The sequence below is a fragment of the Pan paniscus genome, chromosome 22 (genome assembly GCF_029289425.2).
Source record: "Pan paniscus chromosome 22, NHGRI_mPanPan1-v2.0_pri, whole genome shotgun sequence".
NCBI classification, from domain to species: domain Eukaryota; kingdom Metazoa; phylum Chordata; class Mammalia; order Primates; family Hominidae; genus Pan; species Pan paniscus.
Genome location: NC_073271.2, coordinates 27,883,215 through 28,148,450, shown reverse-complemented (window position 1 = coordinate 28,148,450; position 265,236 = coordinate 27,883,215). Strand labels below are relative to the sequence as shown.

At 44.9% G+C, this 265,236-nt stretch overlaps 1 protein-coding gene, 1 long non-coding RNA gene and 1 pseudogene across 2 annotated transcripts; 1 reads left to right on the top strand and 2 right to left on the bottom strand.

Annotated features, from left to right (window-relative positions):
* Window positions 1-28,497: 28,497 nt before the first annotated feature.
* HUNK (hormonally up-regulated Neu-associated kinase) lies at window positions 28,498-155,877 on the bottom strand. The gene is made up of 11 exons (XM_034948203.3): window positions 154,417-155,877; window positions 103,743-104,035; window positions 90,442-90,497; window positions 84,481-84,616; window positions 71,530-71,657; window positions 62,108-62,243; window positions 55,747-55,909; window positions 46,854-46,937; window positions 40,302-40,349; window positions 34,551-34,731; window positions 28,498-31,975 (listed from the first exon to the last, which is right to left on the bottom strand). Exons 1-11 carry the CDS (start codon window positions 154,675-154,677, stop codon window positions 31,317-31,319), a joined length of 2,145 nt encoding a protein of 714 aa, XP_034804094.1. The 5' UTR covers window positions 154,678-155,877; the 3' UTR covers window positions 28,498-31,316.
* Window positions 149,356-156,491, top strand: LOC129394951 (uncharacterized). The gene is made up of 2 exons (XR_008622375.2): window positions 149,356-152,774; window positions 155,892-156,491. It is a non-coding gene; the product is annotated as an uncharacterized LOC129394951 (long non-coding RNA).
* Window positions 156,492-185,506: 29,015 nt separating this feature from the next.
* On the bottom strand, window positions 185,507-188,650 carry LOC117977348 (translationally-controlled tumor protein-like; annotated as a pseudogene).
* Between the last annotated feature and the right edge of the window lie 76,586 nt (window positions 188,651-265,236).

Here is a 265,236-nt window from a genome sequence, read left to right as displayed (position 1 = left end):
AGTACACCTGGAGGGAGTTCACTTGGATGGAGTGGACCTGGATACAGTGGACCTGGATGGAGTGGACCTGAATACAGTGGACCTGGATGGAGTGGATCTGGATGGAGTGGATATGGATGAAGTTGATCTGGATGGAGTGGACCTGGATGGAGTGGACCCAGATGGAGTGGACCTGGATGGAGTGGGTCTGGATGGAGTGGACTTGGATGAAGTGGATCTGGATGGAATGGACCTGGATGGAGTGGACTCAGATGGAGTGGACCCAGATAGAGTGGACCTGGATGGAGTGAATCCGGATGGAGTGCACCTGGATGGAGCGTACCTGGATGGAGTTCACTTGGATGGAGTGGACCTGGATGGAGTTCACTTGGATGGAGTGGACCTGGATACAGTGGACCTGGATGGAGTGGACCTGGATACAGTGGACCTGGATGGAGTGGACCCGAATGGAGAGGACCTGGATGGAGTGGATCTCGATGGAGTGGACCTGGATGGAATAGACCTGGATGGAATAGACCTGGATGGAGGAAATGAGCCTCTGGGATTCCAGCTGGGTCTATGGAGCCTGACGTGAACCATCACTGTGATTAAAATAACATGTTATTTTCACCCTTCTAGCTCATTTCCACCCCTCACCTGATACTGAACTAGCCAGCAAGACCTCTCATTCATTCTGGTTTTGCCTCAAGAATTAACAAGCCACACCTATTTCAGCAACTGCCCCAGTGCATATCCTCTTTAACAGGCAGAGGTAGAACTCAGACTTCTTCCACATGAAGCAGGAATCCTCTGCCCCTTATTCTTCAGTTGTAGAGGAAGGGGAAAGATGTTAAAGGGAGAATGACAAAGCCATTAAAATATTATATTTTATTCCTGGGAGAATATCTTCCTAACAATTCTGTGTCCTTGAAGTTACCACTTCCCCAGAAAACATTGTCTTTCTGTCCTCACTGGGATAGAGGCTCCCTAAGAGCAGAGATGTTTGTGTTGTTCATTTCTATATCTCAAGTGCTTAGTACAGTACCTGGTGCACAGTGGGTGTGGGATGTGTGTGTGTGTGTGTGTATGAGAGATAGAGGGGCGAGGAGAGAGAGAAGAGGAGCAGGAGGAGGAGGAGAGAAACAGACGGGTGGATGAATGGATAGATAGATGATATAGTTGGCCCTTGGATAATGCAGAGGTTAGGAGTGCTGACCCCCATGCAGTGGAAAACCCCAGTACAGCTTTTGACTCCCCCAAAACTTAACTTCTAATAGCCTACTGTTGACCCGAAGCCCGGCCAATAACACAAACAGTTGATTAACACACATCGTATGTTACATGTATTATATCCTGTATTCTTATGATAAATAAACTATTGAAAAGGAAACGTTATTAATACAATCATGAGAAAGAGAAGATACATTTACTATTGATTAAGTGGAAGTGGAGCATCATAAAGGTCTTCATCATAATTGTCTTCGGGTTGTGTGGGCTGAGAAGGAGGAAGAGCAGGGGTTGGTGTTGCTGTCTCGGGGGTGGCAGAGACAGAAGGAAATCCATGTAGAAGTGGACCTGCACAGTTCAAATCATGTCATTCAAGGGTCAACTGTGCATGTAATCAGACCTGTCCCTTAGGCTGAGGGGAGGTTTGAGGTATTTCAGAGCTCCAACATCTCACAAGATGTGAGAGTCAGAGCAAACCTGAGACACGGAAATCCAAAGGGATGGGGCCGGTGCTGCCAGGGAGACCAGCCTGCTCCATGTGGTCCCTGGTCAGTGATGGGGGTGGCCAGCCTGGGCTAAGAGATGTGAGAAAAGGGAGGTCACTGACCCTGTGCCCAGGCAGCCAGTTTGAGTCCCTTGGCTGGTTCTCAAACTCTGGGCGCATAGCAGACATCTTAGGGAGAGGCTCTTGTTTAAAATGTTGACTCCCATGATCCACCAGCAAAGAGTGAACTGGTCTAGGGTGGGCCCAGGACCTGCATTGAAACAAACATCCCTTTGTTGTTTAGAAGCAGGTGGTCCCTGGACCATATCTTGAGAAACGTGACTCTAGAGGACAGAGAAAACTGTTTTTCCAGGTGGTGTCGAGAAACGTGGCCCTAGAGGACAGAGAAAACTGTTTTTCCAGGTGGGGACCCCAGAAAAAGTGCTCTCCTCCAGGTAGTTGCAAAGAGCTAAGAGGGGTCTGCAGGTGAGCCCACCTGGGAAAACCACCCAGCCCCAAGGGCACCTGAAGATGGGCACTGTCACTTGGAGGTATAACCCCAGGTACAGCTGTGCAGAGCGATGGGCACGGATGGAAAGGAAGCAGAGTGGCTACGAGTTAAGGGAACGGGGCTCCCTGCTGTCCCAGGATCTCATCAATGCCTGGCTCGTGGTCAGCCCCTGGTAAGAGTCTGTTAAATGACTGTGGCCCATGAGGAGGGATGACTGATGATTTAGTAAAACCCACATATTTTAATTTGTTTTAGAAATTCTCAGCCTTGACTGCCTCTTGAAACCTCCTGGGGAGTGTTAAAAATCTTGTTGCTTGTGTTCCAACCCTAGAAATTTCAATTTAATTGGTCTGGGGTATGGCCTGGACGTGGTTTTTGTTTTGTTTTGTTTTATTTGTTTTGAAAGCTCCCCAGTGTATCTTATGTGTAGTCAAACTGAGAACCACTGCTTTAGCTGTTGGTGAACTTGTATGTATGAAGTTGGACTGTATAAATTTGGCCTACAAAAACGGCAATTTTGTATGGTTGAACTTGATACTGCCCTTGATGGGTTGGCTTTGCTTCTCTTTAATTCATTTCTGCGTTCAGTTGTTGAAGTAAAAACACCTGAAGCCAAACAAAGCCCAAGTGGTTCTGATTTGCAATGCTGAATGAGATATATCTGAAGATGAGCTGGTCCCAGCTCAGGCATGGCAGGGAAACCCTCCCTCCTGGGAGCAATGACCCTTGTCATTGGAAGCTTTGAGATGCTTGCTCTTCGCTGGGGCCAAAACACGAACCTATTCTGTGCCTGAGAGCAGACAAAAGGTGTCAGTATGAACCCAGTTTCCTAATTCACCTTCTGACGTAGGAAAGGCTTAACAGGATGCATGTGCAAAATGCTCTGAAATCCAAGACGGTAAGTGCTCTGCCAAACATTTTCACTTCTTCATTGACAACTGGAAATCTGGCCCCAGTGGGGTCCCATGCAAGACAAATAGGGGGAAGGGAAGGGGATGATGGAGAAGGGGAAGTCCCAAAATTAGTCATAAGGGAAACACTAAGCTTCATTCTTTTTCATCCCTTTCCTGTCTGTCTCTTGCTTGGAAAGATGCAGTGTGGGAGCTATCCATCCACAGGACTCTCACTTTTGACACTAACTGCAAAGTTCAAGGGAACACAGTACCTATCCAGAGGCTCTGTAATTCACTAGAAGGTCTCACAGAGTTCACTGAAAGCTGTTATCCTTATGGCTATGATTTATTCCAAGAAAAGGATACGGAGTCAGCCAAGGGAAAAGGAGCATAGGGTGAAGCCCAAGAGAGTTCCCACTGTGGAGCTTCCATTAACCTCTCCCATGGAGCTGACAGTGTCACTCTCCCAGCATGGGTGTGGGACAATATGCACAGACTGTTGCCAACCACGGAGGCTCTCCTGAGCCTTGATGTCTAGAGTCTTGAATGGGGCTCCATCACTTAAACTTGGTTGGCTGCCCACATGGCTGACCTCAGTCTCCAGCCCCTCCAGAAATCAACAAATACCACATGGCCCTAAGCCCCCACCCTGTATCACATTTTTGGTGTTGCTCAAAACTTCCGGGCAAACAAAGACACACCATGACATGAAATCTCAAGGGCTTAGAGATCATCTCCCAGGAGCCATTGGCAAAGGCCAGATCTCTGTTTGATCAAGGTTCAAGGTTTTACTACACAGAAGATGAGATTTCTCTCTCCCTTCAGGGGAGTCTCATCCAGTTCTCTTCACTGAGCCTCACTCATCTGGACATACTCAATTCCTCAGCCTATTTATCTTTTTTAGATCAGATACCACCTCCAAACCCTAATCTAGGTAAGCCCTGGGTCTTTGGGGCCCACCAGTGATGTGGGCAGAGACTGATGAGAACTGCAATGTGTGCACTCTGCTGAAACCTTCCATGCAGATGTGATGTCCAGATGCCTTAAGTATAAGCCAACTCTAATTCACTTTTTTTTTTTTAATCTTGGAAATTTGTCACCTTCACTAAAGTGAAGTTACAACATGAATTTGTCATATTAATTGAGAATATTCAATTCTGTAATAGGTGACAGGAAAATGAATGGGTTGTATAAAACTGAAAAGGTGAAGTGCAGAGAGTGAGTAAGCAAGTAGCTTGTAAGATGAGCAGAAGCCATAAAAGATGTCAAGTACAGATAATAAGTTCGTGACATGTAAGAGATGTGTGAGTTTTTAAAAAGAATGGAGTAGCAAGAGCAATTATAGATAGAAAAGGGTGGAAAGGAAGGAAAGACCAGGTTATAAGGCAAGGGGTCATGCAACCTCTAAGCTGATGGTTTTGTCATTTTTTACTGGCCACCCACCGGTAACACTCAGTATGTCCCACTCGAGATCTCACATGCTCTGCCCAAGGAATACAGATAAGATCCATAACTATTCATTGAACTAGTTGGCAAACTACAGGAGTACCCCTTTATCCACAAGAGATATGTTCCCCGGCCCCAGTGGATCCCTAAACCGCAGATAGTACTGAACCTGGTCACCATCAGTCAAGATACGTGTGTGTTCATATCTTCCACCCACAAATTTAATATATTTTCCATCTTAACTGAGCTCTGTCATCATGCACTGTGGCCATAACTTTTGCAGTTTAAGCTGAAACAGCAAAACTAGCACACACTTCTTTTTCTTTCTTCACAATTTCATGGATAGAAGATTCATCTTTACCATAGATCTTAGCAACCTCAGTCAATGATCTTTTTCTTATTAAGTCAAGAACTTTCACCTTTTCACTTATAGCAAACATTTTACGGCTTCTCTTTGGCATATCTGAACTGCCAGCATCACTACTCTTAAGCTTTGGGGCATTATGAAGTCAAATAAAGGTGATCTGAAGGCAAGTACTGCAATACCTCAGTGGATCTGATCATCGAGATGACTTCTAAGCATCTACAGGGTGGAGACGCTGGACAAAGGAAGGATTCACATCTCAGGTGGGATGGAGTGGAACAGTGCAAGATTTCATCACACTAATCAGAATGCTACATGATTGAAAACTTATATATTGTTTATTTCTGGAATTTTCCATCAATATTTCATTTCCACTCAATATTTTCAGACCATGGGTAAATGGAACTGCAAAAAGAAAAACCTCAGATAACGGGGGAACTACTGTGCTGCTGTGACCAGGTGTAATTTCTCCCGCATCTCTCCAATAAAACAAGCAAGTGTTGATTGCAGGCACCTCTGCCTGCTGAGCCCCTGTTCAATATTCCTTGGGGGAGGTAGATGCAGACAGCAGAGAAATAGGATGCATGAACATCATGTAACTCCGGATTGAGGTGTGTGGTCTTCCACCCCACCTTCACACTATACTCAGTGTGGCTACCTGTGATGGTTAATACTGAGTGTCAACTTGATTGGACTGAAGGATGCAAAGTATTGATCTTGGGTGTGTCTGTGAAGGTGCTGCCAAAGAAGATTAACATTTGAGTCAGTGGACTGGAAAGGCAGACCCACCCTCAATCTGGGGGGGCACCATCTAATCAGCTGCCCTCATGGCCAGGATATTAAGCAGGCAGAAGAATGTGAAAAGACTAGACTGGCTTAGCCTCCCAGCCTCCATCTTTCTCCTGTGTTGGATGCTTCCTGCCCTCAAACATCAGACTCCAAGTTCTTCAGCTTTGGGACTCAGACTGGCTTCCTTGCTCCTCAGCTTGCAGATGGCCTATTGTGGGACCTTGTGATTGTGTGAGTTAATACTATTTAATGTACTCCCCTTCATACGTATATATACACATATATATGTGTGTATATATATATAATATACTCCCCTTTATACATATATATAAACATATATACATATATACATATATATGTATAAAGGGGAGTATATTAAATAGTATTAACTCACACAATCACAAGATCCCACAACACACATAAATATATATAAATACACACACACATATATATATATCCTATTAGTTCTGTCCCTCTAGAGAACCCTGACTAATACACTACCTAACCCATTCCTATCCCCTTGCTTCTTCTTGTGTGTTTCATGTTGATTTAATAAACCAGGAGATTTGAGCATCTTAATTGGGCCTCTGTGCTTTCTGTTTTGAGACCACCAGAATTGTTTTCAGGGTGATATACTTGGAGGCTACCACTGGATCGTGGTATTTCCTACAGGATGACAGCAAGAATTAAGTGTTACAATCTATTTTAAAAGCAAACTTGACATCCAACTATGGGATGAACCCAGCTATCGTGACCTTTAAGGAAGGGAAGAGGAAGGTGTGGGCAGGGCTCCCTGAGGCTCCCGCAGTAGCATCTACTCCCTCACAGACCCGAAAGGAGACTGAACGTTCAGGCAAATGTTGAGCCAGAGACAACCCTCGGCCTTAGCAATTCCTAAGCAAAAGGAAGATTCAGAATGCCAGAATCTGACTACTTAGTTTGCTTATCCCAAACTATACTACCAGTATTTTACTTTTTAAATGAGACAGGGACACTGGGACCATCTATACTTTGTCCTCAGAGGAAGTTTCACCTAAAAGGAGGTCAGGATCCAAGACTAAACGTCCTCTCCCTTTACCTGGAATGATTAAAAGCAAAACAAATTATTATAGGAATCACTTCTCAGCATTTTGGCTAAGATCAAGAGTAGTAAGTTATTAGAGGACAAGAGGGACTTATCCTAAGAGACTTGACATGGCCTTCGAGGAAAAATAGCAGTGGGGTGGAGAGAATCTAGCCCTGGGGAAAGAAAAGTCAGAGGGGGCTGGGGGAGGGCTTGAGAACAGTGCTCCCCATCTGGTTTCACCTCTCCCCCTTCATCCCCTACTGTGCACTTCTTCTCTTTCCCTTAATAATTCTCCATAATTCTAAAATGATTCTAGGAGAGAGTTGAGAAAACAGATGTGGGTCGAAGGCTCTGGAAGAATTGCAAATGGCTAAAAAACATAAGATGTTCAACCTTGCCAAGCTCAGTGGCTCATGCCTATAATCCCAGTACTTTGGGAGGCCGACGCCGGCAGATCACCTGAGGTCGGGAGTTCAAGACCAGCCTGGCCAACATGGTGAAACCCCGTCTCTACTTAAAATACAAAAATTAGCCGGGTGTGGTGGCAAGCACCTGTAATCCCAGCTACTTGGGAGGCTGAGGCAGGAGAATTGCTTGAAACTGGGAGGCAGAGGTTGCAGTGAGCCAAGATCGCACCATAGCACTCCAGCCTAGGGGACAAGAGTGAGACTTTGTCTCAAAAAAAAAAAAAAAAAAAAGACATTCAGCCTCACAAGTAACTCCAGAAATAGGAATGAAAAACTATATGATTCCTTGGGAAAAACAACAGAGGGATATGATTTTCACTCTTACCAAATAAGGTAACTTTAAGCCTGTAACTTGCTCGGTATGCCTCAAGATGTAAATGATTCTGATTTGGGGTTTTTTTAGTGATAGTGAAATAATATTATACCAAAAAAAGCTGCAGGTATTTGGGAATTTAATAAAAGCACGGTAGCTAGAATCTATTGAAATCATAACTCAAGGCAGTTTTGTGAGACGACAGTGCTTTCTCTTTGCCATTGGTCATTTGGAGATTTCATTTGGTGAAATTGAAGCCAACAACAGCATTGAATTTTATAGGAGAAAATTATCCAGTCCCTGTGTTGCTCAGACTCTCCCGCACTCTACTGGCCCATGCAGCCCTGAGCCTGAGTCGGAATAATAGAACTAATAAGTTGTCAAAACCTAGGTAACTTCCTTGTTAGCAGCTCTTCCTCCGTCCCTGTTCACAGAAAATTGGGATTTGGAGGTACAGCGAAGAGGCTGGGTTTCTTCTGAAATGACAGCTTAGCATCATCTAAGAACAGGAATATAGGAATATGCAAGATGAAATGTTCACGTGTCCCTTTCAGCCTTCATTTGTTGAAGGACAGATTTTATTCCATGTGCTGGAATGAATTTCCTAATCCCCTTTTTTCTCGACTTCCTCTAATTCCACTCAAAAAGAGGAAGTGGGTAAGAAATGAAACTCTTGTGTTGCAGAAACGCCATGAAGCATTGTTCTTATGCTTTGGTCTATCCACATCCTACCTCCCAAAGTGGCAGTTCTACAAGATATCAGGGTTCCAGGATGAGGGAGGGCCCCAGGGAATCAGGCCAATCCCTTGGAAAGTTTTGCAATGGTTCTGAATGGTGAAAAGGGGAAAATTACTGCATTGTGATCATTAAGGATTCTCCAACCATGTTCTGGGCAGAATTAGCACAGAAAGGTTTGGTAGGATTTCACTGGCCACCAGCATCGTGACCATCAGGGCAGTTCATCAAAACATTTAAATCAAAGAGCAAGACGATGTGAAACAAATACTGGCAAAACCTCCCACCTTGTCTTCTTTTATAAACTGGTCTAACTTGTTATAGTGGTACATCTGGCCTCAAGCCTTTGAAACTAACAAGCCGGGGTTTATGGCCAGCAGGGAGGACTGCAAATATAGGCCTTGCCTTAAAATTCCTGGTTGTGTCTGCCCAGGAGCTGTTGGCACCACATAGATGGGGTGGGCTGGGTGCCAGAGCGGCCTGCCTGTTCCCGGCTACAGATTATGATGTCTGTGCAGCTGCCTTTCATTCACAGCTTCCCTGAATGGTGCCAAAGTTAATTCCTCCAGGAACAGCCCCACCAGTCACAATGAAGGGGGGTAATGCCCAGGATGCCCCCATCATTCTCACTCCTGGCGCGGGCTTGCTGCCATCAACAGCCAAAAGGAGAAGTCGGGCAGCAGAAAAGTTTGGGAGGCCCTGGAAACCCCCTAAGCTTCTCCACAACAGTGCCGGTCTCATCTGTTGCCGCCACGGCGAGAGTCCCACATCATCCATGTGAGTACAGAGACATGAACCTGATGCCAAGGGCAGGATGATCACTCAGAAAGGCTCCTGCTAGGCTCCTGTGACTTGATAGAGTGTCTATGACCCACCTTCATGGGGACTTCAGTGCTAAAACTGGGAAAGGCCTGGGCAAACTGGGATGCGGTTGTCACCCTGCCTAGAGGACCCCATGCCCTGTATCTCTCTATAAAGCCTCAGGTGGGAACCCTGCAAGCCTGTATTCCACCATGGGAAGACCAGCATGCTGTGCATTGGCTCCAGGGAGCACCACGCAGTCCCCGGCACTTCCAACTCTATGTCCTTTGCAGGTGAAGCAGCTCTATTAGCAGGTGTCTGAAGAAGGTCGCAGGTGCGAGCAGGTAGAAGGAAAGCACACAGAAGCTGCGGGATGCACACACAAAATGGGTAAAAGGGATCCCTGGAGGTCTGGGCAGAGCACCAGGAGTGTCCTGGGGTGCTCTTACCCTCCCATTGGACAGATGAGTAAAGTGAGGTACAGGGACATTAAGTAACTTGCCCAACATTAAAGAGCTTTAGTTTGGATGCCTTGATTTGGAACTTCTGGCCACTAGAACTGTGAGAGAATAAAATGTGTTGTTCTAGGCCACCCTGCCAGTGGTACTTTATTACAGCAGCCACTGAAAACTCAGGCAGGAGGGATCTGTGGTGACGGACTTGGAGGTGTGGTTGCAAGGGTTGTTTCACTGAACAGACACAGCAGGGGCAGCTGCTGGGGTATTGAGGTCGAGGTCAAACACGGTCACTGCTGGAGCAATTCTGTAATCAGCCATGGTTAGCTGAAACCTCATTCTCTATGCAAACCCCAAATGGCTGTTTTCCCTTTTGAACCTCAAGAACACACGCTAGAAATCAGTGCTCCCTGTCAGCCAGCCTCTTATGGTGAGATTTCCAGGTCTGGTGGCTTATTGCACCAATAAGCTAATAAGGAGATTGGCAATGCCAAACACACATCAGGGAGCCTCTGTCCTCCCACTGTGCACCCCTGTTCCAGGTCACTAGGCTTGAGAAGTCACCCAGAACACAAGAAACCCAGTGGCCTGCCGGACTCGCAGCCCAGGGAGAGGGAAACTGGGTGTCTTGGAAACTCCTCCCTGCTCCTTCAAGTTCACTCATAGCAGGGAAGCCAGGGCCCCTTGAGTCCCTAGAGTAGTCAAATTCACAGAGACAGAAAGTAGAACGGGAGTCGCCAAGGCCTGTGGGGAGAGGGAAGGTGAAGTTGTTTAATTGGCACAGTTTCCATTTTGGAAGATGGAAAAAAGGTCTGGAGATGGATGCTGGTGATGGCAGCGTAACACTGAGAATGGTTTTTTTGTTGTTGTTTTTATTGTATTGTATTGTATTGTATTGAGACAGAGCCTCACTCTGTCTCCCAGACTGGGGTGCAGTGACACAGTCTTGGCTCACTACAACCTCCGCCTCCCGGGTTCAAGCTATTCTCTTGCCTCAGTCTCCCAAGTAGCTGGCATTACAGGCACCCGCCACCACGCCTGGCTAATTTTTGTATTTTTAGTAGAGATGGGGTTTCTCCATGTTGGCCAGGCTGGTCTTGAACTCCTGACCTCAGGTGATGCACCTGCCTCGGCCTCCCAAAGTGCTGGGATTACAGACGTGAGCCACCTTGCCTGGCCTGAATGTTCTTAACGCCACTGAGCTGTGTACTTCAACATCTTTAAAATGGTCAATTTTGTGTTATTTGTATTTTACCACAATTTTAAAAATAAAAATTTTTAAAAATGTTATCGCTGTGGAACCTGGGGAAGATTACAGAGGAATTCTCTGTACTCCTTTTGCCACTTATATGTGAGTCTAAAATTATTTCAAAATAAAAAATTTTTTAAATGAACAAACCATATAAAAGGGTAATACATGCATTTCTAAAGGTGTAGAAAAAAATTATAAGAGGATACACCAAATTTAGGTCATGGGATTTGGTGGTAACTTTTTTTCTTTTTTTTTCTGCTCTTCTGAGCTTGTTAACTAGCACAATTAGGGTGAAAAAAACTTTTAGGAAGTCGCTTGCTACTTTTCCAGTAACACATAAAAATGTGATTCTCTTTTTGACATTCAAGGACCACAGCGAAGTCACAGCTTAAAATCTCCAACAATCTTCACAATGCCCAGCATGTTATAGATGCAAATAAATTTTCGTTGAAGAAATTGTAATACCTATTCCTATTATAATCATGATAAGATGAAAACCAGACAGACCAGTGGCTAATAAAGGAAACAAAAGGCATCAGTCCCAGCCAATGTTATATCCTGGGCAGGAAAGAATGTCATCGCCATGAACAGACTGGTGGCCTTCGCCACTGGCGATCAGGAAGCTTTTCTATAAAGTTCATCACAACGTCGGGGCTCTGGTATCTTTCATCAGATCCTCTGTCCCTTTCCACACTCCCATCCTCAAGCCAGCCCACCCCACAAATTGCAGAGAAAAGTTTTCTCTGGAGTCACTGTGGGAAAGTTTGAACAAAATTTCTCACCCCCCAGCTAGCTGGCTGTTTTGGATTGAATTGTTATCTCCCTTAAATCCATATGTTGAGGTGAGAATGAGACCTTATTGGAAGACGGGTTCTGTTATAGACCAAATATTTTTGTCCCCCCAAATTTATATGTGGAAACCCTAGCCCCCAAGGTGATGGCATTAGGAGGTAGAACCTTAGGGCTAAATTTGGTCATGAGAATGGAGGCTCCATATGAGATTAGTGCCCCTATTAGAAAAGGAAGACATTAGATCTCTCTCTTTCTCTGCTGTGTGAGGACACAGGGAGAGAGGAGAAAGGAATCTCACTGGAACTCAGCCATGCCAGCACCCTGACCTTGGACTTTGCAACCTCCAGAACTGTGAGAAATAGATGTCTGTCGTTTAAGCCACCCAGACTATGGTACTTTGTTATCACAGCCCAAGCAGAATAAGACAGGGTCTTGAGACAGGTAATCAAGTTAAGACGAAGTCATCAGGGTGGTCCCTAATTCAATATGCCTGGTGTTCTTTTTTATTTATTTATTTTTTGAGACAGAGTTTTGCTCTTGTTGCCCAGGCTGGAATGCAATGGTGCAATCTCGGCTCACCACAGCCTCCGCCTTCCAGGTTCAAGCGATTCTCCTGCCTCAGCCTCCCCAGTAGCTGGGATTACAGGCATGCGCCACCACACCCAGCTACTTTTGTATCTTTAGTAGAGACAGGTTTCTCCATGTTGATCAGGCTGGTCTCGAACTCCTGATCTCAGGTGATCCACCCGCCTTGGCCTCACAAAGTGCTGGGATTACAGGCATGAGCCACCACACCTGGCCCCCTGGTGTTCTTATAAAAGGAGAAGTTTGGACACAGAGACAGACATACACGAGTGGGGCCCTCAGAGAAGACAGCAGATGCACGGGAAGGAGCACCCTGAGCATGGCTAAAGCACAAAGTTGCAGGCAAAAAAGAGTAAAAGTTGAGCTTGGAGGGTGAGCAGGAGCCACGCTGCACTGGGCCCCATATTCTTGCTAAGGAGTGAGGACATTAGCTGAGAGTTATTCCAGAGGCACCAAAGATGTTAAGCTTTAATGTTTAATGTCAAATGTTAAGGATTGACATGGTCAAAATTTAATATTGGTTAAGGGCAGTGGCCGGTAGGACAAGGGATAGATTTGAGAAAGCCCATCAGATGGTTGCTGTGATAGGCTTGGCCAGAGGCAACAAAGGCCTGTGTGATGGCTATTGAAGAAGGGGAGAGGCTTCAGTGAGGATGGGACAGAGCAAACTCTTGAGGCTTGTTGAATGTGGGAACCGAGGGAGAAGACAACTTAGCACAATGGCCAGGATTCTGGCTTGGGGGCATCTGGGAAATACAGATAGAGGCCATAGGCATGGGGGCAGATTTACAGGCAAAACAGGTGAAACAGGGCCGGGCGCAGTGGCTCATGCCTGTAATCCCAGCACTTTGGGAGGCCAAGGCGGGTGGATCACCTGAGGTCGGGAGTTCGAGACCAGCCTGACCAACATGGAGAAACCCCATCTCTACTAAAAATACAAAATTAGCTGGGCATGGTGGCGCATGCCTGTAATCCCAGCTACTCGGGAGGCTGAGGCAGGAAAATCACTTGAACCTGGGAGGCAGAGGTTGTGGTGAGCCAAGATTGTGCCATTGCACTCCAGCCTGGGGAATAAGAGTGAAACTCCGTCTCAAAAACAAACAAACAAACAACAACAACAACAAAAAAAAGGTGAAAACGGGTAAGTTCAGCTTTGCACGTGTTGACTTTGAGGTTCCTATGAGATACCTGGGAGACTTCCAACCAGAAATTGGACACTCACATCTGAAGTTCCAGGGGACATAGATGTTGATGACTTTGGCTTGGGAATAGGAGTTGAAATGCTTGAAATGCTATGAGTGAGAAGGCTGTGGATGGAAGACAGAGACAGCAACACTCAGAATACTTGAAAGAGGAAATCTCCAGGAATCGTTGGAAAGGTGGGAAGAGAATCACAGAGCTGGGATAATAGAGTGTTTCTAGAAGGAGCGTGTGTTAGTCTGCTCAGGCTGCCATAGCAAATACAAGACTGGGTGCCTTCCACGAGGCATTGATTTTCTCACAGTTCTGGAGGCTGGAAGTTCATGATCCAGAAATTGGCAGGTGTGGTTTCTCCTGAGGCCTCTCCTTGGCTTCCAGATGTTCACCTTCTTGCTGTGTCCTCATGTGGCCTTGCCTCTGTGCACGCATCCCTGGTCTGTCTCTCTCTCTCTCTCTCTCTCTTCCCACCCCCACCTCCTTAGAAGGACAACAGTCCTATTGGATTAGGGCCCTGCCTTTATGATCTGATTTAACTTTCATTATCTCCTTAAAGATCCTATCTCCAAATACAGTCACATGGGAGGTCAGTGCTTCAACACATGAATTGGGGTGGGTAGCAGGGGACACACAATTTCTACCATGACAGAGAGAGAGAGCCCAGAGAAATAAATGAAAAATGTCCATTATATTTTGCCACAAGGGAGCTCCTGGTGAAGCTAGAGAGCAATTTCAATGAGGCAGTGGGAGAAGAATCCAGAATGTGGGGGAGCAAGATGCACTGAACAGTGTTTAAATATGGGAGCAGCAATTTCTATTTCAGTCAGTTTCGATTTCAGCATTTTCATTAAATTTGGGTAAGTTGGGATAAGAAGGGAAAGAGAGAAGAGACTCACGCTGCAACTGTGTGGGATTGATCTAGGGCAGTACTGGCATGGTTTACTGTCATTGATGGGGGCTCTGTGGAATAGAGTTTGATGGGGAATTTCTGGGGGTGTCTCCTAGCTGAGTGACATGTAGTCCTTCTAAGGACAGCACAGACATTTCTAGCTCTGCACTGTGAGTATCTGTCCAACCAATGAAATGGATTTCTGTGTACCCAAGGAGGTGTCCCTTGAGGCCAGTGGAAATCAAAGACCAGTCTTAACGGGGACTTGCTACAACCTGCCTTGCAGGCAGATTTGTGCCAGAGGGTAAGGAAGTGCGGGTGCTCGTGCCTGCGTAAAAATGATAGCAGTTTTAGGAACAAAGAGCCTCACATTTTGCATAAAGTAACACAGTGGGGCCAGCAAGACATTTGACATGTTAAAAAGGAATATGTGGAGAAAGAGCCAAGCACAGATGGCAAAGACAAGAGTTAGGGGTTGTCATGGAAGGTTTAAGGAAGGAAGGAGATGGCTCTGCCATGGAGCCTCGTCACTCACAAGGGCTGTGGAAGTGCTGAACCAGGCAGTGCGCTGAACAAGTAATTGTGAGCACGTTGGCCGGAGTGTTACATTCAGAGGGAAGAGAACTGGGACAGCAGGGAAATTTCTGTGAAAACTTGCCAACAATTTTGAATGATAAACTTACACTCAAAAGCCTTGGCATTTGCTCTGATTTTTCAAGGGAGGTTTGAAAAAACAAAAAGCACACGTTTTAGAGAAAAATAATGACTGATCGTAGAACATAGTGTTTCTATTATGGTCCAGAAGTAAAGCATCAACGTTCGCTGTAGAAAGCCTCAACATCCCTGAGACGTAAGAAAAATACCTATTTTAAAAGTGAAGAGAATGCTCATTTGCTCCTTTAACATCAGTGACATTGTTCATGCTCAATGCATCCCACAAAAGCAGAAAGCTGACCAGATTGTTTTAGGCATAAATACTAAAGTGACTGGAAAATGTTAAAGCCTTTTTTTTTTAAGACAGAGTCTTGCTCTGTTACCCAGGCTGGAGTGCAGTGGTGCCATCCCGGCTCACTGCAACCTCCGCCTCCCAGGTTCAAGTGATTCTCCTGCCTCAGCCTCCTGAGTAGCTGGGACTACAGGCACCCGCCCCCACGCCCAGTTAATTTTTTTGTATTTTTAGTAGATATGGGGTTTCACCGTGTTAGCCAGGATGGTCTCGATCTCCTGACCTTGTGATCCACCCGCCTCGGCCTCCCAAAGTGCTGGGATTACAGGCACGAGCCACCATGCCCAGCCAAGTCTTTTTTTAAAAGAAACTCTGGCTGTGTTTGCTTCTCAGCCTTGACAATTCTTTGGGCTCAATGCTTACTTCCTGTCACACAGTGTTGGTTTTTTTTTGGGGGGGGTTTAATAATTAATTTTTATTTCAATAGTTTTTGGGGTACAGGTGGTTTTTGGTTACATGGATAAGTTCTTTAGTGGTGATTTCTGAGGTTTTAGTGCACCCATCACCCAAGCAGTGTACACTGTATCCAATGTGTTGTCTTTGATCCCTCACCTGAGAGAGAAGGTTGGGAAGGGGGGTGAGGGATAAATGAGTCCATTATATAATTCTTATGTATTTGCATTTTCATAGCTTAGCCCCCACTTATAAGTGAGAACATACAATATTTCGTTTTCCATTCCTAAGTTACTTCACTTAGTTAGAATAATGGCCTCCAGCTCCATCCAAGTTGCTGCAAAAGATATTATTTCATTCCTTTTTATGGCTGAGTAGTATTCCATGGTGTACATATACCACATTTTCTTTATCCACTCATTTGTTGATGGGCACTTAGGTTGGTTCCATATCTCTGCAATTGTGAATTGTGCTGCTATAAATATGTGTATGTATGCCGTCACACAGTTTTTGATGAAAGATGTTATTTAATGCTCTTGATTACCAATCTATTTCACCAGATATGATTCCAATTGACTTTTGGTTGTTAATTCCACCCACAAAGAAATTGAATTTGCCACTATTGGTAACATTCAAAAGAATGTAATGAACGAGGGCTCCTTGGAGAAATGGCTGATTCTAGGGCTGGAGCAAGGGAAATACAACATGAGCTTGGAATATCTTGTAGTGCCAGGAGGTGAGGACATGCTCAAAAATCAAAGGGAAGGAAGCATGTCAAAGAGAAACAGGAATCAGCCTGAAAGAGCTCCCAATGGCCAAAGCCGCAACAGTTTGAGCAACAACATAAATAATGCTGTATTGGATTATAACCCAAACTATAAAATAAATATCTATGACTCCATACTGATATAAATAAATGATCAAGTAAATAAAATAATGGGGGAAAAGAGACACATCTTCCTTAAAGAAGAATTTGAAATAATACATGTAAATATTCACCCCTCTAGGGGGTGGCACTCAATCCCTCCCACACCTTAAGGGTAGGCTAGACTTAGTGACTTACTTCCAAAGACTAGAGAAAGGGAGAAATAGAAGCTTTGCAATTGAGAAACCTGGGAAACTCCACCTTAAATGAGTGATGGTTAAGGTAAACTCTTCCTTAACTGAGGTCAATACCATAAGTAATATCATGTGGCTATCATGTACTCCCTGATATGATGTGATGAAAAGGACACTTCACCTCTATGGCATTCTTAACAAAAATCCATAACCCAAGTTTATTCATGATGAAAGCAACAGGCAAACCCAGACTGGGGAACCTTCAATAGGATACTGGGCTAGTTCTCCTCAAGACTCTCAAGGTCATGAAAAGCAAGAAAAGACTGACCAATTGCTTCAAACCACAGGAGACTGTAAAGACATAACAACTAAATGCAATTGGGTACCCTGAGTTGGATCCTGGAACAGAAAGAGGACATTAAGGAAAAAACTAGCGACACCCAAGTAAAGTCTGGAGTTTAGTTAATAGTAGTAACCCAATGCCACTTCCTTCATTTTGACAAATGTAATGGATTATATAAGATGCTAACAATGGGAGAAACTGGATGAGGGGTATTTGGGGACTCTCTATACTATCTTTGTAACTTTTCTGTGAATCTTCAATTATTGCAAAATAAAAAGTTGATTTTTGTTAAAAAAAAAAAAAAACATGATGAATTCCGTGGGCAAAACAGAATTCCACAAAACCATTTTGAAAAATGGTAGTGACACTAGAACACGTGTTCTGTCTCTCAAGGGGCCAAAATCAATTCTGATTTTGTTTTGTTTTGTTCTGTTTTTTGTTTTTTATTTTCAGTGAGGAATCTGTCCCTTGGTGGTGGGGGGCAGTGGGGGCAACTTGTCCATAGCTGCTTAATGCAGATCAAGGTTGAGAACCAGACCCCTTGACTCTATCCAATAGCACAATCGCACAGCCACCACCATGCAATAGCTAATGCTTCTGTAGCACCCACTTTGTACAGCTTGTCCTAAGTGTCTTGCATATATTAACTCTTTAATCATAGCATTGATCCTATGTCTTAGTCAATTTTCTGTTGCTGTAACTGGATACCTGAGACTGGGCAATTTATAAAAAAATTTATTTCTTACAGTTCTGGAGGCTGGGAAGTCCAAGGCCGAAGGGCTGCAACTAGTGAGAGTCTTCTGCTGGTGGGCACTTTCTGTAGAGTCCTGAGGTGGTGCAGGGCATCACATGGCAAGGGGCTCACGAGAGACAGCCAACTTGCTCTTCTACAACTAACCCATTCCAGTGATAAATCACTAATCCATTAACCCATTAACTGGGGAATGGGTTAATTCCTTCACGAGGGCAGAGCCCTCATGACTCAATCACCTCTTAAAGGACTCCCACCCCAACACTGTCACATTGGGGATTAAGTTTTAATATGAGTTTCAAAAGGGACAAAAATTCAAGCAATACCACCTTATTACCTCAAATCCCTGTTTTGTGGATGGTTCCTGATTTGATGTGTATTTCACTGCACCATGCTAAACGTCAAGCATAGAAAAAGAGTGGGCTTCATCCTCCCCTCTGGAGTTGGTACTGGTGGCCCTTGATAGCCCTTCATCTTTGGGGCACTTGACTTAGCAAGAAGCAAACAAGAGGTACAACTGGTAAGATTTGTAAATGGACTAGATGCAGGAGAGTGTGGTTCAGGATGATGCTTAGGTTGGCGCTTGGGCAAAGTGGAGTCTGTGATCCCCTTCATCATACAAGAGGGAGCACAGGAAGACCTGGTCTTGGGGAATGAGCTCATTGGCTCTGGACATAACGAATTGAATGTGGATCTCCTCTGGGTTTGATAAACCTGCCTGATGCTCCAGGGAATATTCTGTTCTAGAGATACAGTTTTGGGGTCAACAAATCATGTCGACAATCTATGTGCTTTTTGAAGACTCACAGGTTATGTCAAGACTCCATAAACCCCTGGCACAGCATTCCCACAATCAAGAGCCCCCACCCCAACCCCCAAGTCATCCTAGTTGTCTCTCTGATTCCTTTGTGAAAATCTATGTTAGGAGATCACCGGATCATCAGCTTGGCCCCAGGATCTGTGTTCCTTGGAGTGGGCCTGTCAATCACTCCACATGATCAGATGTGGATTCCTTTCCTCCCTTTCGTAAGGGTCCCAAAGTTTCCACCCAAAAGGTCACATCCTACCATCTTCTACTCTGGATGTCCCAAGATGTCACAGAGTTGAATCCCCCATTGTGGCCCCATGTCAGGTCCTGATTCATCAGGCTTTAAGCCCCGGTGACAGCAAAAGAGGGCCCTTAACTAGTATACTGGGTTGAATAGTGTCTCCTCCAAAATTCATGTCTGCTGGGACCTCAGAAGGTAAGCTTATTTGAAAATAGAGTTATTGCAAGTGTAATTAGTTAAGGTGAGTTCATACTGGGTTGGGGTGGATCCCTAACTAGATCCAGTGACTTGTGTCCTTAAAGAAGGACATGTGAAGACACACACAGGGAATAACACCATGTAAAGATGGCGGCAGAGAATGAGGAATGCTCCTATGGCCAAAGAATGCCAAGGATTGCTGGGAGCCACCAGAAACAGGAAGATGCAAGGAAAGTTCCTCCCCTACAGCCTTCAGAGAGAGAGTGGCCCTGCTGACACCTTGATTTCAGACTTCTTGTCTCTAGAATTGTGGGAGAATACATTCCTGTTGTAAGACATCAAGTTTGTGATAATTTGTTATAATAGCCCTAGGAAAGGAATGCAGCCAGGCAGACATGAGTGAGAAGACACCCCACCACTCCTGTAAGACACTGAATACATAAACGGACGACGGCCAGATCACACACAGCAATAGAACTCAGGCCCTCAGCCTCTGCAATAACCGATCCATGAAGCCAAACCTCTGCAGCTGTGGGCCCAGAGTGGTCAGGACTTGGTCAACGACTGCCAGCTTTCCTACTTTTGCCCTGATTTTCATCTCAGAAAAAAAGTCAAATATTCCCCCAAAACCAAAATCACATAAAATGTCTGATATGGTTTGGGTCTGTGTCCTAGCCTAAATCTCATGTCAAATTATAAGCTCCAGTGTTAGAAGTGGGGCCCAGTGGGAGGTGGTTGGATCATGGGGGAGGGTTTCCCCTTTGGTGCTGTTCTCATGATAGTGAGTGAATTATCACTAGATCTGGCTGTTTAAAAGTGTGTAGCAGCTCTCCCATTGCTCTCTTCCTCCTACTCCAGTCATGAAAGACAAGTCTGCTTCCTCTTCACCTTCCACCATGATTGTCAGTTTCCCGAGACTTCCCCAGAAGTTGAGCGGATGCCAGAATCATGCTTCCTGGACAGCCTGTGGAACCATGAGCCACTTAAACCTCTTTTCTTTATAAATTACCCAGTCTCAGGTAGTTCTTTATAGCAGTGTGAGAATGAACTAATACAATGTCCTACTGCTAATTAGGCCACCTCCAGTTTCCCTGTGCCAACAACCTCCAGTCAGAGCCTAGTTGAAGCCTTCCCTTTTCCCCCAATGACACTTTCCCACTCCTCTGCCTGCCTTTGAGTCTCTGCCCCATGCAAGTGATGGTGGCCAACTCCCTTGCTACAGCAAGCTCTGAATAAACAGCCTGTTTGTTCTCCGTGAAGGGGCTTCATTATTTCCACACCTGGGTTTGTGGGTGTATCAGTTTACCAGGGTTGCCATAACAAAACACCACAGACTGAGTGGCTTAAACAACAGAAATGTATTTTCTCACAGTTCTGGAGACCAGTAGTCCAAGATTAAGGTGTTGGCAGGTTCGGTTTCTCCAGAGGCCTCTCTCTTTGGCTGGCAGATGGCTGCCTTCTCACAGTGTCCTCACATGGTCTTTCCTCTGTGTGCCTGAATCCCTGGTGTGTCTTTTTGTGTGTCCCAATTTCCCCTTCTTATAAGGACACCAGTCACACTGGATTAGGGCTCACCTTAATCACTTAATCACCTCTTTAAAAGCCCTAGCTCCAAATGCAGACACATTCTGAAGTACTGGGGGACAGGCTTCCACATGAATTTGGGGGGCATAATTCAGCCCATAGCAGTGGAGAAGTGAGCAGGTTAGCTGGGGTGAGACATAGCTGTGTGAACATCATCTTGATTAGCTACCCATCTCCTGTGAAAATGCCTAATTAACCAACTATAGCTTTGAGATGGTTTTGCACAACACAGCTGGAAGCTTGGGCTGACGAGGCATGAAAGTGAGGCTAACACAGTACTTCAGTCAGGATTTACTTTGACTTTACAGAGCAGTTTGGGCCTCAGTACACTGGCCTCATAAACAGCTGTGTGGGTGGAGAGAGTGGCAGGGTACCTGTTCTGGCTTATTTGATAGTCACCTTATCTCCTTGCCAAATCCCTGTAAGGTCACCAAAAGAAAACAATCAAATAGACACACATGCGTTTGACAACTGGGGCAATGGCCTCACCGTGCAACCAGGGTTTGTGATTCCTTGCTTTCAGGGTGGTGAGTGAGTGGATCCGTGGTAGGAGGAGGCAATGCTGTAAAGGCTATTTGTACCCAAAGTTAGAGCTCTATTTGTTTTCCAGGCCCTCTATTTTTTTGTTTATTGTGTATTTGAGAGTTTACACTGTGGATTAAGGAAGTATTTTCCTTTCCTTGAAATGCCCTCCCAGAAATCCACTAATCTGGTTCATCTAACTCCCCTTAACATTTATTATCAACTCAATTCATCCATCCATCCATCCATTCATCACCTACCCATTCATCCATCATCTACCCATTCATCCCACCAACCACCTATCATCTACTCATCTATCCTTCCATCCAGCCATCTAACCATCTATCCATTCACCTACCCATCCATCCATTGTCTATCCATCCTGCCATTCATCTATTCACCATCTACCCATCCATCTATACATGCATCTACCCATTCACCCATTCACCATCCATCCATCCATCCATCATCTACCCATCCATTCCACCAACCATCCATCCATCATCTACTCATTCATCCACGTGGTTGGATCACTGGGTATAGTTAAAAAGATAAGTAAGACAGTGTCCCAGAGCCCTGGGAGAAACAGTAATGTAACAATTATTACACGTAATCATTGCTGCTAGGAGTACGCAGAGGAGGGCAAGACAAACCAAGCTTAGGAAGGTGAAAAGAGCACTCACATACACCCTCTTCATTCAAACACTCCTCACAAATCAATTTCCTTCTTCCTACTATGGCCATCACCATGTCCACCCTTTCTGTTGTGCAAAATTTTGCAAAAGGGACTGAGTAGACCTCAGACATCATGACACCCCAAGCACCCCAGATCCTCTTTTAATTCTGGGTTCTTTGTCCAGGTTCCTGGGAGGAGAACTGAGCTTGAAGGCAGAGGCTGCAACTGACAAGTTGTGAGTTCTTCAATGCATCATTTCTCCATTCTGGTCTCAATTGCATCACCTGCTTATTAAAATGATTCCCTGAATGCTTAGAGGACAATAAGGATTGTACTGACAAAATTCAACTGATTTTGTATCTGGGATACATAATATATTAGTTTTAGGTAAAAATGCTTTGTTTTGTTTTGTTTTGTTTTAAAAGTAGTAGTGAGGCTGGGTGGGTTAGCTCACACCTGTAATCCCAACACTTTGGGAGGCTGTGGGCAGATCACCTGAGGTCAGGAGCCTGGCCAACACGGCGAAACCCTATCTCTACTAAAAATACAAAAATTAGCTGGGCATGGTGGTGCACACCTGTAGTCCCAGCTACTTGAGAGGCTGAGGCACAAGAATCGCTTGAACCTGGGAAGTGGAGGTTGCAGTGAGCCAAGATCGCGCCACTGCACTCCAGCCTGGGTGACAGAGGGATACTCTGTCTCAAAAAAAAAAAAAAAAAAAAGTAGCAGTGAGTTGTAAAAAGGATGCTCCAACAAGTTGCATTGTGCTTAGCCTGAGAATCTGAAAATCCAAAATTTCTTCATTCAAACTTCTGGAGATCTAAGCCCAAGGCTGGGTGACCACCATTGTTCCTGTGATTCTCTGAGTTGGCCTAATGCTTTGAACGTGAGAATGGCTCAGATAATTCAAGGGGCTGTGGGTGGTAAGGACTCTGAATGGCTCTTTGAAATTCTCTGACTCAGATGACATGATTCATCTTTCACTGGCGGGGACACTCGTCCATCCCAATGGCCCGCACGTCACCCAGTTGTGAGTAATGGTAATGATCTGTCTACAAGCATCATCCAGCTTCACATCTGCTCCAGATTTAGACTTGTTTCCTGAGACTTTGAGTAAGCTCTGTCTTTTTATAAGCAATTAAGAGCCCATTTTTGAGAGGCTATTCACAAAAGAGAAAAGGGAAACAGCTTGAATGGAAAACAGCTTGGGGACTAGGGCCATGTTCCATTCTGCACAGATGAAGACAGGATTGAATCTAAAGGTGGGGACCAAATGGTAATGACAGACTCGAGACCAGGATGACTCTCCTGTAGCACTGCCATTCCTGTGGCTGGCAACCAACCCTGGAAATCTACAAAAAGCAACGCAGGAAGGAGTGGCAAAGAAAAGAGCCAGGGTCTCTCCCCACCTCCAAGTTCCCTTAGATTGAATCATTTTGCAAAACTCTTAACAAATTTGTTACCATTAGCCACAGGCCCTTCTGAGAGCCCACTGGCCCAGATGTCACAAAAGGAGCCCTCTCTGTCTTTCAAGTGGTGAGTTCCTAACATGAAAGTTGTGGTGTGTGATTGCAGAAGTCCTGATTGTGTCAACTGGGCATGATGGCTCACGCCTGTATTCCCAGCAATTTGGGAGGCTGAGGCAGGAGGATTGCTTGAGCCCAGGAGTTGGAAACTAGCCTGGGCAATATAGTGAGACCCTATCTCTACAAAAAACTTAAAAAATTAGCCTAGCATGGTGGCATGTGCCTGTAGTCCCAACTACTTGGGAGGCTGAAGTGAGAGGATCACTTGAGCCCAGGAGGTCGGGGCTGCAGTGAGCCATGATTGCACCACTGTACTCCAGCATAAGTAACAGAGTGAGACTCTGTCTCAAAAAACAAACAAAAACTAAAAACAAAAACAATCTATAAAACCCACAAAACTAATCTATAAAATAGAGAAAATATGACACTTCACGGAGTTTTTGTGAAGATTAAATCAGGGGTTAGCAAAATAACTACCTGAGGGCCAAAATCTGCTATGGCCTGTTTTTGTAGGTCTGCCAGATAAGAACGGTTTTCATATTTTCAAAGGGTTATAACAAAAACAAAAACTAAACTAAACTTAAAAACAATGCAGAGTAATATGCAACAGACTAATATGCAACAGTCATCTACTAAGCCTAAAATATTTATTTTCTGGTCCTTAACAGAAAAAGTTTGCAGACCTCTGGATTAAAGGAAGAAAGAAACTTGAAAATAATTGGCATACTGAGCTTAAAGCACAAGAAACACTTAGAAAAGGTGGAATTTCAGGCTGGGCACAGAGGCTCACGCCTGTAATCTTAGCACTTTGAGAGACCAAGGCAGGTGGATTGCCTGAGCTCAGGAGTTCAAGACCAGCCTAGGCAACATGGTGAAACCCCATCTCTACTAAAATACAAAAAATTAGCTGGGTGTGGCGGCGGATGCCTGTAGTTCCAGCTACTCAGGAGATTGAAGCAGAATTGCTTGAACCCAGGAGGCAGAGGTTGCAGTGAGCCGAGATCGCGCCACTGCACTCCAGCCTGGGTGACAGAGTGAGACTCTGCTTCAAAAAGGAAAGGAAAGAAAAGGAGAGGAGAGGAGAGGGTGGAATTTCACTCCAAAAAAGAGAAATTTTCTGGGAGTGATTTAGTCAGAAAAGGATAAATGGAAATTTGGCATATGGGGCAAAACATATGAGATTCCTAGAAGATGTAAATTTTACTATCTGACCTTTTCCCCGTGTTAGTCGGCTTGGGCTACTGTAATGAAATACCTGACTGGGATCTAAGCAACAGACATTTATATCCTCCCAGTTCTGGAGGATGGAAGTCTGAGATCAAGGTGTTAGCAGAGCTGGTTCGTCTTGAAGCTTCACTCCTGAGGCTGCCTTCTCTGTGTCCTCACCTGGTCTTTCCTCCGTCTGGTGTCCCATTGTGTATCCATATCTCACATTTTTTTGTTGTTTTTTTTTGTTTTTTTGTTTTTTTTGAGATGGAGTCTCGCGCTGTCGCCCAGGCTGGAGTGCCAGTGGCGCGATCTTGGCTCACTGCAACCTCTGCCTCCCGGCTTCAAGCGATTCTCCTGCCTCAGCCTCCCAAGTAGCTGGGATTACAGGCGCCTGCCACCACACCCAGCTAATTTTTTGTATTTTTAGTAGAGACGGGGTTCCACTATGTTGGCCAGGCTGGTCTCAAACACCTGACCTCGTGATCCGCCCACCTCAGCCTCTCAAAGTGCTGGGATTACAGGCATGAGCCACCACGCCCAGCCCAGACCTCACATTTTTATAAGGGCACTTGTCAGATTTGATTAGGTTCCTCCCTAAAGGCTTCATTTTAACTTACTCACCTCTTTAAATGCCCTATCTCTAAGTAGTCACATTCTGAGGTACTGGGGCTGAGGGTTTCAACATATGAATTTGTGGAGGAAAGAATTCAGCCCAAAACACTCTCCTTAAATATTAACATTTACCAATGCTAATTCTTTTATTTTAAAAAAGTAACTCTTTACTAAGAGGTGCTATAATTGTGTGACAATGGGAAAAGGCTAGTCCAGTTTTGGGGTACCTTTAAATGGCAGGCATCTCGGCCGGGCACGGTGGCTCATGCCTGTAATCCTGGAACTTTGGGAGTCCAAGGCGGGCATATCACTTGAGGTCAGGAGTCCGAGACCGGCCTGGCCAACATGGTGAAACCCTCGTCTCTACTAAAAATACAAACATTAGCTGGGCATGGTGGCATGTGCCTATAGTCTCAGCTACTCAGGATGCTGAGGCACAAGAATCGCTTGAACCCAGGAGGTGGAGGTTGCAGTGAACCGAGATTGCGCCACTGCATTCCAGCCTGGGTGACAGAGGGAGACTCCATCTCAAAACAAAAGCAAAAACAAAAACAAAGAACAAATAAATGGCAGGCAGCTGTAACTTCCCTAAGATGGGAGAAACATTAGCTGCATCCCAAGCAGCCCTATGCTCCTGTATTTCCCAGCCTCTTGCTCACAGACAAGGCAGTGTGACCAGTTCCAGTCAATGGGCTGTGGGAGAAGTGATGAGTCCCCTCATAGAACGTTTAAGGGCTGGTGGAAAACTCTCCAGCCGTGCCTTCCTGTGCTGGAGCAGCCAAAGACGTTTCATTTTGAGGGGACACAGCCACAAGTTGGATGTAGCCTGGATCCCTGAGTCACCATATGGAAGACAGCCGTTTTGTGGTCAGCCCAGCCTCATAAAAATATTTTAAGAAATAAACCTTTATTGGGCAAGTCACAGAGATTTGGAATTAATTTGTGATCATAGCAAAGCCTAATCTTCTAGCATACTGGTTGCCAGAGGAGGTGAGCACTGAACACTGATGAAGGAGTCAGGGGAAGGCATTCTCATCTCAGATCTGCCAAGAACTTCACTGCCCTACTTTCGGCAAGAAGACTTGTTCCCAATATAGGCTTGCAATTTGCCCTTTCCAGCTGGCTATGGTAACAAGACTAGAAAGAACACATTTTTTAAAAAAAATTATAGAGTTTAAATGTAAACCAAAGCCTTTGCTTTCAAAATTGCTAATAGCCCATCTTCCAAGTAGGAAATACAAAGAGCTGAGGCCCTGAAGTCAGACCCATTTATTTTTTTCACCTGTAAATGATACAGCTTCCTGTGCCATCTTTAAGTTTTAAACCACTCAACTCCAATTGATCCTCAAGTTTGCTCCACATAAAGCTATTCTATCCTTCCAAAATTGGTTGCCCCAAATGCCTCATTATTGGAACACCACCAGCTCAGATGTGGATACATGTGGAGGGGGACTGCAAATCCTGAAATGCTCCTCACCTTCTCTTCCAAAGCCTCCTCAGCTTTCTCCCCCAACCTCAGTCCCTTAGTGCCCACAGACGTCAACTCCTAGAGATAACTGTGTGTCACAAAAACATGTCCACAGAGAAGAAGTACAAATATATATCCTATTTGTCTTTGCAACCAGATGTCTGGAAAGCTCCCTTGACAGAAAAGCTGCCACAAATAATATACTCATTTACTACTCAGGAAATACACTCCCTTCATTGAAGTGATGACATGAAATTGAACCAACTCCCAGTACCGCTCTGAATTATTCTTACTGTGCCTGTAGCTCACAGAAGACCCCACAAAGAAAATAAATACACTAACCAACAGGCTTCCAGACTCCCCCAAAAGATAGCAGTTTTGCATTCTTTCTGAATTTGCTTCAGTGTATGATATGGCTCTATAGGAAATGTTTTATTGATTTAATCTAGTAAAACCCAGTAGCCTCTTAATACCTAAAGCAGATAACAAGGCTATCCAGGGGTTTGCTGCTTACTTGGGAAGTCAACTGAGAAAGACAGAGTTCCCAAAGAAAGCTGTCTTTCTCCAGCTTCAAGAGTGGATGGGACAAACAGCATAAGGTTCAGGAAGCCGCACAGTTTTGAAAAGGACTTAAAAATGCAAGACCTAGTCCCTGCAGGAACTTCAAAAATACCTGTTGCGATGACGGCTTGATCTGTTGTTGACATCCCCCTCTGACCATGGCAGCCACTCTCTGATTTCTCTGTGTTCTTTGAGGGAGAAACTCTGCTCCAGACCAGCTCAAATGCCAGCTCATCTGGGGACTCTGGGGTGTCCTTAAACCATCTGGGTCCCTAGTTTTCCCTTCTTCAGAAAGGCTGGGGCTGAGCCAGAGAATCTTAGGTTCTTTTCTATTCTAAAGTGTTGGGATTCTTACAAGAAAACATTGTCATCAAAACTAGATACTTGTTCTTTTCCCCGGAATCCGACTACTGGGGCTTTGTGCAGAGAACAGTGAGCTTCTCCACTTTCTAGCTATGTCACCCTCTAAGGCTTCGTCCCCTCACTTCCCAGGGGAAACAAGGGTTAAAGCAAGGTGGTATATATGAAAAACGTTTTGTGAACAGTTATGAAGGAAGCAGTAACTGGGACAATTTCAAGAGGCCATCTAGATCCCACCCTCCCATTCCATCCCATCATCCCTCTTCCCCTATCCATGACCAAGGCCTCCTACAAGGACAAAATCTAGAAGTCACGTTCATAACTGTCATTCTTTGTGTGCCATTTTCAGAGTCTCCAAGGAAGATCCTAATCTCCCCAAATGAAAAAGGTTGATTCTTCTTGAACTGCCACCTGCAGTGTGTATGTCAGAAAGACTTTTGTAGGCACACCTGTTGCAGGTAAAATAAGGCAGGGAAACTGGCCCAGAAAATGCCCCCCAATGCAATTCCTGCTTGTTTCCAGTCAGATGCTAGGTCAAGAGCTTTACATAAGGCCAGGTGCAGTGGCTCACGCCTGTAATCTCAGCACTTTGGGAGGCCAAGGTGGGCAGATCGCTGGAGCCCAGGAGTTTGAGATCAGCCTGAGCAACATGGCGAAACCCCATTTCTACAAAATACAAAAAAAATTAGCTAGGCATTGTGGTGCACAACTGTAGTCCCAGCTACTTGGGAGGCTGAGATGGGAGGATCACTTGAATCTGGAGAGGTTGAGGCTGCAGTGAACTGTGATTGTGCCACTGCACTCCAGCCTGGGTGACAGAGCAAGACCCTGTCTCAAAAAAAGAAAAAGAACTTCACATAAAAGATGGTACCTGTACTATTATTTGCAATGTACTTAGTTGTTTTAAGATTTATCAGCAAATAAAGAAGCAGTCATAGTGAGGGAAAAGTGTATTTCACAGTCATTACAAAAGTACATATATCTAATAATGGTGACATAAATATAGTCCTTACTTATGACCAAATCATACAATTAAAATGGACATTTCCTCCTAGACTTCACACAATGACAGTCCAGTCAATTTCTGTCAGTAACTACAGGGTGACTGGAATCACAGGCACAGACTGAGGAAGACAGTCACGGTCGAACAGACAACATGCTGCGGACTTACCAAAGGGAGAGTCGAGCTTTCCATATAAATATAATAAAATAATAAAGAATCTAACATTTCTCCTTTCACTCGGTTTCATAGATTTGTCAGGTGCTCACACACACACACACACAAATACAGTTGATCCCCTTTCATCACTCCCCCTCACCTCTCACTGGGTTTAGAATAAACCTGAGTTCAGAGTCCAGGTCACCAATGGCAACGCGGTCAGTTAGCGGCACATGTGCAGCTGTTCTTGAAGCCTGCCAGGAATAAGAAGCACGTTCTCCACGAGCTAACGGCAAGGCGGAAGTACCCCTGCTCTCAAGGAAAAGGCATCAGGGGTTCCAGCAAGTTCCCAATGCGCAGGTATACACCCTGCAAGCCTGCAAAGTGGAGCCGTTGCAGCTGGAAACCGTCTTTAGAAAAGGTACACTTCATGTCGAATGGAGAGATGGTCTTGGATGATTATTTTCTTCTCTCTGCTTATAAAGCTCTATTTTCTTTTTTTGGAGACAGGGTCTCACTTTGCCACCTAAGCTGGAGTGCAGTAGCATGATCTTGGCTCACTGCAGCCTCGACCTCCTAGGTTCAAGTGATCCTCCCACCTCAGTCCCCGAAGTAGCTGGGACTACAGGCACGTACCACCACACCCAGCTATTTTTTTTGTATTTTTCGGTAGAGACAGGCTTTCACCATGTTGCCCAGGCTGCTCTCGAACTCCTGAGCTCAAGCGATCCACCTGCCTCGGCCTCCCAAAGTGCTGGGATTACAGGTGTGAGCCACCACACCTGGCCTAAAAGCTCTGTTTTCAATGGTAAGTTCTGGAACCCAGTCTGAAGCTATACAAAAAATAACACCAATGGCCAAGGGGTCTGACCTCATCCTAGAATGCCCTAGAGCCGTGGTGATCCCCTAGGGAAGAAAGAGGCAGCTCCAGGTCTCACCAAGGTCAGCCAAATATCCATTCTCTCCCGCTCTGTCAGAGATGTGAGGGACTGAAGGATGTCACCACTGGTGAATGAGAGAATGATTCAGAACTGCCTCTCTGCCTTCTGGCAACGCTGCCTGCCAGGGAAATAAAGGCTGGCTTTGCAATTCTAGATTTGTGTTTTGGGATCCATGGACTGAGATGACTATCTGAGGTGGCCACGGAGGTGGTCTCTGGTCACACCTGCACTGGTCAAAAGTTGAAGACTCCAGGCCATTCTGTAACTGGTCTCCTACACTAACCCCTATCCAACCTGTGCTGATGGGTCTTCTTTTTCTGATTCTTCTCACCAATGACTGCACCCTGTCAAGTGCCAGCTGGATACAGTCAGACAACACGGGGGTCCACAAAACACACACGGGGGCACAGACACGATACTGGAGACACATCTTTGGTTCGATCCTTGGAGAAAGGTGTGAAAACACAACGTGGACTGAACCCTGTTTGAGGAGCTCGGCTTTCCTCGAAGAAGAAACTGGCCTGTATCTGAACAGGTTCTCTGCCAGGCAAGCCTGCTCCCAGCTCCCAGCAAACTCGCCGAGCTCTGAGCTGCACCAGTTCTGTGGGCAGCTTGAAATCAGCATCGCACGGAGATAATGCTGCCTTCTCGCCATCTGAGTTATGCTCTGAATTGCCACAATCATCTTTTCCCTCTTTCTACAGAACCAGCTGTAACCGTGTTCTATGCCTTCCAGAAGGATCAGGGCTATGCCTTAAACAACAGGATGAACACAGGGCCACCGAGACTTGCCCTGCCTGTGGGCCACAGCACTCAGCACATCACCACAGTCAGCTTTTTCGCTCTCCACACTGAACCCTCCTGTGAAAACATGAGTTTGGTGGAATTGCTTCTCATCTCTCCATCCAAGTTTTAAAAAATTATGTTATTTCAATTTACCGACATCACATTTAAAAAAAATATCTTTGGAAAAGATAATTCAATCATTAGCATGTTTCAACAACAACAACAACAAAAATCTATCAAAATCTTGCTTGGGAAATGAGTGTCTCCTTCAGTCTTTCTCTTCTGTTGGGGTCCCCACTGTTTGGTTTGATCTTGGTCCGAAGCTCCTCTCCGTCTTCCTCTGAGGATCCTGGGCCTGCCCCCGGCTCCTGCTGGCCTTCGGGTAATCCCTGCTATGAAAGGCAGGGCTGCTACACTCCGCAGAGGAAACGTGGCCTGGATGAATGACTGTGATATTGTTCTCTCCCTGTAACTGTGGCCAACCGCTGTGAGAGGCACACATGTAGCACAGCGTGAAGAAAGATCTGGTAACAGTCCATAATCTGAGTGCCCCAGAAGGCTCATGCCCTGTTTTCCCCCCAAGCCTGGGGGAAGTGGGAAGTGGAAGGGGTTGGTGAGTACTTGGGAGGAAGGAAGATCTGAATGATAGGAATTGGCTGCCCCTGGAGCCAACCCTCCTAGTGATTCCAGCATCTCTGGGGGTCCCTAAGCGAGGTTGGGTTGTGCAGGCTTTGGGTCTGTGGATTCAGCTACAGGTGGGACTAAGGATGCTCCACGCGAGGTCTTGGAATGTTCACACCCTGACAGATGTGTGGAGCTCTGTTCCGTTGCTGTTTTCTAGAGATACCCCAAACCCCGCTGGCCCAAGTTAGCACTGGGTCTTGACCCCATCGGCCATGTCAAAGGCAAGGTTCACAGGGGCTAGGGGCTGCAGTGGGGGCAGGCTGGCCTCCAGGGGCCTATCTGCAGATGGCTGCAGACTCTGATGGCGCTTCCTTAACATCTGTCCGATGCCCATCATGGGGAACCGGCCTCGGCTTTTCACACAATTGGGGCTCCCCAGAGGCTGCATGGGGCCATTGCTGGGAACCGGAGGTGGGGAACACAGGCCCTCCTCTTTTGGGGGGCTGTTCTTATCTTCGTGAGCAAAAGAGACCAGAGTTGGATGCAAAGGAGTATGGAGAGGCGACATGCTTCCGGATGGCAGACCCGGGGACAGCGTCCTCTCGCTGGAATTTCTGCGAGCCAAGCTGACCGGGGAGTTCAGAATCCTGTAGTGATGAGAGGGAGACAGCACTTCTACGTGGTCGTCGCGATCCACAGACTCAAAGGAGCGCACCATGTCCAGCATCAGGGGGTCTTCCTTGTGGGGGATGCCAGTGCTTCCGGGCCCTGGCTGATGGGGCTCCGGTTTCTTCACAATCCTCGGGGTCCTGGGCGGTGGCACAGGGATGAACTCCATGGAAGAAGAAGCCACACAATTGGAATCTGAGGTTTTGCGGAAGATATTGCGGCAGCCAAAGGAATCTGCACACCAAGAAAGCATAAACAATCATGAGGACGCCTGGACAGTGCTCACGGCCCTTCTCCTGCCTGCTGTGACCTCCAGCTTAACTGAGACAGTTCCCGCCAAGGTCAGAAGAAACCAACCAGCAAACAGCCTTGGCTACTTTGCAAAAGTCACCAGCAGCATGTCACTCTCCCCACAGAGGTCGGGCAGTCTTTCTAGGATGGAGGGACAGAGGGCTGGCGACAGGACGTCTCCTGGATTCCAATTTGCCTCATGGCCCCAGCCTAACATCGTCCCTGCTTTTGGTTGCTTAAAATTCTGGACCCTAGGCAGCGGTGGCTCACGCCTGTGATCCCAGCACTTTGGGAGGCCAAGGTGGGAGGACTGCTTGAGCCCAGGAATTCAAGGCCAGCGTGAGCAATATGGCAAGACCCCGTCTCTAAAAAAGTTTAAAAAATTAGCAGGGTGTGGTGGCATGCACCTGTGGTCCTAACTACTTGGGAGGCTGAGGTGGGAGGATCACCTGAGCCTGGGAAGTGGAGGCTGCAGTGAGCCCTGATGGCACTACTGCACTGCAGCCTGGGTGACAGAGTGAGACTCTGTCTCAAAAAAAAAAGAAAAAGAAAAAAAATTCTGGACCTTGCCAAAGGATCTTGGAATAAAAAAGGTACATGCACTCAACAGCACATCCATAAAACTCCCAGAAGCACACCAAGGTCCGCTGACTGAACTCCTGCCAATCTGGTCCTTGGACAGCCCACAGTGGAAGACGTGTTTCCCTTGTGACATTTAAAAAATTTATTTATTGTGGTAAAAAACACGTAACAGAAATGTTATCATCTTAACCATTTTTAAGTGTACAGTTCAGCAATAATAAGTATATTCACACTGTTGTAGAATCAATCTCCAGAACTGTCCTCCTGTTGCAAATCTAACACCCCATATACATCCCCATTCTCTGAAACCCCCAGCAACCACCATTTTACTGCCTGTCTCTATGAATCTAACCACTCTAGGGACCTCATATAAGTGGAATCACACAGTATCCGCCTTTAGGGACTGGCGTAATTCACTTAGCATAATGTCCTCCAGGTTCATCTGTGTTGGAGCATGTGTCAGGATTTCCTTCCCTTTTAAGTCTCCCTCATGACTTTTGATCTGGATGGAACCTCATCCAATTCCGAATGGGGGAAGAACATCATCCATCCATCCAGTTAAGGCAACCTGCCAGATCCCCATGGTTTCTGTCTCTGGTTGGCATAGACTAGAATCCAGGTTTGCAAACTGGGCCAGAAAAGAAAGGGGAAACCCCCTACAGATTTGGGGATGAGGGAAATAAAGCCAAGTTCATGTGGAATAAGCTCTGTCTTAGCTTCTTTCTTCCCCCATAACGTTTTATAGGCTCTGTGGAGGCCCAGCTGCAGGAGCAAACTCCTGCCCACTGGGATCAATTTTGGGAGTGGCTGAGGGCACTGGGAAGCCTCCCTGCCTTGCAGAAATAAACACACAGGCGCCGAAATGAAAGGCCGGCGCAGGCACCTGAGATGCATCAGCAGAAAGAAGTAAAACTTCATTAATGGCCAAGGTCTCCAATGTTCCAGCTGCCACATGGACACTGCTGCCCCTCCCCGATCCACTGCATGCTCTGCCCCAGGGAAAGCAGGTTGCTTTGGGCAAAGTGGGTACAGTGGCTTCTCTCCGGGAGCAGCATGGGAGATAGAAGGACAGGAGGCAGGTTCAAGTCCCGCTCAGGGACTAACTGTCCGCTACACCTGAGTGTATCTCAGACAGCCACGGCCCTCTCTGAACCTGGTCTTTCATATTTTAGGAGATTGAACTCCAAGAAGTGTCTCATCCCCCTCAGTAATAAGAACCTCTCCTCTACTTCAGGGCTCTGCTTCAGGACGCCCTCAGCTCCTGTGTCCCCTCTTGGCGTTTCTACCATGTGTTAAGCCTGTGCCCAGTAAGGTCTGCCTTTTGCATCTTTTAGCACTCGTCCCAGAGGAGGGAAACATATTTGTCAGTTATCTGTGATGGGCTGGATTCTGACTCAGGTGAGGGAGCTTATACGTGCATCTCATCTCATCTACCCAACAGCTCCGACAGGTGGGAGACCTTACAAATAATCCAGTGAAGATCCTCAGCACTAAAGGAACTTGGACCTCTTCAGGCAGTAGAGCTGGGATTTGAACTCAGGGAGATACCCGGTCTCTGCTCTGCACCCCATCTCTACTCCCACAATTCCTTACAGCCTCATCTCTGCCCCTGCAGTACCACACACCCTGACCTCTGCTCCTGCAATACTGTGCCTCCCAACCTCTGTTCTGACAATATCATCCACCCCAATTTCTGTTTCCGTAATACTTTGCACCCCATCTCTGTTTTCTCAAATCCTTCCTGCACAGGTGGCTAATGCCACACAACTTGGTCCTGGACTGTGCTCAGGCAACCTCAGGTCCATTAATCCTGCTTTTCTGTGGGCACAGGAATCATCTCTGCTTTAGGGCCCATTCGACCATCCCCTGTGAGGGCTACACAGCGGACACACAGCCCAACACGAGTGGCCTGAGAGAGTCCCCAGAGCTGACCCACCTTTGTCGGGGAAGCTGGACTTGGAGGCCTTCCGGTCCTTCAGGAGGGCTTTGGTGTTCTGAATCTGTGTCATGAGCGAGCCTGAGGGCTGTTTGTGCGAGGGCAGGTTCTTGTCCAACTTCTTGGAGAATGGTCGATGAAGAAAATCCCCTCTTTTTTCTTGTTCTTTGGGCTTTTTATCCTGCAAATCAGAAGCAAACATATGCACTTAGACACACACTAGAAGACACAATGGGATTCCTCTTTGAAAAGTCATCCAAACTGATTAGAGAAACTCCAGCTTTGCAATACTCTATGCTCTCAACTGTGTGTTGAATGAGGGAGGAGCTGTGGCCCAGCCAATGCTCCAGGAAGCCCATCTCCCTCTGCCTGGGCAGCAAGAGGCCTTCAATGGACCCCAGCTCCCTTTCACTGTGCTCTTCCAAGGCATTCCAGCAAGGGCAGGGCATTCCTAGGAGGTCAATTCTTCTGGAACAAGCCCAACAAACTAAGGTGAAGCAGAGCAGGACTTCTGGAAACCCACTGTCTGCATTTAAAGATTGTGCCTGCAATAACGGCTTTGCAAAGGCAACTGGAAACATAACTGCTTCCACCTTCACATCAGGTTCTATTTGGGGCAGTCAAGCCAAGGAGGTGCCAACACAACATATACAACAAATCCAGAGAGCCCTGAGCGGTCCTGATGGGCTTCCAGCCCTTTCTACCCTAATCGTGTGAGCACTTACTTGCGTAATTAGGACTCGTGTGTATGAACGTGTGTATGAAGCTTTTTTTTTTTTTTTTTTTTTTTGAGGCAAGGTCTTGTGCTATCACCCAGGCTGGGGTGCAGTGGTGTCATCATATCTCACTGCAACCTCGAGCTCCTGGGCTCAAGTGATCCTCCCACCTCAGCCTCCTGAGTAGCTGGGACTACAGGTGTGCACCACCATGCCCAGCTATTTTTTAAAAAAAGATTTCTTGTAGAGATGGGGTCTCGTTATGTTATCCAGGCTGGTTTCGAACTCCTGCCTCAAGCAACCCTCCTGTCTCCGCTTCCCAAAATGCTGGGACTATAGATGTGAGCCAAAACGCTTGGCAGTGGCCATTCTTTTGGTTTAAATCTTGCCTTCGTTGTACTAGAATATAATCCATCTGATAGGAATGAATTTGACTATTTTATGTATCTTCAAGTCCACAGCCTCTGGCATAAAGCCAGATGCTTACAGAAAGCTTAATAAATAGTTATTAAAATGTTTTTTAAAAGGGCTGGTAGAAACTGAACTGAACTAAAATTAACTCAGTTCAAGCTTCTGGGAAGGGTGATGTCACTAAGAAGCAGCAGCAGTTCTTTTTCCAGCCCTAAAGCCTGTGTTTGGTGTTTACTATTAAAGCAACTCCACCTCTGACCTCACCGTGGGTGAGGAGGAAAAAAAGACTCTTCTTTTTCACATTTTTGCCCTCAACTTTAAGAGCATTTGCAAACCAAGAGAGCTCGTCTATTTTTTCATTCATGTTGTTGAGAAGCTTCTCAGGGAAATATCTCTTTACACTTTTGCAGCCCTTTCTAATAAGGATGTTCAAAGTCTGCAGATTAGAGTTCATGATGTCCAGTTTTTGAGTGGGAAAGACGACAGGGTAGATGTGGGAAGTGGGGACGCTGAGCCTCGTGGCAAGTGCCACTGTGAGGGGCTACAGCTCTCTAGGGCCCTGGCCTGTAGCTGATGTGGCTCCTCCCCAACAAAGGGGTGACATGGGAAGACAGGAGAGGCAAAGCTTCCTCAAACTCCCTCCTCAGCACCTTCACAGCTGCCACCTGCCTTTTTTGAGAATATGCAGGGTGCCAGACACTGCACTGAGGGCATGACCCACCACAAGGCAAATTCTGCTACCTCCTTTACATGTGAAGAAACAGCCTGCAGCGCTTATGTCATCCACCCATGAGCCCGGTGGAAACGCGGATTTTCCCGGCCCTGAAGTTGATGTTGTCAACCCTTGACTTGACACCACACTCTCAGAGCCTGTGGCAGGGTCAGGCGGTTCCAGGGATGGAAAGGCCCAGAGGCAGGAGCATGCCACAGTCCTAGGCTCCTGCAGTGGGATCCGAATGTTCCAGAGAAGGTTATGTGCTCCAGGACGTTATCTGGGATGCCATGAAGGGGAATGTGTCCTCCAGGTCACCTTGGTTGAAGCCAGCAAAGGACAATCACCATTTTCCATGGCTTTCCTCTCCCTTTGTGTGCATGACACACCAACAGGCCACCTTCTCCAAGGCAAAGGAGAACAAGCTTTTGCACACACGCTTACACACACAGAGACACACACCCATCCAGCAGCAAAGGCAATGTTACCAGCTTTCCTGAAAAATCTGGCACAATCTCCTTTTACTTGGTTCCCTTTCTCTACTTTTATGCAAAAGTCACCAGCTCTACCTGCTAACACCTTCTACAGGAAAAAGTAATCAAATGCACCTTTGTCATACATTTCCAAACAATATTTGGTAGAAAAGACAACAGTGCAGTTCCTTCTGTTTTAGGATTGCTTTTTAAATGGATCAGCAAACATTTTTTTCAGGCTGCTCTGTGGCCCACAGCCTTGAGAGCTGCCGGTGGCTGTCTAGGTTTATTTTCATTCCTTTCTAACCCTCCTTGGGTTCTCAAAAGCTTAACAATCAAGATGCAAAACTTCTGCGGACCAGTATCGCCACCCAGTTAGGGTCTATGGGTACCTAGTGGTGTGTAATGCGTGGGGGTTTGCTGTGGAAAGAGACCAAGCTTGGCCTGTAAGACCAAACTTCTCCCGTCACTGACAAGGGGGCTATTTGGCAATGAGCAGAAAGCTGCTATGGGGGCAGAAAAAAGGAAAAATGCACCCCCAGACAGAAAATTCCAGGAAACCCTGCCAAGACCACCCTTGTTAAACTTCATCCCAACATCCTGCACCCTGGTATGTCCTCCAAGAACCCCTAGCATATCCTTCTCCAGCTGAAAAGAATCAGTGATTTCATAGTAACTGGTTTCTAAGGAGAAATCAAGAAATTCACCCCACCTGCTCCCTGTCGGGGACAAACCTCAGAGTCAGTCCACGCAGAAGGGTCAACCGCCCAGAGAAAGCATGTTTATTTACAACTAGCCAATCTCCCTGCCCTCCAAGCACATGTTACCAAATGCAGTCAATCACCCAATTAGACTTTTTCATTTGCATGGCCTGTTTTCTCCAAAAGAAATTTCCTAGGGAGCAGGATGCTAAATTGCCTTACATAACAGAAACAGATCTTCAGAGGGACTATCACCTCCCCCTTCCACATGCAAGCTCCTCACACGGCAAGGCTGCCGCCTGCAGAGACTCCTGGCTTCCCTCCGATGCGCTCCAGCACCCACATAGACTTGAGGGTGGGCGATGGAATTCAAGCTCTCGGTTCGAAGCCCGCCCTCTCGCACCTTCATGGCACAGTTCCAAATCCCCCAAGGCAGATCAGAGAAAAGACCACATGAGGTCCCAGAGGCGAGCCATACACTAAACACCTTCTTGTTCTCTATCAACTATTTCCACCCACTGCGGATGTGCACGGACATTTGCAAAGTGGGACATTTTGAAAACGCGGCCCCATGAACAATCATTTACCCAGGATCCTTAATGTTGTATATTGTCCTGTGGAGGAGACGGAGATGCCTACAGGAGGGGGAAACCCATCCTTAGCCTCTGAGGTCTGAGCTCCAGAGAGCTGGTTCCCTTCAGAGTCTTCCCTGACGGCTGTGCAACTGGGGGTATGATGGCCACTGAAGAATGACCCCAGGCTTCTGTGTTCCAAAGACCCATAGCGCCCCCTTCTTTCCCGGCATGGCTGCCACAGGTGCTCCACCTGAGGATCCCAGCCATGGTCACAGCTCGGCAGTCCGGAAGTCTGGAGTCCATTCCTCGCTCTCTCCATAATGTGTTGGGTGACCTTGGGCAATTCACTTCTCCTCGAGGGAGGTGTTTTCCCACGTGTAACCAAAAGTGTGGATCCTTCCCAGCTCTGGGAGGATAACAGTGAACACACATCACACTTGCTTTATCGCCTGAACAGCATATGCATCCATTTAACAGGGACGGATGCTTGCTTTGCATCCTCATCACCCCAGGCCAGAGGATGGATGGCTGCCTGGGAAATCTGCCTGTTTCCACATGTGGCAGAGGAGCCCTGGGAGCTGAGGCAAGTTTTCTTTGAGTAACTCTATCAAGTCCAGTTCGACATGGGCTTTTCTGGAGCTTTCCTTCCCTCTGATGATTAATAAGCCTCACCAGGCTGTTTGGTCTGTCAGAACCAAGTGCTGACTGCTGCCACCTGGGATGGCCCAGAGCCCAGATGTCGTTGGCTGGTTGGTTTTGGTTCCTTGTCGCCCATCACATAAGAAGAAACCTGATTTTGCTGCAGAAAAACCTACAAGTGAGTGGATAAAAAGAGGGCTTTGGGCCGGGCGCAGTGGCTCATGCTTGTAATCCCAGCACTTTGGGAGGCCGAGGCGGGCAGATCACTTGAGGTCAGGAGTTTGAGACCAGCCTGGCCAAGATGGTGAAATCCTGTCTCTACTAAAAATACAAAAATTAGCCTGGCATGGTGGAGAGCGTCTGTAGTCCCAAGTACTTGAGAGGTTGAGACAGGAGAATCATTTGAGCTTGGAAGGCAGAGTTTACAGTGAGCCAAGATCACACCCACTGCACTCCAGCCTGGGTGACACAGCAAGACTCCACCTCAAAAAAAAAAGGTGGGGTTTTGTTCATAAATTAGGCCATTGAGCCAGGAAGCTCTAGATAGCTGCAAACTCCATTTCTCATACAGGTGGTAACAGAAATGCACAGGCAGGTGTAGAGTTGTAACAAGACAATAAAAAACAGTCAATTCCGCATAGCAAGAACCAATGTGATCTAAAGGGATTCTGATAAACTCACTCACAACAGGATTCTGCATGTTTTAATTCTGGATAAGGATGGGGCTGGCAGAGCCTGCTGCCCTGGGCAGAGACTGACCAACCATTAGGATCATATGTGATGGTTAATTTCATATGTCAACTTGCCTAGGCCATGGTACCCAGTTGTTTGGCCAAACACCAGTCTAGATGGTTCTGTGAAGGTGGTTTTAAAGATGTGATTAACAGGCCAGGCACAGTGGCTCACGCCTATAATCCTAGCACTTTGGGAGGCTGAGGCAGGTGGATGGCTTGAGGTCAGGAGTTTGAGATCAGCCTGGTCAACATGGTGAAACTCTATCTCTACTAAAAATACAAAAGCTAGCCAGGCGTGATGGCGGGCACCTGTAATCCCAGCTACTCGGGAGGCTGAGGCCGGAGAATTGCTTGAACCTGGCAGGTGGAGGTTGCAGTGAGCCAAGATCACAACATTGCACTCCAGCCTGGGCGACAGAGCAAGACTCAATAAATAAATAAATAAATAAAGTGATTAACATTTAAATTAGTAGACTTCAAGTAGATTATCCTCCATAATGTGGGTGGGTCTCATCCAATAAGTCAACGGCTTTAAAAAAAAAAAAGAATGTGGTCTTCTGGCAAAAGAAATTCTGCCTCTAGATGGCCTTCAGACTTGAAGCTGCAACATCAATTCATCCAACCTGCTGGTCTGCCCTGCAGATTTCAGACTTCCAGCCAACCCCCACAAAACTGTGTGAGCCAACTCCTCAAAATAAATCTCAGTCTCAATCTCTCTCTCTCTCCATACTCTATTGGTTCTGTTTCTCTGGAGAACCCTGACTAACATAATAATCCCCCAAGTTCTTACCTGCACAGCATGGAATTCAAGATCTCTTGTCCAGGTGTCCAGAGAGGCCTGTGAAAAGGAACATCCTTCAACAATTCGAGAATCTGCACCTGCTATTTATTCCCTAAATGCTTCCCCTACGGCCCTGCAGCTCTGGTTGAGAAGTATTCGTTTCGGTTTTCATAGACAGAAAGCAAATCCTGAAATTGCCATGGAAGTAGACAGCAGATGTCCTAACTCGTGTGCTGAATAGATTTTCTAGGTAAACTTTTTATTAAAATCTAAGATGCCGTATGGAGGAGTGCTCTAATGATAAGTCAGCAGCTCAATGTTTTCTCAAACAGCAAAGACACCCACAGAAATGGCACTTGGATCAAAAAACAGAACACAGCCAGCATCTGGAAGGTCCTCCCTGCCATCCCCATGTCCTCTGCCAGGCATTCTGTCCCCCAAAGTAACCATACTTTTTTTTTTTTTTTTGAGACCGAGTCTCGCTCTGTCACACAGGTTAGAGTGCAGTAGCACGACCTTGGCTCACTGCAACCTCTGCTTCCCAGGTTCAAGCGATTCTCCTGCCTCAGCCACCTGAGTAGCTGGGATTACAGGCATGCACCACCACACCCAGCTAATTTTTGCATTTTTAGTAGAGACGGGGTTTCACCATGTTGGCCAGGCTGGCCTTGAACTCCTGACCTCAAGTGATCCACCCATCTTGGCCTCCCAAAGTTCTGGGATTACAGGCATGAGCACTGAGCCCGGCCAAGTAACTACACTTCTGATTTCTAATAGCACAGATTGCTGGATCTGATTCTGAACTATATTTTTTAAAGTTATATAGATTTTGAAATAAGACACAAAGTGAATATTTTAATATTTGCCTTTAAATGTTTCATCCCTGTGTGGGTTGAACTGTATTCTCCTAAAATTCATAGGTTAAAGTCTAACCCCAGGACCTCAGAATTTGACCTTATTTGGAGAGAGAGTCTTTACAGAGGTAATCAAGTTTAAATGAGGCCATTAGGGTGAGCCCTAATGCAGTATGACTGGTGTCCTTTAAAAATGTGGAAATTTGGGCCAGGCACGGTGACTCACATCTGTAATCCCAGCCCCTTGGGAGTCTGAGATGAGCAAATGCCTTAAGCTCAGGAGTTCAAGACCAGCCAGGCAACATGTTGAAACCCCCTCTCTACAAAAAATTAGCCAGGCATAATGGTGCATGCCTGTAGTCCCAGCTACTAGGGAGGCTGAGGTGGGAGGATCACCTGAGCCGGGGAGGTCAAGGCTGAAATGAAATATGATTGTGTCACTGCACTCCAGCTTGGCCTGGAAACAGAGAAAGAAAAAGGAAGGAGGGGAGGGGAGGGGAGAGGAGGAGGAAGCGAGGGGAGAGGAGAGGGAAGGCAGAAAAAGAGAGAGAGAGAAAGGAGGGAGGGAGGGAAGGAAAAAGGGAAGAAAGAGAGGAAGAAAGAAAGAAAAAGAGAAGAATAAAGCAAAAAGAAAAAGAAAAGAAAGAAAGAGAAAGAAAAGAGAGAAAAATGAGGGAGGGAGGAGAGAAAAGAACAGGGAAATTGGGACACAGATACACACACAGGAGAACGCCGTGTGAAGATGAAGGCAGAGATCATAGTGATGCATCCGTAAGCCCTGAACCTGGCCTCCAGAACTGTGAAAAGTTAAATTTCTACCCATTTTGTGGTACTTGTTAGAGCAGCCAAGCAGACGAATCCAGTTCCCTGCCACCCTCTCCGTCAGTTTTCTTCCAAAACGCCAACATTACTTTGTCATTGCAGAGGAGACCTCCTAGCTGGATTTGACATTTTCCTATAAATTAACATTATTTTTCGAAAGACTTTAATAAAACTGGCCCTGGGCTCTCTAATGGCTTTGATAAGCCAATTTAAAATGATAACCTCCCCACCTCGACCCCCAAAGTCCTGGGGGGTTCTCTTTTTCAGAAAAAGGAGTCCGTCGGGCACACACGATAGGTGTCCTCCTCAGATGAGAAATGCACCCCATTTTTATAGATACAGTCTCTGCCTTTGACAGGAAAAAGAGGTAGAGAAAATGGTAAAGTTGTAAAATCACTGCACGGTTACCCCAAGAGGGAAGTTTTTGCAACTTAATTCAGCTCCTTTGTCTCCTAGGAGAAAACGAACTGGAATCAAAAGGAACAAAGAGGCCACTGCTTGCACTCAGTGCCCGGGACACGGGTTGATGACAGCCCTAGGGGACACGAGCCCTGGGCCACACCCTGGTTTGCTCACAATCTGAAACCTCTCCACCACTCCCTCTCCCCATCCAGCTCCACCCCCTGCTGTGTGGTGCGGAGGACGACTGGCAGGTCCTCTGGCTCCGAGTGGACTTTCCCTGTGAGGCCGGGGCCCTTCCCTTTCCTGAACTAGCCCCACTGCACTTTCTAGGTTCCTCGGGAGACAAGTTGGATCATCTGGTAATAACTGTCATTTAATTAGAGAAGTATCACTGCAGTTTAGAGGAAACAAATGGATCATAGAAAATTGAATGCTGTTTGCCCATTAGGGTTCCTATTTAAATCCTAACCATTAAATATTTCAACAAATGTTTAAAACGCTCACCATGTGTCTTCAGGACAGAGGAAATAACACAGAAAAGGAATCGAGATGAAAGAAGGGCCCCTTTCCCACTATAGTTCTGGCCCCTTCCGACACACACTCGCAATGGGGCAGGTGTGAGGTCAGCGTGGACCAGGGCATCGGCAAGGTGGCTTAGGGGCCACCTAGGGTACACACATTGGGCTCTCCATGCACCTAAGTTTGCATTGTTATTTGAGGTCCTCATGAGTGACATGCAAAGCACGAGGGAGGAAGTCTAACAGTGAAGTCTGCATCCCCTGGACTCTGGCTGGGGTGACCACCCTCAGTGCAGGTGACCATAAGAGGTCCCTCCCTGCCGTAAGGCATGGCCATTTGGTGATGATAATGTCATATGTGTGCTAGGCTGCAGGTATCCCCCTGCCTTTAATCCAGCCAGGTATCCCACCTGGAATGTTCTACCTATTCTGGTTGCTTATCCCAGTCCTATCCATTTTCTGAGACTCTGATCAGGGCCCACTTGATCTTTTCATTTGTTTATTGAGCAAATATTTATTGAGCACCTACATGCCAGGCATCCTGTGGCCTCTGGGAATATTGTGAGGAGCAAAAGGGACTCAGAGCCCACTCTTCTGGAACTCACAGCCCAGAGGGAGAGATGTTAATCAAACAACCCCAAAACAAATAAACAGCTGCAAATGGGACAGGCCCCAGGATGTAGAACGTGGTAGGCAGATAGGATCGATAGGATAAGACTGGATGGCAGAGGTCAGGGAACAGCAGGGGCCCATGGGGAGGTGATCTTGCTCTGGGATCTGAAGACACTTAGGTTCAGCAAAGAGGAGCAGGGAAAACATTCTGGAAGAGGGAGCAGCATGTGCACAGCCCCCACAGGCAGAGAGAGCACAGCAAGCCTGAAGGCTGTGGACTAAGCACAGGGAGGGATGCAGCGCTGTGTGTGTGGGCCATGTGGCTAGGAGACAAGGCAGGAGAAGCAAGCTGGGGCTGAACCACACAGGGCGACCATGCACGGAGTCTGCCTGGCAAATGAAGGAAACCTCCGAAGGTCTCAAGCAGGAAAGTGACAAGATGCGGTGCGAGGGTGAAAAGCTCGCTCTGACGGCCAGGCAGGAGAGAGCGGCGGGCCATCATCCCGGAAGCAAGAGAGTCAGTTAGGAGGGCATAGCAGAAGTCCAGGACAGAGGTGATGTGGCTGGGACCAGGTGTGGGGATGGAGACGGAGAGAGTGCAGGGGTTGGAGGGGTTTAGCGGTCAAATTGGCAGAATGTGGTGATGCGTTGGCTCTGGGGGTAAGGGGAGGGTCAAAGTCAAGGACTCTTGGGTTTCTTCCCTGCACTGCTGGGGAGGATGGGGCTGCTACTGTGGTGGGGGGCGGAGGGGGCGGGGGGAGAGTCTGGTTCAGAGCGTGCTAGATTCAAGACCCCTTCATTCATGCAAGAGGGGTTTAACATTTAGTAAGCAACTGGCCAGAGGGGTCTAGAGTTCAGGGGGCATCTGGGTCCCCACCACCTGGCTCTCTGGCTTTAAGCCTGAAAGCCACACCTGGGCTTGTGGCTTAGCTTCTGTGGCCACAGCCCACCTTCCAAAGGGCTTGTCTCCATCCTCATCTTCCCCGAGCCCCACAGCCTGTCTTGAGGAAGGGGGCATCCAGCCTGGGGTCAAGGCTAAGGCCCACCATTCCTGCCTGGCCTTGAGCATCCTTCTATCGAGGTCATGTTCTCTCCCTTCACTGCAGTGTCACTGACAGAGAGGCAGATGCTCACTGACTTCACTTCCCCTCTCCCACCCCCCAAATCCATGCAACCTCTCTTCTGCCTTTGGCACTTCACGAAGCTGTTCTTTCTAACATCCTCAGGACAACTAGCTGCCCAGTAGGCAATGCTGACCATTTCACATGTGACCTTTCCTCTGTTCCCACGGGCCCCACCGCAGCATCACTGCCTTCTGGCTGCCCCGCCCCCTGCCGGCTGCCCCCTGCCGGCCACCCCCAGCCCTGTCTTTGCCAGTTTCTCCTCTCTCTCTGCCCCAGGGTCTGTCTGAAATGGAGACCTGTGCCATTGCCCACCTCTATGCCGGGGGCAAGTCCCTCTCCTGAGCTCCCATCACATTCGCACACAGAGTCCTGCAGCTGGGCACTCCCTGTCATCAGTGTCTCTGGACACCTGCTTCACTGGCTGCCTAGGAGCCCAGTGTGGGCCCCGGTAACCACCATGCTCCACTGCAGCCCTGCGCACAAGACAAGCCCAGAGAAGAATCTTCCAGAGCGATGTGCACCGCTCATGGGATCAGGATGAAAACTTTACATTGGAAAAGGAAAGAGGGGAGAGGCCAGGCTCAGTGACCTCACTGGGGCATAGACAAAGGGTCCCTTTTTGATCCCTTCTCAAATGAAGGAACTTCTGGGTGGGTGACATGATTTGTCCCCACCCAAATCTCCCCTTGAATTGTAATAATCCCCATGTGTCAAGGGCGGGGACAGGTGGAGATCACTGAATCATGGGAGAGGTTTCCCCCATACTGTTCTCATGGTAGTGAATAAGTCTCACAAGATCTGACGGTTTTATTAAGGGGAGTTCCCCTACACAAGCTCTCTTGCCTGCTGCCATGTAAGACGTGACTTTGCTCCTCATTTACCTTCCGCCATGATTGTGAGGCCTCCCCAGCCATGTGAAACTGTGAGTCCATTAAAACTCTTTCCTTTATAAAGTACCCAGTCTCGGGTATGTCTTTATTAGCAGCGTGAGAACAGAATAATAGACCTGGGTGCCCCAGGAGAGAGATTCCTGTGGCAAGGACACTCAGGGGACATAAACAGGCTCCAGAGGGAAAAGGGAAGGTGGTTCCCAGGAAAATCACTGAGAGAAAGAAAAGCTCACTTGGCAAAAAGTGAGTGAGGGGCCCTGAGGCTGCACCCCACTCCTGGCCCCCTCCCTGGATCTGGAATTCACAGACACAGTTTCCTAACAAACATGGATGTGGGATGTTTGCTACAGGAGCCTAGTTTTTATTCTGAAATCAGAGTCGTGTTCTTTTTCTCTAGGTACATCCCAGGTTACATCAGGTCACCAGGGACAGCTGGCCAGGAAAGCCTGCCTGATCCCAAACTTTTGCGTTCCTCATCTCACTTTCTTCTGATGCCACGTGTTACACTCAGCTCTATTTTTAAGCATCTCATTTTTTTCTAGCATTTGCATTTTTTTCCTTTTATTTTTAGTTGACGCATAATCATTATACGTCTTTTTTATGGGACGGAGAATGATATTTCCATCTATGTATTCAATATGTAATGATCAAATCAGGGTGATCGGCATATTTATTACCTCAAATATTTATCATTTCTTTTTATTGGGAACATTCAAAATTCTCTTTTAGCTTTTTGAATATACATAATAAGTTATTGTTAACTATAGTCAGCCTACAGTGCCACAGAACACCAGAACTTATTCCTTCTGTCTAGCCGTAATTTCATGTTCGTTAAGCAACCTCTCTCTACCCTCCCTTCCCCCTGCCATTCCAAGCCTCTAATAACCACAGTTTTACTCTGTACTTCTATGAGATCAATTTTTGCTAGTTTCACTCACATATGAGTGAAACACTGAAACATCTCATTTTCATTTTGGGAGATCCTGACAGTGGTTTTCAACTTTGGCTGCTCATTGGAACATCCAGGGAGCTTTAAAAACTCCTGATACCCGAGTCTCACCTCCCAAGATTCAATGGAATGGGTCCGAGGTGCGGCCTGGGCATCCAGATGTTTAAACGCTCCCCGTGACTTTAACATGCAGCCACAGCTGAGAACCATGGTTTAGACACCGCAAAGCTGGTTCCGCTGTAAACCATTTCTCAAGGGCTCAGTTATGAGCGTAAGTATGTGTCTTTTGCTACTTCAGTGTCCCACAGTAATTGGTTTCTTTTCCAATTACTGCAAATGGAAATCCACCCTTCCTAAGAGACCCTGAGGTTTGCTTCAGGGGTCACTCACCTCATAGGACTCCTTGGGGGCCCTGTACTTTTCTATCTGGTAGAGCCGCGTCTTGTAGCAGAGGCTGTCCTGGATGTCAGATTTCTACCAGAGGAGAAAAGAAAAAGCACAGCTCAACTCTCAGAAATAGAAATGCCCATTAAGCAGTCATTAATTTTTAAACCAGCGCTTGGCTGAGAGAATGCTGGAAATGTTTGGCAGTCCAGTAAATTGCAACATCAAGTCTCACCCCAGGACGGCCTGCAGGCAGGTTGCAGTGTGGGGAGAGCCCTGGGCGCAGAGTCAGGTCACCTACTTGCGTTACTATCGCTGCCAGCAAAGGGCCAGGTGACCCTGAGTAGATCACTGCCCCCTGCAGGGCCTCAGTTCTTTTATCTGTGCAGTAAGACTACTCAAAAACACGAACAGAGAAACCAAGAAAATGAGCTGGAAAGAATAACTTATTTTATTGAACCACTGCATAGAACATAGATCTTGCTTGTTTGCTTTATTTTAAAACAGCACACGGCTGGGCGCAGTGGCTCATACCTGTAATCCCACCACTTTGGGAGGCCGAGGCGGGTGGATCACCTGAGGTCAGGAGTTCGAGACCAGCCTGGCCAACATGGCGAAACCCTGTCTCTAGTAAAAATACAAAAATAGCCAATCATGGTGGCACACGCCTGTAGTCCCAGCTACTCAGGTGGCTGAGGAAGGAGAATCACTTGAATCCGGGAGGTGGAGGCTGCAGTGAGCCAAGATCGTGCCATTGCACTCCAGCCTGGGTGACAGAGTGAGACTCTGTCTCTCAAAAAAATAAAAATAAAAATAAACAAAAAACAGTGCACACACACACACACACACACACATACAAACACACATGTACACACTGCTCCCCACTACCACCACCCAAATGAAAGCCATAACAATTCATAACATAGCTCAAAGAAGATAAACAGCTGCACCTAAGCTGAGGAAGGTGCAATCCTGTCTGGAAATGGGTGAAATAAAAACATGGATTAATTAATTAATCAACCAACAAATAGTTAATAAATGCCCTTACAGGCTCTCTATCTTAAAATACAAACTTCGTGGTTTTAAAAAGAGGAAACCAAAAGAGAAGGGAAGAGATGACAATTAAGAGATAACATTTTACTTTTTAGTTCACTAGATTGGGCTTCAAAATTATACACGGGGTGTAAATAATTGGTTGATAAAATTAATAACTGGGACAATGCATACAGTACAATTAAATTAGCCATGTGCAGAAATTACTGAGCAGTTGAGTTGTCTGTAGGGATTAATTCACTCTAGTTAAAAACAGCCACTCACCTAGAGTATGGATTCTCAGACTAGGTATGCCCTATGATTTAAGCATTAAATGTGAAACAGACATCATAAAACTCACAACTGGTCTGAGAATCCACACTCTAGGCAAGCAGGTGTTTCTAACTAGAGTGAATTAATCCCCATAGACAACTTGTTCAGGAATAAGACAAAGAAGCCCACTCTCACTACTTCTATTCAACATAGTACTGCACGTCCTAGCCAGAGCACTTAGGCAAGAGAAAGAAATCAAAGGCACCCTCAGGAAGAATAGCTAAGGAATGCTGGGATTAATGCCTAGGTGATGGATTGATCTGTGCAGCAAACCACCATGGCACGTGTTTACTTATGTAACAAACCTGCACATCCTAAACATGTACCCCAGAACTTAAAATAAAAGTTGAAGAAAAAATAAAAATAAAAATATTTGGGAAATTGTTAAACTAAATAAATAAGTAAATAAATAAATAAATAAATAAAAGGAATCAAAATTGGAAAGGAAGTTCAATTGTCCCTGTTTGTAGATACACGATCTTATATACAGAAAACCCTAAAGACTACCAAAAAACTGTTTGAACTACTAAATGAATTTAGTAAAGTTGCAGAATGCAAAATCAATATACAAAAATCAGTAGTGTTTTCATACACTAACAACAAACTATTCAAAAATGAAATCAAGAAAGCAATGCCACTTACAATAGCCATAAAAAAATCAAATGCTTAGGAATAAATGTAACCAAGGAAGTGAAAGATCTGTACACTGAAAACTATAAGACATTGATGAAAGAAATTGAAGAAGACACAAGTAAATGAAAAGATTCCATGTTCACAGATTGGAAGAATTAATATGATTAAAATGTCCATACTATACTAAGCAATCTACGGATTCAATGGAATCCCTGTCAAAATTCCAATGACGTTTTTCACAGAAACAGAAAAAAAAAAAAAAATCCTAACATTTGTATGGAACCACAAAAGACCCTGAATAGCCAAAGTCATTTTGAACAATAAAATCAAAGTTGATGCATCACACCACCTGACTTCAAAACACATCACAAAGCTATAGAAACCAAAACAGCATGATACTGGCATAAAAACAGAGACACATAGACCAATGGAATAGAAAAGAGAGTCCAAAAATGAATCCATGCACTTACGGTCAATTACTTTTTGACAAAGCTGCCAAGAACACAGAATGGGGAAAGGAGATCCTCTTAAATAAATGGTGTTGGAAAACTGGACATCTACAGAGAATGAAATCAGACCTCGTCTCATACCATCTGCAAAGTCAACTCAAAATGAGTTAAAGACTTAGGCCCGGGCCACAGTGGCTCATGCTTGTAATCCCAGCACTTTGGGAGGCCAAGGCAGGTGGATCACCTGAGGTTGGGAGTTCAAGATCAGCCTGACCAACATGGAGAAACCCCGTCTCTACTAAAAATACAAAATTACCTGGGCATGGTGGCGCATGCCTATAATCACAGCTACTTGGGAGGCTAAGGCAGGAGAATCACTTGAACCTGGGAGACGGAGGTTGCAGTGAATGGAGATCTCGCCATTGCACTCCAGCCTGGACAACAAGAATGAAACTCCATCTCAAAAAGAAAAAAAGACTTAGGCCCAGGCCAGGCATGGTGGCTCACGCCTGTAATCCCAGCACTTTGGGTGGTAGAGGTGGGCAGATCACGAGGTCAAGAGATCAAGACCATCCTGGCCAACTTGGTGAAACCCCATCTCTACTAAACATACAAAAATTAGCCACGTGACAAAAATTAGCCACGTGTGGTGGCAGGCAGGCGTCTGTAATCCCAGCTACTCAGGAGGCTGAGGCAGGAGAATCGCTTGAAGCTGGGAGGCGCAGGTTGCAGTGAGCCAAGATCGCGCCACTGCACTCCAGCCTGGTGACAGAGTGAGACTCCATCTCAAAAAAAAAAAAAAAAAGAAGAAGACAGGCCTGGTGCAGTGGCTCACGCCTATAATCCCAGCACTTTGGGAGGCCGATGCGGGCAGACCACAAGGTCAGGAGTTTGAGACCAGCCTGGCCAACATAGTGAAACCCCGTCTCTACTAAAAATACAAAAATTTGCTGGGCATGGTGGTGCACACCTGTAGTCCCAGCTACTTGAGAGGCTGAGGCACAAGAATCGCTTGAACCCAGGAGGTGGAGGTCACGGTGAGCTGAGATCACACCACTGCACTCCAGCTTGGGTAACAGAGTGAGACTTCATCTCAAAAAATAAATAAATAAACAAACAAACAAGATCCAAAACTATAAATCTACTAGAAGACAACCTACAGAAAAGGCTTCATTACATTGGTCTGGACAATGATTTTTTGGACATGACTCCCAAAGCACAGGCAACAAAAGCACAAATAGACAAATGTAATTACATCAAATTCAAAAGCTCTGCACAACAAAGGAAATAATCGACAGAGTAAAGAGATCTATGGAATGGGATAAAATATTTGTAAACCATACATCTGACAAAGAACATATAAAGAATGCAGCTGGGCATGGTGGCTTATGCCTGTAATCCCAGCACTTTGGGAGGCCAAGGTGGGCAGATCACGAGGTCAGGAGATTGAGACCATCCTGGCTAACACGGTGAAACCCTGTCTCTACTAAAAATACAAAAAATTAGCCAGGTGAGGTGGCAGGTGCCTGTAGTCCCAGCTACTTGGGAGGCTGAGACTGGAGAATAGCGTGAACCCAGGAGGCGGAGCTTGCAGTGAGCTGAGATCACGCCAGCCTGGGTGACAGAGCAAGACTCCATCTCAAAAAAAAAAAAAAAAAAAAAGAATGCAAACAACTCAATAGCCAGAAAACAACCCAATTAAAAAGTGCACATAGGATCTGAAGACATTTCTCAAAAGAAGACATAGAAATGGCCAATAGGGGCCGGGCGCGGTGGCTCACACCTGTAATCCCAGCACTTTGGGAGGCCGAGGCAGGCAGATCACAAGGTCAAGAGATTGAGACCATCCTGGCCAACATGGTGAAACCCCGTCTCTACTAAAAATACAAAAATTAGCTGGGCATGGTGGTGTGCACCTGTAGTCCCAGCTACTCAGGAGACTGAGGCAGGAGAATTGCTTGAATCCAGGAGGCAGAGGTTGCAGTAAGCAGAGGTTGCAGTGAGCCGAGATCACGCCACTGCACTCCAGCCTGGTGACATAGCGAGACTCCCTCTCAAAAAAAAAAAAAAAAGAAATGGCCAATAGGTATGCTCAACATCACCAATCATAAGGGAAATGCAAATTAAAGCTACAATGAGATACTGCCTCACATCTGTAAGAACAGCTTTTATCATAAAGATGGAAGATACCACATGTTGGAGAGGATGTGGAGAAGAAAGAACCTTTGCACACTGTCGGTGGGAATGTAAATTAGTACAACCATTATGGAAATCAGTATGGATCCTCAAAAAATTAAAAGTAGAACTACCATGTGATCCAGCAATTCCACTTCTGGGTCTATATCCAAAGGAGATGAAATCAATATGTTGAAGACACATATGCACCCCCACCCCATGTTCAATGCAGCATTATTTACAATAGCGAGGAAATGGCTGTTGTGTCCATCAACGGATGAATGAATAAAGAAAGTGTGTGGTACATATATATAATGGAATACTATTCAACCTTTAAAAAGACAGAAATTCTGTCATTTTTGACAATATGGATGAACCTAGAGGACATTATGCTAAGTGAAATAAGCCAGGCACAGAAAGACAAATAGTGTACAATCTCACTTATACATGGAATCTAAAAAGTGTAGGTCACAGAAGTAGAGAGTAGAATGATGGTTACCAGAGGCTGAAGGGGATGAGGGAAAGTGGGCAGAAGAGACATTGGTCAAAAGATACAAAATTTCAGTTAAACAGGAGGAAAAAAAATTAAGACATGATTGAACAATGTGGTGACTATAGTTAATAACAGTGTATTTATTCTTGTAAATTGCTAAGAGAGTAGATTTTCAATGGTCTCACCACAAATGAATGATAAATTTGTGTGGTTACACATATATTATTTAGCTTGATTTAGCCATTCCACAATGTATATATATTTCAAAGCATCATGTTGTACAGGATAAATATATACCATTTTTTTGGTCAATTAAATAAATTTAATTGAAAACGACCCTCAAACCTTTTCCAGTTAGAATGACACCAGCTGAGTTTCCAGAGAATGTTCTCAGATGACAAAGCCACACTCTGCTTTGCAACACTTGCAGCCTGGATGCTGGGCAAAGCAGACAGGCAGAAATGCAGCAGCTAGCAACACACCCAGGCACCTCAGGACACAGTCTAAGAGCTTCAGGCCAGGCGCAGTGGCTCATGCCTATAATCCCAGCGCTTTGGGAGGCCTAGGCGGGCGGACTGCTTGAGCCCAGGAGTTAGAGACCAGCCTGGGCAACATGGCGAAACCCCATCTCTACAAAAAATACAATTAGCCTCGACTTCCCAGGCTCAAGCGATCCTCCTGCCTCAGCCTCCTGAGTAGCTGGGACTATAGCAGGATGGCTTGAGCCCAGGAAGTCGAGGCTCCAGTGATCCATGATTGTGCCACTGCACTCCAGCCTGGGCGACAGAGTGAGACTCTTTTTGTTGTGTTTTGTTTTGGTTTGGTTTTAAAAGACAAAAAAGCTTCAGATAAAATGTCTCTCTTGCTTGGCATGAGCTATGTAATTGTTTAAGAAGAGCGTGAATCACAAAAGCTTGTATCTCTAAATGTGGAAGTAAACATAGGACAGTTTTTTAAAACCTAACACCCCTCCATCTTACTTGGTCAGCACCTGAAGAACTAGTTCCACCAAAAGAAAAATGTTTGGAACTGTTAACTTACTTGGCAAAGTAGCAATGTCATTCTCTAATAAGCAAAATCATGAACTTTATAATATAGTCAGTTTCATGAAAACACATTTGAATAAGTTTTGAACAGTATTCATCACCTGAAAAAGATTACCAGTGCATTAACCCTCTTTTCTTCCTTTTATCTGAAGACTATTTAAATTCTTAACTTTCATCCTCTATAGCATGGTGGTGTCCAAATGCTATGACCCTAATCCCTTATGTGTGACAAACTTGTAAGCAGGCACCTGCAACATATGCATATTTATAAATTATAAGCATGTAACATTGTACGAATATATCATGTACGCTATAAGATATATAATAAATAGAAATTTTAAAGTATGAGAAAGAAGTTTGGGGAATACAGTCTTTTTGCAAAAGAGAAATGGGGCCGGGCATAGTGGCTCACAGCTGTATTCCTAGCACTTTGGGAGGCCAAGGTGGGCAGACTGCTTGAGCTCAGGAATTCAAGACCAGCCTGGGCAACATGGCAAAACCCCATCTCTACCAAAAATACAAAAATTAGTTGGTCATGGTGGTGCGTACCTGTAGTCCCAGCTACTCAGGACACTGAGGTGGGAGAATCACTTGAACCCAGGAAGCAAATGTTGCAGTGAGCCAAGATCATGCCACTGCACTCTAGCCTGGGTGACAGAATGAGACCTCATCTCAAAAGAAAAAAAAAAAAAGAGGGCCAGGTGCTTTGGCTCACGCCTATAATCCCAGCACTTTGGGAGGCTGAGGTAGGAGGATCGCTTGAAGTCAGGAGTTTGAGACCAGCCGGGCCAATATGGCAAAACTCCATCTCTACTAAAAATACAAAAATTAGACAAGCGTGGTGGCACGTGACTGTGGTCCCAGCTACTCAGGAGGCTGAGGCAGGAGAATCACTTGAACCTGGGAGGCAGAGGTTGCAGTGAGCCGAGATCGTCCCACTGCACTCCAGCCTAGGCGACAGAGAAAGACTCCGTCTCCAAAAAAAAAAAAAAAAGTCTCAAAAAACAATTAAAACAAGAGAAATGAGAGAGAAACAGCTTCAAGTCCAGTATGTCTTTTATGTTCCTTGTGATGAGAGAACAGAGAACTGCTGTGTGATACAAGAGATTTTCTGAATCTCTCCTCATCATATAATAAAATAAAATAAATAGTATACTATATGTTGAAAGTCCTGTCTTTCTGGATTTGACATCTCTTCTCCAGTAGCTTTCTATGAGCAAGGCAGCCACAGTGACACCATCTGTGAAATCTAACTCAAAGTGTTGACTCTGTCCCCATCAGAGAGGTGCCACCCCATCATACAGAGCACATTTTTTCCCCCATAAAACATTGTTAAATCTCTTTATTGTTGAGAGTACTTCTTCTCATGTAGATCTTTCCTTTGGTGGTTCACAAAAAACAAAAACAAAAACAAAGGAGTTCTGTGGATAATTTCCTGCGGAAGCACAATGGAAGCACAATCTAGCCAATATTCTGAGCTAAATCAGCTTAGAAACATCTGTACTTTCATCCAAATGTTTAACCAACCTCCCGTGGAGCATCTTCAACTGTTCAGCAATGTTTTCTAGACGACTCCCAAATCCATTTGCTAACAAAAGACACACACTGACCACCTTGTCCTCCGGGTATTAATTTGGTCATCTCCACCATGCCAGCGAGAATATCATTTCCCCAACTGCAGGTAGATTTTCATCTTTAGCTCTCATATAGAAACCTCAAAAAGGTTTCTAAGCCTATTGCCTAGTGAAATTTGGTGACATATTGGGCTATCACGTGACTTCAAATAGCACATGTTCTGGATGGTAAATGTCTTCCTAACAGTGACAACTCCATGCCATCAGATGTCAAGGTGCAACAGGCCCAGGGTGAAGGTGGTCCCTCGTGAAAGTGAACACTCAGTCAAATTTCAGATAGGCTTCCTGGCAATTCTGAATTTCTTTGGCTGACTCCCTGTTAGAGCTGGTCAGCACCCACCATTCTGTGTAAAAGCATGAGCTGCTGTATGCAGACTCCATATTGTCTTGGATCCAATTTGCAGAATTCTTTTTAAGCCGTTGTCCATTTGGAGAGAGACAATTTAAGGCACATAAATTCTCTTACTCAGGCACACAGAAACTGCTTGTGGCAAAAATGATGAAGGGGACAGGGTGTCAGGGTCCCACCATCCACCCCACGCTGTGGAAACCCCAAAGGTACCTCGCGGGTGACACGAGACACTTGGACTTTCTGACACTCAGACTGAGGGAAGGTGCCAGAGTCAGGCCAGGCAAGTCCAATTTTGTTCTTATTTTCTGGAGAAGTTAAACCTAAATAGTGGCTTTCTCATATATAGTACCATAGTTCAGAGACAAATGCCCGGGAGGCACTGCTACCCGAGTTTTATGACCAGAGAACCCTCCAATGCCTCCAACATGGGGAACCCAAAGACCTAAGAGGCAGCAGAACAACAACAAAAAAAAGACAACAGAGATGCTGTTGAAGGAAAAAGAGGCTTGAACCCCTCCCAATTCTGCCCAGGGCTTAACTCGGTGGGAGAGTATTTGAAAAACATTGCAGATAAAAGGCATTCCCTGAGAAGCAGGTTTAGCTACGACTTTATCCCACATTCAGAAAACTCAGCCTCACATTAGATTAAATTAGCAGCTTGGATCAAGTGTCAGCAATTGAGAAGCACTTTGGGTGTAGGAGCTCTTTTTTCCACAGACAGCAGAGACGATCGCCTCTAGGATCGCACTTACCCCTGACAAATAGCGCTCCAGTTTCTTGTTTAAGAGGAAGTAGATGGCCAGGATGTGGCAGGCGCGGTTGGAGAGCACAGTGTTGATTACGTCGCTGTTCTTGTAACCCAGCTTCTCGGTCATGTGCAGCACGACGCTCGGGCTCAGGTCTTCCAGAGAAATCCTGCGAGGCGCAGAGAGAGAGGACCAGTCACCCCTGCACTTCACGGAGAGCCCCACACAGCCCCCCTGGGCACAATCAGCTTCATTCATTCACTCATTCATTCACTGACTTGAGTTTTTATTTTGAAAATGTTCTCGTATTCAGAAAAGTGGAGGGAATAGTACAATCACTTTATGTATACCATCATCTAGATATACCAGTGATCACTTTGCCATCCTTGCATTTTTTTTTTTTTTTGCTGAAGTATTTTAAATTACAAACATCATGACATTTTACCCCTTAACCCTTGAGTGTGCACCTTCAAAAACCAAAGATGTCCCCCACAGAACCGCAATACCATCAACATACCCAATAAAATTTTAATAATCACTTAATAGCATCTAATACCCAGATTATACTCAAATCTCCCAACTGTCCCCCAGATTTCCTTATGATCACACATTCTTTCCTTAAAATGTATTGGTTGTCATGGACAGAAGCCACTCTGACTCTGAATTTTGGGGTGGAAAAGGAAGGTATTCAGGAACTAGCCAGATCATGTTTAGGGGAACAGAAAGAGCTCATAAGTTCATACATGGGGGGTTCAGGGCTCAGCGGCAAAGTGGGGTCCTCTCAGAGGAAGAGAGTTAAAGCTACTTCACAAGGGGACTGTGAAGATAAACTCCTTGGGATAAAATGGCAAAGAAATACCGGGCTTCATTCATCTACGCATTCATTTGTTCACCCTCCCAGTGGGGAAGAGAGGATGTAAATTCACTTAGTCATCCTGATAGTCCTATGAGTAGGTACTATCATGACCCCAACTTTACAGATAACAAAACCAAAGCCCACAGCAATGCAGTACCTTGCCCAGGGTCACACAGGCAGGAAGTGACAGCCCTAGAATTAAGAACCGGCAGCCGGGTTCAGTGTCTAGATGCTCACTGCTTCCCAAATAAACAGACACATCCATCATCATTATCATCATCATCACCACCACCATCACCATCATCCAATGGCTATGGAGACCGAGAAATCAGGGGGAGGGCTCTAAGGGAGTGTATGTGTTGGTAGTGGGGCTGTGTCAAAAGAACATTCTAAATCCCTTAAGAGTGATACAAAGAATGATGGCATTCTGAACAAACTATCGCAAGGACAGAAAACCAAACACCGCATCTTCTCACTCATAGGTGGGAATTGAACAATAAGAACACTTGGACACAGGGTGGGGAACATCGCACACCAGGGCCTGTGGTGGGGAAGGGGGAGAGATAGTATTAGGAGATACACCTAATGCAAATGACGAGTTAATGGGTGCAGCAAACCAACATGGCACATGTATATATATGTAACAAACCTGCACGTTGTGCACATGTACCCTAGAACTTAAAAGTATAATAAAAAAAAAAGTATAATAAAAGTATAATAAATAAATAAATAAAAAGAGTGATACAAAGAGGGCAATCGGAGCAGAAGGCAAGTTATCTGGCTGGAGAGCCACTAGCCTCCATGTCAAGGGGTCTGAAGACATTTGGATGGAACCTCAGAACCATAATGCCCAGAGAGGTAGCCCCATAATTGTAAAGAAGAGGAGACTTTGCAAGTTCTTCTGTAAGAAGAGAACTTGCCCACTGCACATGGCCGGTTGGCAGGGGCACCGAGAGCAGAACGAGGTCTCCTGACCATTGCCTGCCACCGGTCGGTGTAACCTACATCAGTTCTCCCTCCACTACTTTTGCCTAAGTGCTGTCCCAAAAGACAAACAAATGAAAACACACCCAACAAACAATGAGATCAGCCTTCCTCATTCCTGTTTGTCACAAAATTACACATTCCAGATAACATGTGGGAGAGGGATTGGCACGATTACTGGCTTAAAAAGTGTATTAATAACAAGTTTGTTTATTAAAATAACTACTTGAGGTCTACCAAAACAATGCAGAGGGAACAGTGGTTTGGAAATACCTGGGAATCCCAAGAGCAGTGCACCTGCCGAGGGTATGGGGTGTTCTGGAAGAAAAGTCAGCAGCATGGAAAGGAGAGGTGTGCACAGGGGCAGACACCCCATCTCTGCCTTTTATGTCCAGTATCTTCAAAAACGAGCTCTGCCAAAATGTAAATGGTCAACTGACTCTGGACTGAGAGGAATAGTTTAAATGTCTTCCTATAAACCATGCATAAACCTGATGCTTTCCAGTATCACTTAACCAATCTGTATATGGCTTCATGTTTGGATGACACAGAGAATGGTACAATGTTCCAGAATACTAGATATAATTTGAATTGAGCAAATTCACATACAATCCATTTTGATACCATGGATCTAATTTGGTCTAATTCTGTCCTGTATTGCCTGCGACCTCCTCCCTCCCACCAGTTCCAAAGCTAACTGGAGGGGTGGAGAGACTGTCCAGGCCCCTGCAGGGAGACAGAAAGAGGCAGCAAGGTTGGCTCTGTACAAAAGTATGAAACCCAGCACTTTAGGAGACTGAGGCACAGAGATTGCTTGGAGCCAGGAGTTTAAGACCAGCCTGGGCAACACAGAAAAACCCGCATCTCTACAAAAAAAATAGAAACACTTAGCTGGCGATGGTAGCACATGCCTGTAGTCCCTCTACTATAGAAGCTGAGGCGTGAAGGTCGCTCGAGCCCAGGAGTTCTAGGTCACAGTGAGCTGTGATTGCGCCACTGAACTCTAGCCTGGGCTATGAAGGAAGACTTGTCTCAAAAAAAAAAAAAAAAGTCTGCACCTGGATCAGGAGGGGAGCTGGGCACCTAGCAAACATCTGTTGACTGACTGGCATAAACATTTATTTATAAAAAATTTACTTGCAAAGACATTTCCCTCTTTGCTTTTAGAGATCAACTTGGAGGCAGAAACGACTTCACAGGAGAAGGCTTTATAGAAGAGTGATGTAAAATACGAGACCTTTATTTTCCTAACTTTCTCAAAAGAAAAATATTGACAACACTTAAAATACATCTGGGGCTAGGTATGTTGGGAAACTTATAAAACACACTTTATAAAGAAAATATCCCTTTCTCTGTTTGTATGTTCTCACTCCCTTTATCTACATGCCAGTAAAACCAGAAAAATAAATATAAAAAATACATTTTTTTGTCTTAAAGATAAATGTTTTTCAAAATAAACACTGTAAATAACATGTACCTCCCCCAACAGCCTAGAATTCTGGTTCCAGGCCAGGCACGGTGGTGGCTCACGCCTATAATCCCAGCACTTTGGGAGGCTGCAGCAGGCGGATCACTTGAGGCCAGGAGTTTATGACCAGCCTGGGCAACATGGTGAAACCTCATCTCTACTAAAAATACAAAAACTAGCCGGGCGTGGTGGCACTAATCCCAGCTACTCAGGAGGCTGAGGCAGGAGAATCGCTTGATCCCAGGAGGCGGAGGTTGCAGTGAGCCGAGATTGCACCACTGCACTCCAGCCTGGGCGACAGATCAAGACTCTGTCTCAAAATAAATAAATAAATAAATAAAAATAAAGAAAAAGAATTCTGGTTCCACGCTTAAAAACCAAACACTGATTTGCCTCTAGTGTAAAATCAGCAACGGGCCTTACACACACAGAAGACACTGAGTGCTGTTTTCCTGAGCATGTGAGATCTCAGCCAGTTCTACAATCCACTTAACCAGTTTCATGTGCAGCCATTATGCTTCTGACCAAGTCCAAATGCAAAAACCATTACAATAATCTGGCAACAACAGGATAGGAGTTGCCTATCCTGTTTTATAAGTTTTAATCTATCAAACTTTGATAGATTATAAGTTTTAATCTATCAAAGCCTGTCTGCAAACTGTGGGAAAGCTACAAAATGAGATGTCGCCTCGTAATTCTTTGTGAATGAAGACGCAGCCAACAAGGAGGGGAAATACTGTCTAACACCAACTCCACTTCCTTCAACAGTTGCCACATTGAGTGGATTGATTATGCTCATTTAGGCGGTGATTACATGAGCTTAATGACTCATGTGGCCACCAGCAAGGCCCCCTCCTTTAACAGAAAGCATACCTGCGTGCTGCTCTCCATCACGAGTATGGATAATGAGGCAAGGTCCTTTCAGCTTTGCTCCCTGCCTCGCTTTGGAGTAGTATTTCTGGTGTCTGTTTCAGATCCTGGCCCACATCGAGCTGTTATTGGAAAACAGCAATCTATTTCCAGGTTCCCTTGGTAACCTAAGTCACCTAGACTTTGTTTAAATTACCTCCCATGAGCCAAATGCTAGAATTCTAGATGGCAACGGAGTGAAACCACCTCCTCTCTGGGCACGGTGAGTGTAAATTTGGCACTGAAGTGTGGATGCAGACTCCCACGCCCCTTTAAAGTTTTTCTAGAGCTTCCATCCCAAGCAGAGCCCTGCCTGGCCATCTTCTTTGAAGGACTCAGCACTTCTGCTTTCATAAGGCTTGGTGGGTGTGTCTAGACCTTCCTAGGCATTGAACCTATGACCACACAGGACACCCCTTTCTCTGCCCTTTCAGTCTCCTATCTGCCCCTCTGGGTCAGTGGTTCTCTTGTCTTCATCCAAGCCTGGTCAAATGTGCAAGCCACCCTAGGTCTGAAGGAAGAAGGAAGGTGGGTCCCAGTCTTGGAAGGTACTGAACCCACGTGGTTTCCTTGTTTGCTCAAAAACAGCCAAAATAAGGGCCCTCATTCCCTCGCTCAGGTTAGTTAGAAATAGGACAAACGAGTAGAAAAAAATATACAAGGAAATGTTTTTGGCTGGGCGCAGTGGCTCAAGCCTGTAATCTCAGCACCTTGAGAGGCAGGAGGATCACTTGAGTCCAGGAGTTTGAGACCAGCCTGGGCAACATGGCAAAACCCTGTCTCTGAAGAAAAATAGAAAATGTGCCTGACATGGTGGCTCATGCCTGTGGTCACAGCTACTCAGGAGGCTGAGGTGGGAGACTCCCTTGAGCTCAGGAGGTGGAGGCTGTAGCGAGCCATGATCATGCCACTACACTCTAGCCTGGGTGACAGAGTAAGGTTCTGTCTCAAAAAAAAAAAAAAGAAAAAAGAGAAATGTTTTTTAATCTGTAGTTAGCGCACCAACATGGAGAAGCGTGGGCTGCACAGGGAGCCCATCAGTGCTCCTATGCTGTGGGTTCCTGTCTGCAAGCTTTGCTTAAAGAACCCTCCTCATGGAAACTGATAAAGTGAAGCCTTCACAGAAAGTCCATAGGGACACCCGGCCTAAAACGAATGACTCCTATGCCTTTCCTTCCTGCCTCCCACATTTTAAGGCAGGGGTCTTAGGGCTGAAATAAACATCAAGAACAAGGCAGAAGAAGGCATCTAAGGGTGGTTTGGAAAGGGAGGGGCGATCCCATGTTTCTGTTTCATGTTGGCAGGTGGGCTCGTGAGCTGATCACACACACGCAAACACACTCACAACACAAGGACTGGCCGGGCACGTTGGCTCACACATGAAATCCCAGCACTTTGGGAGGCCAAGGCAGGCGGATCACTTGAGGTCAGGAGTTCAAGACCAGCCTGGGCAAGAGGTGAAACCCCGTCTCTACTAAAAATACAAAATTAGCCTGGTGTGGTGGCACATTCCTGTAATCCCAGCTCCTCAGGAGGCTGAGGCATAAGAATCGCTTGAAACCAGGAGGCAGAGGTTGCAGTGAGCTGAGATTACGCCACTGCACTCCAGCCTGGGTGACAGAGCCAGACTATGTATCAAAAAAACAAAACAAAGACATACACACACACACACACACAAATTTACACACAACACATACACACACACAGACACAACACCCATGCACATGGAGACCCAAGCAGACATAGACACTCTCTCTCTCTCTCTCTTTCTCTCTCTCTCACACACACACACACACACACACACACACACACACACACACTCAGGCCACAGCTAGTCTCAAAGGTCCCTTTGTGTGAACTAGAAAAAGGCACCCCCTGGGAAGATACAGACCCTCAAAGCCTGGATATCAGCCTCCACTCACCTCTCCTCCAGGTGCCCCTGCAGGGCACATGGCATAACAGCACATGGTGGCCCTGTCTACGCTTCCTCTTGTGGATGTGTGGGTGTGGGTGTTAGGGGGAAGGGGAGATAGCCAAGAGAGAGCGCGGCTTTTCCTTCAATCACGGACAGCTTTCTGTCCGGAACTGCTCAGGGCTCGTAGGACAGGCCCCGTCTCTCCCGAGGAGTTCCTCTGGGTGCACGAAATTACCTGTTGGGATAGGTGACATTACAGGGCACTTTGCCCGTGTAATTCTCATTAAGCCAGCGATTCGCCAGTGCCTGCTGAATATTTGGCCTCTTCACAGGATCCGGTTCCAGGAGAGAGCGCAGGAAACTGATGGCACCTGGGAGACATTTGGGAAAGAATGCACGCATGTTACAGGCTGAACGCAGACACCAGTGAAAGCCACCATCACAGGGGACTCGCCACCTTGCCTGCCCATCCCGAGTCACTGCTGGGGTGATCTCTTCTCTAGGTCTCTGGGCAGGGTTCCGATTCAATGATTCGTGGAGCTTGGTTTCAGCCCCACCTCCCTTCAGACAGCAGGGGTGTGGAAAATCCCATTTCCCCCTCTCTCTCTTTAAAAAATACACACCACATAGCCAAAGAATTTAATTTCTCTGTCCAAGGGGAGCAACTGGTACATGATACAGCAAGAACCAGTTTGGGTCTCCCCATTCTGTGTTTCCCAAGACAACCTGTGGTCTTTTCTTGTTGCTCATAGGTGAGCCAAAGAGATGCTCTATTGACAGGCTTGCAGGAATGAAAGAAAATAAACAGAAAACGCCTGCTCGCAAGGTAGGTTTTTGAGCACTCAGGGAGAAGCCAGAAGTGTACAGGCATCCTAAGTTAGACCTCTCAACTGGGCACCACAGGACACTCAGAGTCTCAAGGGGCCAGAGAGGTCCTGCTTTCTGATCCTTTCCTTTAAAGCCATTCTGCACCGCCGCCCACCTCCCCGCCTCGGCCTCCCAAAGTGCTGGGATTATAGGCCTGAGCCGCCACCGCGCCTGGCCAAAAATAATGTTTTAAATGCCCTGGGTTTCCTTTCATTTCACAAATATTTACAGAGCACTTGTCCATTCAAGCACTGGAGATAAGAAGCTAATTCATCTCTAAGCAGAACATTTGCATCCTTTAAGATTATAACAATGGAAACAACTGTATGAGAGGTAAAAATGCATTTATAATGCACACGAAGCCTTTTATTTTGTATTTATTTTATTCATTTTTTTTATATTTTGGAGACAGAGTCTCACACTGTCGCCCAGGCTGGAGTGCAGTTGTGCCATCATGGCTCACTGCAGCCTTGATCTCTCTGGCTCAGGTGACCTTCCCACCTCAGCCTTCCAAGTAGGTGAGACTACAGGCATGCACCATCACACCTGGATACTTTTTTAATTTTTTTGGTAGAGATGGGGTTTTGCCATGTTGCCCAGGCTGGTCTCAAACCCCTGAGCTCAAGCGATCCTCCTGCCTCAGCCTCCCAAAGTGTTGGGATTAAGTGTGTAAGCCACCACACCCAACCCATGAAGGCTCTTCTAAGGCTGCAAAATTGTTCAGCAGGAGAATATACAGCATACCCACATATGGGCAAAGAATGTCAGGGGTGACTTCAAAATGCAGACGGTCTGTCTTGCTTGAGTTGTGGGACTGTGATATTTTCTTATGCTATAGCCCTTATTTTACAAAGTATTGCGGTAATGTTTTTGCAATATAAAAGAATTCTTTTACGTAGCTTTGTACTTGATTTCCAACATACCAAATAATAGATCCCAGAAAATAATAATGTGCTTGGTCCCCCGATTTTTCTATCCTTCTCTTCAAAGTTATTTTTTCAGTTTTCTAAGGTAATCTTCTTTGCAAGGAGAAGTCATAAAATGTCTTACTTTCTCAAAAGCTTTAAGTTGTCATTTGAACATTGTTCTTGAGGAAATGCTGAGCCTTTTGTCAACTCATTTTCTGCAGGGTAAAAATGAGGCCATCAAAAAAGGGGCCAGTTGTGATGCCAGAATCAACTCAAGAGAAACAATCTTTGCTAGGTCATGCAGCCAGGTCAACCTCCATGGTGAACCCACCACCAGGGTGAGTTCCCACACTGTTGAAGAGGTTACCAGGTCATCTCCCTTTCAATAGTGGGTAGTCTCTACTGGGTATCTACCCAAAGGAAAATAGGTCATTACATGAAAAAGACACTTGCACACATGTTTATAGCAGCACAATTCACAATTGCAAAAATATGGAACCAGCCCAAATTCCCATCAATTAACAAGTGGATAAAGAAAATGTGATATATATATACATGTCATATATATAAACATCAAGGAATACTACTCAGTCATAAAAAGGAACAAACTAATGGCATTCACAGCAACCTGGATGGAGTTGGAGACCATTATTCTAAGTGAAGTAACCCAGGAATGGAAAAACCAAACATTGTGTATTCTCACTTGTAAGTGGGAGCTAAGCTATGAAGGTGCAAAGGCATAAGAATGATACAATAGACTTTGGGGACTTGGAGGGAAGGGTAGGAGAGGGGCGAGGGATAATAGACTACACATTGGGTACAGTGTACACTGCTCAGGCGATGGATGCACCCAAATCTCAGAAATCGCCACTAAGGAACTTATCCATGTAACCAAACACCACCTGTTCCTCAAATACGTACTGAAATTTTGAAAAAAGGAAATATTGCCAGGAGCAGTGGCTCACAACTGTAATCCCAGCACTTTGGGAGGACGAGGTGAGTGGATCACCTGAGGTCAGGAGTTCAAGACCAGCCTGACCAACATGGCGAAACCCCATCTCTACTAAAAATACAAAAATTAGCCGGGCGTGGTGGTGCATGCCTGTAATCCCAGCTACTTGGGAGGCTGAGGTGGTAGAATTGCTTGAACTCAGGAGGCAGAGTTTGCAGTGAGCTGAGATCACGCCACTGCACTCCAGCCTGGGTAACAGAGAGAGAATCCGTCTCAAAATTAAAAAAAAAAAAACAAAGAACAGTGGGGTGGGTAGAAATGCATGTGTAGAGGCCATGAGGTACATTTACCACTCTAAGTGTTATCACTGGATACTCAGCTAAAACTTTCCAACAACGTACTTTAAAAAAAATTATTTTTTAACTTTTACTTTAGGTTCGGGGGTACATGTGTAGGTTTGTTATATAGGTAAACTCATGTCATGGGAGTTTGTTGTACAGATTATTTCATCACCCAGGTACTAATCCTAGTACCCAATAGGTTTTTTTTTTTGCTCCTCTCTCTCCTTCCACCCTCCACCCTCAAGTGGGCCCCAGTGTCTATTGTTCCCCTCTTTGTGTCCATGAGTTCTCATTACTTAGCTCCCACTTCTAAGTGAGAACATGCGGTATTTGGTTTTCTGTTCCTGTGTTAGTTTGCTAAGGATGATGGCCTCCAGCTCCATCCATGTTCTATAATAACCCGAAAATCAAACAGATCTCTGCTTTTCAGAATGTCTATCTCCCTTCCTTTAACAACCCTGCATTGGAAGAGTCATTTAGATCTTAACTGGGGGCATCTATTGGTCAGATAAAAAAGATGAGGGTTTAATGAATTGGAGCGGGTGGGCTGTTGAGTTAATGTTTTCTGAGACATTGCTGTTGCTTACCCTCAAAGGACTTGGGCAACAACCCAGGGTTGCCTCAAAAGACTTGGGCAACAGGCCAGGCTTTTTCAAAGTATGATGAACCAGAAGTGCTAAGGACAAACTAGATGTGCATTTTTGTTCTATTTTCATAACCGAGCGCTCTGCATCTTCAAAAACTGCTGATGAGCACAAGTAATTTTAGTTCAAATCTCCGCTGACGAATTTTCTTCCTTTGGACGTCACAGACATTGCATTACTATCCAAAAAGGACTTTCAGAATATCCTTAGAGCTCTTTGAAGTTTGTTTTAGGGTCCTGAAAACCCCTATGCCTTATGAGCAAAAGAGATTAAAATATTCCTCACCATCCTGGAAAGCCATGCCAGGCATGGCCACAGGCCACACGCCACCCTCCACCCCTCTGAGATAACACTTAGGTTCTCCACTGAAGCCTGGAAAAATAGTACCACCCTGCTCAACGTAACACACAGAACACCTTCCTCCATCGCAAACCCCACTTTCTTTCATGAACCATCAGCTTTCCAAAGTCTAGACTGGCTTGTGTGAGCACCTGAACACTGTACCAAGTGAAAGGGCTGCAGGTCTGTCATCAGACTTTTCACATTAGTGTAGCCTGATAGATGCAAATAGAGACCCCTCCCCACTTGAAGCTCCCTCCTCATCACTTCCCAAGCTAAAGAATTATTTGATAATCTGATCATCGTGCCTTCTTGGACATCGTAATTAGCACTGACTCAACCCTCATAAAAGCTAACGCTTCTCCTCCAGTTTGACTTTGGAGAATTCACAGCACAAAACCATCATAACCTGAAGTGACTGCTTGGAATGTATTATAAATGCTAGTGTTGAGGTGTAGTGATGAAAAGGTAACAGTCTGAAAAATTGCTCAGCCATAAAAGGCATTCGCTACTCTGTGACATACAAGTGCCAACAAGCAAAAAGAAAGTGTGTAGGAGAGAGACTTAGACAGGCCCTCGAAGCTTAAGTTTGCAAACGGCATGACAGAGATGAATGAAGGGCAGTTCTTTGGAAGCATGTTCTGTGGATTCACAAGGGCAATAATGCTGTTTTCAACTCAAGTTTGGTAAAAATTCTTCCAACTTAATCTTTAAAAAGAGCAGAAGAATTAATAGATATGATCATTACATATATGAGTGACAGGGCCAGGTGCAGTAGCTCATGCCTGTAACCCCAGCAGTTTGAGAGTCTGACGCAGGAGGATTGCTTGAGCCCAGGAGTTCAAGACCAGCTTGAGCAACATAGGGAGACCCTCTCTCTATAAAAAAAACACCCCCCACCAAAAAAAAATTAGCTGGGCATGGTGGCATGCGCCTGCAGTCCCAGCTACTTGGGAGGCTGAGGTGGGAAGACTGCTTGGTTTCGGAGGCCGAGGCTGCAGTGAGCCATGATTGTGCCACTGCACTCCAGCCAGGATGACACAGTGAAACCTTGTCTTAGAAAAAACAAAAACAAATATGAATGACAGAGTCATCCAATTAATAAAGATGTGCATTAGTGAAACACAATAAAACTGGCATATTTTCTATTTGGATTGACATTACTCAAAACATAAGGTCATAGAGACAATAGATAATACCTCCAATTTTTTGTAGGGGGGGTGCGTCTTATACTAAATAAAATCAGAGAAGAGTGAAATAACACAGCATGGTAGGAAAATCTAGGTTTTCAGTCAAGCAGACTTAATCTCTCTGAGACTCAATTTCCTCACTGGTAAACAGGGACTTACCTTGCAGGATTGTATAAAAACAACACCACATGAAAAACACCTACAAAGGATTATTCAATAAGTGGCAGCTACTCATGTTACTGGTAAACTAGTATTTTTGGATATAAGCAGGGCCAGGCTGGTTGGAAGGGAGAGGAGATAAACTTAGCAGGGTGCAAAGGATTGAAAAAATGGGAGGCTGTCAGAAGGGCAGCAGCTGATCCTCAAACCTGAAGACATTCACTCTATGAACAAGATAAGATGCCCTGGGCTGCCTCAGCAGCTGGTGCACTGCTCTGGGCCCTACTGGGTCAGGACAATTCCCAATCCTGAGTAATCAAAATAATCTATGGGCCACCTTTCCAGGTCACACAGACACATTAACACCAGAGTCAGCAACCTAGATTCCCTGAGTGTCTATCATGTGCAAACACCTCACTTGACACCTGGCTCAAAGGATTTCAATCCTAGTTGAAAAAAGATATTTCTATATCCCAATAGTTATTTTAAAAAGGAGGAGATGGGGAGAGCATCAGATTCCCTAATTAGAAAATCAGATATAGAAATGCAATTCATGCTTGACAAGTGAAGACAACAAAGTCCTGTAGGAATGTGAAGATCTTTAACAAGCACACACAGAGCTTAAGGCCAAGGCAAAGCTGTCTGCTCAACGCAGGAGCTATGTGAGGTTGGACAGCAATTCCAGTGATGCTGAAATTGCTGGGAACATTTTTAATATGTCTCCTTTGGGACTAACTTTGGACCATTTTTTAACATCTTCAGAACTGCAACTCCTGCTTCTTTAAGGTTAAATTTAATTTTCACAAAAAACACTTAGAGCCCAGCCTGCTAAGACTGCGTAATATTATTGAAAGTAAAAACAAGGTATGGTTCTGAAGCAATGAGATTGATTTTCTTGTGTTATTAACCTACCTGCGCTTGTCTGCCCCTTTTCCCACAGCTGTGTGGGGCTCATGCTAATGCTAATCAACAAATATTTCTGGCTTTTCACTTTCAACGCACATGGTAAGGTTGCACTGCCCCATTCTCTTTAGTTGGGTGAAGCCGCGTGCCATGTTTTAGAAAGCTTCCACTTACAACTGGAAGATTGGTGGAAGATTTAATTGCTGGCGAAAGAGCTTCTCTTTCTCTTTCCCTTTCTCCCTCTGCATGAACCAGAAATGTTGGAAGTGGTGGCTGCTCCATCAGCCTTGGGCCCTTGGCTGGGCAGAACCTTTCAATGTTTGATCCAGCTCTCAATTGTGATGTAGCATGACTGAGAAATAAACCTTTGTGGTCCTGAGCCACTAAGACTTGGGGGCTGATTGTTACTGCAGCATAACCTGGTCTATTCTGACTAATACAATGAAATGGCAGCAGATCAGCAGTTCTCCAGCTCCTCAGGCTGTCATCGGGTTCAAAGAGAGCACTGTCTGCCTTTCCCCACTGTGGGGGTACATTCATCCTCCTTTTGTCCTTTGTTATGGGTCACTTGAATAAAACAGGCTCTGAACCCTCAAAGAAACTTTGGAATCACTCTGAGAGATGGCAATATTTATGACTATATAACCCCTACAAAGACTGCTTTGAAAGACTGCATCTATTTGGAAACATCACATCTTATTTGTACTGCAATGAGATATTATTAGACCCCTATCAGAATAACTAAAATAAAAAATAATAATAGCATCAAATGCTGGCAAGGATGCAGAGATCATGCACATATTGCTAGTGGGAATGCAAAATGGTCCAGCCACTCTGAAAAAGAGGCTTGGCAGTTTCTTACAAAACTAAATACGTGCTTACTACCCAACCCAGCAATTTCACTCTTGGGCATTCGTCCCAGAGAAATGAAACCATATTCTCAGAAAAACTTAAACATGAATGTTCACAGCATCTTTATTCATAATAGCCCCAAACTGGAAACAACTCAACGGTCCTTCAGTGGGTAAATGGTGAAACAAACTGCGGTATATCCACACCAGGAGATACTACTCACCAATAAAAAAAAAAAAACAGCTCAGATTATCTCAAGGGAATTATGCTGAGTGGGAAAAAAAGTGATTTACATATAGCATTTTTGAAATGACAAAATTATAGATGATACAGGGTAGTGGCTGACAGAGCTTAGGGAGAGCAGGAGGAAGGAAGGTAGCTGTGGCTACAGAGGAGCAGCACGAGGGATCCTTGTGAGGGAACTGTCTTGCATCTTGACTGTGGTGGCTGTCATACAAATTACTCATGTGAAAAAACTCCATAGAACTAATATACAGCAACACACATGAGTGTACATAAAACTTGTGAAATCTGAACAAGGTCAATGGGTTTTATCAATGTTAATTTCCTAGTGGTGATATTATACCACCGTTATACAATATATTACTATTGGGGGAAATTGGGTGATATGGTTTGACTGTGTCCCGACCCAAATCTCACCTTGAATTGTAATAATCCCCACATGTCAAGGTCGGGGCCAGGTGGAGATAATTGAATCATGGAGGCAGTTCATGCTGTTCTCATGGTAGTGAATAAGTCTCACGAGATCTGATGGTTTTATAAATAGGATTTCCCCTGCACAAGCACTCTTCCCTGCCACCATCTAAGATGTCCCTTTGCTCTTCCTTCATATTCCACCATGATTGTGAGGCCTCCCCAGCCATGTGGAACTGTGAGTCTATTAAACCTCTTTCCTTTATAAATTACCCAGTCTCGGGTATGTCTTTATTAGCAGCATGAGAATGGACTAGTACACCGGATGAAGGCTATTTGGATCTCTTTGTATTATTTCTAGCAATTGTGTGTGCATCTACAATTACGTCACAATGAAAAGTTTTTAAAATAATCTTATTTGTTAAAAAAAAAAAACCTTTTTACTCTCTATCCCCTTGTCCCAATTTATTTTACTTTCTTTAGAGCACTTAACATTACCAAATACCACACATGTTTACTACCCATTTATTTATTTTTAGCCTCCCCTGCTGATATATAAGCTTTATAAGGGTAGAGACTGGTTTGTTCTCTGTCTTGCTTAATCTAGAACACACCTAGCACATAATTGGTGCACAATACATATTCATGGAATAAGCTAATGAGTATGAAATATGGAATGAATGAATGAATGGGCACACCTCGGAGTGCTCTGCCGCACTTTCAACATTTCTGAAAGCTCTAAAACTTAAATATGACAATTGGTTTGACATTTTGCACATTTTCTAACTCCAAGAGTTATGACTCTCAGTGCAGAAATATTTCTTGTATAATGACAGAGCTGTAACTCATCTTCCCAAGGACTTAATGCCTCCTTTGCTTTCAAGCCTCCAGAGATTCTCCCCTCCCTTGAGGTGACAGTATGGGCTGAATTAGATAATTGCATACAAGAACGTGTCTCCACTTGGATTCCACTTGGCAAGATAAATTCAGGGGCAGCTTCATGCATGCTTTTAAACTCAGAAGAAAAATGCATAACAGTAGTAAAATAAAATGCTATATTTTAACTATCGCTAAGTATCATAAGTTGCAGTTAAATAACTGCTTTCTTCTTTGGTCAAAAGCCTTATCTTAGTGAAGCTGAGTTTATTCTAAGGAGCCAATTAAATGCTCATCAAAGCCAAGCCAAGGCCAGGACTTGAATTGTGTACCAAACAAAAGAACAAATTGTACTGATTTACTGGATCTGAAACCAAACCTTAATACAAACTGTTTACTGAAATGTGAACCAGCTAAAGCTTGAGAGAACTTTTCAAACACACCTGATGATTCAGTCCAATCAAGTAACTTAACCTCTATATATTTAAAAGCTTTTGAACGGGCTCAAAACCTCAACTCACAAAACAAATCACAGCCCCAACTTGAATGCAACAAACATTTCTTGACAGTAATTGCAGAAAGAAGCCATATTGGAAATGCGACCATAAACCCTCTTTTCCAAGTCAGCATCATAAGATGGTGAGTTTTAAAACAATCAAGCCTGCAATTATTTTTTAAATGGAGAATATCAGATCCTTTGGATCTACGTGTTTTGTGCAGAAGGAGGAAGGAGAAGTTAGGGGTTCAGAATTAGAACAGAACAGGAAAGGATACAGGTGAAAGGCATGAGTGGCCATTGAGAGATGGGAAACCCAACCACCCCTTGACACTTCTATTTAACCCTAGAAAGAAACTTATAACCATGGGATAGACATAACACCATTACTGCAAAACAAATACTGTTTCACAGGTAGACCCGAACTGGTCACGACAGCAGTCCTGAACCGTGATCTAGAGCAGCAGGTGCATTACCTGTGGAGAGCTGAGTGGGGAGGGGGTTCATTTCTTTGTCCACCATCTTCTGGTACAAAGCCCTCAGGCTGAAAGGCTCCACCGTGAAAGGCAGCGTCCCGGTCAACATGGCATACATGTTCACACCTCTGAAAAGAGAGACATACACATGAAAGCGGAGTCAGGTCCCCTGGGGAGGGGAGTCAGGTCCCCTGGGGACACGGGCTTCACCGAAGCGTGGGAGCTGCTGCTTCCATGCCAACCTCAACAGGCCTTCTTCAAAGTCATCTTTGTAGAATGCTCAGTGTCATTTTGAAAGAGTTGGGTGAGGTCGGACATGGTGGCTCATGCCTGTAATCCCAGCACTTTGGGAGGTGGATCATCTGAGGTCAGGAGTTCAAGACCAGCCTGTGTAGCACCTCCATCCTCAACCTCTGCCTCACCAGCCTGGACCACTATCTCGCTGCTGTGCTACAAGCTGTGCACGAAGCCCCCGCACACCCTGGCACCCATCTCTACTAAAAATACAAAAATTAGCCAGGCATGGTGGCGGGCGCCTGTAATCCCAGCTACTGGGGAGGCTGAGGCAGGAGAATCACTTGAACCCAGGAGGCGGAGGTTGCACTGAGCCAAGATCACGCCATTGCACTCCAGCCTGAGCGTCAAGAGTGAAATTCTGTCTCAAAAAAAAAAAAAAAAGAAAGAAAGAAAGAAAGTCTCGGGTGAGAGTACTTGAATGTGAAGACCCGGAAGGGGACCACAGAGAAAAGCAGGAGTTTCAAGAGCATCAGGAGCCACCTCCTGAGGAGGGGAACCATGGCCCTCTGCTCTCTCCGAATGTTATGGCAGGAAGAAGTCAATAGCAAGGAGGCCCAGACCAAGCAATGTAAGAAACACCTGGGAGACGTCAGGGACTTCAATTAAGAGTAGTACTGCCATTATGTGGTTTTCCAAGGATGGCTTACAAGGTGGTACCTGGAAAAGGCTGACCAAAAAATACAGGAAAAGCCCCCTACAGTGGAAGCTCCAGTCACAGCCAAACTGTGAGCCAGGTTACCACTCAGCCCTCAGAAACGAAGCCTCATAACAAAACCTGGCGTTTTGCTCTACTCTTAAATTTTGTCTTGGCTTGTAACTACAGAAATTTCTGGGGAGGTCCCCTTCCTTCCTGCCCTGATTTTTTTATTGTTTATTGTGAGATTCTGCCACCTGGCCCCAACCCAACATCTCAGATGTGGTTGAAATACCTTCTGAGTAAGCTTAACTGCACCTATCCAAAGCCAATCTACAGAACAGAAACATCTTCTTAGAGGATCTTTATTTTCCTGATGTGTAAATCTAATATCATTTTGATGAGATTTCCTGATAGGGATGAAATGCCTGCCTACCAAGAGGTCTCAAGTGTTCAAAAGCGCCCAAGGGAATATACTTTAAAAACAGGCACTAAGATTTCCAGTCAAAACAAATCCAATGAGACTGATTGAAATTAAGACCCTCGAGGCCCAATTCCACGGAGGCACCTCTGAATTACGGCATTTCAGATAATGACAGGTAGTGGAGCCCACTGCTCCCGCTAGAAATCATTCGTAAATTTCAGACATATAGTAAGACCTGGTTCCCACTCACAGTGGAGTTAGTTCCAAACTCACAGTGGAGTTAGGGGGACAGATGCATAAACATCCATTCCACAAATACTTGCTGGATGGCTCTCTGCCCCAGGCAAGACTATAGGTGCTGGGTACTGGGGACCAGAGAAAGACCTGCCCTCTTGGGTTTTGAGTGGGGAAGAAGACAGGCAAGCAACGTGCAAACAGATGAGCACAGTCCTTTCAAGTGGTGATGAGTGCAAAAGGAATAAGAAAATGCTGAATTGCACCACTTTTGACCACAAGAGGAGTGCAATGAAGGGAGACTGAGAACTTAGAAACAGGTACATGAAGAGGGAACATGCCACACAGGTAGTGACTGCATGTGTGTGAGCTCATGTATCTTTGGCTGGCTGGTTGTATGGATGGAGAGATAAAAAGTGCATAAACAAAGAAATGGAAACAAGAATGAACAAGGCACACATAGAGCTATTTGGGTGGCATTTCCCTGTGTGTGTTTAGTGGGAAACGTACCCCAGGGGAGGAATAGGGGTTCGGCAGATACAAGTGGTATGACCAAATAATTCAGGGAGTAGTTATATTGTATAAATGGATTAAAGGGGCTCAGAATGGAAAGTAGGAAACTATGGCAGGAAATCAGCAGGTTGCTGTTAAAATCGGAATCGGAATGATGGCACGCAACAGAAAGGGAAAGGCAAAGACGCAGTGGAGACATTTGAAGGGCACGTGCCAGGTGGCAAACTCAGAATGCAGGACCAATGGTGGTAACAGAATGGTACTGAGGAGGCTGAGGAGGAGAGACAGGTTAGGGGTGCAGGGAAGGAGTATCAGGGCTAGTGATATATTTGAGAACGTACTATGTGATGCTACACTTTGAGTATGTTTGAGGTAGAGCTAAACACTCTTGCTTCGAAAAATTCTTGGAGATCGGTAAGAACGAATGCTAAAAGGGTCCCAAAATTGTAGAGTTTTGCATACAAAGAGGACTTGGACACATCGCTTTTATGGATGGAAACCTTCTGGCACATCCCACAAAGTTGTTGCTGGGGACCACTGAACAGCCTCTGAGACAAGCTGTTCCCAATGCTTCTGAGCCAGCCTGTTCCATCCAGGGCGATTCTATGCAAAAATAAAGCTTTCCAAGGCTAAGCCAATGTCTACATCTTCTATTCATTGGTTGTGGAACAAGACCAGTTGCTCTTCCATGATCAGCACTTCACATCTTTGAAAACTGGAACCAGGATCTTCCCACCCTTCTGGGTCTTCCCCAGGCTGGGACCTCAGGGCTTTTGCCTGTGCTTTATTTGACATGATTGAGAGTCTCCTCAACAACCCAGTCCTCTGCCTGAATACACACCAGCAGGTTCATGCAGTTAATGAGCTTCAGTGTTTCCATGCTACATAGCAAAGACCTCATATTTCAACAGAGTTGGAGTGAATTGAGTTAAGGGGAGGAAAAAACAAAACCAAGATTCTGTCCCTGCTCACCACCTCTGAGTGCCTAATCTTGGCTCTAACATTCACACCTAAAGCTGAAGAGCCTGCTACTTATACAATATCATTTTTTTCTGCAGTAAGTGCTTCATAATGCCTAACTCATGCAGCGTTTCTCAAACTGAGGTACACAGACACATCCTCACGGGTGCAACAGTTCTAATTTTTATTTTCTTTTTGGCAATTGACTAAAACATTTCACAAAGCATAACCAGAGGCATTGGATGACCACCATATAACTAAGAACACCCTCCACCACACACACCCAGTTTCAGTGCCTGCTTTGGTATTTCTTTTTTTTTTTTTTTGAGACGGAGTCTCGCTCCATCGCCCAGGCTGGAGTAGAGTGGCGCGATCTCGGCTCACTGCAAGCTCCGCCTCCCGGGTTCACGCCATTCTCCTGCCTCAGCCTCCCGAGTAGCTAGGACTACAGGCACCCGCCACCAGGCCTGGCTATTTTTTTTTTATTTTTCGTAGAGACAGGGTTTCACTGTGTTAGCCAGGATGGTCTCGATCTCCTGACCTCGTGATCCGCCTGTCTCGGCCTCCCAAAGTGCTGGGATTACAGGCGTGAGCCACCGCGCCCGGCCCTGCTTTGGTATTTCTTTATCAATGCACTATTTTTGCCAAAAAAAAAAAAATCACTTTTATTGTCATAGCCTAATGAGAAGGAAGCAGAGGTGGACTTAATGTGTCAGTGATGCATCTGTGCTTCTGTCAGTGGAAAGTCTCCTGGTGACTGGAATAGCGCGTGGTTCGTCCTCAGACCAGTGGCATCAGCACTACCTGAGAACTTGTTGAAAATGCACATTCAGCCAGGCGCAATGGCTCACACCTGTAATTCCAGCAATTTGGGAGGCTGAGGCGGGCGGCTCTCTTGAGCTCAGGAGTTCGAGATCAGCCTGGGCGGGCAACATGGTGAGACCCCATTTCTACAAAAAATACCAAAATTAGCCAGGCATGGTGGCATGCGCCTGTAAGTCCCAACTACTTGGGGGGCTGATTTGTGAGGATCACTTGAGCCCAGGAGCTTGGGGCTGCAGTGAGATGTAAGTGTGCCACTGCACTCCAGCTTGGGCAACAGAGCAAGACCCTGACTCTTAAGAAAAAAAAACAAGAAAAAGAAAGAAAACGCACATTCCTGGATGCCACTGCACATCTCCGGAATCAGAAACTCTGCAGTGTTTTTGCAAGCCCTCTAGGTGCTTCTGATGCGTACTCAAAAAATTGGAAAGCCCTGGAAGAATGAAAAGTTTTAGGGGAGGTGAGGCATCACAAGATGGGCCTGACAAGCTCAAAGAACCTGTGCCCAGCAGTGAGAACTGCACTCATGCTGTGTACAGCCGTTCCCTTCCCACAAAACATTAGCCATTGCATTAACGTTGCTAATTTGAATATTCTGGGGTTCTTTTACTCTTGGTTCTATTTAACTTGTAAATGAGTTTTGGTTTTTCAGTTGTACAGGGCCATAAATAAAAGGAGTTTGATTTGGGGCTCATGTACTTATAACTAACATTTAAATAAAAATAACTCACGTCAACACACACAGTTATCAAGAATGTTCTTCCTTTAAAAACACAGTGTATAATACTCAAATGTGCAGACCACTGCTCTACGACCTTTTATATTCCCTTTAATCTTTACGGCACACCTAGCTTCCTGTCCCAGGTGGGGGTGTCGTATAGTGCAGATGCCTCTAGGAGGTAGGACATCATGATAATGGGAGGACAACCCCACTAAAGGGGTTTGGAGAGCATATGAGGCCAGAGGAGCAACTCTAAAGCCTTTATGAATGTTTCTTTCTTGAAGGAGACCCTGAGACACCAAACTGCTTGCCTTCTTGTCACCGACTGGCTTCAACAGACGCCAAAAATCTCCGCAAGTCACTGCATATTACACTGGTCTTTGCCTCTCTCCATCATCTGGCTGGGACCACAGATAAGATTAACAGATGTTTGTCTTCAAGATGGCGCCAGAGCCATCCAGGTGGCAGGTCTGGCCAGGGTTGAGCAAGCAGTTTTTGTAGTAACTTTAATTGATGACTTTACAAACTGATTCCAGAATTCCATTGCTTTTGGAGGAATTTATCATCAATGAAAAAAAATTGTCACAAATCCTTAAAAAAGACCCACCTCTCTCATCCTAGGGTCTCTCATCCATAAGATGTGGATAATAATAGTACCTACCTCTCAGATCGTATGAGGCTCACATCAATTAAGCCACAGAAAGACCTGAATTCTGTAGTTGGAATAAATTAAGCTTGATAAATTGTGATCTATTGTTTCATCAAAAAACCTTTCTTAAAATAAGAGGGAAAAAGCTACAGTTTTATTTCTACTGTATTGCCAAATAAGAGTGGAAACCTGGCCGGGCACAGTGGCTCACGCCTATAATCCCAGCATTTCAGGAGGCTGAGGTGGGCGAATCACCAGAGGTCAGAAGTTCGACACCAGCCTGACCAACATGGAGAAACCCCGTCTCTACTAAAAATACATAATGAGCTGGGCTTGGCGGTGCATGCCTATAATCCCAGCTACTTGGGAGGCTGAGGCAGGAGAATCTCTTGAACCCGGGAGTTGGAGGTTGTGGTAAGCAGAGATTGCGCCATTGCCTGGGCAACAAGAGCGAAACTCCATCTCAAAAAAAAAAAAAAAAAAAAGAATGGAAACCTATGTGAACAGTCAAACACTCCTAGCTAGGAGATTTTAAAAAGGGAAACCAGATTAAGCATCTTAATTCCTCTCCCCCGGAGTTTCCATACATGTTTAATATCTGGATAAAGAGAAACCTAGTCCATCTGACATTTCAGAAGTATGTGAGGATACCAAGGGAAAAATGTGGAATGCAGTTTATAAACCTCTGTAATCCCATAGAATTAGTAGGAGTTTCAAAACATGTTCAGAATTTCCTGATGGGTCTTTTGAAATATGGTCCAGGGGCTTTCTGGATTCTCCGTGGCAGACATGGGATTCCCAAGAATCAAAGACAGTCTTAACAAATGAGAGGGATGAGAGACTGGGACAAGAGAGGGCAACAATCAAATACGACCAGGGGTTTTTCCAGCAGAATGAAATAAGGATGAGCTATCGCAGGACAGAAGAAAACCCAAAGATACTAGGCAGCATAGAATACTCTGATCTCAAAAGAGGAAGAAAGGCAGACACTGGGGCGGGTGGGGGGGGGGGCGGCAGCTGAAAGAAGAGGAAAAGGGCCCTTACTTATGAAATACAAACGGGAAAGCTTGGAGTTAAGTCAAAAGCCAAATGGCCATCCTGATATTTAGTCTGGTACACAAAAGAAATACTCCCTGGAGGAAAAGTTGTGGTATCACCTGCCATCCCAAAGAGGAAAGACATGGAGTCACTGCTCCCTGGAGAAGTCGCTGGCAATTTTAACAAGATGCAAGGGACAAAGCAATGGACAGAGCCACCCCGGCAGGTGGAGGGAAGGTCTGATTACTCGTTCTTAAGGGGCACGTGGACAGGAGCCTCGGAAACTGCCCAGTTTACACAGAGTGCAGCCAAGAGGACCTTCGGGAGATGCACCTTGCTTCTGTGTGGCTCTCCAAGAAAGGAAATGCCTTGGAAAAATTAAAAATAACTTCCACCTGAAAGCAATATCTTTCCATCTTTCAGTATCAACTTTTAATAACATAACTTCCAATTTAAGGTCTTGAAAGTAGACTAGGAAAAAAAAAAAAGAAAGTAGACTAGGAACCAATTCATCCATTTGGAAAATCTCAGATCTCACCACTGTTCCATTAAATGGTCTATGTTTAGCAAGAAATTATTTTCTTGTGGATTTCCAAATGGTTGTTTCTTTTCCTTTCCTTCCTTCCTTTACTCTATGTTAAATATACATGCTAGCTATAAAAAAAAAAAAATCTCGTACTTTATAACTGAATAATCTCAGAAGCTAAGGGAAACCTCTCTCTTAAAAGTCAAAAGGCCTAAGGTTCCCCAAAGGAGTCATAGCTTTACTCTTCCCACTGCCTCCTGCTAGCCTTCATTTTGAGAGGGTCTCAACACAGAGAAAACACTAATACCATCCTTCTGTATTTGACCCCTGCCAGTAGCTGATGATATCTGGTAGTACTTTTACAAAACACTGAGTCTGAGGCCTAGAACAAATTCTCTCACTCTCCCTCCTGAACACCCAGTTCTATATGGAGACAGGAGAGCTATTTGGAGACATGGTGCCTCTTGGCCGAGTTGTCCACCCAAAGGTACAGCACTGGAGACAGGGATTTTTTTTTCCACTAAGTGAAAACAGATTCACTGAGCTAGGAAGGTGGACTGAGTGTGTTGTGCGTGACTCTCCAGGAGGCACCAGGCCCTCACGCAAATACTGCACCCATCCATCCCAGGGACCCCCATGAGAGCAAAGGACAGCTTTAGTCCAAAAACGTTGCGTTCTCAATCTTCTCGGTATAGAACTCTCAATTTCTGTTTTCCTTACCAGTAGGGATTCACTGAAGGTTGCACATGAGTATTGTAATATTCTGAAGATAAAGTTAATTTTGATTCTTTTCAATTAAAAAGCACATCTGCATTAAAGTTGTTTTAAATTAGCATATATGTCACTCTGAGGAAAAGTCAATTCACAGTAATAAAAGTTCAATGCACCAGAATGAATATTTTTGGTTTTTGTGTCTGAAACCTCAAAGTTCATTGGAGACACACACATCTATATGTTTTATATATATATGCATGTATATATATATATATACACATTATATATATACACACACATATATATATATATATATACACATATATATATATAATCTGGGGTAAAGGAAAGAAGTGAATTATTTTACAGCTATTTTTTACGGTCTTGAAAATAACCACCATTGAAAATAATGGAAAACCCCCAAGAAAGCGCACCATTTCCCATTTCCATTGTTAATTATGGCTTCACTAGCGGAGGGTCCTGGGGGCCCTATTTGTAGGGAAGAGCTTTCTTTCCCAAGGTTTCTTTCAATGACAGCCTGATTTTCTTCCTAAATCTATCTCAGAAGTTGTGGATAAAGTCCCTGCCATCCATCAGGTCCAAAGCCTCCAGGGAGGGGAGTTTGCTTTTTTGGAAGTGAACTCTTCATTCTGTTTTTGTTTCTGAGCCATAAAGAGAGAAGCCATTTTATAATAACAGTGTCTAACCCAGCAAGAATATCGGTTCCATTTTCACTCTCATTTTAAACAGCCTTCTACATTAAATTCACTTTTGGTTTTCCATTTCCACTTCTGCCAGCAAAGTCATGGGCACCAAACAGAAACCTAACTTGTATCTCAGACACAAAATCAGACCCCAAGTTTACACAGATAGAAAGTTTGCTCAGACCCCAAAGCAGTAGGAAATTCATCTCTTAAAAGGTGCTGAAGTTTTATGTTTTCGCTAAAATTAAGAGGAAGAGAAATCAGATGTGTCACACCTACCAGCCTTTTGCATATGCTGTTCCCTCTGCCTGGAACGTTTCCCCACCTGTTCTCCACCTGGCCGTCTCCACTCATCTTTGAGGAACAGATCATACTTGACTACAGATGCCTTCCTGACTTAACCCCGCTGTGCAGCCATATGTGCTAGGGTTGCCATAACAAAAGAATCTGGTTTTTTTCTCACCAGTTTACTTTTGACCTTTCCTGGCCTTCTTCCCTGACACCTTCCTCTTCCCATAGCTGGTTCCTTCTCATTCTTAGGATCTGGCTTTGAAGTCATCTCCTCAAGAGGCCACTCCATCTTGTTCCCTGAATCCCTCTCACTTCCTCCACAGCCATTACCACACTCAGTTTATAGCATTTTAAAATACCGGCTGTTTGTCCCACTAGCATGTAAACCCCACCAGAGGAAGTACAACATCACAGACGCAGTAGAGGGTGGTGATTCAGGGGCCTAGGGCAAACCACGTAGGTCAAATCGTGGCTCTGTCACACGCTGGCTGTGTCATGTGGGCAAGTGGCTGAGGTCTTTCATGCCTCAGTTTCCACACCTTTAAATTGGGAGTAATACAGCACTACCTTGGAGGGTTGTTAGGCGGATAGGATGAGTCAATACATGCTGATCATTACAAAGAGCCTGGCACCTCCCCTCTCTCTTGCTTCCTCTCCCACCATGTGATCTCTGCACACACTGGTCCCCCGCACCTCCCACCATGAGCGGAAGCGGCCTGGGGCCTCACCAGAAGCCGATGCTGCCACCATGCTTCTTGTACAGCCTGCAGAACCATGGGCCAAATAGAGCTCTTTTCCTTATGAATGACCCAGCCTCAGGTATTCCTTTGCAGCAACAAAAGACAGACTAAGACAGGGGACCTCTTGGTCTTTCAGGCTCCCATAGCCTTTTGTGCTTGTGTGTGTGTGTGTGTGTGTGTGTGTGTGTGTGTGTGTGTGTGTGCAGAAATTCTTCCTCTCATAGCTTCCCATTTAGCATAAATGACTTCTCTAACTGTTAAGAAAGTGATTATAGACCCACATATTCATATTCATCCACTCAATACATATTTATTGAGGGAAGACAGTGTGCCAGACACCTGTGAGAGTTCTTAAGGGTTGGAAGAAATCCATAATGGATTTCCTCCCATATACAACTCTGATCCACTGGCATTAGCTGCCGGGAGGGGCTGTATTGAGGAGGATTCAGAGGCCTTCTCAGAAGTGAAGTCTATGACTAGCAATGCCCTAGAAGAGAAGGCATCCTCTGCTGCTCCCTGCTCCATTCCACTAGCTCCACATGACCCCAGCCCACCTGGACCCGTCATCAGCACACCACACACACCCCATATGCAGCCTGCACACCAGACCACACCTGCAAAGTAACTGGGAGCCCAGCCTTCGGCAAAGTGCGGCTCCACTACATTCAGGCTCATGTGTGCCTCTAGGCAGTGCTCACCACTCTCTTCTATCCGTGCAAACTGGGGGCAAGAGATGTGTCTCACAGGACTGTCCTGAGGTTCAGGGGTGACTAACCAGGGCACCCAGCCTGCTCAGGAGCAGCAGCTGATTCCTGACCTGTTTCACCTCCTTGCTGACAAGCAGGTCCTCTTAGCCAGGGTTCCAGAAGAGTCGGCCCCTTCTGGGAAAGTTCCAGGAATTCTTTATCTCTCCACATCTCATTCTGGTCTGTTTCTTCTCAATCTCCAACCGGAACATCCTGAGCTCATCTCACTTCTAGAGCCTTGAGCTGACCCACATTCCTCTGTTTGCTTTCTCAGCCAGCTTCAGCCCTGACCTTCCAGCTTCTGTTTCCCTGGATGAAATGCCTGCTCCTTCCTCCTGTCCCTCTTTCCCTTTTCTCTTCCTTCCTCCCTCCCTCCGTCCTTCCTTTCCTTTCTCCTTCCTCTCTCCTCCTTCCCACCTCCTTTTTCTCCTCCCTCCCTTCCTCCAAGTTCCACCAGGTGCTGAGGAAATCCTGGGAGTGAGCCAAGTGGTCCCTGCCCCCTCAGCTACAGCCCAGAGGGTTCCAGCAGGTGGACTGAGACCTCACGGTGAGGCCCAGGAACACAGATAGCCAGGCGCTGGAGGGTACATGGGAGGGCCTCAAAGCCAGCCAGCTGGAGACACAGAGGGCTGCCCAGAGGAACCTGCACCCAACAACACAAGAGGGAAAAAGAGAGGGTTCCAGGCCGAAGGAACTGTGCATGTAAGGGCTGGAATGTAGCAGGAGCAGGCTGTGTTCAGGGAATAGGAAACAATGCCAGGTTAGCCAGAGAATGGGTGGGGAGAGAAGGGGAGCGGGCATGCCTTCAGCGAGGCCACAGGGCAAGCAAGGGTCCCCACACGCCACGTTGGAGAGCTGGGGCTGTATCTTGAGACCCTGAAAGGATACTGCTTGGTTCAAATCCCACTCTACCACTTAGCAGCTCTATGACCTTGGGCGATTTTATTCATTTCTCTTATGATGGGTTTCTTCTTCCATAAAATAAGGTAATAGAGAGTAATGATTGCACTGGGTCATTGTGAAACTAAGTGACATGGTGTCTGGCACACATCAAGCACTAAGTAAGCGTTAGCTTTTCTGCCAACCTGGACAAAGGGGTTACAGTGAATATGAAGAGATGCAGGGGAATTCCAGAAATACTCTGGATCAACACACCCTTCATGCAAACGAGCCTTTCTCGTCTATATCTTAATCAGAACCTCACTCTGTCTACAGCCCATTTCCCTGTGGCAAAGGATTGAGTCCTATCCAAGAATCCAAGACTCTGAACTGACCCTGTACCATCACTGACAGGGGATGGTGGAGGGGGTGACTCACTGGGACCATGGGGGACCCAGGCTCTACCTTTGGTGCAACTGAGGATTCATCCTCCAAATATTTATTGTGCTTACCCCTGGTGGCCCTTCCTGTACCAGACCCTGGGAACAAAATGGTGAACCAGACCAACCAATTCCCTCCCTTCGTGCAGAGTCCTTGCTGGCTGGGGAGACAGGAGAGGAATGGATTTAAAACAGGAAAAGGACAGGCATTGAGAGGTGCCGAGGACGAAATTAAAAGGGTGAGGACAGAGTATGGGGGACTCCCTGGCAGGGAGCTCAGAAATAATCTCGGCAGTGACGCCATTGGCTTGAGAATGGGATGTGGGAATGCGCAGGTGCCACTGGCTTGGGACTGGGATGTGGGAATGCGCAGGCGCCACTGGCTTGAGCCTGGGATGTGGGAATGCGCAGGCGCCACTGGCTTGAGCCTGGGATGTAGGAATGCGCAGGCGCCACTGGTTTGAGCCCGGGATGTGGGAATGCGCAGGCGCCACTGGCTTGAGACTGGGATGTGGGAATGCGCAGGCGCCACTGGCTTGAGAATGGGATGTGGGAATGCGTAGGCGCCACTGGTTTGAGACTGGGATGTGGGAATGCGCAGGCGCCACTGGCTTGAGCCTGGGATGTGGGAATGCGCAGGCGCCACTGGCTTGAGAATGGGATGTGGGAATGCGTAGGCACCACTGGTTTGAGACTGGGATGTGGGAATGCGCAGGCGCCACTGGCTTGAGCCTGGGATGTGGGAATGCGCAGGCGCCACTGGCTTGAGAATGGGATGTGGGAATGCGCAGGTGCCACTGGCTTGAGAATGGGATGTGGGAATGCGCAGGCCATCCAAAGAGCTGGGAAAGGACATTCCAGGCATCACCAATGAACGGCCGGGTGCGTGGCTCACGCCGGTAATGCCAGCACTTTGGGAGGCCGAGGCGGGTGGTTCACCTGAGGTCAGGAGTTTGAGACCAGCCTGGCCAACATGGTGAAACTTCGTCTCCACTAAAAATACAAAAATTAGCTGGGCATGGTGGTGCATGCCTGTAATCTCAGCTACTTGGGAGGCTGAGGCAGGGGAATCACTTGAACCTGGGAAGGGGAGGTTGCAGTGAGCTGAGATCACACGACTGCACTCTAGCCTGGGCGACAGAGAAAGACTCTGCCTCAAAAAAAAACAAGCCCAGAGGTGGGAGCGACAAAAGGGAGGTCAATATGTCTGAAGAACTGTGAGCAGGACAGGGGATAGGAGAGATGGGCGAGCAAGTCCCACAAGGAGCACAGGCCAGGCAGCAGGATGGAGCTTCACACAGAGGGCGATGGGAAGCTAAGGGCAGGAGGATGGGGCATAAATGAGTCGCAGAGCCAGAATGTGAGCTCTGTGAGGGCAGGACGTGATTTTCTTCTCTTCTCAGCACCGCAGTGAATTTTGGTAAAGGCCACTCTTGACAGTTTGTGCAGAAAAAAACAGAAGGAACAGAGATGGAAAGCCAGGCCCCAAAGAATCCCTGATGACATACTCCTGGGCCTGTCACCTATACATGCCATCCAATACTCAGGCATGATTTCATAAGGAAGGCACGGTGGAGACAGCAGGAGGAACACTGACTTTCAGAAGCTTGATAACTCACATGGACCAGACATCGATTTTGGGGCCGTATTTCTTCCTGGCGAGCAGTTCAGGTGCAGCGTAGGCAGGGCTGCCACACTGTGTGCTGAACGGATCTGAGTAACCCAGGATCCCTGCGCAGTTGCTCAAACCAAAGTCTGCAAAGAGAGGTGAACAAAACAAGCTCCGAATTAGAAAACTGCGGAAATGAAGAGGGAGGAAAAAAAGGAAAAATAAAAAGGGCAGCAGGAAAGGAAACATTCTCTCAGGCTAACACATCATTTAGCATCCTAAAGAAAACTGTAGCAGCTGCAAACCATAACGTCTGGATACGAGACTCAAGGCAAAAGAATTCCCTGGCTTAGCTGAGAGCATTTGACATCGGGCCTCACTGTTAAAGCCAGTTAGGGCAAACAGTATGCTGAACTAAAACCTATTTCCATCCAATCTTGTAAATGAGTCATCCAGGAAAAAAAGAGAGAATTCGCTTTCTAGGATGAAGGCAGGAAGAAACAACAGGCAGAGGGGATTTGAGTTAGCTCCCAAGCTGCCAAGTGGGGAAAAGATGAGGGAAGATTGATTCTCTCTGGCTGCCTGTGTCACCCTCAGTGACATGCAATCCAGCCACTTACAGTTGACTTTTTCAGCTGAATGTTTTCGTTTCATGAAAGTCTTTTAAAAATTCCCCCTAAGTTATGCAGCACATATAGTGACTTGAAGAGGGGAAAAATACACCCAACAGTTTAAACAACCCTGAATGCTGGCTGGAAAAGTAGCACCAGAAAGATGGCAATGCAAACTAGACTAAGCAACCTCATGGCACTGCTTTGTTCCTGGATGATTAAGATGCCCAGGAAGAGGGGGGAGAAAGCCCATTGCATCGAGTGACTTTGGGTCTATTATGCCTTCTGCGCCATGTTTATCTTTTGATCTTAAAGATACTGAAACTGATAGGTAATTAGAGAGCTGTTACTGTTATGCCCTCATCTGAATCTTTCCTTAATCTTTGTTGATCTCAGAATTAAGATCGCAGTTCATCCTTTGAACTTCAATGTAAATATTATGGTCCATCCCCCCCAAACAGAAGACTCAGGCTGCAGGGCTCAGGCAGAGACAGGCTTCCAGTCTTGAACAAAACTCTCGCACTTTCTCAATCAGCAGTATTTATGTCTAGTTTCACGAATGTATTCTCACCTCACTCTAACATGTCTCCACCTGCAAGGCACATGACCATTAGGAACGTTGTAGGAAATCTCAGGGAAGGAGAAATACAGTCCAGTCTGTGAAGTTAATCGCACACTATGGATCAAGATGTCACAGCCAAAATGTTTTCCAAAAGTCATTGCGTTAAGCTTTTCTAAAGAGAATCTCATCTAAGCAGAGCTCAGAAAACTCTTGAAGACTCTAAATATCACCCAGACTCTTCAGCCCAAACTATAAGAGGGAATGGCAAGCAAACCAACCAGGCATGCTGCATGTCCAAACACTGAGCTCTTCTTTTGTTTTTTTATGATTCCATTTTTCTCCCTTAACCTCCCTCCCCTTCTCCTCCTTGACTCCCTTACTCTTCCCTCCCCAACCCTCCCCCTACACCCCATTTCCTTTCCCATCAACCCAGCCAGACCCATAGACCCCACAAACCCTGTCCCAGATAAGTCCTTCAGGAGTCATGGGTGTGGGACTGTCTCTGGATTCCCACCTTAGGAGGAGATATCAGTTAAAAAGAACCTGAGAAACCCTGTTCTCAGACCCCACCCCTCAGGATCACTGAAACGGGAAGAAAAGGGGGTGAATATTTTTATAAGAAGAAAAATCTGCCAGGGACAGTGGCCCATGCCTGTAATCCCAACACTTTGGGAGGCCAAGGTAGGCAGATCACCTGAGGCCAATAGTTCGAAACCACCCTGGGCAACATGGCGAAACCCTGTCTCTACTAAAAATACAAAATTAGCCAGGCGCGGAGGCGCACACCTGTTGTCCCAGCTACTCGGGAGGCTGAGGCAGGAGAACTGCCTGAACCCAAGAGGCAAAAGTTGCAGTGAGCCAAGACTGCGCCACTGCACTCCAGCCTGGGAGACAGAACGAGACTCCATCTCAAAAAGAAAGGTGGGAGGGACAAGAAAAATAGTATTGTGCTTTAAATTGGAGGGTTGTTTGACTGCTTTCAGTTTGAAAATGAACCTAAAAGAATGTTAATGAACAAACAAATGTGTGAGGAGCACCTACTGTGAGAGACAGCACCATCAAATAAACACAATAATAGCTGGGGAGGCCCAATTTCATCAGAGTCCTGGAAATTGTTATCTCTAAACTTCTGAGATCAAAGCAAAAGACTCTGTTCCTAATCTCAAAGCAGTCCCTTCACAGCAAAGGGCTGCCTCAATCTGTTCACTTCCTCACCACCCTGAGACCTGAGGTCCAGAAAGAAGGACTTGTTCTCAGAAGAGGGCAGAGAGAGAGATAAGAGGCCAGATCACCCTCCACCATCCCAGGCAAGTTTGGGAACAGTCTGGCCTTATCTTGAGCACAGTTTCAAGAAGAAAACTTAGCGGAGGATCTGGGAGGTGGAAGAGAGAGAATCTGCATGTTAAGCAACTTATGTTGATATAGCCAAAAGGGTTTGATTTAAAATATATTTGTAGAGAAACAACCAGTTTGCTTCACATTCATAATTGAAATTATTAAAACTGTACACATCTGCCTATAATTGGAATTGTGGAACTGGAGAGAAGGCCACCTCCCAGCAATGTCACATGGGTCTGTCTCAATTAGGTTTGGTAAATATATCAACCAACGACGACTCAATTTTCTGAGAGCTACAGAATGAATCTCACAAAACGCCCAAGTGAACCTGCTTTGGAATACTGAAGTGCAAAACTCTCCTAAGTTGCAGCTCTTCCATTTTAAGATTAAACTTACCAAACATCAGACTGCTTTTTTTGAAAGGGAAAAAAAACCTCCTGATTAAATCAAATCTTACTCCTGGTAATTCTAGTTAATTTGAAACATGGCTTAAGTAGATTTATTTAAACCAAATTCTTTCAAAGAAAGAGAAACTATTAAGAGGCAATCATAATAGCTATAATCACCTTTGAAAAAAAAAAAAGTAGGTAATGCCTTTGAAGAAAAGAAGGTTCAAAGAGCTTTCAACTTACAAAAAAGACAGGAGTTGGAAGACCTTTGATCTAAATTGCCCAACCCAGGGGCAAGAAACCTCACAACACACTGGGCCTTCATCTCTCCCTCCATGCCTTCCGGAAATGCGGTTCTTTCTTAACAAAATGCAGTTCCTACCAGCCCTCAGGTGTGGTCTAAGGTCTCTCTCGGGGCAGGTGTGAGGTAGGGTTCCTCAGTTTCCACTGCTCAGTAGAGAACTGGCAACCAAATTGGCATCTTTAACAAAGGGAAATCCAATGGTCACTGCCTCCTTTCTAGCAGGTGTGGGCATCCTGCTTTCTGAAGGAGCCGATTTTGTCCCAAATACCTAAAATGTCTTTGTAGTGCCCACCCAGCCATTGCCAGCAGAGAGGTGATGACTCTGAGAGATTTGAATAAAATGGTTCCTGGCACCCAAAGAGTGACCATAACATGCAGCAAGAGGGGAAGGGGTGGGCTCTGATTTAGGTGTATAATTTCCTCACTTGACTGGACAGGTCTCCTCTAAGAGGTTCTATTACTCAACCAATCCGTGAGCTCCTTATAAATGCATCCACCAATTGCAGCAGTGAAATGATTGGTTTTCCTAGAATCCCCTGAGCAAACGTCCAACCAATAAAAAGGTCTGTGCATTTCACCATTGCTTATTCCACAAGATAGTTCTGTCAGTGGTCACCTAGGGCTACCACTTAAGGAGAAAGCAGAGAGACGAAGCACAGAGGAGACAGAGGGGCAACAGGAAAGGGAAGAAACAGGATGGGCAATGCCCACCTCCTGAGATGTGGAAACTCCGTCTGTACCTTACACGACTCACCAGCCTCAGTCTTTTTGAGACGGAGTCTCGCTCTGTCGCCCAGGCTGGAGTGCAGTGTCACGATCTTGGCTCACTGCAACCTCCACCTCCCAGGTTCAAGCGATTCTCCTGCCTCAGCCTCCTGAGTAGCTGGGATTATAGGCGCACGCTACCACGCCTGGCTACTTTTTGCATTTTTAATAGAGACGGGGGTTTCACATGTTAGTCAGGCTGGTCTTGAACTCCTGACCTTGTGATCCACCCTCCTCGGCCTCCCAAAGTGGGATTACAGGTGTAAGCCACTGCACCTGGCCTATTCTAACTTTTATTGTCATATAAATACTGCTGTTACAAAGTCTGTTCTTTTATAGTCTCTGGTGCTGTTAGGACAACTCTATCACTGTCACCTCCACATTTTCCAAAGAACAGTTACAGGGAACCTAAAACAAAAAACTCCTTTCCTCCATTCCCTACCCCACACCAGGAGGCCCCTTTGTTTAACACTCCAGATCTCGGAAATGAGGACCAGAGAGACTTCCTGCAAGCATTTCAACACGAGTGCCTTGTTTTCCAGCTTCTGCACTTGGCCCCTCAAGACAACTAAAATGCAATAGTAAAACAATTTAACAAAAAGAAAATCAGCCAGGCATGGTGGCTCATGCCTGTAATCCCAGCACTTTGGGAGACCAAGGCGGGCAGATCACCTGAAATCAGGAGTTCGAGACCAGCCTGGCCAACATGGTGAAACCCCATCTCTACTAAAAATACAAAAATTAGCCAGGCGTGGTGCTGGGCGCCTGTAATCCCAGCTACTCGGGAGGCTGAGACAGGAGAATCGCTTGAACCCGGGAGGCAGAGGCTGCAGTGAGCCAAGATTGCACCACTGCACTCCAGCCTGGGCAACAGAGGGAGACTCCATCTCAGGAAAAAAAAAGAGAGAGAGAGAAAAGAAAAGAAAAGAAAAAGAAAATCCTCTGAATTATCTAAGAATCTTCTAAGAATAGATTCTTCTAAATGCTTTTGGGGGAAAATTGGTTTCCTCTTCACGATTAACTCTCTAGTAATAAGTGCATCCATCAACACCTATCAGTGGTGTTTAATTATCCAGAGTCTGTGCATCCTCTTGCCCAGTACTGAATTGGGAGCTGACTGTAATCCCAAAATATCTAATAAGTCATTTTAATTATCTGTTTTGGAGAATCTTGTAATGACTTTCAGCATTCGTCAAACAAAAGTTCCTTCTTGGGCATAAAAGTTAAATTCACAAAGTCCTATTGATCCTTCTCTTTTCCCCTCATATAAAGTCTTTTCAAGCCATTGAGGTAAAAGAAATTACTTGCATTTGAGGTGGGAGAAAAAAGAAAAGAAGGGAATAAAAGATGGTGCCATCTAATATCTGGATATAAAAATGATGCCCTGAATTCTGCCCAGAGCGACCACAGACGGAGAAAATAACAACAACAGAACCACCTGAATTCGTCTAGAAAACGAGTTGTGCAGTGAATTTGCTATGGACCATGAATTATGAACCAATTATGATGCCCCATCTTGTAGCTTCCTTCTGATTGGTTCAGACTTCTAATTATCCCTTTGTGGGGACTTCTCTGCACAGCTCCCATTGTACCAACAAGCCTGAATAAAGATTGTATTAAAAAGAGAAGGTCAATTGCATTCTCCCTTACTTTAGGCATCCCTGCATTCACCAAGAAGTGGAATGAGATATGGCGAAGCTATGGGAAGCATTTCTAAGCCAAACTATCTTTCACTATTTTAAAGAAGTTTTCCAGTTAATCCAAATAAAAATAAATTCTACAAAAGGTCAGCTCCATCTGAATTTATGGAGAAGCTATAGTTTGAATAAGACAAGGAAACACATGACCCATTTTCAAAACCATTATTAAGTATTGGAGGTAAAAGAAGATAATCTAGAATATTGTCTGGGTATTAGAGACAGACCATGGATAATTTTCAAAGTTGAGAACTGACAACACAACACTTGAAAGATACTTTTGCTTAAAAAAAAAAAAGTCATACCAATCAGCTTGATATTATTGTCTTCATCTAGTAGCAAATTCTCTATCTTCAAGTCTCTGAAATAAACAAAACCACACAACATTTCAGATAAGCATTCGAAATAATGGAATTACATTTTGCTTCTGAAGGGAAATGAACTGTTTTTAGAGCCACTTCTAACCAACCCATAAAGCTTTCTGCCAAAACTCAATCAACAAGTAAATATTTAAAAGACATGATATATTAATAATTAATTGCTGTAGACTATAAAAGCTGAAGAATTTCAGACATGACAGACAGCAAAGAGGACAGAAGGGATCATGAAAAGTTTCTGGGAAAAGCAAGACCTAAACTGGAACCTGGAAGTTAAGCAGAACCAGGGTGTGGGGAGAGAGGAACACATCACTCAAGATGGCACAGCCTGAGCAGCCAGGCAAATATTTCATATGAATGTGGCCCTGGGTTGGTGACACGATGAGCAACATCGGATTTGGGGAAGCAATTTAAAAAAAAAAAAACAAAAAACACATGAGGCCAGGCATGGTGGCTCACGCCTATAATCCCAGCACTTTGGGAGGCTAGGGTGGGCAGATCACCTGAGGTCAGGAGTTCGAGACCAGCCTGACTAACATGGAGAAACCCTGTGTCTACTAAAAATACAAAATTAGCTGGGCATGGCGGCGCATGCCTGTAATTCCAGCAACTCGGGAGGCTGAGGCAGGAGAATTGCTTGTACCCGGGAGGCAGAGGTTGCGGTGAGCCAAGATTGCACCATTGCACTCCAGCCCGGGCAATAAGATCGAAACTCCATCTCAAAAAAAAAAAAAAAAAAAAAAAAACACATGAAAGCCAACTTAATTGATGAGTCCAGTGACCTCCATGTTTGGAGCCCAAGGGTCATAACAAACTGGCAGGTGATGATAAGTTAATCTATTTAGCAGGCAGATATTATCATGGGCAAAATAATGGACTCCAAAGATGTTGGTGTCCTAATTCCTGCTGTCACACCCGAGAACATGTTAACTTTACAGAGCTAAAGGGAATTAAGTTCCAGATGGAATGAAGATTGCTAATCAGATAATGGGTGATGCCATGCATTGACACTGAGGTGACGGGAGGAGGTGGAAGGGAGAAATGAGCCCAGGGTCATGTTGAGTGTGAGGTGTCTCTGGTGTCTGCGCCTGCGACTGTAAGCTCCTAGAAGGCAGGAAACATGTCTACCCTGCTTCCCATTGCACCCCAGTACTTTTGCACATTCCAGGTACTCAGTAAATACCAATGAATCCAGATTACCGATGAGATCATTTGAGATTTCAGAAGCAGAAGTATTTATGTGGGCAAAAGGATGTACTTGGACATCAAAACCATCTAGGTCAATTATTATCAGGTCTGGCATCTTAAATTGTAGCCTGCCAATGCAGGCATACCTTGAATGTTAACTATGTAAAAACACTCTTACACACACGCACACACACAGACACACACAAACACACACAAACACATGTTCTCTTCAACCGTTTTTAAACATACCATTCTTGGTCCAGCTTTTATTTTCTCACTTTTGAATACAGAGATAGGCAAGAGAAATGTTTCTTTTTCCTCTTATCTCTATTGTAGGGAACTGAATGGCGTAATCACGTTAAAACAAAAACAGCAACTGATACACTACGTCAATGTCTGAAACAAAAAGGAGCGATAGCTAGGACTGGCTGTGGCAAACAGGACAGCAGTGCCCCACTTAACGGGGACAGCTACTCACGGCTCGGTCCCAACACTGCCAGCTCACCTCATTCTACAGAAGAAGCCAGAGGTCTGGATTTGATCTCAATTTTTAAATGTTGGCAACAAACTCATATTTAAAACAACCATAACCCCAACCTTGCAGGCTACCAGTTTTCAACCTCAATATGGGCAGATGCTGAAGCCTTGAAAGGACGTGAGATTGTGAAGGTGAGGGCAGAGAACTGGTGCGGGGGAAAGACCCAACAGGCTGGTGGGGAACACTGGCATGCACAGCAAACTGGGAAAGAACAGTTGCGGGGGTGGGCAGGGGTTATGTCAGCCAGGCTGTTGTCACAGGAAGGGCAGGACTACAAGATGGTAAGAATTAAGGAGTCAAATGCAGAAAAAAAGGTGAACTCTAAAAAGTGTCCAACAGATTCAAAGTTGCCAATAGCCTTAAGGCTGGGCACTGGCTGAGATAGGAAGATCCACGTTCAAACTGGGGATATAAACAGACATTCCCCAATCCAATGCGCCCACCAATGGGAAGAAGAATTACATACTTTCCCTTCACTCCAAATGAAACAATACACAGAATACTTCAAAACTGTGTCTGCCTTTTAAAGATATCACGTGTCCAAATACAGGGTGACTCCAAATACACAGTGATATCCTCGCTTTTCCAACTGGAAGACTTTGTCCCTCAGTAAAAGGTTTTTGGAAAACACAAATGTATAATTTTTAGGAATGCAATAGAATTATTAAATGACTGTTGATACTACTTATCTTGGAAGCTGCATCCTCCTATTTAAGACCATACATTAAAAGGTTAACATAGTTAATTTAAGAAATACTGTTTCCGCACTGTCACATTTCATGAAATAATTTTATTCAAACTAGTCACAGGCAGAACCAGGATGACTTTTTGAGTCCTTGTGCAGTGGTTCAATGTAACATGATCTTTCAGGTGACTGGATATTTGAGATAAAGTATTTTTAAAATTTGCATATGAGGCACTTGCTGAAAATCTTATCCCAAATCATACACACCCATTTAAAATCTCCATAAATTAACCACTCAGTGAACTGTTTTGAGACTGGTCTCTCAAACTCTCACAATCAAGAGGCCGTATCTCTAGAAGTTATGATTAAAGCCCCATAAATGCTTTTACCTTCCTTCCTACTGGGTTCCTTGAGTGATTTCTAGAGCACCCAAAGTCATCGGTGAGCCAAATAAAGGTTTATGTGTCTTCTCTAACTAGTACTTTGTTATTGAAAATAAAATACTATGATTGAAATTGTGTCCTTATCATATGAGAGACTTGCAAGGACTCTGTAAGGCAATTCTTCTTTTCTGAAGATACTGAAGATGTAATATCAGCCTGACTTCTATTCAAGCATAAACAGTAATTCCAAAACATACACATGCATACACAAAATAGTATGCCAGCAATATCCCAAACTGTGATTCCGTGAACCATGATTATAAACAGCAGTACTCTCTAAATCTAAAGGAAGGCCACAGTTTGTTTCAAACGAAATTAAGCCCTCTTTGCCTGGGAAGAATGGAAGCCCCTCTAAGGCATTAAAGGAGAAATTTGGTTCAGAACAAATACTGTGGGGAAAAACATCCTAAAGAGGCAAGGTAAAAGATAGCAACTGGCAAGAACAATAAAACTAAGTTGGGTAATTCTGGGGCCACAAAAGCCTAGAGAACAACCACAATGATTAGAAGAATGATATAAGCGAAAGACCAAAAATAAGAGAAAATGCAAAAGAAAAAAAAATACCCGCTTTTAAAATCTAGGAAATGTCCTAAAACTAGGGCAGGACATATTAAAAATAATTATTAGGCAAACTGAGAAAAAAATAAAATCAGTTCAAAGTCACTGTCTTTCCACCCATAGCATCCCATTATAACCAACTCCCATCCCCTAAGAAAAATACACAGAATAAACCTGGTTAACCTGGGTTATTTGTCCAGATTTCTAAAAGGTTTCAGTGACAACCAATCCAACTGCTTAAAGGTTCCATGGCTAGTTAATGGGAGGGTGAGCTACTTCTGTCTCTGTCCAAAAGATCAGTGTACTTACCCACGCAAAAGAAAAGAACATTCAATAGCCTTTGGCTTTATTTACTTCCACTTCCTGCTCTGTCCTTTGTAACTTATCCAATAGGAAGAGAGAGAACACTTTCTTCCAGACTTTAGGACAAAAGGCACTAAAATCTCATTTTTTAAAATAGCTTTTACCTAGGTATTTACCCAAATGAGTGGAAAACTTATGGACATAAATGTTTATAGCAGTTTCAATCATTCTTTCCCCAAACTGGAAGCACCCAAGATGTCCTTCAGCAGCAGAATGGATAAACAAACTTTGGCACACCCAAACAATGGCATATTCAGTGATAAAAAGAAATAAGGTTGGGCGCGGTGGCTCACACCCATAATCCCAGCACTTTGGGAAGCTGAGGCGGGTTGATCACCTGAAGTCAGGAGTTCAAGACCAGCCAGGCCAAAATGGTGAAACCCCGTCTCTACTAAAAATACAAAAATTAGCCAGGCGTGGTGGCACACACCTGTAATCCCAGCTACTCGCCTGAACCCGGGAGGCGGAGGTTGCAGTGAGCCAAGATTGCGCCACTGCACTCCAGCCTAGGGCGACAGAGTGAGACTCCATCTCAAAAAATAAAAAAGAAAAAGAAAAAAGAGATAAGATATTACAGAATATCTTTTTATCTTCAGTGATAAAAACAAATAAGATGAGCCAAAAATGGTGTGATTCACTTGGAAAGACATGGAGGAATGTCAAATGCATGCTTTTAATTGAAAGAAGCTAGTCAGAAATGGCTACATACTGTTTGACTCCAACTGTATGACACTCTGGGAATCTATGGCGATGGTAAAAAGAGCAGTGGCTGCCAGGGGTTGGGGTGTGAGAGGGAAGAAAGGAGAGATGAATAGGTGGAGTATAGAGGGGTTTTAGGGTGTTAAAATTATTCTTTATGGTACTGTAGTGGTGTTACATGATACTATGCATTTATCAAAATCCATAGAACTGGACATCACAGAGTGAAACCCTAACTCAGACCTTAGTTAATATGACTGTATCCATGCTGGTTCATCCATTGTAACAAATGTGCCAGGGGAACACAAGATATTCGTAACAGGGAAAATGTGAGTAGGGGGAAGGTATGCGGGAACTCTCATAGTTTCTATGCAAGTCTTCTGTAAATCTGAAACTGCTCTAAAAAACATTGTCTATAAATTTTTGTCAAAGCAGCTTTTGGATACATTTCCCTTTCCTAAGCAATCCATACTAAGAATGGTACAACTACAACCAAGTGCCTCACTCAGGCAGTTCACTGTGGGACATCCTTAGCCCCCTGAAGTTATGTCCCTGAGTCCATTCAGAACAGTGAGCAACCCAGACCCTCTGCTCAGCTACTCAACAGTGATCAAAGAGGACACAAATGATCCAAAGAGGCAGAAAAATTGAGAGACACCTGGAATAAAAAAGGGTGAAAATAAATCATTCTACCCAAAAGACACTACAGCGCTATTCACAACAGCAAAGACACGTAATCAACCTAGGTGCCTATCAAAGGTGGACTGGGTAAAGAAAACGGGGTACATATGTACCATGGAATACCATGCAGCCATAAAAAAGAATGAAATCATGCCCTCTGCAGCAACATGGATGCCGCTCGAAGTCATTATCCTGAGCAAATTAACAAAGAAAAAAAAATCAAATATTGCATGTTCTTCCTTGTAAGTGGGAGCTGAACATTGGGTACATATGGACACAAAGACAGGAACAACAGATACTGAGAACTACCAGAGAAGGGTGGGAAAGAGGAGGACAAGGGTTGAAAAACTACCCGTTGGGTACTATGCACAGTACCTGGGTGATGGAATCTGTACCCCAAACCTCAGCATCACGCAATATACCCATGTAACAAACCTGCACAGGTACACCCTGAAGCAAAAATAAAAGTTGAAAGTTTTAAAAGGGGTGAATTTCTTCATAAGGTTTCAGTGTTCGTGTATTTTTTTTTTTTTTTTGAGACAGAGTCTCACTCTGTTGCCCAGGCTAGAGTGCAGTGGCGTGATCTCAGCTCACTGCAAGTTCCACTTCCCGGGTTCATGCCATTCTCCTGCCTCAGCCTCCTGAGTAGCTGGAACTACAGGCGCCCGCCACCGAGCCCGGCTAATTTTTTGTATTTTTAGTAGAGACAGGGTTTCACCGTGGTCTCAATCTCCTGACCTCATGATCCGCCCGCCTCGGCCTCCCAAAGTGCTGGGATTACAGGAGTGAGCCACCGCGCCCAGCCTCAGTATTCGTGTATTATAATGGACTTTTAAAAAATATATAAGCAAGCCTCTATTATCCAGAATACTGGCTCTATCAGAAAACTTCCTTGTGGTCCATGTGAAAAGCCTGATGTTTACTCTAGCTCCATCCCAAGAGCAAAACATTTGGCTCTGCTAAGTGTGAGACGTGCTTTAAGGGAAGGAAGGTGAAGGGCAGGCTGGTCAGCACATGACGATGCGGTGAGGGAAGTAGAATGCCCACTTCGCGTGAATGGTCCTTGATCTGAATAACTTCTTTCATGGAGGGGAGAGGGAAGTGGGAGGATCTTCCTTCAGTCCTGCCGTCTGAAGAGTTCCCCCTGTGGCATATAAACTGGAAATTCAGTGTTAACTTTTTTTTTTTTTTGAGACAGAGTCTTGCTCTGTTCCCCAGGCTAGAGTGCAGTGGCACAATCTCAGCTCACTGCAGCCTCTGCCTCCTGGGTTCAAGCGATTCTCCTGCCTCAGCCTCCTGAGTAGCTGGGATTACAGGCATGCACCATCACACCCAGCTAATTTTTGTGTTTTTAGTAGAGACGGGGTTTCTCCATGTTGGTCAGGCTGGTGTCGAACTCCCAACCTCAGGTGATCCACCTACCTCGGCCTCCCAAAGTGCTAGGATTACAGGCGTGAGCCACTGCGCCCGGCCAATTTGTGTATTTTTAGTAAAGATGGGGTTTCACCATGTTGGCCAGGCTGGTCTTGAACTCCTGACCTCAGGTGATCCTCCCACCTTGGCTTCCCAAAGTGCTGGGATTACAAGCGTGAACCACTGTACCTGGCCCAGTGTTAACTTTTAACTGAGAACAAATGTGAAGGAGAAGAGAATGGCCCTGGGATAGATGGGAAGTTGCTTTTTCTTGGCCAATGGGCCTTCAAAGAGGAGCTAGGAGAAGCAACAAAGGGGTGTGGCTCAAGGCACAGAAGGTAGTGCAGGGCCAGGCATGGTGGCCCACACCTGTAATCCCACCACTTTGGGAAGCTGAGGCAGGTGGATCACCTGAGGTCAGGAGTTCAAGGCCAGCCTGGTCAACATGGTGAAACCCTGTCTCTACTAAAAATAAAAAAATTAGCCAGGTGTGGTGATGGGCGCCTGTAGTCTCAGCTACAGGCTGGAGAGACTGAGGCATGAGCATCGCTTGAACCTGGCAGGTGGAGGTGCAGAGAGCCGAGATTGCACCACTGCACTCCAGCCTGGGGGATTGAGCAAGACTCTGTATCAAAAAAAAAAAAAAAAAGGAAGAAGGCAGTGCAGGAGGATGGGTTGGTGAGGACAGTGCTGGGGGTGAGGACGCAGGGGTGCAGGGGATGTCTTAGGAACAACAGGCAGCACCGATATACCAACCAGAAGCCACGGTGAAGCAGGAGCAGGGAGCTCAGCAGAGAAGAGGCCACTAGAGAGACAGTGGTGTGGGTTCAGAAGGCTTCAGGACCCTTCTCTGCTCATTAGGCAGTTCCAGGAAGAAATGCTCAAAGGGGACCCATCACAGCAGACAGACCAGATGTTGAGATAAGTGCAGGGTGTTTTTACAGAGATCCGGAAAGGACCTAAGGGGAGAAGACTCCTCCACACCCTCTAGGTATCACCTAATCACAGCCCTTTGTTTGAAGTTCTTTCAAAAGCACAAGCATGCAAACAGGCCATGACTAACCATTCAAGGTTCCCCCACAGCCTACCAAGCAACCCCTTCCCCTCCCCTCCAGCCACCCACCCAGACTCTCCTTGCGTCTCTTTCAAGATGGTCAGTTGGAAAGTTCTGAGACTGGCTGCCATAAACTGAGTCACCGCCCTTCAGGACAGAGGGTGCGAGGGAGGAGAGTCAGGGAGGGTCCTGTTGCCATGACAAACATACAGGTGATCCCCCACCCCTGGGGGCAGAAAGGCAGCTGCTCCAACCCTGTGGAGCAAAGAGGCAGACAGGAGCAGTGCTGGGGAAGTGGAAATCAGGAGTGTGTGTGTGTGTTTACGCCTGAGTGTGTAAGTACACATGAGTTTGTGTGGGCACATTGCAAGTGTGAGCACATGTTCACGTGACTATGTGCACGTATGTGCATGCACGTGGGGGAGAGCATGAGTGTACGTGTGTGGGTGTGTGCATGCATGTGCACACATCCATGGGTGTATGAATGTACACGTGTTTGCACATACGTGTTGCATACACACATGTGTGAGCTCTGTGTCAGCGTGCACCCTGTGTATATGGCGGTGGGCGCGCGCGTGTGTGTGTGCGCGCGTGCATGCATCACATGCATCCAGGGTTGTGGGATGGGAGAAGGCAGTCTCTCCCCTGGGCCTCCACAGACCATGCCCAGCCCAGGAGGTCTAGGCTGAGGGGCAGGACCTCAGGAAAGAGCCTGGGGGAGCCGCTCAGGGTTGAGTCCAAAGAACTGAATGGTGTAACACTGAGGCATCAGGAGAGGAGGAAAGGGGAGGAGAGCGTGAGACGTGGCAGAACCAGTGAACACCCCGAGTGGGGAGGCTGAGCAAAGACAGGCAGCCAAGCAAGGGGGCCTGGGGAAGGGAGTAAGGACAGGTGCTGGGGTCTGGCTCTCTCTAATGGACCCGCCAACCCGGCCCGGGCAATTCATTTAAACTCTCGGAGCTTCTGATTCTCCCCTGGAACCCGACCATCATGAGAAGGGTTACCCAGCAGGGCCACTGGCAGAGGGAAATGCCACAGTGGATTCCCGAGGGCTTTGCGGGCCACTCCATTTATGAGGTGAGAGGCTGGAGGTGAGGATAATAAAGTGAAAGATTCTAAGACAAGGTGAAGAGGAAAGACTCCAGAAGATACTTAAAAGAGGTGATTAATTTGGCCATAAGCAAAGAGTATTGGGGGGCATGCCCCCCAGCCCAATGAAAGGTAAGAGAGAAGGGGCCCAGGGAAGGATAGACCCAACTCAGACAGGATTAAGTTGGATGGAAAAAGTTTTGCCTACAGGGATGGTCACAAGATGGATTTTAATAATAAACTAAGAATAAAGCATCCCAAACTCCCCAAGCACATAACTCCCCAAGGCAACAGGCATTTTGCAGGGAACATGATTTTTCTTTTTTTTTTTTGTTAGGTCTTATCTTCAAAAGCACTGTATTAAAAGCAAATGATGTGCAAATTCTTGATTTATTTACAATATGGGTATTTTGGTAAAATACAAGAATAATGTGTCATCCATGAACCTGATTTATTTATTCAAAATGAAACCTTTATTGAGTTCCCGTAATGTTCCAGAAACAAATTCTGTTTATAAAACTGAAAGACCCATTCACTAGAAAGATGCCACTCTACGAATTGTGACCTAAAAAATAAACACATTGACACTAAGTCAATGAAGAAACTCCTTTGAAATTCCAGGGAGAATATGGACTATTCCAGAACGTAGGACTGGCTACCAGAAAGCTTCCATCCCAGTGCAAACTCTGACACTAGCTGTATTCATTCAATTTTCCTTCCTTCATTCAACAAAGTCTTACTGTGCGCCCACTGGGCTGAGCACTGGGCTAAGCTATGGCCTGTGCAGAAGGCAGATAGAGAAAAGTAACCATGGGATACGTGCTCAGAAAGAAAAGTAGAGGGTGCTGAGAGTCTATGGCCAGGGGGCCAAGCCTGGAGGGCTTCCCAGAGAAGGTGAGCCTGGAGCTGGGACCTGAAGGATGAGTAGAATTCAGCCAAAGCCAACAAGGGCAGTGCAAGCAGAGAACAGCTGTGGGACCCTCAGCACAGAGAACTGTGGGTCTCAGCTTCCCGTGGATAAAATGAATGGGCTGGACTGAGTAGTAATTACAGAGAACATGGACTCAGTCCTTACACAGAGTCTCAGTTTTTAGTGCTTTATGCAGATTGACTTATTTAATCCTCACAACAGCCATGTGAAGTGGATAATCCGCTTTCCCTGTTGTGTAGCTGTGGAAAGAGAGGCACAAAAGCCTGAGCGATTTGCCCAGCGCCACTTTCGAGTGTTCAAACCAGCATATGGACAAGGGGGTCAGGCTTTCGCATCAGCACTGCGGACCACTGTAGATCCCAATCCATGAAGCTGTTGGGCTGGAGCTTTGCAAGAGCTCACATTTCCAATGCTATTTTTTTAAACCCAATTAAACACAAAACTTTTGCTGTAACTGATGCCTCCAGATATGTGCTTGCTCTCAGCAGAAGGCCCTGGGATTCCACCCAGCTCCTGGATGTGAGCAGAAATCCAAGAAAACCTGAAAGTTAACAGAACTTCTTAACCCCCCAACCAGCACAGGTTGTGCCTGCTTCTTGTCAGGTCCAAAAGAACAAAGAAGGGCCTCCTCTCTTCCACTGCCTTCCTCTTAAGCGCAGAGAGCCCTTTTCTCCATATTGATGAATGGATAAGGTCATGGCCCTGGGAGCCACGGTGTTGACACACATCCGAGCTCAGGCTCGGGCTCCCTTTGATCATGTGTCTCTTTCTCCTGGTCCTGCAGCCCCGTGGCTTTTCTCTTCCTGCTTAGGGATGGTGGTATTGTATCACCCAGTTGTGTTTTATCTGTATAGTTTGATTGGACTTTGTTATTTTGAATGAACACATGAATCTCAAATTAGCCTCTCAGCAGAATCGGCGTTCTTGGTGATTCACGTTAAGACTTGATGCTCTATATGCAATAGGCAAATCATCAGATTTTGGCATCCTGCTCGGTAAGCACGTTTAGGGGAAGGAAAAACAACTCGTTATATTTTAGAGAAGCTTAGACAATTCTAAAATAGAATAATAAAGAAGTTAGAACACACTCTACCTTTGTAAAAATGAACAACAGCCCTAGACACAGAGGCTGTGGCAAGTCCAATCTAATAGGAAGCTCTCTGCCAGCAAAGTGAATCTGCTTTATACATGCTAAGTTTCCTTTGTATTAAAAAAAAAAAAACCTACTTATCATATTTATTGTTTCTTTTAAATGATGTTTAAATAGTTCTGGAAAGATAAATAAATATTTCGATTTAATGCCACAGGAAATGAGGGCTCTGCTAGCATTAAGTTGATTATGACATAATAACATAATATCAGCCTAATCAGGAACTGCATTTTTAAAGCATCCCCTAACACACACACACAAACACACACACACACACACACACACACACACACACACAACCAAAAGCCCCTTAAATCACTGTACACATATAGCCACAAAAAATCATCCTGCATCCTTCTGCATCATCCAATGTATTTACTCAGAAATCTTCCCACCAGGGACTCCAGGGCCTCTCTGAAATGTAATACTCTCTTATTCATTTGAAAAATCTAACCTCAAAATAATTTATGAAATTCATTCCACCTTTGCAGCATAAAGGAGAAAATTCTTTATGAGAAAGCGCTCCAGCAAAGAACATACCAGTGGTCAGCTGAAATACGAACACCCAAAATTAGTGGTATAGAGTCTTTGAAAGTCAAGACATTCCGTTAAAGCCACTATGAATATATTCTAAACAAGCATTTTAATGTGAGGTCTCAACCACCTAATCACCTATGTCCGTGTGTGGTGACACACATTAACATGATTTTTAGAGGGAAAAGTGAAAAAAATCTTCCTAAATCGTCCCTGTATCTCCAATCTTCTCTAACTTTAAAAGATCTGAGCCCTTGCCATTATTGGATTATAAATATATTCCTGAGGAGAGAGAGGCAAAAGTAGAAAAAGCTGGAGATCAGAGAAAGAAAAAGTATACCGTCTTTGCTATCAAAACATTATTAAATTCATTGCTTTGACATTCTGACAGTAATTGTGCTGAGAGGGATTGGATTTTGTTAAAATTACTTTAAAAGGGCTGTTGAGAATTTCCTGCAGGAGAGGCCAGTGCACAAGGCACAGCTTCCACTTGGTTTTCTTTGTTGTTCTCGCGATCCTGAGAAGCTCGGTGCTCATCCTCTTTTTGACAGCACAAAACCCTTGGAAAAAACACCCTGAGTACTACAGAAAGATCTGCCGCTCGCAGTCCCTGGTTCTATTTTCCACTGTGACCTGCGGAGTCGGTAATCCAAGCTGATTCACTTGTGAGGTTTCTGCCTTTGTCATCTTAATAAACAAAGACAGAGCCAGGCACACTTACGACTATCATTTTCCTAATAACAGCAGCGTTATGACACCTCAGGCTACCCAAGGGTATTGTTGGGAAGAGCCAAAAATAGCGTGATTCACTTACCATTTCTGAATGTTCTCTTCCTTGCTAATCTAAGCCCAAAGAGTTCTAATGAAGGGTGATCTCATGACAACATGCATGACTAAGAATACGTATGTGAAGAGGTGCTCTCACCTTGGTGAGGCGGAAATTATTGGCCTGAATGGTGCCTACCCAAGGCTGGCTCTAGAAAAGGCCTGGACAATGGTCCTCCCCTGGGTTTAGACATGAGAGGGCAGAGCATCCCACGGCACCAATCCCGTTAGTAAGGAGGCAGCTCTCTCCACCTTGGAAGTCTAAGTTCTATTAAGTAAAGGCCTGGAGCTGTTTTCATCACTGATCAGAAAATAAATGGCTTTTTTTTTTTTTTTCCAGACAAGTCTCGCTCTGTTGTCCAGGCTGGAGTGCAGTGGCGCGATCTCGGCTCACTGCAAGCTCTGCCTTCCGGGTTCATGCCATTCTCCTGCCTCAGCCTCCGGAGTAGCTGGGACTACAAGCACCTGCCACCATGCCCAGCTAATTTTTTTGTATTTTTAGTAGAGACGGGGTTTCACTGTGTTAGCCAGGATGGTCTCGATCTCCTGACCTCGTGATCTGCCTGCCTCGGCCTCCCAAAATGCTGGGATTGCAGGCGTGAGCCACTGCGCCCGGCCCGAAAATAAATGGCTTTCATGGCTGGGCACGGCGGCTCACACCTGTAATCCCAGCACTTTGGGTGTGGCTGAGGAGGGTGGATCATTTGAGGTCAGGAGTTTGAGACCAGCCTGGGCAACATGGTGAAACCCCGTCTCTACTAAAAATACAAAAAAGTTAGCCAGGCGTTGTGGCAGGTGCCTGTAATCCCAGCTACTTGGGTGGCTGAGGCAGGAGAATCGCTTGAACCCACAAGGCGGAGGTTGCAGTGAGCCATGACTGCGCCATTGCACTCCAGCCTGGACAACAAGAACAAAACTCAGTCTCAAAAAAATAAACAAATAAATAAAATAAGAATATAGACAAATTGTAAAACAGGCTCTAATTGCTCAGCCTTTCTCAGAGGCTCAGAGGGTGCCATAGCCCAGTGCCACCCACGGAGCACACAGTCAGCGATCACCAGCGTGGCCTGGCCCTTACCTGTGGACCACCCCGGCCCGGTGCAGGTGTTCTACAGCAGAGATGAGCTGTCGGATGTATCTGCGGGCTTCGGACTCCTCCAGCCGCTTCTTCTCGTAGATCTTGTGCATCAGGTTGCCCCCAGGGCACAGCTCCATGACCAGGTAGTAGCTGTTTTCCGTTTCTAAAATATCAAGGAGCTGAGTGATATTGGGGTGGCGGATCATCTGCTGGATCTGACCCTCTCGCCGCAGGTTTTTGGTGACATAGGTGTCCTTTTTGGCTCTCTTCTTATCGATGACTTTTATGGCCACCTAAGGAGAAAACAAGAACATGCCTGTTATCAGACATTACAGACAATAGCGATGCCTTGGCTACTCACAGGAACCCAAGAAAAATGCTAGCTATGTCTCTGCAGAGGAGAAACACCTTATCTAAAACAGCATCAACAGAAAATATATATATACACATTTATATTTATGCATATACCACACACACACACACACACACACACACACACACACATATAGGTATAACATTAGGAAAAATCAAAAGGTCCAATTATTAAGGAAGACAATGGAATTTACCTAAGAAAACCTGAATGGCTGTCTGGAAGGCACAGTGCAGGATTAATGTCAAATTTATTTTTCTACAGGATGGGAAGATGAAATAACAATTTCTCTTCTAGCAAAGGGCTTGTCCCAGTCGCCCTCAGGACTCACCATCATCTCCCTCCAGGTCTGAGGACCCCCAGCCACTTCAGAAACAGCTAAATCTGCCCCCAATCTTAGTTCCAAGGCATGGTTGGGGGACACTGCCCAAAGATGCAGCACCCCTAGCCTTGCCCGCCCCCGCTCCACCCTGCCCTGTGCACACCCTCAAGCCTCAGGGTCTACCTCCTTCCCTTGATGAATTGCCTCCTAGGGAAACTCGGCCCCCACTGTCAGGACCCAACCTTTGTTGTTACTCAGGATCACATTTCTACTACCCCCAGGAAGCTCCTCCTGGGCCATTGCCCCTACAATCAACTTGTCATAAGACGTAGGGTGGGAGGGAGGGAAGAACAGAAGGAAGGATGGAGGAACAGAGGGAAGGGAAGATTGTCTATTCCACCCAAATCCGCATCTGTCCCCAGTCCTCTTTCCTTTAGGGGAAGTCACCTCTCCATTGTATTCACCCTTTTCCTTCCCTTCCCTCCCTCCCTCCCTCCCTCGCTTCCTTCCTCCCTCCCTTCCTTCCTTCCTTCCTCCCTCCCTTCCTCCCTCCTTCCCTCTCTCCCTCCCCTTCCTCTTTCCTTCCTTCCTTTCTTTCTTCCTTCTTTCCTTCCTTCCTCCCTTCCTTCCTTCCTTCTTTCCTTCCTTCCTTCCTCCCTTCCTCCCTCCTTCCCTCTCTCCCTCCCCTTTCTCTTTCCTTCCTTCCTTTCTTTCTTCTTCTCTCTCTCTCTTTTTCTCTTTCTTTCTTTCTTGACAGAGTCTCTCTGTTGCCCAGGCTGGAGTACATGGTGCAATCATGGCTCACTGAAGCCTCAAACTCCTGGGCTTAAGTGATCCTCCCACCTCAGCCTCCCAGGAGCTGGGACTATAAGCACACACCACCACGGCTGGCTAATTTTTTTCTTTTTGTAGAGACGGATCTCCCCATGTGGCCCAGGCTGGTCTTGAACTCCTGGCTTCCAGTGATTCTCCTCGTCAGCCTCCCAAAGCACCGGTGTCAAAGGCGTGAGTCACCACGCCGGCTGCCCTGTTCCTTCTTTTGTCTTCACTCCCCTCTCTAATGTGATCAGCCACTGACGTCAACACATGATGTCAATGTCTTCTTCCAGCTGTCTCGCCACCTGTCCTTCCTCTCTGTTCCCCTACACCACCCGCCTGGTTCATTCCAACCACTGCCCCAGTGCCCAGATGCCCTGTCATGAACTGAGACATAAGCATCCCAGGAACACCTTCATACACAGCTATGGAGCCTCCGGGTGCAGGATGAAGTCAGTGGACCTTCCATTTCTTGTTATTTCTCTTTTTTGTAATTACATTTTGTACCTGTTTCACAACGCACTCAATATGCATTATATGCAATATGCCATACACAGAGGTACAAGTACAGAAATAAAAAATAAGTAAATAAATACAGATGAATACATGTTTTCAGTGAGGGGCTCAAATATTATTTTGTGGACATAGTTCATGATAAAGAAAAAAACAGAAGTCTGAGATCCAATGTACAGCATGGTGACCAGGCTTAACAATAATGTATTGCACACTTGAAAACTGCTAAGAGGCCGGGCGTGGTGGCTCGTGCCTGTAATCCCAACACTTTGGGAGGCCGAGGCAGGTGAATTACTTGAGGTCAGGAGTTCAAGACCAGCCCGGCCAACATGGTGAAACCCTGTCTCTACTAAAAACACAAAAATTAGACGGGCGTGGTGGTGGATGCCTGGAATCCCAGCTACTCGGGAGGCTTAGGCAGGAGAATCACTTGAACCCAGGAGGTAGAAGTTGCAGTGAGCCAAGATTGTGCCATTGCACTCCAGACTGGGCAACAAGAACAAAATTCCATCTCAAAAAAAAAGAAAGAAAACTGCTAAGAGGCTGGGCACGGTGGCTTGTGCCTGTAATCCCAGCACTTTGGGAGGCCAAGGCGGGTGGATCACTTGAGGTCAGGGGTTCGAGACCAGTCTAGCCAACATGGCGAAACCCTGTCTCTACTAAAAATATAAAAATTAGCTGGGTGTGGTGGTGGACGCCTGGAATCCCAGCTACTCAGGAGGCTGAGGCAGGAGAATCGCTTGAACCTGGGAGGTAGAGGTTGCAGTGAGCAGAGATTGTGCCATTGCACTCCAGCCTGGGCGACAAGAACAAAACTCCATCTCAAAAAAAAAGAAAGAAAATTGCTGAGAGATATTTTTAATGTTCTCAAGACACACACAAAACTGATAATCCTGTCAGGTAATGGACATGTCCATGAGCTTGACCATGGTAACCACTTCACAACGTGCTCACTCATCAAAGCCCCACCCTGCATACTATAAGCACACACGGTTATCTGTCAGTTAAACCTCAATAAAGCTGAAGAAAACCTTAAAAAACAAAAAGAAAACAAACAAGGGAAAAAGTCCAAACTAAAGGCAAACTTTAAATTAAACAAAATAGTGAACGAATCAATAAAAGTCTGGCCACCCCCAGCGTGGACTAAGGCATGGATGTCACCTCTTCTTGAGGCTCCTCCTGGCCTCTTGAATTCATTCTACACTCTGCCTCCAAATCAGCGGGTCTAGAACTCTGACTTCTTGCAGAAGCTCTTGAGGTCTCACTGCTGCCTATGGGAGCACCCAAGCATCTTCTCCATCAGCCCCACCACCACCCGGTCCCAACTCCTCCCAGCTCTCCCTCCTGGCATGTCTTGTCACTCCCTGGGACATGCATTCTATCACTCTCCAGGTACTCCAGCCACCCCCTTCCCCCACTCAAGCCCCCAACCCCAGGTCCTTCAGAGGCTAACCTCCCTACCAGAGAGACTCCCCTGCACCTTCTTTCCCTACGTCCCTATACAACAAACAGCATCTGCAGTAAGATGTAAGTCATGGCTTAATGCAGGGACACACACTTCATAAACAGCAAGTGACTAATAGTGACTAACCAATGGAATCACCAAAGCAAAGCAAAGCAAAGATGGCTATAAACAGCATAATGTATTATCTCCTCTATAGAGCAGTGTCTCCTTTTTTTTTTTTTTTTTTTTTTTTTTTTGAGATGGAGTCTCGCTCTGTGGCCCAGGCTGGAATGCAGTGGCACAATCTTGGCGGCTCTCTGCAACCTCTGCCTCCTGGGTTCAAGCAATTCTCCTGCCTCAGCCTCCTGAGTAGCTGGGATTACAGGCACCCGCCACCACATCCAGCTAATTTTTGTATTTTTAGTAGAGACAGGGTTTGGCCATGTTGGCCAGGCTAGTCTCAAACTCCTGGCCTCAAGTGATCCGCCCACCTTGGCCTCCCAAAGTGCGGGGATTATAGGAATGAGCCACCGTGCCCAGCCCAGAGTCTCATTTTAATAGGGAGGTTCAGGCCCTTAATCCAAAGATGGGAGTAACAAAGAGTCAATCAGCCCCCAAGGGGACCAGACAGGCTAGAAGAGCCCCTGCCGTCCACACCTCACAGCACGGGGCCTGCACTACCTCAAGTCAGCTCGGGCTGATGCTCTCAGCCCCCAGGAGGTAAAGTTACACTCTGGCTGTGTCTGGACCCAAGTAGTTCAAGGGATGCTAAACTAACAGCTTTGTTAACCGTTACCCTCCAAAAACACATAGACACACACATATTTCATATCCATCCTCTTGGGGAGGTGGAGAAAAAAGAATGCTGAAAAGTACAATAAGGCATTGTCTTTGCTCCACTCCGTGTGGCAGTATTTAAAAAATTACACCCTCTGGCAATGAAATTCTTACAAGTACCGTAAACAAACAAGTCTAAAGGCCCAGCAGTAATACAATCTGCCTTTTTAACAGAGTATACAATTATAGTTAAGATACCTTATTGAGCTCTTCAATTGCCTGTACCAGGTTGAATAATGGTAATCTCTGGATCATGTGACTTTATTTGGAAAAAGGGTCTTTGCAGAAGTTATTAAGTGAAGAATTCTGAGATGAGATTAGCCTAGATTACCTGGGTAGGCCCTAAATGTCCTCATAAGTGTCCTTATAAAATAGAGAAAGAAGGAGTTTTCACACAAATAAGCAGAGGGGGCAGCCACAGGAGGAAGGAGGCAGACATTGGGGTGAGGGGCCACAAGCCAAGGAATGTTGGCTGCCACTGGAAGCCAGAAGAGGCAGGGAAGGATCCTCCCCTAGAGTCTCTGGAGGGAGCGTGGCCCTGCCAATACTTTTTAAGACTTCTGGCCTCCAGAACTGTGAGAGAATCAATTTGTTACTTTAAGCCACCAGAGTGGTAATTTGTTATAGCAGCCACAAGGAACAAATAGCTTCCCTGAAAAAATAAGAAAGGAATCTATCTGATGCCCTTTGGGATGCATTTCCATGCATGGAGAGACCCTCCTTGGCAGTGGGGAATGATGCCACCTTTCACCGGCAGCCTCTCTCCTCCTCACTCTAGCCCTTCAGTGTAGTCTCAGGAGCCTCTGACAATTCCTGGTTGACTCCACCGTCCCCTCTGCTCCTGCACGTCCGTGAGACCCACGGAGAGCAGAGTCTTCACGAACTCCCTCTCAGGCTCCACTCCCAGGGCTGAACCAGCCCATATCAGGGTTTTGCACCTCCATGAGCTATGTCAAAATAGGACCCTATGAAGCTCCATAATTGGTTAGCAAGTGTCTACACTGCAGACCACTCTGAACAGAAAGGACAGCCCAGGTGGCTCTTTCCATGAATCTAGACCTCATTATCACAGCCGTACGATTACAGTCATCCTAACAATTAGTGTTGGTTCCCACATGCCAGGCTTAAGGGTGCAGGCTAGGCTTTTCTTTAGGCAGTTCTTCCTGTATCTTCCAACTTCTGTGCAAATGCAGTATTTCCAAGCACTTCTCCCCACTCTCTCACTTCTTGCTCTTTCTCTAGCCCATCCTCCTCCCTTTCCTGAAGGTGAAAGGACAAGGCAATGAGGTGATCTATGGTGCTGGGGAAAACCCCCTGGAAACCCCATCCAGCCCCTCATCCTCATACTGCTCAGTCCAGCCCCTCATCCTCATACCACTCAGTCCAGCCCCTCCTCCTCATACCGCTCAGTCCAGCCCCTCAACCTCATACCACTCAGTCCAGCCCCTCAACCTCATACCACTCAGTCCAGCCCCTCATCCTCATACCACTCAGTCCAGCCCAGGCCTTGGGCTGTCGTACCAAGGCCTTCCGTGAAGCAGGCCCAGTGTGGTAAGTCGAAAAATGGCCTCCCAAAGATAGGCCCACATCCTAATCCCTGGAACCTGAAAATGTCATCTTTAGGGGGATGGGACTCTGCAGACATGATGAAGTTAATGGTCTTCAGATGGAGAGGCTGTCTTGGATTAACTGGGTGAGTCCTAAATGCCATCAAAAATGTCTTTAAAAGACGGAGGGGATCAGATGGATAAGCAGAGAAGAAAGCAAAGTGAAGACGGAGACAAGAGAATAACGTGGCCACAAGCCCAGGAGATGCCGGCAGCCACCAGGGGCTGGGAGAAGCAAAGTCCAAGTCTCCCCTTGGGTCTCTGGAGGAAGCGTGGCCCTACTGACACCTTGATCTCCAATGAGACTGATTTTGGACTTCCAGCCTCCAGACTGTGAGGGAATCACTTTCTGTTGTTTTAAGCCACCAAGTTTGTGTTCATTTGTTACAGCAGCTGCAGGAAACTAACATCCCTGGTGTGTGCCCTACCATCATCTGACACCTTGATTCCCAAGTTCTGCCAGTCAAGGGTCCCTCCATGAAAACCCTGAGCCCTTAAGCTACCTCACCTTGGAGGAGGTTTCCTATTAAGCTCCCTCTCAATTTTCAAATACCAGCTCATTACCAGCTTGTTTTCATCCACCCCCTGACTTACAAGCTCCATGTTGATAATACTGAAATGGAATGCCGTTCTTGATTACACAAAACCATTTAATTGACTTCATCTATAACAACTGAAATGGGGGAAAATAATGAATGGGAAATTAAGGAAAAGTCAATCAGTGATCAGCAAAGGGAGACATCTAATTCAATTTGACAGTAATCAGAGGTTTGCAGGCAAAACAAAGCTAACACTGACTCTAACTGGGTAAAGCCTAATGCAATAATGGATCTCTAGCTGCAAAATAAACTACTTGAGTCGGGAGAGTTTTACAGAGTGAAATTAAATCTCTGCTATCAAATGGCAGTAAAATAAGCAAGTTTAGCATGTTCCAGGCAACAGGAGTGATAGCACCACACCAATCAATGGCTCTTACCAACGCTGCAGGTTCCCCGATTCACTTAAGGATGAGGCCCCAGCCAATGCCGCCAGGGAGCTCCCAATTCAGTCCAGGGGTGTGTGGGTGTGTGTGTGTGTGTGTGTGTGTGTGTGTGTGTGTGTGTGTGTGTGTGTTTGGGAATGGGAGTTTCAGGAGGGTATCTAAGCCTGGATGTCATCATGAGCACAAGAAAAACAACTTTCTGTCAAAGATCAGTAAAACCGAGGCTCATCAACAGATCCAAGCTGCAAGCCTTTTCAAAATTTTACAAAGGAATCAGTTTTCCAAAGATTTCCCCCTTATTTCCAAGAAGATTAGTAGCAAAGTCCTGCAGTGGTGGAAAATTAGTAGAAAGAGAAGAGCACAGTTCCAATATATGACAGTTGAAAGAGATTATTCATCAACTTCTTTTATTAATTAAGAAATAGCAGCTTGTGCAACATGGCGAAACCTCATCTTCATCTCACAAAAATTAACCAGGCGTGGTGGCTCGTGCCAGTAGTCCCAGCTGCTCGGGAGGCTGAGGTGAGAGGATCGCTTGAGTCTGGGCGTTCCAGGCTGCAGTGACCGATGACCTCACCACTGCACTCAAGCCTGGGCGACAGAGTGAGACCCTGTCTCAGAAAAAGGAAAAACAGAAAGCATTTCTCACAACACGGTAACTCCACCCTCCTCCTTCCCTGCCAAACAAACACCACCAATCAATGATGATGGATAAAATCAGCAAACCACTTTTAAATAAATAGCTAAGCTCATAAGAAAGCAATGGAAATCCCCCATGGCCAAAAAATCACTAGCAGCCAGCTACAGAGATAACGAAATACAAGATGCAGGAGAGACAGAAAGAGAGGAAACCCGGCCGGGTGTGGTGGCTCACACCTGTCACCCCAGCACTTTGGGAGGCTGAGGCTGGTGATAACTTGAGGTCAGGAGTTCGAGATCAGCCTGGGCAACATGGTGAAACCCCATCTCTACTAAAAATACAAAAATTATCTGGGCATGGTGGTGCACGCCTGTAGTCCCAGCTACTTGGGAGGCTGAGGCAGGAGAATCACTTGAACCTGGGAGGCAGAGCCTGCAGTGAGCCAAGAAAGCTCCATTGCACTCCAGCCTGGGTGACAGAGCAAGACTCCATCTCAGAAAAAAAAAAGAAAAAAAAGAAAGAAAGAAAAGAAAAGAAAGAGAGAGGAAACCTTAAGGAAGGAGAGGAAGAGGAGGAAGAGTTTGCCCTGCACGAAAGGGAAGCACTGCTCTCCCCAACACAGGACAGGAGGAAGAGGCCATGTGTGTGGATCCCAACCCATCAGGAGAGAGGTCACTTGCTAACTGCCAAGGAATTCATGCTTGACGGCCTTTGTTAGGTATTAGGAGAAAAAATCCGATGTAGAATTTTACTTAGAATAAGCGATGCTCAAAATCACCCAGGCCCAGTAATGCACCCGGTAATGACACACACTTCCATCTACCAATAGTCCCTAAGATAATGTACATAAAGAAAGCACTTAGGGCCGGGCGCAATGGCTCACACCTGTAATCCCAGCACTTTGGGAGGCCGAGGCGGGCGGATCACGAGGCCAGCAGATCAAGACCATCCTGGCTAACACAGTGAAACCCCATCTCTACTAAAAATACAAAAAATTAGCCGGGCGTGGTGGTGGGCATCTGTAGTCCCAGCTACTCGGGAGGCTGAGGCAGGAGAATGGCGTGAACCCGGGAGGCGGAGCTTGCAGTGAGCCGAGATCGCGCCACTGCACTCCAGCCTGGGCGACAGAGCAAGACTCCGTCTCAAAAAAAAAAAGAAAGCACTTAGTACAATGTCTGGCACATACGAAGTGCTCCTTAAATTGATGCTGTTATTATCATTACCAATTTACTTTCAATGAATCAACCCATAGAGAGGGTGAATAAGCACTCAAGCTCAGTTCAGCTAAGGAAAACAATATGCATTTCCTTGACCGGTGGCTTCAGCATATTAAAAAAGAAGGCTGAACTCTATCTCAGGGTTTTCAACTCTCTGGAATAGAGTAGCTTTTAAATCCCAAGGCAGTGACTTCCTATCAGGCGAGTCTCTCATCTTCTTTAAATATTGACTTAGCTGAGACTGTCTACATAGGATCAGAGTTAACAGGATTTTAAATTCATCCCTTCCTCCTGTATCACCCTTCACTGCCTTTAAAATTCATTACTCTGAAACACATCAAGTATTGATGTATCCAGTCTCCAAAATGAGAAGTCAGATGTAAAATGGATCTTCTGTACGACTGAGAGGAAGAAAAATAAAAATACTAATCAAAGAGACTCCTCTTTAATATCACAGAAATATACATATGTTTTACACATTATACAATGTGCTGTATTTTAGAAAGTTCATAGCCTTTCCTTAATCAAAGCACTTTTACACCATGTTTTAAATAATCAAAACGCACAGGGAATGGGAAGCCCTGATCAACTGAGTTTTCTTTTCACATGGAAATTATCCCCAAAAAAGCTTTCTTCCCAGAACATTTTGGTTTCTTAATGAATACTGTATACTAAACTCAAATGAATCTTTCCTTCTTCAACAAACATTTATTAAACACCTAAAATATACCTGCCAGTGTTCTAGGTATAAGTGTATGCAGGTTGGACACCTCTAATCTCTAACCTGAAAACCCAAAATCCAACATGTTCCAAAATCTGAAACTTGTTAAGCATCAACACGACACCTATAGAAAATAATCACTGGAGTATTTGGAATGAAGGGTGCTCCACTGGGTACAAAGCAAATATAAAAAAAAAAAAATCCCAAATCTAAAACACTTCTGGTCCCAAGCAGATAAGGGATAATTAACCTGTACTATAAAAGAGTCCTGGATCTTTAGGTCCATTTGTCGGGGAGGGGAGGATAATTCAGATTCTTTGTCATGGTTCAAGATTGCCATCTGCAATAGACTGAATTGCGTATGTTGAAGCCCTAACCCCCAACGTGACTGTATTTAAAGAGAGAGACTTTAAAGAGGTTATTAACGTTAAATGAGGTCATTAGAGTGGGGCTCTAATCCACTAGGACCGATGTCCTTATAAGAAGGAGAAGAGACACCAGAACTCTCTCTGTCTCTGAGCCTGCACAGAAAGGTCATGTGAGGACACAGAGAGAAGGCAGTCATCTAGAAGCCAAGGGGAGAGCCTTGGGAGAAACCAACCCCGCTGGCACCTTGATCTCGGACTTCCAGACTCCAGGACTGTGAAACATGAATTTCTGTTGTTTTAAGCCACCCACTCCATGGTATTTTGTTGTGGCAGCCTGAGCAGGCTAATAGACCATCTGAGCATCCTACAATTCTACGGGATTCCCTGCAGAAGAGTAAAAATGTAAGAACAAAGGGCTAGCATTCATTCACTGCGGGCTAGGGCCGGGTCTTTTTTGTTTGTTTTTTTTTTTTTTTTTTGAGACAGAGTTTCACTCTTGTTGCCCAGGTTGGAGTACAATGGCGAGATCTCAGCTCACTGCAATCTCCACCTCCTGGGTTCAAGCGATTCTCCTGCCTCAGCCTTCCCGAGTAGCCGGGATTACAGGCATGAGCCACCATGCCCGGCTAATTTTGTATTTTTAGTAGAGACAGGGTTTCTCCATGTTGGTCAGGCTGGTCTTGAACTCCTGACCACAGGTGATCCGCCCGCCTTGGCCTCCCAAAGTGCTGGGATTACAGGCATGAGCCACTGCACCCGGCCTAGGGCCAGGTCTTACAGTTCCTCTTCCACTCTCCTCCTGCCTTCCCCAGTCTGGGGACGTCACAGCAACAGCAGCTGGGCACACAGGCTCTGAAGCTGCAAACCCTGGCTCTGAGAGCATTCATCAGAGTCCTCAATAAGTGGTGGTCAGTAGGCTCTGCGTGTTTGGTTCACAGGAGTGGGTAGACACGGAAGCCCAGACAGCCCCTGCCCCGGACTGCCACTCCCACTACTCCCTGTGACTACCTCACCAGGGTCCCCGGCACCCGGAGGCTACTCTCCCTGCTGACCTCTCACACCCTGCTTGCCCTCCCAGGTCCCACACCTCCTGCTTCTCCCCCTGTAGCCTCCCTGAGGTTCTATCCCAGGCCTTCCTCTGCTGGGGAGGCACGCGTCCACCCCTCCACTTCCAGCACGCTCATGACTGTCCATCTGCCCATGAGTGCCAATGCCTGTCCTGCTCACACCTCTTCCTGAGCTCTGACGTGCCTCTGGCCATCTCCACCTGGATAATCTGTGGGCCTCCGAGCCTGTCACCTCCCCCGGCCCCAACTCCTCTCTGGGGCTCCCAGCTCAGCCTACAGTAACCATCCACAGGTGGCCCTACTGTAACATCCTCCTCCAGCCACCCTGCCCCTATTCCCACACCTCATTCATCACCAAGAGTCTGTCACCTCCACCTTGGACAATTTCCCTCCCCTTCCCCTTCCTTCCTGTACTCCCCTGCTGCAGCCCCATCATCATCCCTCGGGCAGAGTTGGGCCTCCCTGCTAATCTCTCTGCCTCCTGTCTCCCACCCCCACCCAGCCCGGCCTGGAATTCCCTCCCACACACTCTTGGCCAGGTCAACCCCAATTCCCACCCGCCACTGGCCTCAGGTTACAGTTTGCTTCCCCATCCAGACTGGCTGGGGTCACTCCGGGCCTCTCCAGCTGTCACACCCATCACACACATGCTTAGCTGCTATGATACCCTCCACTGTACTTTCCATGAAAGTAGGAATGATGTCTGACCTCCCAGCACCCTAGGACAGTGCTGGGCTCATGGGAGCAAGGGAAAGAGGGAATCAATGAATAAATGAATGCATGTGTGGAAAATCCCACCAGGGCACTACAGGAGGTCAGTATAAGTTCTTGGTCATCTCTACTACTGCCTTGGGAAATCCCACGACTTCAGCCCTCAGATTTCCCAATTACAATGTAGGCAGACCAGTGCCTTCCCTTCAAACATTAAAATCATTTAAATCAAATATGAGTGCTATCTGTGGACACCGTTTCAGCTTGTGTGCGATCGTGATGCAGAGAGTCCACAGACCTCTGTGTGAGAAATGTCCCCCAGGCAGATGGCTTGAGCCCAGGAGTTCCAAACCAGTCTGGGCCACACAGTGAAACCCCGTCTCTACCAAACAAATACAAAAACTTAGCCAGCCGTGGTGGTGCAGGCCTGTGTTCCCAGCTCCTTGAGAGGCTGACGTGGGAAAAGGGCTTGACCCTGGGAGGTTGACGCTGCAGTGAGCCGTGATCACACCACTGCACTCCAGCCTGGGAGACAGAGTGAGGCCCTATCTCGAACAAAAAAAGAGAAATGTCCCCTTCTCAGAGAGGCTTCCCCAACCAGCCTAATTACAACTGTACCCCTCTCCTCCCCCGACCGAGGCATTCACAATCTCCTAACCCTATTTTCCCCCGTAACTCACTAGGCTACAATAGGTTTTCCTTCGTCACCACAAGAAATTCTCCCATCTCCAGACCCCTGCTGGGATCAGCCCTTTTGGCTCCTTCTTACCCTTTTTCAAGGCCAGGCCCATTCTTTTCCTAGAACACTTTCAGAACCCCCTTCCAGGCACCAAACCCTCGGTCATTTCAAAAATGACTGAACCTGGCGTGTCCAGTGTCCAGCACCGCATCAGGAACCTGGAAGGAGCTCCATCAGCATGCCCCGGATAACAACAGGGACAGCATGGACCTGGAAAGAAGATGGGGAGGGAGGAACGGTGGGGGAAGGACAGATGCATGGCCACGGCCAACCCCAATCGCAGGTGTTTCTTCCAGATTCCAATTTGGGGTAGACAGCAGCCATACAACTGACGCCAAATGCCAATGCTAGAAAGTAGGTACGAGGAGACCGAGCAGCTCTGGGAAAGTCCCAACAGAAACAGAAATTTAGGATCCGCGCTGAGCCCAAGGTAGTGGACTATCATCCCTGCTTGCCGTCCAGCCTTTCCTGCTGCGGAAAATGGTTTCTCATTTCCTAAAAGTGTGACTAAGAATTGGGGACAGGACATGGGGAGAAGGGGTGGTGGGGAGACCTCACAGGCGCAGCATTACAGCAGGCGATCCATGACAGAAGGACCCTCATTCTTCACCACCAGCCCCCACATGCCCCCCTAAAATTCCTGACATGCCAATGTCTAATTCTGGGTGGTCCCCTTGGTAGGCACCCCATCTCTCTCCCAAACTTGTCTGAGCTGTCACCTTCTCCAGAGCAGCGAATCTAGAGGGACAGGAAGGCTACCCAAAAGTGAGGACCATGAAAACACACCCAGGCTCCCCGTGGCTCCCAAAGGAAAGAATCCACGTCATGAGGATGCCTGCGCCACTCCCATCAGGCAGCCCACGGCTCCCTCGGCTTGACCCGCCTCCTCGTTGTTCCTCAGCAGCAGAAACGGGTGTTCCCTCCTGGGGACCTTGGCCACATAGCACTCCCGCAACCTCTAAGATCCTGCTGAAATGTCAGCTCTCAGAGAAGCTTCCCTGACTCACCCACTTATAACCACATCATCTGGAGCTCACAACCCCTGTGCCCCGAGGCTATTTGTTCCATAGCACTTATCACCTCTGAAGTCCCACAGAACTGAGTGAGCATGGAATCTGCCTGACGCTTAGAAGCCCCAGAAGGGAAGAGATGGTCCCGCACTGACATGCTTACCACATCCAGAACAGCGCCCGCACACAGGCGGCGCTCAATGAGTATTTCTTGAATGAATGAATCCACGTGCAGTTGGAAGAAGAAGAATCTATTAACTATTTCAGAATCTGTTATGGGCTAAGTCGTGTCCTCCCCCAAAATTCCAGCCCCAATGTGATTGTACAGTTGACCTTCCATGGGTTCCAACCTCAGATCAGAAATGTTGGGGAAAATAATTCACAAAGTTCCAATAGGCAAAACTTGAATTTGCCGCATGCCAAGTGCTAAGTTGAATCCACGTGAATGAAGTGATGTGTAGGCATTGCATTAGGTATTCTAAGTAAGGTGGGGATGATTTAAAATATACAGGAGGATATGTATAGGATATATGCAAATATGACACTATTTGTTATCAGGAACTTGAGCATCCTTGGACTCTGGTATCAGAAGGAGATCCTGCCCAGCACTTTGGGAGGCAGAGGCAGGCAGATCACCTGAGGTTGGGAGTTCGAGACCAGCCTGGCTAACATGGCAAAACCCCATTTCTATTAAAAATACAAAAATTAGTCAGGCGTGGTGGCGCATGCCTGTAATCCCAGCTACTTGGGAGGCTGAGGCACGACAATCACTTGAACCTGGGAGGCAGAGGTTGCGGTGAGCCGAGATCGCGCCATTGTACTCCAATCTGAGTGATGGAGTGAGACTCAGTCTCAAAAAAAAAAAAAAAAAAAAAAAGGATATCCTGAAACCAATCCCTGCAGATACAGAAAGATGGCTGTATTTGGAAACAGGGCCTTTAAACAGGGAAATAAGGTTAAATGAGGACATGAGGGTGATGCCCTAATCCAACAGGACTGGTGTCTTGATACGGAGAGAGAGACACCAGGGATGAGAATACAGAGGATGTCTGTGTGAAGACACAGTGGGAGGGCAGCCTTCAGTCAGCCAAGGAGAGGAGGCCTCAGGAGAAACCAAACCTACTGACCCCTTGATCTCAGGCTTCCAGCCTGCAGAACTCAGACAAAATCAATGTCTGTTGTTGAAGGCCCCCCAGGTCTGTGTTATTTACTGTACTAGCCCCAGCAAACCAAAGCAGAACCTTTATGAAACCTTTATGATGGTTATTAGTAATAACAGAATGGCTTGCTTTGTAAATCTCATCATAAAAATTCAAACCTGGTTGACAGCACTGGAGGAAATGATTTGGGCAGGGTGGGCAAAGGGAAAGCCCCCAGAGCAATGAAGGAAATGACGAGGGCCTGAGGGCTCCCGGCTCCCGGCTCCAGCCCAAGCCTGAATTCCGCATAAAAGGGCTGAAAACTGTGGTGATTAGCATGACCCAGTGGGGAGTTTTGAAAATAAATTGGTTTCACACCATCTTCCAAAGAAACGATGTGTGTAAATGCATCCGAGTGGAACGTGCTCCTGTGTGGACAATACTTATTTAACAGAAAGCAGAAAATATCCTTTGCTGGCTTTATAATTAATTTCAGTGTTGCTCCGATTTGCAGAGAAACGATGCTAGACAGCAAACACACACATCCCTGTCTTTTACAGGGGCCCATTAATTGCTGCTATTTATGTAGCAGGGCTCAACTGCCTCTGACCCCTGGCTCCCCACTGGCCACCCTTCTGCTGCTGAGCTAAAATTTGCCTTTTTGTAAATGAGGGAAAAAGTTTCCTTCCCCAGTTTAAACAACAAAGCTCATTAGGACTGATCTTGGCGATGCTAACAGAACCAGGTGCTGGGCAAAGGCAAAAAGCAAGACTAAGGAAAAAACAATGTCAGCTCCCAACGCAGGGCTGGGAAACCCTCCCACGCCCACCCAGGGGCGTTCTGAAGCCACTTTCCCGGGGATCCTCTGCGCCTGGGCTCCAGCCCCAATTCAGTAAGCAGATCACCCTGGAAACGTATCCTGCTGGTGAGAGACTAGAAACTGGTTCCTGCAAGAGGAATGCAAAACAGAGAATTTTGAGATAGCAAGGTAGAATTGCTGGGCTGTACAGACAACGGTGGGGCTTGTGCAATTGCTGGAATTCTTATCAGAAGGCTGCTACTTAGTTAAAATATGTGTTCTTCCTTTGTCCAAGATGCATTTATTATCCACAAGGATAAAATTAACCCTCAGTCCCTCCGGAGTGCTGCCCACTTACAGTGCACAAAACTCGGGAATCTTAAGGGGAGATGAGTATTGTTAAAACAGGTAATGCTAGCATCCTGTCTCTTTGGTTTGGAAAAGTGTCAAAAGGGCCCAGTTTACAAGTTTTTTGAGACCGTGTGTGATTCATCTTGGTATGCCCCAAAATGTTTAACTCCTGAAACACAACTGATAAATATATTGGCAAAAAAACCCCTGAACACCCAATGGTCTTAAATCCTCAGACACTCCCATTCCCCAGTAGCCCTGTCTGTTCCCAGTCTCTTCCAACTCTGCCCCATTTTTAATCATCCAGAGTGTAACTCCGCAACAACAGAGAGGAAGCCTCAAATGACATAATCTAAAAGCAAACAGATCCACGGGATCCAAAAAACAATGGGCTGGTTATGCACGACCACCCCTCGCCAGCCATGACGGGGAACTTGCTGAGAATCCCGGCTGGACACCCCGATGTGGTGGGCAGCCTGCACCCCACTCTCCCTCCCTGCCTTTCAAAAGTCACACATTCACAACCGTTCCTCCTCGCTGAGGCCTGCCTTCTCCCCACCTGTTGCCCGACCGGTTCATCCCCTTTCCCCTTCCCCTCCCCTACGATGGATTGCCAAGTCTCCTCCGAAAGGTTCCTTCCTGGCCACCACCCTGCTCTGGCCAGCCTCCTTACAGGCCCCTAGCACTCCCCCACCCTCCCGGCTTTCAGCACTTTCTCGCGCTGAGGCTCCACAGTCTTCTTTCTAAAGACAGTTACGGTCATCGTCTAAATAAAGTCCAGATTCCTCGATGAGAAGTTGAAAGTCCTTCATGATCTGCTGCCAGCACGCCCCCACTCCCACCCACACCTCCCTCACCACTTTTTTTTTTTCTTGGAACAAAGTTTATTTTGACTAGCTTACATTCTATCAATTTTTGTTTAGCCCAATTGCCTATGGTCAAATAAAATTTTCATTCTTTAAATGCTTTTACACAATAGTCATAGTGAGACACATACTCCTTAAGTTTTTGTTCATTTAAAAAAATTTTTTTTATTGCGGTAAAAACACCTAAATAAAAGTTACTGTCCTCACCATTTTTTTTTTCTTTTGAGATGGAGACTCGCTCTGTCACCCAGGCTGGAGTGCAATGGCGCGATCTCAGCTCACTGCAACCTCCGTCTCCCGGGTTCAAGTGATCCTCCCACCTCAGCCTCCCTAGTAGCTGGGACTACAGGTGCCCACCACCACGCCTGGCTAATTTTTGTATTTTTAGTAGAGACAAGGTTTCTCCATGTTGGCCAGGCTGGTCTCAAACTCCTGACCTCAAGTGATCCGCCTGCCTCGGCCTCCCAGAGTGCTGGGATTACAGGTGTGAGCCAGCACGCCCGGCCCATCCTCACCACTTTTAAGTGCACAGATCAGAGGTGTGAAATATGTTCACGTGGTTATGACTCCTCTCTACTTTTTATATCTTCCAGGTATGCCCCGTGCTGGCTCCCTGCTTCTCACATGTCCAACTCATCAATGGTCCCCACCTGGGCACTATCATTCTTGGTTCAGAGGGAACAACCGGTACCTCTGAGCAATCTCAGAATGGCAAAAGAGAATCCACAGGAGACATCCTCGCCTCAGCCACATGTCCAGTGCCATCCAACCAAGATCTGTAAGCCACATAAGTCATGTTACATTTCCTAGTAGCCACAGTACGTAAAAGGACACAGGTGAAATTAACTAACACTCTATTTCCTATAACCCCATTTATCTAAAATATTATCATCTCAGCATGTGACCAATATTTTGAAATTCTTAAGGAGATATTTTGCATTTTTTTTCATACTATGACGTTTTGAGATCTGGTGTGTGTTTTACAATTGGAGCACATCTCAGTTCGGACAAAGCACGTTTTTTTTGTTTGTTTGTTTTTGAGATGGAGTTTCACTCTTGTTGCCCAGGCTGGAGTGCAATGACGAGATCTCAGCTCACTTCAACCTCTGCCTCCCAAGAAAGAAATTCTCCTGCCTCAGCCTCCCAAGTAGCTGGGATTACAGGTGCCTGCCACCACGCCAGGCTAATTTTTCTATTTTTAGTAGAGCCGGAGTTTCACCATGTTGGCCAGGCTGGTCTCGAACTCCTGACCTCAGGTGATCCACCCACCTTGGCCTCCCAAAGTGCTGGGATTACAGGTGTGAGCCACCACACCGGGCCAGACCAGGCACATTTCAAGTGTTCAACAGCTACATGTGGTGAGAGGCAACTGTAAGGGACAGGGAAGTTCTGGCTGTCTGGCTTTGGGCAAACCACACACCCTCTGAGCCCACGGACCAGCTGACTGCCTGCCTGAGACCTAGCACTCAAAACACAAAGTCTGGGCCAGGTGCAGTGGCTTACACCTGTAATCCCAGCACTTTAGGAGGCTGAGGCAGGCAGATCGCTTGAGCCCAGGAGTTCGAGACCAGCCTGGGCAACATGGTGAAGCTCCATCTCTACAAAAAATACAAACATTAGCCATTTATGATGGCACACATCTGTGGTCCCAGCTACTTGGGAGGCTGAGGCAGGAGCCTGAGCCCGGGAGGCAGAGGTTGCAGTGAGCCGAGATCGTGCCACTGCATTCCAGCCTGGGCGCCACTGCATTCCAGCCTGGGCGACAGAGCGAGATTCTCTCTCAAAAACAGTTAAACAAACAACAACAGCAACCACAAAATCTGGAGAATGAAGGAAGCAAGGAAGAAATGCTCTGTTTTCTCATCTGCAAAGTGCGTATGAGATTACCAGTCACCCACATTTGTAATGAGAATTAAATCATGCCTTTTGGAACCCAGCTGAGGTCAGAGTCCCAGCACTGAGAAATCCTAGGCAAAAAACTTAACCTCGGTATGCCTCCGACTATTCATCAGTAAGCCGGGGATAATAATGGTGGCCAAGGTAAATAATGGAAAGTGCTTGCACATAGTGACCATCCATTAATTGTAGCTAAAACTGAGCCAACAATAATAACAACACAGTGGAATTAAGATATAGCTAATAGATGCAGATGATGCTAAGGGGAAATATCAAAGCAAGCCAGTGCATGGCAGGGGCAGGGGTGCAAAAACCCAGGGGAGGGAGAGACACAGCAGCTCCAGGAAAAAAAAAAATTAAAATAACAGTCGTACACTAAACTGAACACAGGAATCCTTATCACAGCTCCTCCCAGCCCCAGGCCCGCTAGTGACCCATTCACAGGAGGTCCTCAATAAACCTCTGCAGATGGCTTCTCTATGCTATGAGAACACGAGGCTTCCTTCCTCCCCCACTAAATCACACACTAAACATCGGGGCTAGCCCCCATGCCTGTGTTCATGAGAAAGGGAAAAGTAGGTCTTTTTTCCACTCTGCCCTGATTTATTCATGTGCGTTTATGGTGTCAGTCTGTACAAAGCAGAATTTGTGTTCCTGCAATGACTCCATAAATCCTCCTGGCCTCCCTGCACTGGCTGGGAATAATGAATGCTCTGCTTCCACTGACAGCAGATAATGGCTCTCAGGAAGGGCCAGGAATCCATAAGCAGATAACAGGGAGCTCAGTGGGAGGTGGGCGCAGGTTTGCACACACGTGTGCGCATGGTGGAAAGAACGACATGGAGATCATAAGATGCCAGCCTTGACTCCTTTTTCTTTTTCAATACATTTTGCTCTTTCAACCATTTTAATTACTATCTCCCAGTGTGTTTGTTTGCTAGGGCTGTCATAACAAAGTATCACAGACTGTGTGGCTTACTGTCTCACAATTTTGAAAGGATACAAGTCTGAGATCAAGGTGTGAGCAGGACTGGTTACTTGTGGAGCCTCTCTCCTAGGCTTGTAGGTGGCTTTAAAAAGTAACAGGTGAAATTAACTAATAATCTATTTCCTATTACCCCATTTATCATCTCCTTGTGTCTTCATGCGGTCTTCCCTATGTGTCCGTGTCCAAATTTCCTCTTCTTATAAAGACACCAATTAGATTGGATCGAGGCCCACCCACAGGACCTCACTTTAACTCAACTACCTCTTTTTTTTTTTTAGACACAGTCTCACTCTGTTGCCCAGGCTGGAGTGCAGTGGTGCAATCTTGGCTCACTGCAACCTCTGCCTCCCGGGTTCAAGCAATTCTCCCGTCTCAGCCTCCCGAGTAGCTGGGATTACAGGTGTGCACCACCGCGCTGGCTACTATTTTTAGTACAGACAGGGTTTGAGGCCAGGCTGGTCTCAAACTCCTGACCTCAGGTGATCCGTTCACCTTGGCCTCCCAAAGTGCTAGGATTACAGGCATGAGCCACCACATCTCGCTCAACTATCTGTTTAAAGACTATCTCCAAATCGAATCACATTCTATGGTACTAGGAGTTAAGGCTTCAACATGTGAATTTGGGGGTGGGACAAAATTCAGCCCATAACACCAGTAAAATTTATCACGAATTCTAGAACTAAGGAAAAAAGAAATAGATCTAAAACAGGGAAGACCCACAGAAACTCTGGAGAGGAAGCAACATGACTCAAGGAAACGCCGACAATCCCAAGACATCTCCAAGCAAACCTGATACTTTGAGTTCCTTTTCTCTCTGTCGCATGTTTTCCCAGCTTATGACTTTCTAAATACTATTTTAAGCTACTAACTTTTCTGCAAATAAGCCTATCGTTGGCATCTTTGGAGACATCTCTACTTCTTGCTTATCTTTGCAAAAAGAGGTCACCATCTTTTTATTTGCATTAGTCACCTTGGATTTTCATTTTCTCAGCTGCTTTCAGTGAGGCATAAAGTTTAGGAAACATCAGATAAATGTAGTTTCTACTCTTTACCATTTGTTCAACCATTTAAAGTTTAGCAACATGTAAACAGAGACAGAAGGGGCCCGAAGAGTAGACCCAAAAAGATTTCCTGAAGCAAAATACATGTCGAGATCTCCTGGGATTTCAATATTTGAACATAAAAGGCCAATCTTTTGTGGTGAATAGCCATGATTTGTATACTAGATGGAGAACTGAGACTAATTGCTTAGCTTACAGGAAAAGGGGAACTCAAAATACCTCCATGAAGAGGTACTTAAACTCTTGCAGTAACTGTAACTATTGGATGAGAAATTCACAGCTACCCCCAAGTAGGCTATTTCTTTAGTTGATTTTGTTTAGTTTTCTTAAACAGCATCACGACTGAAGAGTAAAATCATCTAAATCAGCTATCAGAAGACACAAAGAAGAAACTAATGACTTTCAACCAATACTGTTGATCCCATTAGATACAACCTGAGGATGTTTTAGAAAAACTAACTTAAAACATTCCTCTTACTTTCTCCAAAATCTTCTGGGTCTCATCTTGTGAACATGCAGAAATAGCACAGTCCTTTTGAAACTGTGATCACTGAAGGAACAATTGGGGGTTTTACTTTTGTTTCCGTTAACGGAGGGGTAAATTTTATTTAATAGAGGTTTGGGGACTTGCCTAGAGTCACACAGACAATTCCAAGACTGAAACACAAACATTTCTGTTCTATCCAGGACACTAACTTTCAAAATTCTTTTAAAATATAGACTTCTTATTCATCATTTAGTCAACCGCCTAGCTGTGAAGGTAATTTTTTTTTGGCAAGAGTAAATTAATCTGTGTGGCCAAGAATGAAAATTATTTTCAACTCCACAGTATTTTTAGTACCTAGCAACATTTTTTACTATTCCAATGACTAAAAAGTAACTAATGAAACAATATGAAATATACACACGCAGCACCATGAATATTTATATAGTCAAGTTCAATAAAAGAATTATTTCTAGAGAGCAGAATATCATCGACTTCAAAGGGATGTTTTCCACTTACAAGAACTAATCATTATGAAAATACATTTTAAATTCTGAGATATCTTTTTTGATTTGTCGTGGAGGGGTAGCTGTGATTGGATATTATTCTCAGTTTATGATTTTCTATCCCACTGGGCCCCATGCTCTGAATTTGGGTCAAGCATCAGTTATCCATTGCTTTCATCAACATTAATGGAGCTTTGTTATGTTAAAATCATGTTAGAAAGAGTTTAATGTGGCTTTCATCGAATCAAGATTTATTGGTTGCAAATTCCACCTCTCTCCCGCACCAAGAAAAAAAAAGTAAAATTAGACACTTTGATCATGATCACATTTTCAAAAGTGGATCAGTAGTGTTAATCTCACTATATTAAACACATTTTATCATTACATAAAGAAAAGATTAATAGTGTGAGAGCTTATAATTAAGCAGCACACAGGGTGGATCTCCATGGTCTAGAACATCAATAAATAAATGTAGGCAACTGTCTGATTAACTTAAGCTTAGTAAATATTCCAAGTGGCTGGGAGATCCATTTAGTGGCCTAAATTAACTAGTTTAGCTGTCAATAAGCATGCAATTGATGAGCTCTTTGGACAATCGCCATTTCTCTGTAAATTTCATGGTGTGAAAACAAAAAGGCATAGGTGTGGACCACAGTCAGGAAGCCATATAAACCTCCAACTGGGACTAGTTTCATTGAATAAGCACTTGACAAGCAAGACCCTGCAAAACACTGCACATGCTTCATGTAACTCCCACAAGCCCTACGAGGAAGAAGATGCCATTATTTCCCCTTTTTACAGAGGGGAAACTTTTGGTTCACACAGATTAAGAAACTTGGCCACGGCTGGGCGCGGTGGCTCACACCTGTAATCCCAGCACTTTGGGAGGCCAAGGCAGGCGGATCACCTGAGGTCGGGAGTTCGAGACCAGCCTGACCAACATGGAGAAACCCCATCTCTACTAAACATACAAAATTAGCCAGGCATGGTGGCGCATGCCTGGAATCCCAGCTACTCAGGAGGCTGAGGCAGGAGAATCACTTGAACCTGGGAGGCGGAGGTTGCGGTGAGCCGAGATCGTGCCATTGCACTCCAGCCTGGGCAACAAAAGCAAAACTCTATCTCAAAAAAAAAAAAAAAATAGAAACTTGCCCACAGGCTGTCCAGCTGGGACATGGTCAGGCATGGATGTGACTCTCAACTGACAGCTAAGTAGCCCCTTGCCATCTAGAGGGGTGGTATGACCTGGTTGAGGCCTGAGCTGGGCCTCAAATAACCCAGTGGGTTATTTGATCATTGTGAACACCTAAATCAGGTAGTAGTTCACTGTGACCAAAGAAAAACAAAAACATCTTACTCTCCAAATTTGTCACTTTAAAAGCATAATTCCCATATCTCTACACCACGGACATCCTCGCAAGACAACCTATGCTCTCTTAGCATACAGAAGTAGCCTTACTACACCTGAGCATCATAGTTTCGTTTGCAGAGGGAGAAACAGTATAGGTGAGAAACAGAACAGGTGAGCTACAAGTTTAAACATTAGCTAAATACAGATGTGACTGGCCCTGGGTCCTTAACTTTGAGACTTCAAAGCTCCCTCTGAGGCGGCCTGCCAATCTCTGTGGCCTGTCAAGCAGAGGTGACACAGGCTGCCTGCTCAGCCCAAGCTCATCACTCCTGCCACCAAGCCAAGGCCTCCACATCAGAGAACTCCTGGCAATGCATTAAAAGCCAGGTGTACAAACCAGGAGTTGCTTTCCCAGGGCCTAGAGGGGGACAGTACAGGTGAAGATGGTCACACCCTTCTACTCACCACTGAGGGTGTATCTCTACCCTCTGCAAACTTCAGTGACCAACCAAGTCGCCCAGCAGACACACCCCAGACTCTACAGAAGAACTCAAGCTGAGAACCTGCTATGTGTTTGTTATGTGTCCCCCAACAAATTTCATGCTGAAATCCTAACCCCCAGCAGCTCAGAAGGTGACCTTGTTTGGAAATCAGGTCATTGCAGATGTAATTAATTAAGACGACATTATTTGTGTGTACCCTAATCCAATATGACTGGCGTCCTTATAAAAAGGGGAAATTTGGACACAGAGACACACAGAGAATGCCATGGGAAGGCTGGAGTAGCGCTGCCAGTAGCCACGGAAGTGCCAGAAGCTGGGAGAGGGGCCTGGAAGAGACCCTTCCCCAAAGCCCTCAGAGGGTGCAACTTGATTTTGAACTTCCGGCTCCTTCTGGCTTACCGTGAGACAGTTTCCGTTGTTCTAAGGTCTGTGGACACTTTGTCATGGCAGCCCCAGAAAACGAATGCAGTACTCAAGGGCTACAGGCATCTGATCCATACTGAAACCACCCTGGGAAATTCTTCCCAACCACTCCGTGTCCAGTCCATCAGAAAGTTAAACAATAAACACGATAAACCCAAGGCTGACTCTGGATAAAGGCTTACTTCCAGAGTACTGATTAACTCAGGTATCACTGCACGCGCAGGGCTCTGTAGTAGAGTGCTGTTGTTAAGAGAGCCAGACTCAAAGAGGAGACCTTTGGACCATGACAAAACCTCAGAATTGTAGCCAGAGCTTCCACATGGAGACCTGCATTCTACCGAGTCTGTCAAAGTACCCACTATTTGTGAAAAATCATGACGAGCACAGTAGTGTGTGTGTGTGTGTGTGTGTGTGTGTGTGTGTGTGTGTTTCAGTAACTAAGACCTGGTTCTAGCCTAAATAATCCTGCAACCTGGGAGGCAGCTACCACATGCTTGCTTGTGCTCAAGATGTTGCATGGAGTAAGAGAGGCGACATGGAGACAGAACAAAGAGCGGGGAGAAACTACCTCCAGCTGGGCAGAGGAGGGCAGGCTCCACGAAGAACTAACGTGGCATTTCAGTGGGGCTGGAAGGAGCTAGGAGGGTGGGCCTGGAGAGTTTGTGGACTCATTAGAGTTCATTTCTAGGCAATTAGGATGGATTATGCTGTGAGGAACAGGGGATGGGGAGAATGAACGAGGATTAAACTAGACTGTGTCAAAGGGACTCAGTAGGAGATAAAAATCAAAAAGCAGCCAGAGGCTGGGAGCAGTGGCTCATGCCTGTAATCCCAGCACTTTGGGAGGCCGAGGAGGGTGGATCACTTGAGGTCAGGAGTTCAAGACCAGCCTGGCCAACATAGTGAAACTCCGTCTCCATTTAAAAAGAAATTAGCTAGGCGTGGTGATAGGCACCTGTAATCCCAGCTACGTGGGAGGCTGAGGCAGGGGAATTGCTGGAACCTGGGAGGCAGAGGTTGTAGTGAGCCGAGACCGCACCACTGCACTCCAGCCTGGGCGACAAGAGTGAAACTCTGTCTAAAAAAAAAAAACACACAGCAGCCAGAGGTGTAACTTACAGGAGCTGAATAACCCAAAAGGGACTGAGAAGATGGAGGAACCAAGATGGTGCTGAGCAGGAGTAGCAGGGAATGAAGAAGAGGCAGACTGGTCAGTGGCAAAGGCAACGAGTTTGGTTTAGAACACATTATAGGTTAAATTGGGTTTCCCATAAAGATACATTGAAGTCCTAACCACCAGTACCTCGGAATGTGACCTTATTTGAAGATGGGGTCATTGCAGATGTAATTAGTCAAGATAAGATCATAGTGGAGTAGGATGGGTCCCTAATCCCATAGTGCTGGTGTCTTTACAAGAATAGGAAACACAGACACACACACACAGCAAAGGTCACGCGAATTTGCAGGCAGAGACTGGAGTGAGGCATCTACAAGCCAAAGCAGGCCAAAGACTGCAGGTAACCACCAGAGCTAGGAAGAAAAGAAGATTCTCCTCCCCTACAGCATTCAGGGAGAGCATGGCTCTGCCAACGCCTTGATTTCATACTTCTGGCCTCCAGAACTGTGAGATAATAAATTTCTGTTGTTTGACGCTACCCAGTTTATGGTACTTGTTATGGCAGCCCAGGAAACTAATAGAGAACACAAAAAGGGAAGATCTAAGTAAAATCAGTGCAGCAGGAAGTCGTTGCCAGCCTCGACTTGTTACATCATTTCCTCCATGGCACCAAGTGCAGAATGAGCTTTTCCCCTTTTATACTCATAAACCTACCGAGAACAAGGGAACAGGGTGGGAACTTAAGAGCAGCTTATCATCATTCAGTTTCTATGATAACATACATTACAAGTGTTTGTAACGTTAAACCATAAAAGAGAATAAGCTCACAGATGGTATTCCTTAAGAGGAGCCTAACAAACTATTTAGGCATATTGATCGGATGCTTTGTGGATATTAAAAGCTTTGCTTTCATATCAGTCTTCTAGCATCAATAGACACTGCCCTTTCTCTCAAACTTCTCAAACTCGTTCCAAGCAGAGCTGGCCTGACATTAATCATCCTCTCTCCTTACACTTCCAGAAGCTTGGACCCCACTCCTGCCCTGTTCCACCCCACTCCACAACAAAGCTCAATGCAGGGCCTCTCCATAGGGGTGACCAAAAGACGGGAGAGTCCTCCAGGGTCGAGAAGAAAAGTGAGCTGCAAAAGGCACATTCAGTCCACCTATTTTTGCCCTAATAAAAAACCCACGGCTGGGCGTGGTGGCTCACGCTTGTAATCCCAGCACTTTGGGAAGCCGAGGTGGGCAGATCACTTGACGCCAGGAGTTTGAGACCAGCCTGGCCAACATGGTGAAACCCTGTCTCTACTAAAAATACAAAAAATTAGCCAGGCATGGTGGCGGATGCCTATAGTCCCAGCTACTCGGGAGGCTGAGGCAAGAGAATCACTTGAAACTGGGAGGCGGAGGTTGCAGTGAGCCGAGATCGCGCCATTGCACTCCAGCCTGGGCAACAAGAGCGAAACTACATCTCAAAAATAAATAAATAAATACCCACAAAGTATAAAGCTTGTCCTAATGGTAATCACAAAACATAAAATGGTTTTGCCAGGTGGGGTTTCACTACAGAGCATATGGATTAAAAAACAAGACTGAGAAATACTGCCCTGTGTGACTCACCTCTCGGCCTTCTCCTGGAAGCCAGACCAGTGGGGGGTCTTACACCTCAAGTCTGTTTCCAGAGTCTAAGGTCTTCCTTAACAGAATGTCAGCATAACTGTCGTATCTCTGCAGTGCATCCCTACTCCACGTAGCCTCCCTCTTTCTCTCTCCAAGAGAACTGCCAATGAACCATAAGCCCAAGTGCACTTAACAATGACGAGCATCCCAGGGCAGGGGAGGAGGTGAGCATCTCGGAAAGATAGAACATGGTGGAACAGACGCAATGAAGCTACCTAGAAGGTCCAGGCAGCACCCTCCACCCAAAGCCCAAGAAACATCAATGCCCAGGGCAGTCTACCTTTTAGCCCTGACCACCCCACCTCCTTCACTGTCCTCTTGGCCTTTGCCTGTCTCTTGCTCTTTGCTTCCAGGGTCCAAAGACCTTTTTGCGGCTAATGAGATGGGATAAGAAAAACAATAACATGGTGTCATGAGTCAATTCTGTCCCCCCAAAAGATGCTGGAGTCCTAACTCCCAGCATCTGTGAATGTGGCCTTATTTGGAAATAGAGTCTTTGCAGATGATCCAGTTAAGATGAGGTCATTATGGTGGGCCCTAATCCAACATGATTGTGTCTTTATTAAATGGAAAATTTGAACAAGAGGCAGACATGCACAGAGGGAAGATGATGTGAAGACACAGGGAGGATGCCCTTCAAGCCAGGAATGCCTGGGGCTATCAGAGGCTGGAAGACAGGCCTGGAAAGAGCCTTTCCTTGCAGCCCTCGGAGGGAACCAACTCACCTTGATCTTAGACTTCTGGCCTCCAGAATGAGACAATAAATTTCCATTGTTGAAGCCACATGGTTTTTTGTTGTTGTTGTTGCTAATTTTTTTTGTTTTGGTTTCTTTGAGACAGGGTCTTGCTCTGTCAACCCAGCTGGAGTGAGTGGTGTGATCTCGGCTCACCGCAGCCTCCACCTCCTAGGCACAAGCGATCCTCCCACTTCAGCCTCCCAAAAGTAGCTGGGACTACAGGCCTTCGCCACCACTTCTGGGTAATTTTTGTATTTTTGTAGACACAGGGTCTCCCCATGTTGCCCAGGCTTGTCTCAAACCCCTGAGCTCAAGCAATCCACCTGCCTTGGCCTCCCAAAGTGCTGGGATTACAGGTGTGAGCCACCGCGCCTGGCCCTAAGCCACACAGTTTATAGTACTTTGTTATGGTAGCCATAGGCAACTAATCCACATGACATCATGCTACTAGCAACAACATTTTTTAGTTGATCACTTTAAGAGTGTTCCTAAAGAGTGAACATTTTAAGAGCTACAGAGAATAATCTTTTGGGTTCACACAAATCATATGCAAAGTAATCACAAGTCATGTGTCAATATCCTACAAACAATATAAAGAGCTTTATGGACCATCCTAATAATTTCATACATTTATATGTGTCCATGAAGAAATTCTAATAGCAACCTCAAACACCTTCTTCTTTTGACGGTGTTTTGTAGAAATATGCCAGGGAAACCAAGAAACCACTACAGGGACAACATTTTCTTGTTTTTGTTTGTTTGTTTTTTTCTTGACCCAACATGGAATGAGACAGCACACAACACCATACAAGTCAGGAATCCAGTGAATATTATTGATTTCCTTACTCAAGGAGGAGATTGTTTCCAGGTATCGTGGTATCTGCACAGAATGTGATTTGTTACAGAACAGAGTTTAGTGAGGCAAGAAGTAAGAGAGAGAAACCCAAGGTTCCTTCCCAGAGGAAAAAGTTACTGAAGAGGAGGATCCCATTAGAAAGTGGTCTCGTGAATCAGGTGAAGTTTCCCGGCATGATTCCTGAAGCTGACCTTAGCTTCTGGGACACTCAGCAAATGGAGGTGTATGAAGAGTGTATTAGTTGGCCCGGGCTGCCAAAACAAAGGATTATAGACTGGGCAGCTCCAACAACAGAACTGTATTTTCTCACAGTTCTGGAGGCCCAAAGTCTGAGATCAAAGTGTCAGCAGGGTTGCTTCCTCCTGAGGCCCTTCTCCTTGGCGTGTGGATGGCCACCTTCTCACTGTGCCTTCGTGCAGTCTCTCTCTGTGTGTGCGCACGTCTGTGTCCAAATTTCCTCTTCTTCTAGGCATACCAGCTACATTGGATTAAGGCCTATCCAGATAACCTCATTTCGCCTTAGTTACCTCTTTATGATCCTATCTCCAAATGCAGTCACCTTCTGAGATACTGGGGGTTAGGACTTCAACATATGAATTTGGGGTTGGGGGTCATAATTCAGCCCATAGCAAACACCTTGACAGATACAAGACTTGTCAGGTTCAAGGTAATGCCCTCCTTCACACTGACCCTCTACCAGGGGTGATCAGGATGACAAGAGCTCAGCAACCACTGTGAAACACACAGCAGCTCACTGGCCCTTTCAGATGCAGAAGCCACACTGAGCAACTCTATTTCAAAGGTTGCTTAAGCCTGGGCACCAGTGAGGCATGGCCCACCCAGCTGTTTGTGATAAATCAGAAGTTACTCTCCTAATGCTGAAATTTTCCTCTGTCACACAGAGATGGATGGGCCTCTCCCATTACACATAGAGAAAGCCAAAACCACCACGTACCATTCCCAGAAAAGAAAAATCTCTGTTCCAAGGCTGGTTTTTCATTCTCTCCACTTGCATGTAATTGTCACAGGCCCGTTATTAAATTGTCACACCATTTCCCCATCCAAGAAAGGAACCGGGCTGATAAGTAATCAACACTCTGGGGAGAATTTTTCTCTTCGAATTTGCAGACTGGAGTCTCTGAGACCCTAGTTCAACAGCTGCTTCAGCTCTTAACACACAGGAAGTCTGAGAGCCCTGGGCCCCTGAAGCAGGTTGAATGATGACTCAGGAGACACAAAGTTCACAGGTCTCATGAAGGGCATTCCCCCAAGACCCTAATTGTTACATATGCCAGAGCATGTCTTGTGTCTCCTGGGCCTTGAGTGACATAAACACACTGAATTTATTTATCATCCAAATTCTTCACCTTGCTTCTCTTTCTCTTACAGAACAAGCAACGAAGCAGACTTTGCCAAAGAAAGAGACCAGGACTGATTCTGCAGATTTTTACCTGAGATTCGCTAAAATCCTGGGACACTTAATCAGTCACTGTTGGAAGAAACATGGCCTTTTCCACTGTAATAACATGAGTTCCGTGTTTGTGATTCACAGCTTAGCTCTAACTACTGGGTGCAGATCAGATTGTTGAGCCTGTTCGCGGTGCATTTGGTGCCTCAGACAAAAGCACCCAATGGAGGGGGCCATTTGGGGGAAGAAATCCAGACCCCACTTGGCTTGCCAACTCTGTGCCCTAGAGCAAAGGGTATATTTCCTCCCGCAATGCTGTCTGCTTGCTAAACCATGCACCTTGCAGCTGCATCCATTCAAACAGGAAGCCTTTGTCCAACTGGGCTGCCCAGAGGGGACGCCTTTTCTAATTGGCCCACTTGAGGAAGTGCTTTTTTTAAATTGGTTCACCCAGAGGGGATGTCTTTTTCTAATTGGTCTGGCAAGGCACAGCTTTTCCAATGTGTACAAAAGCCCATACAGGTTATCAGCAGCTCTGCATAAAAAGGGCCACCATTAAGTGTTTGAATGACAAAACAAATGATCATCTCCAAGTAAAGGTAACGTTTGTTTTATTTTTTAAGCTAGTTACAACTGGGAAATTTCCCCAGCAGTGAGTATTCTGACATCACAGTACACCTGGCAAATGGCTTGAGATGCAGAATTCTGAGTCTAAAAATGGATTTTACGAAAATGGAAAGAGCATTCCATGAGTGTAGAGGGAATGATCTGGAAGAGGGAGAAGTCATCAGCTATTTTCTCCTTTCTCTTTTCTTTCTTCCTTTCCCTTCCCCTAGGCCCTGGGATGACCTTCCCTTCCACAACAAAGAGGTCTTAGATGTGCTTTCTTTCAAATTTGACATTTAATACTTTAAACTCCAAAATTAGCTCTAATTCAAGAAGCATTCCTGTCCCACAGGCAACAGGAAGCAATCAATACTCTATTCTCACACCAGAGGACAACTGGCAGCCAAAAGCAGTTGAAAAGGTACAAGAATAACGCAGCCTCGGGGAAGAAGGGAGAAACCACAGGAATTGGAAACCCAGAGATTTTGGCAATAAGAATCCAAGACAAAATTCTCAACCTAGTCCCGGAAGCTAAAGAGGCCTTCGATGCACATTGGAAATGACAGAACTTCTAGCAAAGGGTCAGTGAAAAAATGCAGCAAGCTATCCCTACAACTACAAACATGGGAGAAAGTATAACCCTTAAAGGCAGTAACATGTTTTCCTGAGTGTTGAGGCAGGTGTTGCCTACCTGATCAAAAACATGGAGAATTAATTGTCCCACAAACTTTCTCAAACCATACTAATCTGGTAACTCGTGTAGGATCATCTATAAATAGCATTCTTTCTTCCACTGTGAAAAGGATTCTCTGCTGTTAAAGGACGCTCAGTGGCAAAAAGGTGACAAGGAGGTGAGGCCAGTAAGGATTCCAGTATCACACTTCTACCACGATGTCATCAATCCCAGAAATACAAGACAACCCAGTAATACCCATGTTGGGGCTCAGGACACACCAACCACCCCGAAACATGGCTATAGGAGACCAGAACATGACACTCCAATTAGAGTTCTTTGGCATAGTTTGAGCTGCTTATCCTGAGAAACTGCAAACAAAGAAGTAGCTCCGAAAAGCTGTCCTTTTGCAAATAATAATAATATCTATAAAGAAAATTCATGTATCGGGAAAAGAGTTGCTCCAGGTAACTTTTTATTACCTGGAAGACTCTTATCTGCATAACAAGACAAGCTTTATTCACCACCGTACATTCCTTCCCCTCATCCTCCCAGAACGGACTGCCACCACCCCCAAAGCCCCAAGCCTCTATTCTTTTCTGTAGCTCGGGTTGCTGTAGAAGCTTCCATGACCTGGCCCTTCTTGGAGTCTCATATTCTGTGGGACTCCCATGCATACGATGTTCTTAAATATGGTTTTCCTCCTGCTACTCTGTCTTATGTCGATTTAATTTGTAGCCCAACCAAATAAGTAGACGGGTGGAGGGAAGACATTTTTCCCTCCCCTACATCCAGAAAGAGCAAAAAGTGAAACACAGGAGGAGGCAGAGAAGCCAGGAATAGTGAGAAGCCTTGAGGCAGGGGGCAGGGTGAATGGCAGGATGCGCCCAAGGAACCACAGAAGCTGCCAAGAAAGGGAGGTCCGCGGCAGAGGTGGGCAAGAGGAAAGTGGAATCCCAGGAATGCAGACCTCCAGAGAGGCATCGCGGTCCTCAGGGAGGTGTTGACGGAAGAGGCGTCCCCATTATCTTTTTCCTCACCTCCCTTTATCCTTAAAATAAAATGCCGTTATCTATGATAAACTGAGTGGGTATCTGTTTCTTACTATCTAAAAGACCATAAATAATACATACTTTTAAGGCGTAAATATAACTATGAAAGTCTAAATGAAGAGAACAACCAACTACCATTTCTTTTTTTTCTTTCTTTCCTTTTTTTTTTTTTTTTTTTTCAGAGAGAGTCTGGCTCTGTTGCCCAGGTTAAAGAGCAGTGGCGCAATCTCGGCTCACTGCAACCTCCGCCTCCTGGGTTCAAGCGATTCTCCTGCCTCAGCCTCCCAAGTAGCTGGGACTACAGGCATGCGCCACCAGGCTTGGCTAATTTTTTGGTATTTTCTTACAGAGGCAGAGGTCTCACCATGTTGGCCAAGCTGGTCTTGAACTCCTGATCTCAGGTGATCTGCCCACCTCGGCCTCCCAAAGTGCTGGGATTACAGGCGTGAGCCACCACGTCTGGCCACTTTTTCTTGACTAACACAATAATGACTGTATTTTCAGGCTACGTGCTGTACACACACACACACACACTCTCTCTCTCTCTCTCTCTCTCTATATATATATATGTATTTTTTTTTTAACCAAATTCTCATTGAATACTATGAGGTATCTTTGTCACCATTTTGCAGATACAGAAGCTGAAGTTTAGAGTTTTTGAACACAGTGCCCAAGATCACACAGATACCAAGTAGCAGAAAGCAGATAGGAGTCCCAAGCTGTCAGCCCCCACAGCCTGTGCTTTAGTACATAACACCAACAGGTTAAATCATTATGTAACGGATTAGAATATATAGTCAAATATCCCTACCCAATGCAAAGATTTTTCTGCAGACAACTATGAAACACTGGACCCACTGATCATTTATAAGACAAAACCAACAACAAGCCCTCTAGTTTACTTATGCATAAAAGCAATAAGAGAAAACTAAAGATAAAAGACTACTGGATTGGTTAGACAAAACACAAAATTTCTATGTGCCTTTGCCCCCTTCCTAAAATAAAAGCACCATAAGATGAATCAAAAGGCAAATGATCACCTGGGAGAAAATATTCGCAACATAACAAAGTGTTAAATAAAGTTTAGCTAAAGATGCTTTCTTACATATTTTAAGTTCAGCCTAATGGTTTCTCTGTACATAGTGAACTGTAACCTCACTTGCATGTGTAAACAGGATCCTAACAGGATGTGTAAACAGATGTGCAATAATACATTTAATAGTATTATTAAATGTAACCTGCTCTTGTACCAGTCAGAGTCTGGGCCAATCACGGGTGTGTTCGTATGTTCAAATAAGGCAAATGCCAAGCTATAAGCAATCCAGCTGTTTCTTTTCTTTTTGTTTGTTTGTTTGAGACACAGTCTCACTCTGTCGCCCAGGCTGGAGTGCAGTGGCGCAATCTCCGCTCACTGCAACCTCCGCCTCCTGGGTTCAAGCTATTCTTGTGCCTCAGCCACCCAAGTAGCTGGGATTGCAGGGGTGGGCCACCACGCCCAGCTAATTTTTGTATTTTTAGTAGAGACAGGGTTTTGCCACATTGGCCAGGCTGGTCTCAAACTCCTGACCTCAAGTGATCCACCCACCTCGGCCTCCCAAAGTGCTGGGATTACAGGCATGAGCCACCACATCCAGCCTGTTTCTGTACCTCACTTCCATTTTGTCTGGTTGGGGGCCAGGGCTGGGGGGTGCTCGGTCCTCAAATCATTCTTTGCTAATTAAACTGTCAAATTTAATTTGTCTAAAGTTTTTTTTTTTTAAACAAAAGATTAAAAAGCTAATATCTGTAATCTGAAAAGAGTTTCTATAAACCAATAAGATAAACAGGAGAAAGATAGGGGAAAATTATTAGTAACAGTTCATAAAAGAAGAAACACATTTTCAATCAAGTACACAAATTATGATTAGCCTAATTATCAAAATGCTCAGTTAAAAAGTCACTTTCATATCTGTTGTGTCACTTGGTATAACCTTTCTGAAGTGCAATGTGGCAATATGTCAAAAGTCTTCCAAGTATTTATGTTAAGGAATGACTCAGAGATGAACATACAAGGATAGCAACAGCAGTATCATGTATCCAGGGAAAATTTTGTAACAACCTCAATGTCCAACAATTGGGAACTGGATTTAAAAATTACAGCAACTCCAAATAATGGAATGCTATGCATCACCAAAAATCAAACTTTAAAAGAATATTTACCGGCCAGGCACGGTGGCTCATGCCTGTAATCCCAGCACTTTGGGAGGCCAAGGCAGAGTGGATCACCTGAGGTCAGGAGTTCGAGACCAGCCTGACCAACATGGTGAAATCCCGTCTCTACTAAAAATACAAAAATTAGCTGGGCACGGAGGTGGGTGCCTGTAATACCAGCTACTTGGAAGCCTGATGCAGGAGAATCGCTTGAACACGGGAGACAGAGGTTGCAGCGAGCCGAGACTGTGCCGTTGCACTCCAGCCTGAGCAACAGAGCGAGACTCTGTCTCAAAAAAAAAAAAAAGGTATCTAAAACAGAGAGAATGGATAATGCAATGTGATTAGTATAGTAACAAGTGGCAAAGTTGACAATAAAAAAGTATGTATAAGTGGCCATGATTTAGATGGCAACTATCAAATATGAGCCCAAGATTTCTTTTGATCTGTTAAAAATCTCAACTATTCTGGAATATACCTGTGACTTAACTGATTTAAAGAATTTTAAAATTCTTAATGCTTGGTCAAAAATACTTAAAAATATATTATTTTAAAAATATTTATAGTTGATCATAGAAAAAACACTGATTTATATTAGACTTTTTAAAAATAAATGCACTGTTGAGTAATATGTCCCTTTGAAATCTGGAGGACATAATTCTAAGTCTGAACACTGGAAAGAAACTATCTGTTACCCCGCACATTCGCAGGTACTTTCTCAGCTGCTTTAATGGCCTTTATGATAAAAAGCTCATTCTTGATCTTGGAAAAAGCATCTCAGAGTAATAAATTAGGTGGGAGTAAAATAGCCATCCAGCACCTTCCCTCCAGAGAGAAATTCAAGTTTTATTATGTCAAATTGGCCTTGAAATTGCAACTACTTCTCACAAATGTTAGCTTTTAATAGAATAAAATGTCACCCTATGGGAATGACACTATGAAAACCTGGAGATGTGTTTTCAAAACAAGTTTTCTTTACTAGTATTATTAAATGTAAATGTTCAACTGAGAACTGAGTCATCGACTAGTTTCTCTAATTAAATTTTTAACCTGGAATCAAGAATGCACTGAGAAAGCTACATCAGAGCAGCAGTAATTCCAACTAAAAACCAGATTATATAAGTGATAACACTTATCTTTATCCATTTGGTTTCACTAAAGTAGGGCTCAGATAAAATGTTAAAATATTCTGATCTCAGACTCCACAGCTAACTTTCCCTAAGCTTCCTTTTCACCTGAGGCACTTCCTCATTCCATTTGCCTCTCGTGTCCTTTCTCAGCCCAACTGGGGACTAAGCAATGGCTTGGGAAAGCTGGTCTGTCTCCAAATCGTCGGCATAATAAGGCAAAAGCACTGGGTATTTTGTTTTGTTTTTAATAAGTAATCTGTGTTCATTCTCGTAGGAGGATGGTTTAACGAGGAGACTGGAAGGGACTGTTCACTGTGTGACATAAGAATGCACTTCCAGCTTCACGATGTGATTCAAAAACCTCTCTCCCCTCCAGTAGATTTTTCAGCCCCCAGCGCAAAAGAGAAGTACTACTAGAGTTAGACTGATGCTAACCAGAGCTACTCAGAGAGCTACCAGTCCCCACTGCTTCCTTCATTGAGGAAGTCTGCTAACAAAAAGGTGTATGTATTTAGCATAGTATTATATAATTTATATTTAATGTTATATATAATAAACATATACATCTGTGTATATGCATTTATATATATATACACATATACATTTGTGTGTGCACATACGACCCCCTTTTTTTTTGCATTTTTTTGTTTGTTTGTTTTTGTTTTTGTTTTGAGATGGAGTTTCACTCTTGTTGCCCAGGCTGGAGTACAATGGCACAATCTCGGCTCACCATAACCTCCGCCTCCTGGGTTCAAGCGATTCTCCTGCCTCAGCCTCCCGAGTGGCTGGGATTACAGGCATGCGCCACCATGCACGCCTGGCTAATTTTGTATTTTCAGTAGAAACAGGGTTTCACCATGTTGGTCAGTCTGGTCTCAAACTCCCGACCTCAAGCGATCTGCCCGCCTCGGCCTCCCAAAGTGCTGGGAATACAGGCGTGAGCCACTGCGTCCAGCCTAACACACATATTATTAATAGCTCAAGCTCCTCATCTCATGTGAACCCATAAAGATGGTAGACCTGTACTACATATGTGAGAAAAGCACTCCGCAGTCCCTGGGAGCACACAGGGACATTATTATTACCCACGAAAGCATCCCAGTAATGCCCAGGGCTTTGGGCTTTACTTCTTCACTCATTCATGACCTGATTGGCTGCTTATTAATACTGTTATTTGGAAACCTGCAGTTTGGACTCCAAACACTCTGATGAAATATTTTCCTGGGTGAATGTGGTTTTGGCATTATCTGAGGGGCTTCCTCAAATCCAAGACTTCCTACATTAAACTTAAGAGAGTCCTGGGCAAACCAAGATTCTGGTCATCTCAATCTGCAAAATCAGGACAACAGTACCTACCACAAAAGGCTACTATGAAGAGTAAGTTGTCTTATGCAGCAAAGCATCCAAGACATGGCCCAGCAGATGGTACGAGATCCACAAATGTTCATTATTTTCATGATCAGTATGACCTCCTCATGATCAAAGCAAAAACCATGTACCCATTTCTTTCCTGCAGGTTTTTACTGATTTGGAAGGTTATGCAATCATAACCTGCCTACCCGTGTTCTGCTCCAGGTAGACAAGGGAATCGCTAAGAATCCAAACTTCATTCTATCATCCCTAAACAGAGCTGGCGAGGCTCCCTGAAGGCGGTTACAACATCCACTGTTCCTTTATCTCTTAGCACCATGCTCTGTGTTCACGGGTCACCCACTACTGCTGCACGCTTTCAAGTTGCTACACACAGAGCCCTGGCAAAGAGCCGATGGTGACAAAGAGAGGAGCGTCACGTACAAGAGCGTCTGAAGAAAGGCAGAAAGATGGCCTGACGACTTACCAAAAAGCCTTGGGGTTGAACATAAGACGACAAGAACTCAAAAAGAGGACTAAAATGGCAGTGGTGATGCAGGGAGGGAGCCCAGAATGAATCAAATGGCTCAGAAAATGGGCAAGAGAAGCAAGCAGGATTGCAAAATGTTTTGGCAGGAATGTGGCTTAGGAGACTAATAAACTTATGAAAAAATTACAGTCAAAGAGACAGACTCCAAACCTACATATATCTCCATGGGAAACATCCAAAATAAAATGTATGTTTGCAAATAGCAACTTCTCCCATCTGTTGCAGTGTTGCTACATTTTCTCAGGAAAGAGCGAGGGTCCATTAGCAGTCCCCTGACACTGCAAAATACTGTCTGGTTCTGGTTAGTCACCTGTCACTCAGATACCTAGGTGCCTAACTAAATCCCTGCAGAAAGCACAGCTGTTCAGGGGCCAGGATTTTTCTACAGAGCACCAGCCAGACAACCCATTCAACATAGTCATTATCTAGACAGGCACACCCAGAGCAGCAAGGAATGAGAGAAACATACAGCGCTTGCAGAATCAGAGCCTGCCAACTTGGACATTACCCCCTAGAAGGCTGTCCACATGTCTTGGGAAGATCAAACCATGCTTGGATCCATTCATAAAATATTTTCTGGCCAGGCGCAGTGGCTCATGCCACCCAGCACTTTGGGAGGCCAAGGCAGGTGGATCACCTGAGGTCAGGAGTTCGAGACCAGCCTGACCAGCCTGACTCCGTCTCTACTAAAAATACAAAAATTAGCTGGGCGTGGTGGTGTGCACCTGTAATCTCAGCTACTCGAGAGGCTGAAGCAGGAGAATCGCTTGAACCCGGGAGGCGGAGGTTGCAGTGAGCCAAGATCCAGCCTGGGCAACAAGAGTGGAACTGTCTCAAAAAAAAAAAAAGTATTTTCTGAGCATATTCTCTGTACCAGAAACTATTCTTGGCACGGGGAATAGAGCAGTGGTCTCTTCCTCATGGGGCTTACACTCTAGTGGGGAGACAAACACATCAACTCTAAATATATTCCATGGGATCAGGTGATGTTAAAGGTTTAATTATGTCCCCCCAGAATTCATCTGTTGGAGTCCTAACCGCAGTACCTCAGTACTTTATTTGAATATGAGGGGTCTTTTTTTTTTTTTTTTTTGAGACAGTCTCATTCTGTCTCCCAGTTTGGAGTACAACGGCGCAATCTTGGCTCACTGCAACGTCCGCCTCCCAGCCAGGTTCATGTGATTCTCATGCCTCAGCCTCCCGAGTAGCTGGATTTACAGGTGTGCAGCACCACACCCAGATAATTTTTGTATTTTTCATAGAGACAGGGTTTCACTGTGTTGGCCAGACTGGTCTCAAACTCCTGACCTCAGGTGATCTGCCTGCCTCAGCTTCCCAAAGAGCTAAGATTATAGGCGTGAGCCACTGCGCCTAGCCCCCTGAATATGAGGTCTTTAGAGAAGTAATCAAGTTAAAGTGAGGTCATTAAGGTGGGCCCTGATCCAATTTGAACTGGTGTCCTTATCAAAAGGGAACATAGGCCAAGCGTGGTGGCTCACGTCTGTAGTCTGTAATCCCAGCATTTTGGGAGGCTGAGACGGGTGGATCACGAGGTCAGGAGTTCAAGACCAACTTGACCAACGTGGTGAAATGGTCTTTACTAAAAATACAAAAATTAGGTGGGTATGGTGGCACACGCCTGTCATCCCAGCTACTCAGGAGGCTGAGGCAGGAAAATTGCTTGAACCTGGGAGGCGGAGATTGCAGTGAGCCAAGATTGTGCCACTACACAACAGCCTGGGCAACAGAGCAAGTCTCTGTCTCAAAAAAATAAAAAAATAAAAAAGGGAACATTTGGACAGAGAGACAGACACACGTGGAGGGCAGACGATGTAAAGAGACACAGGAAGAAGACAGCCATGGATAAGCCAAGGACAGGGGCATGGAACAGATCCATCCTGCACAAGCCTCAGAAGGACCCACCCTGCCAACACCTTGATTTTGGACTTCCAGCCTCCAGAATGAGAGACAGTAAGGCCTTGCTATTCCAGCCCCCGGGTCTGTGGTGCTGTCTTATGGCAGCTCTAGCAAACCACTCCAGGTGGTGAGGAGGGACAAAGCAGAGTGAAGGGGCAGAGAGTGACAGGGGACAGGGCATTCAGAGACGGTCGTCAGGCCGAGGCCACAGGAATTCCAACAGCAGGGCCCGCCTGTCGGCCCCACCAAGGCTGCTCCTCAGAGGGCATCTCAAATAGACAGAGCCCCTCGAAGAGTGCCAAGGTGCATGCACTGTCACACACACGCATTAATGTACTAATACCTGTCTTAGTGCATTTTATGTCCAAGTTACGTAATGGCTCTTGCTCCTTGAAAGGTTTTCATTTCCCTCGATATTCCCCCTTTCTCTTTCTTCTCAACCGCTGTCTTAGTCAGCTTGGGCTGGTGTAACATAATACCATAATACCATAGACTGGATGCCTTATAAAGAACAGACAATTTGGCCAGGCGCAATGACTCGTGCCTGTAATCCCAGCACTTTGGGAGGCCGAGGCGGGTGGATCACCTCAGGTCAGGAGTTCAAGACCAGCCTGACCAACAAGGCAAAACCCCGTCTCTACTAAAAATACAAAAATTAGCCGGGTGTGGTGGCACGCACCTGTAGTCCCAGCTACTCGGGAGGCTGAGACAGGAGAATCACTTGACCCAGAAGGCAGAGGTTGCAGTGAGCCAAGAGGGTGCCATTGCACTCCAGCCTGGCCGACAAAGAGTGACACTCCATCAAAAAAAAGAAAACAAAAAGAACAGACGTGTCTTTCTCACAGTTCTGGAGGCTGTGAAGTCTAAGCCTAACACACCGGCAGATCCAGTGTCTGATGAGGGCGTGTTTTCTGGCTCATAGAAATGGCACCTTTTCACTGAGTCCTCATATGGTGGAAGGACAAACAAGCTCCTTTAGGCACCCTTTATTTATTTATTTATTTTTTTGAGACAGAGTTTTGCTCTTGTCACCCAGGCTAGAGTGCAATGTCATGATCTTGGCTCACTGCAACCTCCACCTCCCAGGTTCAAGTGATTCTCCTGCCTCAGCCTCCCAAGTAGCTGGGATTACAGGTGCCCACCACCACGCCTGGCTAATTTTTGTATTTTCAGTAGAGATGGGGTTTCACCATGTTGGTCAGGCTGGTGTCAAGCTCCTGACCTCAAGTGATCCACCCACCTCGGCCTCCCAAAGTCTGGGATTACAGGTGTGAGCCACCATGCCTGGCCTTTTTTATTTTTTTATTTTTTCACTACAACCTCAGTCAGGCACCTTTTATAAGGGCACTAATCCCATTCATGAGGGTAGATCTCATCACCTCCCAAAGGCCCCATCTCCAAATACCATCACACTGGAGGTTTGAATTTCAACAAAAGAATTTTGGGGGACACAAACATTCTGATCATAGCAACCATCCACCATAAATGGTACCACCTTTCCCATGAAGAGATGATGGGACATGGACTCACAGTTGTCTTACTTAAACCAGCAAGAGTCAAAGATTTCCAAAGACCATCCCACACAGTATCATGCCTCTCCCTTGCAACCCAGGCATGGTAAGGGTCGGGGCAGAATCAAGGGTGCTTACTCCAGGGTCATGGTTGCAGAACCAACCTGCCTAGCCTGAGTGTGTATAATCTACAACTGTAGCCCAACTGGCACCGGTGTTAACAAACCAAGGTGACCCAAACCCTCAGCCCAGTAATCTGCAGACTTCCATTTAGTCAGCAGAGCCAATAAGGATGGGCAACAAAGCAGTGGCTCTTAATATTTTAGAGGTAAATAACTCCATTTAGAATATGACGAAACCCATGGACCCTCTCCTCAGAAATATGTTTACATGCACACAATTGATAGGGCCCCATAGACCTCCAAAACTTATCAATTATCCTTCTCTAGTTCATGAACTCCCAAGAAATAACTTCTGCAAATGGCAAGAACCACAAAGAAAAAGAGAAAGAATAATGGGGAGTGAGGGAAGGTGGTAGACCCTGCAAAATATATCACTCAAAGATGACTAATTTCCTTAATATATAAAGAGCTCCTATAAATCAATAAGAAAAAGGCCAAAACCCCAAAAGAAAATTGGCAAATGGACATGAACAATGAACAGAAATGTAGTACAAACAGTTGAGAAGGTATGAAAATATACTCAACTCCCATGTAAATAAGAGAAACAATAAATAAGACAAGATACCATGTTTAATACACTCGATTGGCAAAGATCAAAATGAGTACCCTGTTGGCTGACATGTGGAAAAGCAAACACTCCCATACCAGATGGGTGTGGTTATAAGTTGGGAACCCTTATAAATTATAAGGGTTATCAATGTGATTATAAATTGCCAACCTCTATGGCAGGCAATTTGGCAATACTTATCAACAGTTAAAACAGACATACCTTTTGGCCTAAGACTAGGAATTTACCCCTCAGATACACTGAGGGGTCACATTTACAAAGTGACAAATGGTCATGGATATTTACTGAAGTATGGTTTGAGAATAACAAAAAAAAAATTATGTACTCCTTAAATGTCCATCAACAAGGGATGGTTAAGTCAACATGATGCTTCCACACAATGACTACTATGCAATAACTAATTAACATAAAGAGTGAGGCAATTCTGTAGTAGTCATGGGGAAGAATGCTCAAGACATATTGCTAAGTGAAAAAGCAAGATAATGAACAGCATGTACAGTTTAAAAATACATCTGCCCTGGTGGGTGGGAGGGATGGATGAAGAGAAGCTGGTTCATGGGTACAAACATACATAGATAGAGGAACTAAATTCTAATGTCTGTTAGGGTGACTATACTTAGCAGCAATACTTTGTATATTTCAAGGTAACTAGAACAGAGGAGTTGATATAATACCAACCCGTGGAAATGAATACTTAGGTGATGGACACACCGATACTCTGGCTTGATCATTACACACTCCATGCATTGAACACTCACAATATGTAAAATATTATGTATCAATAAAGAAGAAAAATCTGCCCCTACCTACGCATTTACAAATATGTATGTGGGTCTCTATGCATATAGGGTATCTCTGGAGGGATACACAAGGACTAGAAGGAGGAGTGACCTCTCACGAGAAGATCCAGGAACTGAAGAGCCCAGATAAGAAGCAGTTACCTCTCACTGCAAACCCTCTCAGAACCTTTGAATTTCAGACCATGTGTCTGTATTACCAATTCCAAAACTTAACCAAATGCATCTTGAAAACACAAAGATGATTAAAAACCAAAAAGAACCCAGTGATTAGAAGTTGCAGAGCTAGGGCAGAGTGGCCACCGTAAGAGTGCTAAGAGGATGTTAACAGATGGCTCTACCCTGAGTAGTTTTTCTTGTCCATGAGAATGTCCCAAACTGTTACTCTACTCATCAAAAACCCAAATTCCCACAACTCCTTCAACAACTTTTCCCACCACTCACGAGTGATGGGGGAGAGGGGGTCTCTTCCCAGGAAAGAGCTGTCTCTGAAGTAGGCATGCTGGCCCACAACTTGGCCCAACACTCAGTTGACCCAGAGTTCTCAGGAAAAAACCCATAGAGCATATAAAGTGAGCTTTCAATCTTGTAAGTACTGAGAAACACAACAGAGCCCTGATGATTCTAACCTAAGAGAAATGTGAGGCCAGAAAATTTCCCAGCGTGTGGCACATAGAATCTGCTAATGAGATGCCACGCCGGCTGCTCCCTCATTGCAGGGAGAGAGACCACAGTCGAGCAGCAAGGTAGGGCAGGCTGAAGAGAAGCTGGTTCATGGGTACAAACATACATAGATAGAAGGACTAAATGCTAATGTTTGCTACGGGGACTATACTTAGCAGCAATAATTTGTATATTTCTTTGTTGTTGTTGTTGTTGCTGTTATTGTTGTTGTTGTTGCTGCTGTTGTTATGGAGTTTTTGCTCTTGTTACCCAGGCTGGAGTGCAGTGGCACAATCTCGGCTCACTGCAACCTCCACCTCCTTGGTTCAAGCGACTCTCCTGCCTCAGCCTCCCGAGTAGCTGGGATTACAGGAACACACACTTGGCTAATTTTTTTGTATTTTTAGTAGAGACAGGGTTTCACCATGTTGGCCAGGCTGGTCTCAAACTCCTGACTTCAGGTGATCTGCCTTCCTCGGCCTCCCAAAGTGCTGGGATTACATGCGTGAGCCACCACGCCTGGCCATACTTTGTATATTTCAAGGTAACGAGATGAGAGGACTTGATACCAACACATGGAAATGATGACCACTCATATCCAAAATGGGCATGGAAAAGATGCCCGCGTTGTCTATGGTCCATATGGTATGGACTCAGATGAAAAGCCCTGGACTCTGACCCTGTCTCTTTCAGTAAACAGCAAATGCTGGGCTGCACCCCCAGATTCCACATCAGTGCTAAAGAATTGACTCCCCCAGCTGCAGGCTCTCAGCTGTGAGCTCTCCCCAGGAACTGCCCTCAGCAACTGTCCTGTACGAGGCCATGCCCCTTGCCTGGGCAGCCCCCATCAAGGACTGGCCGATGCGGAAATACAAATCCCAGTCCTCTCAACCCAAGTTGGTCAGCTCTGAAGGGCCAGCTCAGCTCCAGCACTCACCACGGCATGGGTGGGGGCTTTGGCTGAGAGCGGTATTGGAGCCCAGCTTCTCCCTCTGCCCAGTGCTGCTTTGCCCCTTCCCTTGCAGAGGTCAGTTCTGAGAGTAATCCCTAAAAGCACATTCATCTCCTTCCCAAGATCCGCTCGCCACAGCCCAATACTGACAGTCTAAAAAGGTGCTGGGGCTTGAACTATGCTCCCCCAAAAGATACCTTCAAGTCCCGTTGGTACCTGTGGATATGATCTTCTTTGGAAATAGGGACTTTGTAGATGTCATCGAGTTAAAATGAGGCAATACTGGATTAGGGTAGACCTACATCCCATGACTGGTGTCCTTATAAAGAGACATAGGAAAAGATTAAGAGACAGAAGAGACACTCAGAGGGAGGAACACTGTGTGAAGACAGACGCAGAGACAGAGCGCTGCAGTCATAAGCCAGAAAATGCCAAAGAGTGCTGGCCACCACCGGAAGCTAGTAAGAGGCAAGGAAGGATTCTCCCTGTGGCTGCAGAGGGAGCATGGCCCTGCCAACACCTTGGTTTTGGATCCTAGCCTCCAGAACTGTGACAGAATAAATTTCCGTTGTTGAAGCCACACAGTGTGTGGTAATTTGTTAGAACCATCCCAGCAAACTCATAGAGAATGTCAGAGAGAAGATCTACTCAGGGCACCCTTCTACGTAATCAAGGCAGGCAAGAACACCAGCAAGCTGGCTGTTACCCCCCCCGCCCCACAACCAGGGCTGCTGCAGGCATCTAACAAGAATGTGCACGGGAGGGGCACCCTGAAAAAAACCGTAAAACACTGTAGCACTGGGCTGGTGCTGGTGATGGAGGAGAGGGAACAGCTCTCTTGAATTCACAGAGGCATCCCCCTGCTCGGGGACTATTCAGTCCCTGTGTTTCTAGCTCTTTCCTGCTGGTCATCGTACCACCCAATGGCACCTCCTATCAGAAAGCGTGAAATTCAATTCAGGTCAGCACTTAGACCAGGGCTAAGTAGAGAAAGAAGTTTCACCCATCAGCTAACATAAGGCCTGGGGATTATCTACGGCTTTCAATTAGCCAAGAGAGCAGGTCTCTCCGTTACCATAAATAATCGACAGAGGGAATATATGTCCCAAGGCAAATGATAACCCTGTGCCCAAGCCTCCTTCCCATGGAGAACACCCCAACCTGTCCCTCTCTTCGGGGGCACACGGCTGCCACTCCCCACCCCTTCTGGGCAGATAAACCCTGGGACGGATGATTGCCGCGCTGACCTCCAATAGCTGGCAGCATGCAGAATTCTATAGTCTCACAGACCTGAGTCGGATTGGTATGCACGGGTAGCTATAGCCGTGACTCAACACCTGCAGAGAAAATGTAGGGTTGTACTCCTCTCCGTGGGCACCATTTCTGCACTGTTGCGCTGACTCAAAGCACCCTTTGAAGTCCGTGGGACCTGTATCAATGAACACTAGGAACCAGGCCCTACGTGCCAATTTCCATCATTCACAAGTACTTCAAAAAGATGAGGCAGGGCAGGAAGTTCAAAAGAATCCGCCCGCAACTGCAGAATGCAATCCTCGAAATTACAGGCACTGCCTTGTCACACAGGGCTCACCAAGCAGGTGCTTTGCAAATGCCTCCTTCTTGCCAAGAAGTCCCTGCCAAGGATTAATAGGAATTTCCAGTTCTCTAAGCATTTCTTGTTCCTCAGAGCGATTACCCCTAAACTTCCAGCACTTCAAAAATACAGGATTTAGCACCTGTTTGTTTCAGAAATACTTGCTAAAAACAGATCTGCCAAAAGGCCACCTCTAAAATTAGTCATATTTCCTGCTCTGCAAAACATAGTAAATCGTATTTTTAGTAACTCCTTCACTCCAGGTATCTGGCACTGTCATGCTCTAAGCATGATTACTGGCAACTTAGTAAGCAGGCAACCCTTACTCTTAGCCTAAAAATAGTTCCGATGGAAGTGACAAGCCGGCTTATTATTTTTTAACCAAGGGTTAGAACAAGATATTTCAACAGCTTAACCAATCATTTTATGTACTCAACTTTGTATCTCAGTGAGACTCAATCACAAAAAAGGTAACAGTGGCATGGACTGTCTGTTCTTGTTCTGTAGTTTGCCTGCCTACAACACTGGCTCAATACCTGAGATACACCTACTCTTTTCTCAATTCAGCTTTTCCAACTATATTTTTTCAACTTTTATCAATTTTTTACAAAACATAATAACCTGTCATGTGCCAGAGACCATGCCTCTCGTAGGTATCACGAACCATCACCAGGGTTCAAGCAATTCTCATGTGTCAGCCACCCAAGTAGCTGGGACTACAGGTGTGCACCACCACACCCAGCTAATTTTTGTGTTTTTAGTAGAGATGGGGTTTCTCCATGTTGGCCAGGCTGGTCTCAAACTCCTGACCTCAAATGATCCACCCACCTCGGCCTCCCAAAGTGCTGGGATTACAGGCATGAGCCACCGCGTCCAGCCACTAAACCAAACTTCTAAGGAATTATCCAAATATATTGCTGATGATAAAGGACCATTGTTTTACTGATTCCTTACAAACATTATTTATAATGTCTGTATTAGAAACATTATACGTGGTTTCTAAGTTGCTTCATTTAAAGTTTAACGTTTATGGAAATTTAAAATCTTAAACTCTTTTTTTTTTTTTTTTTGAGATGGAGTCTCATTCTGTCACCCAGGCTGGAGTGCAGTGGCACGATCTAGGCTCACTGCAACCTCCACCTCCCACATTCAAGCGATTCTCCTGCTGCAGCCTCCAAAGTAGCTGGGATTACAGGTATGCACCACCACACCTGGCTAATGTTTGCATTTTTATTAGAGACAGGGTTTCACCATGTTGGCCAGGCTGATCTAGAACTCCTGACCTCAAGTGATCCACCCACCTTGGCCTCCCAAAGTGCTGGGATTACAGGCATGAGCCACCACGTCTGTCCTGTTTCTGGACCTCACTTCAATTTTCTGTAAGTCACTTTCCTTATTCTGTCGACAGTTGATATTATCTGATCATGCAGCAGCCCCCAAGTCACTCTGTCTGGTTGGGGGCCAGGGCGGGGGGCACCTGTTATGTGCCAGAGACCATGCCTCTCATAGGTATCACAAATCAATACCAGGCTCTGCAAGCACAACCACTCCAGGTGTTTCAAAGTCATTACCCCATACTGTTGCTCAACAGCTTTGCTCTTCGTCTCAAAGCCAGAGAGTGGTACTTTTCAGAATCTGGTTTTGTGATCATTTTCCCTGGTCTAATCATCAACTTTGGTCAAAGACACTCAGCCCTGACTGTGAAGGTACCTATTAAGAGTTTCACATGGCCAAGTGAACTATTTATTTTTAAAGCCAGATTAACAGAGATTGCATTAACTCAAAGGAGGACACAATTAGGTCTCAGCCGCAAGCCATCTTTGCTTTACAAGCAGTAAAAGAGCCATCTAGATTCAAATGGCTTCTAAACAAACAACTTCAGAGGAAAAGCAGGCAAAAGATTGTCCTACAGGCAGTGGTGGCAAAAGGAGCCTCTTGATGAGATCAAATTGAAACCTAAAAGGAAAGTTGGGAAAAACTGGCTCCCTTTGTCATCTGGACTCAGACAGTGATTCCCAGCAAACCATGAAGGATTTCACCCAAAGCTTTTTGGAAGTGTAACCAAGTCGAAACACAACACGCTACACACACACACACCCCCCCATACCAAATGCCTTCAACCAGCAATGCCCTAGATTTTAGCACAAATCACCCAAAACTAATTCTCACAGTTTGAGAATGCAGCTATGAAGCAGGCCAAACTTGGGGTGCCCTCTCAACTTCGGTTTCCCTATGCCCTCTTTCAGCTTTTTCATGGACTGATTTCCCAAGACAAGCTGCCCTGAATCCTTTCGCTCCACGTGGGCTGGGAGTACTTCTCACTACAGTATTAATGACTTCATTCCCCTCCTAATGTGGAATGGATCCTTTATAAAAGGATGGGCCAGGTGCAGTGGCTCACATCTGTAATCGTAGCACTTTGGGAGGCCAAGGTGGGAGGATCACTTGAGGCCAGGAGTTGGAGACCAGCCTGAGCAACACAGTGAGACCCCTGTCTTTACAAAAAATTAAAAAAATAAAAAGATAGGACAGGAGAAAAGTGAAATTCTAAATCCAAAATGTACACACCCCAAGAAAAGAAGAATTAATGAGGGAGAGAGGCCTCCCTGGGTCACCCACAGTGTGGGACACTGGAGGTTTAATGACCTCCTTTTCCTCAGCTCTGCTCACTGGAGGAAACTTTCCCCAGGCCAAAATCATCTTAGTAGCTCACCTTTTAAAAGAACTTCAGGTTGTAAATAGCCTGAGGCTGTGGTCATCTTTGTTTTGGCCTTAATTAGGCATCACCCAAAACTAGAGTGGGGATGAGGACTCATTTTAATTTAGCAATCTTTCTCAGAGTCAAGCATACACACACAACCATTTTAATCCCTACGATCTGCTAAAACCCGAATCTATTAGTTAAGCATTAAAGGTGCTGGATTTGGGAGATAAATGCTATGAATGACACCATTGTTTCTTTAAAGCCAGCAACTGAGTGAACTAAAATCCAGATTTCTCCCAATGCCCGCAATCCCTGGAGCACTGATTCTCCCCGCTGGGGAGGAGCATCCCGGGAAAACCAAGTTTTTCAACACAGACACCTCTCCCCTGCCTCCTTCTCCACCCAAAGAACCACCATCCTTACCCGCAGTCCACCAATGGGGAATAATTTTACATCCAATTAACATCTCCTGTCATTGCAACAATGAAGTGAGATTCATCATTCAAGAAAGGTAAGATGGGAGGGAAAGGGGAGTGGGCACCTGGGGGAGCAGCGAGTCTCTTCATGTGAATCCTATTTGGGCAGGAATTCCCTGCATGTCGGGGTTCCCAGTGGGCCCAGCACAGAGCTCCAGAACCCAAGCGCTGGCTGAGCTCTGAATCCACCCCCAGGCAGTTCAGCCAAAGCCAAGAGTTCTATGGTGCAAAAATGCGCTGCTACAGAGCCAGAGGCACAGCACAACACAGCAAGGTGGAGAGAAGCCAGAAAAGAAGTCTGTGCACCAGGGCAGGCGAGAAGAATGTACTTGCAGTGTTTGCCATGACGTTGTGAGCATAAAGACTCGCTTCTTTCCGTTATGTTTAGAGAGGAAATATGCACAACCAGCCTGAATCCTATACGTTTCCAATGAAAATAAACTTCCATCGCCAGTGCCAACAGGAATTTACACAGGGCCAGGAGAAGAGAGCTCACTCTAATTAGCCGCATCCTCGCGCCCTAAACGGACCCGCAGTGTGGAAGTCAGACAGCTCACTACGAATCGAATCGAATCGAATCGAGGAGTGTAAGTGTGCCTCGCTCCCTGCGGACTAGAACGAGGTTTGGAGGTTTTTCCTTTTTCTTTGAAGAGTTACTCAAGTTCATACTGAACGCTCCTTTTTTGCATGGGAATTCAGGCAGGAGGCACCTCTAAAAACTACTCACTCTAACCCCACATACCCATAATAAAGCGGTGCCTCACTCAAAACGGCTGTAGGGAACACAGGGAAAATGACAAGGGTGACGGAGACCTGCATTCACAGGCAAAAGGCCCCAAGACAAAGAGGGGAAATGGGGTGGGGAGTGAACTACAGGTGGGGTGAGGCTAGAGACAGGCAGGAAGGGCAGGTTGGCCCTGTGACCAGGGGTTTCACAGGGCAGCCCCAGGCTGGGCAGAGGCCCCCAGGTCGGAAGGCAGAGGGCTCGGCTCCCAGGCCACCTGCTCGGTTGGGAAGTGAACTCCGCCTTCCCTCCTTGCGGCTGACGCCTCCCTGACCCACGGACCACACAAAGGAGCTGGTCCCCCTCCAGGTTTGAGCCACCCCCAGCCTGGGGGCAGTCTTGAGCCCGAGATGACAGGAGCTTGGGACAGCTCCAGCCTGGATTGGCTCTGAGCTCGGGCAGCTCCAGCCTGGGGTGACCCGGCCTCAAAAGCGAGTCACCAGCTCTTGGGTTTCTTCTCACAGCTCTAAGTTACACCTTCCATCTACCTGCCCCTCGCCTGGCAAGGGTTCACAACCATCTAACTTCCAACAAGGCTGGAGAGGTGCCCCTTTCGGTCTCGCGGAGGTCCCCTTTCCTTTCCCCTCTTCTAGAAAGATAAGAAGGTATCTCCCAGTCTCTGGGGGGAGGTATCTGTAGCTCTGTTCCTGCCAGTAGCAGGGTCTTCACTGCAGCTCCCACCCTGAGGCTGGAGGGCACAGAGGAGCTGGGGGAACGGAGAGAAGGGGATGAGACGGAGAGAAGGGGATGAGAATGGCGGGGATGAGAATGGTGGGTGATGAGGGGGCAGGGGTGGGAGGGTTGAGTGGATGGAGAGGAGCACAGGTTGAGGGATGGACAAGTGGAGGGCGGAGGCAAAAACCCTCCTCTGAGCACGAAAAATTCCCTAGCTGCCAAAAAAAAAAAATCCCTAGCTGCCGGAGCCCACAGGTGGGAAGGAATGCAGGATCTCAGCCTTCTCCCACCTCCTCCGAGAGCCCAGGACGGGGATCAGACTCTAAGCTCCCCCAGAGGCTGGCGGTTAGCTTTCCTGCTCCCCCCGCCCCCCGACATAAGAGCCCACCTCCTCTAGCCCTGGTTCCCGCCTCGCCACGGATCCGCCGCCCCTGCCGGCCTGAAGGGCAGAGGGGCCCCATCCCGCCCCTCGCGCTAGTGTCCGCCAGGCGGCGCCCTTCCACGAGCAGAACGGCCGCGCGGGACGCTTCCCGCGGCAAGGCCGTCCCCTCCCAAGCCCCCAGCCCCCGGGCAGCGGACCGCAGGCCGCCCTTCGGGAAAGGCTGCGAGATGCTGAGCGCGCGTTTTAACCCAACAGGAAAGCCGGGCGGAGGGGGAAGGCGCTTGGCCCGGGACTGCACACTGGGACTCCCAGTGCAGTGCTCCCCGCGGGGTCCTGGCCGCCGACTACCGCCCCTGTGCCCCAGCCCCACGGCGCCCGGGAGACTCACCTTCTCCCCGGTCAGCACGTGCAGCCCCTCGCGCACCTTGGCGAAGGAGCCCTCGCCCAGCTTCCTGCTGCCGATGAGGTAGTTGCCCACGCGCTTGTGGTGCTGGAAGTCGCGGAGCCGCTCGCGGGGCACGCCGCTCACCCAGGCAGGCAGGAAACTTCCCTCGCAGGCCGCCGCGGGCCTGGCCGCGTCCTCCGCGCCGCCGCCGCCCCCAGGCGCCGCCGGCTCCCCTAGGAGCCCGTCCCCCGCCGCCGCCGGCATCGCGCTCGCCCGCGGTCCGCGCGGCTCCTGCTCGTCTCCCGCGCTCGCAGCTCCTCCTCCCCAGGCTCTTCGGCTTCTCCCGACGCCGCCCTGGGCCCAGCCCCGCCCGGGTCTCCGCACCCAGCGCCCGGGGCCGCCGCGATCACGCCCCCCGCGCCGCCCAGCGAGGCGCGCAGACAATAGCGGCTGCCCAGGGGACGCGGGACCGGGGACCCCGCCCCCAAAAGTTCTTCCTCGGAGGGTCGCCCGGGCCCCTTTCAGGACACCAGGATCCCGCCCCGGGTCCCGTCCAGGAAGCTAATGACAGTCGCCCTGCTCGGGCGCGCGGGGTGGGGCGCGGTCCGGCGGCGCTTGGTTCCCGGGGTCCGGGTGCCTGGGTCCGGGAGCCCGGGTGCCTCCGCAGCCTCCGCCTCGCCGCCGCCGTCTGGCCCGCACGGGCTTGGGTCGGGCTCCCGCGATCGCTCCTAGCCGTGCGCTGGGCGGCCGCTCCCGCCGGAGAGAAGCGCGCGGCGGGCTGCAGGCGCCCTCTGGAAGGCAGCAGAAGAAAGCCCCATTCAGTTTGAATTTGCAGAAATTTAATCCGCTCGCGGGCGGCGGGAACAGATGCGAGCTCCACTCCGCAGCCCGTGCACTTTCAAATCCCTAGTAGCCCCTCCTTCCCCGCGCGCCACAGTCAAACTCGACCCTCGCTGGAGAGGGGAGGGCCCGGGGAGGGGAGCGGCGGAGTGGACGGAGGAGCCACCTGAGCGCCAGACAGGGAGACCCTGCGCGGCCTCGGAGGCGCGCGCTCCCGGGCCGCCCAGGTCGGGCCGCCTCCGGCTGCGCCTCTTGCCCGGATTCTGGGCTTGGGTTTTCTGGACCTTTCGGCGGTGAAATCCCCCACTGGCCGCACCCACCCGGGGCAGGGGGAAGGGGGAAGGCTCTCGAACTCCGTAGACTGTGGGTCGGGTTGCGTGCCCGGCCCTGAGTCCGCCACACAGTAGGGCCCCCTGGACCTGGGGTGGAAGGATAGATGGATGGCTGGAAGAAAGGGTGGGGAGGCGGCCAGGCGTCTGCCCGGGCTCGCACGCAGCCTGGTTGGCTGTGTTGGAGGAGGCGCAGCCACAGCAGTAATAGTAGCTAGCAGCAGCAATGTAGGAACCAGGGCGTTTGCTGCCTCTGCTTGTAGCTTACACCTTCTTTGCCTTCCATTGAAATGATGCCTGTGATTGCAGGAGGTGGACCGGCGCTCGCCTCTCTTCGATGCTTTTGTTCTGCAAGCGCTGTGACCGTGCTCATCGCATAAACAATTGCAACTGCCCTGACGACACTGGACCCTCTCCCAGGATCCCCAACGTCTTCTCAAACCGAAAATGAAGAATCTTGTGAGGGAGAAGGAGGAGGGTAGGTAGGAGGAGGCATTTACAAAATGCTACCTGTTGAGGTGCCCGCATTTGATGGAAACTTCACCCCGATCATGCAACATCAGAGCTGAAAGGAAGGATTTGGTCCTAACAAAGTTCCTTTCATTGTTTATTCCTGAGTAAACAAGTATGACATCGACCCATAGCAATGCTTTGAGACTGGGGGTGGGGGGTGGGGGGAACAACAGCTGTCATCAATCCAGTGTCTGGGGGGCTCGCTGACCCATCTGAAGAGGGACGCAGAGAAACGCCTGCTTTCAATACATCTAATTTTAAATACGCTACTATATTCATCCACCTACCTGTTACAAGTCACCAGCCTCAGTTATTATGACTGAACATACTGCGTTTTCTGTTGTTCTGTCTCATTGTTCCAGTTTACCAATATTAAAGATACAGCTTAAAATGTTTTTCTTGCTGTGCTTAAGGGACTTCTTTGCTCCCACCGGCCTTGACTATTTCAGTAAGGTTCATTCAATCCTTTTAATATCTCTAATTCAGTAATCAAATCTTAAGAGGACAGTTGCATGGGAGGGGAATGGTAACTAGCATGGTGCCAGCAGAATAGATGTCCAGCGACTGTCTAAAGAATGAGGAATATGGAGCTCACTTTGGGGTAAAAACCACTCTGAGGCTGGTCGTGGTGGCTCACGCCTGTAATCCTAGCACTTTGGGAGGCCGAGGCGGGTAGATCACGAGGTCAGGAGTTCAAGACCAGCCTGGCCAAGATGGTGAAACCCTGTCTCTACTAGAAATACAAAAATTAGCCGGGCGTGGTGGCGGGCACCTGTAATCCCAGCTACTCGGGAGGCTGAGGCAGAGAATTGCTTGAATCCAGGAGGCGAAGGTTGCAGTGAGCTGAAATCTTGCCACTGCACTCCAGCCTGGGCGACAGAGCAAGACTCCTTCTCAAAAAAAAAAAAAAAAAAAAAAAAAAACCGCTCTGAATCTTCCATCAGAAACAGTTTGGGAGTCCACCCAATGTTGTGTTAATAGAGTATGATTTTTTTTAATGTTAGGACATGCACTCTTTATGAAAATTTAGAGATTTATTTATTAAGGTTTAAGGGAAATTTCAGAGACTGTTCCCCAAAGTATTTTTATGGTCTAAAAAAAAAAAGTTTCATAAAAATGGTGGATGACATTTACAATGAAATAGAGATTTTCTTTCCTTTTAATTATCCTCTCAGGGTAGAGGTCAGGAAAGGGGTGAAGAAGAGAGAAAATCCAGGCCCATTAAATCTTTTTCAAGCCTGCTGCCTGGGTTTGATTCAAGTTCACTGCTAATTCCATAAGCTGGGATGGATGCCAAAGAGAAGTCCAAATCCTATCCGTGCTCCCCTTTGTAACTGGTTTTGGAACTACAAGTCCTAGTCTCTGAAATGGCCTGTTTAACAAGAAATCACCCCAGAAATGTCTTTATGTAAAACAGATTAGTACACAATATATTGCCCTCATATTCAGTGTGCAGAAAGCATCTGATTATTTAATGCAACAGTAATGCAGCCTTGAAAATTCTCTGCTAATTAGCCCAAACTAATTTCTAGCCTTATCCTCCTGCGGAGTTCCGGAGTTCCCGGGTAGGGGGTGGTGCTGGCCGGGATCCGGCCTCCCTACTGCCACACCTTTGCCTGTGCCTTGCCCGCCCACAGTCTGCTGTCTCCAACTCATTTCCACCTAGCACAGGTGTTCCCTTTCCCATGAAGCCCTCCCCAACCAATAAGCTGCAAGAAGCCCATCTCCCTCTGTTGTCTCTTAGTTCATATAGTCATTTCACATTCCTCTTATGTCCTGTAGTACTTATTATCTATGACTTTCTTTTCTTTTAGGCTCATTGAGGACAGGAGCTGTGTCTAATTTCATTATTTGCCCTACAGTACCTAGCACAGTGTCTGAGACATGATCATTGTTCAGTAAATATCTGTTGAATAAATGAATGAAAGTAATCATTCACTGATTCTCAAGTGAGGTTTTACTGCTCCTGAGAGCAAGACCCCATCAAGTCCTGGGGGAGAGAAGTTACCAGTGACTTTCTAAAAGCATTTTTAGGTGCATTGTTGGTTGCCTTTGGGGATCAACAAATATAATTGTTTGTCTTGTCGAAGATGGATCATTCTCTAACTTGGATGAGTTAACCCTTTCAGAAACAGGACCAATCCCAGTGGGCTGTGAAGCCTCGGGAAGCTTTCTCAGTTGACTCGTACCAGCTGCTTCCTTCCTTCCCTTTTCCTTCCCCATCTCCTCGCCCCATATGGCTGGGAGACTGCCTCTGTGCTCCCACAGAACGCCAGCTTCTACACCCAGCTGGAAGCAGTCAAAGACAATTAGAAGTAATCAGGCTGGCACAGCCAGGAAATGAGAGTTGGCTAGAAGGGGTTAGGCTGGCAGAAGCAGTCTGGTAACTGGAGAAGGAACGGATGGCAAAGCAAAGACGGCAGACATGGATCAACTTTGCCTGGAAGACATCCTGTGAACTCTATATGTTCATGTTCCCAAAACAAAGTGTCCCATAAATAACAGACTGGACTTGAACCCGTGTCCCCAGAGTTCATGTCCAGCATTATTCTTTCACAACACCCAGCTGTTGAACGTGCACAATGCAATGGCTGAGGAAGAAAGGGTTCCTCAGGCATAAAGACTCGTGTGCAAAGGCAGCCCAGTGTGCTATTGCAGAGTACGCTGCTGCCAGCATCCCCACAATGAAATGCTTCTCTAAAAATGAGTCGTGACACTTACCTTTTGATGCTTCAGTTTCCTTAAGCTGCAAAAATGGGATATTAAGGAATTGTGTGGAGTCAATCAGATTGTGCACACAAAGCACTCAGATCAGTGCCTGGCACATTATAAGTACAAGGTGAACTTTGGCTTTCACACCTTCCATCAATACTACTATCATCATCATAAACTAAGAGAAGTCACTCAAGAATGCCCCAGAGGTCCACCAGCACAATTGCCCCGGTAGCTGATGAATCCAAAGGCATAATCTCCAGGTTGGATCTCTTCCCTGAAACCAGAGTCCTATGTCAACCCTCTTCAACTCTGCCAGGCTGTCTGATAGGATCTCACTCACATTTAACTTGGGATACACACACACACACACACACGTACCCACACACACACCCCTCTATGCTTCTTTCCTAAGGCTTCACCCAAATTCACCCCAAAATTTAGCAGTCATCCTTTGCTTCCTCTGCTTCTCGATCCTCATATCCAACCCATCAGCAAATCCTATACCCGCCTGTGACCCTTTCTCCCACTTCCTAAGTGGCATCCTTTGCTTCACCAAAGCCAAAATCAGTTCTTCAAAATGGGAATCGGTAATCCCAGCACTTAAGGAGGCCAAGGAGGGAAGATCACCTGAGGTCAGGAGTTCAAGACCAGCCTGGCCAACATGGCGGAACCCCATCTCTACTAAAAATACAAAAATTAGCCGGGCGTGGTGGCAGGCACCTGTAATCCCAGCTACTCGGGAGGCTGAGGCAGGGAGAATCGCTTGAACCCCGGAGGCAGAGGTTGCAGTGAGCCAAGATCATGCCATTGCACTCTAGCCTGGGCGACAGAGCAAGACTCCATCTCAAAAAAAAAAAAAAAAAAAGGGAATCAGATCATATCACTTCCCTGCACTCAAAAGCTGTTCAACAGACCCCTGCAGAAAAGATTCCCCAAGCACTTTGTCATGATATGGCCCTGCCCCCCTCTTCACTGTCACCTCCTGGGAGCCAGACACCAAGCTCTTCCCTGCTTCAAAGGCTTTACCTCTGTGTCTTTGTCTGCTCAGACTGCCATAACAAAACACCTAGACTGGGCAGCTTAAACACCAGACATTTCTTTCTTATTGTTCTGAGGAATCCAAGATTTAGGTTCCAGCAGATATACATATATAGAGATTTACTCTAAGGAATTGACTCACATGATGATGGAGACTGAGAAGTCCAGAACGAAAGTGCTAGCAGATTCAGCTCCTGATGAAGGCTGTCCTCCCGGCTGACAGATGAGTGCTCTCGCCATGTGCTCTCATGGCAGAAAGACACACAGCCCTGGTCTCTTCTTCTTTTTATAAGGACACCAGTCGGATCATGAGGGTCCCACTTTCATGCTCTCAATTAAGCCTAAATGCCTTCCAAAGGTCTCACCTCCAAATACCATCACATCAGAGGTCACAGCTGCAATGTATGAACTTGGGCCGGGGGGATACAAACATTCAGTTCATGACACTCTGCCAACAATACACTTCTTCAACATTGCTGAAGTTTCTTGCTTCATTCAGGGCTCTGCTCTCTCAATCAGAAAATCAGAAATCAGGCAGACTGTCCCAGGGTCGCTAATCGCCACACTCAACTTTTCATGTCATTCATCATTAGCTAACAGAAGAATGTGCATTCACTTGTTTATGTGTTTATTCTCTCTCTCTCTCTCTCATTTAATGTCCATGAAGCGAGGGACTTTGTATCCCAACACCCATGCACACTGTTCAGCAATGGCAATGCGGAGCTTCATCTCAACTCTTCATCTGTCCATGTGGGAGAGGAAGGAGTTGCTGAGCTTTGTGTGGTTGTGGCACTGCAGCATGATGGTGTACAGATGGTGACACCAGGCCAACCTCCTGCAGCTGCTTCCCAGCAGCCACTGAGCTGATATTCAAGAAGAAAAAGGTGCATTCTTCAAACAAGATGCTGATGGCTTCTCACGGGACTCATCACAGTTGTACCTCCATCGGTCTCCAAAAGCTGAATGTAATGGCTATTTCAGTAAGAAAAATGTACCTGCCACCTCCCGACTACAGATGGGCCCAGGGCTTTAGGACGTCTTGATGTGTGGTCTCTTCCTGTAAATCCCTGATGGAGGCTATTGAGAAGGAATGGAACTTTAAATATTCTATAGGAAAAGGCCATCACACATACTGATCTGGACCATTCCCCCTTGTATGCATGTCTCATTCTAAAGTGGCTTCCCATCTTACACTGACACCAACATCATCCCTATGGCCCTGCCAGGCCCAGCACAATCTGCATCCCACCCTGCAGGGCTCATCTCTCTTCTCTCTTCCCTCATCTCATCATGTCTCTGATCTCACTTCCTCCTATTCACTGCCCTCCAGCCACACTGACCTGTGTGTGGGACCCACTCCCCCAGCGGGCTCTTTTTACTTTTTTGGAATATTATTCCAAGAAATATCTGTAGAGCTGGCTTCCTCACCATCTTCTGGTCTTTGCTCAAATGTTACCTTCTCTGTGGGCCTTTTCTCTGACCTTTTCTCTCTGATGCAAATTTCCCCTGGGCTACGCCCCACTCCCCTGCACCCCACCTCCTTATCCCCTTCCCTGCTTTATTTTCCTTCACGGCACTTATTGCCATCTGACAAATTACATCATTTCCCTCTTCGTTTTGCTTTTTGTCTGGCTCCTTCCCTAGAATGTCTGCTCCATGAGGGCTGGGACTTTGGTTAAGTCCACTATGCATGGTGCCTGGCTCCTGGGGAGTGCTCAACACAAATTCATTGTGGTTGACTAAATTTATAATTCACAGGGTCTCTCGCTGCAGAAGAGGACGACCATAATAAATGAGAAGGCAGAAAGGAGAAACGCAACAAAACCGGGTCCTGCTGCAGAAAGCACACATCATAAAGACATACGGCAAAAGATCAATATTCATGCCTCAAAGAGGAGCCTCCATGACAAGCTCCACATTTGTATTATGGCAGGGAGGGAAAGGTTATTGTTAGCGCTGAGGCTTATTTACAGCCTCTCGCTGGGTGCTGACTCCTGTCCATTTCTTAGTAGGGATTGAGTAGAGCCTGCAGCAGCGAGGGGTCTGGGGATACTTAGAAGTGAGCACATACAACAGAGCATGGTCTACGGTGTGGCCAGCAGGTGGAGATGCAGTGAGGCGGAGGTCACCCTGGAACTGAGCCCACTCACCAGTCACAGTACTGGGCACGCGGGCTGATTGCAGAAGCCTGCCTGGCACAGCCAGGTGGACAGATGCAGACAAAAAGAGGCTGGCGCCCCCTGCTGGTCAACTCGGCTCTGCTTTCCCTCCGCAGCCCAGAGGGGCCCAAGAAACCGGGAAGACGATGCAGGACCGGAGGCCAGAGCTGCCTCCGTGGCCCTGGGCAGGGCTCTTACTGTCTCTACGCATCCGCTTTCTCCATCTGGAAAGGAAGAACTTCTCCCTGTCATTCCTAAGTCCCAGGACTGCTGCCAGGGTAAAATGAGGCAAATTATGGGCATATGCTACGAAAATAGAAGCTATTTTGGTTATTGTTCTTAGCACGGCATTCTTAAATCAGAGCGAAAAGTGTCTGGGACATAAATCTGAAAACGATACATTTAAAATAAAGCAAACAGTGAATGGGTGAAAAGACCAGTTTGTCCGGGGCTTTTTCATTCCGTGGCGGAGGCTTTCTGCTGAGCATTAGCATGTGATACACACATCTGCAGGCTTTGGGCCCACTGCCATGCAGAGCGTGCCACTATTCTAGGCCTGCTCCTCAACCCTCACCTTCCAGTTTCCCTCCTTCCAGGCCCCTGATCAACTGCCCAAGCCATTTGTTACTGCCAGTAAGTCCATGTGTGTAGAAAGATAGTGATGATAGATAGATAGATGATAGATAGATAGATAGATAGATAGATAGATAGATAGATAGATAGTGATGATAGATAGATAGATAGATAGATAGATAGATAGATAGATAGATAGATATGATAGATGATAGATAGATAGATAGATAGATAGATAGATAGATAGATAGATAGATTTTTTAGCTAGGGTCTCGCTCTGTTGCCCAGGCTAGAGTGCAGTGGTGCCATCATGGCTCACTGCAGCAGCCTCTATCTCCTGGGCTCAAGAGATCCTCCCATCTCAGCCTCCCAAACAGCTGGGACTATAGGCATGCACCACGACACCTGGCTAATTTTTTTCGTGTTTTTTTTGTAGAGGCGGGGTTTCGCCATGTTGCTCAGGCTGGTCTCAAACTGCTGAGTTCAAGCCATCCTCCCTCCTCAGCCTCCCAAAGTGCTGGGATTACAGGCATGAGTCACTGTGCCCAACAAATAATAGATAATTAGTAAAGAGACAGACCAATAAATAGACGATAAATAGATGATTGATAGAAACAGATGATAGATTCAATAGATAGAAGGATGATACATGACAGATACATAATGAATGACCAATGGATGATAAATAATTAATAGATATGGATAAAGAGATAGAGAGATAGATGACACCTAGATAGATAGGTGATTAATAGAAAATAGATCAATAGACACATTGATCAGTAGATGATGAACAAGAAGAAGGAGGAGGAGAAGGGAAGGAAGGAAGGAAGGAAGGAAGGGGAAACAAGGCAGGGAGGGAGGGAGGGAAGGAGGGAGGGAAGGGGGAAGATAGGTATTCTTTATCTAAACCAAGTAGATGACCTGGTGCACCAATGAAGCTCCACCCATCAGGGTTTCCCCTTGATGTTGCCTTTCTGGCCCATCCTGAGTACAGCTGTAGTGCAGTCACTGTCCATTTTTGTCCACATTTGCCATCCAAGATCCAAGCTCACTTTTTCTTCCTCCATCTGTGGATCATAAGGATTTCCCCTTCCAAATGTGGCCGTAGGTGTGAGTTGAGGGAGTACCCTTGGTGCAACAGTGGTGGGGGCTCTGGAATTCTGAGCTAGCTGCCAGTGTAGCTGGCTTGGGCCTTCAGGCCCTGCTGATATATTTGATCATGGATGCAGAACTTCTGTCTTGCCTTGGATACTGCAGGGCCCACCCAGCCTTAGAACCTGATGAGCCTGTGCGGGGCAGCTCTGGAGGTGCATATGGTCACTTGGTGTCCCATGTCCAGCTGCTTCATCTCTACCGTGGTCCAGCAGCAGCACACCAGGAGCTCTTTAATGAAGAGTGTAAAATTTTCTACTGTAGATGGCATGGCGTTGCTCCGGAGCCCTAGGTGTCCTTCATGATTCCCCCGTGGAACTTTCTGTAAACTGAACATGGTGGCCTTTCCCTACCTCTGAGATCACTAGTAACCTAAGACATGCTGGATTGTTCAGCCCAAGCACAAGGGCTGTTTGCACTGCAGCCTGGATCTACTCCAGAGCCCTCCTCTGGGCCTTACTTACAGGAGGCAGCCTTCCATGTAATCCAGTCTATGGGTTGGAAGAGTATTCCCAGATATGGAATATGCCGCCTCCAGAAACCATGGGACCTACCAGCACTGTGCTTCCTTCTTCATGGTGGGAGGTGTGAGATGCAATAATTTATCCTTTACATGTATCCCTAGTGCGCCTTGGAACACCAGACTTCTACAACTGATGTGATGGGCCTCTGAAACTTAGGGTTTGTCTCCCATGATCTGAAGCCCATGTGTCTTTCCAAGGCCTTCAGTACACTTGCTGCATCTTGCTCACCCATCTGATATCTGATTGACATGAGGCATGATACAGTGGACCAGGGTGCCGTTCTGCAGGATGTCCAGGAGGTCCAGTTCTCTTCAGACTATATATCACACATGACAGAGGGTAGGAGAGTTAGCACCACCTGAGGGAAGACTAAATACATACGACTGTCTGGTCAAGGGAATGCAAACAGTAATTTTTTCCTTTCAAGAGTGATGGAAAATAACGCATTCACCAGAACAATGGCCACATATCATCCCCTAAAGGCTACATTCATCTGTTTTAGTAAAAAATACCATACCAGGCCAGGCTGGGCACAGTGGCTCACGCCTGAAATCCCAGCACTTTGGGAGGCCGAGGTGGGTGGATCACAAGGTCAGAAGTTCAAGCCCAGCCTGGCCAAGATGGTGAAACCGCATCTCTACTAAAAATACAAAAATTAGCCAGGCATGGTGGTGGGTGCCTATAATCCCAGCTACTTGGGAGGCTGAGGCAGAGAATTGCTTGAACTCAGGAGGCGGAGGTTGCAGTAAGCCAAGATCATGCCACTGCACTCCAGCCTGGGTGACAGAGCAAGACTCTGTCTCAAAAAAAAAAAAAAAAAGTACCATGCCAAGCCCAGCAGCTACAATCTGGGCTCCTTCTGATGGAGTTTGCAGTAGTGCACTATCATTATCCAGAATCCAGTGGTTTCTGCAGGGGCCAGGCTGGTGAATTAAATAGAGATGGGCTGGGGCCATCACACCTGCGTCTTCTAAGTCCTTAAGGCTGACACTCATCTCTAACACTCTTGGGATGCAGAACTGTCTTTCAGTTTTAGGGCATTCCACTCAGCCTTCTGTTACAACATCTCTTACCTCACAGGCCAAATAATGCAGTGGTTATGGCAGGTACCAAGTGTGTGTCCATTCCAATTGTACACTTGGCAACTGTGGAAACAACCACCACCTAAGTCCATGGAGACAGTGGACCCACTGTGGCTTGACCTAGGCCTAGACTTAATTAATCATCTTGTACCTATCAGCCCCCACCCTAACAGGGAGTCTACAATGAGGCTTTAATTCTCTGGGTATCAATTCAGACCTAGATAGTCATTGAAGTGTCTGGTCCCTATATTAATTATTTATTACCGTGTAACAAATTACACTAAAATTTAGTAGCTTAAAACAGCAATAAACATTTATTATCTCACAGAGTTTCTGTGGGTCTGGAATTTGGGAGTGGCTGACCTGTGAGGTTATGGCATAAGATCTTTCACGAGGTTGCAGTTAAGATGTGGGCTGGAGGCCGGGCGTGGTGGCTCATGCCTGTAATCCCAGCACTTTGGGAGGCTGAGGCAGGCGAATCATGAGGTCAGAAGATCTAGACCATCCTGGCCAACATGGTGAAACCCCGTCTCTATTAAAATACAAAAAAAATAGTTTTTGTGTGTGTCTCTTCCAGGAGTCTTGCCACCACTACAGTCCTAGCTACTTGGGAGGCTGAGGCTGGGGAATCGCTTGAACTCGGGAGGCGGAGGTTGCAGTGAGCCGAGATCGCTCCACCGCACTGCAGTCTGGCGACAGGGCAAGACTCCACTCAAAAAAAAAAAAAAAAAGGATGTGGGTTGGAGCTACAGTCAACTGAAAGCTTGATTGGAACTGGAAGATCCAGTTCTATGATGCATGGCTGTTGTTCACGGGGGCTGTTCCCAGGAAGCCTTAGTTCCTTGCTACTTGAACCTCTCCAAAGGTTGGTTTGAGTGTCCTTATGAAATGGCAGTTGGCTTCTCCCAAATGCAGTGATGTTTAAGAGCAAAGCAGAAGCCACAGTGTATTTATGCCTTAGCTTCAGAAGTCACACTCCATCATTTGTGCAATGTCCTATTTGTTACAGGTCAGCCCCATTCAACATGCAAGAGGACCACACAGAGGCATGAAGACTAGGAGGTGAGCTAGGAGCTGATCTTGGGAGCTTGCTGCCATGCCCCTTCCTCTTGCATGTGGTTACCCAAGCGAGTGGCCTTAGGTCCCTCTAGGGACAGATTCGCCGAATCACTGCTGTGCATGTTTGCTGTAATATAGTAAAGTCCTCTCTCCCAAAGATCCAGACTTCTCTTCAGTCAATGGACTCCACGTTAGACAATTGGCTCAAGTTTGAAAACTGAGCAAAGGATCATTATTTGTTTATTGGGCAGCTGCCCTCAGCTTCCTGATCATCCACCCTTGATTTCTTCTAGTTGTATAAAGTAAATAATATCCTCACTCGTTTGCCATCTGTCTTACCCCTAGGGACATCACACTCTTTAACTGTTTTCACCACTCCGTGTGGGTGAATCCTCCTTGACTGCCATCCATCTTTGACACTCTTTATCTTAACTGCACCTGCCTGGCTTCTGGTAGAGTGCTGCCACCTGGCCTCTGTTATTTCAATGTCCTATTAAATCAATTTATATCAATAAACCAAATTCTGCAGTGGCATCTCCTACTACAGCCCTGGGAGAACCACCACTGAACTTCTCACTGCTTCCAGCACCCCTCTCACTAGTGCTTTTCTTATTGCTTAGGACAATGGAAGGCCCTCTGTGCCTTTGTGTGCAATGTAATCAATTGGTGAGGTTTCTAGCCTTGTGTGTGTATGAGTTCTAGATGTCCGCTTCTCTGAGGCCTTCTTCTCTGTCTGCCACAGCAGTTCTGGCATTTCTGCTTCCCTTAGTGTAGTACAGTGCTTTTCCCAGGTTCTAAGAGCCATCCCAGTAGCGTGTCTCTTCCAGGGGTCTTGCCAGTATATTAAATTCTAGATCCCAGCAGGATGCTCCCAAATCTATAAGTTCTCCCTTATCCAACTTTATGTTTCACTCCCCTTGATCCAGCACCTAAGGATCCAGTTTCTTCCAATCTTCTGCCAGCACGCGTTGGGTAAATCCTCCTGCTCCTTCAACATAGGGTTGCACTGCTCCCTTATTCAGTTCAGCATCTGTGCCATGTTGTGACTTAACTCTACTTGTTGGCCTCTTGGCCAGGAAGGGAGGTAGGATTAGGATCTCTGCATCATCTCCAAGGAAAAGGAAGGGGCTGCCCTTAACAGGGAGATGAGACTATAATAGTGCTTTAGTTTGGATGTTTGACCTTTCCAAATCTCCACATGTAATTTGATCTACAATGTTAATGGGAGGCGTTTGGGCCATGGGGGTAGATCCCCCATGAATAGATTAGCGCCCTTTCTGGGCTGGGAGGAAGTGATTGAGTTCTTCCTCTATTCGTTCCCATGAAAGCTGGTTTTTACAAAGAACCCGGCACCTCCTCCAGCCCTTTTCCTTCCTCCATCACCATGTGATCTCTGCACACGCTGGTCCCCTTCACCTTCCACCTTGAGTGGAAGCAGCCTGAGGCCTCACCCGAAGCAGATGCCGCTGCCATGCTTTTTATACAGCATTAGTCAATTCATAATAAATATTACTGTAAAATAAATAATAAAATGGATTACATTGGCTAAAATGCACACAGTAAAATATGCTAGAGATGTAAACATAAATACGCATTCACTGCAATTAAAATTTACAAACATTATCCCAGCATGAGCCAAATAGATCTCTTTTCTTTATCAATCACCCAGCCTCAGTATTCCTTTATAGCAACACAAATGGACTAAGACAAATAGTGAAGATAAATGAGTGCTCCGGGGTCAACGTAGACACGAAAAGTAGAAGTGTGGAAACCAACTACTCTTTTGAGATCAAAAGCCTAATATCCAAAATAGGAACCAATCTCAAAAGAGAATTAATACATTTAAGCTTATACAAACAGAAATCTAGATGCACAATAGAAAATTCAGGGTCCAGACTTGAACTCAAAAAAATGTAATAAAAGATTTTAATGAGGTCTACCTTAATTAAAGTAAAAAATCTAGCTTTTTGAACTAAAAGTAGAACTACCATTTGATTCAACAATCCCACTATTGGGTATCTACTCAGAGGAAAAGAAGTTATTATATGAAAAAGATACGTGCACACACATGGTTATAGCAGCACAATTAGCAATTGCAAAAATGTGGAACCAGCCCAAATGCCCATCAGTCAATGAGTGGATAAAGAAACTGTGGTATACGTATGTATTATGGAATACTACTCAGCCATAAAAAGAGATGATTTAATGACATTCGCAGCAACCTGGATGAGATTGGAGACTATTATTCTAAGTGAAGTAACTCAGGAATGGAAGACCAAACATTGTATGTTCTCACTCATAAGTGGGAGTTAAGCTATGGGGATGCAAAGGCATGGTAATGATACAGTGGATTTTGGAGGCTCAGGGGGAAAGGGCGGGAAGGGGGTGAGGAATAAAAGACTACAAATTGGGTTCAGTGTATAGTGTTCAGGTAATAGGTGCACCAAAATCTCACAAATCACCACTAAAGAACTTACTCATACAACCAAATACCACCTGTTCCCCCAAAACTTATGGAAATTAAAAATTAAAAAAAATTAAATAAATTTTTAAAATTCTAGATTTTTAGTGATACAGTACATTGCACAAAAGAAAACAGGTATAAAATTCAAGCTTTGGGCAGGGCGCAGTGGCTCACGCCTGTAATCCCAGCACTTTGGGAGGCCGAGGTGGGCCGATCACTTGAGGTCCAGAGTTCGAGATTAGCCTGGCCAATATGGTGAAACCCCGTCTCTACTAAAAATACAAAAATTAGCCAGGCGTAGTGGCGGGCACCTGTAGTCCCAGCTACTCAGGAGGCTGAGGCAGGAGAATTGCTTGAACCCAGGAAGCAGAGGTTGCAGTGAGCCGAGATCATACATTCCAGCTTGAGTGACAGAGTGAGACTTTGTCTCAAAAAAAAAAAAAACACAAAAACAAAAAAATTAGCCGGGAGTGATGACACATGCCCGTAGTCCCAGCTACTCGGGAGGCTGAGGCGGGAGAATCACTTGAACCTGGGAGGCGGAGGTTGCAGTGAGCCGAGATTGCCCCATTGCACTCCAGCCTGGATAACACAGTGAGACTGCGTCTCAAAAAAAAAAAAAAAAAAAAATTCAAGCTTTGGTGACTTGGTGACTGGCCAATGGTGTGCATTCACTTCCAAAAAAAAGTGCTGAAGACTGACAAGGAAGAAAAACCCAGGAACCAAAGTAAAAACAACATGTAATACTTCCATGGAAGTATGATAAGAGGAACCATTAGGCTTTTTTGCCAGTTATTCCTCAGGGGAAAAAAAAATGTGGAAAGGAGATCGCATTTGTGAATTGAGATAGTAGAATATTTCTATTTCTATTTTTATTTATTTATGCAATGAGCCTCTGGGCTTCCTGAAATTTTAATTAAGAATTCAAATATCCCAGAAATATTTTTTACAATTTCTGTAAACTCTAAGAATAATCAGACAGTTCTGATGTGTAAACTAAGAATAATCAGACAGTTCTGATGTGAACTTAAGCCTTTGTGTGGGGCCTATGGAAACATCTGGAATTCTTCACAGGTGGCAGGAGAAAGACTGAGATGCAGTGTCTCAGATGAGATGAGACTTATGACATATCATGGCGTCATAAGCTATGAGAATATAACCCATCATCAACAGGAATCAACTTCCTTCCCAAGGGACTTCTGAGTCCCTTAAGAATGACGGGAAACAATACAGACACTTCTAAGTACCCAGTATTGTCTTTCGGGTCCCAGGAACCCTGTTAACCTAACCCAGCCAGGACCACCATGTTGCAAGTGCATAATCCTTGAATAAGTCAAGCCGCCAAAGTCCCAGCTGATACAAAGTACCAGTATGTTGTTATAACAGAAATTTCCTTAGCGTAACAACAACAAAAAAAGTCTTGGCTGGGTGCAGTGGCTCACACCTGTAATCCTAGCACTTTGGGAGGCTGAAGCAGGCAGATCACCTGAGGTCAGGAGTTCAAGACCAGCCTGGCCAACATGGCGGAAACCCCGTCTCTACTAAAAATGCAAAAATTAGCCGGGCCTGGTGGCAGGCGCCTGTAATCCCAGCTACTTGGGAGGCTGAGACAAGAGAATCACTTGAACCCAGAAGGCAGAGGTTGCAGTGAGCCAAGATCACACCACTGCACTCCAGCCTGGGTGACAGAGCAGACTCTGTCTCAAAAATAAATAAATAAATAAATAAATAAATCCTGCCCAAATCTGTTGAGTGAGTCTACATAAACTAATATTATATCTGAAAATTTGAAGTTTATTTTTTGTAACAAGAATCTTAAATGGTTATTCATTTCATCTTTTAAAACTTATTTTGAAACTTCTTGGCCGGGCATGGTGGCTCATGCCTGTAATCCCAGCACTTTCGGAGGCCGAGGCAGGTGGATCATGAGGTCAGGAGATCGAGACCATCCTGGCTAACACGGTGAAACGCCGTCTCTACTAAAAAAAAACAAAAAATTAGCCGGGCGTGGTGACGGGCGCCTGTAATCCCAGCTACTCGGGAGGCTGAGGCAGGAGAATTTTTTGAACCCTGGAGGCGGAGCTTGCAGCGAGCCGAGACAGCGCCACTGCACTCCAGCCTGGACGACAGAGCAAGACTCTGTCTCAAAAAAAAAAAAAAAAACCTCTTTATGTGCAAATTTTTCATATTCTTCCCAGAACCCAGTGGAACAGCTAGCAAAAAAATGCCAACATTCCTATGGTGCTGTAAGGGAAAAGAAGGAAGCAAAGTTTGAGCCTATAGTCACATACTCTAGCATGTGTCTGGAACATGATTCCAACTATTGCAAAGAATTCCTCACAACGCCAGTGCTCACTTCACCTACACAGAAAGAAGACACGGTAAAAGAGCAGGAAGACATAGTGGGAAACCTCTGCTGAACAGAGATCTTAAAAGTATTCATTAGAGGCTGGTGTCAGTAGTAGTGATAATGTCACTACAGGCTGTCAAGCTGATGCTGCTATAACACTACCAGAGAAAACAACTATAAATCATTTTATTTTCAATCTAAGAACTTGGAGCCTTTATTCTTTTATTCCACTATCATTTGCTCTAAAGAAGATATACATACAGATATATATATACACACACATATATATTTGCACTGAACATTTTGCAAAGATGTGATTTTTATGTTATATATAGAGATATTTATTTTTATGTGATATATAGATATGTTTATATATAAAATATGCATATTTTATATATATGTGATAGAGAGAGATGTCTATTTTATGTGATATATATATATATAAAGAGAGAGAGAGAGACAGAGAGATGTTTTCTAAGTCATCTTCCTGATACTGTTGAAGTGATTTGACATCACACTGGCCAGACTAAATATTAGATAGTTGGCCGGGTGTGGTGTCCCATGCCTGTAGTCCCAGCACTTTCGGAGGCCAAGACAGGAGGATCACTTGAGCCCAGGAGTTCAAGATGAGCCTGGGCAACATGGTGAAACCCTCTCTCTACAAAAAATACAAAAACTAGTTGGGCATCGTGGCACACGCCTGTGGTCCCAGCTACTCAGGAGGCTGAGGTGGGAGGATCACTTGAGCCCAGGAGGCTCAATGAGGTTGCAGTGTGCCATGCTCACACCACTGCACTCCAGCTCGGGTTACAGAGTGAGATCCTCTCTCAAAAAATAAATAAATAAATAAATAAATAAATAAATATTAGATACCATAAAGCCAAACATAGAATGTGCAGTTTTAAAGCAAGTAGAACTTAATATATGTGTATAGGGAGAGCTTGATTATACAAAGATCATAAATTTTAAATACAGCTATCTTATAGTACAGTACAGTATAGTATAGTATCATGTTTCTTTACTATAAAAATTAGAGACTATAAAAATTAGAGTATGCATTGGTACAACACCCGTCATTAATATAACGAAAGTTGTGAAAAATGAGATAGGATGGTCCCTAACAAGATTAAAACTCATAGAACGCTATCATGTTCTAAGAGATGAAGCACTGTATCACTATCGCGCAATAAAACCTGAATTTTCTCTTTATGTATATCTAGGCTCCAGATCTTTGTTCAAGCAAGTTTGCAAGTCATGGGTAATGTGCTATAGTCACGACTCTCGAGGTGCAATTTTCTTTGCTCCTAAGAACTGAGATGAATAGGTTTGCAGTGGAATTCAATTACTAGGGACACATTTCATTTTCAAATCTGAACATTTTGGCAAAGATGTGATATTTTTAGAAAGCCTCCTGATATTTCCTTTCAGAAGCACTACTGATTTGATTGAAATACCAACTGTAACAAAGCAAAAACCATAGAAGTAAATACTTAGAATAAAGGAGAATACCCTTATGTTTTATTGCTTTTGTTTTTATTGTTTTTGACCGAAATATGTGTTTAGATAGCTTTATTGTTTTTAAATAAAAGACATCTAATTTAAAATATGCAAAAAGGATTTTGTTGGATGTTCAGTTTTGGTTCCTCCAAAATGAGAAAATTATATTATATGAATATATACCGGTGATCTTGGAAATGCACATACTTTTTGACCCAGCAAGTTTACTTCTAGGAATTTATCCTTAAAAGAATTCCTAGAGGCTGGTTATGGTGGTTCATGCCTGTAATCCCTGCACTTTGGAAGGCTGAGATAGGAGGATCGCTTCAGGCCAGGAATTTGAGACAAGCCTCAGCAACATAGCGAGACCCCATCTCTACGAAAAATTTTAGAAATTAGCTGGTTGTGGTGGTATGTTCGTGTAGTCCCAGCTGCTGGAGCCTGAGGCAGGAAGATTGCTTGAGCCCTGGAGTTTGAGGCTGCAGTGAGCTATGATTGCACCACTGCACTCCAGCCTGAGTGACAGAATGAGACCCTGTCTCTAATAAAATAAAAATAAAAAACAGTAAGTAAATAAAGCCCAGCAGATCCAGCTGTTTTTTAGACCCTACCTCAAAATAAAAAAAAAGAATTCCTAGAAAAGTGTGCAAAGACGTTCTCATAAATATATTTATTGCTGTATTTACTTAGGATATTTTACAAAACACTGAAGACATCCACTTGTCTAATACTAGGGGAATTAAATAGGTAAAATATGATATCTTCAAAAAGCATGCAACTACACAGCTGACTACACAGTGATTCCACAATTATTATGGTGTAGAAGAGTATTTATGAGCATGGGAAAGTTATAATACTAAGTAGAACAATACTATAATGTTAATAGTACTTATAGAAATAATTGAGTAAAAATAATATATGCAAATTAAGTCCAAGCATTGAAAAAATAGGTGGAAGCATATTCTAAGAGTGATCATCCCTAGGTGGTAAAATAAGTACAATATTTATTTTGTTTGGCTTGGGCTTTTCTGTTTATGCAATCAACAAACATTTCTTGAATACTTTTATGTGCTAGGAACTACACTATGTGCTAAGCATGGAAGATGGTTTTGGAACATGGCCTGAAAATTTTGGACACTCTTTCAATTGAGAGATCCGTGTACCCCTCCTGTTGAATCTGGGCTGATGACTGCTTGAACCAACAGAGTGTGACAGAAGTGAAGCAATGTGACTTTTGAAACTAGACCATAAAAGGTCAAGCCACTTACACCTGGCTTTCTTGGGATGCCCACTGTCTGAAGACCCCCTTTGGGAAGTTCTCTCTCCAAACCCAGTCACCCTGCTGTGACACACCCAAGTCCCATGGGAGGCCACACACAATGCTCCATCAACTGTCACAGTTCAGCCCATTTTTCATCCATCCAAGCCCAGGCACCAGAAGTGTCCATAAAGAAGCCAGTTTAGGGGTGTTTCCTACAGCCCCCACTCTCTTAGCCCCCAGACTAAAGTCTTGCCAACAAAGGCCAAGACATCATGGAGCTGAGGATAACCATCCTCATGGTGCCCTTTCTAAATCTACACTCACAGAATGTGTGAGTATAATAAAACAACTGCTAACAGCTGTGCCACTAAGTTTGGGCTGCACTGTTACACAGCAAAGATAACCAGAACAGCATGTCGCAGTGAACAACACACTGGTAGACAGGGCCGAGAGCAAAAAAGTTATCAACCTATAACCATAGCTGCAACTATCTGTACACTGGTCAGATAACTGTACCTGTAACTAACAAGCAAGATAGCTACAAGTGATGCTATGAAGAAAATGAAGATTATGGGGACTTGTCTGTTGCATTTATCACTAACTGCTGCACTACGTAATCTACTTTACTGATTTATCTTTTCTATTGTTTTAATTAGAGTTCTCCAGGGAAGCAAAACCAATAGGAGATATATATATATATATATATATACACACACACCATATATACACACACACACACCACATATATATATATGGTATATATATATACATACACACACACACACCATATATATATATGGTGTATATATATATGGTATATATATATACACACACACACACCATTATATATATATAGTATTATATATTATGGTGTATATGTACATATATATAAGGTATATATATATATGGTGTATATATATACACCATAATATATAATACTATATATATTATGGTGTGTGTGTATGTGTGTGTATATATATACACAATGTGTACACATATATGTGTACACATAGTGTGTGTGTATATATATACACACACACAGTGTGTATATATATACACACACACACAGTGTGTATATATACACATACAGGAGGTATATAGATCAAAGTGTCTTATATATATAGGAGGTATATAGATCAAGGTGTTTTATACATATATATACACACACATACAGGAGGTATATAGATCAAGGTGTTTTATATATATATGAATTGATCTATATACCCCCTGTATATATGTATATCTATCTATCTATCTATCTATCTATCTATATGTGAATTGATCTGTGTACCCCCTGTATATATATCTACATACCCCTTGTATATATGTATACCCCTGTATATATGTAGGGGGTATATATGTGTATCTATATACCCTCTGTGTGTGTATGTGTGTGTGTGTGTGTGTGTGTGTATATATATATGTATATATTCAGTGTCTGGTAAAGGACTCCCCATCTATGAACCAGAGACCCCCTTGCCCGTTGATAGATGGTGGCTTCTCACTGTATCGTCATTTGGCAGAACAAAAGCTCTCTGTGACCTCTGTATTAGTCCATTCTTACGCTGCTAATAAAGACATACCCAAGACTGGGTAATTTATAAGGGAAAGAGGTTTAATGGACTCACAGTTCTACATGGCTGTGGAGGCCTCACAATCATGGTGGAAGGCGAAGGAGGAGCAAAGACATGTCTTACATGGTGGCAGGTAAGAGAAGTGCCAAGCAAAAGAGGGAAAAGCCCCTTATAAAGCCATTGGATCTCGTGAGAACTCACTCACTATCATGAGAACAGCAGCATGGGGGTAACTGCCCTCATGATTCAATTACCTCCCACCGGGTCCCTCCCACAACACATGGGGATTGTGAGAACTACGATTCAAGATGAGATTTGGGTGAGGACACGGTCAGACCATATCAACCTCCTTCATAAAGGCACTAACCGTATTCATGGTCCAATCACCCTCCAAAGGCCCCACCTCCTAATACCATCACATTAGGGGCTAGGATTTCAACATGGGAATTTTGAGGCGACAGAAACAGTCCATAGCAGAGAGTAATAGGGAAATCATTATCAGTAACTCCAAACTGAAGTCTCAGCAGCTGGGTGTGTGACATGCCATGACTGAGATAGGCCGGTCTGAAGGAGGAAGGTGTATCAGATGGAGGGTGGCTTGGGGTCATGGAGGTGGAGCAAGATCAGGAGCTCAGTTAGACACCAGGTGGACATAGTAAATAGGTTTTGGACATACAAACCTGGAACTTAGAAGAGAAGACTGGCTGAAGATATAAATTTGAGAGTCTGCAGCATATTCTTATTTTTTTTTAGACGGAGTCTCGCTCTGTCACCAGGCTGGAATGCAGTGGCGCGATGTCAGCCCACCGCAACCTCTGCCTCCCAGGTTCAAGCAATTCTCATGCCTCAGCCTCCTGAGTAGTTGGGACTACAGGCGCCCACCACCACGCCCAGCTAATTTTTGTATTTTTAGTGGAGACAGGGTTTCACCGTGTTAGCCAGGATGGTCTTGGTCTCCTGACCTCGTGATCTGCCTGCCTCAGCCTCCCAAAGCATTGGGATTACAAGCGTGAGCCACCGCGCCCGGCCTGCAGCATACATTAATAGATGGATTTGAAACTCTGGGCCTAGATGGGACTACCTAGGGATGGGGGATAGAACAGAGAAAAGAAGAACACTGGGGATACAGCCTGCAACTTTTCTGCACTGTGCCTCCAATTCCCTTCAATAATCATATTGCTATGGTTCAGATGTGTGCTCCAAAACTTGATCCCCAGTGTGGAGGTGTTGGGAAGTGGACCTTTAAGAGGTGTTTAGGTCACGAGGGCTCTACTCTCATGAATGGATTAATGCTATTTTCACAGTAGTAGTTTCCTTATGAAAGGACAGGTTCAGCCCCCTTTGTCTATCTCCATCTCTATCTCTACCTCTAGCCCTCTCTTCGCAATTTCTCTTCTGTCATAGGATAACACAGCACAAAGGCCCTCACCAGATATGGCCCCCTGATCTTGGACTTCCCAGCCCCAGAACTGTGAAAAAATACGTTTCTGTTCTTTATAAAGTGCCTGGTCTCAGGCCTTTTGTTACGTTAGCACAAAATGGACAAAACCACTTATGTTAAGGCTTGAATTAGGAGAAAAATGAAGAAATATCATCTTCTAAAAGATGAGAGGGCATCACACTGATGTTCCTTTCCATTGGGAACAGATGGTGCATTTGGAAGGGAAAATGGAAGATGAGGGAATGAAGCGAGGATTCTGAATAAGAGCGTGGGCAGAGTTGAGGGAAACAGACAAAGGAGGGGAGGTCCTCTGAGGGGAGCAAAAGCCGGGAGCACATCTCGCCCCTGGACTTGGAGGAGCAGAGGAGGGAGGGGTGTCTAAGTCCAGCACATGCTGTGGCCAAAGGCAGGGAACTGCAGCGATTCCACAAACAGCGCCCAGCAGGGAGGCAGCCAGGCAGGCAAGCAGTGCTCCCACAAATCTCCTTGTCCACTCGCAGCTCTGGCTGGGGACTTGCAATGGCCAAGCCCAAGGAGAACCTAGGGGGCAAGGAGAGAGGTGGGAGAGACTCAAGAGTCACCAATAACGCTAAGGACAATTCTCTAACTTCAATCTTAATTATTTTATGCACCTATATTATTGATAGGTTAAGGGTCTATCTTTTTTTTTTTTTTGAGACAGAATCTCACTCTGTTCTCCAGGCTGGAGTGGAGTGGTGTGATCTTGGTTCACTGCAACCTCCGTCCCCCGGGTTCAAGCAATTCTCCTGCCTCAGCCTCCTGAGTAGCTGGGATTACAGGCACGCACCACCACGCCCAGCTGATTTTTTGTATTTTTAGTAGAGACAGGGTTTCACCAATATTGACCAGGCTAGTCTTGAACTCCTGACCTCAGGTGATCCACCCACCTCGGCCTCCCAAACTGCTGGGATTACAGGCATGAGCCACCGCACCCGGTCCAAAAAAACTGACTTGAGATATCCCTTTTTCAATCCTTTAGATGCTTCCACATGAAATGTGAGACAAGGCGTCTGCACTCTTGGGGATTCAGCAAAAATATCATAAAAACAGCTCCATTATCACTTCCTGTCATGCCTTGTATATGGGAATCTAATATTTGACAACAGTGGACGTTTAAATCAGAAGGGAAAAGACCAGCCATTCAATAAATGATGATGCGACATGGTTATCAACTGAAGGAAAAAAAATAAGTTAACCCCTACTTCATACCAATAATACAAATAAATTCCATCAGGATTAAAGCCCCAAAACATTTTAAAGTATTAGCTAGAAATAGAGGGTAACATGCTTATCTTCAGCTTTCTTAAGAGACAAAAAGCAAAAACCATACAAAAAAATAAAAAATTTGTTCATCTGTAGGAACCATGAGAACATGCCTAGAAGTTCTGTAACTACAGGGGGCCATAATTGTCCAAGGGCTTGGCTGCTGATTACTAAGCACAGTGGGGATATACTAAGATAGACCACACTTGGTTTCATGGCTGTGAGACCCATGCACTCACTCAGGATCCTGAACTCAGAAGGACCCTGCGCTCCGTTGAGCACTCTGCTATTTTGTCTTGAAATTCTCTCTCTGTCTCTTTTTTTTTTTTTTTTTTTTTTTGAGAAAGGGTTTTACTCCATCGCCCAGGCTAGAATGCAGTGACCCAATCACAGCTCACCATAGCCTTGATTTCCTGGGCTCAGGTGGTCCTCCCACCTCAGCCTCCTGAGTAACTGGGACTACAGGTGCATGCCACCACGTCTGGCTAATTTTTTGTAGAGATATGGTTTCACCATGTTGCCTAGGCTGGTCTTGAACTCCTAGGCTCAAGCAGTCCACCCACCTTGGCCCCCCAAAGTGCTGGGATTACAGACAGGAGCCACTGCGCCCAGCCCAAAATTCTTAATACATTTTTAACACTGAGTCCTGCATATTATTTTTGCACTGGACCGTCAAATTATGCAGCTAATCTTGCCTGGAGACAGGACCCTTCTGATGGCAACGTTGGCTGAAGGACCACATGGCATTCTTGTGGAACCTTCTTTAAACTTCCTGTCAGTAGAGGAAACTTCCACTCACCCTTCCCTCCTTTCATCTCTCAAGGTTTGAGGGTGAGGCCAGGTGTGGTGGCTCACACCTGTAATCCCAGCACTTTAGGAGGCTGAGACAGATGGATCACAAGGTCAGGAGTTCAAGACCAGCCTGGCCAACATAGTGAAAACCCGTCTCTACTTAAAAAAAACACACACACACACACACACACACAATTAACCAGGCACGGTGGCATGCATATAGTCCTATAGTCCCAGCTACTCGGGAGCTTGAGGCAGGAGAATCACTTGAACCCGGGAGGCGGAGGATGCAGTGAGCCGAGATCATGCCACTGCACTCCAACCTGGGCAACAGAACAAGACTCTGTCTCAAAAAAAAAAGATCTAAGGGTGAGGGGTATCCCCTTCCCATTTTCTCACAGGCATTTGCCCTAATAAAATTCCCACACACTTAATCCAATGTTAACGTCTGTTTCTTGGAGGACCTAGAAGCTTAAGCAGTAACTAAAGAAGTCAGACAACACATGTGGAAAGACAAGAATTTCTGACTTCCTCACTTACTGCCTGGCAGGCCAAGAGCATAAGGTCTGTGTGGTAGGTAGGGCAAGGATAACCGCTGTTACGTGGTATGGCTCTAATATGACAGATTTCACCAGCAGTGGCCTGGCCAAATGTCCAGTGGCAGAGAAGCTTGTGGCAGGTGCAATGATGTGGGTTTTGAAAAATCTGGGGTAACAAAGCCTATAAAGACAACAGCGTTGCTTGAGTAATGCTAAGTCATGCTGCCACCCTGCAGAAAGATGATGAGAGACTGAGGGTTGATTAACCAGCAGTAAATGGCCAAGGATGAGAGCCAGAGGACCTGGGTGGCAGCCCACAAAGAGGCCCTATCAGCTGCAGAGAAAGAACTGACACAGGCCAGCAGCTGGCTAAAGACGCAGTTCTGTTGCAGATAGCTCTGAAGATGTTTAAAAGCACAGCCAAGGCAAGCGTGGCAGGCAACAGGCAAGGCCCTGATGAGGCAAACCTGGATGGATGCAACCCAGTCTGCAGAATAAAGCCAAACAAAAGCAAGGCGAAAGACAGAGAGTCCTAGTAATATTGCATGAGCTCCTGGATCCAGTCATATCTAAAGGCAAAATCCATCTCTGGACTTTTCAACTTTGAGAACCAGAATCATTTCCTTTTGCAAAGGCAACTTTGAGTTGAGATTTTTGTCACTTACACTGCAGATTTCCAACCACAGCTTTCTCTTGTATATCTTTTTACACAGAGAAGCATCTTCCCCTTATGAAATCCAGCCACAACAAAAATTCTACATGCTTTCTTTCATGTTTTTGCAGAAAAGGGGGAAATTGTGGACTCACACAGAGCATGATTCCATAGGTTGGTCTTGTTTCAATCAAGAAAATCCTCATAGCAGCCTGGAATCCATTTCATTCCTTCATAATCTGCACCCTGTTTTGAGGCTTCCTGTTGGCGGACTATTTGTTTTACATAAGATGGCTCCAGGTTAGTTTTTAAGCCCCGTCTTATACAATCTGGCTCTGGAACTGAGCTCTTCAACTCCTGGGGGGTTTACAGCCTTGCTTTCTGCTGACGTGAATTTCTTCTTAATCCTTAGAAGTTCCAGACCGTTTTCCTTCTAATATTTTACAACACATTTTGAAAAGGCAAAATAGATGTGGGTTTGGGGACTGGATTTGTGGTTTCCTTACCCAGTTGGTGGGGAGTGTTGAAGGCCAGTTGTGACTTAGTTGTAAGAGTAAAAGTCTTGAGATTATTTTCAGCTCATTTCAGCTCTCCCCATAACACAAAAAGCACAACATCTCAGAGACTCCTACTCAGAAAAACTGGTTTACAGGGTTGGGAGCTGAGAATGCATTGATACATGGTTGTTGATTGTATATAGTTGTTTAATCAGCACATATTTACTGAGCACTAGAGCACTTTGCATTATTGTTACCAAATATTTGCTATCACTCCCTGTGGAAAGATTATATTTCCCTGTGCCAATGACATCCAGTGAAGCCATTTAACTTGTTTAGCCCAGGAGATGTCAATAGCAGAGACCTGTCTAACTCCCAGGTGGAAGCTGTAAGAACAAATGTTAACTCACTGTGTTTTTAATTCACCCCCACTATGGACAAGTGATGCTCCAGAAAGAGGCTGCTCCGTTAGCTGGAGTCCAAAAGTCAGATCAGACTCAAACTGGAGACAGAGACAATGCACAACGAACGTATAATATGAGCAAGAAATAAACCTCTCCTGTTGTAAGTCACTGAGATATAGGGGACATTTGTTACAGCAGCTTAATATAGACTACCCTGAACTACACACATACTCACTATGTGCTCCTCATTGTACAGATGCATAAACCTACAACTATTAGGCCACGGCCCCAAAATAGCTTTGCTTAATAAGAACTTCTATTAAATAAGGGCATTCCCTATGCCACAGAAGCCTTCAAATTTTCTTTAGGCAGCAGAACCTCCTCCCCCACATACACAGATTGTCAACTACAAAGCAGACACCAGCAGAGCTGCTCTGGTTGAAGGAGTGAGGGCCAGAAACTTGGCAGTCCTGTCTCCCCAAAGACCAGGCCCAACCCAGTGTCAGATATCTGGCCAACACTCAGTGAATATTTGTTGAATAAATAAACAGATACACTATTTCCTGCAGAATTCATTAAGGACTCTCTGGAAACCTAGTGTTCCATGGAAGAAAATTTAAAATTCCCTTTAGCAACAGGACCCTACAGATTGTTTCAGATGCAGTTGTCAAATTTATATGTATAGAATAAGAGAACAAGAGCAGAGACAGTAAGGATTCAGATCTTATTTCAACCAGTGGTTCCATCTTTCCAGTCACGGTTCTATAAGAGACGTTAATGATTGTTATTAAATAGTTTTGTTAAGAGTTTCCTATGACATCTTTTTCCATGGTCCAGCCAACTGCAGACATGCTAATAAATAGAGAAAGGGATGAAGACAAAAGGTCTAATAATTCACACATTGAGTAATTAGTCCTAAAGCAATCATTCAACCTCCTGTGTGGACAGTGTACGTTAGAGAAAATGCTGGGAAAAAAAACCTGATAAACTCTAGAGAATTGGCTCAAAATTATACTTTCTATTTTTTGTTCTTTGAGACAGAGTCTTGCTCTGTTGCCAAGGCTAGAGGGCAATGGCATGATCATGGCTCACTGCAGCCTCCATCTCCTGGGCTCAAGTGATCCTCCCACTTCAGGCTGCTGAGTAGTTGGGAGAATAGCCATGTGACACTGCACCTACCTAGTTTTTTAATATTTTGTAGATATGGAGTGTTACTCTGTTGCCCAGGCTGGTCTCAAATTCCTTTGCTCAAGCAACCCTCCCGCCTTGGCCTCCCAAAGTTGTGGGATTACAGGCATGAGCCACTGCACCTGGCCTCAAAATTATACTTTCAATATAAAATGAATTCCTCTTCTTACTAAATCTCTGTTTCTGCTTCTCTCTCTTCCCATAAGTGTAGCCTGCTATACACAATGAACCCAATGCTCGTATTATTCTAGTAGCAGTTATCTGTTAGCAAAGGATTCTGTGAAAAGAATAATGGGGGTGGGAGGTCTGCTGGGAAGATGGCCGACTAAGATAATAGACAACAGCAAAAAGCTCCCTCAATGGACGCCTTGCTGTGCTGCCTAACACACAAGGATCTTTAAAACCCTTTTAAAATTTATAGTTTAGCCCACAAGGAAAAAGGAAAGAAGAAACTCTACTGGCCACATAAAGGAGAGAACTGAAAAGTGGTTATGTAAGCTGGCACTGTAGATGTGCAGGGGCCTGGTTGTTGGTGTAAATAACCAAGGTACTTGGCTTTCAGTGTTCATGTGGGAATCGTTGCTGAGGCATTGGGCAAGATGAAGAGGGAGGAACTAAAACCCCTGTGTGGATCTGAATTGTCAAAGAGCTGTAACCTCAGAAAATGGGTGGTACCTCAGCTCAGGCTACTATAACAAATTACCATCAACTGAGTGGCTTATAAGCAACAGAAATGTGTTTCTCACAGTTCTGGAGGCCAGTGGTCTGAGATCGGGGGCCAGTATGGTCGGATTCTGGTGAGGGCGCTCTTCTGGGTCGCAGACAGCCACCTTCTCGTCAGAGCCTCACGTGGCAGAAGAGGGTAAGCTACCTCTCTGGGATCCCTTTTATAAGGGTCTTAGTCCCACTCATGAGGGCTCCACCCATTACCTCCTAAAGGCCCCACTTCCCAGTCCATCACAATGGTGATTATATTTCAACATATGAATTTTAGGGAGATAAAAATCTTCATTCCCTAACTGGTGGGCCAGAAAACATTCATCTATCAGCTCAGTAAGTATTTAAGAAAGGAAGCTCATACCATCACCTTTTAAAAGGAGAGAACTGTTTACTTTAACATTTCTTTTGTTGTTACAAATTTAACATGTCTTTTTCACTCCTAAGTTTGTCTTTACTCACACTCTTGTTATAAAGTACTTTAGGTTTTGGGTAGTCTGCTCCTAGCCCTATTTTTCCCATAAACCCTTCTTCTTTTTAGTGTGTAATTTCCTGAATGCAAGATCTGATTTTTTAATATACCAATCGTGTGCAAGATGTTGTGCCTGGTGTCCTTGGAGAAACATAAATGACTGGCACAGGCCATACTACTGAAGCCAATGCAACCTAGGAGAGAAAATAAAAGCAACTAAAATAATTACGATATGACCAAAAACGTGGCAAGGTCCATGTATGAAAGACAAAAAATTCAAAGGAAATTCAGGTAATTTGGGCTTTTTAGCCAATATTTAAAAAGAAAATCTAAGTACCTACTAGTTATTCTGGAAGAAAAGTTAACATTGCTATTACAAAGTTGCTGATTGTTTTTAGCATTTCTTAATTTTATTGGCAACACCTTGGATTTCATGTGGACTTCCTTTTTCATGTCCAGTTTTATTTGTTTAATATTTTAGTCAGTAATTATTCTCTACTAGTTCATTATTCATCTTCAGAATATATAAATGGTCTTGGAAAAAAATCAAAGTGACCCTCCAGTGAACCTCTACTTATGCAGAATGTTTATATGAATAACACATGGTAGATACAAATCTTCATCAAACATCTCTACTGTTGAAAGGGATAAGATCATAACCATTCATATTTAAAGAAAAAGTCTCTGTACTTAACATCTGTACTCTGTGAGATGAATCCAAAGAACCACAGATCAATAAATAGCACCCAAAATGTAATGATGGTCAAGACTGTCAACATTGACAGAGACTCATCAGATTGACTCTTCTAGTGACGTTGAAATGATGCCTACTAGTTGGATCAGTTTTCAGATTCATGTCACACCTCCTATGCTCATGTAAAAACAGCCAGTTTAGTAGTTGTTAATTATGTTAAAGCTTATTTTATACCCCAGTGTTTACTAATTGTTTTCTTATTTTATGTAAAAGCGAGTCTAAAAAAAGGTCTTTCCAAGAACACACAACATAAATGTATACTTCTATTTGAAACTCTCAGAGACTTTCTCTTATTAGAAACGGCAGAGAGACATCACCAGGAATGGCAGAGTAAGGATCTCCAAAAAGCTGCTCCTCCACAAAAACAACAAGAACACACACAAAAAAAAGAAAAAGAAGGAAGGAAGGGAGGGAGGGAAGGAGAAAGAAAGAAAGAAAGAAAGAAAGAGAAAGAAAGGGAAAGAAAGAAAGAAAAAGAAAGAAAGAAAGAGAAAGAAAGGGAGCGAGAGAAAGAAAGAAAGGGAGAGAGAGAGAGAAAGAAAGAAAGACTAGCAACAATAGTCAGTATCAACTTTGTCAGAACTCTAGAAATTAGGCAAAGGTTTGCAACAATCCATAAAGAAAACATAATAATTATAAACATATATACACCTAACAACAGAGCCTCAAAATACATGAAGCAAAATCAGACAAAATGAACAGATATGAAATGAGAAATAGATAAGTCAACAATAATAGTTGGAGATTTCAAAATAGATAGAACAACTATACATAATCCAATACATATTTCAAGTAGGAAATAGAAGACTTGAACAACATTGTAACACAACTAGATCTAACAGACATCTATCTATAGAACACTGCACGCAATGAGAGAACAACACACATTCTTCTAAAGTACACATGGAAAATTATTCAGGAAAGACTATACGTTAAGCCATAAAATAAGACCTTGATATGCTTAAAAGGGCTGAAATAAGAAATGCCTGTTTTCTGACCACAATGCAATGAAATTAAAAATCAGTTACAGAAGGCAATTTGGGAAATTTACATAAATATGAAAATTAATACAACTAAAGAACCAATGAGTCAAAGAAGAAATCACACAAGAAGATACTTTTAGATAAATGAAAATATCTACCAAGAAAAGAGATTAATAAATTTATTGATTTATTATAAATTTATAAATGAATTCTCATTTTTTTAAAAAAAGCAACTGCAGAGCTCTTAAAAAAAAATTTTTTTTTTGAGACAGAGTCTTGCTCTGTTGCCCAGGCTGGAGTGCAGTGGCGTGATCTCGACTCACTGCAACCTCCGTCTCCTGGCTTCAAGCAACTTTCCTGCCTCAGCCTCCCAAGCAGCTGGGATTACTGGCATGCACCACCACGTCCAGCTAATGTTTGTATTTTTAGTAGAGACAGGGTTTCACCATGTTGGCCAGCTGGTCTTGAACTCCTGACATCAAGTGATCCATCTACCTTGGCCTCCCAAAGTGCTGGGATTACAGGTGTGAGCCACCACGCCCAGCCTTTAAACTTTTTTTTAATTTTTATTTTTTTAGCTCCCAACCTGATTTCTGAATGCAAAGCTTTTAAAATATTATTTTTTGGGTTTTTCGTCTTCCAGACAGTTTTCAACTCACATTGACACTGATTTTCAAAGAGCAATAATCAAGCCTGCTGCTCTATGATAGTACTAAACTGGAAAAGGTTTTATTATTAATTTTTACGGCTGCCATATGGAGCTGAGGCATTAGGAGAGGGAAAGAACCAACCTACTGTGCCCAGCAGAGAGGGCAGAAGGTGAAAAACACCCCAAATTCACTCTTCTACCTTCTCATCTTTAGCCAGTGCCTTCCGCTGGCCAAACCCCAATGGAAGGCAGAGGTTAAGGAAGCCTTCTGATGTAGTCTATAAAGATGAACCTTGCAGAACACCGAGTAAGGTGGAGAGCTGGAGAGCGGAGATGGAGACACAAGTGAAGAATGCCCAACACCCATTCTTATGTCACTTTGCATGAGATTTAAAGTCAGAGTAGAAGCCGAGTTGCCTAATTGGGAACCAGTTCGCAAGTCTTGGGTAGGGTAGGGCAGAGCAACTTGATCTGCCATTACATTAAAACAATAAGAAGTACATCAAGGTACCTTTAGAAAAACAAGGGGTCCTGATTGCCAAACAGTGATGTCCATCATGGACATCTTTTAGAGCCTTTTTTTTTCTTTTGAGACAGTCTCGCTCTGTCACCCAGGCTGTAGCGCAGTGGCGTGGTCTCAGCTCACCACAACCTTCAGTTCCTGGAGTCAAGTGATTCTCGTGCCTCAGCCTCCCAAGTAGCTGGGATTATAGGCATGCACCATCACGCCTGGTTAATTTTTTTATTTTTAGTAGAGATAGGGTTTTGCATGTTGGCCAGGCTGGTCTCAAACTCCTGGCCTCAAGTGATCTGCCCGCCTCAGCCTCCCAAAGTGCTGGGATTACAGGCATGAGAAGAGCTTTATTTTTAAGGATTTTAATACTGTTGTAATCCCAAACAACTGGCTACACCACAAAAATGAAAAAGAAATGGATTGTAAAACCACTTGCACCCGATCACTGGGTCTTCCCTATCCGTGACTGGTTAAATATGGGGCACAGATCATGAGGTCAAGAGATTGAGACCATCCTGGCCAATATGGTGAAACCCTGTCTCTACCAAAAATACAAAAATTAGCTGGGCATGGAGGCATGTGCCTGTAGTCCCAGCTACTTGGGAGGCTGAGGCAGGAGAATCACTTGAACTCAGGAGGCAGAGGTTGCAATGAGCCCAGATCGTGCCACTGCACTCCAGCCTGGCAACAGAGCAAGACTCCATCAAAAAAAAAAAAAAAAAAAAATTCCAGTGAAAGGTAAATAAATAAATAAATAAACCTCTAAAAAATTCTAAAGAAATTTTGCTCTCTCTTTCGCGGAGCTCCATGTGAGTATATATGTGGGTTGGGGAGGGGTAGTTGACAGCTCCAGTCTAGGTCACAGAGTTGTATTTTTTTAACTTTAAATGTATTTTATTTTTAGACAACCTATATATGCTATGGTTTTTTTTTTTTCCTCAAAAACAATGCCTCTACTCCAGATAAATCATGGTCAAAATAAAGTGCTCAAGGTGACATCAGTCCCATTTGTCTTCAATGGTGTTGTGTGGATGACAAGTGGCAGCCAGATATAATGACAGTTGATAGATCAAAGCAATTGCCAAATCTGTTAACATTTTTCCATTTCTAAATCATCCTTAAAGAAAATCATATATGGGGTCACGTCATCTTCCTGGTAGTCCAGTAGAGCCAGCATGCCATCTGGATTCATGTCCTCACAAATAATGAACTGGTAGTTTTTGAAATTAGCAAGGATGTGCTTGATTTGTTCTGCAGTCTGTCATAAAAGATTTTACTTTTTACGGTCTCTGTTCTTCACGTTTGCCTTTGACTCTTCTCACATAATTTTTGATGTATTTCCTGTAGGCTTCTTTTGCGGAGCTGGTTTCTGGCAAGTGATGTTTCATGATGATAACAACAGCATCAAATACTGTACTTTCTGTACCTTTACCCTAGGGGTCTTCAGTGGAGGCATTCTCACTAATGGGCAAGTCTTTGATGTTACCCTCTGTCCTACTGACCTTTTTCCCCTCCATCTCAAGGCACAGCCTGTCCCTGATCTCCAGGATCTTTGTAAAAGTCAGAGGATACCTCTTTGTAGCTGATGAGATCTCGGTAGGTAATCATGAAGGCAGCTGGAGGGAGTCGACGGTGGTGCTAGCTTAGCAGGAGCCTGGAGCTCGGAGCAAGCTCTGTGCAGCTGGAGCAGTGCTCGGGCAGAAGTAGAGAGCAGGTGGCAAAGCCAGAGTTGTATCTCTTAATGCCAGTGCCAGGGATATTGACTTCCAGGTCCTTTCTGTTGAACTGAAGGCATGGGAGATGGAGGAGAGAGTCACGGTTCCCTTCTGCAAGTTCCACCAGCAACTATAAAAACAACTCTGAGCACAGCATTGGCTGATGGACCACTTCCCCCAGCTAGTACCACCCTAGTGGGTATGAGCACTGGCATGGCCTGGAAGGCATTGAAATCTTTCCCTCTGGTGACATCATCAAGGGAGTACAAATAGGGTCCTGAAAGTTAAATTATCTCTGATGGTAATTTCTAGAAATTGCAAGTCTGACACAGGGTGCAAGCAAGCTAGATTAGCTGTCGTTAAGTCACCTTCCTTCATGTTTTAACACAGACTCGAGGAGTCTTAGCACATGAAGGAATCTTAGAGATAACAAACAAAACAGCTAACATCGAGAGGTGCTTATATTCTAGGCACTGTTCTAAGGGATTTGCATAAAATGATCACCAAACATCCTCATTTTGCTAATAAGAACCTGTAGCACACAGTGGTTAAACTAAGTTATCCAAGATCACTCAGCTGGTAGGTGGCTGATCCAAGATCAAAATTAGAGTCCTTGCTTTCTCCACTGTGCCATACTGCCTAGAAATAATCTAGGCAACATTAAACTCAAATGTCAAATGAGGCAACTAAGACTGGAGAGAACAGAATTGTCCAATGTCACACAACTAGTTACTGAGAAAGCTAAAATTAGGCCATCTTCTGATTCCCACGCCGTGGCGTTTTCCATGATACAATGGAGAAAGGAGAAAATTCCACTATTTGACAGTTGCCTATTCTACCCACTATGACATGGAAGCAAAAATGATGAATGAGCAAGAAACAGAAGAGAACATCTAACTGAGCTCTGTATTTTATCTAAGTCTAGGACTTGATATAATTCCCCTTTTCTTTCTTTGGGGTTGCTTGAGCAAAGCTGACATAAATAGCTCTCTATGTTCTTCTAATACTGGAGGGCACCACACAGAGCAATAAGCGTATGCACCATCAGAAACAGTATGCAAATTTGAATGTGAAGAAAACTCATTTGATTCTCCATCTGTCTCCCTGCTTAATTACTTAGCCATAAATTAGCACTTTTTACTAACTACATTCAGCAAATATGATCAATTCGCTGACTTTAATGTCAAATAAGGAATACTTTTGACTTTCAAGTATTTAGCCTTTTAATTTACATTCACATTTTGAAATACAAATTAACTGTTGAAATCTACCCAAATACAATGTTGGAGGACTTTTTTTTCCTGTCTTCTCATTAATGACATTTCTTTGATTGAATCATTGATGGGATGCTTTTTTTGAAACTTGGTTTTTCCCCCTAAAGGGCAAGAAAAGAAAGCACTTTCAACATTTAAAGGAAATAATTAGGAAACATATCATGAATAGTGTGAACTCGGGGCCTTAAAGACACAGCGCCTGTAAGCCTGCTCACATTTGCTTACAGCGTAAGGCCACATCCTGCCATCTCTACTTCACCAGGCACCAAGCCACCATCCAGGCCCAAATGGAAAAATAGACAGGACAAGACAATTTCTGGTTATTCTATATTCTTAGAATAGCAGGGATGAGAACAGGCCCTCAGAGGTAGAAACTGCTTAAGAAAATAGATAATAAAATAACCATATAACTGTATATACCTAAGCAGTACACTGATGTCTTGCTGCTCCTTATTCCTTGCCGACAAAATTCCAATTTTATTTAGGAAGGTGATGTGCTCAGCTTCAGGCAATGGATCAGGATTGGTTAAAGCCAATCATGACAATCCTATTCCCTAAGGTTCCAGTTCCTTTTCACCTACAGAGAGCCATGGGATACAATTCTAATTAACAAAAGATAATGGAAAGTCTTCTAGGGCTTCCTGGAAAGCTTCTGTCTTCTCGATATAAGCTCTGGGGTGCTTCTCCCACCCTTTCCTGTTATGAATGTAGATGTGATATTTGGTGTGGTGAAGCCATCTTGAGATCGTGAGAGAAAGACAAAAAGTACTGCAAGGATGCCAGCCCTGAGATCTTTGAGTGCCTGAACTAATGCCAAGAGCCACCTACCTTTGGACTTCTCATTGTGTGAAAAAATAAATCTTCTGTTACATGCAACTGAATGCATTCCTAGCCTATATATACACACACACACACACACACACACACACACATATATGTGTATATATATATGTAGGCTATATATATGTGTGTATATATATGAGCTGCAAAATATATTTAACTACAAAAGTGATAAAGTACATTAACAAAAGGGGAAAACTTACTGGAAATCTAAGAGCTAGTTCAGTGTCTGCTTTCCAATTGAGCCTCTAAACACCCAGCTGGTCCAATTTCAGTTCCTCAATTGGATGCTGATTCATCAACCCACTAAGACAGTGGGTTCTAAAGTGTGGTCTCCAGGCTGGAACAAATGCAAGAGAGATGTGTTGGTATTTTGAATGTTGTGTTCAGCCAGCTCTGGGAGAAAAGATAGGCAATGAACATTCTGACTGGTTTCCCTGCTCCAACCTTACCATGTACAGAGTGTTGAGAAGTTATTAAGCTTCCTGGCTAAGGAGATTCAAGGTTAGCACCTCTGGAACCAGGTAAGAAGCCTTCCCAATAATTCTAATAGTCCAGGAAAAAAAAAAAAACAGAGCTGTACCCAAAGTGATCTGCAGATTCCAAGCAGTCCCTGTCAAAATTGCAACAAACTGTTTTGCAAAAATAGAAAAACTGATCCTCACATTTATATGGAATTCCAAGGGGGCTCTGAATAGCTAAAATAATCTTGAAAAAAAAAAAAAAGAACAAAATCGGAGGGCTCAAGTCCCAATTTCAAAACTTACTTCTAAAACAAAAGTAATCAAAGCAATGTGGTACTGGCATAAGGATAGACATATAGACCAATGGAAAAGAATTAAGAGTCCAAAAATAAATCCATGCATATATGGCCAATTGATTTTTGACAAGGATGCCAAGACCATTCAATAGGAAAATAACAGTCTCTTCAACAGATGGTGCTGGGACAACTGAATTTTCACATGTAAAAGAATGAATTGAAGTTGGACCCTTATCTTACACCATATAAAAAAGCTAACTCAAAATAGATCAATGACCTAAATATAACAGCTAAAACAATAAAACTCCTCAAAGGAAATATAAAGGTAAATTTCTGAGCCCTTGAATTTGGCAATGGCATCTTAGATATGGCACCAAAAACACAAGCCACAAAAGAAAATATAAATAAACTAGACTTGATCAAAATTTGAAACTTTTGTTCATCAAAGAACATTATCAAGAAAGTGAAAAGACAGCCGACAGAATGGGAGAAAATATTTGCAAATTACTTATCTCACAAGGGTTTAGTATCCAGACTATATAAAGAACTCCTGTAAGTCAACAACAAAAAGACAAACAACTGAATTAAAACATGTGCAAAGGACTTGAATATACATTTCTCCAAAGAAGTTACATAAATGGTTAATAAGCACATAAAAGATGCTCAATGTCATTAGTCATTAGGGAAATGCGCACTAAAACCACAATGAGATACCACTTCACACCTAATAGGATGACTGCCATTTTTAAAAATTGAAATGAACAAATATTGTAGAGCAGGTAAAGAAACTGGAACTTTCATACTTACTGGTAGGGATGTAAAATGGTGCAGTCTTTGTGGAAAACAGTTTAGTGGTTCCTCAAAAAACTAAACATAGAATTACCATATGACACAGCAATCCCATTCCTTACCCAAAAGAAGTGGAAACTGACTCAACCAGATACGTGTACACCAGTCGTCATTGCAGCATTATTCGTAATAGTCAAAAGGTAGAAGAAACAACCCGTGTTCATCAACAGATGAATGGATAAACACGATATGGTTTATTCATACAATGAAATATTATTGAGCCAAAGAAAGGAATGAAGTTCTGACACATGCTACAACATAATCGAACCTTGAAAACATTACGCTGAGTGAAATAAGCCAGACACAAAAAGAACTTCCGTATTTCTGTTTAAGAAGTTCTGTTTAAGGTGATGAAAAAGTTTTAGAACCAGATAGATAGTGTAACAGTTGCACAACATTGTGAGTGCACTTAACGACACTTTAAAATGGTTAAAATGGATAATTTTATGTTATATATATTTTACCGCAATAAAATAAATATAAGCAAACAAACAAAAGCAAGGTCCCCAAAAGCTGGGACCCAGAGCCCTGGTAAAAGGTATCACCTCCAACCTTTCGGTGTGGGCACTGTATTAGTCCATTCTCGCACTGCTATAGAGATAGTATCTGAAACTGGGTAATTTATAAACAAAAGAGGTTTAATTGACTCACAGTTCCACATGGCTGGAGAGACCTCAGGAAACTTACAATCATGGCGGAAGGCAAAGGAAAAGCAAGTAACTTCTTCACAAGGTGGCAGGAAAGACAGAAGAGCCCAGGGGAAACTGGCATTTATAAAACCATCACATTTCATGAGAACTCCCTGACTATCACGAGAATAGCAGCGTGGAAGCCACCTCCATGATCCAGCCACTTCCCACCTGGGGTCTCTCAACACCTGGGGATTACAATTCAAGATGAGATTTGGCTGGGAACACAAAGCCTGTAGAACACAAAGCCTAACCATATCAGCCACCTCTCTTGATGTCCTGCTCTTGTCTTCATGAGAATCCAAGGATTCCTGATCAAGAGCTCCGAGCTAATGCTTAGCTACAAGAATGGAGTGTCTTAAGGTTGCTGCCCTGAGGAAGTTACTGGGGTTTTTCCCTCCCTTTTAATTCATGAGCATGATTAGTTATCATTGAGGTATATTTCTCATGGGCTTTCTTTCTGACAAAAGATCTACAGACCAATGTTTGAGAAGCACAAAAAGCACCATGGTTTGACCCCAAAATTGAGTCTAATCATGGAACCCTTCTCAGTTTGGGTAGCTGAGTAATCCAAGTGTCTGCTGACTAAACAGGCCCTATTCATATAACAGTAAGGGCTGTCCTTCCCCTATTTTCTTCTTAATTAATTAATTAATTAATGTGTTTATGGTTTTTTTAACTTTTATTTTAGGTTCGGGGTACATGTGCCTAGTAGGTGCAGGTTTGTTGTATAGGTAAATTGCATATCACTGGGGTTTTGTGTACAGATTATTGCATCACCTGGTAAGACGCATAGTACCAAGCAGGTAGTTTTTTTATCTTCTCTCTCCTCCCACTTTCCACCCTCAAACAGGCCCCGGTGTCTGTTGTTCCCTTCTTTGTGTCCACGTGTTCTCAATGTTTAGCTCCCACTTATAGCTGAGAACATGCAGTATTTGGTTTTCTGTGGCTGTGTTAGTTCGCTTAGGATAAGATCAGGCTTTTCTATATAGAGCCCACGTGCTCCATGGCTACTCAACTCAGTTGACTGGAGTACAAAAGTACATTATTAGAACTTTTATACTGATTTCTTATTTTTACCCTATTTTTTGTAATGTCAATAATACATTAGTACAGTAGCATGCATATTATATGTGTTATATAGTTATAAGGTTCATCCTTGAATAATGTGGAGGTTAGGAGGGCTGACCCCGTCGTGCAGTCTAAAATCTGTGTATAACTTTCACTCCCCAAAAACTTCACTACCAGTAGCCTATGTTGACTGAAAGCCTTACCAATAAAATAAGCAGTTGGTTAATACTAATTTTATATGTTCTATGTATTAGACACTGTATTCTTAAAATAAAGTTAGAGAAAAGAAAATGTTATGGAAATCAAAAGAAAGAGAACATATATTTACTATTCATCAAGTGGAAGTGGGTCATCATAAAGGTCTTCATCCTCATGATCCTTGCATTGAGCAGACTTAATGTAGAATCAATCAATTCCTTACAATGGAATATAGTGTCCATGTCCAAAATTTTTCTTTACTGATAGAGGCGCCTGAGCAGAAATGGTAAGACACCACTGCTTTAGTACCTCTGGCGAGAAAGAGGGTGTGGGTGTGTTGCTCCCCACTTTGACTGGGGCTTGCTTCAGCCAGCTTCCCTGCCTTTCTGCCTCCCAACTAAGGCTCTCAGTTCCCTCTCTGTGAACCCTCTCCGCAGACCCATCACCTCCTCACCCACTTCTGGTCCAAGACCAGTTTGTATAACAGATTTACTGGGGATTGGAGGGCCATTGAAGGGCATTATGATTTATAATGGCAAACAACTTAAATAGGCAACATCACAGTTCTGAAAAGTTTCTTGTTTACTCCCACCACTGGGAACTTTGCTCAGCCCATCTTTTCCCCTGGGTCTGGCCTCCTACCAGGTCACTGGGCTCCTCCTCTCTCATGAGAGAGCCTCTTCCACTTTTAAGAAGCTTCTAGGCTGGGCATAATGGCTCATGCCTATAATCCCAACACTTAGAGAGACCGGGGCAGGAGAATCACTTGAGCCCAGGAGTTCAAGGCTGCAGTGAGCTATGATCATGCCACTGCCTCCAGCCTGGGTAGCAGAGCAAGACCTTGTCGAAGAAAGAAGGAGGAGAAGAAGAGGAAGAAGAAGAAGTTCTAGCAATTCTAGATTCTTATTGCTTGATCACACATAACAATGCAGTACTGTCTTTGCTCACATCACTTCTTCCAAACTCTAGCCACAGAGGTGGACAACCAAAATCTGCCTACTAGGGTATTCCCATAGACCAAAAGAGCAGGGTTTTTTTTCCCCTAAGTGGATCCCACAGTCTTTCTAGACAGTGATTTCCAAAGTGTGGTCCAAGAGCCTCGAACACCTAAATCACATAAGTACTTATTTAAAACACAGATCCCGGGGCCCCAGTCTAGTGCAACTGAATTCAGTGAAAGCTGAGGTTTAACCTAGGAATCTGCCCCTCCAGGTGATTCTGATGCACACTGAGATTTGAGAAGCACTGCCCTGCAGGTAGATGACTCAACTTGCAGATAGTTATTGTTCTTTTAGTTACAGTTGATTTGATACTGAATGTGTTTGAGCAAATTAATCTTTTGCCCTGTCTTACCCATTCCTTTGTGTTTTGACTATTTTTCCAAAACACATCTTGAACTGGTGTTTAAATGCAACCCTGCAGGGGAATGGGCCCAACAGGTGCACACTTCGGTGAACTGATAGTGTTTCTGCAAAGATTAAAAAAAAGGCATCCCTTCTGGGGACACAGCTCTACACAAGAGCAAGACACAAGCCAAACAGGTGTGGGCTAGGTTCAACTGGGGACTCTTGTCAACAACTTACACACCCTTGCCTTTGGAAAAACCAAGTAAAATAATAATTATCTTAGCTCTTCTTTCAGGTTTGTGCTATCCTGAGGAAAATGGGCAGGAGCTAGTGCCTAAATTTCCTGGAACTGGGACAGCAAATAGCTGAAACATCTGCATTGAAACTGCTGCAATGAGTTTATGTTCTTGATTACTACTGAAGAAAAAAATTATTCTGACACTTGTTAAAATGGTAAGGAAGACTTTATTTGGGATTATTGCAATTTGTGTCAAAACTACTGCAATAGAGGAAGGAGATTAGGCTCATCACCAAATATAGCAAAGACATCTGGGGATTTATAGCCAATGAGCAGGGGAGAAGGTCAGTGGAAGGGAAATTACTACGAGGAGACATCAAGGGTATGAGGACTCTCTAAACTGACTTAACAGGATGCTTGCTGAAGGCAGCCCAGGGTGATAAGATAGCAAGGGTAAGGGGACTGTCTAAATGGACTTAGCAGGATTCTTGCTACAACTGGGCTAGGCAGGCCTGGCAAGAGCAGTGGCCAAGGCCGAAGCCTAGTTGAAAAGAGGGCTTGGAGGAGCCTGACTGAAGTTTGGCCAAGTAGAGAGTCTTTGGCATTACTCAGTGGCGTCATGGCTTTCCTTCTTGATTACTCAAAGGTGTCATTGGGTCTGAAACACCATCGTGCCCTCAGTGGCTACCGAGGTATGCAGGGTGGGTTCTTCCTGCACTAAATGGCCCCAGGAGATGCCTTCTCAGGTTGTTAAGTCTAGCTGTAATATTTTGGTTGTCACTCTTCTGATTATTCCATTAGCTGTTGTCTTTGCTCTTGTCAGCATGCTCGATTTTCCAATTTACTGTTCCAGTCTGCTGTGAACTAGGGAATCAGACTGCTCGGTATGTGTGAAATATGTCGAATTAATATGGTAGAATGAGGATGCTAGAATTCTGGTTGTTTATTCTGAGAGACGCTGGGCCAAATTCCCCTTTAAAAGCCTAGTGCTACTTCTCCTCACCATTTATAATTCCCCCTTCTCATTCTGGGGGGACAAAAGAACAAATTAACACAGACAGATGTTGTATTTAAGGAATAAGAACCGCACATACCTGGTTCAGAGAGAGAAATTCCACAGCACTGCAAGAAATTCAACACATAGATGCTTGCAAAGCCTGTGCAAGAAATCTATCCCAAAGACCAAAAAGGGGCAGGCCTAGTCATGGAGATGTGATTAAATGCTGTAGCTGTCAGTCACATTTGCCCCAAGAGAGGCCCTGAAAGTTCCAGCACTTTCCCCTCCTGAGCAGATCCCAGTTTCAGGGTCCCCTACAAGTTGGTGGCTCTTGTGTTACTTAGACTCATGCAAGCATAAATGATCTCACCAACAGAGCACAGATCTGTGTGATTATAGCTAAAAGATGTATTTTTCTGAGATGGAATTTCACTCTTGCCGCCCAGGCTGGAGTGCAATGTCATGATCTCAGCTCACTGCAACCTCTGCCTCTCAGGTTCAGGCAATTCTCCTTCCTCAGCCTCCTGAATAGCTGGGATTACAGGCACACGCCACCACACCCTGCTAATTTTTTTATTTTTGCTAGAAATGGGGTTTCACCATGTTAGCCAGGCTGGTCTCGAACTCCGGACCTCAAGTGATCCGCCCGCCTCGGCCTCCCAAAGTGCTGGGATAACAGGTGTAAGCCACCGCACCCAGACTAAAAGATGTATTATAATTTCTGAATGAAAATAAAGAGAGAGCAAAATGACTCTTTGAGGAATCTATGTCTGCAGACATCCTACAACATTTATCCCATCCCCAAGAATTCACTGGAATTAAAGGAAAGACTCCACCCCGGATTTTGGCCAACAAATACAATAGCTTTTCACATGTTTTAAATTTAAAATAATACTTCTTTTAAACTATGAGGGTCTAAAATAAGAATAAAGAGACTGAATGAGGGCCAGAGGAGTTTTCCTGCGAATAAAGGTGAACTTCAGGGCATGAATTTTAAGACACTTAGGCTCACTGACTCGTAAACTTTCTTGCTTTCTTCTAGGCTCTTGGGCGAATTCCAAATGGAACTGGAATTCACTGTGTAATAAGTTGCTCCCCTTTTAAAAATCAATATGAATAATTTTCATTTAGAGATTGTTGCTCTAACACACAATTTTTTTTTTTTTTTTTTTTGGCCCTGGTGTAACAGGAAACACTGAATTTCACATACGGGGATAGGAGATTTCCCTCTGCCAAGTCAAGGCTTCTCTTTCTACTGAGGGATAAACAGGCAGCCCTTGCTTGCTCTGATGGTGAGAGTTTACTTCCTGTCTTCACTGTCCTCACCTGGATGAGTGCAAACCCTCTCTCTGGTTGCTCCCTGAATATGGAAACACTGTGGGCTCACTCCCACCCAGTATTTTTCAATCATTTTAGGCTATAAATCTTAAGAATGTGTGTGTGTGCATGAGTGTGTGTATATGTGTGTATGTAAAATCAAAATTAAGTTTCCACAAAATAATACTTACCCCTTGTATTAGTTTGCTCAGGCTTCCATAACAAAGCATCACAGACCAGGTGGCTCAAACAACAGAAAGTTATTGTCTCACAGTTCTGGAGGCCGGAAGTCCAAGATCAAGGTGTCAGCAAGGGTGGTTCCTTCTGAAGCCTCTTTCCTTGGATTGTAGATGGTTGTCTTCTCCCTGTGTCCTCACATGGTCTTCCCTCAGTGGGCGTTTGTGTCTTAATCTCCCTTTCTTATAAAGATACCAGTTATATTGGAATAGGGTCCACCCTAATAACCTTATTTGACCTTAATTACCTCTTTAAAAAACTCTATCTCCAAGTAAGGTCATATTCTGAGCTACCGGGGGTTAGGACTCCAACATATGAATTTGTAGGGATATGATTCAGCCCATAGCACTCCTTATGCATGTATCCAATGCAGTCTGGCATCTTCTATTCTATTCTGTTTTTCAAAATTACATATTGAGTTGTGCTAATTTGATTTCACAATCCAAAAACTGGGACACAACCCAACAGTTTGAAAAGCACTATTTATCACTTTGATTGTGCCCTTTGGCTTAGTAATTGGCAAATATAACCTTTTATGTTTCTTGAGTTGGAGTCTAGCTCTATCACCCAGGCTGGAGGGCAGTGGCGTGATCTCAGCTCACTGCAACCTCTACCTCCCAGGTTCAAGCGATTCTCATGCCTCAGCCTCTCAAGTAGCTAAGATTACAGATGTGCACCACCGCACCCGGCTAATTTTTGTATTTTTAGTGGAGATGGGTTTCACCACATTGCCCAAGCTGGTCTTCAACTCCTGACCTCAGGTGATCCTCCTAAAGTGCTGGGGTTACAGGCGTGAGCCACTGCGCCAGGCCCAAATAAAACCTTAATAAGGAGTCAGAAAAATGGCCCTCAGATCCCAATCCTTGCCTGTCCTCAAGAAAACTTGCTGAAATGCAAAGAACAAAAGCTTTGGGTGAGACACCCCCAGACAGAAATCTCACTCTTATCATCCGCTGCGTGCTCCTGTTCTGCGAGAAAGCTGAAGGCTGTGATTAGAGGGGCCACCCAAACATTTGACTTCTTTCCTTTCTGACTTCCTAAGTTCAAGATGGTGAGCCCTTAGGCTCTGATCCCAGAATAAAATGTCGGTCATTCTATGTCCTGTGGTCTCCCCAGAAACGATCAGACAGTAATCACAGATCTGAGCAGTAACTCCTCAAAGGAAATTGCATTCCTTGTTCAAACAAATTCCTCCATAAATCAGAAACTTTGTTCTCTGAGAGTTTGCTTTACAGCCAGCCCTCTTCACCATGCCTCAGAGAACTGTGTTTCATGTTATATAAAGGAGTTCCTATAATTAGTGTTTCTAATTTGAATTATTTTTTAAAGGATTGTTAACATCCTTACCTTTTTTTTTTTCAATTTAATTCCTAGTGAATTAATTCTGAGTGAATTGCTCTTGTGCATAATTAGATTTTTTTCTTTTGGAAAAAAAGTCTTTAAAGTATAAAAAAGGCAAGCTGGTTATTAGGTATGAATTTAAATTATTGCCACCTACATCTCCATGTTCAATGAAGTGTCTTGGGTTGATGACATCAAATTATTCACTCTCCCCAAGGAAGGAAGAAAGGTGTTGTATACAAAGCTGAAGATGCTGGTATATTCCCTGTGAGAAATTATGTACATAGAAGAGGAAAGAGTAGACCCAAGATTTGGAAACCCCTAGGTTAAGAAAAAAGGAAAATTCAAATGCAAGTGCCCAGAAAAAGCCATGTACACAAGACAACCTGTATTAGTTTGTTTTCACATTGCGGATAAAGGCATACTGAGGCTATGTAATCTGTAAGTAAAAAGAGGTTTAATGGACTCACAGTTCCATGTGACTGGGGAGGCCTCACAATCATGGTAGAAGGTGAAAGGCGAAAGGCACGTCTTACATGGCAGCAGACAAGACAGAATGAGAGCCAAGTGAAAGAGGTTTCCCCTTATAAAACCATCAGATCTCGAGAGACTTATTCACTATCATGAGAACAGCATGGGAATAACCCACCCCCATGATTTAATTACTTCCCACTGGGTCCCTCCCACAACACGTGGGAATTATGGGAGCTATAAGTCAAGATGAGTTTTGGGTGGGGACACAGCCAAACCATATCACAATCTAAAAGGAAGCCCTTGTTTGGAAAGGAAGAAATACAGGCAGCATGGTGCATCCAGCAGCTGGGGCCGCAGACACTTTCATCAAAACCCACATTGGAGTACTTTCCACTTCCTAGCTAAGGAAATGAGGTGAGAAGTGCACTTGAGAAAGAAGTAATGCCAGCATCATTTTTAAGAAGAGAAAGGACACCAGTGGTGGCTGAGAAAAGCATTTCTGCACTATTCTTGAACTACATGGGCCTTCCTTCCTCTGCATCTTCCCCTCTTTCTCCATCTTGTCCAGGCCTGCATGCAAGTTTGCATTATGCCTTTCCCATGCGCTTTTTTCCATCTCTACCATCTCACCCCATTCTCTCATCCTACTACCCCATTTCCAAAGTTCTATTTGCCTTCTCCCATAATAGTGCCTTTTAGAGGCATCTTCCTGAATTTTTTAACACCACCCCTAAGTCCTCACCCATTCACCCATTCACCTTTACCCCACGGCATGGAACCTAGGGCATGCTCTTAACCCAGATTCAAGATTTTGTAGTAAACACACTGCTGTGCTATGCCTTATGAGATGTTATCATCTATAATAGAAAAATGTATTGCTGGATTACAAGCAATTCTAAAATCTCAGAGGCTTCCACATCAAACCTCAATTTCTCATTTTGGTTACATGAAGGCAGCAGGTCAGCTGTGGCTTTGCTCCAGGGGTCAGAATGTCTTCAGGTTGCCTCTGTATATCTTTTCACTTTGGGCCCCAAGGTTAAGGAACAACCCCTTCATTCTGTAAGCCAAAAATAAAATCCTAAGCCTTCCAACCAACTTAATGGATCCCCCCTTGGCCAAGAAACCTTAAAAACTGAGTTCTTAGCCATGATGGGATGGGAGGTCAGACATGCCTCATGATGCCCCTTACCTTTTACAGTTTTGTTGTCGTTGTTCTTGTGGTTTGAAACAGGGTCTCACTCTTCCACCCAGGCTGGACTGCAGTGGCACAATCATAGCTCACTGCAGCCTCTAGCTCTGGGGCTCCAGCAATTCTCCTCTCTCAGCTTTCCAAGTAGCTGGGCTACAAGTGTGCACCACCATGCCCAGCTAATTTTTAAATTTTTTTGTAGAGATGGGGTCTTGCTATGTTGCTCAGGCTGGTCTCAAGTTCCTGAGCTCAAGCAATTCCCCTGCCTCAGCCTCCCAACGTGCTGGGGGATTATAGGCGTGAGCCACCACACGCAGCCCCTTTTTCAGTTTAGACACAATGCTGACAGTCAATTATGTTAAAATATAGATGATAAGACATAAGAACAGACTATTTGTGGCAATGGGATGCCAATTTGTAAACAGAACCTAAGGCCATGAGAGGCAAGGTTAAGTCACATAGCCTCCACTTAAAGAATACAGCATGTTCTAACTACCACAAGGTTTTTCTTTGTCTTTAGCAGTTAAATAAGCACTGGCTTATTTAGATAAGCAATATTAAAACAATTACAGCTCATCCTCCTCTAGATGCTGACTAAATAACCCCCTGTTCCACAAGCCATAACTACAGCTTTGAGTGGACAAGGGACAGATTTCAATAACTTTCTCCTGATAGGACGACTGCTGCGTATGGACTGGTTCCAGCCAGTTTACAGAGGCTGCACACTGAGTGCCCACTTCACCTTTTGACATACAGGGCCTAACAGTCATACATGGAAATGTTGAGTCTCCACCCCAAAGTGAACATGGGTCACTTGGAACACACGTGTGCTTGTCATGCATGTGTACAACCCCCTTTCATGAATATTCATAGCTCCTCCTATATCCTGTTGAATATGTATATAAGCCCAACCTATTCAGCTTACACTCCTGTCTTTCCTCTCCTTTCCTTGAAGTTCCTGCTAATAGCTTCAACAGGAGACTCCTCTCTCCAACCTGTGAGAACGGCCACCTTGTAGGATATGACCTTGATATGAAATAATGCTCTCCTTTTTCTAAATATACAAATTATGTAATTATTTTGTCTTGTTTGTTTGTTTGTTTTGAGATAGAGTCTCACTCTGTTGCCCAGGCTGGAGTGCAGTGGTACCATCTCAGCTCACTGCAACCTCCGCCTTCCAGGTTCAAGCGATCCTCCTACCTCAGCCTCCCAAGTAGCTGGGATTACAGGGATGTGCCACCACTCCCATCTAATTTTTTGTATCTTTAATAGAGACGGGGGTTTCACCATGTTGGCCAGGCTGGTCTCGAACTCCTGACCTCAGATGATCTGCCTGCCTCAGCCTCCCAGAGTGCTGGAATTACAGGCATGAGCCACCACGCCTGGCCACATTGTGTAATTTTTAAGCTAACAATTCTGAGAAGACATCTTGCCTTTCTCTTGCAGAAGGCAGGAGCACAAGTGGCCAAGCCAAACCAGACAACAACATCTGAAGCATTTTGCTCCAGTGTGGCCTCCATCATGTTTGCTAACGTTGTGCTAGCTAAAGCAAGTCACATGGCTAAGAATGCCTACATCCTCCACCTACAGAGAGGGAACAAATCACTGTGACCAAAAATGTAACCTACGGCAGACATAATGAACAAGCAGGAACCCAGCCGTAGACAGGAGCAAACATCCAGTTGATGGTTTTGAGTCAATATTGTCACCAATCTGGGTAATTCTTTGTCTTTAAAAAAAAAAAAAGTGTTATTTCCTGGGTAAAAATGTTAATTGTGTGTTTTTTTAAAAAAAGATTTGGAAAATAGGAGGAGATAAAAGAACAAATAAGAATATAAAAGCCACGCATAATATTACTGCCTATAGACAACGTAGTACATTTCCTTCAAGAATTTTATCTACAAGTGGGTGTGAGGGGGAGAAGGTGGTTAAATTGGGATTCCATTTCAAGATTTTATAACCTGCTTTTCTTCATTAACATGTTGTGTGCCTTCTCCTGTGTCCGCAGAAGTTCATCACAAATCTCATATTATCTAAATACGTAATGCTTATTTTTATGATAGACAAATACTTTATATCCTTTTATTATTGGGTGTTTGATCTGCTCTGATTTTTTTCATGCTAGTATAAATATTTCTGCTATGACCATCCTTACAAGTAAATTTTTATGGTACCTATGATTATTTCCCAACAACAGAATGGTACTGAGTTATAATACAATGCACTGTATATATTTAAAGTGTGTAATTTGACATGTTGACATATGTAACCATACATGAAAATAGCACCAGAAGCAATCATGGATAATGAATACATTCATTACCTCCAAATTTTCTGTGTGCCTCCTTTTCTCTCTCCATCCCATCCCACTCAACCCATTAAACAGCCTTCTGTCAACATAGATTAGCCTTTCTAGAATTTTATAAAAATTAGTAGCATGCAGTATGTACTATTTCAGCTGGCTTCTGTCACTTACATAGTTATTTAGAGATTCATCCATGTTGTTGCATGCATCAATTCAATACTCTTTTCCTTTTCTTTTTATTGTGCAGTAATATTCTAATGTATGACTATACACAATTTGTTTATCCATTTATCTGTTCATGGACCTTTCAGTTGTTTACAGTTTAGGGCTATTACAAATACAGCTGACATTAATATTCATATTCAAGTCTTTGTATGGACATATGCTTTCATCTCTTTTGGGTAAATGTGTAAGGCTGGAATGACTGGTGGTAGAGATATTTTTAACTTTTAAGAAACTGCCAAACTGTTTTCCAAAGTAGTTGCACCATTTGACATTTCCACAGTAGTGCATATGAGTTTCAGCTGCTTCACAACATCATCACTTGGCATGACAGGTCTTTTTAATTTTAGCCATTGTAATAAGTGTGTAATAGTACCTCATACTGGTTTTAATTTGCATTTCCTTAATGACTAAAGATGTTGAGCATCTTCTCATGTGCTTATCCATATATCCGTATATCTTTCTGGTGAACTGTCTGTTCAAATCTTTTGCCCATTTAAACATTAGGATTGTGGCTCACGCCTGTAATCCCAGCACTTTGGAAGACTGAGGCAGGCAGATCACCTGAGGTCAGAAGTTCAAGACCAGCCTGGCCAACATAGTGAAACCCCATCTCTACAAAAATACAAAAATTAACCAGGCATGATGGCGAGTGCCTGTAATCCCAGCTACTTGGAAGGCTGAGGCAGGAGAATTGCTTGAACTCAGGAGGTGGAGGTTGCAGTGAAAACACACCACTGCACTCCAGCCTGGGCAACAGAGCTAGACTCTTTCTCAAAAAAAAATTTTTAAAGATAAAAATAAAAATTAGGATTGTTTATTTTCTTATTATTTAATTTTGAGCATTATTTATATATTCCATACACAAGTCCATTATCAGATATGTGATTGGAAAATAATAGTTTTTCTCTGTCTTTGGTTTGTTTTCTTATTCTCTTAGAGGGACTTATGAAGAGCAAAAGTTCTTAATTTTGATGCAGTCCAATTTAACAATTTTTTTCTTTTATGGATTATACTTTTGGTTTGTATCTAACAAATTTTTACGTTACTCAATGTCACAAAGATTTTCTCTTACGTTTTAGTCTAAAAGTTTTATAATTTTACATTTTATATTCAGGTCTATAACCCAGTTTGAGTTATTTTTGTACATGTTATGAGGTATTGGTTGAAGTTAACTTTTTGCAGGTGTATGTTCAATTATTCCAACATCATCTGTTGAAAAGACTATCCTTTCTTGACTGAACTGCCTTCGTACCTTTGTCAAAAATCTTTGCCTATATACATGAGGACTAATTCTGGACCCAAGTGTATTCCATTTATCTATTTGTCTCTCTTTGTGCTAATACTGCACTGTGTCTTTGTTACTATAACTTTATAATAAGTTTGAAGTCAGGTGGTGTAAGTCCTCCAACTTTGTTCTTATTTTTCAAAGTTGTTGTTCTGGGGTCTTTGCATTTCCATGTGAATTTTAACACAGTTTATCAATTTTTACCCAACCCCCCAAAAGCCTGCTGCAATTTTGATTAAAATTGCATTGAAACTGTAGATTAATTTGGAGATAATTAGCATCCTAACAATATTGAGTCTTTCAATCCATAAACATGGTATATTTCCCCATTTACTTAGGTCTTCCTTAATTTGTTTTGGCAATGTTATGCAGTTTTCAATAATAGGTCTTTCACATCTTTACCTCAAAGTATTTCATATTTTTGATAAAATGTAAATGGTGTATTTTAAAGTTTCAATGTCTGATTGTTTGTTGCTAGTATATAAAAATACTATGATTTTTAATCTTAAATCCTGCAACCTTGCTAGACCCATATATTCGTTCTAGAATCTTTATTTTTATGAGTTACAACTGACAAATAAAATTGTATATATCTGTGGTGTACAACGTGATGTTTTGATATATGTATACATTGCAAAATTATTAAATTGAGCTAATTAACAGATCCATCACCTCACATACTTATTATTTTTTGTGGTAAGAACATTAAGATATACTCTCATAGGAATTTTCAAGTATGCAATGCATTATTATTAACTGTAATCATCATACTATATAGTAGCAGAGCTTATTCATTCTGTCTAACTGAACCTTGGACACTTTGACCAACATCTGCCAATTCCCATCTCCCATAACCTGCCAGGCCACTGACAACCACACTCCATTCTTTGCTTCTATGAGTTCAACATGTTTAGATCCCACGTATAAGTGAGATCAGGAAACATTTGTTTTTCTATGCCTGGCTTATTTTTCCTGGCATAAGGTTCTCCGGGTCCATGCATATTGTTACAAATGGCAGGAGTTTCTTCTTTTTTAAGGCTGAATAGTATTCTATCCACATTGCCTTTATCATTCATCCATCGGTGGACACAAATTGATTCCATATCTTGTCAATTATGAATATGGGAGTGCAGATATCTCTTTGATATTTTTATGTCTTTTGGGTATATATCCAGAAATAGGATTGCTGGATCATATACTAGTTCTATTTTTTAATTGATATATAATAATTGTACGTATTTATAGAGTAAATGTGATACTTAGATATGTGCATACCGTCTATAATAATCAACTCAGAGTAATTAGGATATCCATCGCCTCACACATTTATCATTTCTTTGTGCTGACAGCATTTCAACTCCTCCAGCTGTTTTAAAATATACAATAAATCATTGTTAATTGTAGTCACCCTACTGTGCTATCAAACAATAGAACTTATTCCTCCTATCTAACTGTTATGTTTGTACCCAATAACCAACCTCTCTGCATGCCTCTGACCCATCCCACTGATGCTTCCCAGCTTCTGGTAACCATCATTCTACTACCTACATCCATGAGGCCCACTTTTTTAGCTCCCATTTATGAGTGAGAATATGCAATAATTGTCTTTCTGTGCCTGGTTTATTCAGTTAACATAATGATCTCCAGTTTCATCCATGCTGCTGCAAATGACAGAAGTTCACTCTTTTTATGGCTAAATACTATTCCATTGTATAACAAAGACAGTCCGGAAGTATACCTTTCTCTTCCATTTTTAGGAAGATTTTGTGTAGAATTGGTTTAATTTTTCCCTTAATTGTTTGGCAGAATTTCCCAACAGAACTAACTGGGCCTTGAGTTTTCTTTGTGGGAATTTTTTTTTTTTTTTTTTTGAGACAGAGTCTTGCTTTGTCACCCAGGCTGGAGTGCAGTGGCGATCTTGGCTCACTGCAAGCTCCGCCTCCTGAGTTCATGCCATTCTCCTGTCTCAGCCTCCCGAGTAGCTGGGACTACAGGTGCCCACCGCCACGCTCGGCTAATTTTTTGTATTTTTTTTTTTTAGTAGAGACGGGGTTTCACCATGTTAGCCAGGATGGTCTCGATCTCCTGAACTCATGATCCACCCGCCTCAGCCTCCCAAAGTGCTGGGATTACAGGCGTGAACCACCGCGCCCGGCGAAAATTTTTAACTAGATATTAATGCTCTTAAGAGATACGGGAATTTTTAAGTTACCTATTTATTCCTCAGTGAGCTTTGTGTCTTTTAACAATTTTTTTTCGTTTGTTATCAAATATATTGGCACAAAGTTGTTAATAATATTATCCTTTTAATGTCTATAGAATCTGGAGCTGGACCTTTTGTTAGAATTGGACCTTTCATTCTTGATATCAGTGTCTCTATTTTTAAAATAAACTTTTCATATTAAAATAGTTTTAGATTTACAGAAAATTCTGATAAATCCCAGGCCCACTTTGCCCTATTATTAACATCTTTCATTAGTATGGTAAATTTGTCATAATTAATGAACCAGTATTGATGCACTATTGTTCATTAAAGTCCATACTTTATTCAGATTTTCTTTCTTTTCACCTTATGTCCTATTTCTCCTCCAGGATTTCATCTAGGATGCCACATTACAGTTAGTAACCATTTCTCCTTGGGTGCCTCTTGTCACAGTTTCTCAAATTTTCCTTGATAGTTTTGAGGAATACTGACAAGAAATTTTGTTTAGAACATATTTCAACTTGGGTTCGTCTGATGTTTGTCTCATGAATTAGACAGAGTTGTGGGTTTGGGAAAGATCAGACAAGACCAGAGAGAAAGTGCCATTCTCATTACATTATGTCAGAGGTACATGCTATCAACATGACTTATCACTGTTGACATTAACTGTGATCACCAACTGAGGCGGTGTTTGTCAGCCTTCTCTACTGTACAGTGACCCTTCTCTCCACCCAGTGTACTTATCAGAAAAAAGCCATTATGTGTAGTCCACACTTCGGGAGTGCGGGGGTACATTCTATCTCCTTGAGGACAGAGTAGCTATATAAATTATTTGAGATTATTCTGCACAGGAGTTTTTTTATTCTTCATTTATTTATTTAATCATTTATTTACATCAGTATTAACAGATATAACCAGAGTTTGTTAATACGGAGGTTAAACTAAGTTAAGGTTCAAGATTATTTTTGTTTATCTTTTTCACTAGCTTCAGTGTGTTGGCTTATTCTTTTGGGCAGGCATCTCTCATGGCCCCTAAAAGGCTGCCACAGGTGGTGGGTTCCAAGATGGCTGAATAGGAACAGCTCCAGTCTACAGCTCCCAGCATGAGCGATGCAGAAGACGGGTGATTTCTGCATTTCCAACTGAGGTACTGGGTTCATCTCACTGGGGCTCATTGGACAGTCGGGGCAGGACAGTGGGTGCAGCGCACCGAGTGTGAGCCAAAGCAGGGCGAGGCATCGCCTCACCTGGGAAGCGCAAGGGGTCAGGGAATTCCCTTTCCTAGCCAAGGGAAGCTGTGGCAGATGGCACCTGGAAAATCAGGTCACTCCCACCCTAATACTGTGCTTTTCCAATGGTCTTAGCAAACAGCACACTAGGAGATTATATCCCGCGCCTGGCTCAGATGGTCCCATGCCCACAGAGCCTCGCTCATTGCTAGCACAGCAGTCTGAGATCAAACTGCAAGGCAGCAGCGAGGCTGGAGGAGGGGCGCCTGCCATTGCTGAGGCTTGAGTAGGTAAACAAAGCGCCAGGAAGCTCGAACCGGGTGGAGCCCACTGCAGCTCAGGGAGGCCTGCCTGCCTCTGTAGACTCCACCTCTGGGGGCAGGGCATAGCTGAACAAAAGGCAGGAGAAACCTCTGCAGACTTAAATGTCCCTGTCTGACAGCTTTGAAGAGAGTAGTGGTTCTCCCAGCACAGAGTTTGAGATCTGAGAATGGACAGACTGCCTCCTCAACTGGGTCCCTGACCCCCGAGTAGCCTAACTGGGAAGCACCCCCCAGTAGGGGCAGACTGACATCTCACACAGCCAGGTACCCCTCTGAGATGAAGCTTCCAGAGGAACGATCAGGCAGCAACATTTGCTGTTCAGCAATATTTGCTGTTCTGCAGCCTCCACTGCTGATACCCAGGCAAACAGGATCTGGAGTGGACCTCCAGCAAATTCCAACAGACCTGCAGCTGAGGGTCCTGACTGTTAGAAGGAAAACAAAAAAACAGAAAGGACATCTACACCAAAACCCCATCGGTACATCACCATCATCAAAGACCAAAGGTAGATAAAACCACAAAGATGTGGAAAAAACAGAGCAGAAAAGCTGAAAATTCTAAAAATCAGAGCACCTCTCCCCCTCCAAAGGAACACAGCTCCTCGCCAGCAATGGAACAAAGCTGGATGGAGAATGCCTTTGACGAGTTGAGAGAAGAAGGTTTCAGATGATCAAACTTCTCTGAGCTAAAGGAGGAAGTTCAAACCCAACACAAAGAAGCTAAAAACCTTGAAAAAAGATTAGATGAATGGCTAACTAGAATAACCAGTGTAGAGAAGTCCTTAAATGACCTGATGGAGCTGAAAACCATGGCACGAGAACTATGAGACGAATGCACAGGCTTCAGTAGCTGATTCGATCAACTGGAAGAAAGGGTATCAGTGATTGAACATCAAATGAATGAAATGAAGCGAGAAGAGAAATTTAGAGAAAAAAGAGTAAAAAGAAATGAACAAAGCCTCCAAGAAATATGGGACTATGTGAAAACACCAAATCTACATCTGATTGGTGTACCTGAAAGTGATGGGGAGAATGGAACCAAGTTGGAAATCACTCTGCAGGATATTATCCAGGAGAACTTCCCCAACCTAGCAAGGCAGGCCAACATTCAAATTCAGGAAATACAGAGAATGCCATAGAGATACTCCTCGAGAAGAGCAACTCCAAGACACATAATTGTCAGATTCACCAAATTTGAAATGAAGGAAAAAATGTTAACGGCAGCCAGAGAAAGGTCAGGTTACCCACAAAGGGAAGCCCATCAAACTAACAGTGGATCTCTTGGCAGAAACTCTACAAGCCAGAAGAGAGTGGGGGCCAATATTCAACATTCTTAAAGAAAAGAATTTTCAACCCAGAATTTCATATCCAGCCAAACTAAGCTTCATAGTGAAGGAGAAATAAAATCCTTTACAGACAAGCAAATGCTGAGATTTTGTCACCACCAGCCCTGCCCTACAAGAGCTCCTGAAGGAAGCACTAAACATGGAAAGGAACAACCGGTACCAGCCACTGCAAAAACATGCCAAATTGTAAAGACCACCGATGCTAGGAAGAAACTGCATCAACTAATGAGCAAAATAACCAGCTAACATCATAATGACAGGATCAAATTCACACATAACAATATTAACCTTAAATGTAAATGGGCTAAATGCTCCAATTAAAAGACACAGACTGGCAAATTGGATAAAGAGTCAAGACCCATCAGCGTGCTGTATTCAGGAGACCCACGTCACGTGCAGAGACACACATAGGCTTAAAATAAAGGGATGGCACAAGATCTACCAAGCAAATGGAAAACAAAAAAAGGCAGGGGTTGCAATCCTAGTCTCGGATAAAACAGACTTTAAACCAACAAAGATCAAAAGAGACAAAGAAGGCCATTACATAATGGTAAAGGGATCAATTCAACAAGAAGAGCTAGCTATCTTAAATATATATGCACCCAATACAGGAGCACCCAGTTTCATAAAGCAAGTCCTTAGAGATCTACAAAGACACTTAGACTCCCACACAATAATAATGGGAGACTTTAACACCCCACTGTCAACATTAGACAGATCAACAAGACAGAAAGTTAACAAGGATATCCAGGAATTGAACTCAGCTCTGCACTAAGCGGACCTAATAGATATTTACAGAATTCTCCACCCCAAATCAACAGAATATACATTCTTCTTAGCATCACATCACACTTATTCCAAAATCGACCACATAGTTGGAAGGAAAGCACTCCTCAGCAAATGTAAAAGAACAGAAATTATAATAAACTGTCTCTCAGACCACATTGCAATCAAACTGGAACTCAGGACTAAGAAACTCACTCAAAACCACTCAACTACATGGAAACTGAACAACCTGCTCCTGAATGACTACTGGGTACATAACGAAATGAAGGCAGAAATAAATATGTTCTTTGAAACCAATGAGAACAAAGACACAACATACCAGAATCTCTGGGGCACATTTAAAGCAGTGTGTAGAGGGAAATTTATAGCACTAAATGCCCACAAGAGAAAGCAGGAAAGATCTAAAATTGACACCCTAACATCACAATTAAAAGAACTAGAGAAGCAAGAGCAAACACATTCAAAAGCTAGCAGAAGGCAAGAAATAACTAAGATCAGAGTAGAACTGAAGGAGATAGAGACACAAAAAACCCTTCAAAAAATCAATGAATCCAGGAGCTGGTTTTTTGAAAAGATCAACAAAATTGATAGACTACTAGCAAGACTAATAAAGAAGAAAAGAGAGAAGAATCAAATAGACACAATCAAAAATGATAAAGGGGATATCACCACCAATCCCACAGAAATACAAACTACCATCAGAGAATACTATAAACACCTCTACACAAATAAACTAGAAAATCTAGAAGAAATGGATAAATTCCTGGACACATACACCCTCCCAACACTAAACCAGGAAGAAGTTGAATCCCTGAATAGACCAATAACAGGCTCTGAAATTGAGGCAATAATTAATAGTCTACCAACGAAAAAAGTCCAGGACCAGATGGATTCACAGCTGAATTCTACCAGAGGTACAAGGAGGAGCTGGTACCATTCCTTCTGAATCTTTTCCAATCAATAGAAAAAGAGGGAATCCTCCCTAACTCATTTTATGAGGCCAGCATCATCCTGATACCAAAGCCTGGCAGAGACACAATCAAAAAAGAGAATTTTAGACCAATATCCTTGATGAACATTTATGCAAAAATCCTCAATAAAATACTGGCAAACCGAATCCAGCAGCACATCAAAAAGCTTATCCACCATGATCAAGTGGGCTTCATCCCTGGGATGCAAGGCTGGTTCAACATATGCAAATCAATAAACGTAATCCAGCATATAAACAGAACCAAAGACAAAAACCACATGATTATCTCAATAGATGCAGAAAAGGCCTTTGACAAAATTCAACAACCCTTCATGCTAAAAACTCTTAATAAATTAGGTATTGATGGGACGTATCTCAAAATAATAAGAGCTATCTATGACAAACCCACAGCCAATATCATACTGAATGGGCAAAAACTGGAAGCATTCCCTTTGAAAACTGGCATACCACAAGGATGCCCTCTCTCACCACTCCCATTCAACATAGTGTTGGAAGTTCTAGCCAGGGCAATTAGGCAGGAGAAGGAAATAAAGGGTATTCAATTAGGAAAAGAGGAAGTCAAATTGTCCCTGTTTGCAGATGACATGATTGTATATCTAGAAAACCCCACTGTCTCAGCCCAAAATCTCCTTAAGCTGATAAGCAACTTCAGCAAAGTCTCAGGATACAAAATCAATGTACAAAAATCACAAGCATTCTTATACACCAATAACAAACAGAGAGCCAAATCATGAGTGAACTCCCATTCACAATTGCTTCAAAGAGAATAAAATACCTAGGAATCCAACTTACAAGGGATGTGAAGGACCTTTTCAAGGAGAACTACAAACCACTGCTCAATGAAATAAAAGAGGATACAAACAAATGGAAGAACATTCCATGCTCGTGGGTAGGAAGAATCAATATCGTGAAAATGGCCATACTGCCCAAGGTAATTTATAGATTCAATGCCATCCCCATCAAGCTACCAATGACTTTCTTCACAGAATTGGAAAAAACTACTTCAAAGTTCATATGGAACCAAAAAAGAGCCCACATCACCAAGTCAATCCTAAGCCAAAAGAACAAAGCCAGAAGCATCACACTACCTGACTTCAAACTATACTACAAGGCTACAGTAACCAAAACAGCATGGTACTGGTACCAAAACAGAGATATAGATCAATGGAACAGAACAGAGTCCTCAGAAATAATGCCGCATATCTACAGCCATCTGATCTTTGACAAACCTGACAAAAACAAGAAACAGGGAAAGGATTCCCTATTTGATAAATGGTGCTGGGAAAACTGGCTAGCCATATGTAGAAAGCTGAAACTGGATCCCTTCCTTACACCTTATACAAAAATTAATTCAAGATGGATGAAAGACTTACATGTTAGACCTAAAACCATAAAAACCCTAGAAGAAAACCTAGGCAATACAATTCAGGACATAGGCATGGGCAAGGACTTCATGTCTAAAACACCAAAAGCAATGGCAACAAAAGCCAAAATAGACAAATTGGATCTAATTAAACTAAAGAGCTTCTACACAGCAAAAGAAACTACCATCAGAGTGAACAGGCAACCTACAGAATGGGAGAAAATTTTTGCAATCTACTTATCTGACAAAGGGCTAATATCCAGAATCTACAAAGAACACAAACAAATTTACAAGAAAAAAACAAACAACCCCATCAGAAAGTGGGCAAAGGGTATGAACAGACGCTTCTCAAAAGAAGACATTTATGCAGCCAACAGACACATGAAAAAATGCTCATCATCATTGGCCATCAGAGAAATGCAAATCAAAACCACAATGAGATACCATCTCACATCAGTTAGAATGGCAATCATTAAAAAGTCAGGAAACAACAGGTGCTGGAGATGATGTGGAGAAATAGGAACACTTTTACACTGTTAGTGGGACTGTAAACTAGTTCAACCATTCTGGAAGACAGTGGGGTGATTCCTCAAGGATCTACAACTAGAAATACCATTTGACCCAGCCATCCCTTTACTGGGTATATACCCAAAGGATTATAAATCATGCTGCTATAAAGACACATGCACACATATGTTTATTGTGGCACTATTCACAATAGCAAAGACTTGGAACCAACCCAAATGTCCAACAATGATAGACTGGATTAAGAAAATATGGCACATATACACCATGGAATACTATGCAGCCATAAAAAAGGATGAGTTCATGTCCTTTGTAGGGACATGGATGAAGCTGGAAACCATCATTCTCAGCAAACTATCACAAGAACAAAAAACCAAACACCGCATGTTCTCACTCATAGGTGGGAATTGAACAATGAGAACACTTGGACACAGAGAGGAGAACATTGCACACTGGGGCCTGTCGTGGGGTGGGGGGAGGGGGGAGCGAAAGCATTAGGAGATATACCTAATGTAAATGACGAGTTAATGGGTGCAGCACACCAACATGGCATGTATACATATGTAACAAACCTGCATGTTGTGCACATGTACCCTAGAACTTAAATAATAAATAAATAAATAAATAAATAAATAAATAAAGGCTGTCATAGTTCCAGGCATCACCTCCTCACCTATGCACACCAGAAGCTGAAAAAGGAGCTTGCTGCCTTCTTTGAAAAGCAAAGGAAAATTTCCCATAAGACCCCTATGGATTCCCTTCTCATCTCATTGGCCAAAATTCTGTCACATGACCATTCATAAACCAATCCCTGGGTGGAGAAGGATAAGATTCCCTACACTGGGTCTAGGGCCACTGTAAGGCCCATCCTCATGTGAGTAACATTGCCACACTCTAGAGGATAATTAAAAATGGGATTCTATTGACGTAAAATAAGGGAGATGGCTGTTTGCAGGGTAACTAACAGTGTCTGCCATAGGAAACCGTTATAATTAGAGACCTCAGAAATATGTCTTCATTGATAGAAGAGACTGCTGGTGTAAAATCCTGAAATGCCAGTGATACAAAAGACTTCTTTTCATCCTCCCTTTCCCGTTCTTCCATTGTCTTTGTCATTTTATTTTTATGCCTGCCCTCCTCTCCACCCCAAAGTTTTTTGTGACATTTTCTCCTTCAGGTATTTTTATCATCAAAGAACCATCTAAGTTTCTAAATTACCAGCTTCCTTTCAAGGCGCTAAATAAAATAAGCAAAGCATCTGTAATGACCTCATGAGCACAGTGGAAAAGTTTAGGTCTCTGCCCTTGAATATTTTTGATAGCTTCATAGAAGTACAATGAGAATTAAAGAGGGGAAATTTCTTTATTCAAAAAAAAAAGATTGTTGAGCATATGGGCTTAATATGGGTTAGAGGAAAAGAAGAGGTGAGGAGAGTATAAGTGGGAAGGGGAAAACAGAAAAGAAAAGGTGACTCTGTCTTCAAGATGTGCAGCACATAAAACAATTAGAAGGCAGGGCACCAGTGGCTCACCCCTGTAATCTCAACAATTTGGGAGGCTGAGGTGGGTGGATCACCTGAGGTCAGGAGTTCGAGATCAGCCTGGCCAACATGGCGAAACCCCATCTCTACTGAAAATACAAAAAAAAATTAGCTGGGCATGGTGGCAGGCACCTATAATCCCAGCTACTCAGGAGGCTGAGGCAGGAGAATCGCTTGAACCTGGGAGGCAGAGGTTGCTGTGAGCCAAGATCGCACCACTGCACTCCAGCCTGGAAAACACAGCAAGACTCTGTCTCAAAAAAAAAAAATTAGAAAACAAAGCAATGTTCCTAACACATCACCCTGCACTCCAAATAGGTTCACCTTTCCTTCCTACCTCATCTCCACTGTGCTTATTATAGCAGCTGGCACATGGTCAGCTAGAAATAATGAAAACACATGAACTCCTAGAAGTTTACCTTTTTCACATACTAAGAAGTCTGGAAGGAAAATTTGCTGCCATTAGTTCAGCTTCTCAGGCTCATTAGGTGTCTAGCTTTTTCCAGTCTCCACCATTAATTTGTTGGTTTTTTGTCTTTGTGATTATTGCTTCATGGTCACAAGACGGCTGCCACAGCTCCAAGAATCATGACTGCATTCAAAGTCAGCATACAGTGAGGCAGCCAGATAACATAGGATCTCCTCTTTTCTGCCTTCTATGGCAGGGATCAAAAATGTTTCTCACAAGCCCTCAACAGACTTCCTTTTCATCTCATTGAGCGAAATTTGGTGCAATGGCTCCCATTAGCTACAAGAGGAGACAGCGGCAAAGTGAATACCCGGCAAATGGTATTGGCATAGCCATGACTGGCTTAAAACCAATCACAATTCATTCATAGGAGCTGGACACATGGCTACCCACCCTCCCAACCCCTCAAGCCAACCACCAAGAAAAAGAAAATCAGAGATCCGTTAGCAAGAAAGAAAGCAGAGAAATGGCAAGTGCCCAGGTTTTCCAAGTTCATTCCCAAGTGCCTTTTATCCTCTTCACGTCACCTGTAGTGGCCTCACTGACCCCCGCTTTTTACCCAAGATCAGTTCATACTTCAGGACCCTGGCTCTTGCTGACCTTGCTGCCTTTAAGATCCACCCAGGACCTGCACCTCCACCCCAGGGAGGGGGCTTGGCTGAACCATGCCTCAGGCCCAGTAGACAAGCCCTGGAATCTGCTTTTGTGGGTTTGAATCCTGGCTGTGCCTCTTTCTGGTTACAGCCTTTTAGGAATTGATTTGACCCTCTGGGAGTGAGAACTCTTCAGTTTCCTCATCTGTCCAATGAACGTAAATATAGTGACTGGCACAAAGTGGTCCCTTAATTTTAAAAACTATCAGATGGATGGACAGAAGGATGACACCTACCCCCATGGAACCACTGAAAATATTAAATGAGATAATGTATGAGCCGGGAGCGGTGGCTCATGCCCGTAATCCCAGCACTTTAGGAGGCCGAGGCAGGCGGATCACAAGGTCAAGAGATCAAGACCATCCTGGCCAACATGGTGATACCCTGTCTCTACTAAAAATACAAAAATTAGCCGGGCATGGTGGTGCACACCTGTAGTCCCAGTTATTTGGGAGGGTGAGGCAGGAGAATCACTTGAACCCAGGAGGCAGAGGTTGCAGTGAACCGAGATTGCACCACTGCACTCCAGCCTGGTGACAGAGTGAGACTCCGTCTCAAAAAAAAAGAGAGAGAGATAATGTATATGAAAGACCAAATGACTCCTGGCACACAGTAAATGCTCATTAGATGCAGGTAGAAACCTATCACATCACCACCCTGCTTCAAAGCCTTCAATAGCTTCAGTTACACTTAGGGTGAAGGTTCCAGTCCAAACTGCTTGAACAACATGGCCTTTTCCTACCTCTTGGGATTCTGCCTTGTTGCTTCAATCATGCTGTCTCTCCCTTGGGCAGCTGTACACTTGCTCCTCCCACCCAGTATGGATGACATCTTCCATTCATCCTTCATGTCCTATCTAAGAGTCTCTTTCCCCTACAGGCCTTTGCCTCAATTCTTCTCACACACTAGCCAGGCTAGTTTCCCAGGGAGACAAGAAATGAGGAGCCAAAGCATTCAGGAAGAATGTATTCAGGGAGAATTTTTGGAGTTGGGAAACAGGAAAGCATTCTCTCAAGTCTGCACTGCCAGGGCCCCAGGCGAAGCCCCTGAAAAATGCAACAGGATGGCCGGCATGGTGGCTCACGCCTGTATTCCCAGCACTTTGGGAGGCCGAGGCGGGTGGATCACTGGAGGTCAGGAGTTTGAGACCAGCCTGGTGAAACCCTGTCTCTAGTAAAAATACAAAACCAAGCTGGGCGTGGTGGTGGGTGCCTGTAATCCCACCTATTCAGGAGGCTGAGGCGGGAGAATCACTTGAACCCGGGAGGTGGAGGTTGCAGTGAGCCTAGATCACGCCATTGCATTCCAGCCTGGGCGACAGAGCAAGACTCCGTTTCAAAAAAAAAAAAAGAAGAAGAAAAAAGAAAGAAAGAAAGAAAGAAATGTGACAGGACTCATCTTGTTCTTCTATCTGGAAAGTTGTGGGAGCCAGGACTGCAGATCAGAGGGGGATATGGAGTTCTCTAGATAGGACTACCAATAAAGAGCAGATTTCTCAAGGAACCAAGCACAGAAAGAATTTATAAAGGCCCCGTAATTATCCGGGAACCTACAATTTGCCAAGTTATAGTTACAATCTCCCCACAGTTTCTTATATTTCTTGCATGTCTAAGACTAAACTATTCATCTTCTGTTTATTCCAGCTGCTCCTCCTGAACCCCTATCTCTGCCCAAGGTGCCATAATTGATCTTTCATCTTCAACTTTACCCTTCTGCCGGTGGTCCTCAGACTTCCCACAAAGCACTCCCATCCCTGCTACCCTACGAGATACCCAGATCCTATCACCAGTCTCCTAGGGCTTCTCCCCACCACTGGCCCCTCCCTGCCCCCATGCATGTTGCATACAGAGCCTGGATCCCTTCCTAGCCTGCTGCTCTCATCCCCTTGGCTGCCTGCTCAAGTATCTTTGCTGGCTCCCTGTCTCCTTCGTTAAACACGAATGTCTTGCCTGGAACTCTGAACTCTGCACGCCTTCTCCATATATATTTCTGACTATCCTCCCCATTTTTTCTTTCTTTATTTTAAAACCTGTCATACATTCAAAAGAGTGTTCCTAAGAGTTGTACAAATTATTGTTCTAAAGACCACACCTGCAAAACCACCTCTCACAGTAAATCATCAAATATGTCGAGTTTGTTCGCCATTCCCCTCTGCTCCCTCACTTAGCATATTCCCCTCCCACCTCCTCAAGCTAACCCATCCCTGACATGTTCATAATCATTGTTTTGATTTGCTTAGAGTCCTACCACGTAGCTCTAAATGACATATTTGCTCGGTGTTGCCAAATTCTGAATTTTCTATTGACTGTATCATTCCACATTTATTTTGCTGTGACTAGATTCTCCTTCCCCTGTTTCTCAGCCTATTTGAGATATAATTCACACAGCAATTCACTCACTGAAAGTCTACAATTCAGTGACTTTAGTATATTAACTGCAACCATCACCACAATCTGAAGTTAGAAAAATATTATCACTGCAAAAAGAAGCCCTGTACTCATTGGTGGTTACTTCCCATTTCTCCCCACCCCTCAACCTTAGGCAACCACTAATCTACTTCCTGTCTCTGTAGATTTGCCTCTTCAATTCTATTTCATATAAGAGGAATCATACTCATTCTATATACTGTGTGCTGTCATGAAACTGACCACTCTCTTTCCCCAGGCGCGGAACACCAGTCATTCTGTCTAGAATAACCTCCCCACCCCAGCCATCGCTGCCCACCCAGGTCTGACAGCTTCTGTGTGATCCAGCCCCAAGCATCACTCTTCTACTTAGCTTTCCTCTTTTCACTCTACCCCCCCTGTAATTTTTCCCCTGTCAAATTCTCAAAAGACACTATAATTTTGTCTCAGGAGGCCTAGTGTCTTCTCTACTAAACTGTCGGCTCTGTGAAGGGTCCATACCTTGCCTGGTTTTATTCCCTGCCGTTCTCCAGAGTCCAGTCAGTGCCTGGCACATAGCAGATGTCTGATAGGTATGCATTGAGAGGATGAGGACCATGCACATTATTCTGCCTGAGATTATCACTGCTTGTGCACATAACTAGAACTTGAATGTGAGGAATTAACTAGGTGTGTCTTAGTCCATTTTGTGCTTCTGTAAGGGAATACCTGAGACTGGGTAATTTATAATAAGCAGAGATTTATTTCTCACAGTTCTGGCGGCTGGAAAGTCCAAGATCAAGGGGCTGGCATCTTGTGAGGGCCTTCTTGCTGTGTCATAACATGGCAGAACGCATCACATGGCAGAAAGGCAAGGAGAGGGTGAAAGACAGAGAGAGAATAACTCGAGCCCTTTTATAATCAGCATTAATCCACTCATGAAGATGAAGCCCTCATGACCTAAACATCAGCCATTAGGCAACATATCTAACACTATTGCATTAAAGATTAAGCTTCCAACATATGGGGACACATTCAAATCATAGCAAGATACAATCAGAAAATGATGTTTTCTTTCCCCTGAAAGGGCCTGTTCCACCTGCTCTGTGAGACTGAGTCCTTCACCATTCTGGGAAGAAATCACAGGTGGTCCCTGTGGCTTACTACTCACTCTCACAAAAATGCATTCATGACATCTAGCCCATAGAATCACCAAATCTCTATTTTCAAGTCCACACCCCTCCCTGGGTCAACCTAGGCCTCTTTCTGGCTGGTGCCTTGGGAATCATGGTTGGCTTCTTGTCTCTTTCCCTCACCTCACAAGCTGTACCTTCTGCCCTCTCCACGGTTAGACAGGGGGAGGGGCAGAGGTAAACACACATCTGATGTTGGTTTTCCCCAGGCCATGGCTCATGTAGAACACCAATTCTTTCCCTCGGCTCTCCCTCCTGTCCCCCATCACTGGGAATATTTCTCATCTGTCCTGCTCTTGACTTAGGCAAAATCATTCCATCGACATGGCCACTTAAGAGCTCTCTCTTGGTCCCTGGCTATCTAGCAATACCACTAGCTTCCTACTGCTCTGGGAATTATCTGATAACCCTAGCAGGGCTGTCTCTCTCATATGACCCACCTCTGGTCCACAGTGAACTTGTATCTTTGGCCTGTGGCCAGTGGAAGGGCAGGCACATAACTCTCTTCTCTGTGACTTTGGCCAGCCTCTGCCCCTTGAGACTGTACCTGTGAAATCAGCCTCCAGTACCCCAAGTTACCTAAGTTTCTGGGGACACCTAATATGCTCTCTGAAAGGTGTCTTTGAACCCATGCTCACAGACATGAAGGAGGAAGGTAGCATGCAACCTGCCTCCATGAAGGGACAAAACTTTTTACACAAGGATTATTTCTATTCCAAGAAATCATTTCTTTAATCTCCAACCCCTCTCCTAGCCTCTCCATGTGGTATATAGGTTGCAGCTGGGTGGTCACCTGGGGGCCCTCAAAGCTGGTTTTCAACCACCTCCAAGTCCTGCATCGGAAACCACACCCTGACTTTGGAACACCATTGTTTTTGCCACCTATTGACTTGAGGCCTCAGCCAAAACTGAGACAAGGGTTTCATTTTAGCCTCCTGTCCTTGTCTCATCCCTTCACATAATTGTAGGCTCCTGAAAGGCAGAAACTCTGCCACACCCATCTTAATTGCCTTTGCCCCTCTTACCTAGTGTTTAGTGGTGCCAGGCTCAAGATGCCAGCAGGCATTTTAGAGAAAAATAGCACTGGTGATGACCCAGCATCAAAAAGGAAGATGGAAGAGGAAAAAGTGGGAGACTTTGATTCTGCAGTGATGACTCAAAGGGGAAGCTTTAGAGGGTTCATGTTAGAAGTTAATCAGGCTTGGGAGCTATGAAAGCGAGCTCTCCCAGGTCCATTTTCCCCTGGCATTGACTCAAGAACAAGTATATAACACAAGTAATGTTATACAGGTTGGCCTTACAATGCTGAGAATGCACAGATAGCAATATTGAGGTTTAAGAGGGGAAAAGGGTCACTCTAACTGCATCTAAGTCCTTTCAGTTATTTTCCTACATGTCCCTGTTTCTGAAATCATATCTATCACCAATGTCTTCTTTAGGATATTAGGAAACGTATTGGTCCCTTTATTTTGGCCTGTTTAAAGCATGTGCTGAAGGTCTCAGGCACATAGAGAAGCAAGCATTTATTAGCAGGATGAAGAGTTCTCGGATAAGAAATTACTATTAAAAAGTGTCAGACTTTCATGTAAACAACACATGCTGGGTGCTACATAGAGCTGGAGCTCATCGCTTTGCAATCAGAGTGTCTGTTACATTCTAAACTCATAGGATTTTACCTATACCCATTTATTTGTCAATAATTCATTGACAGTAGCTAAGAATTCTTAGTTAAGACCTCCAAACTTATTCCCTCTACTAAATTCCCGCCGTTCGTTTAAGCCACCAGCCTCCTCTTAAAAGGTCCACGCTAGAAATGGCCCAGCATCACAACCTCCTCTTCCCCACATTATTGACATGGAATCCACCTTCCGAATACCTTCCCCATCTGCTGCCTCCTGATTATGTCCACGACGGCTCCCAATCAGGTCTCCACCATCACTCAACAAGTGGACTTGCACAAAAGAGCTTTATCACTGGCTCACCACATACCAGTCCTTCCTACCCAGTCCACCTCCAACACAGATGCCTGACAAGGCTGAATTTCATCCTCCCAAAATTCATATGTTGAAGTCCTAACCCCCAGTAAACAGGAACATACATACAAGAAAGAATACATGAGGACGCAGTGAGAAGGCGGCCATCTACCAGCCTGGGACAGAGGCCTCAGAAGGAACCAACCCTGCTGACATCTCAATCTCGTACCTGTAACTTCCAGGACTGAGAAAATAAGTTTCTGTTAAGCCACCCAGTCTGTGGTACTTGTTGTTGTTGTTGTTGTTGTTGTTGTCGAGACAGAGTCTCCCTCTGTCACCCAGGCTGGAGTGTAGTGGCACAATCTCGGCTCACTGCAAGCTCCACCTCCCAGGTTCACGCCATTCTCCTGCCTCAGCCTCCCGAGTAGCTGGGACAACAGGTGTGTGCCATCACACCCAGCTGATTTTGTTTTGTATTTTTAGTAGAGATGGGGTTTCACCATGTTAGCCAGGATGGTCTCGATCTCCTGACCTCATGATCCTCTCACCTTGGCCTCCCAAAGTGCTGGGATTACAGGCATGAGCCACTGTGCCCAGCCAATCTGTGGTAATTTTTAATGGTAGCCCCAGCAAACAGATACAATGCCCACTAGCTTCCTGCACATAAATCGGCACACTTTCCTGGTTAAAACATTTCCAGAGCCCTCAGACTCCCCATTTCCTTTGGGATCAGGTTCAAATTCCTTAATATGACACATTTAGCCCTTCTTCCACCCCCAGCCTGCCTCTGCATGTCATCTCCTGCCTACCTACCCTACCCCATCCATCATTTCTAATCCCACAACCCAATGTATCAACACTGACCTCAACACACATTGCCTTGACCCTCTCCCTGATTTAGTACGCACTGTCATTTCTGTCTTGGACTCACCCCCTCTGTGTCTCCCTTGTCCTTCCAGACCCCATTCAAATGTCACCTCCCCATGAAGTCTTCTCTATACCCCCACACAGTATTTGCCCCCATCCTCTGTGCACTCTAGAACTTTAGTGCTTATTTCTTTGAGTTGCAGTTGTTTGCAATGAGTTTCTAGAGGAAGAAAAGGTGTTTTACTCTGATACAACCCTAGCACATAGTAGGTGCTCAATAAATATTTATTGTATTGTTGGTATTGTAGACTGAATATCTACAATCCATCCAAATTCACATGTTGAAGCCCTAACCCCCAATGTGATGGTATTTGGAAATGGTGGGGTCTTTGGGAGGTAATTAGGTTTAGATGAGGTGATGAGGGTGGGAAGAAGAAGAGACCAGAGCTCACCTTCTCTCCCTCTCCACAATTTAAGGACATGATTAGAAGGCAGCCCTCTGCAAGACAGGAAGTGGGCCCTCAACAGGAACTGAATCAGCTGGCACCTTGATCTTGGACTTCTCAGCCTCCAGAGCTATTTGAAAATAAATTTCTGTTGTTTAAGCCACCCAGTGTATGCTATTTTGTTATGGTAGCCCAAGCAGATGAACACAGCTGGATAGAAAAAGAAACAAAGGGGGCTGGGTGCTCACGCCTGTAATCCCAGCACTTTGGGAGGCCAAGGCTGGTGGATCATTTGAGGTCAGGAGTTCTAGATCAGCCTGGCCAACATGATGAAACCCCATCTCTACTAAAAATACAAAAATTAGCCAGGCATGGTGGCGCACACCTGTTATCCCAGCTACTTGGGAGGCTGAGGCAGGAGAATTGCTTGAACCTGGGAGGTGGAGGTTGCTGTGAGCTGAGATCATGCCACTGAACTCCAGCCCAGGTGACAGAGCAAGACTCTGTCTCAATTTAAAAAAAAAAAAAAAAAAAAAAAAAGAAGAGGAAGAAGGCCAGGAGGAGTGGCTTATGCCTTAATCCCAGCACTTTGGGAGGTCAAGGCGGGTGGATCACGAGGTTAGGAGTTCAATCCCAGCCTGACCAATATGGTGAAACCCCGTCTCTACTAAAAATACAAAAATTAGCCAGGCATGGTGGCATGTGCCTGTAGTCCCAGCTACTCAGGAGGCTGAGGCAGGAGAATCACTTGAACCCAGGAGGCAGAGGTTGCAGTAAGCCAAGATTGCACCACTGCACTCCAGCCTGGGCAACAGCGCCAGACTCTGTCTTGAAAGAAAGAGAAAGAAAGAAAGAAAGAAAGAGAGAGAGAGAGAGAAGGAAGGAAGGAAGGAAGGAAGGAAGGAAGGAAGGAAGGAAGGAGAAAAGGAAAAGAAAGAAAGAAAGAAAGAAAGAAAGAAAGAAAGAAAGAAAGAAAGAAAGAAAGAAAGAAAGGAAGGAAGGAAGGAAGGAAGGAAGGAAGGAAGGAAGGAAGGAAGGAAGGAAGGAAAAAATAAAGGGCTACCTCCTGTTGTTTTAACCAAGAACTCTTCTCCAAATCTAGGAATCGTTCCCGTACATAGTCTCTGTCTGACACCCACGCTCAGGTAGGCCTCATCAATCTTGTTTTCTGACACTGATGAGCTCTCTCGGGTTTTTAGATCCTTTCCAGGTGTACACCATTGTCTGCACTATATTTCCAGCCACTTCCTCCTTTCAGGGTTTCACCATTGCCTTTGACTTTTGCTAAAAAGTCTGAGGTTTTTTTCCACGCTGGAAATGCCTTGTCCCTTTGTCCTCTTTGTATAAACAGATGCTTCCTCATCGTCTCCCTCATCCTAGGTCTTTGCCAACAATCACCCAATTACAGTCAGATTCCAGTAATGTCTTAGAGAGACAGTGCCTCAGTTGGAAGCTTAAATGCAGCCTTGAGCTTCTTTCCTCCATGCAAACCCGGGACTCTTCAAATTCTTCTCCGGTTATGTAACTGTAATTCCCACAAGCTTTCTCCCAAAATGTTCGTCATATAGTACCTTCAAGCGTACATAACTCTAATAACTTACGTTTGTTTAAACATGCATTAAATTGAAATAGAACTATGAGCCACCTGGGACCCAGGCATTTCATTTCAGGGTTTAGCCATTGCTTTCCTTTATGCGTAAGCAGGTAAACCTGTTGTGTCAAGAAAGAAAATGCTTGGCGAAGAACTGAAATATTCTCACCCATATTAATGACATTTCAGCAAGCTTTTCCGAACCCAACCTCTTACTCACCGTGTGAAGGACTCTGAGAGCTGTAGGAACAGCAGGGCAAAAAGCTGAGTGCCTACTTCCTCTCATGCCAAGGGGGCCGAGAGAGGGATGAAGGAGTGTGCCTGGATTGCTCAAGGAAAAAGCAACCTGAATTTGCTGGGATTTGGAGGAGGGGCACCTTGGAGATCCGTACTTGTTCCCTACCTACACGGTTAGCTACTGCAGCCGCTAGCCACATGCGGCTATTTACATTTTAATTGAATAGAATTAAGTAAAATTGAAAATGTGGTTTCTCGATCACACTAGTCACATTTGAAGTGTTCAAGCGCTACAGGTGGCTGGTGGCTAGTTTAATAGGACAGTGCAGGTACAGAACATTCCCATCATTTTGAAAAGTTCTAGTGCATCGCTCTGATCTATAATGTAAGTAATGCTTATAAGAAAGACCGATCAGCGAAATTTCTTTTTTTTTTTTTTTTGAGACCAAGTCTCACTCTGCCACCCAGGCTGGAGTGCAGTTGTGCAATCTCGGCTCACTGCAACCTCCGCCTACCAGGTTCAAGCGATTCTCCTGCCTCAGCCTCCCAAGTACCTGGGACTACAGGAGCCCACTACCACGCCTGGCTAAGTTTTGTATTTTTAGAAGACACGGGGCTTCACCCTGTTGGCCAGGCTGGTCTCAAACTCCTGACCTTAAGTGATCCACCCACGTCCGCCTCCCAAAGTGCTGAGATTACAGGTGTGAGCCACTGTGCCCGAAGAAATTTCTACTTTTAAAATGAACATTGAGAAAATATAAAGTGAACTTTGCTGACTACAGTAAGAGTAAAACAATTTTTTCAAAAGGATGATTCCTAGGTGCTTTGTCAACACAAGTCAAAGAAAGGAATGAAAGACCGAGAGAAAAAAGGAAGAATAACCAGATGGGTATCAGCACTGCAGGGGCTCACCGAAGACCAAGGGAACCCATCAATTCTAAGCGGGTAAAAAAAAAAAAAAAAAAAAAACAATGACCCGAGGTTGACTTGTCTGAAATGCTGTCGGGAGGCAGGAAGCACTTCGTCATTTAGAAAATGTGAGCCTGCAGGCACAGGGTCACAGGCCATGCTGGCCTTTGGTGAGTCAATTTTAAAAACGTGCACATTGTGCACATGTACCCTAAAACTTAAAGTACAATAATAAGAAAATTTTTTTAAAAAAGTAATATGAGGGAGGAGATTGTTCCCTTTAAATAGCCCTTAACCCCTATTTACACATCTTTCCCTTTTCTTAAGACCACACTGGGTCAGTTTTGCAATAATTTATGAGGGCACCACTGTTGGGATGGGGGTTGGGGGGACACCCAGAGGCCAAGGAACTCTTGTCCAAACCTGTCAGGAGAGAAACCCCAGGAATCTGTAATTTCCAGGAATCTTTGATATTCAGACTCCAGGGCTCAAATGTCTCCATCTGTCTGTGTTTTTAAACCACTGCTTTACTTGGTAAGACTCCACCCCTCCCTCCACTACCAAACAGTAAATTGCTAGTGTGTATTGTACTGCCATATCGATTTTTCAAGGCTCATGTATAGCAGTCCTGCAAGAGTAGCCTCCATTTCTGGAATTCTACGATATTGTGAAACATGTCTGGTTTTCATCTTGTTTCCTGGCATATAATTCCTAAAATCCTCAGAGTCTCCAAAGTGATGTCTTCTCTATGTAAATGATTTGACTGATCATTGGCAACCCCTAGATAACTTTGGGATGGGGGCTGGTCACCAGAAAGACCAAGGCGGGATTAGAGGGTTGGGACTTTCAGCCCCCTCCCCAACCTCAGCAAAGGGGAGAGGGGTTGAAGGTCAAGTTGTTCACCAATGCCCAATGATGTCATCAATCATGCCTGCATAATGAAGCTTACATAAAAACCCGAAAGGACTGGGTTCAGAGAGCCAGCAGATAGCCAGACACACAAGGGCTTACACAACCATGTGCCTGGACCGTGGCGCACCCCAACTCCACGGGGACAGAAGCTCTGGGCTCAGGACTCCTCCAGACCTCCTCCTGTGTATCTCTTCATCTGAGTGTTTATTTGTATCTTTTCGTTGTTGTTGTTTGAAAGGAGTATCACTCTGTCGCCCAGGCTGGAGTGCAGTGGCTCAATCTTGGCTCACTGCAACCTCTGCCTCCTGGGGTTCAAGCGATTCTCCTGCCTCAGCCTCCCGAGTAGCTGGGATTACAAGCACCTGCCATCACACCCAGCTAATTTTTGTGTTTTCAGTAGAGACAGGGTTTCACTATGTTAGCCAGGTTAGTCTCGAACTCCTGACCTCAGGTAATCCGCCCCCCTCGGCATCCCAAAGTGCTGGGATTACAGGTGTGAGCCCCCGCGCCCAGCCTCATTTGTATATTTTAAAATATCCTTTGTAATAAACTGGTAAACATAAGGATTTCCTGAGGTCTGTGAGCAGCTCCAGCAAATTAATCGAACCAAAGGAGGAGGTTGTGGGAACCCCAATTCAGAGCTGGTGAGTCACAAGCACAGGCAAAATAACCAGGGGCTTATGATTGGCATCAGAAGAGGGGGGCAGCCTTGGGGGCTGAGCCCCTGCCCCTGTGGGATGTGACGCTAGCTCCAGGTAGATGGCATTGAACTGGAGTACAGCCAGCTGGTGTCCGCTGCAGACTGATTGCTTGCTTGGAGTGTGGGGGAAACTCGCACACATTTGGTCTCAGAAGTCTTCTATGTTAATTGTTGTGGAGTGAGAGAATAGAAATAACACTTTGAGCTTGTTTTTACTCAGGCTTTATAAGAGCTCTGAGGAAAATCGGCTCTGCTGACTGCTCACTCCATCCCACCTGCGTGGTGGGCTGGCAGAGGGGCAGCCTGATCCAGGGAAGCTCTGGAATTGGCATGCCCCCCGTGAGCAGGACTGAGGCAGACCTGTCTGGGCGTGCACTTTCTTATTCAGGAGACCCCAGCCGAGGGTGGAGCCGCAAAGCACAGGATCCCATCCGATCTGTGTGTCACTGCTCAGTGACAATAGCCGGGGAGCTGCTTACAGCAGCTCCGCAGATTGGCAGCAGGTCCGAGACTGATGACTGCTAGCAGCAAAATCAGCCTGTCACTCCCTCTGCCTCTCACTCTAACTGGGAGAGGGGTGAGGATGGGAGGCTCGCCCAGGCCTGGAAACCGGCCTCCCGCCCTTCCTGTGCTCCATACCTGGGACTCCCCGACTCCCCATTCTCCAGTTCCCCTGCAGGGCTGTCACCGACTCTCTTGCCAGAACAGGGAGCCAGGAATGTCTTCTGCGCCCACATCTGAGGGCTGGCAAACTTGTGCAACTTCTGGGGCTCAGAGCACAACTATCAACTCTTGGGATCACATGAACACATCATACACATACCATTCCATTCCCCCACACACACCTATACTCACACACACACCCTCTCCAAACACATACATATAGCACACATGCCTCCAAACTCGTATGCATACATATATACACATAGACACCCATTCCACACACACACAAACACACACACACACATCCACACTTACATGCTTTTGAGAGTTCAGCCATTACCACGGTCGTTTTGCCTGGCTAAGCTTGAAGCTGCCTGTGAATAGGAAGCAGGCTCCACGGTGGGGCTCAACTCACCCCCCAACTCCTGTGGCAGCAGCTCTGGACAGGGAGGAAGTCGCCTGTGCTGAAGCCCTTCCCTCTTCTGCCCCACCCAAGGGACATAGGACTCAGCCTGAGCTCAAGCAAGAGCAGGCTGTCATCCAGGGTTTGTGGTCGTTGGGTGACATTAGCATATCTCTCATTATAAGATGTATTATGTAATATCATATGGTCTATGATATCACATGTATGGCATATGAAAGATGTGTGTGTGTGTGTGTGTGTGTGTGTGTGTGTGTGTGTAGAAACCATGTCTATGAACAGGCCAACAAGAGAAGAGGCAGAGAGGATAAATGCAACCTGTTCTAACAGGAATGCAGCAGCATACTGTTTGGAAATTGGCCCTGCAGCGGAGCAATAATGCAGCCCAGGCCCAGGGTCGGTTTGTAATCACATTCACGCAGGTGTCAGGCACTGTGTCCACTTCAGTACCAGTGAGAGGCTCATGCTGAAATCTGCAGGAATCCAGTTATTTCAAAGAAATTGGGAAGAAACAAGAGCTGAAGGGACTGCAGCAATGTGGTATTTTTAAGGTGTTGCTAACTGGCTAATAATATCCGGGTTTTGGGGCGTGCTGCACACACTCAAAGGCTCTGCCAACACAAGCTAATTAACCTGTACTCAGAGGTGGGTGTGCGTATGAACTGTTACCACTTCTGCTTGCAGAACCACTTAGCTGTGTCACACTTCTTGTAGCAACACGCCAAGTGATTGCTAAAAACACACTGGGTTTTAAATACCTGGATTTAAACGAATAGTGCTGGGAATCTCTGAGGCTGCTCATGCATTCAAATTACAGTTCTGCCTCTCTCCTCCTAGCTCCCGGCTGCTGTACATTCTTCTAGACTTTAACGCCCACTCAGATGTCTCCCTCATCTACAAAGCCTTCCCCAGCTGTGCTTGCACGCAAATCGATCCTTCTCCATGGTGACCAGCCATCATGTTTGCCTGGGACTATCTCAGTTTAATACTGAAAGCCCTGTGTAGCAGCCAACCCTTTAGTCCTGGGCAACCTGGGACCACAAGACTCTCACCATTCTAACGGATGCATTGCATATGATTTTGCTACTAATAATACTGTCTGCTGTCTAGTAATATAACCTAGTAATTTGTAATGAGTTTGTCTCAAGATTATAAACTGCTCAAGAACAAGGTTCTTTCTTCATCTCCTTGGAATATCTAATTTGGGCACAAAGAATTACATGTTGACTTCATTTCTTATTTCTTTCTTTTTTTTTTTTTTTTTTTTTTTTGAGACAGAGCCTTGCTTTGTCACCCAGACTGCAGCACAGTGGCACAATCTCAGCTCACTGCAACCTCTGCCTCCTGGCTTCAATTCATTCTCCTGCCTCAGCCTTCCGAGTAGCTGGGATTACAGGCATGCCCGGCTAATTTTTGTATTTTTAGCAGAGATGGGGTTTTGCCATGTTGCCCAGGCTGGTCTCGAACTCCTAACCTTGTGATCTGCCCACCTCGGCCTCCCAAAGTGCTGGGATTACAGGCGTGGGCCATGGCACCCGGCCAACTTCCTTTCTTGTAATACCAGGTTTCTGCTATGACACAAGTCAAAAACAGACCCCTAAAAGGTTTTTCCCTCTGGAGACAGGATAGGGCCTTCCCACCAAATGGTACCTTGAGCCTTAATCCTCCAGATTGAAGGTTCAAACCAAGGACTCAGGAAATTTGCCCTGATTGACAGAAGAGCTCTCGCTAGCCAACTCTTCTGAGTTGATCCCTAGAGAGTTTGTTCTGGGCCCACCCTAGAACTTCCAATTCAGGGCTGCAGCTCCCTAGTGATTCCGATTCAAGCAGTCCTTGAAAAATAAGAGTAAGGCCAGGCACACCAGTGCATGCTTGTAATCCCAGCACTCAAGAAGCCAAGGTGAGAATATCCCTTGAGGCCAGGAGTTCGAAACAAACCGAGGCAACATAGTGAGACCCCGTCTTTATAAAAAAAATTTTTTTTAATTAGCCAGGTCATGGCTGTAGTCCCAGCTATTCAGGAGGCTGAGGTAGGAGGATCAGTTGAGCCCAGGAGGTGGAGGCTATGGTAAATTGTGATCACGCAACCACACTCCAGCCTGGGCAAAACAGCAAGACCCTGTCTCAGAAGTAAAACAGAAAAAAGAAAAGAAAAATAGAGTAGAAACACTTTCATTCAGCTCTGTTGGGACTAGTTGTCGACTGTCAATCGAAAAAGCCACTTACAGTGAAAATTCATTTTTAAAAAGAAAAAAAGATAAATATTTAACCTTAAACATTTCATTTTACTGTAAAACAAGTAAAAATTTTTTTGATGTAAGTCCAAGGCCTTCCTTTGGATTTGCTCATTGGATTTCTTCGTTGTTTTTCTTGTATAAATCATGCCTGTATATTTCTAGTTATGATTTCTTTAAAATAGAACGAGAATTTAAAGACACTTGTGAAGTATCCTGAGTGTGGAATCCTTCCAGAGCCTTGCAATATTTTTCTCAATCTTTTTACAGTTGTCTCAACCACACCAAATTAAGCAAAAATTTTAAGCAACTTACATTTGTTGGATCTTACCAAAGCATTCAACTTAATTATCTGTGAAGTAATTATGTTTTTTTTGCATAGAATATAAGTGTCATGAAAAAGGGGATCTTTGTTTTCTTGTTCACTGATTTATTCCAAGCATGAAGAACATTGCCTTGCATACTGTAGATGTTCAATTTGTTGAATAAAGTGGTTCCCCTAATAATTAAATTAGTTAGTTACAGCAATGAGTACAAATGGCAGAAAGAGGTTTGGGAGCTAATGTAACTAACTCTTGGTAAGCACAGCAGGTAAATCAGCAGGTGGGTGCATGGGTGCACAAGAGAGTCATTGACTAGCTATGAGCATTCAACTTGCTGTAAGTGTTAGTGTGTGTTCTTGGGAGGGCGTGAAGAGTGTTCATTAATTTGGGGAGTCAATTAAATGGAGGTTTGTTACGAGATATTCCTCTCTCCTGATCAGATAAGAAGCCCAGGTCAAAGGAGGATTGAGGCAAGAGTCAGTGGAATGAGTCAGAGAGTACTTCTCTCATTCCAGTTCAGGAGGTGCCCTGTTTGGGTTTCTAGAGCCAAAGAAGAAAGAACAGGGCAAGGAGATTCTCTGTAAACCCCAAGTTACCAACCTGTCTTCCTGAATTGCCACGAAGCTCTTCTCCCAAAGAAATCATTAAAGGTCTTTCAACCTGTTCTAAATAGCTAGGGGCTTCTGTGGTTCCCAAAAGGAGTTATACATCTTGCCATCATTTTATTTATTTATTTATTTATTTATTTATTTATTTTGAGACGGAGTTTTGCTCTGTCGCCAGGCTGGAGTGCAGTGGCATGATCTCAGCTCACTGCAACCTCACCTCCCGGGTTCAAGCGATTCTCCTGCCTCAGCCTCCCGAGTAGCTGGGACTACAGTGAGCACCACCATGCCTGGCTAATTTTTGTATTTTTTAGTAGAGACGGGGTTTCACCATGTTGGCCAGGATGCTCTCCATCTCTTGACCTCGTGATCCACCCGCCTCGGCCTCCCAAAGTGCTGGGATTACAGGCATGATCCACCCCATGCCCAGCCCCTGCCATCATTTTAAGAGAAAAAAACCCACCCATTTCTCAGTGCTTTTTATTCATGTCCTTCTTTGCCAAAAATGCACTTGAATAAGCTCATTTGAGACCACACCTAGAATGATGTCAATGAGTCAGATCGTCTTGCTGCAGACTCTGGGATTACACCAGCAATGTGAAACCTTCTCTATACCTTGGGGGATAATACTTCATAGGGTTGTTGTGAAAACTCAATGAGATAACATATGTGAAGCACTTAGAACAATGTCTATCCACGAGTTGATCAACACATCATCATTGTTGTATTTGCATCTGTGTTCTGCTTCTTCACCAGAACCTCAGGAGTGTCACAAACAAGCCAACAACCACGAAACAGTTTTGTTAATTGAATTTCTGCTTCTGCCACAAAAGACTTAAGTGTTCAAGCCCTGATCCATTGCAAATAATTAGTCTTTGCTTCCTCAGACCACTTTGGTTTGGGGGAAAATCAAGATTTATGATAAGAGGCAAGTAGTGAATGCTGTCACTTTCAGGCAAGTTTGAAAAGCCTGCAGATGGCTGGGGACGGTGGCTCATGCCTGAAATCCCAGCACTTTGGGAGGCCAAGGCGGGTGGATCACTTGAGGCCAGGAGTTCCAGACCAGCCTGGCCAACATGGTGAAACTCCATTTCTACTAAAACAGAAAAATTAGCCAGGCCATAGTAGCACATGCCTGTAATCCCAGCTACTCGGGAGGCTGAGGCATGAGAATCACTTGAACCCCAGAGGTGGAGGTTGCAGTGAGCCGAGATCACGCCACTGCACTCCACCCTGTATGACAGAGTGAGATACTGTAAAAAAAAAAAAAGAAGTAAAGAAAAGCCTGCAGAAGAGGCAAGGAATGGCAAGAATCACTTCATTTCCCAACAGTGTCATTCTTAGACCAGACCCAGCTCACTAGAAATGTAATGTTACATTCATTGGATAAAACCTTACCTAGCCATTAAAACTGATTGCATAAAGGTCATTATTAATAATGAAAAATGATTGCAATACTAGTTGAAGATTTATGAAACAACCATTCATTTAGGCATGCATTTATTAGTATGAAGTCAGTGGCAAATAAAACAGATGACATCCCTGACCTCATGAAATATTTGTTCTTATAAGACAAATATTCATTAGAGGATATGTGGAAGAAATGCATCTAAATTTTAATAAATTTTTTATTTCTGAGTTATTGGATTACATTTTATTCTTATGTTCTTCTTTAAATTTTTCTATATTTTTTCAAAAAGGGCAGAGGAAACATATATTGGAGATATTTTGACTGCCTAACGTCTGAATCCCCTTCTAGCAATTGGAGAAAATCCCTTTTTATAAAGCTTGTCTACCCACCCACTACAGAAGCTGAAAACACAAGATATTTTCTTTCCCAGCTACCCTCGCAGGCAGGCGTAGGCATGTGATCCTAGGTTGCTTGGGCATCGTATAATCATAGTGCAATTTGCTTTAAGACCAAGTGATACAGGCGAGTGGGGATGACAGTGAATCCTTGCCGGTGGTGCAAACCGTTGCAATAAGACTGGATCCTGGGCCAGGTGCAGTGGCTCATGCCTGTAATCCCAGCACTTTGGGAGGCCGAGGCAGGTGGATCGCCTGAGGTCAGAAATTCGAGACCAGCCTGACCAATATGGTGAAACCCCATCTCTACTAAAAATACAAAAATTAGCTGGGCGTGGTGGCGTGTGCCTATAGTCGCAGCTTCTCGGGAGGCTGACAGGAGAATTGCTTGAACCCAGGAGTCGGAGGTTGCAGTGAGCTAGGATCACGTCACTGCACTCCAGCCTGGGTGACAGAGCGAGACTCTGTCTCAAAAAAAAAAAAAAGACTAGATCCTAGCCAGCAGTTCAACGATGTTGGTGGCATTGTTGAATGCCAAATGGCCACGTGATCTGGATTGCCCCGGTTGAAGTGGTCAGTTTTTCTGCCTTAACAAAAGTCTAGTGTGATCATGTGAGCCACAGAGCTCCATCATCAATGGCAGAGGGACAGTCAAGCGGGTGCTTAAGCAGGTTGTGAAGACACAAGTTGTTCCATGAGCAGCAGCCTCACCCCTGCCATGCCGCCATCCTTCTCTCCACTCACACCTCCAGCCTCATGGGGCGTTCCCTATGACAGCTTAAAGCCAAGCGTGGCCTCAGATGGATCTGCTTAATCCACTTGCTCCAACCAGAATTAAACAACTGGCTCTACATCCTCACTCTTGAATGGCCCTAAAGGCTGCGGGTAAAGGGAACCCATCTCAGAGGATGGAAGCGTGAGTGGAGCACTTTGTTGGCCACTCTTGCTGGACAGTGAGAGAACTTGAGGTGCAAAAGCATTATCAGACTCTTGGGCTTCAGGCTGTGGCTAATGTTTGGATAGCTGGTCATGAACATGGAAGGAACAAGATTGGAGAATTAGCCACAGGGAGGTTTGAGGTGGTATGTGGATCGGCATCTAGAAAAGTTTCCCAAAAGTGTACTCTCTCCCAAAGACCCTTACTCCACAGTGGGAAAGGTAATGAATAAACCAGTGGACAAAATTATCAGCCATGTAGATATCAGTCAACTTCCTTCCCAGCCACCTCACTGACTGTTTGATGGGCTCATAAGCAAAGTGGCCACGGAGTAGAAATGGAACCAACTGATGGACCCAAAGACATTGATTTCCCTTCACCATGGCTAATTTGGAGACTTCCAGTGCTGAGGCCCAACTTGCAAGCAGCATGAACCTTATATCCCAGCTTGAAAATATTCAGGGAACTCCTGCAGTCTGCTTTCTTCCAGCCAACCGGCTGCCTAGTGAAGGACTCCCTCCTTATCTGCTTCACTCTTCCCTCATTTCATCATTTTAGCTGATCTCCTGTAAACCTCTTCCAAGTTATCTTCATCTTCTTGATACCACGACACTCCAGATTGAATACCAGGCATATTTACCTTGGGTCTCACCTCCTCAACCCATTATGTGCCTCCAGCAGCAAAGGCAACAAAACCATGTAAGCATCTTATCCACAGAAACCACATCTCTCTTGGTTAGAAAAGGCAGGGAAATAAATAATCTTGTAAAATTGACGAATCTAACCATAGGAAGAGCAGTGGATGGAGTTTTGAGGATGTTGGTAGGTGATCTAGCTCTACCCTCACAACCTGGGAGACCTTGGAGAAGTCATTTCACCAGCTGAGCTCTCCCTTTCCTGATGAATAAAAATGAATGGGTTAAATCATCACAAAAGTCCTTTCTGTCATTGCTATTTGTGAAAAGATAAATGCTGTTTTAAGCTAACATTTAAACCAGTGGATCACAATGAGAGTGAGGCTGAATCAGAACCCCCTGGGGTGTGTTTGCAAAATACACCTGCTTCTCCAGGCCTGAGCCTCCTGCCCCTCCAAGGCCTTTCAACATTTGGAGAAAGGGGAAAGAGGCATTTCTGCTTTATGAAAGCAGATTATGATGGTAACTGTGGTAGGCAGAATAATGTCACCCTCCTAATCACCAGAATCTGTGCATATGTTGGGTTACATGGAAACGAGGGCTGCAGATGGAATTAAGTTTGCTAATCAGTCGACTTTAAGAGAAAGAGATTATACTGCATTATTCAGGCAGGGCCAATGTAATCACAAGGATCCTTAAAAGCAGAAGAGAGAGGCAGAGGAGCAGGTCAGAGGATTCAAGAGGAGAAAGGCTGGCTTTGAAGATGGAGAAAGTGCCACAAAGCAAGGTGCAGTTTCTCCTCTAGAGCCTCCAGAAAGAACACAGCCCTGCTCACACCTTGATTTTAGCCCAGTGAGGCCCATTTCAGCCTCTGACCTCCAGAACTGTAAGATAACAAATGTGTGTTGTTTCAAGCCACTAAATGTGCGGTAATTTTGTCACAGTGGCAATAGGAAACAAGTACAGTGACCTCTAGGGGCAATGTACCTATACACTGACTCTCACATACAACACACACAAACACACAAACACACACACACACGTGCATTCTCACATTCTACGTAGTCACACTCACATACGTGCATATTCCCACCCACCCACATGCTCAGTCACTCACACACACTTACACACATAATTACACATATGCTCAAACAAATCCTTTCCACTGCTCTGGATTTTATGGAATAATACCCACGGACTTTTCAGCGTCCCCAAGAAAAGACTGAATTTCTACTAACTGAACTAAGAAACAAGTTGCAATGAAAGAAGCTATGGAATGTGGAGGGGGCTGTGACATCCAAACTTCTGCCAGGCTCACCTCTGCCTCCCTGCGCCAGTCTCAGTCCTGTGACGACTCTATGCAGCCCCTTCCCTCAGCTCATACAGACCTGTCCTTTCCCACAGAAGAACCTCTCCTGCCTCTCGCAGCCTTAACCATCTCCCTCAGTTGGTTTGAGAGGAACTCCTGGCTTTCTGTATCACTCTACGCTGCCAACTCTTAGAGCAACTCTTAGCTCATGCTCCCTGATCTTTCCTTTTAATCCATGTTTCTTATTTTCTCCAAAATGCATTTGATATGCTTTTCATGATACCAACATCTGATTTTGCTGGGCACGGTGGCTCACTCCTGCAATCCCAGCACTTTGGGAGGTCGATGCAGGCAGATCACTTGAGATAAGGAGTTCGAGACCAGCCTGGCCAACATGGTGAAATCCCACCTCTATTAAAAATTTAAAAATTAGCCGGGTGTAGTGATGCGTGCCTGTAGTCCCAGCTACTCAGGAGGCTGAGGCAGGAGAATCACCTGAACCTGGGATGCGGAGGTTGCAGTGAGTCGAGATCGCGCCACTGCACATTAGCCAGAGCGAAATAGTGAGACTTCTTTTCAAAAAAAAAAAAATCTGATTTTGTTTTCTTTACTTGAACTCCCCCTCAATATTTAGGGCACAGATTTGTACTGCAGTTGATGGGGCTCATTAGGGTTGGTGGCAGGGTGACCTGATGGGAAAAGTTCCACAGGGAGTCAAGAGGTCTGAGGGCCAGTCCTGGCCATCCCATTACTCTGTAGTCACTTAATTACAAAATATATCACCCTTCACAAACTAAGTTAGACTGCTTATCTCTAAATCTCACATGAAATGTTTCCTTATTATTAGTGTATTTGTGTTCAGCAGGAGTGTTCTGTGTCTCCAGGAAATTAAAAGCTCCTTTAGGGCATGAATTAAGCTTCTATTTATTTTTAGTTTGCCCCCACACCTAGTAAAATGTGCCATACCCTGTGAGTGTCCAGTAAATGTGGACTGACTGACTGCTGACCTGAAATTAAGAAGGCATGACTCTTCCTTCTGCTGCTGAGATGTGAATACAAAAAGGAAAATAAGAATCACAATTTTTTTAAAAAGAAGCATGACTTGATTCCAATACTGCAATCCATGAATCTGCTGGGGAAGGAAGACTGCTTTGTTGGTGTGCATTTGCATCTTCTTCATGTCAACAGAGACATTTTGAGAATCTCTGTCCAAATGTATAAAATAGCTTTTATCAAGCTATAAAACAGGAGTTCTCAACCACCGGGCCACAGACCAGTATCAGTCCACGGCCTGTTAGGAAGTGGGCTGCAGAGTAGGAGGGGAGCAGAGGGAAAGCTAGACAAGTTTCATCTGTATTTACAGCCACTCCCCATCATTCGCATTACCACCTGAGCTCCACCTCCTGTCAGACCAGTGGTGGCATTAGATTCTCATAGGAGCACAAATCCTACTGTGAACTGCACATGTGAGGGATCTAGATTGCCACTGCTTATGAAAATCTAATGCCTGATGATCTGTCACTGTCTCCCCTCACCCCCAGGACCATCTAGTTGCAGGAAAATAAGCTCGGGGCTCTCACTGATTCTACATTATGGTGAGTTGTATAATTATTTCATTACATGTTACAATGTAATAATGATAGAAATAAAGTGCACAATAAATGGAATGTGCTGGAATCATCCTGGAACCACTCCCCACCCCCAGTCCATGGAAAAGTTATCTTCTATGAAACCAGTGCCTGGTGCCAAAATGGTTCCGGACCACTGCTATAAAATAATTATTAGTATGCTCATGTCATGCTAATATTTATTAACAGAAGGTGTTTCCTGTGAAAACTACAAGGCTCCCATATTTTATTTAGAAGGCAAGAGTAGGGGCAGAATTGAGTCCTCCCTAAAATTCATATGTGTGGGTCCTAACCCCGAGTACCTCCGAAGGTAACTGGACTTGGACATAGAGTCTTAAACGATCATTAAGTTAAATCATCAGGTCATCGGCGGGGGGTGCCTAATCCAAAGTTACAGTTGTCATTTTAGGAACAGATTGGGACACACAGGAGGAAGACAGTGTTAAGACACATGAGGAAGACAGCCATCTACAGCCAAACAGAGAAGCCTCAGAAGAAACCAGCCATGCTGACACCTTGAGCTCTGACTTTCGGCCTCCAGAATCATAAGAAAATGATCTTCTCTTGGTTAAGCTGCCCAGTCTGTGGTACTTTGTGGGGGCTGTCCTAGCAAATTAATACAGCAAGCATATAGACTAAGTTTGTTTATTTTAAATGTTTGGGGGAAAATATATTAATTTTGAAATTATATACTTAATACATAACTATTATGAAAATTTTTTGGAAACAGAAAAGAAATTTAATGGCATTTAATTTCTCCCCTTGCCATTGATCAATGTCCTTCCAGAACTTTTTATATGTAAATATATAAAAGTTTTGAATTGAGTAATAATATACATATAGTCTATCATCACTAATATGTTAGTTTTGCCCTTCCATTTTAGTAAATATAAATTTAATTTTAATGGTGGATAGTTCTCCAGTATATAAATGTAACTTCTGAGTGCGGTGACTCGTGCCTGTAATTGCAGCACTTTGGGAGGCCAAGGCGGGTGGATCACCTGAGGTCAGGAGTTGGAGACCAGCCTGGCCAATGTAGTGAAACCCCGTTTCTACTAAAAATACAAAAATTAGCCGGGTGTCGTGGCGCATGCCTGTAATCCCAGCTACTTGGGAGGCTGAGGCAGGAGAATCTCTTGAACCCAGGAGGCAGAGGTTGCGGTGAGCTAAGATCATGCCATTGCACTCCAGCCTGGGTGACAGAGCGAGACTCCATCTCATAAATAAATAAATGTAACTAGGGCGGGCGCGGTGGCCCAGGCCTGTAATCCCAGCACTTTGGGAGGCCGAGGGGCAGATCACGAGGTCAGGAGATCGAGATCATCCTGGCTAACACAGTGAAACCCCATCTCTACTGAAAATACAAAAAAAAAAAAAAATTAGCTGGGCATGGTGGCGGGCGCCTGTAGTCCCAGCTACTTGGGAGACTGAGGCAGGAGAATGGCGTGAACCTGGGAGGAGCTTGCAGTGAGCCAAGATCGCGCCACTGCACTCCAGCCTGGGTGACCAAGTGAGATTCCATCTCAAATAAATAAATAGATAGATAGATAGATAGATAGATAGACAGACAGACAGACAGACAGACAGATAAATGTAACTAATTCACTTAATCGGTGCTCCATTGCTCAACAGCTAGATTTTTCTTCCTGTTTCTTTACTGATAATGCAAACTGTTTATCCATCTTTGCACATTTTCCCAATATTTTTTTCAGAATAAATACCTAGGAGGTTGCTGTATCAAAAAAGAATGCTGTTTCCAGATTTTTGATACCGTAAGGGATGACTTGTTTTTTGATACCCTTAAGGGTGCAGTGTTGCAATCATAGTTCACTGTAGCCTTGAACTCCTGGACTCAAACAGTCCCCCTGCCTTAGCCTCCCTCTTGTCTCAGCCTCCAAAGTAGCTGGGACTACAGGCATGTGCCACCATGTTCAGTGAGTTGTTTTTTTTAATTTTAGAGATGGGGTCTTGCTATGTTTCCCAAGCTGGTCTTGAACTCCCGGCTTCAAGAGGTCCCCCTACCTCAGACTTCCAAAGTGCTGTGATTACAGGCATGAACTACCATACTTGGCCATAAGATGTCATTTCTAAATCTATTCTTAGAGGTCATAAACTTAAAAGTGATTTGAAGACCCAAAATTCTTAGAGCATGATAGAAATGAACGGCCATTGGTTTCTTGGATCCCACATAGATCAGTGAATCTTACATGGCCCATCATGAACCAGGGCAATGCCTCTTCCAAATGATGTGTCTCCCCAAAATCTGTGCTTCTGGCATTTTTTGGATCTGGAAAGAGTGGAAGTGGGTCAGCCTAAGTCAGTTACCACTATTAAAAAAAAAAAAAACAAACACTAGGGCCGGGCATGGTGGCTCATGCCTGTAATACCAGCACTTTGGGATGCCGAGGCCGACAGATCACTTGAGGTCAGGAATTTGAGATCAGCCTGGCCAACATAGTGAAACCCCCATCTGTACTAAACATACAAAAAAAATTAGCCGGGCGTGGTGGCACGTGCCTGTAATTCTAGCTACTCAGGAGGCTGAGGCACGAGAATCACTTGCACCTGGGAGGCAGAGGTTGCAGTGAACTGGGATTGCATCACTGCACTCCAGCCTGGGCAACAGAGACTCTGTCTCAAAAAAAAAAAAAAAAACAAAAAAAAAACTAAAACACTAAACACACACATTCACTCATGCACATCCACCCCCAGCTTAGCATTTTACACGAAGGCCAGCATATAATGCCTGCACCCCCTTCTTCAACAGAGATAAGAAAAGCAACCCTTTGTCTCTATCTAGTGGACTCTCTTTCTCTTTTTTTTTTCTTTTTTTTTTTTTTTCTTGAGACAGAGTTGCATTCTTGTTGCCCAGGCTGGAGTGTAATGGCGCAATCTCAGCTCACTGCAACCTCTGCCTCCCAGGTTCAAGTGATTCTCCTGCCTCTGCCTCCTGAGGAGCAGGGATTACAGGCACCTGCCACCACATCCGGCTAATTTTCTGTATTTTTAGTAGAGACAGGGTTTCACCGTGTTGGCCAAGCTGGTCTCGAACTCCTGACCTCAGGTGATCCACCCACCTCGGCCTTGAAAAGTGCTGGGATTACAGGTGTGAGCCACCACACCCAGCCTAGTGGGCTCTCTTTCTAGACCAAATATTGGAACCACCTATTTTATTGTTGTCTGAAATAGAATCCATAAATAGCATGACCACCACACATCCATGTCAATGTGACCACAATAGAAGATGTCAGTAAGAAGTCAGATGCGTGCCTTGCATGTAAAATCCCTGTGAACAGGACCACTACCCGTGCACGCTGAACCCAGTGTGCTGCTTTGGCAACTCAGATCCCAGGGGCAGCGCTGTCATTGGTGAGGCAATTTTCAGAAATGATAAGCAACTCTTGGGGAAGTTTCTGCAAAACAGAGGGATAGATTTCAATTTATGTGATAGTTATACAACTGGGAAATTCTGTGTGTATTAAAAGCACAGGAAAATAATGTGTGTTAGATACAAAATAGAGTTCAGGTCTGGCATTAGATTATTATCAACAGGTTTTTCACCTATATAAATGACCAACAAGATACTCAAAACTAGCACAGGCTGGGAGAGAAGTTTTCATCATGAGGGAAAACCTCACACCTCACAGGGTGAATAAGCAATCCTGGTTCCCACCTACCATGTGCCAGGTGTGTCCCCACTGGCTGTGATTACTAAGAAATGGCCACAGATTTGCACACCCTGGGAGGAGAGCTGCCCTCATTAAGCATCACTGCACAAATATTCTTCTGAAAATAGAATGCCCTGACCCAAACACTATGCTTCAAATGGAGAGTGATGGAAGGAGTGTGACGTAGAACATCTCAGAAATGCCAAGTTGGTTTTATCTCAAGTGCCATTGATTGCTAGAAGCTGACTGAAGTGGTGTGTTGAGAAAGTATCTAGAACTGCCTTTGGACTCAGTGAGGAAGATTGCCATCATCTATCAACCATGCCATCTGTGAGCACAGAGGAGGGAAGTGTGGCCTGCATGCCACCATGTTTGCTGGCCCAGAAGTGTAAACTCTCTTATCCTAGACACCTTTTGCCTATGTCTGCAGCTGAAAATTGAAATCACTTTTTGGCAGGAAAAAAAATGCAATTGACTCATATCAAGCTCCACTTTCCCACATTTGGCAAAACATTTCAGAAGTTAGAGCAAAGAGGAAAACATCGGGTTCAAATATTCAAAACCATACATATTTCACGGAACAAGAGGAACTCTCTGTGATAGAGAAATTAAAAAATAGAACTGCTTAGCAGATATATAAAGATGGTTTCTGTCAGGGAGAGTCTGGAAGAATTCATACACTGGCAGCTCCGAAATTCAAGGACAGAGTAAAGTCTTGCATTGAACCTTTTTCTTCCACAGCCTGCCCCCTGGTGGAGATGTTAATAAGCAGCAGACACACAAGACTGAATTTACCGAAGGAAAGGGGAAAATAAAGCCGCTGCCCCAAGACCTTCTGAAGTAATGGAGAAAAGAAGCTTTGACGATGATGGTGGTAGTGGTGGTGATGATGGTAATGATGATGATGGTGGTGGTGGTGGTGGTAGTGGGGGGTGATGATAGTGGTTAGTACAATTTGGATTTGTGTCCCAACCGAAATCTCATCTTGAATTGTAGTTCCCATAATCCCCATATGTCGTGGGAGGGACCTGGTGGGAGGTAATTGAATCATGGGGGCAGTCACCCCCATGCTGCTGTTCTCGTGATAATGTGTGAATTCTCACGAGATCTGATGGTTTTATAAGGGGCTTTTCCCCCTTTGCTCGGCAATTCTTCCTGCCACCATGTGAAGAAGGATGTGTTTGCTTCCCCTCCACCATGATTGTAAGTTTCCTGAGGCCTCCCCAGCCATGCTGGACTATGAATCAATTAAACCTCTTTCCTTTGTAAATTGCCCAGTCTCGGGTATGTCTTAATTAGCAGCATGAGAATGGACTAATACAGTGGTGGTGGTGGTGGTGGTGGTGGTGATAGTTGGGGGGGTGATAATGGTGGTGGCAGGGATGGTGATGATGATGGTGGTGGTGATGATGGTGGTGGTGGTGGTGATGGTGGTAGTCAGTGATGATGGTGGTGGTGGTGATGGTGGTGGTGATGGTGATGGTGGTGGTGGTGGTGGTGGTGATGGTGGTGGTGGTGGTGATGGTGGTGGTGATGGTGGTGGTGGTGGTGGTGGTGATGACGGTGGTGGTGGTGATGGTGATGATGGTGGTGGTGATGGTGGTGGTGGTGATGGTGGTGGTGATGGTGGTGATGGTGGTGGTGGTGGTGATGATGGCGGTGGTGGTGATGGTGGTGGTGGTGATGGTGGTGGTGATGGTGGTGGTGGTGGTGATGGTGGTAGTCAGTGATGATGATGGTGGTGGTGGTGATGGTAGTGGGGGTTGATGATGGTGGTGGTGGTGGTGGTAGTGGGGGTTGATGATGGTGGTGGTGGTGGTAGTGGGGGTTGATGATGGTGGTGGTGGTGATGGTAGTGGGGGTTGATGATGGTGGTGGTGGTGGTAGTGGGGGTTGATGGTGGTGGTGGTGGTGGTAGTGGGGGGTGATGGTGGTGATAGTGGTGATGGTAGTGGGGGTTGATGGTGGTGGCGGTGGTGGTAGTGGGGGTTGATGGTGGTGGTGGTGGTGGTGGTGGTGGTAGTGGGGGGTGATGATGGTGGTGGTGGTGATGGTAGTGGGTGATGATGGTGGTGGTGGTGATGGTAGTGGGGGGTGATGATGGTGGTGGTGGTGATGGTAGTGGGTGATGATGGTGGTGGTGGTGATGGTAGTGGGGGGTGATGATGGTGGTCATGGTGATGGTAGTGGGGGTTGATGGTGGTCATGATGATGGTGGTGGTGATGGTAACAGTTGGTAATGATGATGATGGTGGTGGTGGTGATGATAATAATAGCGGTGGTGATGGTGGTAGTCAGTGATGATGATGGTGGTGGTGGTGATGGTAGTGGGGGTTGATGATGGTGGTAGTGGTGGTGGTAGTGGGGGTTGATGATGGTGGTGGTGGTGATGGTAGTGGGGGTTCATGATGGTGGTGGTGGTGGTGGTGATGGTGGTAGTTGGTGATGATGATGATGGTGGTCATGATGGTGGTGGTAGTGATGGTAATAGTTGGTAATGATGATGATGGTGGTGGTGGTGATGATAATAATAGTGGTGGTGATGGTGGTAGTCAGTGATGATGGTGGTGGTGGTGATGGGGATAGTGGTGATGTTGGTGTTGGTGGTGGTGGTGGTGATTAAATAGCTGCTAATGATGGTGATGGTGGTGGTGGTGATGGTGATAATGGTGATGATGGTGATGATGGTGGTGGTGATGATGGTGGTGATGGTGGTGGCGGTGATGGTGGTGATGGTGATGGTGGTGATGGTGGTGGTGGTGGTGGTGATGATGGTGGTGGTGGCTGTGATTATGATGATGATGGTGATGGTGGTGGTGGTTATGGTGGTGATGGTGATGGTGGTGGTGGTGATGATGGTGGTGGTGGCTGTGATTATGATGATGATGGTGGTGGTGGTGGTGGTGGTGATGGTGGTAGTGGCAGTGGCAGTAATAGCTAATATATATGTAGCATTTCTCTGTGCTGAGCTCTATTCTAAGTGCTTTACATACATTAATTTAATCCTGACAGCAATCTTATGAGTTTTACAATCCCCATTTACACGTAAGAAAATGAAGCACAGGGAGGTTATGTCACTTGCCCAAGGTAATACGGCTCATAAAGAGAGGCTCCCAATACCTTGCTCTAAAATATTTTGCTAATAGCTTTTTCCGAATTAGAGTTTCGTTAAAGTTCTCTTTCAAAGAAAAAGTATAACCTGGTGAGTTAAGACTATCAGTCATTCACACATGTGTATAAATGAACTTAATCAAACATTACTGCAAATACATAGGAGTTTTCATTGAAGATGGAAAGGGAGACGTGGCACTGGAGGAGAAGCCTCTGAAGAAGGATAGTTTCGGGGGTGGGGGTGGAGGGGATTTTACAGTTGGAGGGGCTTACCAGAAGGCAGACACATCTGGGTCAGGAAGAGGATGTCTGAAGGTGAGCGGGTCCCAAACATGTGGGTTATTTGCCTTGCAGATTTTCCAAGAGACTGCCATTGGCATGTACAGACTTGGTTAATTTTTCCAAGACTACAGTGGATTCACTTTTTAAAAGGTGAATATAGCACTTCCCCAAGACCATGTATTAGTTAAAATAGTCACTTCAAATCATTATCATAATTGATTCAACTGCCTAGTAATTGATGCTGCCTCCCCAAATAAGCAAAACATGCATTTAGGAACAGGCTTAGAACATTCTATGTATTCACAAATTATGTTTTCACACAAGGAAGAGGGGAGTGATGGAGAGGGGAGAAAAAAAGATGCAGGGGAAGTGGTCCTAGTGGGCTGCTGTTATTTCTCATGATTTCCTCTGCATTTGGTAGAGTAGATGCTCGATAAATATTTGATGATAACTGGAGGGAAGAGCACACAAAATAAGTCAGGGATATTCCTAAAGTAAGAAGTCTGATTCGACACTGGTGATGTTGATGGATAACTCATTTGTAGTCATATTTTGCGTGAATTTTTTCCCCAATATTCTTTTTTTTTTTTTTTTTTTTTTTGAGACAGAGTTTCACTCTTGTTGTCCAGGCTAGAGTGCAATGATGCAATCTCTGCTCACTGTAACCTCCGCCTCCCAGGTTCAAGTGATTCTCCTGCCTCAGCCTCCCGAGTAGCTGAGATTACAAGTACCCACTGCCATGCTGGCTAATTTTTTGTATTTTTGGTAGAGACAGGGTTTCACCATGTTGGCCAGGCTGGTCTCGAACTCCTGACCTCAGGTGATCTGCCTGCCTTGGCCTCCCAAAGTGCTGGGATTACAGACGTGAGCCACCGCACCTGGCCTTTTTCCCCAACATTCTAAAGTCACTGATTCTCTGAGTGGAGGGGGAACACTAACAGGTTGTGGCTATTTCTATTACAACCCATGTCATTGCTTATTTTTTAAAGCATTTTCTGTATTCATTTCTTGTATTCTGTAATCCCAAAGAGGTATGGTACACCAGCTCAATGATCTCATTAATGAAATTATGTCACTAGATGAAATATGAACGTAAATGGTTTATTAAGGACATAATGTGGTTGGTGTGTAATACCAACTACTGGGAAATGTTTCATAGAGAGTTCAGGTAGGGTGAATGAAGAAAGAGAGAATGGGTCACTGCTTTAGACTGGTGGGTGAGGGAGAACCTATCTGAGGAGGTGATATTTAAGCCAAGAATGGGATGCATCAAAGAAATCAGCCACAAAAAGATGAGGAATCCATGCCTGCTGTGTCCACAGCATGGACAGAGGGGCTGGAGTGGGGTAGAGGACAGAGCATGGTGGGAGATGAGTCTGCAAATGTAGGTAGGGTCTTGACCAGGTGGGACCTTCTCAGCCAAGGAAAGGATGGTGGTTTTAATTTTAAGTGCAATGGAGAAGACTTGGGAGGGTTTTAAGCAAGGGAGTGGCATGATGTGATTTGTTTTGGAAGAACACCCTGCTGCGTTTGAGGAATGGATTGGAGGAGGAAGAGAGAACCATTAGTAGGCTCTTGGCAGGAGTCCAGATGAGCAACTGTGGGGCCTCGTGCTAGCTGGAAGCACAGAGGACGGAGAGGGAGGGCAGAGTTGAGATGTGCCTCAGAATGAGAGTGGGCAAGACCTACTCTGGATTCAGCAAAATGAGAAAAACAGCAGAATTAAAAATTTGATGTGTGTCCTGAGCAGCTGGGTGCCATTGACAGAGATGGGGAAGACTGGGGATGGACTAATTGATTTTTTTTTTCTTTTTGAAGTGGGGTAGGGAGTGGATCAAGAGTTCAGCTTCAGCTCCATTAATTTTGAGATGCCTATTAGGCATTAAGAAGGGATTCCAAGCAGAACATTATAGATGCAGCTCTGGAATTCTAGAGAGAGCCCAGGCCTGGAAACACAGAGCTGAGAGCCCCTTGCAAGCAGGCAACAAACAACAAGCATTTGTACCAGGTGTGGTGGCACGTGCCTGTGGTTCCAGCTACTTGGGAGGCTGAGGTGGGAAAATCACTCGAGCCCAAGAGTTTGAGGCTGCAGTTAAAAAAATAATAAAATAAATAAGCATTTGTGCAGCAGCTTACAGCTTACAGACACCTCTGTGTGCCTTAGCTCATTCATCTTACAGCTATCTTGTGAAATTATTACTTCTGTAGTTTTACTGATTAATAATAATATTTCCCATTTGCATCTCGGTTTAAAGTTGCTACAATACTTTCCCACAGGCTGTCTCATTTTGCTCTTTCTAACAACACTGGGAAATAGAAAGGTATGAGTGATGGTGGCCGTGAGCAGTCATTACACCTGTTGATACTCATACCTATAGAGGCACACAGATGAGAACATATGATTCACACACCTGTGCTGATGCTCTTTAAACGCAGTCAGATTTTTTTGTGTACATAAGAGCCCTCTGCTGTTCAGAGTGGATTTATCTATTACTTGAGATTTTCCAGCTCAACAGTATGAAAGATTGAATCAGACTTCTCTTTAACTTTTGTAAAATGCTCTTGGGGTAGATATCTTACATAATGAGCAACAATTTTAAAAATAGTTTAACTTGTCATAATTAAAAATACCTCCAGCATGGTGGCTCATGCCTATAATCCCAACACTTCGGGAGGCCAAGGTAGAAGGATTACTTGAGCCCAGGAGTTCGAGACCAGCCAAGGCAACATAGCAAGACCCCCATCTCAACAAAAATAAAAAATTAGCAGGGCATGGTGGCACATCCTGTAGTCCCGGCTACTCGGGAGGCTGAGGTGGGAGGATCAATTCAGCCCGGGCAGTCGAGGCTGCAGTGAGCTATGATCACAGCACTACACTTCAGCCTGGGTGACAGACCAAGTGAGACTCTGTCTCAAAAAAAAAAAAAAAAAAAAAAAACAGAAAAAAAACCACCTTCATATTAGAAAACTCAATATTTTATTTTTGAAGAAAACAACATTGAGAGAGAGAAACCAAGTGGTTTCATGTTTAAGACTTACTTTTTTCCACCACTAACTACCCAAATCTAGATATGGTCCTTGCATCAACGTGGATGCCATTTCATGGCTAAAAGAAGGTGAGAAGCATCTAAACCTTTATAATGTCTGTTCATAGGAACACCACATAAAATCAGTAATTTAATACTTTTTAAAAAGTTTTGAGGCCAGGCGCAGTGGCTCATGCCTGGAATCCAAGCACTTTGGGAGGCTGAGAAGGGCGGATCACGAGGTCAGGAGATAAGACCATCCTGGTCAACATGGTGAAACCCCATCTCTACTAAAAATACAAAAAATATTAGCCAGGTGTGGTGGCGCACGCCTGTAGTCCCAGCTACTTGGGAGGCTGAGGCAGGAGAATTGCTTGAACCTGGGAGGTGGAGGCTGCCACTGCACTCCAGCCTGGCAACACAGTGAGACTCCGTCTCAAAAAAAAAAAAAATTGAGAAGCCTTATCATATCTATTAGTGTGCTTTACTGTTCATGGATAGGGTGGCATTTGAATCAGTCCTTAAAAGATGGAGATGCATAAAGGGAAAGATGGGGTAGGTCGTTGATGATGTAGAGGTTGTGGAAGCAAATGGCCAAGGGTGTGCCAGGGGGAATGAAGACCTTGAAACCAAAAGAATCGTAGATTCTAGAGCTGGGACATAAAGCTGGAAGACCACCCAGCAAGACTGGCTAAGGGTCTTCAGTGCCAGCCAAGTTTGGCCTTCACTGGGCTGGCAGTAGGGACCCCAAAAGACTCATTAACTGGGCAACAATGATCAGATCTGAGCTTGAAAGAATGTTCCAGAAGGCAAAGGGAGAGCAGCTGATGCAACGAAGGGACAGGATAAAGAATAGTCATTTACGGACCTCTTACAACCATCCACAGACACAACAAGGGTAGGGTAGTCAACAGCTAGGGTAGTCACCATGGAAAAGAAAAAATAATAACATTGCAAGTAGGAAGGGAAAAAAAGGAAGATGGTTGAGAGAATGGAGGAACCACAGCATAAATTACTACAAAAAGCCTTGAAAAATAAGTTCCATTGTATCAACAACAAAGCAACAACAACAGCGTCTCTCGTACTTATGAGGCCTACCTCTATATACACATCTGCTCACTCCTAGGGCTGGCGGGTTATTCCCCAGGCTCATAGCTGCCCCTAGTCCTGGGATCCATTCCAACCTTAGGCTGGTCATATTTCAGTATCACCTGGGAGCAAATTACCACCCCCTAAGGGGACATTTGAAAATGTCTTAGAGCACTATCCCAAAATGATTGATAAAATGACTTAGGGTGGTTACCAGCATTTGGTGGGTGGGAACCAGGGATACCAAACATCCTGCAATATTCAGGAAATAGCCACACAATGCAGAATTGAACTATCTGTAACCCAGCAGACCCACCATTGGGGAACACTGCCACAATCCCCCCTGGATCCCAGTTTGATAAACGGGCTGCTGCTGTGTTCTCTGTGCCCGAGTTCGTGTCTCAGCCAAGGGCCTTATAGCAACATCCCTGTAGGTCTTGGGTGCTGTCTTGGTTTACTCCCCTTTGTCTTAAGGACCAGAGTCCTTCTCCACAGGCTTCCCTGTGGCCTGCTGCCTGACTGCCCACCTGCTGGGTACTCGGTGCTCCCAGTGGCCATCCTCTTCACGCCCATCAGATACGCCAATCCCCGTATCATACTCCATGACTCATCTGCTGGCATTGACCACAGACTACTCTGCCCTATCCTTTAGCATTCTGGCCAGCCCCACATACAGACCCTTCCTTAGCATCCACCAGGGAACTGCCTCTGCCCAGACACTTTCGGTCTGCCCCACTCAGTAACAGTTAACTAAGCAAATTTCCTACTTAACAAGTTAACAATACAAATTTCCAAGCAACACAACTACTTTGAAAGTACAGACCAACATTTCTGCTAAAAGAACAAACCCTCCCATACTTAATGAGACATCCACAAACCAAGACAAGAAGAACACGGCTCCTCCAAAATTCTCCTTTCCAACTGTATTAGTCTGTTCTCACGCTGCTCATAAGGACATACCCGAGACTGGGTAATTTATAAAGGAAAGAGATTTAATGGACTCACAGTTCCACATGGCTGGGGAGGCCTCGCAATCTTGGCAGAAGGCAGAGGGGAAGCAAAGGTGCATCTTACGTGGCAGCAGGCCAGAAGGTGTGTGCAGGGGAATTGCCCTTTTATAAAACCATCAGATCTCATGAGACTTATTCACCATCAAGAGAACAGCATGGGAAAGACCCACCCCCATGATTCAATTCCCTCCCACCAGGTCCCTCCCATGACACGTAGGGATTGTTACAATTCAGGGTGAGATCTGGGTGGGAACACAGAGCCAAACCAGATCACCGACACTCCCCATGGATTTCCTTGGACTTAGGACTTTCAGGGTCTCATAGTGAGCTTGAGGAACACAGCTGACTCTGCACCGAATTATGTTCCCTGGTCACACAATGACTTCTGCTCACTCCTCAAAGTCTTCCTGAAAGTTGGGGCACTGTGGTAAGCAGACTAATGGCTCCAAAAATACGGACGCCCTAATCCTCAGAGCCTGTGAATATTTTCCCTTACACTGCAGATGGGATTTTGCAGACGTGATTAAGTGAAGGATGTTAAGATGGGGAGATTATCCCAGATTATCCAGGTGGCCCAAGCTAATCCCATGAGTTTTTAAAGAAAGATGGCAGCATCAGGAATTGACTGGTCATTGCTGGCTTTGAAACCAGAGAAACGGGCCAGGAGCCAAGGTCCCCAGGAGGCCTCCAGACACTGGAAAAAGCAAAGAAGCAGAGCCTCTCCTGGAACCTCCTGGAAGGAACACAGGCCAGCCGACCCTTTGATTTTAGCCCCTGAAGGCCTGTGTCAGACTTCTGGCCTCCAGAATTGTCAGATAATAAATTGGTATTGTTTTAAGCCACGACATTTGTGGTAATTTGTTACAGTGGCAATAGAAGATGAATACAAGGAATAAGAACAGAGGAATGAATTATATTTTTGCACTGAGCATAAATTTGGTAGACATAGGAAAATCTTAGAGGGTATAAAGAAATGAAGTTGAAGAAGTGTATTAATCAGGGTTCTCTAGAGGGACAGAACTAATAGGTTAAATGTATATATAAAAGGGGAGTTTATTCAGGAGCATTGACTCACTTGATCACAAGATGAGGCCCCACAATAGGCTGCCTGCAAGCTAAAGAGCAAGAAAGCCAGTCCTAGTCCCAAAACTGAAGCACCTGGAGTCTGATGTTTGAGGGCAGGAAGCATCCAGCATGGGAGAAAGATGGAGGCCAGAAGACTCAGCAAGCCTAGTCTCCCCAGATTCTTCTGCCTGCTTTTATTCCAGCCATGCTGGCAGCTGAGTAGATTGTGCCCACCCAGATTAAGAGTGGGTCTGCCTTTCCCAGTCCACTGACTCAAATGTTGATCTCCTTTGACAACACCCTCACAGACACACCCAGGAATAATACTTTCCATCCTTCAATCCAGTCAAGTTGACATTCAATATTAACCATCACGAGAAGGAAGATTTTTTCCCCTCACATTAGAAATCCAAGGAGGGGGGAGAGCAAATAGAGCACAATATTCAATATTTCACCAATCCAAAATCTTTTCCTCACATATACTGTGTGTGTGTGTGTGTGTGTGTGTATTCTGCATGCCTTTTTCTTTTGTTTTGTTTTTTTGTTTGTTTTCTGAAACAGGATCTCACTCTGTCACCCAAGCTGGAGTACAGTGGTGCAATCATAGCTTATTGCAGCCTCTAACTCCTAGGCTCAAGTGATTCTTAGAACATCTTAGAAGATCTAATCGCTGATGACCATCGTAATTTTCTGAGAGTGGGTTTTACTTTTCAATGTTTGCTCCATTTATCTGACTGTGGCACTCCCATTTTTTAAACGGAGGATCTTGTGGTTGTGATGTTTTGTGGCATATACTTGAGAAAGACCATTCTGATCAAAGAGAACCAGGCACGTGCAAGTATGGGTGGGAAAGGTGGGAATGTGCATGAAATAGTAAGAGGAAAGGCAAAGCCAGAGAGGAAGGGAAAGCTAGAGGGAAAAAAATCAGCAATATTCCTACTCTTCCATCAGGCCATAAACGTTCCAATACTCTCTCTGCCATGAACTAACCACGTTAACTCGGATTGGTGACTTCACCTCTCTGGGCCTCAGCTTCCTCATCTATAAAATGTGGATAATAATAATGCCTGTCTTGTAGAGTTGTTAGGACTGAATATGGCAATACGACATAGAGCACGTAAGACAGTTCCTGGCACAATGTAATACTAACATTGGCTGATGTTACAAGGCCAGAGCTGCCAGACTGGGAAGGGTCTTCCAGTTAGACAGAGGTGCTATGGGAAAAGGCAAATTTTCCTAGAGGTGGTTTATTTGTGTATTTTTTCATTACAAAATATGTCATGCAAAGTAAAGAATACCTATGTATGCAGGTGCTTGTGTGTAGTCAGATGCAAGATTTGCAGGATAAAAATAAAATGAATCCTTAGGGACCTATTACCCAGCTTAGGAAACTGAACATCACCAAAGAAGTAAACCCTTGCAGACCCCTTCCTGGTCTCTCTCCCTCCCATCCCCTCAAAGGAAACCACTCAGTCTGATTTAGACACTCATCATTCTCTTATTTTGATAGTTTAACTGCATTTGTCTGTTCCCCACAGATACTGTTTAGTTCACCTATTTCCAAACCTTATATAAATAGGATCTTACTGTGCATATTTTTCCATGACTTTCCTTCTTCATTCAACTTTGTGTTCTAGAGATTCACCCACAGTGAGGTGTTGGCTCTAGTTCATTCATCTCCATTGTTCTCTAGCACCACTAGAGAACATATCTCCATTGTTCTCTAGCACCACTAGAGAACATATCTCATACTTTTTCATCTGATTAATGAAACTTTGGATTGATTTCCGTATTTCTGCTCTAATAAAAATGCTGCCAGGATGTTCTTATGTGTGTTGTCTGTTGCGAACATGCAAGGGCTTCTGGATGGCAGGGCACCTCCAGCTTTCCTAGGTTCTCTGAAATTGTTTTCTGAAATGATCTAATGGATTCACTGTCCCCCTAGTTGTGTACACATGTTCCCTTTATTCATATTTCTTGCTCTGGAAACTTCCAAGCAAAGGACTGACCAGATAAAAGCTAGGTTTAGGGAAGATCCATTAGGTGGGGGGAGGGGGGGTTGGAGGGGAGAAGCCCCTTACCAGGTAAGATGGACAAGAGGCCAGAGGACATCAACAGGTGCATCCCTACAGAGACCCGAGGGCCCAGCAAGACACGGCCTCCTTTTTGGGCAGAATTCCTACAGTTTCTCTTTTGTGTATGAGTTGGTATCCACCAATAGAATCCACAGTCTTTGGAATGCACCCAACAGGATGCATGGCTTGCAAAAAAGCAAAGAGTTATACACTTGAAAATTCTAATGTATTTCCCTGTGTCTGGTAAAAGGACCTGGCCCCAGGAAAAGTACTGTGCATCTTCAAATCTAACCCTCTTTGTCTGTAAATTGGACATCATTATCTGCCTCCACAGAACTGTTGTGTGGCTTGGCAGATCGTTAATGGTAATGGGTCCTTGGTCCCTGTAAAACCAGATGTAAATGCTGAGTGCTGCTTATAGTAGGAACAGGTTACGCATACAGTAGGGTGGAAGCACGATCCAACGGGACTAGCCTAAATGTTACTTTTCAGAGACAACTTGAATCTCACTAAATTTTAAACAGGTTAGTTTCCTATCAACGGGACTTTTCCCAAGCCATCAGTTTCCTTTGCCTCCTACACAACCAAGCAGGACTGCCCCAGGGGAGGAAGGCAGAAATCATGGACAAGTTTCCTGAGAGGCCATATCTGCCTGTTCAGGCCTTGCCACCTCACTGCACGAAGGGACACGGCCTCATGTGCATCAGCTGTCATATCTTGGGTTTCTTGGTATTCAAGAAATGCTTTCTTTTCTTTCTTTCATTTTATTTATTGATTAATTGATTGATACAGTGTCTCTCTCTGTCACCCAGGCTGGAGTGTAGTGGCGCAATCTCAGCTCACTGCAGCCGCTACCTCCCAGGATGAAGCCATCCTCCCACCCCAGCCTCCCAAGTAGCTGGGACTACAGACCCATGACATCACTCCTGGCTAATTCATAGAGATGGGGTGTCCTATATTGCCCAAGCTGGTCTTGAGCTCCTGGGCTCAAGCAATCTGCCTACTTCAGCCTCCCAAAATGTTGGGATTAAAGATGTGAGCCGCCATGCCTGGTGTAAGAAATGGATCTACCAAGTTCAGGCTATTTTGTAATAATTTTCATTGTGTATGTGTGGTTTTTGGTTTTGCTTTTTTTTTTTTGGGTTTTTTTTTTTTTTTTTTTGAGTCAGAGTCTTGCTCTGTTGCCCAGGCTGGAGTCCAGTGACACAGTCATAGCTCACTGCAACCTCAAACTCCTGGGCTCAAGCAATTCTCCCACCTCAGCCTCCCAAGTAGCTAGGACTACAAGTGTGCACCACCATGCCCAGCTAATTTTTAAATTTTTTTGTAGAAGTTGAGGGGTGGGGGGGGGGTCTCACTGTGTTGCTCAGGCTGGTCTTGAACTTCTGGCCTCAAGCAATCCTCCTGCCTTAGCCTCCCGAAGCCCTGAGATAACAAGCATGAGCCACCACACCTGGCTAATTTTTAGTTGTTTAGACTGTCTTGTCCTCAAGGCAACAATCTATTGCAGCTGATTCACGAGGCTCACACCTTTGTAAGTTTTGTGGTAATAACTGAGGGCCAGGTTGCAGCCTGAGGCTTCTTGGGTCTGGCTTCCTGTCCTTTCCACAGGTCCTAGGTGCCTCTCCCACCATGCACAAGGCCCTGATCCAGTCCTAGGACAGTTGGCTAAAGAGCCTGTCAGCTAATGCTCAGCCTTTTCCAGCTGTTTACCCCATTTTTCTCATGTGTTGACTAACACTTCCTGCCCCCAAAACCTGTCAGCTCCAAGATGTACTCCACAATCGTTCTGTCTCCCATCTGTCCATCTGGGGCCCAGGGGACACAGCAAGAGTCTCGAAAGGCCCATTTGCATCTCACCCACATCAGTAGAGCAAAAAGGGGGCATTGCTGTAATAAAGAAATAATTGAAGGTAGAAAGTGCTAAAGCAAAAGGGGAAAGGAAGATTATCCAAATGCAACTAAATATAGATTCCACTGTGGGTCATGTTGCTGAGGTGCAGACATTTACAGCAGGTGTTCAGTTTTGCTTAACGCAAGACTCTTTGCAATCATTTTTAAGTAGTACAGTGAAAGGGCCCTTAGGGAAAGAGCTCCCCTTGTTCTCACTTTGCAGATGTAGAGGCCTGAGAAGCAGGGAGGTGAAGTAGTTCACCCACGGTCCCACAGCTGCTAAGTGCCAGGGCTAGGACTCCATCCCAGGGCTTGGGACAGTCAAACAGGGCCTCTTTCAACAAGCCCGTATTGTCTCTCAGCAAAGATCTATAAAAAGCTGGATGATAATAAAATAAGCTTATGCAACACTTTTGCCTAATGCAAATTAAGAAATTGATTTCAGGAACAGAAACTTGGGTAGGGTTTGACCACATACAAACAACACTAAAGAGAAAGTTGACTACTTAAAATAGAAGACACTGTTCTCTCATGTGACTGAAAGGATTATTTCTATTCTGAAAAACTGAGAGGTTGCCTGTCATAAAGTCGTGTCCTCAAATTCAGAAACTTTAAGGTTTAATGCGGCCCAACGCATTGACTCACAACTGTAATTCCAACACTGGGAGTCCAAGGTGGGAGCTTGAGCCCAGAAGTTCGAGACCAGCCTAGGCAACATGGCAAGACACCGTCTCTACAAAAAAAATTTTTTTTAATTAGCTAGGCGTGGTGGCACATGACTGTAGCCCAAGCTACTTGGGAGGCTAAGGCAGGAGGATCCCTTGAGCCCAAAAAGTCAAGGTTGCAGTAAGCCATGATCACACCACTGCAACCCAGCATGGGTGACAGAGTGAGACACTGTCTCAAAAATTAAAGTTTAAAAATAAAGTTTTTTAAATAAAAAAAAAAGTCTGGCCAGGAGCGGTGGCTCACACGTATAATCCTAGCACTTTGCGAGGCCGTGGTGTATGGATCACTTGAGCTTAGGAGTTCAAGACTAGCCTGAGTAACATGGCGAGACCCCATCTCTACAAAAAAATACAAAAAAAATTAGCCAGGCATGGTGGCACACACCTGTAGTCCCAGCTACTCAGAAGGCTGAGTTGGGAGGATCTGACCTCTTGAGTCCTGGAGGTCTAGGCTGCAGTGAGCCAAGATTGCACCACTGCAGTCCAGCCTGGGTGACAAAGTGAGACCCTGTATCAAAAAATATATATACATATATATATAAATGTTTAAAAGTCTAATGTAAGTGTCTCCAGTATACTGTAAGTAAAGTGACTTGTGTTTGTGAATTTAATCGCTTGCAAAACACACAGTCATTCTCTCACTTGTCTTTACAATAACTCTGCGAGGAGCTGAGCATCAATCAGTGTCATCATTATCTCCATTCCACAAATAAGGAGATGGCAGCTCAGAGAAACTAAATGAATTCTCAATATCATGCAGCTGAACCTTGAACCTCAGCCTGCTGAATTCTTTTTATAAGGTATGGTAGAAGGGAATTCAAGCTCGAAGTCAGGAAGACGGATATGAGTCCTGACTTGGCCACTTACTTGGTCTCTGTCATTGAACAACTTATTTACCGCACAGAGCCTCAGCTGATGCATCTGTAAAATAGGGAGAATCACACCTATGTGGTAGCTTTTATGAGTATTCAATGAAGCAATGTATGAAAAGCATCAAGGTCAGTGCCTGGCACAAACCAGGTTCTCAGACAAGTAATCCTTGCTATTGCTGATATATACAGCTTCTATTATACTATTTTGCAGCTTTTCCAGCTACTCACGGCACAATACATGACTTAAAGACACAAAAGGGAGACTTCCTTTCCTCTGATCTCACTCCCTGATTCACTGGCCTGGCTTCTTATAAAGAAAGGTCTTGGCCTGGTTTAAGCAGAAATTCATTTACCAAAAGAATTAGTTGATGAAGGCCAGGCGCGGTGGTTCATGCCTGTAATCCCAGCACTTTGTGAGGCCAAGCGAGGCAGGCAGATCATGAGGTCAGGAGATCGAGACCATCCTGGCTAACATGGTGAAACCCCGTCTCTACTAAAAATACAAAAAATTAGCTGGGCGTGGTGGCGGGTGCCTGTAGTCCCAGCTACTTCGGAGGCTGAGGCAGGAGAATGGCGTGAACCTGGGAGGCGGAGCTTGCAGTGAGCCGATGTGCGCCACTATACTCCAGCCTAGGTGACAGAGCGAGACTCCGTCTCAAAAAAAAAAAAAAAAAAAAAGAATTAGTTGATGAGGTCACCAGTAAATGTAAAGCATTTCATTTATTCATACAATAAATGTTAATAAAGAGTGTACTATAACCCAAGCTTTAGGGAGACCATGTAGCACTTGGTAGGCACAGTCCCAGGCCTCAGGGAGCTGAAGTGATGGGGAAGGCAAACATCAAGCAAGTCACTGGCACCACCAACGTGATTCAGACACCTCTGATCACCCCCGATCACCTGGCATTTTCAGGGCTTAGAATCAGTAAACAAATAGAAACTCCTTAGTTCCCTGCTTTCTCCACTTCTCTGCAAATCATCACCAGTTAAGTGAGCATTCAATCAAAGCAGAGAAAAACATTAAGTCCTTAGTGATTCCCATCACTGCTGCCCACATTTCATTGCTGAGAACTAATCACATGACCATAACTGGGCATGAAGAGGGTTGAGAAAATAGCCCTTGACTGGGCTGTCACTTTCCATGCTAGGAAAGGGAGGATGCATTTTTGGTAGCCAAATGGCATATACTTGGGAAAGACCATTGTGACTTTTCTGCCACAGCCAGAAAGAAGGCCAAACATATCAGCAATCCTAACACCTAATGAAAAGAACACAGGAAAGATGGAAAAGACATCGAAAAAGGCATGCTAGGCCGGGCGCAGTGGCTCACACCTATAATCCCAGCACTTTGGGAGGCTGAGGCAGGTGGATGACCTGAGGTCAAGAGTTCGAGACCAGCCTGACCAACACGGCGAAACCCCGTCTCTATTAAAAATACAAAAATTATGTAATCTCAGCTACTCGGGAGGCTGAGGCAGGACAATCGCTTGAACCTGGGAGACGGAGGTTGCAATGAGCTGAGATCGCACCATTGCACTCCAGCCCAGGTGACAGTGCGAGACTCCGTCTCAAAAAAAAAAAAAAACAACACACAAAAATTAGGCCAGACACGGTGGCTCACGCCTGTAATCCCAGCACTTTGGAAGGCCGGGGCGGGCGGATCACCTGAGGTAGGGAGTTCGAGACCAGCTTGACCAACGTGGAGAAACCCTGTCGCTACTAAAAATACAAAATTAGCTGGGTGTGGTGGTGCGTGCCTGTAATCTCAGCTACTTGGGAGGCTGAGGTAGGAGAATCGCTTGAACCCAGGAGGCAGAGGTTGCAGTGAGCCAAGATCATGCCATTGCACTCCAGCCTGGGCAACAAGAGCAAAGCTCTGTTTCAAAAAATAAATAAATAAATACAAAAATACAAAAATCAGTCAGGCATGCTGGTGCAGGCCTGTGGTCGCAGCTACTCAGGAGGCTGAGGTGGAAGGACCACTTGGGCCTGGGAGGCAGGGAGGTTGCAGTTAACCAAGATTGTGCCACTGCACTCCAGCCTGGATGACAGACAGGCTGCACTCCAGCCTGGATGACACTGCACTCCAGCCTGGATGACAAAAAAAGAAAATAAAAGAAAAAGGCATGCCAGGTACATATTAATAGTAGTCATCTCACACAAAATAAAATTCAAAATGAAAAGCATTAAAAGAATATATCATAATTATAACATTATAATCCACAAAAATATAAGTCATAAACCTTTATGTACCTACAACCTTGGCCTCAAAATCTGTAAGTAAGACAAGCCCTGATAGAAATGCAAGGAATCACTGGTAAGTCCCCATCATGGGTGGCTTTAAATACATTTCTCAAAAACAGGCTGATCAACTACTACCCAAATGAATATGTCTTAAGAAGTCCTGGCTGACAAAACTAACATTTATAACTTCATAGGCATATGGAGAGAAACAAGTTTTTATCCAACAGACATTACACATTTTTTTTCCAACTCTCATGAGACATTCTCTGAATGTATTAAACCACAAAGAAAATCACAACAAATCCCCAATAGTAAAACTGTGACAGCATACATTCATGAACTATAATGGAATAAAATTAGAAAATAATAAAAGATGGATAACCCACAAAAATCTATCCTCTTGGATATTTTAAAACATTCCACTAAATAAGTCTTAGGTTTGACAGGAAATAAGCACAGAAATTACAAGCCATTTAGAACTGAATCACAGTAAGAGCTGTCCATGGATATCAAGGCCCATGGGGCACGCTAAGACAGCACTCACAGGGAAAATACATAGCCTTATGTGCATGTGACAGAAAATAAGAAATGTTGAAAACAAATGAATCAACCAAGCTTTCAACTCAAGAAGCTTGGTAGGGGATGGAGAGAGACAAAATAAACCTGAAGAAAGTTGAAGGAATGAATTAAGAAAGATAAGAGTAGAAATTAATAAAAATAGAAAATAAAGAGGTGATAGCATGTGGTGACTGGTTTTTCAGATGCTGGCAAGGTTGCAGAGAAAAGGAAACACTTATACACTGTTGGTGGGAGTGTAAATTAGTTCAACCATTGTGGAAGACAGTGTGGCGATTTCTCAAAGACCTAAAAGCAGAAATACCAATTGACCCAGCAATCCCATTACTGGGTATATGCCCAAAGGAATATAAATTGTTCTATTATAAAGACACATGCATGTGTATGTTCATTGCAGCACTATTCACAATAGCAAAGGCACGGTATCAACCTAAATGCCCATCAATGATACACTGGAAAAAGAAAATGTGGTGCATATACACATGGAATACTATGCAGCCATAAAAAAGAATGAGATCATATTTTTTGCAGGAACATGGGTGGAGCTAGAGGCCAATATCCTTAGCAAACTAACACAGAAACAGAAAACCAAAACCACATGTTTTCATTTTTAAGTGGGAGCTAAATGATGAGAACACATGGACACATAGAGGGGAACAATACACACGGGGTCCTGTCAGGGGCTGGAGATGAGGATCAGGAAAAATAACTAATAGGTACTAGGCTTAATACCTGGGTGATGAAATAATCTGTACAACAAACCCCCATGACACAAGTTTACCTATATAACAAACCTGCATATGTACCCCTGAACTTAAAATAAAAGTTAAAAAATAAAAATTAACTTGTTTTTTGAGAGAAGTAATAGAAAGGCGAACCTTTGGCTTATCTTTCAAGAAAAAATCACAAGTCAAAAACTAAGAATGTTTATCTTCATGGCAAGCATTTTGAAAAGTACTGGATGAAGAGACTAATATCCTAGAAAAATATTAATTACAAAGATTCATTCAAGGAAAATTAGGAATGTTAAATAGAATCATAACTATCGAGGAACTCAAAGAGATACTCAAAGATCTATCCCTAAAACAGACACTGAGTCCAGAGGGCTTTTCAGGTAGATTCTGACAAAGCTTTAAGGAAGAGATAATTCTATATAAACTGCCTCTGAGCCTAGGAAAACATGGGAAGCTTACCTAACTCATTTTCTCGTTTTAGAGGTTCAGTATACCATTGATACCTGGCCAGGCATGGTGGCTCACACCTGTAATCCCAGCGCTTTAGGAGGCCGAAGCAGGAGGATCATTTGAGGCTAGGAGTTTGAGACCAGCCTGGGCAACAAAGCGAGGCCCTATCTCTACAAAAATTAAAAAACAAATAGCCAGGAATGTGTGTTGCATGCCTGTAGTCCTAGCTACTCAGGAGGCTGAGGTGGGAGGATCATTTGAGCTTAGGAATTCAAGGTTGCAGTGAGCTATGATTATGCCATCACGCCACTGCACTCCAGCCTTGCTGATAAGAGTGAGATTCTGTCTCTGAAAAGAAAGAAACACTGATATCTTTGTATTAGTCCATTCTCATCCTGCTATAAGGACATACCTGCAGGGCTGGGGAGGCCTCAGGAAACTTACAATCAAAATGGAAGGGGAAGCAAACACATCCTTCTTCATATGGTGGCAGGAAGAAGAAGTGCTGAGAAAAGGAGTGGGGGAAGCCCCTTATACAACCATCAGATCTCGTGAGAACTCACTGTCATGAAAACAGCATGGAGGTAACCGCCCCCATGATGCAATTTTCCCACCGAGTCCCTCTCACCACATGTGAGAATTATGGGAACTACAGTTTAAGATGAGATTTGAGTGGGGACACACAGCAAAATCATATAATTCCACCTCTGGCCCCTCCCAAATCTCATGTCCTTACATTTCAAAAACACAATCATTCCCTTCCAACAGTCCCCTAAAGTCTTAAGTCATTCCAGCATTAACTCAAAAGTCCAAGTCCAAAGTCTCATCTGAGACAAGGCCTAAGAGCCTGTAAAATCAAAAACAAGTTAGTTACTTCCTAGATACAATGGGGCTACAGGCATTGGGTAAACACACCCATTCCAAATGGGAGAAATTGGCTGAAACAAAGGAGGTACAGGCCCCATGCAAGTCCAAAGTCCAATAGGACAGTCATTAAACCTTAAAGTTCCAAAATGATATCCTTTGACTCCATGTCTCACATCCAGGTCATGCTGATGCAAGAGGTGGGTTCCTACACCCTTGGGCAGTCTGCTCTTGTGGCTTTTCAGGGTAAAACCCCCCTCCAGTCTGCTTTCACAGCTGGCGTTGAGTGCCTGCGCCTTTTCCAGGTGCACCATGCAAGCTGTTGGTGGATACACCATTTTGGTGCCTGGAGGTTGGTGGCCCTCTTCTCACAGCTACACTAGGCAGTGCCCCAGCGGGGACTCGGTGTGAGGCTCCAACCCCACATTTCCCTTCTGCACTCCCCAAGCAGAGGTTCTCCATGAGGGCCCTGGCTCTGCAGCAAACTTCTGCCTGGACATCCAGGCATTTCCATACATCCTCTGAAATCTAGGTGGAGGTTCCCAAACCTCAATTATTGACTTATGTGCACCCCCAGGCTCAATACCACATGGAAGCTGCCAAGGCCCAGGGCTTGCATCCCCTGAAGCCATGTCCCGAGCTGTACCTTGGCCCCTTTAAGCCACGGCTGGAGTGGTTAGGACACAGGGCACCAAGTCACTTGGCTGCACACAGCACGGGGGCCCTGGACCTGGCCCACAAAACCATTTTTTCCTCTCAGGTCTCCGGGATGCCATGAAGGTCTCTGACATGCCCCGGAGACATGTTCCCCGTTGTCTTGGTGATTAACATTCAGCTCCTCCTTACTTATGCAAATTTCTGCAGCTGGCTTGAATCTCTCCCCAGAAAATGGGATTTTCTTTTCTATTGCATTGTCAGGTTGCAAATTTTTCAAACTTTTATGCTCTGCTTTCTCTTGAACACTTTGCCCCTTAGAAATTTCTTCTACCAGATACCCTAAATCATCTCTCTCAAGTTCAAAGTTCCACAAATCTCTAAGGCAGAAGCAAAATGCCACCAGTCTCTTTGCATAGGAAGAGTGACCTTTATTCCAGTTCCCAACAAGTTCTTCATATCCATTTGAGACCACCTCAGCCCGGGCTTTACTGTCCATATCACTATCAGCTTTTTGGTCAAAGCCATTCAACAAGTCTCTAAGAAGTTCCAAACTTTCCCACATTTTCCTATCTTCTTCTGAGCCCTCCAAACTGTTCCAACCTCTGCCTATTACCCACTTCCAAAGTTGCTTCCACGTTTTCAGGTATCTTTACAGCAGCACCCACTACCTGGTACCAACTTATTGTATTAGTCCATTCTCATGCTGCTATAAGGACATAACCAAGCCTGGGTAATTTATAAAGAAAACAAGTTTAATTGACTCACAGTTCCACAGGGCTGGGAAGGCCTCAGGAAACTTACAATTATGGCAGAAGGGGACACAAACATGTCCTTCTTCACATGGTAGCAGCAAGAAGTCCAGAATGAAGAGGGGAAAAGCTCCTTATAAAACTGTCAAATCTCATGAGAACTCACACAATATCATGAGAACAGCATGGACGAAACTGCCCCACCAGGTCCCTCCCACCACACATGGGGATTATGGGAACTACAGTTCAAGATAAGATTTGGGTGGGGACACAACCAAACCATATCAACCTTATATCTATCTGTATCTATCAATCAGCACACACACACACACATATATACACACAATATATATGGTGTACATATGTGTGTATACAAATATATATATTTACATATCAGTAAAAACAAAGATACAAAATTTCATATCCAGCTGTGTATTAAAGGTACAAAGGATCATTCTGGGAATGTTAAGTTTCCATATTAAGAGTCTATTAAAAATTTCAAGGTAGAGGCTGGGCATGGCGGCTCACACCTATAATCCCAGCACTTTGGAAGGCCAAAGCGGGTGGATCACTTGAGGTCATGAGTTCAAGACCAGCCTGGCCAACATGGTGAAACCCTGCCTCTGCTAATAATACAAAAATTAGCCGGGCCTGGTGGTGCACACCTATACTCTCAGCTACTGGGGAGGCTAAGGCAGGAGAATCGCTTGAACTTGGGAGATGGAGATTTCAGTGAGCTGAGATCGTGCCACTGCACTCCAACCTGGGTGACAGAGCAAGACTCCATCTCAAATATATATATATGTAGAAAAACCATTGGTGGTATTAACAGATCTTTTAGAGGCATTTGCTAAAATACAACATCCATTCATGATAGCAACCCAGGAAAAGAAATGTCTTAAACCTAATCAAGCATGTTAGCAATCTAAGCAAGCATGATTTTACAAGTCAGATACTACAAATCCCTCCCATAAAAGTCAGGACTAAGACAAAATTTCTATTTGACATTCTATGGCGGGTACTCAATAATATATTAAGACCAAGAAAAGCTAATGCTATTCATTGACAAGTGTTTGGGTGAATGAAAACAGTCCTATATATCTATTTGCACTTTACAGTTTACAAAAGATTTCCATAAGCAGTATTCTCCTGTGACCTTCACGAGGACCAAGGGGGATGAGGATAATTATTATCATCCCAACTTTAAGGATGAGGAAACTGAGGGCTGTAGGCTTTTTAGATTTTCCTAAAGCTGGTAAGCAGTGATGGAGAAATAGACCTAGGATTTCTTTCTTTTTTTTTTTTTTAATACTTTAAGTCCTAGGGTACATGTGCACAACGTGCAGGTTTGTTACATATGTATACATGTGCCATGTTGGTGTCCTGCACCCATTAACTCGTCATTTAACATTAGGTACTTCTCCTAATGCTGTCCCTCCCCCCTCCCCCAACCCACAACAGTCCCCAGAGTGTGATGTTCCCCTTCCTGTGTCCATGTGTTCTCATTGTTCAGTTCCCACCTATGAGTGAGAACATGCGGTGTTTGGTTTTCTGTCCTTGCGATAGTTTGCTCAGAATGATGGTTTCCAGCTTCATCCACGTCCCTACAAAGGACATGAATTCATCCTTTTTTATGGCTGCAGACCTAGGATTTCTTCTTATTCCCTCTTTTCCAGGCATCAACACGTAACACATCTCGTTACTACCAGGGACTGACACTGCCCAGGCCACTTCTCCTCTGAACAAATTAAGTGTGAGCCCCAGGAGCTAACTGGGATGAGGATAGGGGCGTACACACTGAACGGTGATTAAGAGAGTGGGGAAAAGAAGGAAGAGGGAGAGTACTGAAGATCAGTGCTCTTGCGGCTCTGGGCATATGTCCCTAGATGCTGTTTGAGAGACGAGACTGGCCAAACTCAAGCTGTACTAGCACGTGACAGGTACTCTTATAAGCACCTACATATGTTCAATTCATTCAGTCCTCACAAGATGCTTATGAAGTTGGTACTGTTATTAATACCCCCATTTTACAGATAAGAAAGCTGAGATGTAGCCATGTTGAATAACTCATCCCAGTGAATAGTTAAGTAGTAGTGCCAGGATTCAAATCCAGGCGCCTTGGCTCCAGGGACTCTCCTCAGAGCCACTGCATTAGAGAGAGTT

Bases quoted from the DNA above. Each gene is read 5' to 3' on its own strand.
- HUNK (XM_034948203.3), bottom strand. From the start codon at position 154,677: ATGCCGGCGGCGGCGGGGGACGGGCTCCTAGGGGAGCCGGCGGCGCCT. The intron at 84,617-90,441 runs GTATGACTTTTT...CTCTCTTTGCAG, and splicing joins CAATAATATCAAGCTGATTG to ACTTTGGTTTGAGCAACTGC. The intron at 71,658-84,480 runs GTGAGTTATCAA...CTCTCTTTTCAG, and splicing joins AAAATCGATGTCTGGTCCAT to AGGTGTGAACATGTATGCCA.